This window comes from Sphaerodactylus townsendi, linkage group LG13 (assembly GCF_021028975.2).
Source record: "Sphaerodactylus townsendi isolate TG3544 linkage group LG13, MPM_Stown_v2.3, whole genome shotgun sequence".
Taxonomy (NCBI): Eukaryota; Metazoa; Chordata; class Lepidosauria; order Squamata; family Sphaerodactylidae; genus Sphaerodactylus; species Sphaerodactylus townsendi.
The window spans coordinates 39,319,826-39,608,183 of NC_059437.1; the positions used below are offsets into that span (position 1 = coordinate 39,319,826).

General features: G+C 46.4%; 2 protein-coding genes across 8 annotated transcripts; both read right to left on the reverse strand.

The window, feature by feature from the left end:
* Positions 1-18,333: 18,333 nt before the first annotated feature.
* Positions 18,334-47,015, reverse strand: HSPB8 (heat shock protein family B (small) member 8). 5 transcript variants are annotated; one of them, XM_048514583.1, is made up of 4 exons: positions 46,798-47,015; positions 41,295-41,724; positions 30,321-30,384; positions 18,334-20,656 (listed from the first exon to the last, which is right to left on the reverse strand). In XM_048514583.1, exons 2-4 carry the CDS (start codon positions 41,683-41,685, stop codon positions 20,497-20,499), a joined length of 615 nt encoding a protein of 204 aa, XP_048370540.1. In that variant the 5' UTR covers positions 41,686-41,724; positions 46,798-47,015; the 3' UTR covers positions 18,334-20,496. The 5 variants fall into 5 exon arrangements, with proteins under 5 accessions (XP_048370540.1, XP_048370539.1, XP_048370538.1 ...); XM_048514582.1 differs by having other exon boundaries at positions 41,295-41,871; positions 46,798-47,014; XM_048514581.1 differs by having other exon boundaries at positions 41,295-41,973; positions 46,798-47,014.
* Positions 47,016-53,626: 6,611 nt separating this feature from the next.
* Positions 53,627-203,867, reverse strand: SRRM4 (serine/arginine repetitive matrix 4). 3 transcript variants are annotated; one of them, XM_048514124.1, is made up of 13 exons: positions 203,388-203,867; positions 105,254-105,391; positions 93,573-93,656; positions 90,792-90,866; positions 89,817-89,843; positions 88,100-88,150; positions 84,056-84,154; positions 78,456-78,612; positions 67,340-67,680; positions 64,254-64,442; positions 62,173-62,262; positions 60,449-60,595; positions 53,627-55,115 (listed from the first exon to the last, which is right to left on the reverse strand). In XM_048514124.1, exons 1-13 carry the CDS (start codon positions 203,516-203,518, stop codon positions 54,842-54,844), a joined length of 1,803 nt encoding a protein of 600 aa, XP_048370081.1. In that variant the 5' UTR covers positions 203,519-203,867; the 3' UTR covers positions 53,627-54,841. The 3 variants fall into 3 exon arrangements, with proteins under 3 accessions (XP_048370081.1, XP_048370080.1, XP_048370082.1); XM_048514123.1 differs by having other exon boundaries at positions 62,173-62,283; XM_048514125.1 differs by having other exon boundaries at positions 62,173-62,283; positions 67,340-67,542; positions 203,388-203,866.
* Positions 203,868-288,358: the final 84,491 nt, after the last annotated feature.

Consider the following 288,358-nt stretch of genomic DNA (forward strand, 5'->3'; position numbering starts at 1 on the left):
GGGTGAATCACTCAGAAGCAACCCCCATTGCCAGCAACCAAGCTTACTCCCAGGTAAAGGATCTTCGCATGAAAATCAGTGGGGTTTAACAGCACTTAATAGGGTTACCTACACTGCTTCCCCAAAACTAGGTCTTAGGTTTAATGCTAATAATCAAGCCCAGCAGCCCAAGTCAGCCTAGAATGTATGTGTCGGGGCAACTCTGTTTGTGCGTACCCACAGAGCGGGCTCTGAGTGCCACCTCTGGCACCCGTGCCATAGGTTTGCCATCACTGAACTAGTAGGAAGGTGCTAGGGTCGCCAGCTCTGGATGGCGAAACACCTGAAGAGTTTGGGGGTGGAGCCTGATGAAGGTGGGGTTCGGAAAGGGGAAGGACTCCAATAGGGTATAATGCCACAGAGCCAGCCTTTGAAAGCAGCCATTATCTCCAGGTGAACTGATCTCTGTTGTTTGGAAATCAGTTGCAATAGTGAAATCTCTAGCCATCACCTGAAAGTTGACAATCTGCCGGTAATAAAGGTATATATTTATGAAATTTATATCCTACCCTCCTTCTTAGGACTTCAGGGCAGCTTACATCGTTCCCATTTGCAGCCCGAGTGAAAGAATTGAGCACCCATAAGAGAATCGCATAAAGACAAGCACGCTTTCATTGTGGTAAAAACATATTGGCAATAGCTTTTTATTAAAACACATTGACTCAAGGAAAACAGAAGTGTAAGGCGCAGCATGGGGATCTGATCTGTGTGCTGGGCAGCATAATTGCAAAGAACTGAAGGAGCACCGGCCAGGCCAGGCCTGGCCTTTTATGGGCTCTGGCCGGCTCCTACCTGGCTGACATCAGGGAATCTCCTGAAATCAGTCCCCCAGACCTCTGTCCCTGCGCGCAGGGTCCCACCTGGTCCCGTGGGCTTGGGACCAAGCCACGAAACCAGGAAGGGGAGCAGGGAGACTGCATGCTCCCCTTTCCCAGGACTGCATTGGCGGCCACGGTAAGTCGTGGCTGTATATTTATCATCACAAAAGCCCTGTTAGGTGGACTGATTTATTTAAAACATTTTTATGCTGCCTTTCCATTCAGTCGGAATAGTCTGAGAGTCAACAATGAGCCCAAGATCACCCAGTGAGCTTCATGGCAAAGTTTTTCCCCTCAAATTATAGTTCAACACACATACACCATGGCCCCTTCCGCACATGCAAAATAATGCGTTTTCAAACCACTTTCACAACTGTTTGCAAGTGGATTTTGCTATTCCACACAGCTTCAAAGAGCACTGGAAGCAGTTTGAAAGTGCATTATTCTAAATGTGCGGAATGAGCCCATGTTTGTTCTGAAGTCCAGGTAAGGCATAGAAAAGTAGCATCAGAGTCAGAGGGGGAAGAGCTCCCAGGAACCCCCAGGTCCAGACCATAACAAAACACTTTCATCTCCACAAGCAGGACCCAATATCTGTCAGGGTGACTGCCACCCCTCATGCAAAGCTGTGTGGAAATGCAAAGGCTGGCTTGAAACCTCGCCCTGTAATGTACTGATATTGCATGAAAGAGGATTCTCGGTCTTTGGTGAATGACAAGCTTTAAAAACTCAGCCTTGAAGCTTCTTTCCCCAAGATACCTGGGATAATAAAGTGTGGGAACTGAGAGCATTTCCCAGGCACATATTTTTCCTGTGGTCTGAATGCCAAAATGCAGATTTCTCTCCCCACCCCTTGAGTTTTCTCACAACATTATTTTCCATTCCTTCTCCTTCAATCGTTTCTTTACTGTTGTGCTTTCTCAAACTGCCTTTGATTCGATCTGAGAGAACAGAGAGAAATGAGAAAGAAACCACGGAAGGCGAAGGAATGGAAAATGATGCTATGAGGAAAGTTGAAGAAAAATAGCTGCAGAGCAGCACCCAAATTATGGAATCATCTTTGTGTGACCCCCTCCCCCCCTCCATTCTGACTCAGAGGCTCATTCCGCACATGCAGAATAATGCACTTTCAAACTGCTTTCAGTGCTCTTTGAAGCTGTGCGGAATAGCAAAATCCACTTGCAAATAGTTGTGAAAGTGGTTTGAAAACGCATTATTTTGCGTGTGCGGAAGGGGCCAGAGTTTTTGGAAGACAGATTGGCATTTGCTGTGCCAGGACTTAAAGCCCAATCCAGAGTGGGCTGGTGGCTGCAGACGGTACAGATCTGGCACCAGCCTGCCCTCTCCTTATATGGCCCTCACCTGGGGCTAGGAATGTACCTCAATCAACTAGGTACCATCCCTGACATTAAGCTATAAACTAAGACTATCGTACTTTGGTCATATTATGAGAAAGCAGGAATCGCTGGAAAAGTCAATCACACCAGGAAAAGTTGAAAACAACAGGAGAAGAAGAAGACTCAACATGAGATAGACTGACTTTGTAAAGGAAGCCACGTCTCTCAGACTGCAAGACTTGAGCAAGGTTAACAATACGACATTTGGAGGTCATTAACTCACATGGGTCTCTGTGAGTCGGAAACAACTTGGCGGCACTTAACACACACACACACTTAATCTAATTTGCTGCACTCCGTAAACTAATTTGACATCACTGTATTGTTGGTACTGCCTGTATAATTACTGCTGCACCTCTCTATACCTTCTTAACCTGTATCCTTGAAACTACTGTTCAGAGACACTTGCTCTTTCTCCTGTGAAGGAAAATGACTGAATTCAGATGTCATGTTAAGCCAGAAGTATGCCACAGTGGGCTTGCATGCAGTTGGTTTCTTGTGCCTTGCCTGCTTCCCTCACTTCTTCTCACAAAGAGCACTGTTAAAGGATTCATGGTTTGAAAAAAAAACAAATCCCAGTTTCCTATAATATACAAATGCAGGAGCTTGGTGAATTGGAATTAGTTTACTCTCCACAAACTGGGGCTGATTCCGCATGGGCCAAAAACGGTGGTGTGAAACTGGTGTGAAAAGAGTATAAACCCCTTTTACACCGTTTTAAACCCTTTTACACCATTTTCACACCATTTTCACACTGCTGTTTTTGGCCCATGCGGAATCAGCCTGGGATTCCAAGCCAATGCTGGAGACCTAAAGGCTGTCACACACCATGGCTTGAGCTAATGCAAAACAATATAAATAGATGGTTATGGGTTGTTCTGTGATGCCACAAGGAATTGAAAGTGATCTTTATTTATGTAATCCATGAATAAGCATTTATTTGCCAATGCACGGTTATCAATTGAAATGTCGTGCTCTGGCATGATTTGCAGGACAGCTTTCAAATCAGATCAACCACAAAAGACCTCTGCATGCAGGAAACCGACAGTCCAAGCTGCTTTATGGTCACTTGAAGAGCTGTCCTGAAACTTTTGCCAGGCTTTAGAACAAGTTTAAAAAATCCCAGAATTTAAACCTGGAGAAGGAAATAATGAATGAATAGTTAGGCATATATCATCAATAGCTCCCTCGAGCAAGGAGCTTTTCCTGGTGGGTTGAAGGAGGCAGTGGTCCGCCCACTCTTAAAAAGACCGTCGTTAGATCCTAGTGATCCGGCCAATTACCGCCCCGTTTCGAATCTTTCGTTTCTGGGGAAGGTGATTGAGAGAGTGGTGCTGGAGCAGCTTCAGGGCTTTCTGGAGGACACATCGGCTTTCGATCCCTTCCAGTCCGGCTTCCGTGCTGGGCATGGGACGGAGACTGTTCTCGTCGCTGTCACAGATACGCTCCGTATGCAGCTCGACCGAGGCGGATCGGCGCTGCTGGTATTACTGGACCTTACCGCAGCGTTTGATGTGGTCGACCATGACCTTTTGACCCACCACCTGGCTGTTTCCGGAGTGCGGGGCACTGTCCTTCAATGGATTGCCTCGTTTCTCCGGGACCGGGGTCAGCAAGTGTGGTGCGGGGATCAGGCCTCCCGACGGTGCCCACTTTATTGTGGAGTGCCTCAGGGAGCGCTGTTGTCCCCGCTGTTATTTAACATCTACATGCGACCCCTTGCTCAGCTGGTACGGAGCTTTGGGCTGGTTTGTCACCAGTATGCTGATGACACCCAGCTCATTCTGTCGATGGAGGGGGGAGCGGTCGCCGCCCCTGCAGCTCTACAGCATTGTTTGGAGGCGGTAGCTGGTTGGTTGAAGCAGAGCAGGTTAAAGCTGAATCCAACGAAGACGGAGATTCTCTGGCTAGGCCGTGGGGGGGGGGGATTTCCAGCCGCCGGTGTGGGGGGGGTTTCATTGGCACCGACCCCTTCCGTCCGCAGCCTGGGGGTCCACCTGGATTCGTCTCTCTCAATGGAGACCCAGGTGGCCCATGTAACCCGGGTTGCGTTTTTTCATCTTCGACAAGCCCGGCGACTGGCCCCCTTCCTCTCCCAGGCGGACCTGGCCACTGTAATCCATGCAACGGTCACCTCCAGGCTAGACTATTGCAACTCGCTCTACGCTGGCCTTCCCTTGCGGCTGATCCGGAAATTGAAACTGGTCCAGCATGCGGCGGCCCGTTTGCTCACGGGAGGTGCCTTTAGAGACCATATTACGCCCGTGTTGCATCGCCTGCATTGGCTTCCAGTTGAGTTCCGGATTGTCTTCAAGGTATTGGTGTTAACCTTTAAGGCCTTACGCGGTCTGGGACCTTCGTATCTGAGAGACCGTCTGGCCCCATACGTTCCACGTCGGTCTCTGCGTTCAGCAGAGGCCAACCTGCTCGTGACCCCAGCCCCTTCTATGATGCGGCTGGCCTCCACTAGGGCCAGGGCTTTTACGGCCCTGGCCCCTGCCTGGTGGAATGCTCTTCCTCCAACTGTCCGGGCCCTGCGGGACCTTAACGAGTTCCGCAGGGCCTGCAAGACCGAGTTATTCCGCCGGGCTTTTGGAGAGCCCAGCCGCTGATAGGGTGCCCAGAAACAACTAAAGCCTGCTGTTCCCTTATGTAGAGATTTTAATAGCCGGATGCCATCTTATTTTAACTGATGTAATTGAATGCTGCTTTTAAATTGTTTTAACTTTTAACATATCCACTGTTTTATTTAATGTTGTGAACCGCCCTGAGCCCTTCGGGGGAGGGCGGTATAAAAGTGGAATAATAAATAAAATAAATAAATAAATATAAAAAGATGGGAGATCCAGTCATGCATCTCCATAGGTTGCCCTCCAAGTGCCCTACACGTGCAATCAAGAAAACAAATGTTTTGAAAATCTCTGCCAGTCAAATCCAAATCCAAAAACCTTTATTAGGCATAAAGTCTCTGCCAGTCTTGTGCCTGAGAATTGAGCCAGAATACCTGCTGTGATATCACAAGCAAGCAGTGTGGAATATTAATGCTGGCATTGCTCCCTGATGAAGGAAAATTACTTGTAACACACAGATGGCAGAACTGAGCAGGCTAAGAAAGGCACCCATTGAGTATTTTCATTGATGCTGTTAGCAATAACCATTAGTATTTCATGATATAGCAGAAGGAGTCCTGCTTTCTGATGAATTCAGACCTGGATTTCTCTCTAAGAGGATGATCCTGTTTGGTCCTGAGGTTGTGCTGCTCTCTATACCATAAATATTCTGGGGGGTGCTTTGAGGAAGAGGAGTAGTCGTTTAGATCTATACTCTGCCTTTCTCTCCTGTGAGGAGTCTCAAAGCAACTTACGAACCCTTTCCTTTTCTCTCTCTACAACATACACCTTGTGAGGTAGGTGGGGCTGAGGGAGTTCTGAGAGAACTGTGTCTAGCCCAAGCTCACCCAGCAGGCCTTATAATGAATCAGACCATCAGTCCATCCAGGTCATGATTGTATACTTGGACTGGCAATGACTCTCCAGTTCACAGACAAAGGTCTTTCACATCACAAACTGCCTGATCCTTGTAACTGGAGGTGCCAGAGACCTTCTACATACAAAGCAAAGGCTATTCCATGAGCTCTCCCCATGTAAACCAGACTTCAGATTTCCAGTAGTTACATGGTGGGGCTTCAGTTCCCTTGTCAGGAGCCTTGCTGTTCACAGCTCTCACGTGGCTGCATGGGATGACTGTCCTGATTGGAAGTCTAGCTGGAATCGACATCTCCTCAGGAGAGAGCAAGAATAGAAGGTCAGGTCATGGGATCATCCACTGGGAGATGGCAGGCAATATTATTGTCTTTTCAGGGACTCAAGAGTCATCCCTTAGTGAATCAGCCTCTCCAGCCCATTTCTTGAAAGGTCTTCCCAAATAATGTTGAGAGTCTTGTTCAGTTGTTCAAAACTGTATGTGCTGGATGGGTGTAGAGGGCAGAAGAATTGCACCCACTAATCTCCTCTGCAGGACGTACATGTGAATAGCTAAACATCTACGCAGCAAGCCCCTTCATGCAGGCCCAGCCATATTCAGGTCCATCATGAGGCCTTTTAAACAGAAATGTGCTGCAAGTTCCTCACTGGGAAATCAGTGTGGAGTCCTATTAGGATTGGGACTACATCATTTTGGGAGAGGGCACCTAAGTTTTCCCTACCCTTGTGCCATTTTCTTGACCCGAAACAGCTCGAGGGGGTCACTATTTGCCTTAATGTAGAGTTCCATGTGTACTGATAAGGTACAAATAGCCTTCCACAATGGGACAAACAAATGCCCTTTGGGCAATTACTGGTTGGAAAAATGGTATTATTATTATTATTATTATTATTATTATTATTATTATTATTATTCATTCATTCATTCATTCATTCATTCATTCATTCATTCAATTTCTGGGGAAGGCTTAAGCACCATCACACTGCATGTACAGATCAGGATCCAGGATTGGTCTCTATGATGGATGGGCAAAGGTCCTGCTCCTCTCTGAAATACAACAGTCCATTTTGGTCCAGTCTGGTTTGTCAGCAGCCAACTATGACTCCTGGAAGGACTGGTGGAGGGTACAAGAAAGAAAAGGCTGTTGCACCATCAGCTCAAATCAGATGGGGTCTGACCCTTCAGAGAAAGAGAGGCTAGAGAATGATCCTGTCTTAGAATTTGCCTTGTATATAAGCAGGTTAAATAGAGAGTGGTACTCTCTCTCTCTCTCTCTCTCTCTCTCTCTCTCTCTCTCTCTCTCTTCCTTCCTTCCTTCCTTCCTTCCTTCCTTCCTTCCTTCCTTCCTTCCTTCCTTCCTTCCTTCCTTCCTTCCTTCCTTCCTTCCTTCCTTCCTTCCCCCTCTATTTGTAATGTGTGCAGTCTTGCTCATACAGATTGCTCATTAAAATCTGTGGCAACTACTTTAGAGTAAACAAGCACAGGTTCAAACAGCACAGTGTCCTTAAGGCAATAAGCACAGCCAAGCCTAGATTGAGCATCATTCCATTTGGAAACAATAGGTAGGGAACATTCAGTCCTATTCAAAAGAGAGACGTACAAGTCTGAATACAGGAGTGAATGGAAGAAAGATTGCAATGCCCACCGGGGGTCTAACGGTCCATGCAAAGGCAGAATAATCAAAGAGGTGAGAATAACAAAGAAAGCTTTCTACAATATAGTGTACAATGCATTTTTTGGCACTTACATTCAGCTCTGCGCCTCAGACTACAAATCACAGGGAAGGCTTAAAGTCCATGTTCCAGTACAAATGGGACCAGAATTGTATTGGAGTACAAGTGGACCCAGTCCCACAGGCAGAACTGTAAAAAGTCAGGGCCATGTAAAAATAGTGCAGTAGGATTGTGAAGAAATGGAACTGTCCCCCCCATTTTGTACTTGGTTCTTGTTGCAGTTAATGTTTAAAATGGTTGCCTTTGGGGAGAAAAAAGGTTTAGATCCATTTCAGGCAGAGAGTTCATATGGTCGGCATAGGAAATAGAAACTAAAAAGAGTGGACTCTCAGGGGTGTAGAGAAATGAAGCTTAAAAATAGATTTTCTTGAGAACCGAAGCATAGGTAAGCCCCTCTCTCCCAACTGGTCAAGTTCAGCCAGAGTACCAGGACTCAGCTACACAAATGAGAGCCAGAGGCCAAAGAGCAAGAACTGAAATAAGGATGCCCGAGCATCTGGGAAGACAGAAATCTGAGCTGGAGAACTTGGCTGCTCCAAGAAGGGCAGGGAGCTGACCTGAGAAGGGAACGAGATAGTGCTGAAAGAAAATGCTTTGTTTTCCAGACAAGTTAAATTTTGCTGGATGTATTTTCTCTTGTTATTTTCCTACCCCCCAAATGCTCTTGCATGTATTGTGTATGCGACTTAGCTTGTGCACGTGTATTCGACATTGATGCTTTAAAGATCTTTAATAAAAACCTGACTTTGGCCCCTTCCGCACATGCAAAATATTGTGTTTTCAAACCACTTTCACAACTGTTTGCAAGTGGATTTTGCTATTCCGCACAGCTTTAAAGAGCACTGAAAGCAGTTTGAAAGTGCATTATTCTGCATGTGCGGAATGAGCCTTGTTGCACAAGCACCTTTGTGTCTGAAGCTTTCTTCCCCACCCCATACCGAACTATGCTCATCCAACTCTATCTTGTAGTTGCAGGTGGGTTGGTTCTTATAAGTCTAAGTAAAAAAAAAGTTGGTATGTTCTGGCATTTGGGGAGAAACTTATGGTACAGTTTGCCTAAATGTCAGAGTGTCCTCAGTGTCTCTCAACAACACACTAACGTAACTTCTGGGTACATGGATGTTATGAAGGGGTTAAAAATATTTTTAACAGACTTAAAAGCTTGCCAAGAGCTGGCATGAGGAGTTTTGCTTAAGGTATGTAGAAATGTTTGCTCAAGAATCTTTAGCAATTTCGCAGAAGCAAGGATGCAGGCTATTCATTTATGAAGATATTCGTTTATGAAGAATATTCGTTTATGAAGAAACCTACCAGTTTGCTTAAGCTCACTGCAAAAACAAGTAATAAAGGGCTTTAGTAATGATTATGGGAATGGGGGAAGTGGGGGGGCTTGTTACGGGAAGGGGCTCTGATATATTTATGTAATGTTTGATATGTTTAATGTGTAATAGGCGGATTGGAAAGGGTGTGACTCTAATTACTCTAATTACTCTTAGCCAATGGGGGAACGGAGAGGGACCATTATGTCATGGGAGATCAGGGAAATATAAACTGCTGTAATTTCTATGCTTCTTTGAGTAGAATAGGAAACACTATCCTGCTCTGCTCCCTTTATTAATAAAGCTGCTTAACAGTCTGATAACTGGGTTCGATGACTGGTTTCTCTACCAGAGGTCTGCAACTTGTGGCTCTCCAGATGTTCATGGATTACAATTCCCATCAGCCCCTGCCAGCATGGCCAATTGTAGTCCATGAATATCTGGAGAGCCACAGGTTGCAGACCCCTGCTTCTAGACCCTGCTTTGATGGGTGACTGAGAGTGTTTATAACATGGAGAATGGCATCAGTGCATCAGGATGCGGCTTGAATTCTCCCTTTTGCCACCATTTCCTTCCACTGGCCTGCTGAGCAGCCGTGGGCAAGTGCCAGCTGGAGATGGGGGAATCACCCTTCAGCAAGGGGCTCTCTGCCCCTCCCCCCCAATTCCTCTCAGGGAACTGCCAGCTGTGACTGGCAGCCCTCATTGCTGGACCATTTCAGCTAAGGTCTAGGGGAAAAGTCTAAGACCCCTTTCAGTGAATGCCACAGTCCTGATCTGAATTGCCTGAGAAGCACAGCGTTCCCAAAATATATCTGTGATTTGCCCTGGAGTTGCATCTGGGAAAAACGTATGGCGTGCTTTAGGCCACAGAGTACACAACACTGAGACAGCCCAACGGTTTGGCTCAGCAGACGGCCTCTGTACGCGTAACTGTGCTTTGTCTGCCAGAAAGCTGCAGCAATGGTAGTTGTTTAACAGGCATATCTTTCACACTTCATGATTTTCTGTAATGATACATCACATCTTTGGAGGCCATGATACGGAATCCTACAGTTCTGGTTAAAATCCAGCACTCCGAACCCACAGTTGTACAGCTGTATTAATTTGGCAAGCTCCAGGAACAAATCTCAGTAGGACTTAGTTTTTATTTATCTGAAGATTAAAAGCTCAATAAAGCTTTGATTAAAGAGAGAGAAGCCTTTTTCTCGACCCTCTCTCGGCTTGCTGGATAGCTACTCGTATGAATTAGAGCTCTTCATAAACAAGTCTGTTGTTTTTCTCAAGGCAGAAATTAACAGATATTTTTTTCCCCAATATAGATGAAAAAGGTATGTATGTAAGTTGTTCCATCTAACCATCATGGGGCTTTGCAGAGTTTTATATGAAAGGTTTTATATAGGTGCAGACGAATGACCAGAGTATTACTTTCATAAAAGAGGGAAAAGTTAACTTTTGTTTTGCAGTTACTGATTATAAAAAAAGGGAAAGCATATAACTGAAAAGATGGTCTTACAGCCCAATCCAGATCGGGCGGGAGGGCAGGTGGGCAGGCGGGGATGGCACTGCTCCGGCACAGCCCCACCTCTTCCAAAGGCTTCCATGCAGCATGGGAAAAAATCAGTGGTGGGATCCAAACATTTTAGTAACAGGTTCCCATGGTGGTGGGATTCAAACAGTGGCGTAGCGCCTATGGGGCTGGGTGGGGCACGACGGGGGTGGGGGTGGGGATTCCAGGGGCGGGGCATTAATAATTTCTCTGTTACTGTAAAAAACTCTTACTGAAGAAAAAAAGTTCCTAATTTCCAGCTGGTATCTTTCTGTCCATAATTTAAACTCATTATAGCAAGTCCTGTCGTCTACTGCCAACAGAAACAACTACTTCTCCTCTAATTGACTGCCTGTCAAATACTTAATACTTTCAAATACTTAATTTTGTTTCTAGAAATCAAAAGAAGGATACTTTCCTTAAACAAGGAAGTTTACCATATTTCTAAAACATATTTTTACAACAGCCCAACAGGGAGAATTATCCCGTTTTCTACCTTTGCTAACCAGCCACATAGGAAACAACAGGACTTTATGATTTTTGGACCTAATGGAATTTCTAACAGAAAAGCAGACCCAATTAGTAACCCCATCTCGGCACACACAAATAATTAGTAACCCACTCTCAGGAATTGGTGAGAACCTGCTGGATCCCACCTCTGGAAAAAATCCCAAAGCTGCTGCTGGAAATCCCGCAGAGATAACAGAAAACATGGCGTATCTCAGTCATTGACTCCACCAGCACACAGGCGCTGGGTGCGCAGTGAAAGCCAACCAACGGTGGCTTCACTCCCTGGATGTCTCCAGCCACAACGGTGCACCTTTTTTCACCAGTGGGTCTAGGGACAAGTGGTGGCTTTCAGGGTGGGTAGCCACGCCGGCACAGACTTGCGTCGGTTCCAGAGAGGGGTCCAGCCCACCCAATCTGGATTGGGCTATAAGAATGATTGAACAAAGGAAAATAAAAAACTAAAAGCAATCCACTCCCCACATCTTAAATTTCCCCCCTACAATAGTAAGTTCACAGGTAGCTAAAGTAATGTTAACGTTATCAGATTTCTGTTTCAGACCATACATAAACTTCACTTGTTCAAAGTCAATTATTTTCTTTTTTTAAATTCTTGTTCCACAAAGTTTCCCCATCTAAAGTCAAATCTTCTTTCTCCCAGTTTTCCATTCCTCTTCAAGAAGCATCAGACTTCTCCCATTCTAGGTGACAGATTATTAATCTCCATCTAGACTATTTGTCTACGTCTCTTACTTTTGCTCTTGGGGCCAAAGGGAACAGCTCTTTTATACTGTTGACCACTATATTGTAGGGTTGCCAAATGCCTGGATGAAAAAGCATCCTGCTCCTTAAGAAGAAGAAGAAGAAGAAGAAGAAGAAGAAGAAGGAGGAGGAGTAGGAGGAGGAGGAGGAGGAGTAGGAGGAGGAGGAGGAGGAGAAGAAGAAGAGTTTGGATTTATATCCCCCCTTTCTCTCCTGTAGGAGACTCAAAGGGGCTTACAATCTCCTTGCCCTTCCCCCCTCACAACAAACACCCTGTGAGGTGGGTGGGGCTGAGAGAGCTCCGAAAAGCTGTGACTAGCCCAAGGTCACCCAGCTGGCATGTGCGGGAGTGCACAGGCTAATCTGAATTCCCCAGATAAGCCTCCACAGCTCAGGTGGCAGAGCGGGGAATCAAACCCGGTTCCTCCAGATTAGAATGCACCTGCTCTTAACCACTACGCCACTGCTGCTCCCTAATAGAGGCTTAATGGTATGATGATTGCCTCCATACATACCATGAAAAGCATCCGCTACCTGTTTCCACACATGAAGCCTCCATTAAAGAGGGTTGTTTTTTTAATGGCCAGGTGTGTAGGTATATAAAAGTCCATATAAAAGTCCATCCTTTGCACCCAGGCAGACTGAAGAGTAACTGGCAAAACCTGCTCCCCCACCTTTTGCCTATCCATGAAGATTAACCCTGGCCATAAACAAAGTACCACTAAACAAAATTCCATTCCAAGCTGTAAATGTTACGTACATACATTTGGGTGAAGTGTCATTTCGCTACTGTCTGCTATCCGGGAGACAGACTGGTGGCTAGGAACAAGCCAAGTGCAATCCCAGGGAGGCTGGCAGTGCCACAGAGACTATTTGGAAGTAATGCTCATTTCCATTGGCAAGGGTTGCTTGGTCCTCCCAGGCACCAGTGGGGGACGGAAGTTAGGGTTGCCAGATGCAGGATGGGAAACTCTGGGAGATTTGGGGATGGAGCCTGGGTGGGAGAGGGACCTCAGTGAGGTACAATGCTACAGAGTCCACCCTCCAAAGCAGACACTTTCTCCAAGTGAATTGATCTCTCTAGTCCCGTGGTGGCGAACCTACGGCACTCCAGATGCAGGGGCTGATGGGAATTGTAGTTCATGAACATCTGGAGTGCCATAGGTTTGCCACTTCTTCGTCTGTAGCTGAGCTGTGATTCTGGGAGGTCCCAAGTGCCACCTGGAGGTTGGCATCCTTACCGCTGGCTATGACCACTCAGCTTGCTCCTTGGCTTTTATAATAATCTGATCCATCACAGAGCAAGATTGACTATTTGGCTTCACATGAAGAATTCATCGTTCGTCTTCAGAAGACAGACCAGATCAAAGAGAGAACCAGTAGCCAAGCTTGATCAAAACAATACACATACCACATTCCTTTCCACGTGGTGATGTAAGGTCTGGCAAGAGTACTTGCCATGAGCGTGGGTTGTTGCGTGCCTTAATCTGCATTGCGCAATGTAGAGGGTTGTTTAAAAACTTTCCCCCAGAGCTCTGGAGTCTCTTCTGCTTACAATAGCACTGTTACCTTGAGGGCCGGTGGACATCAACAGCACTTATCCCACTAGATTTTGACCCAGGGAACTTGGTGTGGTGAGCAGAACGTGGCAAGATACTTTTTGATCTGGCATTCCAAAACCCCATGTCTTGTTTGAGGAACCATTTGTGCTTGTGATACGCTGCTTGTTCACAGGTTTGGGCAGCATCATGCAGTGTTTCCATACCTCAAGGGGTGCACCCAGATTTCTTCCCTTTGTACTGAAGCCTGACAAGCTGCAGACACTTCCCCTCCTGCTCACAATCTCATACCAAAGACACTATTTTTTTTTCAAATAAGATATATCTAGTTTTAGGTATAAGCTCAAGGTTTACTCAGCCTTCCATCCTTCTGAGGTAAAATGAATACCAAGCTCACTGGGAGTAAAGTGTAGACAACTGGGGATTTCAGCAAACCATTCCATCAACAGTCTTCCTAGTAAACATCTGGATGTGACATCACCCATGGGTCAGTAATGACCTAATGCTTGCAGTACAAATGTCGAATTACCATTACCTTATTTTCTTCAGACCATACACTTAATTAACTCATAGAAATAACGCCAATATGGTGATGCCCCCCCCCCCCCAGTGTAGAACATAGCTAAATGGAACCTCCAAGGCCAAACAGAGCATACCTCTGACTGCCATATTGAGGTTAATTAGCAAGGGTAGGGGGAAGGTGAAAGCTATTATATTCATAGTCTCATGAAGTTTCCACAAACATGTTGCTATTGAAAACAGAGCACCAGATCTCAGACACTTTTCATCTTATCCAGCGAGGCAAGTTTTATATTCTCTTACAGACAATAACAGGAGCCAGATTTTCATAGCTATGACCTCATTTGATAAGGGAGTGTCAGTTTAATCTGTTGTGTAAGAAGGAATTTTGATCCTTGTGGGCTTGCTCTTGGTAAACTTGTGTGAAGCAGAAAAGATAATCACCTTGAATCATTCATCTTACATATGTAATCAGCCATCCCTTTTCGTCTGGGTCAGTAGAAAACACATATTTCAGCAGCTAAAGCAGCCCCTATTTCCAAGTGCTTCCAGCGTTTAAACGTGCAACAGCACAATGCAGATTTACTCTAGTCTAAGCCAGAGGTGGGATCCAACCAGTTCTCACCACGTCTCTAGAAGTGGTTACTAATTTTTTCTGAGTGCGAGAAGGGGTTACTAAAGCAACCTCCCTGCCCAATAGGGACTGGAGGTGCGTGTGTGCGGCGGCACCACTGTTTGAATCCCACCACCATCGGAACCTGTTATTAAAATTTTTGGATCCCACCACTGGTCTAAGCCCACTGATTTAGACTGGTTTAATCTACATAGAATTGTACAGTTATCCCTTCCACATTGCTGGGGTTAGGGGCACAGTGATCCCCACAATCTGGAAATCTGCGTAAAGTTTTTTGAGCCTCCCTTTGCACCAGAGAATAAGTCTGATTTTCCCTTTTTCTTTTAGTTTAACTTTTAAAAAGAAATTGTGTATATTTATGGCATTAAAAGATAACATATGTTGATATTATACAATACCAGGCATATATTTTATGTGTTTTGGAGTTTCTAAACTTTTTCTGTATTGTCTACTGGTCTTTGAATGTTGTCAGTGGCTTCCGCTAAACTCCCCCCTCCCTCAAATCCCATTTAATTTCTCATGCCAATCTGCGATATATCAAAACTGCAATGGGAAAGGTCGCAATGTGGAAAAGATAACTGCACTGTTAAGTAGCTGAGAATTCTGCCTGCACATTATTTTACTTTTCCTTGCATACAGAATTCTTTCAGCATTTTCCTGTTGTTTTGTTTAGCAACTCTGGCATGCTACATTAGCTATTACCATTACTTTATTAGTTGAGTAGGGATGCATTTAAGCTGAGATGTCCATCCTTCCACTCCGCCCCTGGGAAGGGCTCATGCTTTCAATGGCAACATAAACAGGTGAGGCTTTCCCCATGACCACTTTTATACCGGAACATGCAGTGCTTCTTGAATTTCAACCTGTTGTACAACTATTAAAGTCATGGCAGTAAAGAAAAAGTACGCCTCTTGAGTTTTGGCAGGTGCGGCAGCCCACGAGAAGGCTAGACAGGTTGATCTGCTGCATTTATATGGTTCACACAGCTTGTGCACGAAGTGTGTATGTACATTCCAAGGCAAGCATAGAAAACCTGAAACCCTTCTAACCTGACACCCACAAGAGGGAAACCCCATGTTCCTCATTTGTATTGCAACTGTGGTCTATACCTGGCTGCCACTGCAAATCTCTTCCCACTCCCCAGTGAGAAGGTTGCTGGAAGGAATGGGAGAAGGGAAATACCACAACTTTGCATCATGTTGAAGACATGGCTTGGCTTTTTATGCACTGGAATGCTGCATGCTATGAGGTAGTTTTTTAGTGTATTGGAAACACCTCATGAAGAGTGAGTGAGTGGTCATCACTGGTATTGACTGTCATCTGTTATGGGCCTCAGTAGTACTTCCCCACAGGACAATGCATGTATGTGAAGTACCATCAAGTCACAGCTGACTTACAGTGACTCCTTCTGAGCTTTTTGAGGCAAGAGACTAACAGAGGTGGTTTGCAACCCAGGTGTTCCTTGGCGGTGTCTTGGTTTGTCAACCTCCAGGTAGTAGGCGGAGCTCTCCTGAGATTACCATTGGTCTCCGGGGGATCGCAATCACTTCGCTTGGAGAGAATGGCCAGTCTGGAAGGTGGACTCTATGGCATGATACCTCATTAAAGCCCCTCCCCTCCCCTCCCTCCACCCTCTTCAGGCTCCAACCCTCAAATCTCCAGGTGTTTCCCAAGCCATTGCTGGCAACCCTATGTGAGGCAGGCAGGCAGGCAGGTGCTACAAAACCCAAACCACCCAAAACCAAGGCTTGAATGGGGTGAATGCAAATGGTCATCACCCCCGAACCAGCTAGTTAGAGGCCTAGGCAGGGTGGGTGCAGTCAGCCACTGCTGCTGAACCAGCTGCTCCCTTTCATTGGGCAGATAGGGTGTTTGGGTGCCCCACCCAGTAAGCGGCCTTAGGCAGCTGCCCCAGTTGTGGAGCTGCCAACTCTGGGTTGGGAAATACCTAGAGATTTTGGGAGTGGAGCCTGAGGAGGGTGGAATTTGCGGAGGGGAGGGACTTCAGTGCAGTATAAGGCCAAAGAGTCCATCTTTCAAAGTAGCCCTTTTCTCTGCTGTCTGCTGTCTGTTGCTTAGAGACCAGTTGCAATCTCCATCCATCGCCTGAAGGTTGGCCACCCTATCCTGTTGCAGACTGGTCAAGCCTACCCCTGGGGCAATGTTATGTAAAAAAATTTGGGGTAGCCCAATTCAGCTTGGAACCATAGCAAGGAGGAGCTCATGCCCCACTCCTCTGGAGCCATTTTTGCAATCAAAAGGGCCCCAGGGGAGTTACATGCCCAGTAGCAGTGGCGTAGCACCAATGGGATGGGGGGGTGACGACCCAGGCAGAGCAGTGGCGTGGGTGTTCCAGGGCGTTCTGGGGGTGGGGCGGGGGCGGGCACTGCTGTGGTGGGAGCACAGGGGGCAGGGGCACCCCAGGTGCAGTTTTCCCTCGCTCCACCCCTGCCCAGTAGCCAGGGTGGTGTAATGGTTAAAAGCAGTGGACTCTAATCTGGAAAACCAGATTTGATTCCCCACTCATTCACATAAGCAGCGGACTCTTAGCCAGTGAACGGAATTTGTTTCCCGATTCCTACACATGAAGCCTGCTGGGTGACCTTGGGCTAGTCACAGTCCTCTCCCAACTCTCTCAGCCTCACCTATCTGTCACTGTGTCTGTTGTGGAGATAGGAAGGGAAAGGAGCTTGCAAGCCACCTTGAATCTCTTTACAGGAGAGAAAAGTCAGGGTTTAATACAAACTCCTCCTCCTTCTAATTTGAGGCTTTGTACATGCACAGAATGCTGTTGCAGGGCTGTGGGGAAAGTGAGTGGGGTCCAGCTTGATGACTTGCCCCAAAATATATCTTCTTGTTGGGCCTTCAGATATTGCAGACCTGTTCATCCACAAGTCTTTTCTGGGAAACCTCTCAGCTGTCTTGATCTAACCTACTCCACAAAGTTGTCGCAGGAATAAAAGGAGATGAGATCATATACTGTTTGAGTCGGAGTGGGATAAAAATAGAATAAATGTTAAGAAACTTCTCTAGTTGCTTAGAATGCAAATTATATTGTAAAGATTCCCACAAATACCACAAAGAACTTCACCTTGAATTTATTAATCAAATAAACACACAAACCTCACTTGGAAAAAAAGAAGAAAAGGTCTAAACAGTCATGTATTTTACATCTTTTAAAGCATTTCTGGTCTGTTGATGGCTTGTCGGTCTACAACATACTCTTGGGTTTTTTTCCTCAACAGAAGCATAATATTCCTGCCCCACATACAGGAACTGAGAGATCTTTAACAAACACCTGGGAGAAGTTACATACAGCTATGAGGATAATAAACATTTTAACCTATTCCTATTGCCATAAATATTTCACATACACTGACATTCAATGAATGGCAAAGACAACTTGTTGCTATGTGTTCTGATAAACGAAACTGGAGCCTATAAGACCTTGATGGGATTGTGAACCAGAAGGGGTGTTAACTGATAAGGGAGAATGTGTTTTTATAGGATGGGGGAGACGATCTGATGCCGTTGCAATTTCAGTTTCAATAAGACTGGCTCGGCTCATCTTGATACAGGAAAGGTCATTGTGGCAGTCGGGAAGAAGAGATGCCAGCTGGCTGGGAGCCAAAGAACTCTGCCGCTCTGAAGGACAAAGACATTCTCTGTCTTCTTCAGTAGTTCAACGTTGAAGGTCCAGAAGCATTTGTAAACGTGGATGGCCCAACTGCAATCCAGAAGCAATTTCAGTGCAAAATCAGTAATAGGTTGGTAAATGTTTTGATTGGCCACTGGCAGCCCTGTAATCCAAGGAGCTGAATCATGATCAATTAAAAGTAAACATTCAATAAAGAAGAAAAAGAGTTTGGATTTATACCCCCCTTTCTCTCCTGTAAGGAGACTCAAAGGGGTTTACAATCTCCTTTCCCTCCCCGCCTTCCACAACAAACACCCTGTTAGGTGGGTGGGGCTGAGAGAGCTCCAAAAAGCTGTAAGTAGCCCAAGGTCACCCAGCTGGCGTGTGTTGGACTAGTTCCCCCGATAAGCCTCCACAGCTCAAGTGGCAGAGCGGAGAATCAAACCTGGTTCTCCAGATTAGGATGCACCTGCTCTTAACCACTATGCCACTGCTGCTCCTGAGGGCTAGCTATTCCAACACCACATGAATTTGGAGAAGTTACTTTTGCTGCCCACAAGATCTTTTACCTCCTTGTTTGAGTCCTTTGAGGAAGCAACTGTATCCGATTCTGCATATGCCTGATGGCTAGCATTCCAGGCGCTGAGGTTTCTTAGGGGATGTGTATCAGGCAGAACAGGTACTTCAAATGGCCAAATAATGACAGGGGAGGCAAGAGGAAGAAGGTATAGATCGGGATTGGATGGCAGGGGTCTGCAACTGTGGCTCTCCAGATGTTCATGGACTACAATTCCCATCAGCCCCTGCTAGCACGGCCAATTGGCCATGCTGGCAGAGGCTGATAGGATTTGTAGTCCATGAACATCTGGAGAGTCGCAGGTTGCAGACCCCTGGATTAACACAACAAGGTAAACAAAGTATTTGAGTTACGGGTAATAGGTACTGTGGTCAATTACAAGGGATTTCATATCTGAACCAGTCCTGAGTGCTAGGGCAGCATTGTGGCTTTCACAATGAGTTGATTTCAGATGAACCCTGAGCAAGACTGATAATGGCCACATCTTGGGACTGTGGTCTAGCAGGTAAGTTGCTCTTATGCTGGTTACTTCCTCCGCTGGATGATCCATAGCACATCCAGACAGCCTTAGGTAGGTTAATGAAGCGGAGTTGTCAGACTCTCTGGGGTTGGATGCAGACTAAATTTTCCATCAGAAACTTTCCTGCCACTCACTGACCTCCACAAAGTGTTGCTTCTGGAAGATAGGGGGGAAAACTCACGAATCTGCATGAAGGGGAAATCACTGGAAATTGGGTCCAGCTTCCTGCCTGAAAGATCTGAAACACCAGTTGTCGTGGGTCAGGTCCTGCAGCCAGCACCTCCTCCTGTTGGGACTGGTGGCTTCCATTCCCTCATGACTTCAGTACTGCTTGGCCTTTTCCCACCTTCCTCCGAGCCAAGCAGGCCCTGGCCATTGCTGCCCGATGCAGCCTGGTCTCACCTCTACTCCTGCCCGCCTCCTGCCACCTTGGTGTTTCCCTGGGCGCTTGTGTCGGTGCGGCTTGGCTGGCTGGCTCCCTTGCTGGTGTGCCCATGAGGGCTCCTGCGGCCTGTTGTCATGCTCTGCAAATCCTGCTGGCTCCTGCCAATGTCCTGGAGATGAATGCTTCCCCCAGTTGGGAGGGTGACTTCAGGGCCCCGAGGGGGTTGGTGTGGGGAGGAAGGCCCATGCTGTACCCAGTGTGGGACAAAGGGAATTTTTTTTCCCTATTTCTCCTTCCCAGCTCCAGGCATTGCGATGTGGGACAGAGAAGTGTACAACAAAGAAGGTCTGGACAGAAGTGGTGGTGTATCCATCCTCATTTGAGGTTCTTTCTTTTGTGAGACAATGTATACTCCCTGAGGAAGACTTCAGAAAGGTTCCTCCTCAGACTCAACCTCACGTGGGTTTGGAAGTACTACAGATCTTGCTGAGTGGCGTCCTGTTGATTAAAGGTCCTCACAGGGCCTCAGGAGCGGTCTCAAAAATATGGGATCTAACATGAGATAACAATGACAACTGAGGAAAAAGGGAGGGAAAATGGCACGGTGTAACTCGATCTCAGATCTTGGAGGCTAAGCAGAGCTAGCACTTGGAAGAGAGACTGCCAAGGAAGACTCTGCAGAAGAAGGCAACGGCAAACAAACCACTTCTGCTTCTCACTTGCCTTGAAAGCCCATTGTGGGGGTCGCCGGGTCAGCTGTGACTCGATGACACCTTACACGCGTACGTACACATTGAGGGAAAACATCCCCAAGCTTGAAGAGATAAATGGGCCAAGCTTCTTTCAGCCTGGGATGCTGCTATGCATAGTATCTGAGGTGCCTGGGCCCCTCCCTTATCCCAGCAACGTAGAGCTCTAATACGAACTCAGGAAGCAGCAGGACATGTGTTTACAAAAGAGGATGTTATAAGAAAATGTACAAAATCAAATTGGCTTTTGGGGAACGCAGTCACACGAGGGAAGAGCGAGGGTTGAAGAGGAGGAAATGCAAGGAGAGCTTCAAGCGCAGGCGGCTTCTTGGCTGTCCACAGGTATCTCATCGCCATAGCTATTATCTCCATACTGGCAGTAGGGAGGTATCTGAGGAGCCTCAATGATCAGCAGCCCCTCCGGTGATAAGGAAGCGAACACTGTGGTAGGATCCACCTCTTCAGGAAGCCTAGGGAAAAAAATTAAATGGAACATTTTGTGAAGTATTCTGATTTCGCCTCAGGGAAAACTTAAGATCTTTCAAGACTTGTTCTTGGACATATTCAGGATATTATTCAGGACTGCATGCAACATGTAACAGTTAAACTTAGCAGCATCTATCGTGGTTTTTCATCATCATTATTGCATTTTTGAATTTAATAACAGGTGTGTTAATATTAGCGTTGCCCTTGGCTGGCAACCTGTAGAAAGATCAGGGTGGGACAGAGACAGGAATTAATGGCTTTGCACAACATTGTGACATCATCTCTGGTTGGAAAACTGGGGCCATTCATGCACAGAGCTTTTCCTCGAGGCAAGCCCGCCTTCAGTTCAGGGACGATTTTCAATTATGCAACAGATTTGTGACATTATCCGAGTTTGATTTTCATTTACACAACTGTCGGTTCAACTGCACACATTTTTTTTTAAACACTCCTATGAACGACATCATGGGGAAGGTGGAATCCCAGGGCACCAAAAACTGAATTCTCTGCATTGAGCAGTTGAAGCCCCATCACAGAAAGGGAAGTGAGTAATTGATCCCAGACACCCTCCCCGCCCCCCTGGAAGAAAGTTTGGAATGAAAGAATACAACCTTGGGGAGGGGGGGATCATTAATGAGTAAATGCCCTGGAAGTGACATTACCTCTTTGTGCCATGCTCTAGGAACCCTCCTGATCTCTATGGTTTTACCATGGAGATCAGAAAGATTCTTAAATATTGCAATGACATCACTTCAGTTTTTCAGCCGGAAATGACATCACAGTGTTGTGTCCCTGTGTTTCCTCCACTGCTATAGTGAATGCCAGCATGGGAAGCAGACAAATGGCAACACTAGTGTCTATATAGCTCATAACCTTTTTGACAAAACACAGAATTTGAAATAAAACAGAATAAAATAAGACAGAATAAAATATAAAACCAACCTCCCAGTCTAAACACGCCTACAATCCATAGCAATATTATCCGTGCACACCATTCATTTTTTTTTTAAGCAAAAGAATTTGCATCTTTAACATGCATAAATAGTAAGCAGGGTCATGTAACTGATTTGAAGAATAGCTACTCATGAGAGCCTTTCCCCATATACCATTTTGGGAATATACTTTGAATTTAAAAAAAATTAATAGAAAAAATAAAAACAGTATCGCAACAACAGTTCCAATTACATCAAAAGAAACAAATGTACATATAATATAATAAACAATGAATACTAAATGATGGTAGCAACAATTATTAGAAGTATTAGAAGTAAAATAATGAGCATTGAATGGTGATTACCATAATTATAAATATTCACGTAAATCATGAGATACACTACACAATATTTTATAGACACAGTAATGTTACACAATATTATATGATAAAGCGTGATGAAATAGAATAGATTTTTTAAAACGTGCAATGAGTACTATTACAAATTTTTAAAAGTGGTTTCCGAATATTGAAAGTTGAGTTCATATATTATAATTAGCGATACATGATATATTTGAATGATCTCCCCCTTTTAACAGCTTTCAATACAATATATCAAGAGGATTATTAATAATTCAAACTTATAATTTCAACAACCTCCTTCTGTGCTCCCTGTTTCTTAAGTACAATATAAGTATACGCTTTACATTTATCTTGAAATTCTTTAATAGGTCTTTTGTTCACATTGTTTGTTAATTTTGCCACTACTGCACATTCTGCTAGTTTACTTCCCCAGTTTTCCTGGAGTGGTCACTCTTCTGCTTTTGCTATAAATGTAACTCTGGTTGCAATGATCATATATCATATTACACTGCTTTATCTGGCCTTTCAGCCAGAGTCATAGCTCCAAGGGGGTGAGGTGGGGGTGATGCACCAGGGGAGTGCCCCTGGGAGGCATTCTGGGGGCATTCTGGGAGTGTGGCGGGGTGTTCCAGGGGCGGGGCGTTCCAGGGGCTTGGAGGGGCGCAGGGCGCGTGCGCGCACCAGGCGCACTTCCCCCTCGCTCCATCCCTGCTTTCAGCCCAGCCCCCAGCCCCACCCCCCGGATTGCATGGTGAATCTGATGCTTGGCTTGTTGTATTTCCATTTGAACTTATTTTTCTGTTTCTGCCATTCCTTCAAGGTTTATTTCCAAATATTTAACTGGATTTCACATTACTGTACATCCTGTAGTCTTCCCCTTCCTGCTCTTGGTAAAAAAAAAATTAACTTTTAAAAATCTTTTTCCTGTTGATTTTATAATCCCAAAAAGGATCCAATTTTTTTAATTTGTTCTATTACGCATGCCATCGACAACTTTTTGAAACTGTCAGCATTACGTCATTGGCATAATTTTTCATTTTAAACTCTTCTCCATCCACTTTCAAACCTTTAATTCGGGTTCTGCCTGATCTTAGTAGCCACCACTTCTAATACGAGAATAAATAAAAGTATTCTTTTTTTATTTGGAATCCTTCAGTTAAAACTCCCTTTACAAAAATCTTGTCATGCTGTTTTGTTTTCAAGCGTAAAGTTAAAACTGCACACTGCAAAGGCAATCAAAACACAGTTTTCATATGGGTTTTCATACGTGCAGAGCACAGACATTTAAGTTGCTGGTTATCAATCTGACCTGGGTTTGCTACCATGCAACGAGTAGGGTTGCCAGCTACCTGGAGACTAGTCCTGCCCTTTTAACAGATGCTTAATGGGATTATATTAATTTTACTTTATGCCCATTTTATCTATTAAGCCTCTATTAAAGGGGGAAGAGCCAGTGTGATACAGTGGTTAAGATGTCAAAACAGGATCTGGGAAAATTCAGGTTTGAATTCCCATGTTGCCATGGAAACTTGCTGGGCCAGACACACACACTCAGCCTCGACCTTGGGAGGTATTTAAATAGGAGCCCTCCAAGGAATACCAGGGGCTTGACAGGGAGGCAGGCAATAGCAAACCACCTCTCGATCTCTCTTGCCTTGAAAACCTGCAGGGATGACCAACCTGTGGCACTTCAGATGTTCATGGACTACAATTCCCATCAGCCTCTGCCAGCATGCCCAATTGGCCATGCTGGCATGGGCTGATGGGAATTGTAGTCCATGAACATCTAGAGCGCCACAGGTTGGCCACCCCGCTGGAGTTGCCAAAAGTCACTTCTGATTTCACAGCAATTTTTTTTTAAGGGAATGGACTTTTCCCCCCCTCCAGGTTGTTGACAACTATCACAATGTGTGAAATAGGTTGCAGGCAGGTGGGGAAGACCTAGAAAAACTTCTCATGTTGGTCACACTGTCTCCGCAATACACTGGTCTACAATGACCGTAATAAAGACATTCTTCACAGGCTCCGCAGGCCTCTCCAAACAAGAAATAGCTGGCCTGCTGTCTATTTAACTGAAAATTGCTTTGCTGGGGCTTTTCTTTATTTCCATTTTATCTCCACTGTTTTAAATTTTGTGACCATAGGCTGACCTTGGTGTTCCAGGACAAAAGCCAAAGGGATTGTTGGCAGTATATTGTTGGCAGCTCTGGAAACCTCATGAAAAAGTTATAATAAATTCATTACAAGGGTTGAAATGTCTGTTTCATTGCTTCACACAGTACAGGGTTCACTTTTGATACAGCAGAAGTCTTAAAAACATGATTTGAATATTATTTCACTTGTTCTAAGACAATTAAAGGTTTTGAAACACTTGTCCCAATACGACTGATCAACTGACCAAATCTTTTTATTTTTTTTTTCAAATAGGCAAATGATGAATTCTACCACAAGCCTATTTCTAAACAAGGGAGAAATAAGATTTGTGGCTAAGGAGGGATTTGAACCGGGTGTTCCCTATCTAAAGTTACTATACGTATTCAGTTTCCTACCAGCTCTGGTCTAGTGATTAATCAAATAAATCTCCTCCTTAACGGAAAGGAGTTATTTTAGCATGAAACATGAACTGAAGAAGCGGGTGGAATGGTGAGAAAAGAGTCGTGCATTCTTTTCTACTGAGGAGAATCCTTCCTTCATCTGGTTTTGTAATTCTGGCTTTGTGTGAGAAAGGTCTGTGTATAAATTATGTAAAATTCCTTGGCAGGCACTAGTTTAACTGGCTGCAGGGGCAGTTTAAGACTAATACAAGTACACCCAAGAACGTCTTGCATTCGAGTAGAAATGATCCATGTCCAAAAAAGGAGCTCCTTCTTAGGCAGCTGTAACACCCAAGGAACAAGCAGAGACTGGCCTAGTGCTTAATAAGGGAGTAAAGCAGAGATTGGGCTAGGTTTCCCTACAGGCCTGAGTAATCCATGTCCTGTATATCAAGCCTCTTTCATCAGAGCAACAAGCAGCATACTATTTGTATTATCAAATATTTTTTGATGAAAGACAAGTACCGGTATTCATTTCACCTCAGTCAACTTAATTACTGGAGGTCTGCTTGATGCTTACTACTGATTTGCAAAGATTTTCACTGAAGGGATATTATTCTATACAGAGACTCATTATCCTTCCTGTATATTCTGAGATCCCTTTTCTATCTTTTATATGTTATCCATGTATTACATTATTTTCCATTGTTGATATTTAGGTTGTTTGATATTGTACTTTTTAATCATTTATATTAAAGGTTATGGTTTTACTGTTGTTTTTTGAGCCAGTCAGAGTAATATTTTCTTGTAAGAACAGCCGTCCTGCCCCTTTAACAGAGGCTTCATCGGTGGAAACGGGCAGTTTTTCATTACATTTCCCTTCTTTGAATTGATTGTAGAATTTATGTAGAAATCAGATTTCAGAATTAAGTCATGTAATTCATGTCATTTGACATTGTGGTTGTTTTAATCCTGTTTGTAAGCCACCCTGAGCCTGACTTCAGCTGGGAACTGGGTGGGGTATAAATATAATAAAAGAGAACAGAACAGTTTGTTAGGGACAATTGTCACAAATAGGCATGTACGGAAAGGTCTGGAACTCTTAAGGATGAGAAATGTTGGTTCATTTCACACAGCCCCCCAAAAAGATGTCAGTGGGACACCTTAAAAAGGGGGCAAAACTTAAGGTGACCAGATTGTCACCTTTGTAAAGCGGGACCCGGGCTGTGACAGGGCGGGAAACGGGAGCACCCCAGAAGGCAGTGCGCTCCTGCGGCCGCGTGCGTGGGAGGCTGCCGCACTGCCTTCTGGGGCGCTTCCCTGTTTCCCGCCCTGTGACAGGGCAGGAAAAGGGGAGCCCCCCAGAAGGCAGTGCGACAGCCTTACAAAAATCGTGACGGTTCAAAAAACCTGCGGGACAAATTGGTTTAAGGCGGGACTGTCCCGCCAAAAGCGGGACGTCTGGTCACCTTGACAAAACTGCATCTTTTCACTCTGCACACCAAAAATAAGATGTCCAAGGGATGTCTTGGAAAGCGGCAGCTTCTGATGTGCTTTCCACACAAGAGCCAGTGCTATGTGGACCCCTGACATTTTGACCGTCAGTACACAAAATGGCTTTTTGCTACCCCCCAGAGTAATAAAAAGAATGGAGAACAGAGAACAGCAAGGAAGCTCTTTCTAAAGCCCCATGTGATCAAATGTGCTAGAACTTACATTTTACTGCACATTTTCCCCTATGTCAAAGCTGGCCAACCTATGGCACTCCAGATGTTCATGGATTACAAATCCCATCAGCCCCTACTAGCATGGCCAGTTGGCCATGCTGGCAGGGGCTGATGGGAATTGTAGTCCATGAACATCTGGAGAGCCGCAGGTTGCAGACCCCTGATCTAGGTGCAAACTGTGCTCTATTAACAGTGATTACCAAATGGCAAATATTCATCAAGGTGTTCAAAACTTAAAACGGCATGCATAAAATAGATTATATGCGCCATCCCCCCTTGCCTTATGATTGCACTTGTAGTCTACTTGATCAGGGAAGCAGCAGCAACACAAATGCGGAGAGGCAGGTTTGAGTTTCGACCCCACAGGCTGCCTTGTTCCTGTCCAAGAGAGTCACAAACCCCGGCTGCCCCTGCTACTTTTGTGTGCTATGAGCAGGTTGGTGATCAAGGCCTGAGTCAATTCCAGCTCGAAAAAGCATCTGAGCGTTACGATCCCTGAGCTTAAAAAACAACAAAAACAAATAGGCAGAGAAAATTCTGGAGCATGACTCAGTGTTTCAAAGCAAACAGTGGCGGCTTGAGAGCGTGATACATGGATTCTTAAATAGATTTTTAAATGGACAGTGATGTCACTTTCTAGGGTAACTCTAAGCCTAAGCAAGAAGTCACCATCGCCCAGCCACCTGCTTTCTCAAAATCCCCCTTCCTTCCAGGGTCAGCAGCCTGCAATTAGGGAAAACCCACAGACCCTTCTGAGTCATCCTCAGCCTTAGAGCAGATTATAAATCTGGACACACATGCAGAATAGCTACCATGGTTGGTGGGTACAATTAGAACCATTAAACCAACCCCCCTCCCCTCAGACAGTGGCATCAAATATGTCATCTGGATATCAGTTGCGATTCCAGGAGATTTCCAGACCCCACCTGGAATTGGCAACTTACGACAAATGCCTCATGAGCTACTGGTAGCTTGCCAGCTATTGTAGAGGAGCTGACACACACGCTACAAGACGCAGAAGGGGAAATCCTGACCTGAAAAGATCTGAGGTTTTTAAAAAGTTTTCTTTCTATAGGACTTTTCTCTGTGCTCTTTGCACAGAACAAAACTTGGTAATATGCCAAGGAGGCTGGGGAAGTAACTCAGGTTATTTTTATATGTAGCTCTCATTAAATAAAAGGTTGGCGTCCCCTGTTCTGGAGCATACTCTGGTTTGATGTAAGGCCTGGTTAGTTTAGAGGACATACACACAGTCCCTGAAGCAGAGGTGTAGCTCCAAGGGGGCGGCTGGGGGGGGAGGTGCGCCACGCACTGGGCGGCCGCCCCTGTGGGGGTGTGGCAAGGGTGCTCTGGAGGCGTGCCGTGGTGTTCTGGGGTGGGTCAAGAGTGTTCCGGGGCAGGACAGGGGCGGAGGATGCACCAGTGCACCGAGCGCTTCCCCCCTTGCTACACCTCTGCCCTGAGGAGGCCATATCAGGAAAGGGACAAAATGGCAGCACTGGGTCTTGACCATTGAGGCTACCTCTGGGAACTGCTGATCTTGCCAAACTCTAGTACCAGTCATGAGTGCCTGGCCAGATAGAAGAGGGATCGCCCGTGCCCCTGGACAGGCACTCATGACTAGTACCAGAGTTTGGCAAGATCAGCAGTTTGTAAATATACCTTTGTAAATGTGCATAAATATGCAGAATGGAAACTTTATCAGCAATTCAGACTATCCAAAATATATGCAGACAGTAAATCTGTAAAAAAAGAAGAGCTGGTTTTTATACCCTGCTTTTCTCTACCTTAAGAAGTCTCAAAGAGGCTTACAATCATAATCCCTTCTCCTCCTCAAAAGAGGCACCTTGTGAGGTAGGTGCGGCTGAGAAGGTTCAGAGAGAGCTGTGATTGTTTTCAATTATTCCTCATAATAAAGTAGATTTTAGACAGACAGAAGTTCACATCTAAAACATTTCTGTGTGCTTTTTGGCCCAAGGCCTTTTCCTTTATTTCTACATGCTTGGCTTGGCTTTCATGGGTTACACTAATTCATCCTTGTTAGAAATGTCTTTTTTTTAAAAGGAGGAAAATGATGACATGGGGGAGAGGAGATAAAAGGAAAGGGAGATGTGAACTTTATGTTATGCCACGGACTAAGGCTAAAGATATACATTGAAAGGGCCAGCTATGATTGTACGGTCTGTATTAAACCATACACAGCAATACAAGATTAAGAGCAAGAGCTACAAATACATACTGCATTGAATACTAAATCCTTCATGGAGGCATAACATGGTTATAGGCAAACTGTAAGACCTAGCAGGTATCCCACAGCAAGACAGAATGACATGGAAGTGTATAATTCAGACATCATGGTTGGGGGTGGAGCAAGAGTTGGTGACATGGTAGCTGCTGCTGTTTCAGAGTCTATGTTCATAATATCATATGTTATTTAAAGGCAGGTGAAGCATTATGCTTAGTAAGCTACAGGGTGGGATTCCAGCCAATGTATATGACATAATTACCAGTGAGTTCCCAAATGTAAAGAGTGTCCCCATCTGGAACCTTCTACAGGGCTTTTAAAATTCCCAGCAACTTAGACCATCATCAGAAGATAGTGAAGGTGGTGACTGTGCTACCAGGAAAGGTCAAAATGGTTTTAACATTACCGGCACTATCTGCGCCGTATCGCTTCTATGGCAGACAGATTCAGAATCTGGATGAGCTAAGGTCAAAGAGAGAGCAAGAGGAGCTTGTGCTTCTTTGCTTTCCTGGAGGCCTGCTTCTATATGAACCCTGCCAGATAAAAATACTTGCTATCCCCTCGCAGTCTTTTAGCAACACAAAATATGGGGCAAAATGGATACAACATGGCTTGATCCGGAACAGATCCTTCTTGTGTTTCAAAATGGCAACAGCAGTTGTGTAGGAATCCATTATGAGTTCAGGGTGTAGGTAAGGTTGCCAACTTCCAGGTGGGATCTGGAGATCTCCTGGAATTACAACTGATCTCCAGGCTACAGGTATTGGCTCCCCAGAGGAAATGGCTGCTTTGCCTGATGGGTTTTGGTGACCTTATATTCCATTGAGGTCCTTCCCCTGCCTAAATCCTCCACGGATTTCCTAAGTCAGAGTTGGCAAGCCTAGATGTGGGGTGGCAGTAGAGAGAGCTTAAGCCTTTTTCTTGGTTTTTTTTTTGTTTCATTAATGCCCCAAAGCTATTAGTAGTCCTGGTGGGGGAGAAAAAGACAGGTGAACAGAAAGTGCCTGTCTTTTTTTCTTTTTTAGGGATAACAACACTAGTAAGGGGCAAGGCACTTTCAATTGCTAAAACTACCAGAGTCAGGGCAGGATTCACTTCCCATCTTCCCCGCATCACAGCTCACGCAAGAGATGTTTCCAGCTTTTTGCCAGCTTTTTGCCGGGAAGATCTGTTCCATGAATCTCCAGGACCCACATATATTTTGGAACTAATCTTCCAGTGCGTGATGCTGTGAACACTGTTGACGAAGAAAGATGCTCCATTTTTAGATTTTTTTTAGCATAGGCTTTTAAAAAGGGACAGTGTAGGAGCTAAACTGTATTACGTTGAAAAGCAGCCATGGTGGATCCTAATTTATATTGCCACTATGGCATAGGGCTGTGGTGGCGAACCTTTGGCACTCCAGATGTTGTGGACTACAATTCCCATCAGCCCCTACCAGCATGGCCAATTGGCCATGCTGGCAGGGACTGATGGGAATTGTAATCCATAACATCTGGAGTGCCAAAGGTTCGCCATCACTGGCATAGGGAGTTAACACTTTCCATTTGTGCCTGAAAAAATTAAATAAAAATAATAAGTTAGGGTTAGGGTTAAGGTTAAGGCAAGGGCTGGGGCTCTGGCTTGCCTTAGTGTTACATTGAGTTCTAGGACGCAGTCCGACAATAGAGCTATGGTCAGTTTTAGGTTTCGGGTTTTTGTTACAATTTTGGGAACAATTTATGACTGAATAAATTAAATTAAAATAATAAATTAGGGTTAGGGTTAACGGTGCCACTGTTGTGAGAGAAATTCCCCCCATATAGAAGAATAGTAGAATAAAACTGCTAGAGGCATCTCAGTACTTACTGGATTTTCTTAGTGAAGTTCTTGGAGACAATTCCTCCTTGTTCTTGTTGCTCTTCGTGTTTACCTGCCAAGATTAGAATGGTGGGGAAGAAGTCATTCAGCAAATCCAGAAAGAACAGATTTCCAACAGGTAAAAACCTACCCTGGGACCTACCCTTATGTCAGTTCTTACCCTCCATCCAGCAGACTATCTGTCTGGTAGATTATATCTAGCTATCTCATTTTTTATTCCATTCTTGCTCCTAGGAACTCAGGAGAGCATATATAGCTCTTCTTTTGTCCTTTTTATCCTCACAGCAACCATATGAAGTAGGTTAAGTTGAGAGGGAAGACTGCCCCAAGGTTATTTCAGTGGGTATTTGCACCCAAGTGCAGTGCCGTAGGAAGGAAAAATGGTGTCCAGGGTAAAATGGCGTCCACCCACCCCACAAGCCCCCCCCCAAACACCCCTCACCTGCCTTTTAAAAGTGAAAAAAAACAGCCTGTTGTGGTCCATGGGAACTGCTCTGGGCTGCGGAGGGGTGGGGGAGCAATTCTCCCCCCCCCCCCCGCGTGCCTGTGCCCGGGGCATTTGTCCTTCCCGTTGTAGCTCCGCCATTGCCCACATGTCTGTCGTGCTCCAGCCCTGTAACAACTCTATGACACTGGCTCTGTTCCCCACTTGAATTCCACTGGCTCTTTGCCTTTTGTAACATTTTAAATTAACTCCCAACTCCAATGAGAATCATGAGGTTTTGTTTTTGCTCACTGCCTTGTAGAGGATTTGCGTGTCTCACTTAATGCTGGTGAGATATTTATCCTTCTGCTGCCTCTCATATTCACAAAGGAAGAATGCCATTTACAGCAACTTGGTACACTTAAAAACCTGTTCCGCGCCCAATGCCATCTAAATTAGTCTGCAGTTTAGTCTGTAGCACATCTTGTTTTCCACATCAAGATTACAAGTGCACGTCATTGTACTTTGAACACAAGAAGGTGCCTTTTATGGAGTCAGACCAATGATCTATCAAGGTTCTTATTGTATACCCTGACACTCGGGAGTTCCGGGTGGAATAATTTCATATCACCTGAGGCTTCTGACTGGGTGGTTCCAGGGAACAAACCTTGGACTTTGTGTATGCAAACCAGATACTCTATTACTGATCCCACCGCTCACTTTGAAGCAACATATCTTATCTCCTGCTTTTCCCCCCTTTTATTCTAGTGAACATCCAACCTGAAGAAAAGTTCTGGAGAAGTCAAAAGCTTGAACCATGCATTGTTTTGTGTTTTGATTGGTCCTGATAGAAGACACTGCCTTATTTTGGGCTTTGGAATTTGTCTGTAACCACATCTACTTGCAAACCTATGTTTGGGTACAGTTCACAATTTGTGGATTGAGAGGGATTTTTTCTTTTACAAATTGCAGGCAGGAATCTGAAAAGGGGAAATTGGGTAGTACCTTCCCTGCCAAGCTCTCTCCCCCGCCCCCTGCCCCTAACTCTGCCCTCTCCAGGTTCCAAAATATCCAGGAATTTCCCAACCCAGGTTGGGGACCCTAGCTCTGATCAACGAACTCTCCACATTGAGCTTAGATTTCACTTCAAGCCAAGTTTCAGGAGCAACGCTCTGTTATGCCCTCCATGCGTGTGGTGTCAGTTTAATAAGATGAGTCCTCAGGAACAGCTGCCACTTGAAGCAACTCAATAAACATGCGGGCAAGCTATGCGGAGTGGCATTTTCAGGCAAAAACAGGCCCTCATGGCAGGCTGACCTGCTCTGTTTCGCTCCCTGCCAGTTTGTTTGTTTGTTTGTTTGTTTGTTTGTTTGTTTATTTATTTATTTATTTATTTTATTAAGTTTCTATACCGCCCTTCCCCGAAGGGCTCAGGCTCAGTTTCAGAATATACCAGTAAGCAGTAAGGCCTGGGTGAACATGGACACTCCCAAGATCTGGCTTTGGAGGAACAGCTGAAGAAATGCCACTCTACACAAGATGCTCACATTAACTTTAAACTTTCACAGACGATCTCCATGCTGCATATCTTGAGGAGATTTGAGCCTGAGCTAAACATCACCACAGCGGCCTGAGTGAGTCAGGGCTGCTGAGAGCCAACAAGGGCCCCTCAGGCAAATACTTGTTCTGGACTTGGGCCCTTCACTATATTTGGGGCCCACCTCATATTCAGGAAAAAAATGCACAAGATGCTAGACTGGAACAGGGAAACTTGCCACCCCCGCATGTGATATTTTGTCTGGTCCCCTGAGTAAAACTGAGGGAAAACAGAGTTTTGTAGCTGTGGTTGGCAGCCCTGATTAGATTTCAGTGTTTGGATCCATCAGGTGTTATAAAAACAGCTGCGGGAAGGGTACCTATGCATCTGGGCATTGGTACTAAAGAAAGAAGGGGTTTCCCCTACCTCCATGCATACTATTTCCCAATTGGAGAACACTCTGTACGGGTTGCCTTGGCAGGGGGAAAATGTACCCAGATTGTGGCTGGGTGTAGCTGGGAGGGGGGAAGAATTAACCCCCGTTCCTAGGGTTGCTGGATCCAGATCAGGAAACTCTTGGAGATTTGAGGATGGATACTGGGAAAAACAGGGACCTCAGAGGGGTACAGTGCAGGGGCGTACTGCCCAGGGGACATATGGGGTCAAATGTCCCTGGAATGCGGCAATTTAGTCACATGGGGGAGGAAAATCGCTGTGTGGTTCTGCTGCGCCCAACCCGGAGCTACGCCAGCATAAAAGGGGTCGCTTGCGCAGCTGGGGGCAGGCTAGGCCCAGAAGAGGTGCAGTCAGCTTCCAAAGGCCTTTCTGCCCAGAAATGCCTCCAATGCAACCCTCTGATTTAAGTAAGTCACTTTTTCTATGGGGTTTCCAGGCATTTTCCCCATTGCTTTCTATACCACCTGGAACTCAACTGGAAGCATTATGGCTGTGGCGATGTCCCCGGGTGCTGCCACCCCCCACCCCCCCGGCTAGTTTGTTAATCTGGGTAGGTGAGGAAGCGCTCACACACAACCCCCCACTGTGTATATACACAGGGAAACTTAGAAGTGCTGTCAAGTTGAAGCTGACTTATGACAAAATAGATTCAGGCCAAAAAAAGCCAGTACTTATTTCCCCAATGAGTAATTAAATTGTGGGATTCATTGCCAGTGGATGTAGTGATGGCCATGAACACAGGTGGCTTTCAAAGAGAATTAGATAGGCCCGTCAGAGACTACTAGCCATAATGACTACTACATCCAGAGACAGCAAACCTTTGAATGCCAGTGTCTTGGCCTCTAATCCTAAAACAACATCTTGGCTTTTAACCCATGTTGTTGGCCCTCCAGAGTAACTGGCTGGCCACTGTATAAAACAGGATGCTGGACTAGATGGAGCACTGGTGCTACTGGACTCAAATCTTGCTTCTCTGGAGAAAATGGCAGTTTTTGCAGGCAGATTTTTAAGTGAAATTCCTCCCCAAATTTCCAGCTGCACAGGCACCACCTCCAATTCTCCATGGATGTCTGTAGTGGGCAAGCTAATTCATCCATTTGGCTGCCGAGCGAGAAAGAATGTATTTTTTGGAACAGGTGGGGGCTTTCAGTGTCTTCCCCCACATCTCACATATTGGGGGAGTTCTTAATTGTCTTACAATGGTTCCTCTGTCATCTGTTTTGAAATCTTTGCCTCCAATCCCTTCTCCCTTTGTCTCCCTGGTCTACTCTCTTCGGGCTCTTTAAAATGTTGTCAGGTACACGAAATTTAATCAAAGATACAAAGCTGGGTTGGCACCAGAGCTGCTTGTTCATCTCATTCCAAAGCCTGGGAGAGAGGCAGATCAAAGGAAAACCCGGTTTTTAGAACTGCAAATCAGGCAGCTTGTAAGAAACAAGGGAGGGAAGAATTGCAACTTGACAACATCCCTGATGATGTGGCATCTGGAAGTTAATTAAAAACAACACGAACCTAAAGGAGAGTTGCCCTATCGTATACATGGGGGACAAAGGCTGAGATACAGGCTTGGGACATGCAAAACAAAGGTAGGAACGGCACAATTCTGGCTCAAGGGCCACCCGATTTTGCCCTAAAGAGGATGCTTTTGGGCCTCTCCGCTGCCACTTGTCTTTTCCACCTGCTGTACAGTAAAACCAGAATCCAATTTTATATAGCAGACTAGGATTGGGTAGGAGGAGGCTGGTGTATGAGGGCAGCTGTAGACAGGCACAGCCACACTCAGGCCTGTTCTGCACGGGTCAATAAACACGGGTTAAGGATGGTAAAAAACCCATTTTGAGGGGGGAACTTCGCACGGATCCCGCCCCTAAAGTGAGTCTGCCCCCATGTTATTTCCCCCAAACCGGGTTTTTCGAGAATTGCACTATCCGTGAGTCTTTTTTAAAATCCTGGGTTGTGAGCAAACAGCTGGGCAAGAGGCACTTTATTTGGCCATGCTGGCAGGGGCTGATGGGAATTGTAGTTCACGAACATCTGGAGTGCCATAGGTTTGCCACCACTGGGCTGAGCTTTTCTTTTCTTCTCTTAATTTCCCAGCTTACATCTGCATAGCCTCGCAGGTGCAAATGGTCGTATCGTGGTCTCGTGAGACATCGGCATGGCTGTGGGGTTTCATTTGTGCATGCCTGTGTAGCTATGTGTTGGTGGGAGGTAAATTTTAAAAAAGACGCGCCTCCATGCGAAAGTGCAACAGCAACCCGCATGGTTTCCGTGGACTCAAATCGCAGCCTGCATGGATGCATGCGAACGCGAAAACAGGAAAGCGGGTTACTTTATTCTGACTGCAACCCGCTATACATTTGCTGTGGGGAAAGGGCCTCAGTCCCACTAGCCCTGGAATATTGCAGAAGGATCTCCAGGTTGCAGTCTAGCAACTACCCAGGTATCCCAGATCAGTTATATACTATGTGGATCATTATGTCCCTAAACAAATCTACCAAAAAGAAGAGGAAGAGGAGTAGTAGTAATAGCAGTTTGGATTTATACCCCATCTTTCTCTCCTGTAAGGAGACTTACAAACTCCTTTCCCTTCCTCTCCCCACAACAGACACCTTATGAAATAAGTGGGGCTGAGAGAGTTCCAAAGAACTGTGACTAGCCCAAGGTCACCCAGCAGGGTTCATGTGTAGGAGTGGGAAACAAAGCTCACTAGGGGTTTCTTCCTTTCTTAAAGAGACTTTCTTAAAAGTCAACCCAAGCTGTTTTTTCCCAGCATGAAGATATTGTGTGAGGCCTTGATGTGTCCTTTGCTGCCTATCAGTAACCAAGACAGACAGTATCTCTCCTAACAAAAAGGTGACAGTCCTATTTAAAAAATGGTACACATCCATTTAAAGAATTGCTTTCTGCTGGGAAATATACAGGAGGAGGGCCCGATCTTTGCCAACAGCTGATACTCTTTATCTGACCAAGGAAAAGCAATGGCATTTAAGCCATTTGCAATTAATATGGTGCACGTATTTTGTACCTCTTTAAATATCAGCAGGGGGGTACCTAGGCAGGCTGGCGCCCGGGGACAAAACCTGAGTTTGGCGCCCCACCCCCCGCCCGGCGTATGGGTGGCCACCCTCCCCCACTAAGACCAAACAATGATTTTTTTTGTACCAGCTCACAAAACACCTCCCACTCCCATCAAAACATACATGGCTCTCTCCCCACCAACTCTTTTCCTAATCACAACAACCCTATGAGGTAGGTTGTTAGCCAGAGAAACAACTCCAAGCCAGTGCAAGAGTGGGTGGTTATTAAGCATGTAAATCTCTCACAAATCTACCCCCCAGCCAAAACATTTACCAAACAAAATGTCAGCATCATCTCTCTACAAAACACCTCCCAGTGGAAGTCCACCCCAAAACAGCATCACTTTCCAATGAATTGTTTAAACTAGGGAGCTCAGATTCTTCTTTTTAAATCCACCTTAAAGAAGGGAGAATCTGGGGTCCCTGGTTTCAAACTAAAATGGGAAGTGATGCTGTTTGGGGTGTGGGTCTCCACCACCCTGAAACAGCATCACTTTTGAGGGTTGGAGATTCAGATGAAACAAATTGCAGCATCGGCTGGAATCTGGGCAAATTTGGAGCACATTAGGACAAAATTATCGATTATGTCCTGCCCAAATATGAATATGAAATGAGAATGCAAGGTATTTTGTGATTGTTTTGGGGGGGTATTTTTGGTGTTTTTCGAAGCCTGCAGGGAGTGTATTTTTTACCAAGCTAGCAACGCACCATGATTTCAGGGCATCATCCAGAGACTGCCCTGATGATACCACCCGAGTTTGGCGGAAAATGTTTGGTTCAGGGGCAGCAAAGGATTATGGATGCCCAAATGGAATGCCCCCATCCCTATTTATTCATTGTTTTCAATGAGAGCTGAAAAACCTAAGAGATAAGGGGGCTACTACCCATTTTGACGGGACCATGCAACTTTGGTCCCCCTGAACATAACTTCACCAAACTTAGGGTGGCCTCATAAGAATAGTTAAAGACTGATACCCTGAAATTTTGGTGTCACTAGCTTTAAAAATACATCCCTTCCAGGCACCCCAAAGAAAATTTGCCTTGCAAGATTCTTCGTTTTGCAGTGACTTTGCTCCATTAGTAGCTAATGAGGAATTTCACCTGAGGAGCCAGGCTGTACATTTTTTTTGAAGATAGAGGCGCCTTAGACATTCAAAGGTGGCTCCAAAGGAGGCCTTGAAGAGTAATAGCATCCAAGCTTGGAGTGAGCTTTGCTTCTGGAGTGGGGGGGGGGGGGAGGTTGAGAGGAGTTCTGAGAGGAACGCTCAGCCCACAGGCTTTTCATGTGCAGGGTGCGGGGAAACAAAATAACCCTTTTGAGGGGCCCATAAAACTGAACCCCCCAGAAGCAAAGCAGGCCTCCAAACCTGGATGCTATTACCAGGAGGCCACTCCTGGAGCCACCACTGAAAGTCACTGGTGTCTCCTATCTTCAAAATGTGCATGCCTGCTGCCTACACACTCAAGAAATTCCCCATTGGCTACAATGGAGCAAAGAGATCACTGCAAAACAAAGAATCTTGGGCAAATTTCTTGGGGTGCCTGGAAGGGGAGGATTGTATTTTTAAAGCTAGTGACGCACCAAATTTTCAGAGGTATCATCATGATAACACTATTCTTATGATGATGCCCACCCAAGTTTGAGTGAGGGAGTTATGTGTTCAGGGGACCAAGAAGTTATGGTCCCTACCTCAAATGGAAGGTAACCCCATCTCAGGTTAGCTCCCATTGAAAACAATGGAGAATGGGGGCACCCTTTGGGAGTCTATAACTGCTGCCCCTGAACCAAACATCACCAAATTTGGGTAGGTCTCTATCAGGACAGATCTCTGGATGAGTACCCTGAAATTTTGGTGCCGCTAGCCTTAAAATGCGCCCCCTGCAGGCCGGAGCGTGAAAAACACTTTAAAAATTAAAAAACACACAAACGACCATGAAATGTTGGCGCCCCCCCACGTGACCAAATGGGGGGCGCCCGGGGACAAAGGGTACCCCCTGTCCCTAGGCAGGAACGCCACTGAATATCAGTATTTGATTATACAACTAAGCTTCAGCTTTCCACATGGGAACAATTTCCCACCGTCCTCTTGTTGCTTCAGCAAATGCAGAGGCATTCACAGAACTAGTGGAGTCTCCACGCAGGGGAATCTCCATATTTTCCCCTTGTGCCTACCATTCATTCCCCTTGCTACCATAGCGTTTTTCTGGAATTAAAAAAAATCAGTAGAAGATATATCGTTATAGTGTAATAACACTAAATATTTAATTATTAAAAGCCTGATAGAGGTGTGGTGTCCAACATTTCTTTACCAAATATTAAGCCAACAGAAGAGGGTAGAAAGGGGACCCACATGGGCAGACTTTGCCGAAATAGTATATCCACAGCACGTTTATTCCCTCTCTGTTCCTCCATTGGCTAAGGCAGGGGTCTGCAACCTGCGGCTCTCCAGATGTTCATGGGCTACAAATCCCATCAGCCCCTGCCAGCATGGCCAACTGGCAGGGGCTGACAGGGGCTGATGGGAATTGTAGTCCATGAACATCTGGAGAGCCACAGGTTGCAGACCCCTGGGCTAAGGGTACTTAGAACTTTCTGGTCCAGTTACATGTTCCTCCTTAATATGTGCCCCCCTCCCATATTCTTCCTGTATGTTCATTATAATACAGTTTGTCATCAGAGCAGGAGGAGAAGTTAATATGTATTAGCCTATTAAGCATGCTCAATACGTACAATCTGATACAAGCCTTGCTTTTCAGCCTAATCATCCCACGGTCTTATCTTGTCCTGCCACAAGCATCCTCCCTTATGACTCACCTCCTCATTCCTTGTTTATCTTAGAGGGAAAATGAGCTGCGCCACATGTGGACTTGGAGGTATGGAAATTCACATGATCCACATGGATCACAAACTGACTTACAGTATGATCTTTCAGGAAAGATTTGAACCCAAGGAGGTCTGCGAAAACCCTTAAAGGAGCCAGGGAAGACAAGCAAGGTCTACAACTGTGCAAAACCAAAACGAAGCCCCAAAGGGAGGAGGGGTGTAGAAACTTGATAAATAAGGAATAATAACCTTTGGCTATTATTAGCTTTAGTTTGTGGATGGCCAATGCAGAGCAAAATCTCCATGTGCAAGCAAGCCAAGTACGCCATCCCTTAAAATGGCCCTCCTGCTCTTTGCTATATAAACAAACACTGGTGGCTCAGTTCAGATAATCCGGCAGTTTAGAAGATTTGAACAACTCACAACCATGTGATTTCCCCTGCCCCACCCCATACACTGCATCCTTCTTGGTTTCCCATTTACCTCTGACCAGTGGTGGGATTTAAATAATTTAACAACCGGTTCCGGTGGTGGAATTCAAATAATTTAACAACTGGTTGTTTACAGGCACCATTTTAACAACCGGTTCTGCCAAAGTAGTGCAAACCTGCTGAATCCCACCACTGGCTCTGCCCAAATGTTGCCATAACATTTGAATCTGCCACTTGTCTTCAAAACCAGGAACCATAGTTTGAAGTGTGTTTCCAGCTCAGGTTTGGAAAGCCAGCATTTATTCATTAATGTACTTCATTTATACACCACTTTCCTCCTGAAGGGGGGACCTCAAGCAGCTTACAATATTCTCCCATTCTCTATTTTTAATCTTTGCGACAATCTTGTGAAGTAGGATAGGTTGAATACGTGTGACTGGTCAAAGATCACCTAGTGAGCTTTCACAGCAGAGGGTTCAAATCTGGGGATTCGAACCTGGTTCTCCCAGACCCTAGTCCAGGGGTCTGCAACCTGCGGTTCTCCAGATGTTCATGGACTACAACTCCCATCAGCCCCTGCTAGCATGGCCAATTGGCCCTAGTCCAACACTCAAAGCATTTTACCACACTGGCTCTGTCAATAATTTGATTATTTTGATGCCATTCCAAACTGTGATTAGCACTGGCGGGAAAAGGAAATGGAAAATCCACATACACGGTGGAAACTGAGAATCTTTTCAGTTTGTTCAGAGTCCCGAGTATTTATCTGTTCTTTTCTTGTTAGTTGAAAATCAAATACAGGTCTGCACAGAACTGATATGAACTCATAACCAAAGTTTGTTTTTGAATTATAATTTGTTTTCCTTCCCTTGACATTACCCACAGGAATCAATTACGGATGTTGTATTTTAGACCATATGTGCATATTTATCAAGAGCACCTCTATTTCTGGCCAACTCACTATGTGACACTTGTTATAAACAATTGTGCTTTTGAAATGCACACCAAAAACACAAATCCCTTTTCTTCAAAACACTCTACTTTTTGTTTGTATTTGTTTTTTGAAGGAGCTGTCAACAGTTTTTTGGTTGATGGATCCTTACCTTTATACTGATCAATCAACTGATTTATTTTAATTTAAATGTTATTGAAAGATCAACATGGTTTGGGAACTGAAACCTAAAATAATTTGTGGATGAATCATCAAAAGCTACCATGTGCTTGGAAAGGAAAGGCCATTTTAAAAACACCATCCAATCCCAGTATCACCTCAAAATCAAAATAGACTCTCACATCTAAAAAACAAAGAAGCATTTGCCCTCCAAGCCAGAACTGGAATCTGAAGTCTGATGGGGTTTCCTGCCAATTAATAATTTTTGAAGAAGAAGAAGAGGAGGAGGAGGAGGAGGAGTTTGGATTTATACCCCACTTTTCTCTCCTGTAAGGAAACCTTACAAATTCCTTTCCCTTCCTCTCTCCACAGCAGACACCTTGTGAGGTAGCTGGGGCTGAGAGAGTCCTGAGAAAACTGTGACTAGCCCAAGATCACCCAGCAGGCTTCATGTGTCGGAGTGGGGAAACAAATCCAGTTCATTAGATAAGAGTCTGCCACTCATGTGGAGGAGTGCTGAATCAAACCTGGTTTTCCAGATTGGAGTCCACTGCTCTTAACCACAACACCACGCTGAGGATTTTTGATTTAATTTAGCCACAAAAAGCAACTGCTCAGAAAGGGGCGGTGAATAGGGCCTACTAGACTGAGGAGATGGGGGTTCACCCTGTACTGGTTGAACTCAGTTAAAAATGCCCTCACGTTGCTTATTGCTCCAGTGGAGAGAAACCACAGGCACCCATATTTAGCCAAACGTACCAGTGTGAGCTAGTGCACCATATGGGGTTCAAGTGCTGAACTGTAGAGACATGGGTTCAAATCTTCACTAAACAATGAAACACACTGTGTCTTTAGCCCAGTCCTTCTCCTACAGACTACCCCATTTCACAGAACTGTTGTGTGGATTTGAGGGGGGTGGCGGAGCATATATGTTGCCCTGAGCTTCTTTGTGTGATGAGCATGTACTTAATAAACAACACCCATTAAACTGTGCATCCAGTTTTTTCCAGGTAACTGTAAAAAAATAAATTCCAGTGATTTCTATTCCACCACCCAGCATTTCATCTGGCATGATGGCTTTATATTTCCCACTACTCACCTGACACTTCCACGTAGCCATCCTTGGTTTTCACCGTCAGCTCCTCAGGTCTGAAGCTTTGCACGTTGACACACACTTTCCATGGCTCTCCGGACAAGGGCGAAGGGCTTCCCCTAAAGGGAGGCCCTTCTGTGTAACCCCCAAACCTGGAGCCGTAGCCTGGAGGAGAAAGGCCTGTGCTTCGAATCCCCCCTGACCTCAGTGGTCCTGGCCATGCTGTAGTCAGGCGAGCCCAGTTTGGCCAGTCTGCTGTTAGGTCTCCTGAAAAGGGGGACATTCCAAAGTCATCATCCAAAAGTCGAGAAGACAAGCCGGATTCTCTGAATGGGTCTCGCAGACTTCGGTGCCGCCCGGGATAATGGCAGGAAAAGGGCATCTGGCTGTCAGCCATGATTCTCTCTTTGCAGGAACCCACAGAGGGGGAGAAACTCTAAAAAAGAAAGAAAGCCCAACAGCTGTTCTTATTCGTCCTTGAAAGTTTTCGAGCCGCTCTTTCTAGTTCTGGACCCAAAAATGGCACTTGAGTGACATCCAAAAGCAGAGATCCGTCCGCTCGACCTGCAAAGTGCCGCAGCAGCTGTCAGAAAGGTGGGGAGGAAATTAAATTTCAGCTTCAGGATCCTGTTTCAGCCGTCGCAGCCTGCTTGTTTTCCCCCACCAGGCAAAGAACAATTTCAAGCTGAAATAACGAAGCACAGCTTCAAAGCTCAGTCTGGCACAAACTAAGCAGAGCTCTTGTTTGTTTGAATTCCAGAGAGGAAGGGGGGGAAAAAAAATCTGTCGGCTAAAGGTTTAAAAGAAATTCACCTTTTTTTTGTTCTGCTCGGTCAAAAGCCTCCACACCTGCTCCCGAAGGGGAACTTAAATACACTGCTCTAGCAGGAGCCGAGAAACTTCTCTAAAGTTCCAAATGACTGGCTGCCTGCCCTTTTTATACGCACTCGGTGCCTGGGGGTGTTGCAATTCCTGCCTTACAAGCCTTATTTTTGGAGAGGATGAAACACCCCTGGAGAATCCGAGCTGCAGCAGCTGACCTCATCCCAATGGGGCAGGCATACCGAAACGGAGAGCCAAGTTTAGGCCCTCTGTCACACATGTCCCACCTCTTCCCTCGCCACTGTGAAATAGACCGCGAGACAAGCCAGCTATTATTAGCCTTGAGGACTCCAGACGGCCTCCTCCTGCATATCTCTGAAGATCGACTCCTGGGAGTCTTAGTTTATGGCAGGAACTTTTGTTTAGATGACAAGGTGTCCCCCACCTCCTAGCTTTTAATTGGCTCGCCTCCTGAACTTTTAAACAGGCAAAAATTAAAGCAGGGAAAATCACCCTTCCCTGCCTCTCCCCACCCTCATCTCCATTCCAGGGAAACTTTTATCTCCATTTCTGCATATCAGCACATAGTTTAACTAAGGAGATAAGAAAACCCATGCTGCCAGATGCTGTCAGGAAGTCCACAAAGAAGGCTAGAAACTGTCTCCTAGAAACTTTCTTCCACTGTCCCCTGCTATGTAGGGTTGCCAACCACCAGGCGGGACCTGGAGATCTCCAAGAATTATAACTGATCCCCAGGCTACAGGGATCAATTGTCCCTGGACAGAATGGCTGTTTTGGAAGATGGACTCTATGGAATTGTATTCTAACGAGGTCCTTTCCCTCTCCAAACTCTATCTGCTCCGATCTCCACCCCCAAATCTCCAAGAATTTCCCAACCTGGAGTTGGCAACCCCTGACAAGCAGAAAACTAGTATAGCAGGGAGAAATATTCTGCTCCCCCCCCCTTGGCGTGCCATACTGGATTTCTGTTTGCAGGGAGTTTTTAGGACAGGCCATTGTTCTGCAGCAGTGAAGGCCATTCTGTCATCACATTCCCCTGGATGTATGACTGACACCCCTACATTAAATCTTATGAGACTTTAGCTCCGTATTTACTTCCAGACCCGAAGCTCCACTCCTGACAGATAAAAGGAAAAACCAAAATGCCATACAACAATTAGTCTTAACAAGAGGCAGTCCTTTGGCAACCACCCTCAGCTGCTGGCTCCAGCGCAGCGTTGGAAGGCAAAGATTCAACTTACCTAGCATCACATGCGAAATAATTATTGTTTGTAGCGAATTAGTCAGCTCCAGCCCAAACCAAGGCCTGAAGATAGAGCGTCAAATCCTCCTTCTTTGCAGTTACATGCCCTATTAAGATGGTGTAACACGGTGGCTGAGAAGAGCGTGAACTGTAAACTGTGACGAATTTATGACAGAGAAGTCCACTGACGGATGCTAACTGTGAGAGCTAAATAGAACATCCTGGTTCCAAGGCAATATATCTTTGAATATCAGAGTCCTCATGTCCTCCTTGTGAATGTCACAGACACATTTGACTGGCCACTGTTACAAAGAGGTTGCTGGACAGGATAAAACTTTGGAACCTCCATGTTCAGAGGCAACGCACACCTGAATATCAGGTACTGGGAATGAACAAAAAGGAAGCTCCGTTGCTATCATATTTTAGGATGCTGAACTAGATAGTCCTTTGGCGAATGTATCGATTTTTTATGGGGTGGGTTCGGTGACTGAGGGCTTTCCGGCTGTTCTATTCTATTGCATTGTTTCAAGTAAGCCGGACATGTAATGGGAGGGATTTGAACCTGAGGGACACCCCCCCCCCCGAACCTATGTCCAAAGGAGCATTTTTAAGACTTAAACTGTATTTTAGTTTCAGATTTCGTGAGTCAGAGCTTCCTTCTCCAGAGACTAAGGTGGATTCCGCATGGGCCAAAAACAGCGGTGTGAAAATGGTGTAAAATTGTTTAAAAGGGTGTAAAAGGGTTTACGCTGTTTTCACACCATTTTTCACACTGATGTTTTTGGCCCAGGCAGAATCCGCCATAGAAATGTACAATCAGACCCAATTCTATATACAGTGCATGCGGTGTTATAGAGGTTGGTTTAAAAACAAGATCCAATCAGGTGTGAGACACTTCCAAATAACAATGGCAAAGCAGAATACATCTCAGAGATCTTCCACGTTCCTATGCCTGTGGTTCAAATTTAATCTCTGCTGTGGCTCCACTGAGAGCCTTACCAGACATTTAATTCATTCATGTATCGTGCAGGTAAGAGTCTGATTTTATCAGCTTAAGCCTTTGAGATTTGGGAAATGGTAGGAGAGCTCAGTGAATTGGGAAATACCTGGAGATTCTGGGAGTGAAGCCAAAGCAGGCAGAGGTTTAGGGAGAGAAGGGACTTCAGTGGGGCATAATGCCCTAGAGTCTTCCTTCCAAAGCAGCCATTGTTGCCAGGTGAATGGATCTCTATTGCCTGGGAAATCTCCCACTACCACCTGGAGATTGGTAACTCCAGGTATGAGCTTTTGAGAGTCAGTCCCGACAAAGGGAGCTTTGAATCTGAAAACATAAACCCCGAAATGTTATTGGTCTCTAGGTTGATACTGTGCTCAAACCTAGTTGGTCACTGTAGAATATGATGGAATCAGACATCTTAACCAATGGGCAACAGGGGAAGCTGCCTGGGCTGCATGTTGCTGGAGGAGGAAGTTGGTGATGTGTGATGTCACTGTGTGAAAATGGAAGTGATGTCATAGCACTGGAGATGGCACTCTAGGATTTGCCAAAAATCGGTGGTTAATCCCCATTTCTCCTCAGTTTCTCTGCTGTGGCCTTTGAGGCACTAGCAGACAATGGGCAGAATTACGGTGGGGGAGATTTAACTCCCATGTCCTGCAGAAATGAGCATAACATTTCATGTAAGTGTATCTCTTAACTGTTGACATAGCAACCCTCAAATTCTGTTGGACAAGATCACAGAGGTGTTGAAGGACAGTTCCTTTCACTGTTTGTACAGATGTGGTGATCTGAATACTTCTGATATTGCTGAAATAATATGTTTTAAGTGGATAAGGAAACATCTGGCATGGAAAACCCACTTTGTAAGAATGCCTTGTTTGAATAGGGAGGGGCAGAATACAGATACAAAAAACCAGGGCTTGGGGAATAATATGCTGACAGTGAATATAAACACAAGCATTATCAACATGCTGGGACTTGGGCATATTTTTCAAAATGACGAGATCTACTCAGCATTAGCATTTTAACAATTCAGTGTGGATTTTTATTTTTGAGAAAATTATGACATTTCCAAGCAGTCAGTCAACTGGTTCTTTCTTGATAGATCAAACCAAGAGTGGGCTAAATTCAGCCTCGGCTGGTTTCCTTAAAGAAATGGTTAGAACCGTCAAGGTTCTCTAATATTGTAAAGTTACAAAACAAGACCAGCAAAACGGCCACAAAATGAGATCTGAGACGTCAGGAGAGAGTTCTGACTCCACCTGCTCCAGGATAAGAAGCCCCATTGAAAACACTTTGGGCGAGTTCTTCCTCCTGCTCCAAGAACTGGCAAAGACATGATGGAACTTCTACTTCCATGCCGTAAAAAGAGGCCAGGTCCCAAGGGAAGCCACCAACCCAGTTCCCATTGATAAACACATTTCTCTCTGGAACTGGACAGGGTCTGTTTCCAATGGTCTCCATGGCCCATGGAAGCTGGTGGACCAAGCCTTCACTCAGACTACTCCCCAAAAGGGGTGGTCTTTGCTAATGGGCCACTCTAGCAATAGCCTCTTGAAGAGTTGGGGAAAGTAGGCCATCCTTGACATGGCAGCAGCAGTGTGGCCAGGGAATGGCAGTCATCCCCACCATGCCCCCCAAATTCCTGAGCACCTCACAGCTTCTACAGTGTAGTGCCACCCCATTCTTCCGTGTTTCTCCCTTCAGCTTGTGCAGAAGTGCAGACACAACAATTATTTTGCCACATCTATCCCTGGCCTGAACCTCCTCCCCTTACTTCCTCTCCCCAGCTATGCTCAAAAACCACACTGCGCCTCAGCAGAGAAAGGAGGAAGGAAACACTTTTAAAGGCCACAAAGATACTGGATAGAGAAGAAATGCAGAGCCCAGCTTCGTCCTCCCCATGGAACATCCAGATGGACAACTGGGTTGCTGTGTCATAGGGGACCTCTTTGGTGTTTTGCAATGAGATGTCCATAAGAGCTGGGAGACGGTGAAGGGGGGGAGGGGTTGCAGGCAGTCAGCAGCAAGAGCAAGCGAGGCTGTTTTAAAGAGACAGGGAGGAGACAGAGAGAAAACAAGCGGGCGTGTTTCTAACTGGAACTGAGGGAGAGTCTTGGGGGAAATTGCCCCAGTTGCTCTCTAGCGTATCTTTTGCTTGCATTAAGAATGACTCTTTGCTGGCACATTTGTAAATAAAGTACAAAGAATTCCTGAGCACTCTTTTATGCCCAGGAAGCCAAACTCAGAAATAAAACCCGGAGCTTCTCACTGCTTGGGGAGGTGAGCAAAATGTACCCATCCTTAGAGATATGTAATGTACTGATAGTGAAACCTATTCTTTTCTGCCAGTGCAACCTATTCCCTCGTGAAGTACCTATCCTTAAACTTGAATTCAGCCCACTCCCTCCTGAAGCACCCACCTTTCACAAGCAGTATTCTGACAGGAAGGTCCTGGTGAAGTCCCGTTTCCTGGTGGTGCCTCGTCTCCGAAGTAGGCCTTTGGACACCAGCTTTCCTCCCAGCAATGGCAGTTTCGGCGCTGAGTCAGGCAGGCACAGATCTTCAGCTCAGCAATGCAGAGAGAAACCTTTTGCAGTGTCCTTGGTTTCTCTGGGCAGGCAGCCACGGCAAGCAGTGTTCCAAGTGGGCAGGGGAGGAGCGTGGCAGAGAGCCAGAGGAGCAAGCTGGCCCCAGGAGGCATCTGGTTTTAAACGCAGGGATGCTACGGCTCCTGTCCAGCTCTGGGAAGGCCCGCAGCTTCCGACTGGTGACCCTGACACTCTGAGGCCAGACCAGGGAACTGCACTTGCTGAACTCAACCATTACTTGCACCATGCAGGGCAGCTGGTAGCACCTGGTTTATTTAGGTTTAGATGCCTGTCCAACTGGGAAAAGGCCCCAGCCAGACTTTCAGACCATGTTGGCGAGGAAATCCCTTCCTCCTTTGGCAATACTGCTGTGGTGAATAGACCGTTTTTTGCTGTGTTTTGTCCCAGGATACTCCCCCAAATTATCAGGCAAACATCTGTGGCTCTGCAGGTGGACTTGGCACATGGGGTGGTGGGACCAGGCAGGGATGGTCCCTGCCAAGGGGGTATCGACTCAGTTCTTTGCCTAAGAGCTACAGCAAAGCACAAAGTATCCTTCAGAGGCATCTCACTGTGACATGTCCCTAAAGATGTCAGCCATAGGGGCAAGTGCAAAAACTACCAAACTATGGCCACACAGTTCAGAAAACCCACAACAGTCTGTTGATTCTTGCCATGAAAGCCTTCAATAATACACAAAGTACTGCTTTTCACTTGTAAAGCTTAGCTAGCATTGCTTTTGTGTTCTTTTCTTTAAACGTGTGCAAAATTTACGATCCAGTGTCTATCAACAAACCTTTTTGCTTAATCAGAAATTATTTATTTACAAGAACAGCAACACCGTTCTATCTGAAAGAGTAAAACTTAAAGGAGTATGAATTCTGGTCACAGTGTTGAAAAGCAGCTGTGAAGCTGTCTGCAAGCACACTGCTGAAAAACTCAATAAGACATTAATGTATGACATTAAATACTGTCTCATTTCCCCCCTGTGTTTTGCTGGTAAAAACGAGCCATGTACTCCACCTTAATTTTTAGCTGGTAAAGACTGCCTGAGATTACACAAGCCAACCCAACAATTTCCGTTTGAAGGGCAAACACCAGCTGGTGTAGGGGAAGGGGGTTAAACAAAATGCACTGTGATGCAATACTGAGAGATCCCAATGAAATGTTGTATTCATGTTCAGGACACAATTCTGTGTCTCAGGTTCAAACATCTGCACGACTCTTGCAAATAGACCAAGGAAGATGTAAAACCGACAGGCATGCAGCATCTCCCTTGATCACTGAGACGTCACACTGCAACTTGTCATGTAAATGTACAACATGGTTTTCTATTTGAAATCTGGATGTTTGCTGAATGTCCACTTAGGAGCGTAAGGATGAGGGAAGTAAGGATGCATAATTTACCATAACAGGATATCTAAAGCCTGAACAGAGCTATTAGAAAAATGTTAAAGCAGCCCTATTAATGGATTGATGCATTTCAGAAGAGATTTTGAAAAACAAGAACAGACAGAAACAAGTCATGAAACACTGCTGGAACTTTTATTGTACTTTTGAGTGTGTGTATGAAAATTCTCCAGGAAGACTAAAGAACACAGCCAGATCAAAAGGTAGTTTGTAAAATCTGAAGTCCAATGAACTAAGATCGCCAAGGGGCTCAGCAACCATCATCCGTCATGGGAAAACAAGGGGAATGTACTTTCCCCGCCCTGGCCTTGCCCCCCCCCCCCCCCGCCCTCACTTTCATTTCTAATTTTGTTCTAGAATATTGCAGTTAATATTACATGAACTTGCCCTGGGGATTCTTACAGGGTGAAATAGTCTTGAACAATTACAGCTCTTGTCAGGAGGCTTGCATTGGAATTTGCCCCAAAGTGTGTGTATGTGTGAGTGGTGTGCGTGTGCTTGTTTACAACTAAGGAATGCTGCAGGAAATGCTTCGTCTTTTGCCTACAGCATCTTTCTTCTCTTTGACAAAACTCCAATGCTGCCTGAAAATGAGTGGCTCTCTGTTCCTGATAAGAAGCGAAGAAGAGTTTGGATTGATATCCCCCCTTTCTCTCCTATAGGAGACTCAAAGGGGCTTACAAACTCCTTCCCCTTCCCCCCTCACAACAAACACCCTGTGAGGTAGGTGGGGCTGAGAGAGCTCAGAAGAACTGTGACTAGCCCAAGGTCACCCAGCTGGCGTTTGTTGGAGTGCAAAAGCTAATCTGAATTCCCCAGATAAGCCTCCACAGCTCAAGCGGCAGAGCTGGGAATCAAACCTGGTTCCTCTAGATTAGAATGCACCTGCTCTTAACCACTACGCCACTGCTGCCTTTCCCAGCGTCTAGTTCTTTTCAGGCTTCACCCACAAGATGTGGATGGCATTGCAGAGCATACCCTGAGTCCAAACCTTTGTTCTTGAGGTTCTGCTTCGGTTGGGCATTTCTGGCTAGACTCATATCTCTTTTTTTGCAGGACATTCCAGGATGCTTTAATCTACTTGGTTGGTTGCAGATGGTCAGATGCTTTCTGGTAGAGAGTTGACAAGAAGCCCCACGGCGGAACCGCTGTCACTGGGGTTTTTTTTTTAAAAAAGGCAACGCCCAAATAAATACAAATAAATAAATAATAAATAAGAGGCTACAGCTTATTTTGTTTCTCCTTTGAGACATACAGTGCATAGCAACAATCATACCCACTGACTGGAGGCAAAAACAAATTGATTGTAACTTGAAATGAAAGAACACACATCTTTCACAAATGCGGAACAAAGAGAGAGAACGGGAAAGAAACTGCAGAGGGATACCTGGATGGGGAAGAGGCTGAACTTCCGGTCCCACTGAGCCTCATGAAGGTTGGATTTGGTACACCTGTTGTTATCATTGCCCCTTATCCTGTTTCTTGCCCTGACCTAGATGGCTCAGGTGAACTCCATCTCATCAGATCTCAGAAGCTAAGCAGGGCAGGCCCTGGTTCGTACTTGGGAAGGAGACCACAAGGAAGTGATCCTACTGATGTTTTAGCATCCATCTCATCCATGTGCCTCCACACTGGGCTTGTTTGAAATTTATATCTCTTTCTCCTCCTTTCCTACTTGTTTCCAGCATTTGTCCCATTGTTTACATGAGTGGCTGGTGGCCACTCACTGGCACCAGGGAAGCAACAAAGGTACATTAAATTAGAGATGATCAACTTGGATGACAGGAGGGGTGTTTTGTACCCTTCCTGGCCAAAAGGCTGCTACCCAAAGCCAGGGAGTAGACAGCCACCTCTGTGTGTCATTTGCTTGGAAATCCCTAACCCTTACACAAGTTGCAGCTTGCTGGCAAAAAGAAGAAAACCTTTTATTTTGCCTGTACTTTAATGTTGGATTTTTTAAAGCGCAAGAGTTGTCGTCTTGTAACAAAGGCTAGTCTTATCCTATCCTTATCTTGTAACAAAGGCTAGTCTTATCCCTTTGGCAAGATCACTTGGGTGGACATGAGTCAGCAAGGTCCTGACTACTAACATTTTCCTATCAACTTCGACCGAATAAACACAAAGGTCTCCTGGAGTGATCCTACTGATGCCAGTTTTAGCCTCCATCTCATCCATGTGCCTCCAGACTGGGCTTGTTTGAAATGTGTATCTCTTCTTCCTCCATTCCTACTCGTTTCCAGCATTTGTCCCTTTGTTTACATGAGCTGCTGGCAGCCACCGGCAGCAAACTTACTGAAAAGCAACACAGATACATTAAATCAGAGATGATCAGCTTGGATGATAGGATGGGTGGTTTGTACCCTTCCTGGCCAAAGGGTTGGTAGGTTGACCTGCCCAGGCCGTGATAGTCTAATTGCCCTAGGGCAGGGGTAGGGAACCTGCGGCTCTCCAGATGTTCAGGAACTACAATTCCCATCAGCCTCTGTCAGCATGGCCAATTGGCCATGCTGGTAGGGGCTGATGGGAATTGTAGTTCCTGAACATCTGGAGAGCCGCAGGTTCCCTACCCCTGCCCTAGGGGCTTTGGACAAGGAGGATCTGATTCCCTCAGGCCAAAGAACCGCCTGAGGCCCTGCCTCTGAAGCTGTTACGTTATCCCAGAGGCCTCTGTGGCATCGTCTCGTTTTGTGCTGGAAATGTAGTCAGCCAAAGTCAGCTCAACTTAGCCATGCGCCGCTTCCTAAAAAAGGGCAGAAGCTTTCAATCTGAGAAGGTACAGCATGAAAAGACTAGGAGCAGTTAGTAAGTAGCGTAGTCTAGCTTAGATGCAGCCCCTGCAAACCCAGTTGTTCACCCTTGTATTAAATGAAACAAAACGACCCCCAAATAACTTAGCATTCCCCCCCAAAAAACACATTATAAATTAACAATAGCAACCAATTCACACTCATTCCCACACATAATTCCAAAGATAATAAATAATTACAATAATCAATACATAACTTAGAAATACACGATGCACTGGCTGATTGGGGAAGCTGAGGAAACTTTAGCTGCCACGGAATAATATGGCTGTGGACAGATCGTCCTGTTGTGGTTCACAGAACCTGCCTCATATTCTTCAAGCAGTGTGTGGGGGTACGCAAGAGGGGTTTTTGTTCTGAGATGTCCCCCAATAAATAAAGGAAACAAATCTAGCTATTTGCATCTATTTACACTACGTTTTCTTTCTTTACAAGTTTCTTCTTCTACCTCCTATTAGAGTCAAGATCCCAGTACAATACTTGTAGGGAGCGGCTCACCCTGCTACTAAAGTACTTGCCAAGAGTTGTCAGCCTCCAGCAGCCATGACACAGTCAGATGAACAGGAGAAATCACTGTATTCCTGTCAATTATTACAGCCAGGAGCTTTCAACCGACTTTGTTCCTTTCCTTTTCTTGCTTCCCATCTGCAAGCACTGTTTTGTGACACATTACCTGCACATTCTAATCACCTAATGGCATACTGCGGGAGGGCCCGAATTTGAGAACCAGTCTGGGTGCTCCTTCCCATCTATAGAAGAGTTGGTTTTATACCCCACCTCTCTCTCCTGTAAGGAGACTCAATGTGGCTGACAAGCTCCTTTCCCTTCCTCTCCCCACAACAGACACTTTATGAAGTGGGTGGGGCTGAGAGAGTTCTGAAGAACTAACCCAAGGTCACCCAACAGGTGTAGGAATGGGAAAACAAATCCAGTTCACTAGATTAAAGTCTACTTTGGAGAAGTGGGGAATCACTCTTAATTATAAAACCACACCGGCAAATACGGCTGCCTGTTTCATGTTTGGTTTGACCTGAAAGGATTTCTCCTGGGAAAAGTGGAGGGAGTGCCGTCTCCACCTCAGAGGAGGAATAACCAAGGCTAAATTGTCGAATTCAACTGCCGGATTCAACTGGTTGTGGTGGGTTTTCTTGGCTGTGTGGCCATGGTCTAGTGGACCACCAGACCACAGCCACACAGCCCGAAAAACCCACCACAACGAGGCTAAATTATTTTAAAGGGCTTTTGCAAACTGATCTACTCTTGTGGTGACTGAATTTGGAGTTGTAATGTTTTAATGTTTACAGCTTTAACAATATGTTTGGAAACCGCTCCAAGCATCCGTCAGAAATGCAGAATGCAGTATATCAATATTTAAATATAGGAGAGGCTGCTTTGACCGAGCCCAAATTTAGCAATGTGATTAGATGGTGATATGCTGAAGGGAACTTTCAGAGATGCTCTTAAAGGACTAGATGCTGTTGGTAAGGTGTCACTGTAAATACGTCTAAAATATATGTTGCAGAGGCATGGGGCAGCAAAGTATTTTGCCTTGTGTTTAACACACAGCAATAGTCAGGAATTACAGCTGCAAATCTTCACAGTCCTCATTGGCATACCTGGTCTAAAATGATTTTTTTTAGCACTCTAACATAAGGTGACCAGATTTTCACCTTTTTAAAAAGCCCGGAGGATCTTGCGCAGCGCCCGCCAGGAACACCTGCAACTTTTAGGGGAAGCTCCCTGTTTCCCGCCCTGTCACAGGCAGGAGAAAGGAAGGGGAAGCGCCCCAAACTGAATGAGAACAACCTTCAAAAGAATGGAGATTTAAAAAACCCAGCGGGACGCGGGACAAATTGCTTAAAAGCGGGACTGTCCCACCAAAAGCGGGACATCTGGTCACACTACTCTAACATAAAATGCACAGTAGATAGGATTTTCATCAAAGAGATGCCAATGGGGTGATCAAAACTACTCTGTCCCTGAAGAATCATGGCCAATGATAATTTTAATTTTTACTGGAAGTTCAGTCTTGTTTATTACTCTAGTCCTTTTTATCTCCAAGACTTGATGGCACCTTGACATTAAATTTATGATGACCAAAGAGAATAGCCTGCTCAGAAAAAAAAGGTCAAAGTGGGATGGGGATTAAAGGCCCACTTTTCCTATAACTTCCTTGCCTCCAGTTGCCAACCCAGTGGCCAAAACAGAATGTGGCAGAAGCAGAAGGTACAATAAAGGGACTTACTACCACGTTTCCCCCAAAATAAGACAGGGTCTTATATTAATTTTTGCACCAAAAGAAATACGGTAATATGGTACCTTCACAATTCATTAAGGCGGGTTTTCGGCAGCCCTGTTGCTTCCCCGTCACGTGTGATGCAAGCCGCATCCTCATTGGCAGGGAGCACCCTACTGGATCACACCATCCTAATCTGTTACTACTGGTAGGGCTTATTTTTGGAGTAGGGCTTATATTTTAAGTATCTTCCAAAAATCCTGAAAAATCATGATAGGGCTTATTTTCGGGGTAGGTCTTATTTTCGGGGAAACATGGTAGTAGAGGTGGCCATCACTGCTGACTAGATTTTTTTTCAGATACCGATATGGGAAGCACTTTGACTCAAACTGTGAATCTGGAAGTAATCCATGGAATTAGGCAATCTAACTTCACTTGATTTATGATACCCCCCATTAGTTTTGAAATTTGATAGAGCCTAGAATAGTTTGCTTTTGTGGACCAAATAGCAATGACTCTTCTGAATCTTCTGTTTGTGAACTCTGATGTCCAAAACTGATTGGGATGTCCTGAACAGAGCCACCTCTCACAGAGCAGACTGCTAACAATGGCTTGCTGTACCCCAGATACGGCAAGTCTTTTGAAAGAACTCAAAATGGCTTCTGGCATACCAAGGCCCTTGGATTTCTTCAGAGGCAAGCAATCCAGGGAAAGGAACCATGTTTTTATCCACTATGTGTAGCCGCTTAGATGCTGAGGCTCTCTTAACACAACACACATGTCTCAGGAATGGCTGGGAAAACCTCTAGTTAGTTTGTCACAACCAGACCCTTGGCCACTCACCACGAAGGAATACTTCTGCAGTTTGGTTTACTGGGAAAGATAAAATAATTCCCCCCTAATAGGTGAGTCCAAGCAACCACCAACCACAGTGGCATGGAATTCACTTGGAGCAGCAACTGGATGAGAGTGTGGCTGCAGCTAATTGGAGGGTAGAGAAAGGAGTTACCCCAGATGAGAGCAGCAAAGTATTCCTCCACTCTTTCGGAGCAGGATGAACCAGCTACATCACCTCCTGAGCAGTGAGGGGACTTGGGCGGAGGCGCAATTATGAGGAGGAGGACACAGCATGAGCGTAAAAACTTTAAAGACTGGTCAATGCTACTTCAGCATTTTCAGTTCCTGCAGTAGAAAAGTTCAGGGCGATCCAACTTGTGCCTATTGTCCACCGGTCCATGACTGACAGGCTACGTGACTGGGTTTCCAAGGAAAAAAGAATGCTTCCCTTGCACCCGATTACCAGGTGAGATTGTTTTGCATTCAGTCATCACGGAAACTGGCATTTGATCTTGCCCTTGACGATCAGTAGACTTGGAGCAGGGGGAGACAAAGAAAGCCCGTCCAACCTCCGGGTGCAGGACGGCAGCTAACGTCGCATGCTGTTGCAACTGCCTGCCGATTCGGAACTCCTGCTGCAGCTTCGCCGGCTGTTCCTTGCCCCTGAGCTATGGCTGCGGCTGCCGTTGCAGCTACTGCTGCTCCAGCTCCTGCTGCGGCCTGTCCTGTCACTAGAGATGCTGCGGCTGCGACTTGGAGAGAGACTGAAGTTGCTGCACCAAGAGGAATAGCTGCTTGTGCTGGTGGGGGATGAGGAGGAGGAAGGGCTGGGTCTGTAGTAGGGGATGGGGCGCTTCCGGGCACTACAGAGGGCAAAAGAAGAATGTGAAAGAGGCTAATGCGTTTCTCCAAATCATCTTCTGTGATTCAGTTTATTTATTTACAGTTGACAACCAGTAAAATAACAATTCATAAAAAGCCAAATTCCAAATCTATATATATAAAAACCTATCAGTGCGTTTTTCTGCTGACAGGTAATCTCCCAAACTACTGGACCGATTGCTTTGAAATTTTCACACAATGTCGCATTCGCGTGCAGCCAGGTTTTCATACTGTTTCCACACCTCCTGTTGTGTACATGTCACAACTGTGCCAGTTATTGTGCACATGCCACACCTGTGACAGTTGGAACCACAGTTCTGGTCTTCAACAGCGCCATCTGCTGGCCGTCAAAGCAACACCCTCTGATACAAGGGAATCAACCATGCCTTCCTTGAAAACCACTGCCTTATGGAGTGAAAGGAATGGGGCTTGGCATCTGGACATGAGCCACCCACCCTAGCAGAGGAAGGGAAAGGTGAGGGAGAGTCCGGGGGTTTGCTGGACCAAACGCTCTGACATTTGAACACAACGCAGCTCATGCCTCCCAGTGTTTTTTACGCTAGATAATTCACCTGCAAGGGAAGGGAGTGAAAGGGACAGGACCAGCCACCTGCACATGGCCCACCCACCCTAGCAGAGGAAGGGGAACGTTAGGGAGGGAACGGGTTGCCATGCAAGGGAATGGGAGAAGGGAGGGGAGCGAGGGGCCCCTTGCCCCTCCCCTCCCTTGCAAGCATTGTGCAATGACACATGTTCGAACCGTTTGCTTCCCCTTTTCTTTCTGTTCCACTTCACCAGACTCAGCCACAGCAACGCGTGACTGGGCCCGCTAGTTATTCATAAACAAAGAAGTTCGAAAGTTAAAATATAAAGTAAAACTTATTTTAACATTGTATTGTTGAAGGCTTTCACGGCCAGATTCAACTGGTTGTGGTGGGTTTTCCGGGCTGTGTGGCCGTGGTCTACAAGATCTACCAGACCACGGCCACACAGCCGGGAAAATCCACCACAACCAGTTATTTTAACATTCCTTTATAGGCATTAAGGGTCTCTTGGCCACCTGATCACCTGTATTTGTTTACTAAAACACAAAACTGGGCTACATCACTGGAAACTCTTTTGTCCTTACCCAACAGCAAAAAGTTCAGTTTCTATTTATTGTCTTTTCCAGCCCATTCAGTCAAAATGGGCCCCAAGATTTCTTCTCCAAGCTTGTCATATAGAGGGCACTTGAGCAACTTATGTTCAAGTGAATCGACTTCTCCCAAGGATCCTCTGTCGTCTACTGTGAATTCTGAAGCTTGAGCATTTGCTGCGCGCTCAGCAATTATTTGTTATTTGTGTTTTGCATCGTATGAGGTTTTAATATTGTTATTGTTTCATTAGTAACTGAATCGCAATTACAAAAAGGCATCTTTCCGATGGAATATTATATAGGTCCAGAATCAATATGTCCAAGAGTAGGTGTCTTTTTATCCACAATGGCTACTTACATATACCATTCTCTTTTCCTACTTTATCTGTACAATTCCAACTGGAACCAACATTTTTAATAAGCTGTTGTGAGGCTGCTGAAGTAGTAAATTTCTTTCAAAATCAATCTTTGCAGCGACTTGACATAACAATTTAACGGCACAACCATTTAACAATTTAAAATAATTGCGAAGGCTAAAAAAAGTCACATTTCCAATTGAATGCTAGTAATTGACAATGCCAGTTAACATTAACTATTTGAGACCAATATTCCTGAGGAGAAGCCCAGTCCTGCCTCTGGATTTCAGTATTTAAGCTATACTTGCTCAGAATGTCTGTCAGATAAAAGGTAGATTCGGTGTTGGTGCTTTAAATTACCTTGCAGATAGTTACTATGGGAGGGGTGGCCTAAAACTAATGCCATTCAGTGGCCCCTTTCGCAGGGGCCAATAAACGCGGGCTAACCACGGTATAAAACCCGCGTTGCGGGGGAACTTCGCATGGATCCCGCTCCTAATGCGAGTCTGCTCTGCGTTCCCCCTGCCCCCATGGTTTTCAAGAATTGCACAACCTCTAATTTTTTTTGTTTTAACATGGATTGCAGCCAAGGTCAAGTGAACGGCTGCCCCGGGAAGCACGTTACTTGGCCACGGTTTCCTCCCCCCCCCCCCCGCCAGTTCCTGCCTCTTTAATTAGTTTTCTTCATAAATTGACTAGTGTTTCTAAATACGTAGCTGGAGTGTTGTTATGAGGTGAATTGGGTCCATCATCTTTGGAGGCTACAGCTTGGCAACTGGCTGCCCATTTCCATTTTAAAGTGTTTTTTAGTTATTCCGGATCCTTAATTTTGATAAAAGCAGATTCTTTCAAATCCCAATGGTTTTAAGCTTTTCGATTCAAATGTTCCTCTCATTGGTTTAAGTCCTGACATGATTTAGGGACTTGGATCCAGTACAGCATTCATTAGAAAAAAATATCCAGTAGATGGATTATTTGAGTATAAGTTTTTATGCCTGCCGTGTTTGTTCTTCCTTATTTTTTGGAATTCCCCCCACCTAGATCACTGTCTTCTTTAGCCTTCTATTTGTCTGTCCCAAATTATTTTAGAGGTTTTTTTTATTAGCCCCTTCTGCACATGCAGAATAATGCACTTTCAATCCACTTTCAAGGCAGTTTGAAGCTGCACGGAATAGCAAAATCCATTTGCAAACCACTGTGAATGTGGACTGAAAGTGCATTATTCTGCATGTGCAGAAGGGACCATTGACTCAGTTAAATGAGCGGGCCACATTATGAGTGGTAGATTAACGAGAACCCATTTTTCTGAGCATTCATGTGACTGTTCTTTGGAGAAGATCAGTACATTGGAGCATATTTCATTGAACTGCCCCATGTTTGCGACTCTTAGAAACTGATTTTTAATGAACTATTTGGACAGCATTTCTTTTTTACCTCACTATAAAATAATCTCATACTTTTTATCTGATACTGTTGCTAATATTACTCTTGCTGTCACTATATTTTTACACTGTTTGGGCATAAAAGCTCACAGATGATGTTTATCAGAGGAGAGTACATGACTGATCAAAATTTTGATTAAGTGAGGTTTAATCAGATGAAAGGAAAGGAAAAGAAAAGGAAAAGGGGACAAGAAGGGGGAGCCTTTCGGCAGAAAGTCAGCAAATGGACCTCCTGTTCTCAGTCTTGCTCCCCCAGACAGGTGTTGAAGGATCTGGCTTGGAGCACAAAGAATGTCTGGCAGACTTTCCTCTTCACGCCCTCTCCATCAGCTGGCTCATGGGAAAAGGGAGGCTTGGATGGAGAAGTCCTTCCTACCTACTTTCGGCTCACCTCCAAGGCTACCTGTCAGCAAGTGGGGCTGGGCAAGGGTTTTGGATCTGAAAGAGTGATGACGTTTCAGATCTAGCCCCCCACCAAAGAAAACCTTTGCTGGTCAGCTAATCTGGGGAAGTTTAGTGATGGATTACACTGTATTAAGAATATAGCTGGGCTCAGGTAATCATTGATGCAACATCTTCCTTTCCTGGGAGCTCTCCAAAGTCCTGAAGAAGATGCACAGGAGTTGCAAGAAAGCATACCAGTTATATGAAACCTGCTACCTGTTTCTCATCGTTTGATTACTTTGGCTTGTGATTTGTCAACCCCCCCCCCCCCGCCCTCGTTTTGCATTCTGTGTGCCTGGTTAGAAAGGACTATGTCAGAGAGAAGTAAATTGTATTATGTCCATTTTAAATTGCTGCTGGCTCATCTTCTCTAGCCAGATGCATCCTGGATTAGTTTCAACTTTAGCATGCTCAAGAGATTACAAAGATGAATACTGAGTCCATCATATTTCTGTAAAATAAAGTGAGGAATATGTGGCAGTGTTTTTTCTCTAGGTATTATGGTAGACATTGGGAGGGGGTGGCAGATCTGGCAGGAAGGAAGAGTAGGTCAAGAGGCAGCTATGGTGAAGCACAGAAGTCAGAAATCCATGAGGCATGTACAGGGAAGCGAGGAGGCAAGAGGTCAATCAGACAGGCAGGAATCAGGAATCGGGCTCAACAGAACCAGCACAGTCTTCACACTATGGACAAGTTGGTTGGTCTGAAAGGTCCAGCCTAGCGGCAATATCTGACTACCACAGCCTAGATTTTATTGGACCCTTCAGTCAACTGATCTTAGCAGCGCTCATTGGAACTTCCTAGGAAAGGTGTGCTTTCTCAGTTGGCTGTCTTGAAAGTGGAGCTTTGTGGTGCAGAAGAGATTGGCCCAGCAGTACTTCCCTGAAGCCAGGCTTCTGGAGCTGCAGGCCCCAGATATTGCCAACTCCATTGCTGATATAAACTGTAATATGTTCTGAGTGAAGAATAAGTCTTCAGTCTGTGATTTTGTGGCAGCTTTCTCCATCTAAGTGTGCTATCCATTTCAGATTTGAGGGAAACTTCCAAGAGAAGAGATTACAAGTAGAGGAACCTAATACCACCTGAATAGCAAACCAAAAAAGGGGGGAAAGATGCAAGGTGACTTGTGACAGCTTTATTGTCATATGCAGCCCCTACGCTTTTTGCCACTTAAGCTTCATCAAGGGGATTAGAGTTCTTTTTGATTAACCTTTCCGCAGCAGTTGAGTTTTTCTATTGATAGAGGCTGTACATGACAATAAAGTCACCTTGTGCCTATTCCCTCTTTTTGGTTTGCTGACGCATTGCTTGGTATAGCCCTATTTTTCTTCTTTTTTGGAATTACCACCTGAACAAATCATTTGAATTCACTTTCCATTATCACAAATACTGATAGCAGAAATTGTTATTGCAGATTAGTTTACATTGATTGACATGAGTGTGAGGGTGTGATCGAGAACCATGTGGTTCTGAATGTTTGTGTACAGTTGTAATGAGCCTATCTCTAAAGGGTTTTTAGGTCTACAAAGTCACAGAAATGGGCAACTAAAACAATCTAGTAATGGAACGCCTTCCCTCCAAGAAAAGGCAATTAAAAGCACATTTGATGCTCTTTGGTTTACAAAACAAAAAGGTTAATGGGAGACAGGACAGAAATGCAAACCAAAGATAGCCAGATCTCTCCCCCCCCCCCCCTTTGCTCATATTATTAGAGTTTAGGAGTCACATAATTAAACCAGTGGACAGTAAATTCAGGACAGCCAAAACAGAGTATTTCATACAGTGCATAATTATCTGACAGAATGCAGGCTAATGGCTTAGATAGTTTTAAATGGAGATACTGTACAAATTCATGAAAGGCCTTCAGACACTGCTCTAGTCTGATTCATTATAAGAACATCTTTATGTTCTTAACTTATTGAGCAGGGCCTCCTCACCTTGTTATGCGCCGTGCTTCCAGGTGGCTAGGAGAATCTCTTCTACGCTTCCTCATGGGAGAATAAGACTGTTTGCGACGTCGGCGGTCATGATGCCGGTCAGACTCCTTCCCGCTGGAACCGTATCTGTGATCTCGTTCACGATCCCTAAGAAATGATAATTCCAGACAGGGCCATCATTTGCCTCACTCTCGTTCAGCTGTATGACCTGTCCTCTTCTCTGAGAGTATCTCTATAAACACTCTTTCTGCAACACCAAGTATCAAATCAGGTCTTCTTACAGTAATCCCACTGCAAGCAAAGTCTTTGTAGCCCCATCGCTGTGTGATAATCTCTCTCTGGAACTGTTTTGCTTTTGTACGAGAATATTTATAAATCTTTCTGTTCTTACTGGATGGCTGGAATGTATATTGAGTATTCTTTTTTACTGGTGTTGGCATTTCTAAAAAAACATGTCGAACAGCTAGTAATTTTTCATGATGACCCACATTCTCAGAAATTATTCCCAGAATTATTCATTGGAATTTCCATGTCTAGATTCTCTGCACACCAATAGCTGTGGGACAAATAGCCAGGGAAAACTATCGCCTTCATTCCCTCTCTGTGCCTAATGGGTCACTGTGAGAAGCAGGATCTAGATTACATATGCGATGCCTTAGACTTTTTGTTTGCACTGTTTTCTAATTCTGTAATCCTAGTATTGTTGCATTGTTTACTGGATGTATTATGCTGTCTAATTGAATTGCCTTATATCTTGTACTCCTCCTTGAGTCCCAGTGAGAAAGGCGGGCTAATAAACAAAGCACATGAGTAAATATATAGACCTTTGGTCTGATTAATTTTATAAATATATACAGAGCTGGGATTATTCCCTGAGCAAAGTCCCTGAAGCAAAATGGTTCATCAAAACCAATAAAATGTATTGTATAAACTTCCTGCGTGTCAGATATTCAGTCTTTGGGGAACCTTTCTATGTCTGGTTGTGGTGGGTTTTCCGGGCTGTGTGGCCATGGTCTGGTGGATCTTTTTCCTAACATTTCGCCTGCATCTGTGGCTGGCATCGTCAGAGGTGTATCACAGAGGGAAGTCTGTTATACTTTTTCTACGTCTATTTCTCTGGGATTTTTTTAAGGAGCACATTTAGTTCATGTGGAGCACTGGGACTGAGGATATTACCTAGATTACTCTTTTCCATGGTTGCATATTTTTCATAGCACACAAGCTGTTTGGGGAAGGTTTGCCTCCTATAATTGATCTTCTCACTGAAGGACACTGGCAACCTTCCAAAGAACCCCACACTCTCAGGAAAACAGTCTGAAAACTGGGCCACTTTTAGTATCATTTTAGCAATCATTGCAGACTCACAGGAGATTAATTTAGATGAGAGGCATATGGACAGCAACACTTCCATCCCTGAATATTCACTAACTGACCCACCCCCAATACATTTAGTAGCTCTATAAAGGGGAGAAAAGAGGTTATATCAGTATACAGAGCCCAGTTCGGATTAGCAAACCATGAGTTAGTAGAAGGGTGAAGTCCTGCTCTCCCTTCCCTATACAGCCTTGATCCAAACTGAGCCCTTGTGTGGTTGTTATTGTATTTTAAAAGGAGCAGGGAAGATTCAGTCTAGGATCTCTCAGTGTCTTATCTATTTTGTCAGAACACTCTAACCATCTTGCAGTGACAACATGGGGATAAGATGCAGCCTATAGAAGCCATACCTGCCAGGGCTGTATCGAGAATAGCTGGGGCTTCGGCGTGTTCTTGAGCTCCGGCTTCCTGAACTTCTCTTGCATGACTTGGATGAATAGCTGGGGGAACGTGAAGAGGATCTAAAATAGGTAAGAAGCATGAGACTATAGGAAATGGGCAGAAGAAAAGGACTGCAGATATTGGAGACCCAACTGCAGATATTGGGAACCGGATGTTAGGGTCATTTACATACATCAATCAGAGGCGTAACAAGGGGGAAAAGTGCTGGGTGCACGAATGTGTCTTCTGCCCCTGTCCCACCCCGGAACTCCCCTGTCCCACCCAGAACGCCATGCCCCCGCCACACCCCCAGAGGGGCACACACCCGGTGTGTTGCGCCTCCCCCCCGGAGCTACGCCTCTGACATCAATATGTGTGATTTACCCTCTTTGAGTCCCTTCTTGGGGTTACAGTTAGTGGTGCTGCAATCTTCACAAATGTGTTAAAAATATATCAAGACTATCCTGCTTGTATCACCAGTTTTCTTCCTGGAGAAGAACATCCCATGCGCTTGCATTGATGTGAACATCAGTCCTTAATCCATAATTTAATACAAACAGCATTTCAGATGGTTTTCTTTTTGTACTGTTGGCGGCATTTGGCATGTGTGAAGGTATTGGTTTAACATCTACCAAGTAATTGCTATTGGTGCATGCTCAAATGTTGTTGAATTGGGTATTTCTGAGGATCGTGAACGAGTCTTGCATAGTTTAAAATGAAATATATTTCCAGGGAAAGTACTTCTTTTTGTACTCGCACAATCAGCGGCATTCATCACATTGCCACATTCTCAAAACCTACTAGATCAAACCAAAATTCCCAAATGGCAGCACTAGAACTTAAAAAATTATTTGTAATTCAATTTAGAACTCCCAGGTGGCAGCGCAAGAATCATTTGTAACCTCAGTTCAGAACTCTCAATGAACACGCTTGGCTTTGAGACACAAATGAGCATGTCTGGAATACTTTAAAAAGCCACACAGCTTTCTTCTTCATCTCAGAAGCACGAAGACAACAAAGGAAAGCATTTCTTTGGTAAGTTAATTTTTTTGAAGGGTGGTAGAGGAGCAATCAATGCAGAATGTGGAGGCCCGGACATTTGCAGAAAATGTTATGCCGCTTTGAGTACTGTGTAAAATTTACTTGTTTAAACTATTTACTTAGAAAAGCCTTTATCAACTTTCTGCAATGAACTCCAGGTCGCTTAAAAAGTGGATATTTGTTTCAGGCATTCAAGGTTGCAGCTCACAAACTGGATCGTGCTGCCATTTCGGGATAACAAAGATTGGACATCACGAACTAGAGCACAGACTACTGCTTCACTATGCATTCTCTGTAGATCAGCACACAGAAGTAATTTCTTCCCTTTTATCCTTTACCAGCACTTTTCTTTTCTGTGCAGTGTTATAATTCCTGCCCTGTTTTAATTTTGCCACCAGGTATTACTTCAGCACTGCTGATACAGCGAAAAGCACTGCAGCAGCCCCCAGTAGTAGAACAAAGTATTTGCTCAAAGAGCTGACCCTTGAAAATGGCCAGTCCTTCCTTCAGTCTCGATGGTCAAAAGGAAGAACCCATTCCACTTCTGCGGGGAGAGAAAACCCTAAATGTATACAAGCAACCGACCAACTTGGAGAAAAGTTTAAAAAAAAGTTACCCATAGAAGTGAAACCACAGGAAAGCATTTGTGGTATTTTCATTGAATTGTAACACAAATGATGGGAAAGCCTCGTGTAACACACATCAGGGGAATAAACAAAATTATTCCATGATCCTGTAAATCAGGGGTGGCCAACCTATGGTGCTCCAGATGTTCATGGACTACAATTCCCATCAGTCCCAGCCAGCATTGTCAATTGGACATGCTGGCAGGGGCTGATGGGAATTGTAGTCCACGAACATCTGGAGCACCATAGGCTGGCCACTCCTAATGTAAATTCATCTTTAGCCGGTGTGTTTTGGGGGCTTCCTGGCGGTTTTTTCCTGACCTGCCTGACAGGATTTTGGAAACAGGTAGTCCTGTTATTAACCCAAAAGTCCTAAGGCTCACCTTGTCCCTGAGGAGCAGGATCGGCTTGACTTGTGATGCAATAAATGGGAATGGCTGGACTCTGGCGATGATCTGCTGGTGGAGGACTTGTTTTGGACGGATGACCTAAGCGGTGAGCTGGGAAAAGGGGTGGAGTCTGGGCTGTGTTTCTTCTTCTCTGAATGTCTAATAGACTGCAGTGGCCATCTTCTGAAAAGAGACATTTCCCATCCAGGAATGTTATATAGGGCACTGTTGCACAAAACTCTGCTGGCTTTAGCCTAGGATTAAATCCTATTCCAAGTGAAGACCTGAACACAGATGCCAAGGAATAGCTGTCAGGGAGCTCAGGGGGGAAATTATGTCTATGATCCTGGATTTCTCTCCATAAAGGAGTCAAAAATGCAACCCAATACTGAAAAAACCCTCTTGTTTTTGATCTTGAACCACAGTCCATTAGAAGTGACTCCATATGTAGGCCAGAACTTACCATGAGATTCCCCCAAAGCATCATGACTTCCAGCACTATCTTGAAAAATCCACCAAAACAGCCATCAGAAAACACACATCTTAACTCCCCTTTAATTTTTTCACACAGTAGGGTAGGAAAGAGGATATAAGTGTTTGGTTCAGCTTGGAACTGGCTAAAGCAAGTTGTCAGCTATCTTGGAGCTGTCCTTGGTCCTGGAGAGCCCATCTCTGACCCTGTTTCTTATTTGGTCAAAGTTTGGTGCTTGGCCTCTTTTAAGATGCTTTTCTGCCCTGGCTGACTACCTCCTGTTGAGTGTGCTCAGCCCAGGACTCTTGCAGATTACAACCTTCTAAAGCTGCGATAGTGTCACTTGAAATTTTGTACAGGGGTCCAGCTTTCTTGATGGCTTTTGAACCACGTTGTTATATAGCTTCCCAATCATGCAAAAACTCAAGAGTTGCCAGTCTCAGTACAGCACAATTGACACCTTCAGTTTTCAGTGGCATGCAGCAGTTCGGGTAACAACCAATGCCAGGAAAATGGGGCATTCCTCCTAGAGAGAAGCGATCATTGATCTCTTCATCATTGTCCTGCCACTGAAATGGCAACTTTCCAGTGAGAACAGGAAGTGAGGGTTGAGTAACTCTTCTTTTTTCTTATCTCTATAGCTTAATCTCTCTGATATCATGACCCCCAGACTATGGAGAGCAGATTTTTGGCAGCAGCTGAAGTGACCACCAACTATCTCACAGTAGCAATGGGGATGCAGAAACAAGGACAAGTGTATGGAACCATAAGGTATGGCTCTGCCTCTAAACCAGGGGTCTGCAACCTGCGGCTCTCCAGATGTTGATGGACTACAATTCCCATCAGCCCCTGCCAGCATGGCCAATTGGATATGCTGGCAGGGGCAGATGGGATTTGTAGTCCATGACACACTTAACAGAGAAGGCTCCCTGGAAGGAGGGATCTGTTACCAGAGTCATGTTCAGTCAAGCAGCTCAAAGGAGAACCAAAAGAACCTCCAACTAGCTTTCATCACCATTCTTTCTAGAAAACAACTACTCTGTTGAATGCAAATCTGAGAACATTCCTCTCCTTTGAAGTGCAGGAACATTATTCTCCCATTCCCATCCCATGTCTCCCCTTTAGGCATTTATAAGCCAATGTCAGCAGCTTCCTCCAGAGCAGAGTAATGCGTAGGGCAGCTCTAATGCTAAGGGCAATCGCCTTTTTTAAAAAAATAACTTTTTGATTTGATTTTAAAACAAATGTTCACAGTTTAGCTCCACACAATTACAGCTCTCAGCAGGAACAAAACGAAATGAACAAACAAACAGAACCTGTAGCAAAGCCGAAGAAAAGAGCATGGAGAGAGGAGAAGAAAGAAATGCAAAGAAATAGGAGGGGGACAAGAACACTTTCCACTGAGTGATCGCTCTCTTGGGGAAAGATGTGACAAATATACTTGCAGTCTGCCACTAGAGAAAAGGGGGTGCAGAAACACAAAGGAAGAAGGCCTTCATTTACAAAGGGAAAAAAAGAATACAAGTTTACTCCTCATTAGCTTTTCCTACTGAATTCACTTTGTTTGCTTATTGAAAGAACATAAACAACCATGAAATGAGTGCATATTACAGATTCCTCCATTTTATCTTCGAGTATGTTTATTTTATAATGGGACAAGGGAAGGGGAGGGGGGCTGGCAATTGGTCAAGACCCACCACCATGAGGGGAGGGGGAAGGAGGGGTTAGGGAGGAGAATGACCAGCATCTGGTTGTGGCCCACCTGCCCTGGGGGAGGGGAGGGGAGGGAAGGAGGTCCACGAGGAATCGGGGGAAGGACATTTTGGAAATCCTCTATCCCAAACTGCCAAGATTTTGTATGCTTTCAGGGATTTGGTTAGGCTAATTGCCTTTTTCTGCTCTTCTCCAGAACAGATCCTTAACTGTCTCAACATCTGGAGCATACTCAGCCCATCTGGAGCATACTCAGCCCATAGGTCATTTTGTGGACCAAGCTCCCCACCTTGATTTCTCTCTCTCTCTTGTTCTCTCTTTTTTAAAATATACCCAAGTATGTGTGATACCCCGACCCTGTTTGCAAATGGCCTGCTATGGGGTTATTTATTATCCAAACATGGGCCAGTCATTTTGCCAGGGATGGGCTCATGTGGTTTCCCCATTGCTCTTGTGGCTGCTAGAAAAAGCTAAGTTGTCCAGCTGTCCACTTAGTCCATGAGTCTGGGCAATTCCAACACATCCTACTGCATTGTACTAAACATAAAGCCAGGAGAAGACAATACATAGAACCCCATATTAATAGCCTTCCACCTACTTTAGATTTAGGAATGACTAGACTGCTTCTAAATGATGCTAGTAAAAGATGGACCAATGATATTGCTGGATTCCTTGTTTCAGTTTTGCCTGTTGTATTTTAACTGAGCTCTTGATGTAAAATTTTACTGATGCCATTAAAGGGGTGTGTGTGTGTGTGTGTGTGTGTGTGTGTGTGTGTGTGTGTGTGTGTGTGTGTGTGTGTGTGTGTGTGTGTGTGTGAGAGAGAGAGAGAGAGAGAGAGAGAGAGAGAGAGAGAGAGTGAGTCTGGGCCATCACTTTGCCTTTGATTACTGACCTTTGATCGTTTGCGTGAGCCTGCGGAGATGGATGTGGGTCTTCAAAAGTTGTTCCCTTAGTACGAGAGAAGCCGCTGGTGAAGGAGTTTCCTGAATCGGAGCTGCTGTCACTGCTGACCTTCTCAGAAGAGAAGGTCTGGCCCAAGCCATCATGGACTGGACAGCTTGCTTCCTGGCTGCCCTTGGACCTGGATGAGCTTGTCTGAGTAGACGGAGGGGAAGAAGTATCATTTCCTGAGTCATATTCATACCGTTCTCCGTTTAGCTTCTGTCTGGCTAGCTTGCCAAGCTGACCTTCTGCTTTTTTAAAGAGGACAGCAGAAGACCCAGACTTTGAAATCTGCAAGCAAAAGAGCCATTTGCCAATGTTTAAATAGATTTTAAACAAAAGGAATGTATTAGTTTTGTCAATTATACAGATACATAGTTTTTTCCAAATAAACCCTTTTTTACCATCATGATGCACAGTCTGTAACCAAAGGAAAGTAAGAAAGAAAGTAAGAAAGAAAGAAAGAAAGGTAGGAGGAAAGAAAGAAGAAAGGAAGGAAACAAAGAAGTCAGAACTAAAAGCACATCTCCCTGAAAGAAAACCACAGAAAGAAGAAATGACTTTTTTTCCCCCGGATATAACTGGAAGATTTTAAGGCATCATGCAAAGAGTATTAAGCATGCGATCCATGTTGAATGAAAGATTTTAAAAGAGATATAAATAAAAAGGACCCAAAATCAAAACTTTTTCCTTAAACGAAAAAAGGTCAAAAAATCAAATATGTGGCGCTTCAAAGAAAAGATGACATTTGCCTTAGAAATCAAACAAAGTGGGAAAAAATCCAGTGAGCATGAGTCAGCCAAAGTTAAGCACTCATACATCCCATGGATTGTAAAGGGAGAGACTTAAGCAACCTGCTTAAATTCTTTCCTATGCCGAAACTGACAAAGCTTCATGTCGCAAGCACACACTGGACTCAATTAGACAAACTCGTAAAAATTTGTGAGCAGATCTTCCAACATCTTTTAAAATGATTAAATAGCAGATCTGGATTGGGGCTACAGTGCAGGAGAAGCAATGAAACCTTCCTCTAACTCCATTTTCCCAATACAAATCAGCCTCTTTGAGCTATTATTAGCCTTGGTAGCCATACATTCTTGTCTTTTTTCCCTAATGGGGAAAATACTGTTCAAATATTGTTCCAATTGTTCCACCAGATATTTTTATTGGGGAAATTGTACAGGGGAAGAATTAAGGTCACCCTCCCACTCAATTGCAGTCCCATTTCATACTTAACCTTAAAAAAATACATTAGTCGATCTAACGTTGGATCTCCCACGTTTCGTTCAGTTATGGCCTACAGAGTAGTATGTTCAATTAAACTCAGTGGAGGCTAGTTTCCAAGTATGCATGCATTGATTTGGGCTCTGTAAAGGGTTCACTTTGGCTGGATCATGCCCTATACAATCACCTCTCATTTGGTTTTTTTAAAAAATGTGCCCTCAGTAAGGATACAGGATGGCTAAATCCACAAATAAACAAAAAAAATGTATATTTAGGTATGAAGGAAAGGAAAAAAAACTAGCAAACAACTGTGATCATTAGAAATTGTAACTGAATAAAAAAGAGAAAAGGAAAACCAAAAAAGGAAAAAAGGAAAGGAAAAAAATCTCCCTCTAGAGAAAAGGTAGACATGTATTGCTTTGTGCGTTTTTTTCCCCTTGTAGAAGGTATTTCTAATATTTTTGAGTGACCTCTAAGAAATGCCCTAGCATCTTGCGGTTAGCATCCACTTACCAATCAAGAATTCCTCCTTTAGTAGGGTAAGGTGTAAGAAAAAGGGAAGAGCGGGCAATGTAAGTCCAACATTAGAGTCTCAAATGACAAGAGAAAAAAAAACATAAAACCCTCTCTCTTCAATCCACAGTGCCAATCAAGTGTTTGATTCCTTTGATTGTAATGCTTTGTCATTGTTTTAAAATCATCACTTCCAAGTTAATTCTTTTACGGGTTTTTTTCCTCCTAATTTTTTAATATCTGGGCTTAAAAGGTACCAGTTCAACTCATCACCTTGGATTTTTTTATGCGGGCCCACAGAGCATACAAAAATTAAAAATACTTCTTGGAGAGAGGTGATCAAAAGGAAGGTTTTTTTCCTGGGCTACATGTTAGAGTAAGAGTTCAGGGGAACCCTGGATCTTGGCTTTCATGTTACAAACACTTTAGACCCCAGTATAACCAGATCCCGTTAGAGAGGGATCCTGGGTTCTATATGAGTTCAGAATTATCCCTCCCCACCCCATGTTACAAGATCTAGCAAAACATTCTGGCTCTCACACATTATCTCCAATTCACACAGAGGTCACATTCTGTATGTGGCCGCTATATATTCCCAGGATGATACCAGCACCCATACATGCCGAGTCACTTCTAAGATATGCCTCTACTCATTAATCTCTGATTTTAGACTAATATGTATTCTGGAGAAGCTTTTCGATTTCTCTGTTACATGTGCTGTTAGGGCATTAATGGTGCAATATGCCCATGTGTTATGTAAGATCATGAACATACCTGTTCCCCTGTCACCCCCCTCCCCCCAAAAAAATCCCAGTCTGGACAAAGTCCAGCAACAAACATGAGAGATTATAGAGTTACTATGATAGGAGGAATTGTGAATCAGATTCTACTTCATCAAGTGTATGAAGCATTATTCATGATTGCCATATACCTACACACAAACTGGGCACCTGCAAGGAACCTCAGGAGAGGGAAGCAATATGGAAATCCTTCCAAATCATCCTCCCACCCAGGATTCTCCAAGCTCTCAGAAAGTTGAGCAGGCTTTAACTGACACTTTGCACTTTTAATATTTCATCCCTTTTGGAGAATTGTCAGACCTCATCAGCCAATATGGTGCAATGGTTAGAGCCCTGAACTAGGATGTGAAAGACACAGGTTCAAATCCCTAGACTACCTTGGAGAACCTCCATTGTTACTACGAAAATAAAATTGAGAAGAGAGCATGGTGTGAGCTGCTTTGGGTCTCCGTTGCAGAGGATGGTGGGATATAAATGAAATAAATAAATCTACCAGGGTTTTTTTAAAGAGGGTTTTTATTTTATTTTAAAAGGGGTTTTATTATTGAAGGCTTTCACGGCTAGACTCAGCTGTTGTGGGCTTTCTGGGCCGTGTGGCCGTGGTCTGGTAGATCTTGTTCACTTCTCTCTGATACACCTCTAAAGATGCCAGCCACAGATGCAGGCAAAACATTAGGAACAAGATCTACCAAACCACGGCCACACAGCCCGGAAAACCTACCACAACTGGTTTTTAAAGGGTTTCCCTTTTTCTTTTCAAATCATATTTTTCTGCATACAGGGGTAGTTTCCTACACATGAAGAGCCTCCTATCTTGTCTGTGCCTGACTCTGTTATGCAAGACCAGTTGTTCACATAAGGGACAGCTACTTTACTAGTAGGTGACGTGTGTGGGAAACATGGAAAGGAAAATGCTGGAGCCCAATCTCCTTGCAAGAGATAATGGGTCGGATCCTATGGATCTGTTCTGTTAACAGAGATACTTTCACAAGGGAAGCTCCTTATGCTGGAGGAGATCACCTTAATTAGCTGAACAGAGTTGTAGGACCTACAATGTGCAACATTTCGATGCAAAACTCAAATGTACAAGGACATAGTGGCCCATTTACAACAGCAGTGACTGCTAGGAAGGCTGGGTTACCGATAAGAGCTGTTGTGATACTTACCTTGTGTACAACAGAGCTTTGTACAGAAATAACCCAGACAGGGTCACTTGTTTTTCAATAGCCTTTTGGCTCACCATTTTCCCCTTTTACATTTCTTGTTCACCATTCTATGCTAACACGAACCCCAACAGCAAAGTCAAGTTGGACTTGCATATCTGCTAAATGACAATCTTCCACACATCTGATAATGGGGGCTCTAGTTTTTGCCAGAACAAATCTGCTAGTATTTCAAACATTCACTTTGTTATTGATGTTACAGATAATGTAGCACACTTCCCCCAAATGTGTTCCAACTGATTCCTGCTGAAATTAATGAGATTGATCAGTCCTAGATAAACACCATCCCATTGCTTCAACTGGGATATAAGAACATCTAAGAAAAGCTAGATTGTTCCTTCTTTGTATGGTGAGGTCCCAAATCAGGTCCCAAATCAATAGCAGCATGTCTTCTGTGATTCAGTGCAAACACGGGGATTTTTTTTTCAAAAAAACCCATAGTATTTGACATTAGGTGATGAGTTCACCCCCAGCCAAATATCTGGCTCTTAGGAAAATATTGGAACCTAAAAGTAAACTCTGTAATATTCCAAGGTTTCATATCCTTGCGTAGCTGCAGCAGAATGTATTATACAAAACAAATACACCCTTTTGTTTGACGTGCAGAGCGCAGGAGCTATCCATGGTGTCAATCCATTAGGAAAGAAAAAAAAAATCCAAAAAATACCAGAAAAATCCAAAAGTACCAGTAGGATAATATCTTCGACTAAGCCCAACTAAAGCAACCCAAACTAATGAGCAAGCTTTCTAAGAGGGAATAGAGAAAAAGACAAGAAGGAAGCAATTGCTGTACCTTCTTTTCTGAGGGTGGTCTTGTTGATAGGGACCAGAGGAAGAGAACAAACAAATTGGCAGAGACAGGATGGTGGTCCCATTCTGGGAAAGTCGCCAGTACAGAGATCTTGCTCAAATCCTCTGGCCCAGGAAAAAACCCTGAAGCTTGCACTACCTGGACTACCCTGCACCTGCTTTCAACTGTTCTACAGCTGCTTCTAAAATGAATGTAAGCAATGAGTTGGTAAGCACAGACAGAGTGGCACAGAGAATCAGACTAGAACAAGAGCAATCTGGGTTCAAATCCTCACTATGCCATGAAGCTCTCTGGATGATTAAGTGGTGACGGTGTAGTGGTGAAGAGCAGGTGCACTCTAACCTGGAGGAATTGGGTTTGATTCCCCGCTCTGCCGCTTGAGCTGTGGAGGCTTATTTGGGAAATTCAAATTAGCCTGTACGTTCCAACCCACGCCAGCTGGGTGACCTTGGGCTAGTCACAGTTCTTCTGAGCTCTCTCAGCCCCACCTACCTCACAGGGTGTTTGCTGGGGGGAAGGGAAAGGAGTTTGTAAGCCCCTTTGAGTCTCCTATAGGAGAGAAAGGGGGATATAAATCCAATTCTTCTTCTTCTTCCAAAGCCAATCACATACTCAGCCTAACCTACCTATGAACGAGGGGAGAACCCTGGAGGAAGGGGAGATAAAAAGCATAACAGATAGACAGAAGTCAACATTGAGGGATGCTGCTAAGTCCCAATAGTCTGCCCCAGCCTGAACCTGTATCAGTTTAAGATTAATGAACACCTGCTATGTAGTGTGATGGCTGCCCCCAGTACTGCATTGCTATGCTTCTGCTTTACATTGCTTCCTTCCTTGCTTCCTTTCTGCCTGCCTGTGTCATGTACTGGTTAATAGCAGGTAGACTCTAATCTGGAGAAGCAGGTTTGATTTCCCACTCTTCCACATGAGCGGCAAAGTCTTATCTGGTGGACTGGATTTGTTTCCCAGCTTCTACACATGAAGCCTGCTGGGTAACCTGGGGTCATCACAGGTCTTTGGAACTCTCCCAACCCCACCTACCTCACAAAGTGTCGGTGGTGGGGAGAGGAAAGGAAAGGAAATTGTAAGCCCCTTTGAGTTTCCTTCCTTCCGCCTATTGATTCTTCTGGCTATGACAATTTCTAGTGACAAGAGTTTTTAACTGGTCAGCAGGCAGTGTGAACTTTTCAGTACAAAAACAAATTCATTCCTCTAACTGATTTAAATGTGTTAAGTTCATTGGGACTGCACGTCTTCTTCTAACACCACTTACATTTTGTCGCAGTTTTAGTAGAAAATGGGAAAACCTTGCTCCTCTGCGTTTTTACTGGGTGGGGGTGGGGCACACGAGACATATAATAACCCCTGGGTTTTGTTTAGATGAAGTACACTGATGAGGGAATAAATTCCACTGTGGGGAAACATCTGATTAAACACGGTTCAGAAGAGGCTGTTATTATCGAGTTTTGTTTAGGTCAAAACATTTTACTGAGCCAGAGGGAAAGGGGAGGGGGCGGAGCGGAAGACTTCCACTTACACCTCAGGCTTTAATTTCCACTAAATGCTTAGCTCAAGAGGCCATCTACTCTAATAGGTACGAAAGTATAATCGTAACCTGTTTTCCAATTAAGCTAAACAGGTCCCATTTACTGTGTTTCAAAATGGCCCCTTGGAGAGAGATGGATATCAATTTTCTGAACCATATGGAACTGGCAATCTTACAACACACTCAAAAACACTCCTGGGGCGGGGGGAGGATATTTTTTTTAATGCTCTCACTTCAAAGTTAAATCCCTCTGCCCTGGAGGAGATTCCTGACACTAGAACAAGCAGAGACCTGAGCAGAAAAAAAACAAGTGTGAACATCTGCATATGCAGTGCTTTCTCTGTGTCCATTCGCTCATATTCTTACCTATTCAAATTCACCTGCACACATATACACACCACATGTGCACATCAATATTTCCACTCCATCGATGCACTGCACTCTTTTTCAGTTAGTCTCACTATTGACTAAAATGTGGATAATGCTGCATATCCCCTACTCTATCCCCCAACCTGCTGACCTTAAAAAACTGAGAAACTTCTGAGAAGTTTGAATGTTCATGAACATTCTATGCCTGCTCAATACATATATATATATATATGCAAAATCCTATGCAAACAATACATTTAAATGTTATTTAAAAACACAACATTAAGAAATAACCCTTATTTATCTACAGCCACTGAATACTTTCCCAAGCATAGAAGTCTAATGTAATTACAATGGTCAGGTGTTGCTAAACCTCAGCCCCAGAGATGGGTATGTTCCTGTGCACATCATTTGTATACACACTTAAAACCGTAGAAATGGTGGTAGATTTCAGGAGAAACCCTCCCATCCTACCTCCTCTCACAATACTAGACAACACAGTATCAATAGTAGAGACCTTTAAATTTCTAGGCTCCATCATATCTCATGACCTAAAATGGTCACCTAATATCAAAAATGTCATCAAAAAAGCACAACAAAGAATGTTCTTTCTGCGCCAACTCAGGAAGCTCAAACTGCCCAAGGAGCTGCTGATACAGTTCTACAGAGGAATCATTGAGTCTGTCATCTGCACCTCTATAACTGTGTGGTTTGGTTCTGCAACCCAACAAGATCGACACAGACTTCAGAGAATAATCAGAACTGCAGAAAACAATTGCTGCTAACCTGCCTTCCATTGAGGACCTGTATACTGCACGGGTCAAAAAAAGGGCTGTGAAAATATTTACTGACCCCTCGCATCCTGGACATAAACTGTTTCAACTCTTACCCTCTAAACGTCGCTACAGAGCACTGCACACCAAGACAACTAGACATAAGAACAGTTTTTTCCCGAATGCCATCACTCTGTTAAACAAATAATTCCCTCGATAATGTTAAACTATTTATTATATACTTATTATATAATTACTGCACTACTTTTTTCATCATTCCTATTACCCATCTCCTCCCACTTATGACTGTATGACTATAGCCTGTGCTGACATTTTATTTTATTTTATTTTATTTTATGATTTTACATTTTATGTTTTCATTACTACTGATTGTTTCCTGATTGCTTACTAGACCTATATGACAATCATTAAGTGCTGTACCTTATGATTAAGTGCTGTACCTTATGATTCTTGACAAATGTATTTTTCTTTTATGTACACTGAGAGCATATGCACTGGAGACAAATTCCTTGTGTGTCCAATCACACTTGGCCAATAAAGATTCTATTCTATTCTATTCTATTCTGCACATGGGGCACTTAGAAATGAGCTTATCTGACTGACATTAATTTCTACCAGAAGCCATGTTCTGAATGGGGTAAGAACTGAAAGGCTTCCTCCACCAGATTCACCCTCTCATGAGCCAAGGTGTAAGGCAGCAAAAACCTCCTTAAACCCCTCCTATCCGGTGTGAAGGTCTTGGCTACTCCTCTTCGTATTTTACACCTCAGCTGCTCACTTCAAATATACAGGCAAAGTATTAATCAGCGTGTGTTTCTTTGGTTGGTAGGCTCTTTGGTGGGTTAAGGGCTTTAGCAGATGCTGATTTTTCATCTATCATTCAAGAAACAGGCAAATAGGAATAGCAAAAGAGCATAAGGAGAGAACTCTGCTCTTCACCTGGGAGAAAGGAGTTAAAAATGTTTTTGCCTCTGTCTTGAATCAAGCTGTAGAAAGGAGGTAAGGTTCATCAGAAACAATCTGTGCAGCATGGGGGGGGGGGGCACGATGAATGGCAAATGGGAAACACATGGGGTCAGATTAATCCACCCAGCTCTCAGCAGGAGGTAGAGTTCTTTAGCTCTTTAAGGTATGAAGGGAAGATTGCCAGACTTCTTTGCCTCTGCCTTTCTCAGTAACTTAACATGTGGAAATGAAGCTTTTTCTGACAGACAGAGATTGACAGTGAATGCAGTAGGTGACCGATTCCTACGAACTTGGCTTCAATTAAAGCCATCGGAGAAGGGACAATAAAAAAGGTGGCCAGTCAACACGAAGGGTTCAAGCCACCTAAACTTTGAAGGACCCTAGACTTGCGCTCCCTAGCAGCTTAAGCCAAACAGTATTCTTTTTTTCCAAAATTAACTCCTAATTAGTGCCTTTGCAAGCAAGCTCAGCAGGAGGTGTCTGAATGAGATTTTACAAAGGATGACATGTTATTACTTAAATCTGAATGTTCATCCTCTGAGCACGGCAACATGAACTACATTACAATGTCTTCAATTTAAAGCATACAATAAGAGTTGTCAGCTTTCCCGCCTCTACCCCCAGCTGTTACGGCATCTATTTGTCATATTTCAGTCCCCTCCTCCTAGGTTTCTAGAAATTAAATCTCTGGATTTGGAAGGGAGTCAGCGCTCCTCATCTTTAGCATGTACACAAGTAAAGGAATACACATGAATGCTAAGGCAGCAGAAACTGGATGTATTGACCTGTCCTGTTGATGGTGGTGCTCTCTAGATGATGTAAAATGCTCTCACTCCGGAAAGAAGCACTGCCTTTAGCAAAATGGGTGCGTGGTACCCGTGTAAAACAACACCTGCTGTTCCCATGAACCAGCATGCTGCCATTTGTTTGGTACCTTAGACAAGATCACAAGTGATAGGGCAATTGCTTTTGTCCTCAGTAAAACAGCCTCTTACCTTTGAAATCCAAGCACATCAAGCCATTTAAAGAGAATCTGACAGAAATTTGGAAAGCGGTGTATGCAACAAGCACCAATCCTTGAAGGACTGGTGTTACCATAAACTGAAGTGAGGCATCTGCTGAGGCCCAGGATTTCTGGCAGAGCCCACGTCTGCCAACCTCTCTTGCCCCCTTGTAGGCATTCTTCCATGAATGCACCCTGCTGCGTAGACTGCCTTGGGCTACTGGGGAAAGGGCTGCAGACAGCTGTCAGCATGGGCTATGGGAAGGCACATGAGCAGACAAGGGAAGAGCACACCAGCAGGTAAGAGGAATGTGGATGGATTGAGAAGAAGGGATGGCTTAAGCAGACAGAGTGGGGAGAGGGCCCGAGGAACATTCTGCCCCCCCCCTCCCAAACCTGGAGCTGGCCCAGGATCCTTGCAGAGAGAACAGGGGTGTTATAAAAGTGTTCATATCTATTAAATGTTGCAGGAGCACCTAACTAGGGCCAGAACACAATACTGGTGAAGAACATTTGGACTCCCAGAAATGACATGTGGATGGACCCCTTCCGCACACGCAGAATAATGCTCATTCAATTCACATTCATAACGGTTTAAAAGTGGATTTTGCTATTCTGCCCAGTAGACTCCAACTTCAAAGTGGATTGAAAGTGCATTATTCTGCATGCGTGTGCGGGCTCATGGAGATGCAAAAAAAAAAACAGTGGTATGGTGTGAGCCCAGGGGGAAGCCGGGGGTTTCTTCCACCCCCTGCACTGGTTACCTGATCGTCCCATTAAAGACAAGTGCAGTATAGGTATCTGTTGTGTTATTCCCTCCTGAGAATTAGAAGTAGCGTGGGAGGGTTCTAGGAGGATATGAATGGGAGCACCACTTCTGTGCTCTCATCCACATCCCTCCTTACAGCTGCTTTTTGCAGCTCGGTGACACACATCTATGGTTCTGTACAGCACCTTGTGCAGTTTGGCCCCTAAGTGGGAGCATGAACAATTTCCTAGAGACAAGCAAGCTCTTCCTTTCTCCCCTGGAACAATCTACCCATCGCTGCAAGAAGTCGGAATTTAGCACGGCCACATCTCTAACCTGATGGGAAGGCTGACAGTGGCAGAAGCTTCTTCCATTTCGCTGGGAAATGCTGGAGGGATACGCGGGATCTCTGGGATGCGACTCCTCTGGACGTGCCTCTTGCACAGACAAAGGGTGCTGCGAACTGACAGCCCGTGTTGGACCCAAGCCAGCACTCTGTCTCCCGTGCATAAAAAAAGAATGCCCTTGGGATTTGAGCATGCATTTTCCCCTTGGATGCTCTCGCACAGCCTCCATTACCATCCGGAGGAGCAGCAAGAATAGTTGCTTATGATGGAGGGGAGGGGGAGGGGGATGGTAAACATCTCCTCACCTATAACTGTCCTCTCCCCAACACCCTGTCAGATGTAAATGTTTTCTTTTATAGGTCTAATCTTTCTTGCCTGGAAGGCCTGAACTACTGGGCGCAGGAACCAGCTGGGAATGAGCTCATCCGCTGAGCAGAAGAGGTACATAACAGACACGTCCCTGTAAAATATCATTGCCCGAGGCTACTTCCTTGGTAAATGTCTTCTCTTTATTATTCATGGGCTAAAGCCTGAGCAATCTCCCCCTCCCTTCAAAATGCAGGGTAGAGGAACGACTTTTAATACATCAGAGAACCACTCCATTAATAATGAATGCAACTTTAAACCAACTTAGTCTAACATGGCTGTAATTGAGTCATAAAAATTTCACACAGGCTCCTTGGGCCTAAACTGAGGAAGGAACCAGATGGGAGAATACTTACAACTTCTGTGGCAGAGAGAGAGCTGTTGTTCTGGCCGGTGTGGCTGAGGAGAGGGGGCTCTGTCACCTCTGTGGCGCCATTTGACTTCCTAGTTCTTTTTGAAGAATGCCCAGACCGCTTCCATTTAACCTTGCGACTTTCCTCCTGTGACCTGGCTCTAGGCCACACAATGAAGAGTGGTTACTACAAAGCCTGCTTAGAACGGTAACCTTTCGTGCAAGGGGGCTGCCCATAGAACAACGCATGCTTGCATGTGGAAGAGCAGACATAGGCCACTGAGGGGATAATGTTCAGACTTCCTTAATAATCAAATTGTCTTGAATGCCATTTTACATTTCTAGGATGGTGCAAAATTACCTCAGCCAACTGGTGCATTTTGAGTTGCTTTCTTACGTGCCACTAAAAGCGGGCGGGGGGAGACCAGGGGTACAAAACTTCAGAAGTATGGTACTGATATCTATCTGATCTACATAGGGTATATTATTCAGAACGTGACGAAGGCCCAGACAGAATCTTTGTCAGTCCCGTGATGGCTCTTCCTAGATTAGAGATGCATAGAAGTCCTGTTTTCAGATCCCCCCCCCCCCCCCCCATTTCAGTAAATAGACAGTCATGTACTACATCTGCACAATGCTCCCAATTTCTAGGTCATGAGAAAGTACCCAAACAAGTCTGATGCTCCTGTGAATGATCCAAAGACTATGCTGGATGTATGAGCTATAACCATCCAACTCCATTCATTTCAATGGATTTTGGAGGGGATAACTCTACTTTTGGACGGCTCTGTATGTGCTTTAAAAGGTCCTTCCTGCAGTTTCCCTCAGGCTCCAGAATATGCGCTCCTTAGCGATGTTTATAAATGTACTTTTCTGCTAGGTGACAGAAATAGCTGTGAAGCTCTCCCCGTTTCAGCAGAGCTGTTACGCAGGATGGGTTGTGATTTTATTGCTGATGTCTTACAGCTTCTCTCATTGCTGCTTTTGCGATATTGGTGTTTTTCTTTCCCCCAGTGTGTATGATGCTAGAATTTTATTGTTATGATTTTGTTTGGGAAGGCGCCTTGAGCTGAGTGTGGTGAACCAAAATATACATTTAAAAAGAATTACTTAGGGGCCCAGAACTAGGGTTGTCAATTTCCAGGTTGGGACTGAGGGACTCCTGCTATTATATTTGATCTCCAGAGGTCTGAGATCAGTTCACGTGGAAAAAAATGGCCATTTTGGAAGGTGGACCCATGGCATTATACCCCTCAGAGGTTCCTTACCTCCCCAAACCCTGCCTTCCTCTGGCTTTACCCTCAAAATCTCCAGGAATTTCCCAACCTGGAGCTGGCAACAGTTGCCAGAACGCCTCCCTTCAATTATCCTACAACACAGGTGTCAAACTCACAGCCTTCCAGATGTTATGGACTACAGTTCCCATCATCCCCTGCCAGCTGGGATGGGAACTGTAGTCCATAACATCTGGAGGGCCACAAGTTTGACTCCTATGTCCTACAATGAGATTGCTCACTTTCTTTTTCCAAGAGAGTGCCTCTAAGGCCCCCTCTGCATTGCAAATGCATAATGAGCTGCAGTCGGGATAAAGTAACCTGTTTTCCTGTTTTCGCATTCACATGCATCTGTGCAAGCAGCGACTGGAGCCCATGGAAACAATCCGGGTTGCTGTCATTTTTTAAAAAAATTACTTCCCACCTCTGCGTAGCTAGGCAGGGTTGCAAAAATGAACCCCCCCCCCCCCCAGCCACCCTGACGTCTCACAATACGACCATCTGCACCTGCGTAGCTACGCAGATGTAAGCAGTCAAATTATTTAAAAAGGAAAACAGAGGCGAATAAAGTACCTCCTGCCTGGTCATTTGCTCGCAGGCAGCTACAACCCGGGATTTTTAAAAAGACTCGCTAATAGCGCGGTTCTCCAAAAAAAACCTGGTATGGGGGAAATAACATGGAGTAGATTCATTTTAGGGCTGGGGTCTGTGTGAAGTTCGCCCCCCCAAAACAACTTTTTTACAGTCACACATCCATGTTTATTGGCCCATGCAGAAAGGGCCAATAAGTGTGACAGGGTAGAAATTTACTCCAACTCATTTTTAATTCGACAACCTGATGCTTGAACAGACCACATGCATTCTTTTTGTTTATTAAGCTTTCTTATATTTTGAATGTCGGGAGCCTGATCTCTGTAAACCTGCCACACCTATTTGTTCTTGAGATCAGTTGTGCATTAATGGGAAAGGGTGGCAGGTAAGCTTGCCATTCCTTGAGCCCAATAGCTTGCAAGCTCAAAAGTGTGATAGATCGTTCCCATACTAGCTTATACAAGCAAAGTGAAAGATGTGACAACTGGGCACCGCCTCTAAACTGTAACCCAGCTGTAGAGTTCAGGATGTGAAAATTTGTCAAGCAGGAGATACTCTTTGGTGGACCACCACCCTCCAGGAGTAAGGGAAAGGGGTGTTATCACAAAGTGACCTGGGATGGGTGCAGGGTTCACCAATCTTCCAGGAATCCAAAAGACAGGGGTTTGAGAGTCTGTTCGTTCATGCATCCTATACTAGATTTGCACCCCACATTTTTTTGGCCCGGTGAGCAAAGAGCTGTGTGTATGTGTGTTAAATAATGTCAAATTGCTTCTGAATTATGGAGACCCTATGAAATAATGACCTTTAAATGTCCTATTGTTAACAGCCTTGCTCAGGTTTCCAAACTGGTTTCCTCAATTAAATCAATCCATCTTATGTTGGCCTTCCTCTTTTTCTGCTTCCTTCGATTTTTCCTAGCATTATTGTCTTTTCCAGTAACTCATCTTCCAATAATGTGACCAAAATACGATAGCCTCAGTTTAATCATTTTAGCTTCTAGGGAGATTTCGCCTACACTTGATTTCATTTAGAATCCATTTATATCTCTTTTTGGTGGTCCATGGTATTCATGACACTCTCCTCTAACACCACATTTCAAATGGAACAACATTCTTTCTGTCAGTTTTCTTCATTTTCTAGTTTCATTTTCTAGCTTTTACACCCATACATAGTAATCGCCAACACTATAGTATGAATTATCCTTCATGGCTGTCTTTCCTAATTTCAATCTCCTTTCTTTTGCTTCTTGTTTATCTTTATCTTCTTGTTTATCTTTATCGATTTTAAGAGTTTCATCAGTCATCCGTTGAAACTTTTCATTCCTTTTGGCTACAGAAATAGTCTTTGCGCATTCTTCCTTGATAAGATGTTGAGTTTCAGCCCATAGTTCTTGTGGTTTATGTTCACTTGAATTTAGTAATGTAACCTCTTCTTGACATGGTCTTTAAACTTTCCAAGAATGATGTTTCAATTGTACTTTGGTACTATTAATGTTTGTGGTTTTTCTTCAATTTTACTCCAATTTTTGGTATTAGCAATTTATTATCTACCACAATCAGTTCCTGGACTTGTTTTAGTAGAGACAATAGATTTTCTCAATATTCTGCTTCTGATTATGTACTCCATATGATTTCTGTTTTGGCCATTTGATATCTATTTATACAATTTTGCTCAGTTGCCTGAAACATGGGTTTGCAATGAACAAGTTATTGCCTTCACAGAATTCTATGAGTTATTCTCTTATTTCATTTCATCCTCCTAGCCCAAATTTTCTGATAACATTTTATTCTACTTTGGTCCCCACTTTTGTGTTCCAGTCACTTATAATTAACAGCACATCTTGTTTAGATGTGTGATTTATTTCTTCCTGGGCACTTGCATAAAAGCTTTCAATTTCTGCCTCTTCAGCATCTGTAGTTGGGGCATAAACTTGAGTGATGTTTATGTTGAAAGGCTTTCCATAAAGTCTGATTGATATTATTCAATCAGACTTCGCATTATAGCCCTGATTGTTTGTGCTACATCTTGACTCTTTATTACAGCAACTCCATTTCTTCTGCATTTGTCATTTCCCCAGAAAAATACTTCACAATTTTTGGTCTCTGTGTCCTAATTCAGTCCACTTTAGTTCACTCACTGCCTAAACTTCAGCTGGGATTATAAGAAAAAAAACCTGATTGGTTCCGTTTTGCTTTGGTGGGAGTTTTAAATTGGCACCCACTTTCCAATCCGTCCAAAATGGATTCCTTTCCCCTAAAAGCCCTGGTAATATCAGTGGCAAAGTGGCAAACTTTTGCCATTCTGGGGGCTTGTCAGGGATCAACAGGATCAGCCTGTACCTTTTACCAAACGCAAACATCTTCTGGGGGAAGGAGTTGGCTGATCTTCCAATCAGAGGGGGAGATGTATGTAGATTAAGAGTCTAAATGGGATGGAACAATTTTTTTTATATTTTCTACTAGCAGTAAACCCCGCTGTCCAAACAAATACAATGGGCTCTGGAAAACTGTTGGTGGGTTAACAGCGCCCACCGAGGGGGCCAACCCCTTCTGCCTTTCCTTCCCTCTTGGTCAGCATCACCAACTCCATCCTTGTCCTCCTCTTCCCATATGCCTGCATCAGCACACAAGGGTTAATGGCAGCCACTGAGGGGAGCAACCCTTCCTGCCTTTCCTCCCCACTCAGCCTCATGTCACCAGTTCTCTCCTCCTTCTTCTCCTCTTCCCAGATGCCTGTATCGACATGCAACAATGAATGGTGCAGTTGTGGCTGCCAGCAGTTGCAACCCTCCCGTGGGGAGTGGCCAACACCTGTGTCTGCTCTTCCTCAGGCAGCTGCAGATGGTACAGTGACTGTCATTATTCAGCAATGAGGGAGAAGAACAAGCGTGCAAGAGAAAAACAGGCACATTCCACTGTTTTTTAATGTTTGTTTTACCCATTCAGTGTAAGCCCCACCCTTAAGCCGTGGGTGTGTGGGTCTCACATGGTAACTGGCTGGAAGTGAGTTGTCACCACCCCAGCTAACCTTTTATATAATAGGATATTCTGCTGTGCTTCACTTTTCTGGAACTTTGTCCCACTGTCTTGTTTTGTGTGTGTGCTTAGCAATAAAAACTGTACCATTTGACCCTCTGGTTGGGAGAGACATTTTGGATTAGCTTCCTCACATGCAGATATCAAAGCACACACTGTAATACAGACAGGGGAGAAAAGAGGCGAGTGGTCCCAGCCTCTTCTTCCATGAACATGCACACAGACATACAATCAAGGATTAATACAAAAACTAAGCTGGGGCAGTCTGGTTTCCATAACATTTAGCTTTTTACTCCTAAGGGCAGCAGCAGAAAACTACTAAAGGGTAAAAGGAAGCTGGGCATACACCGAATGCACAGCTGGGGCCAGAGAAATATAGGGCCCTGTTCTACGGTGTGTCGCACCTAACTGTAGACCAGGGATCTGCAACCTGCGGCTCTCCAGATGTTCATGGACTACAATTCCCATCAGCCCCTGCCAGCATGGCCAATTGGTGTAGTCCATGAACATCTGGAGAGCTGCAGGGATTTGTAGTCCATGAACATCTGGAGAGCTGCAGGTTGCAGACCCCTGCTGGAGACTATCACAAATATAAACAACACGCCCTCTCTGTCTGGTCAAGAAATCCTATGGTGAAATGAACGCGCCCTCAACACAGCTGTTACAAAATAGCAGAAACCAACTTATCCACGCGTGCTTACCTGCTTCCACAGCTTTCTGAGAGGGAATTAGTGCTCTCTGAGCCAGAGCGGTAATGCCGATGGTGGTGACGTTGGGATTTTCGTGGCCGACTGCGAGTGCTTTTGAAAAGGAAAAGAGTGGGGTGGGGTGGGGGGGGACAGAGTGTTAGTCTCCCGAGGTGTTGGAGCCATTTGGCAAGCTTCTCCCAGACATAGGTTGTCCATGGATAGATGAAATAAATCAAGCTCTGAAGCAGACATTCTATGTGGGTAACATGTCTCAGACCAGGCGAAGAAGAGGATCTGTCGGAATTCCATCCATGTGCCAGCAAGGGTTGCTTCCAGCCACAAACTCACCCAAGTTATTATCAGAACTATACGTATGCTACAGTTCAATGAGAATAACAAATTAACACAGATATACCGGGCAAAGTTTTCGGCATGCTAGGAACCTACTTCAGTTTTTTAAAACTGAAACTGTTTCTAGCCCTGGTGTTTTCAAAGATCTGTTTGAACATGCCTGGGGAATCTCAAAAGCCAGAGAGATTTTTGAACACAATTTTTTTTCTTGCTTGGGAGGAGTGGGGGGCGTTCAGGTCTCTGTTATAGTTCCTTGTGTATGAGGAGCAGAAACAGAAAAAAATATATAAACTTGAGTCTCGCTATTTCAAAAGTATGCAAAATAAGACGTGTGCAAAGTTGCTAAATTTGAATCTATTTACCCGCAAGGAAGAATAGCTTTTTTTCCTACTTGGTCTGCCAAGAAAAAGAGGACAGCATTTTAAATTCACATATAAGCTAGAATAATGTACATTATTATTTTTTTTTAAAGCCTTTTGTGTGCAACCTTTTCTTTAGGGGGATTGTCCTACATTTAAGCTTGTCTTCCTTTTGGGTAAACACAGTAACTTGCATAGGCAGTTCTGCTTGGCGGAGCAATCTCTGCCTCTCTATTGCAGGCTGCCAAACTCTACCTTCATCTCACATTATTTGCATAATCAGCAATCAACGGGGTAAATACTACTGCGTTATTTTTTCCTTGTGATATTTTTTGCTTTGGATGGGAGGGTTGTTTTGTTACATAAGAACAGCATTCACACAGATATGGGGGTTTGTTGTCATTGTTTTTCAACTGTTTCCCCGACCTAGATGGCCCAGGCTAGCTTGATCTTGTCAGATCTCAGAAGTTATGGATGGTCTACCTCAGTTAGAACTTGGATGGGAATAGCAGAGACACTGTGCAGAGGAAGACAATGGCAAACCACCTCTGTTAGTCTGTTGCCGTGGAAATCCTCCAGGGTTGCCATAAGCCGGCTGTGACACAGAGGCGTACCAAGAGAAAATGGTGCCTGGGGCCACACCTGTTCAAGCGGCCCCCACCCCACTTATCGCAGCCAGGAGGGAAAGGACTGCTCCTTCAGCCAGTGGAAGAGGGCAGCAGCAGTCCTGGGTTGCCTGACAGGGCTGGACCTGACAGGGCCAGGCCGATGGGTGCCTAGCAGGCCTGCGGCAAGCTCCCGACCTGGCCAGTCTGCTCCTTCAGCCAGTGGAGGAGGAAGGGGACGGTCCTGGCCAGTGGAGGGGGGAGCACCGGGCAGGGGCACCTCTCCATGAGAGGGGTGTGGGGGGCAATTTTGTGCCCCCCCAGTGATCTAATGGGTGGCGCCCAGGGACATGTGACCACCCATGTCCCTCTGGCAGATACGCCTCTGCTGTGACATGATGGCACTTTTCACAATCAACTAGTATTTGACACCAGTCTAGAAAGGTTTCAATAAGAGGAGTCTGGAAATATCTAGGATCATTCTTTCTAGAGATAGCATAGAGTTTTGAAGTACTACATTTTGGTTCACAAATTATGTAGGTGCAATATAGTAAGCAAGCAAATGATAAAGCAACAGATCATCCAGGTTGAAAACAGCAGAGAGAAGGCATCCTGTCTTACTAAGGGGGGGTGGTGTGAATATTAAGAAGGCTGACAACTAAGATTTCGTTTGATTTGATGTTTATGATTATATAAGTTTTTCCCCTGCCTCTTCCAACCCTTTGTTTGTTTGCCTAGTAATAACAAATGTAAGATTGTCTGAAAACAAACACCAAAAAAAACATTTTCCAGGAATATTGGGGGTGGATTATATATTATATATTTATACTGGGATTGGTATGCATAATGCTGATTTTTGTTAATAGAGTTTATTTGTAGCAGGAGACTCAGCTCCCCCAGTAGTAATAGCTGAAAACAATTACCCCATAATTTGATAATAATATATAACAGTAGTGGCGAACCTATGGCACGGGTGCCAGAGGTGGCACTCAGAGCCCTCTCTGTGGGCACGTGCGCACAGAGTTCATCATCTAGGGCAGGGGTAGGGAACCTGCGGCTCTCCAGATGTTCAGGAACTACAATTCCCATCAGCCCCTTTCAGCATGGCAATTTGGCCATGCTGAAAGGGGCTGATGGGAATTGTAGTTCCTGAACATCTGGAGAGCCGCAGGTTCCCTACCCCTGATCTAGGGGGAGTGAAAAATCACCCCCCCACACACACACACATATCTAGGCTGGCCTTGCTTCTGAGTAAACCCTCCTAGGGTTGTGATTCACCCATTCAAAGCATTGCACAGTTGCTTCACCAAGCTTACTCTGGAGTAACGTGCGCCTTGGAGCCAACCATTTTTTCTAAACTAAAACCTCAGTATTCAGGTTAAATTGCCATGTTGGCACTTTGTGATGAATAAGTGGGTTTTGGGTTGCAATTTGAGCACTCAGTCTTGAAAAGTTTCGCCATCACTGATATATAACATATCACATGCAATACTATGTTAACACTTCAAATATCTAATTCCAGTGGGTGGCTCTACCATGTGGATTTAAACAAAAACCCACACAATGCGTCACCCAGTGCAGGGTTTTCTGTAAACCTGCCCCTAATATGAATTCATTGGGTAGTCTTATAGCTTTATGGTCACTCCTATCAGCTGGAGGGCCTTCTGATAAGGGGAGAAGTCCTGGGGTGGAGTCCACCTGGGCTAGTTCCTTTTGGACAAAAGAGTACTGGAAATGGATGACATTTTTCTAATACTTGCTTTATTGAGAAATATGTGAGCAGAGCATAGGTAGAAGCAAAGAGGCTTGCTCCACTGTAAGGAGTCTCAAAGTGGCTTACAAACGCCTTCTTTTCCTCTCCCCACAACAGCCACCCTGTGAGACAGGTGAGGCAGAGAGAGTTCAGAAAGAACAGTGACTAGCCCAAGGTCACCCAGCAGGGTTCTTGTGTAGGAGCAGGGAAACAAATCCACTTCACCAGATAAGAGTCTGCCGCTTATGTGGAGGAGTGGGAAATCAAACCAGGTACTCCAGATTAGACTCCACCTGCTCTTAACTGCTACACCATGCTGCTACCAAATTCCCTGCATTGGATGCAGCTAACTGATGAAATTTAACAGCGCCCCCATCCTGAATACTCGAACCAAGCATCCAAAGCAAAGACCTCCCACACCGCAGACAAATACAGAAAACCGGAACAAAATTTCATGAAAGGCACTGAAAACTTTCCCATTTTTTCTTAACTAAGCTCAAAATGTGCCAAGGCTGGGTTGCGCTTTGGTGGATCTGCAGAGTTTCACAATTGGGGGGCGAGGGGGAGGGACTGAGAAAATCCCTTTTTTGGCATCCTTGCTGTCTTAACCTGACCCAAGAAGGCGTTATTAAAGCAGCTATTAAGGTGAATGCCTTTGGTGGATCTCTGTAATGAGTCGGAGGGAGGAGGTATGTGGCATTTTAAGGTGCTTAGGGGCTTCAAGTAATTGAAAGTGCTGAATCAAAAGTGCTGGATACTGCCCCAGCTGTCTGCTGGCCACAGTGAACTTAAAAAGCAAATGACACACCTCAAGCTAACATGGCAGGTTTGTTCCCACGACTCTGAACCTGCTTCAAACAAACAAACAAACAAACAAACAACAGTCAAACAATCTAACAATTATGCTAGACAACCCCCATGTGCACTCACACATGCATAGTTTAGCCAAGATGCACTGATGCATTCACACATGCCCCACGCCACTTACTGTTTCTTGTGTTTTCTTTCTTCCTTCCTTTTGCTTTTGGGGCTTGAGGAACTAAATAAAAAAGAGCCAATTAATTGGGAGGCTGCCATTCTGCTCAGAGAGCCACTTCAAGGCTAGGATCTAATGCATCACACTTAAGGGAGTATCACAACGCTTGTTTTTTTGCATAGTAGTCATTTGGGTACAAGGACGCAGCACACATTCTGCTTTCAAAATGACATCTGTTCCAGGCGTCCCTATTTACCAAGCACAGTCCCGATTTTCCGGTCTTGGGTAAATCACTGTCATTTTTTTTTCTTTTTGAAAACATACTTGTTAAAACCTTGTAAGTATAAGGTGCTAGTGTGATTATTCAGGGTTCAGCCTTTTTCTCTGAATCTGTGGAAGTTAACATAAGGGCCAGTTCACAAGCTACAAAGTCCACAAGGATGGTTAACACAACCATCCAGGAGTTCCCCATTCAGATCTCCTGATTTGGACTGGGAACACACAGCAGAAATACATGCTGTTGTCCTGACTCAAAATGGCTCAGGGTGCTGCTGTTTCCTTTGTTGGGATAACTTCTGCATAGCCATCAAGAGAAATAATTTTTTCCTACTGAGGCAAACAGTGGCTGCCTGGGGCTGTTTCAAGTTGAGAAAACAGATCAGCGGGGGAAAACCTCAGCCCCTCTCATCCTGTGCTATGATCCCAATGCAAATAAGGTCCCCTCGGGCCTCAGAATTGATTTCCAAGTCCCTGTGATTTCCAAGTCCCACAAGCATTTTGCAACATACGAAATGCATAATTGCATCTTATGTATAGAGTAAATCCAGGAAATGCCTGCGCATGAACACTAAGGCACCATGCAGTGCACAGGCTGCCTGTTTGGAACTGCTGGACACATTGTAGGACTATTGTTTTTTTTCTAATGCATCTTTAACCAAAAGAGTCATCAACTTCTTGGCTTATTAATCAGAGAAGGTCAGGCAACTGCAGAGGAAATGTGCAGGCTGTACTATGGCAGAAACTTCAACAGTAAAGGAAGTAACAAAGGGATACTGCTGGGCAGAGGTGTAGCTCCAAGGGAACAGGGGGTGTGCGACGCACCGGGCGCGCACCCCTGTGGGGGTGTGCCGAGGGCGTTCTGGGGGCGTTTCGGAGCGGGGGCGTTCCGGGGTGGGAACGGAGGATGCACTGGTGCATCGGGTACTTTCCCCCCTTGCTACGCCTCTGCTGCTGGGTATGATTGGGGTGGTTTTAGTGAATCTGGGGGCTTGGGCAAAATCCTGGGATGGGGTTCCAGAATCACCGCCATAATACTGCCAGTCCCCTTGATGGGGCCAAGCAAAGGGTGGGTCCTCACCCCAAGAAAGACAGGAGCCACTGCTGCTACTGGAAGTCAACTGTCTGAATCCCAGCCGCCAGCCCAACACAAGGAATGTCACTGTATGACTGAAGATAATCTATGTGCATACAGGAAAACATTTTTAAATAGTATGCTCATTTTAAAAGATACTCTGTCAAGCAGAGCTTCTGCCTGAAGTGGTACTATTAGAGTTATGCATAACCTCAATTTTTGCCAATTTCTCAATTTCTGTGGTTGCTTCTGCCTCCTGTGGCAGCCATTTTTGTGGTGGTACCCGCCCGCCACACTTAGGATTCAAAGAGGCTTCAAAAAGCTGGGGAACTGGGTTCTAGATCACTAAGTAACTACCAAAGTCTTCAATGTCCTTACCTGTGTCTTTTCTTCTTTGAAGCTAACCTGCAAGAAAATTGAAAATATAAATCTGCAAATGAGAAGCAAACCAGAAGTGGGCATCACTGCATAATTGATGTGCAAAACCTGAGTTTCAATTATGCTTGCCACTGACTGCTGAGAAGGGATGTCTGAGCAGAGCAAAAGTGTCCTCCTGTGGAAGCAGCTAGGATCAGCAAGCAACCTCCTTCCTCCAAACTCTGTCCTCCCCCAGCTTTTTACACTGAGCCAAGCCCCTCCCACACAGCAAATGTATAACGGGTTGCAGTCGGGATAAAGGAACTCGTTTTCCTGTTTTCGTGTTCACATGCATCTGTGCAGGCAGCCACTGAAGCCCACGGAAACAATTGCTGTCGCACCTTCTCTCTCTCTCTCTTTTTTTAAAAAAACTCCCTACACATGTAGTTATGCAGGTACGCACAAATGAACCTCACAGCCATAACGATGTCCCACAATATGACCTACTGTACCTGCGCAGCTACGCAGATGCAAGCCACAAAATGAAAAAAAAGGAAAGCGGGCCTCCCCGCAGCGGCCAGGCAATGGCGGGCGGCTTCTCCCTGACTGTGGAGGACTGGGTGGCAAATAAAGAGGCTCCAATCTGGGATTTTTTTAAAAAGGATTGCTTGTTTAGTGATTTTGAAAAAAACTGGAGTGGGGAAAATAACACGGGGCAGACTTGTTGGGGGTGGGAGGTGGGATCTGTGCAAAGTCCCCCCCCCAACAGGTTATTTAGCATACTACACCCGTATTTATTGGCCCATGTGGAAGGGGCCTCAGTGACCCACACCCAGGTATTTCTGACAAAGCATCTCCCTCAATTTTTTAGTATTCAGTGATAACTACAGTATTTTCCATTAAGGCAGTTTCCCTTTTCTGAGGATGGATCTTTCTGAGCTGCAGCCAAGTTTGGAGCCACCCAGGGGGAAAAAAAAAATACCAGGACAGACATACCTGTTTCTTTTTCTTTTCTTTGAACTCTTCTTTTTCTTTTTCTTCTTCACAGGGGAGGGGCTGCAGGACGGAGATCTAGGGAGAAGTCATTAGGCAGTGTATTTGTTTCTTTAGCCGCTGAAACGTGTTTGTGGTTAGGGGCTGAAGTGCCAGGGCCTGCATTTTTTTTTAGGCTGCATTCAGATGGGGATTTCTCCCAAGCAAATATTGCATGACTAAACCCTAATTGTGCGGTGCCGGGGCAGCCAACTGTTGTAATGGTTCGGGCCATTCTGTTTCTGTTCAGGGAGTGTGTGTGTGTGTGTGTGTGGGGGGGGATCAGTAATCAATTTGGTCCCATCTGAGCACACTGTAAGACTGTAAGATGAATCCTGTTGTTTCAGAGCAGATGTCCAACTTTTATAGTGTTCTGTTTTCAGCAGTGATCAAGCAGATGCTTCCAGGATGTCCTCAAACATCATGACAGCAGCAACATTCCTCTGCCATTAGTTTCTCAGCAACTTGTAATCTGACACGCTGTCACTGAATATGGAAGGATCTATTTGGCTCTCTGACAGACTTCTCCTCCTCCACAATTTCCCCCCCACGGCTCCTTTAAAAGCTATCTGAACTAATGGCCATTACCACATCTTCTTGCCGCAAGATGCACAAGAACGATGTGAAAAAGTGCTTTCTTTCGCTTGTCCTGAATCAACAGCCCATCAATTGGATCAGGCAAATCCAAAGACCTTGGTTGGGCCCTTCACACATCCTTAACCTAACCTACCTTATCTGGTTGTTGGAAGGATAAAATGGAAGAGAGGAGAATGAGGTAAATCGCTCTGGCTCCCCTTTTGGGAGAAAGGTGGGAATAGACATATAAATAAAAATATAAACAAACCCTAACAATTATTTTTGAAATGCAGGATACAAAAGATCTAAGTGAATAAATATACTTAAATGTAAATTAAAAATGTAAATAAATAAATGTGAACAAATATACTTAAATGCAGAGGTGGGATCCAGCAGGTTCTCACAGGTTCCCGAGAGTAGGTTACTAATTATTTGTGTGTGCCGAGAGGGGGTTACTAATTGGTGATTTTGCCACGTGATTTTTGCCTTAGTTACGCCCCTCCTCCGCTCCTCAGCAGTAGCGTGCAGAACTTGAAGAAGTCTAGCAGGAGGTGCACCGGTGTGCGTGGCAGCCTGCACCTGCGTGCATTGGTTTCCCGCCCAAGGACTGGCGCAGTGGCTGCGTCCTTGCCACAGCCCTGCCCAGCAATGCCCCGCCCCCGGAACGCCCCGCCCAGCCCCATTGGCGCTACGCCACTGTTTGAATCCCACCACCATGGGAACCTGTTACTAAAATTTTTGGATCCCACCACTGCTTAAATGTGCCATTTGAAATGTTTTATCCTGCCCTTCTCCCATCACTGGTGTTCATATATAAAAAACTTAAAACGCAGATACAGATGCAAGCAGAAAAGCTGTTTGCTATCATTTTCTTATGCTTGATAACACACATATGATTTGGACTTTAGACTCTCATCATGATGATGAGCCCAGTCCCCATATGGCTTGCAGGCATCACTGTCAGACACACGATTTATCTGGCTTGATGCTCATAGACCCTTTCTTCTATAATCCAATTCATCCTGAGTAGTTGCTGGGTATTTTCCTTGCCTAGAGAAAAATTTATGGCATCTGGGTCCCTGCGAATGTTGCCACTGACTGTTTTTTCGATATTCCCTAAATGTATATTTGCTAAACTTTCACCAAACATATGTCATCCTATGATCCTTAATGTCGGCATCTGATATTTGACTGCATTTGATAACTGACATATAACAGTATTTACTTTGATGGCATTTAACGATTACTATACAGTGACGTGATGAATCACGTCAGTTGTGTGTTACAAATGTTGTGAGCCTGGGGGGAGGGGTCCTCAGCTAAAAAGCAGTATACAAATTCCAAAATTAAATAAAATGTTTAATATCTGAAAGGGGACACACGTTGGTATTTAGGATCTGACAGATTCTGATAGTTGGCATGCAACAGCATTTTGTATTTGACAAAGGTATGAGATTTCATATCTGGAGTGACTGCCAGAAACAATTAATAAATAAGAAGAGGAGGAGGAGGAGTTTGGATTTATATCCCACCTTACTCTCCTGAAGGAGACTCAAGGTGGCTGACAAGCTCCTTTCCCTTCCTCTCCCCACAACAGACCCCTTGTGAGGTAGGTGGGGTTGAGAGAGTTCCGAAGAACTGTGACTAGCCCAAGATCACCCAGCTTGAGTGCAGGAATATGGACACACATCTCGTTCACCAGATAAGCCTCTGCCACTCAGGTGGAGGAGTGGGGAATCAAACCTGGTTCTCCAGATTAGAATCCACTTGCTCTTAACCACTACACCACACAGGCTCTAATTAAGGCCCAACAGGTGCAATCTTAATAAAGTTATGCTTGTCTAAGTCCACTGAAGTCAGTGGGCTTAGAATGGTGCAACTCTGCTTAGGATCACACCACAAGGCACTGACATGGGAAAGTAAGAATCTGCATGGACAACGGCAAATTTGAAATTCACCATTTAATCTTTTACAGATATAAATAGAAAAATTTGCCAAATTTTAATTTTTAAAGCCTCTAATACTTTCTGAAAAGGAAACTGCTAACTAATGCCCGAGTTTTCTGCTACCTTTTAGTTCAAAACAATTCAGCCCTGTTCATTTCCACTCCAAAGATATTTCTCTCCGCTTGAAATGACAGCGAAGCAAACCCACTGGTGTTACACTCACCTCCTCCTCTTCTTCCTGGTCGATTTCTTTTTCTTTTTCTTCCCCCTGGCGGGAGGTGGTGTAAACTCCTCATCACAGGATGGGCTTTGGGAAACAGAGAGGAGAGGGGGAAAAGATCATATCCCAAGCTTGCAGATGTCAGTCATGTCCATTTGTCAATTTCCCAGGCAGGTCTGATCCCTGAAGTGTAGCTGTCTGTGAAGGATGGCGTTTTGTGACAGATTTGCAAAGTAGGGTGAATGTTTAATTGTTACGTTGTGGGTAATTTGGTCATGCTTGAAATTAACTATCTCCTCTAAGGATTTGATGCAGATATAATGGGACTGTATGTTAAGTCAGTCGGTGCTGAATTATTTAAGGATTATTTATTGAGGCTAAGCACTCTATAATAGATTTATACATTCGATTTCCCACTGTAAATATATTTTAAAATAAATAAATCAGCAATTAATTCACTTCGGATGATGGTTTCAAGTACAGACATCCGCTTAACGTCTTGTTAAAAGAGAGGTAAAGTACATTAGACAGCAATTGCTTACCTAAGACTGAGAAAATCACACTACGTTTTATAAAGGAGGAATAGAGGGAAGAAGAAAGACCCCAGAAAAACTTTATTTATGTACTTCTATGGATCATTACCCTGTCTTATCCAAAGGTTCAGGGTGGTTTGAAAGCAAAATCCCAAACTGTCCATAGGAACATAGGTCCATAGGAACAAGAGCCCTGCTGGATCATACCAAGGGCCCATTTAGTACAGTATCCTGGTTTCCATCACTGTCAACCACATAAAGGCAACGGCCTTCCCTTCTGGTATATACCCTGTATCTTTGTTTGTGTTCCCCAGATATACTGTTTATTTAATCATGGACAAGCAGAGTAAAATAGCACTCCCCGTTACGGCATTTGCCTTGACTTGTATAGCCAGGCTAGACCCATCTGTCAAATCTTGGAAGCTAAGCATGGCCAGCCCTAGTCCTAGTGAGTATTTGGATGGGAGACCACCAATGAATACCAAGGTTGAGAGGCAAGCCAGGCAATAGCAAACCATCTCTGTACATCTCTTGCCTTGAAAATCCTACTGTGTTACCGTACGTTGGCTGTGACTTGATGGCAAACAAAAGATGTTTGGCCCTAAAATGTGTGTGTGTGTGTATTTATGTGTATTTGCAGGGTGGTGGTCGTGGTGGTGGTGGTGGTGGTGGTGGTGGTGGTGGTGGTGGTGGTGGTGGTGTGTGTGTGTGTGTGTGTGTGTGTGTGTGTGTGTGTGTGTGTGTGTGTGTGTGTGTGTGTGTGTGTGTGTGTGTGTGTGTGTGTGGCTGTTTTGATATTTGTGTGTTTATTTGAAAATATATCCCTTGCAAAATTCTCAGTTGAATGGCTCCCAAGAGGGCTTCTAAGTTTCAAAGCAATGAAAATACTCATCCATTTAAAAATTACATAATCATGGAATAACAGCATAAAAGAGCACTTAAAACTTCCCATGATGATAAAAACAGAGTCCATAAGCACATAAATCATAACAGTCAATACTGGAAGCATCTAATCACAACAGCAAAACAAAGCCATACACATCCACTAAAAAACTGATTCTGAAATGTGTTCGCTACTTAAAACTAGATGACAAGGCCCCCTTCCGCAGGCACAGCTTGCCACAGATTTTCCCAGTGGTCAAACTTCATGTCTTGGAAATGTTTTCTATGAAATTATTCGACATACCTCCTTTTCCCCACTGTCTTGGGATTCCCCCCTTGGCTCTTCAGTTGCATTTATTTCATACATTACTGCTGAAAACATATTATTCCAGAGGGCGGCGGGGTGTCAGTTGTGATACAGAAGAACAACCTGCTCGCTTCTGTTCTTGTGCATAGGCGCACTACTGTGCAGCTACATTCTGAAGAGGCAATTCAAAAATGTCTCTGCCTCCATTTCTACTATTGAGAGCGACCAACTCAAAAGGGAAGTCAAAACAACTCTTGGAGTAGATGCCATTACCTGAAGGAACAGAAATATGTAGCCTCCACCCCTCACACAAAGAACTACATTTTTTGGCCAAATTTGATCTGTAGTAACGCTCAATGGTTACTGCAGCAGTCCCCAATTACATGCTGCGATTACTCCTAGTACTGTTTTCAATCGCCCCAACTTCAAAATTGCTCTTTGCCCTAAATGTCGGTATGAAAATAACAAAGCTGATCCAATCAACCATGCTAGTTTGTATCTCTGCCTGAACATTAAGAGAGCAAGTTCCATGTGAAATTGACAAAGCTGATCCAATTGACCATGCTTGTTTGCATTTTGCCTCAACCTTAAAATAGCAAGTTCCATGTGAAATTGACAAAGATGATCCAATTGACCATGCCAGTTTGTATCTTTGCCTGAACATTGAGGTTTCATTTTTTTTAAAAAAATCTTTTTTTGAAAATTAAGAAGGAGAAAATGACTGAAGGGAGGTTGGGCAACTACATGGGCTGTGGGTAAGGGCCAGGTGTTTGCACAAAATGAAAGCAAAGCCCCCCAAACCCTAGTGGAGCAGATGCCATTACCTGAAGGAAGAGAAACATATCGCCTACCCCCGTGGTGGCGAACCTTTGGCACTCCAGATGTTCTGGACTACAATTCCCATCAGCCCCTGCCATGCTGGCAGGGGCTGATGGGAGTGTAGTCCAAGGCTGTATCTGGATATAAGAACTACCACTAAACTCCCTCACACACACAACCCCCGCACATTTTCTAGCCAAATTAGAGTTCCAGTAATACCCGATCATTACTATGGAAATTGATCCCTTGTCAATTTCCTCCTCCTCCTGCTGTCAATTTATTTTCACCTTTACGTTACATTGCTAATTCTTGACAAATCTGATAGGGCTTGTGCTCATGCCCTAACATTACATCACTAATGCGATATGACAAAGAGAATTTGTTTTTTAAAATTCCTTTCAAAAATGGAGAACAAGGAGAAGGAGAAAATGGCTGAAGGGGAGGTTGGGCAACTACTTGGGAGTGTGGAAGAGGGTCCGATGTTTGGTGGGGCAGAGGAAAAAAACCCGTTTCAACATGTATCACATTCAAGTGAAGCTGGCTTGGAAATGGATAGAAAAAACATAATGGTAAAAGTGCTCAGGAAAACACTGGAGGTAAAATGAAGGGAAAACATTTCCAGAATGAAACAGAGGGGGGAAATGTGTGGAGTTAAAAGGGAAAATGCACAAGATTGCAAACAGCATGTGAGGAAAAGGCCCTAGTCCACAGAAGAACCTCTGCAAGGAGCTCCAGTGTCAAGGAGCCACCATCGAAAAGGCCCTTTCTCCAGTGGCCACCTACCTCACCTCTGAACTCAGAGGCACAGTGAGCAGAGTATCTTCCCAAAAAATCTTAACTGATGGACTGGATCCTATGGAACTAGAAGGCCAATTTAAATACACAGGTCATTTGGGGACATTAAAGTGATAACAAAAACCATGAATAGTGCCTGGAAGCAAAATGGCTGCTAACAGCTCTCCCAGCTCATTGAAGAGGTTAAAAGGATGCAAGAAGGCTTTGTTGCTGTGAGATAGATCAGGCTGAGAGAACCTCCAGGATGGATTTAAAGTGGTGTAATGGAAAGCGACTTTGCTCTTCTTAATTCAGGCACATACTGCAGTTCTCTTAGGGGAGATCAGATCCCATTATCATTGAAAGGGCTCCTCTGGTTTTTACTTTTCTCCCTTTGAGGGTTTCAAAGATTCCACTGCAGATTTGTTAGGAGATGCACACGGCACACGCTGCTTTCCTGATAAGGCCTGAGACATACCTTTCTATCTGCATTAAGATACAAGGGCTATCTTTACCAGGAACCCTGCGGTCCTGCTTTAAATCTTTTCAGAGCCTTTTGTTATCAGCATGAATGCATTTGCTCCTACAATGTACAAAGACAGTTTCCAGGAGTGAGCTCCCCGCCCCGTGCCTGAATGATTTCCCTTCCTTCACTGACTGGTGACATCTCACATATGGCTTTGGGTGTCTGAAACCAGAGACTTGGCCAGAAGACCCAGGCATTTTAAGCTCTGTACCAACATGGTAACTCAGTAGAGCAGGGAATGGTCGGCCTTCAGCAATAGCACAATGGGTGACCAGAAGCTGGTATTACGCCTGCCTGCTCATCAGGACATGAATTGTATTGTTGAAGATTTTCACAGCCAGAATCACCTGGCTGTTGTTGTGGGCTATCTGGGATTTGTAGCCATGGTCTGTGTGACCCTGGACACACAGCCCCGAAGACCCACAACAGCCAGACTAATGGGAACATCCCTTGGCCCAATTAGGAAACTTACTTAGAATATTTATTCATCACCTTTCTCCTTTAAAAAGTTACAATTTGCTCAGAATGGCACCAGTTCTCTGTCTGTGAGACTCCTTCCCCATCAGTGGAATTCCCTAGTCTTTGGCCATTGTTCCACTTTGCTTGGCGAGGGTCTCCCCAGGCCTCAGAACAGAAAACCACCCAAGTCTTCCCTTTCTTTCTCGCTGCAGTAGTCTTCCACAATATAGCACACTCCTCTTTTTTAGTCCTCACTGGCCTGATTGTGGAGAAACCATTCATGCTCTCTTCCCCTCTCCTATGGCCTGAAGCATTATGTTGACCTGGAGTTGGAGCATCACTCTCCATAGTCTTCTGCTCCATCATTGCTGGCCCTCCCCCTTGCTCTCATTGGCTGGTTTCTCATTGGCCTGGCTCCTCCCAGGTTCTTGAATGGCTGGGTCCCTTCTGCACCCCATCCATGCTATCAGTGCTGAGTTTCAGCAAGCTGCCTCCATCCATGCTTCACTCCAGGGATGAAGAAACCCATCTTGTCTCTTGGTGGCCTGGTTTCGCTTCCACGATTGGCACGAACTACCCAGTTTGCTATCAGATTCAGTGATAAAATAAATACCTGCAACTGGATAATATCTGTGGCATTATTTAGCACACTGAAGCAGCTTTGAAATAAAACCTGAATATCGTTTTCAAGAGACAACTTCTTTGCCTTTGATGTCTCCTCAAGCTGCTCAAACTTTAATTGTTTCTCCCTGATTGTAATCAAAGTCTAATTAAAAATGTGCTTTAGATCACTGCACTGGCTGGAAATCTAGAGATACGTAGCAGACTTGCTTGCATGCTTTTCCCCTCTCCTGGCAGCTGTTTGCAGCAAACCAATACACTTTAATTCCAGGGACAGTGTAGCAAATGAGGTCCTTTAAATAACTATTTGCTTCGCTACCGACTTCAGTTCTCCGCTTTGAATCATCAAAGAGGAAAGACTGGGAACATCAATCACAGAAGGAACGTTTGAGAATTAGAAAGTGTGCAGGACCAGCTAGGGTTTTCTCCCCGTCATAATTTATATTGAACAGTCTGGATCTCCCCTATCAATTACAATTTGTCTCACCCTTCCTCCAAGGACCTCAGAGCAGCATACATGGTTGTCCCCTTCTCCATTTTACCTTCACAGCAACGCTACGGAGTGGATTAGGTGACAGAAGGTGACTAGCCAGGGGTCACCCAATGAGCTGAGTGGGGATTGGAACACGTTCCCCATTCTAGTTCCATACACTAACCACCACACATCACTGACTTAGCTGTAGTCAGGTCTTGGAAGCGGGACAGCAATACCCTCCAAACACTCCTATTTATTAGAAACATCCCCAGTTACTGTACATAGTAGATTCCCATTGGGATGTGGAATGGTATATATAGTACAGCTCTGTCTCATCAGATCTCGGAAGCTAAGCAGGGTCAGTAGTTGGATGGGAGACCGCCAAGGAAGAAGCCTTTGTGGAGGAAGGCAATGGCAAACCACCTCAGCTTCTCAATGGCCTTGAAAACCCTGTGGGGTCCCCATAAGTCAGCTGTGATTTGATGGTGCTTGAGCCAAATGCACACACAGACAGCCATCCCTATTTCATCTTTTGTGAATGTCTGTAAAATCCAGCATTAATCCGTGCAGTAGAGTTGTCACTGAGTCAGAGGACTTTTGATATTAAATCTATGATGGGGGCAGACAATCCTTAGGTGGCAGATTGGAAATTTCAACTGATACAAATATGCCAGCTTGATAACTCCAGTTGTCTACTGCAATGAATATACCAATCCAGTTTCATCAAATGCCCTGGCTCCTAGTTTATTTCAAAGTCTAATCAAAGTGCTGGTTTTGAGCTTTGCAGCCTTCATTGGCTTGGGTTCAAACAACCTGAGGCTCTGTCCCAACACACAAAAACCCAGAGCTATAGCAAGGGGGAACTGCGCCCAGGGCATGCGTGAGCCCTGCGCCCCCGCCCGCTCCTGCCCTGCCCTACTACACCCCTGCATGAGTGCGTGCCTGGTGCATCACACCCCCCTTCCCCTTGGTGCTACGCCACTGCAAAACCCTGGATTTTCTACAGGATTTTCTACAGTACCTTGCATAATCTGAGACATAGTTGAAAGGGATGCATGGGAGTGCCTTTGAGAGGCTGCTTTCTCTAAGCTGCGAACCTCCCTCCACCCAGAGGTGTGATTGACACCATCTGTGCAGGCTTTCAGACATAATTTGAAAACATGCTTATCCCACAAGCCCTTTGAATGAATTTGATTGTCAGATTTTAATGCTGCCTTTTCCCAATTTAGTTTATACTGCTTATTGTATCTGATAGTTTTATTAATTGATACCCATCCAAGATGGTCTTGGAACAGAAAGGCAGAATTTGAATTAACTAAATAAGAAATAAATTGCTTCAAAGCACCCAAATGCAAATAGGGGTGCATCAGCACTATAGTACAGCCGGCCATTTCATTTCAACTGGTGAGGTTCGTTTTCTGTAATTCTAAGCAAATTGCAGATTCCTACAGTATTTTTAAGCCCTCCAAAAACAATTCCGTCTGCTTTTGAACCATATGCCCTATTCCGAATCACGAGATTGAAGCCTGCTAAGGATTCTGTGCCCCATTCCCCCAAAGAACTCTAGAAAAACAAGATCGGGGTAGTTGGTTACAGGGACTGAGCGAGGGGGAAGTGCGCCTGGTGCGTGTACACGCCACACACCCCTACAAGCCCCTGGAACGCCCCGCCCTGCCTCTGGAATGCCCTGCCCCACCCTGCCCCAACCGGGAACACCTCTGCAGCGGCGCCTGCCTGGTGTGTCGCTCCCCCCTTCCCCCGTCTCCTTCGCCTCTGGTTGGTTACCATGCTGATCCAAAGCCAAAAGCAAAAGCCATGCACTACTTTTTATTAAGACCAACAAAAATGGGTCAAAAAAGCATGCAAGTTTTTGATAAGAGATAAGAACATAAGATAAGAACATAAGAACAAGCCAGCTGGATCAGACCAAAGTCCATCTAGTCCAGCATTCTGCTACTCGCAGTGGCCCACCAGGTGCCTTTGGGAGCTCAGATGTAGGATGTGAACGCAATGGCCTTCTGCGGCTGTTGCTCCCGATCACCTGGTCTGTTAAGGCATTTGCAATCTCAGATCAAGGAGGATCAAGATTGGTAGCCATAAATCGACTTCTCCTCCATAAATCTGTCCAAGCCCCTTTTAAAGCTATCCAGGTTAGTGGCCATCACCACCTCCTGTGGCAGCATATTCCAAACACCAATCACACGTTGTGTGAAGAAGTATTTCCTTTTATTAGTTCTAATTCTTCCCCCCAGCATTTTCAATGAATGCCCCCTGGTTCTAGTATTGTGAGAAAGAGATGGATAAGAGTTCTGGAGAACTTGAAAACATGCCCTTTTTTGGTCATTTTGGTTGGCCTTAATAAAGGCTATTTTGTTTTTGGATTTATAAAAAAATACTAGTTTTGGAGGACAGTGGAATGTTAAAGACCAATATTAGGAGAACAGATTTTTGCTATGCATATTTAATTTACTTTATAAAGCGAGCAAAACATGACTAAACTGCTGTTTAAATCCTCATACATTTGCCTGATGTAAGTCCAAGAACATGCTTTATCTTAACTTGCAGGCATCTTAACCTTATCTTAACTTGCAGGTGAGAAACTATGTTTTAACCATCACAACCTATCCATTATAAGATGGGCATTTCTGGATAACACAAGCTTATAATAGAAAGCCTGTAACAATCAGGAGCCATGGGGGGGGGCTGAATATATTCAGGGCTTTCTCTGGGGGCTGATTTGGGTATATGAGGACCTTTCCAAGCATACTTTAACTGAACAACCTAGAAAGCCCTTGCATAAAATGTGGGTGCATATGAATACCTTTCAGGCAGAACTCTTATTAAATTAAAATGTTAAATTAGAGAAGCGGCAGAAGGCATAATGCTTGAAAGGTAGCAAAAAAAAAGAAAAGCTTACATAAGCAGAAGCATTTCTTCAGTGCTTGGCTTGGATACAATTATCAACTAGGGCTCAGTCACACACACACATACACACCAAACCTCTCTCATTCCCAAAGTCTTTTGTTCGGGTCATTTCAAAGAGAACAAGGTAGCTCTGATCAAGCAGGGCTTTTAATGATGCTGATTCTATTCATGCAGGTTAGCAGAAGAAATAGGTGGCTGTTTTGCAGATTAATTGTTGTGTTCTTAATGCAGTACTGTTCTTTCGGGATTTTAACTTTTTCAGCCTGCCCTGAAGGTCCATTTTTTCTTGGAACAGGAGGCCAGGATATATTTATTATTACACTGATCTAGGCATATATTTATTATCACATCGCTCTAATTTATGCCTTTCTTCACAGGCACAAGAGTAGTTTGAGTGCCACTGTACGACAGAAGAGACCTAAGTTTAAATTTACACTAAAGGCCTAGCTACACGTTGCACCAGGAATCAGGCAACCTGTGGCTTAGGAGCCAAATCTGGCACACCATAGAACCAAATCTGGAGAACTGGGCTTGATTCCCCACTCCTTCACCTGAGTGGCAGAGGCTTATCTGGTGAACCAGATGTGTTTCCGCACTCCTACATTCCTGCTGGGTGACCTTGGGCTAGTCACAGTTCTCTTGGAACTCTCTCAGCCTCACCTGCCTCACAAGATGTCTGTTGTGGGGAGAGGAAGGGAAAGGAGCTTGTAAGCCACCTCTCCTTACAGGAGAGAAAGGTGGGATATAAACCCAAACTACTCCTCCTCCTCCTCCTCCTCCTTCTTTTCTCTGAGCAGTCAGGTTTATGCCCTTCCTTCTACTGCAGCTGGTTCACAGTTGTATCAAAGCAGGGGGCAAATCTCAGACTGTTGTGGGAGCACTGGATAGTAACACCCAGAAATGGGAGGAGCAATTTATGGTGCAGCATGTTCTTGTGTAGCAATTTCACCTGGCCTGTGCACATCTAAGATGGTTGCTATCTGCAGGCAATCTGGACAGCTGTTGACTCTGGGGATCCTTCAACCTGGTGAGCTAGGTAAGGGAGGAAGAAGTGTGGACAGTGGCCTGACAAGGGAAGGGAAGGGAAGCTTAAAAGAAGGAGGGAAAGAACTAAGGAGGGGGACATTGCTGCTCTAAAAGCTAGCAGGTAATCAGATTAACGGAAGAGTGCCTGAAGAGAAGCTGACTTTCATCCAATTATACTGTAAGGGTCAAAGAAATGATGCAGAAGAAGTCCCACTGGGGGAAAAATGAGTGCAGGTGTAACATTTACCCTATTATTAAACAACATGTCAAATATCAATAATGTTAACTTATATTTTTTCAATTATGTAAATAGACTTATGTTGAGCTCTGTGACAGGCCTTTGCTGGCTACTGAGGAAACCCACACAGCCTCTTACCAATCGGAGGAACCAGATTTGTTTTAAACTTTAAACCTTCCCTTCAGTTACCAGATGTTCTTAAGGCAGCAACTGAAAAGTCTATGGATTTGCTGCTGTGAGGTAAGCTTTCTAGTGAGCAAGTAAAACACGGAGATCACTGAGGTATGAGTTGTTCATAAATAACGAAGAGGATTTTTAAATATACAGGCCGGTTTCCAAGAACAGATCAGCATTTACAGGTACAAATAGGCTGCTATTGACTAGCTACTAGATGGGATCCTCTCTCATGCGTGGGATTTCTACCCACACTGGCCTGTCCTTTCCCAAGAGCCAAACTAAATGCTACAAGGTCTGCTCATTACCTGAGACAGGCAAAACAATTGGGTCTCTCCCAGAGGTAGAGATAAACCACTCTGTCACACGATCAGGCAGAGCTACCCTGCTGTCTCCTCTTTTGCTGAGCCAGACTCGAGCTGTGACTGCTCTCTCCTTGGAGGCAGAACTCCACTCTCTCTTCTCCTGTGTTCCTGCCAACATCTCATCCCCCTTCTCAAAGGTGAGTGGATGCTGGAACAGCACTCTCATAGACTTAGCTGAGTGGTTGTTTTTTCCCTTCAAGGACAGGACAACTTCCTGTCTGTCACAGCTCTTTGTCAATCTCTTGCTCAGAATTTTGATGTAGTTAGCTCTTTCACTGTAACAGCTTGCCAATTTACTGTAAATCAGAGGTTAGCTGGAAGTTCTCTACTTAAACTTTGATGAATGGGGATCTGGGTTTGTAGGAATGTAGAACCCTTTTCTTGACCTGAAATAACCACAGGGAGCTGTTACTTGTCTTGTTGAAGTATATGGAGCCAATCAGTGCACGCAGGTTTCCTCAATGGGGCAAACAGTAGTTTCTTGAGGGCCAGGGTACTCAATACTGTCTCTGCAAATGTTCAGAGATTTTGGAAATGGTTCCTGGGGAGGGTGGAGGATGTGATGTCATTTGGCGTGACAATCTAGATTACTTCCCCTAGTTGTTATGGTCTTTACCACAGAGACCAGGGGAAACTCCTAGACCCTCACTACATGGAGGGCATTTTCCCCCACTCTTCAATTCCTACATTTGCAAATGCTGTCAAGTTGCAACCAAATTATGGCAACCCTAGAAAAAGGGCTTCCAGGGCAAGTGAGAAGCAGTGGTGGTTTGCCATTGCCTCCCTCTGCAAAGTCTTCTTTGGTGGTCTCTCATCCAAGTACTGATGCTGATTAGCTTCTGAGATCTGATGATATTGGGCTATGCCATGCTACCTTCCCTCCCCCTCAGTGGAAAATTGGGGCTGGAAGTGCAAAATTACCCACCATGTACACAACATGGAATGCCTATTGAAGTTACTTCAAATCAGGAAAACAGTGCAGTAAGAGGAAGACCTAAACACTTTCACTCTGTGCACTGTGGCCCTCACACAAATGGGGCACATTCACCAGAAACTCTACAGTTACCATAGAGTTTTGGGGTGAATATTAGAGTATAGCATCAATGGTGATTTTAATTCTTCCCCTGCCATCATACTGAGTGGTGGCAGAAATTGGGGATGAATATTGGATATCTCTCACTATAATGGATGACCTGACAGCCCTAAATTATTCCCTAATTAGTCAGGAATACTACTACTACTAATTAGTCAGGAATACTTGGGGTAGTTGCTTTCTCAGTCTAACCTATAGAGAGGAGAACCATGCATGTAGCTCTGAGGTTCTTGGGAAAAGGGATGGATAAAAGTATGAGACAGAGAATAGAAAGCAACATGAATAGGCTTCCCAGAAGTACTCAAACTTCAGCACATTTGCTGCATTATGTGCTATATAATTGTTTTAAATGAAATGAAATGAATAGACAGGTGTGCAAAAATGTGTTTCCCACCCAATCTCATCCTCAAAACACCACTCCTCTGAGCGTCCCTATGCTTTCACTGCCATTGGGCCTTGAGTCTTACCTGTGAGATCTGTACCTGGCTGACTCCTTGCTATCTTTCAGCCTCACGCAACCATTGGTTCTGTTGGTCTCTTGAGCTGGGACCAGCTCCGCTGGGCGTTTGTCATCGGGAAGCAGCAGACTGCTTGGTGCCTCGCAGCTGTAACAGGCAAAGAAAGAAGCTTTTTGGTAAAATATTACTAGTTTAGAGCATTCTAGGCAGGCGGTGTAGGATATGAGTCAAGCTCCTTGAGACTTTGCAAATAAAAGACCATCTGGGATGAGAGGAGAAAGCATGGACAGCCTTATGATAGCAATTTCACTTTTATAGTTAGAACTTAGAACTATATATAGGTGGGCATTACCACCTGAATTGAACTCAGATACAAAGCGGCGGCCTGTATTGGCACTTTTAGACACTCCCCTCTCAAAATCAGGATACTCCTTGCCAGTATTTTTAGCAGAAATTCTGGGAATAGGAGGTTCTCACTAATGTGAAGATTATGGCCTGGGAGGACTGCCTTGGAAGAGATTGTTTTTGGCGTTGCTTATGACAGGACTGCATTATATTATTGCATGTAACCTTTCTTGGTCTACCTCCTGATTAGAAACTGGGAAAGCCTGAGCAGTGACTCATGCAGAGATGCAATAGTCATGCTCCCCTGAGAGTGAATAATGTTGCCATGTCTCTGCATCTGGTATGATTGATCCAGTCATGTAGAAAGATAGCAGAACAACCACCCACCCCCCCCAGAAAGAAAGCTAAGACAGTAGATCGTACAGAAGCACACAAGTAGTCTCCACTGTAGAAACGTGCTACAAAAGGCTTTCGTTATAGCATTCCTTATGTTGGATGGGTAGGTCTCTTGAGATGAATTCGGAATTACTCATTTAAGGCATTGTAAATCCCCAATCTCTTCTGTATTTTATAAGTTCTAGTAAAATTACATGGTAGAAAAAAGGCTCATGGGTTATTTATTAATTTGAAGGTTTTGTGAGGCCATTAAAGAAAAACATTCTTTGGGAAAGTGTCCTTTAATGTAGCACATCCCCCCAGTTCCAAAGCCCAGAACAACACAAACAGAACCTTATAAGGAGGGAAGGGGGGGGGGGAATCTATTGCGGACTTGTCTTTTTCGTATCTATTTAACAATTGCCACTTGTGATCCCACTTCGCGATCTCTGCTGTCCACTCCAATTTTCCCTAGAAAAGTTACTCTTGTTAGCTGGGGATGAGAAACCAGTAAACCAAATCAACCCATCCAGTAAGAAATATGGGCTAGGGGATGGGCAGGGGTGGAGGAGCTGCATGGCTACCCTTTGTATTGATTGGGAGCTCAGAAAGCCGGCAAGCTTTTCCACATTTGCACAGGCCAATGGTCTTGTCAGAAGACATTTAGCAAGTGGCCTGTTTCGCTGTGTTGTGACCAGGCATCTAATGAGAAGCTGTTAGCCACAGTCACCCACAGGTCGCGCACGGGAAGAGGCAACACAAGAAAGACAACATACCTGTCCTTCCTGAATCTGAATTAGAATCATAGAATCATAGAGTTGGATGAGACCACAAGGACCATCAAGTCCAACCCCCTGCCATGCAGGAACACACAATCAAAGCACTCCCAGCAGATGGTCATCCAGCCTCTGTTTAAAAACCTCCAAGAAGGAGACTCCACAACTCTCTGAGGCAGTGGATTCCACTGTTGAACAGCCCTGACAGTCATGAAGTTCTTCCTAATGTTTAGGTGGAATCTCTTTTCCTGCACCTTGAATCCATTACTCCGTGCCCTAGTCTCTGAGGCAGCAGAAAACAAGTTTGGTCCCTCTTCGATATAACATCTCTTCAAATATCTGTCATCTTCAAATATCTGTCATCTGTCATCATGTCCCCCCTTAACCTACACTTCTCCAGACTAAACATTTGAAATGCTATTTTATTTTAGTTTGACATGTGCCACCAGTTTCTCCCCTACTCACTCTCAACAAACTGTATGCTCCTTTGGGCAGGGGCCCTATCTTTGCTCACCAATGTCTTAATTGTATTGTCGAAGGCTTTCACAGCCAGAATCACTAGGATGTTGTGGGGTTTCCGAGTTGTATGCCCATGTTCCAGTAGCATTTTCTCCTGACGTTTCACCTGTATCTGTGGCTGGCAGGTCCTCTGAAGATCCTTTGAAGATGCCAGCCACAGATGCAGGTGAAATGTCAGGAGAAAATGCTACTGGAACACGGGCATACAGCCTGGAAACCTCACAACATCCTGACGTCTTAATTTATTGGTTGGACGTCAATCCTGCCTGCTCTTCAATTTTGTCCTCATGACAAGTCTTCATGGTAGTATAATCGGTTTCTGGCCCATGATCACCCAGTGAGCCTCGTGCTTGAGATGAGATTCCACCCAAGACTCCCTGGGCTATTCAATATTCTGTTTTCTAAACCACACTGGTGCTTATGTTGAAAAGAGGAGAGCTTTTCAGTCGTGTTCCTTTCCCTGTCCATTAAGCATCCACAAGCCCTCCCCTCCATGTTTGCAGGGGGTAGCTTTTGAATGGGGAGGTGGGCTTCAGGATTCCCATGAGGGGGTTCAGAACAGTCTGAAGCCACCGCTCATTCTTGTTAGAAACTTCTGTCGCTCCGCTTCCAAGACCAGTTGATTAACAGAGCATGCTCCCGAATTTTCCATCAAAGGGTTTATGCCTCCTGCAGTACCTGGGGAGGGACCGGCTTTGGGCATTTCTCCTTGACTGCATTTCCTGCAGGGAGCTTTGTGATAATCCTTCCCTTTAAGATTAATCGTTCATATTAAATTGCAAATGTTTCCCCATCACAAACATGAAAGTGTAGGAGAAGGGGAGGGGGGGAACCCTATCCAATTGACATCCCAAGAGCCTGATCCAAAGGGATTATTAGCAGTTCGAGGCTCTGAGGAACTCTGGGATTCAGTGAGAAGGAATATTGGGTTGATGCAAAGGTAGCCTTTGATGGGATTGGGGAACAATTATTTCCATCAATAATTGCTTGCAGCCTTGAGGGAACAGCTCAGAGCTCCTTCCAGAGCAGCCACACTCGATTGTCTAAAGGGTGAGGATGAATTAACCCTGGAAACCAACAACCATCCCCCCCAAAGCCCCTGCTGACAGCAACCCGCTCGCATTGTTTAAGCTATAAAGTATTATTGGACTACCTCTTTCCCCTGGCAAAGTACTGTGATGTTGGGGTAATGGATTGTCAAAGTTTGGCTCCTAGGCTGTGAGTTGAAACCTCGCAGAATGGACCAGGAATAAGATCCAAGCTTATCCTACTAGGTTGTGCTGAGGCTGATGAAGTATCCCTCTGTCTTTTCATTTATCAGGCCCCTTAATCAGCATCTCCAGGGGGCTTTTGGAATCTGTCTCTTTCAGGCCGCAGAGCAATATTCTCTTTTTGATTAACTGCAAGTCACTCATGCCAGCGCAGCCATCTCAGAGGTCTCCTGTTGCTGGCATTTCCAATTGATACGTTTCAGTGACGGGCAGGTGCACCAAAGGGCAATTATATCCCTCCCTTCCAATGAGGACTGGGACTTTGTGGTTCTTGTTTTCAATTTAGTTCTGCTGCTCCCTTGGAGGAATACAAGCCAATATTCTAGCCATGAGCGCTCATCACTTGTTGCATTTCACCCTTTCTCCCTTTCCAGTTAATGCTGATTTTCTAGACTCTTCTGCCACTTCCATTCTATCACTCACACTCATACAGACCCCTGGAGCATCTCTTTGTCCGTGATGGATCTCACTTTTGAAGCACTCTGAGGATAGGTTGAGGGTTGGCTCCTCTTCTTCTGATTTATATTCCATCTGTACTCCTTGGTACTTTGCGGCTGTTTCCACAAGGGAGTGCAAAATTGTGCCCCTACCGTGAAGGCAACTATTTAAAAAGCCCCAAGGGTTGTGCCGATAAGACTCGTAGAACTGTGTGACTTTGGGATTTCTTCTCCCCAATCTGTCCAGAGTCAAACCAGAAGTAGTTATGACGACTCTGCTGTGTGGTGGTTTGGAAACCGCCAGGAACATCTACATGCCCACACCCACTCCACTGAACCTGCTGTCTCAGATCCAGAATATTAACCACAAGCATGCAGCTTACCCGGTCCTATCATGACCCCTGCTACAGAGGGTGGATTGGTTTGTAGCTGGGTTTATTGCAGGTTCAGAGCTAGGTGCTCAGGAGCAGCAGCAGCAGAAGGCCATTGCTTTCACATCCTGCATGTGAGCTCCCAAAGGCACCTGGTGGGCCACTGCGAGTAGCAGGATGCTGGACTAGATGGACTCTGGTCTGATCCAGCAGGCTAGTTCTTATGTTCTTATGTTCTTCTTAGGTTTATTCAAATCTATCCAGAGCAAGACTGAAAGAGAGGGGGGCGGGGAGAGAGAAGGGAGCAATTCATTTCTGAGATTTTGCTGTTTCTCCAACTCCAGGAGATGGGATGCAGTGTATCAGAGACACATTACTTTTCCATGCAAACAAATCCTGTATTGCAGGTAGGCAGGGGCGTACCGCCCAGGGGGACATATTGGGTCAAATGTCCCCAGCTGCTGCCACTTAGTCATGTGGAGGGGGGGCACCTCCACACCCCTCCTCCTTCTCCCCGGATCTATACACTGACTTCAAGACCCTATCAACTTTGGCTGGCACTGGCTTGGGGGCGGGGGGAGGGGGCAGTGAGATCCTCTTTCCCTCTCCAGTCAGCCAGCTTCCATGTTTTGGTTCCTTTTCTTTTCATGTAGCCCATTTAATTCTCGCCTTTCTGCTTTCGCAAGCCCTCGAACAACTTGCAACAATATGGTCAATAAATGCAATCAGTTAACACTCTGAAATATAAATCCAGAAGATCTGTAATAATCAACCGTAAAACTAGCACAAAGCAGCAAAACCCATGCACAGCAGTCAATAGCAGTTAAGAAACTGCAACTAGCAACTAATAGCATGCTCACTGCAAGGAATAAAATCCTCCCAGACTGTTAGGGGTGCCGGAGCTTGAAGGAGCTCCTTGGCCAAGGGCAAAACCTTTTCCTCTGGAGAGTGGAAGCAGCAGCATTTGTTCTCCTTCCCAAGCAAAACCCCAAAGCAAAAACTATGTAATACTTAGAAAGTTGTGGTTTTTCTGGGTTGTATGGCCATGTTCCAGTAGTATTTTCTCCTGATGTTTCGCCTGCATAAAACCACAACATTCTAGTGATTCCGGCCGTGAAAGCCTTCGACAATACAATGCAATACTTGTCATCAAGGTCGATCAAAATAACACAGCAGACTATGCACACTGTATCTGATCAGTCTTAAAACACACTGTATGTGGTCAGTCTTAAAACGTATTACCAGGTTTTTGGTTCGTGGATCCTGCCATTCTAGGACTCATATTTTTCTGGCGTGCCCAGTTAGTGAAGCAAACTGCCCTACCACATACTGTGACAGATAGCCATCAGCAGCTTGTGCACATCGTTCCCACCTGCTCCCACACGGGTTGCTGCTGCTATCTTGGCAAGGGTGCATTTTCATTGCCTGTGTGAAGGCAGCCAACATGCAGAGCCAGGGAATGGGCTAGAAACAATGGCACAGTTGAGAAATAATCACACACTCGCCCCTTAAATACAGCCCTTGGTTGCTGTTCCAAGGGAAAAGAAGCAAATTATCTTTAAAAGGGGAGGCATTTACTTTCCAGCTAGAAATGGCCTTCTAGATGGATGCAGATTGATGAAATCAGAGAGAAATCAATTAAATTTACATAAGGAGGGGAGCAGAAATCAGACACAATGCTTTCTTAATTACAGCACCAAATCACTGACTTTTGAAAACTAAGTTGCCCTCCTTTCCTGCAAAGGTATACAGGAAGGCTCCTAATGAGATGTCTGTGTGACTCCACTTGAGTAACAATTCACAGAGTCTTCAGCAAATATATATATATAGAATAGATCAGGTGTAATAGCCAGGCTGCCTCTGTTTTGGTATGGTGTGTCCTCCCCGCCCAACAAAAAAGACCTTTTGTGGCTTTCAGTTTCCCCCGGGATTGTGTGTTTACTGTGAAGATAAGAGCAAAAATAAATAAATAAAAGCGTTTATGGACAAAACGTGATTAAATGCCTAATCTAGTCCTTTTTGTAGGCTGGTGGAATTAGGTTGCTGCAGGTACATAAAGCTCCAAAGACAACAGCTTGAATTGCAATCAGAGACAACTTGCCTGAGACATAAATTACCTAGAATGGGATCCTCCTCCAGTAATTGTTCTCTCTTCCTGTGCCAGGTAGGACTCCCCTTTCTCCCCCTTCCCAATAGAGGCAACGCTTAATATTTCACTGCCTCCCATCCCATCTGCAATGCATAATACAGTCCAATCCGGTGCTGTTTTTGTTTTCGAGAGAGTCTTTCACGAAGCAGGATAAGACAATCAGAATGGAACAAAAAGAAGGGGGAAAAAAGGAGAAATGACTTGCAGGCTGGTTCCAGAGTTAATGTGTCTGTCTTGTCCTCTGCTGGAAGGAGTGCAGGGACTCATAAAAGCCAGAACAAAGGGCTGGATGCCTTTATTTAAATGCCTGACTGACACACCAGCACCTACAGGTTGCAGTCCTCTCCTGGGGGCTATCTGGGTCACGATGTGACAATTTTGTCGGTTGCATTTTGATAGGTGATGCGGTGGCCAAGAAAGCCAATGCAATTCTGGGCTGTATAGAGTGTCTAGATTGAGGGATGTACCTCTCTATTCTGCATTGGTTAGACCTCACCTGGAATATTGTGTACAGTTCTGGGCACCGCAGTTCAAGAAGGATATTGACAAGCTGAAATGGGTCCAGAGGAGGGCAACCAAAATGGTTAAAGGTCTGGCATCCATGCCCTATGAGGAGAGACTTGGGGAGCTGGGGATACCTAGTTTGGTGAAGAGAAGGTTAAGAGGTAACAGTGTTACCAGTGAACCCCCAGAATTTATTAGAAATATATTCTGTTGAACCCTGACCCTATATATATGTGTGTGTGTTAGTACTAATAAAAGATTTGTTTAGGCCTTTAAGCCCCCTATAAAGCAAGACCAAGCCTTTGCCTGGAAGAATGCAATTGTGTAAACCTTTAAAGGAGTAGGCTTAGAAATAAGGATACTACTTAAATAACTCCTTCCTTGTCTTTATTTTTGATATATGTACCTCTAGATACGTTGTAGATTCCTTGATTGATATTGCTTTGCTTGCTACCCATGAGTGTATGTAGTAAAAATATATTACTGGTGTTACCCCCCCCCCCCATCAATATATAAGCATGTTGTTATAAGGTTAAGAGAGTCTATAGAGTTACATTAATAGACAAGAAAAGAAATGTATATGAAATATTCCTTTTACTTTATTATATTAGTAGAATAAGTTCCATAGGATTATAATATTTTTAGTTTGGGTAATATTAAGGTCTCCAGGAAGTAAGTTAGAAGATGCAAAGTGAGCCAACACCCTTCAGCAATCAAGAAGACCCATCACCATACACAAAAGACTTTTGTTCTTACAAGTGATAGGAGGAAGGTGTGCCATGACCATAGGAGACAGCATCCTATATTTCTTATTGGACAATTTGAACCTTCACGGAAGAGGATCTCAAGACCCATTGGACTGTTGGATTTTCCATTCTAGGATCTCAAGATTCATTGGCAGCCTTTTCTTCTGGGACTTAATCCCACCAGCAAAAACAAAAGACTGTCTTCCTGCTCTTTGTTTTAGATTGTCTGTATTAGGTGGCTGGGGACTGCCTTTTTTCCCTCTGATTGGGTGAAAAACTGTATAAAAAGGGCTGCATTTCACTCTGTAGAGGGCAGTCTGGCCTGGAAAGAGCTTGAAATCACAATAAAGAACCTCTGCTCTGAAGGCAGCCTGCTTCTGCATCTGCTCGCTGCCACCAAAGCTGAAATCACTCTGAAATCACTTTCTAGTTACCCTTGGCAGTGGGTAACAACCAGTGGTGGGATCCAAAAATTTTAGTAACAGGTTCCCATGGTGGTGGGATTCAAACTGTGGCGTAGCGCCAATGGGGCTGGGCGGGGCAAAACAGGGGCGTGGCCGGGCATTCCGGGGGTGAGGCATTCCTGGGCGGGGCAGTGGCAAGGACTCAGCCGCTGTGCCGGTCCTTGGCTGGGAAACGAATGCATGCGGGCGCAGGCTGCCACGCACGCCGGTGCACCTCCTGCTAGACTGCTTCAAGTTCTGCGCGCTACTGCTGAGAGGCGGGGCGTAACTAAGGCAAAACTCGCGTGGCAAAATCACCAATTAGTAACCCCCTCTCGGCACACACAAATAATTAGTAACCTACTCTCGGGAACCTGTGAGAATCTGCTGGATCCCACCTCTGGTAACAACATGACTGAAGCTAATTCTGCCCTCCCACAACCCCCTCATGTTGCTCTGGGTATGGCCCCACAGAACAGCCCAGGGGGATTTGAAGCTGCAGTAGATGGGAGAAGTCATGCTTCTGTGCACAGACAGACTGTGTCTGAACTGGCACACTAGGGCAGCCTACTAAAATCTGGAAGATACTCCGATTCAGACGGCCAGACTTTGATGTGACTGCAGCAGTCAGTGAGGGTGAAGGCTTTGCCATTGAATCCTACAAAGCAGAGGGGAACGATTTAAAGCAAACAAGGCACAGATAGGCAGGAAGAGGAAACTGAATTCTCCATTTCCCCAAACTATTTTCTTAAAGCTTGTAATTCCTCAAAAGGTGGAAAAGGTCTGGTGAGGAAAGAGGTCTGCTGCTCTCTGGCACCCAAAGCCAGGATATGCTTTCAATCCTATTTCAGCCCATAAAATCCAGCAATAGATCCTGTCCCAAGTTTGTTTAAGTTCTCAGTGTCACGAAAATGTGTTCAAATTCGACGATCCCCTTTAAACTCTAGCGAGCAGAAGTCACACCGGCAGCCACGTTACCGAAGTAATGGGGAAGCAATCGGTTGCACAAATTACCCTTTTACGCGCTCTCTTTTGTCAAGTGATTGGGGGGAAAAAGCAGAGAGGGAGTGATTGCAAGGGCCCAGGTCCCAGGAGAGAGCAGGATCAAAATGGAAGGTCATAAATGTTATTTCTATGCCAAACCTCCGGCAGATGTATTTATGCAAATTGTCTTGATTCATAATCTAAAAATACCTTGCTGAAATAAGGGGGAAAAGGAAGTAAGGAGATACTTATAAGGGCTGAAGCACACACAATGATGGGGATCTGTGATTAGATTTCCTAATGTGCAATTTAGCTGGAATAAAGCCAACGCCAGGCTAAGGGTGGGGAGAGGCTGGCTGATATGGATTAGGGTTGCGGTGGACACTTGGGAAGGGTGAACATTTCCCTTTGCCTCTATTCTCTGACCAGACATACTGCCTTGAATGCTTTAAGCCGTGTTTGGAGGGGGAGGGGCAGGTACTCATTAGGGTTGCCAGCTCCAGGCTGAGAAACACCTGGAGATTTGAGAGGTGCAACCAATGACTTGTAGCCAATGACTCAAAAATCACATACAGAACTTCAAGAGAATTCCGGCTCAGCCCACTCAGGTTCATTCTCACACCCAACCAGGCCAGTCTGGGAAAAGCGCCAAGAGAGAGGCAAGCAAGATAACGGTATACAGTAACAGGGGTCTGCAACCTGCGGCTCTCCAGATGTCCATGGACTACAAATCCCATCAGCCCCTGCCAACATGGCCAATTGGGAATTGTAGTCCATGAACATCTGGAGAACTGCAGGTTGCAGACCCCTGCAGTAGAATATACAAAGCACACTAGCAGGTGTTAACAGTAACGGCACACGTTCCAATTCCCTCTTCACAGGGGGTGGAGCCTCAGGAGGGCAGCTGTGGGGGAGGGGAGGGACTTCAGTGAGGTATAATGTTATAGAGTCCACCTTCTAAAGGGGTCATTTTCTTGACGTGAACTGATCTCTGCTGCCTGGAAACCTGTTGTAAGCACAGGAGATCTCCAGGCACCACCTGAAGGTTGGGAACCCCATGATACATATCTGTGCCCTCTTATTTCCACACAGGGGCTTAAAGCAGCCGGGAGAAGGCCGTATATGAGACAAGAAACTGCACAGCTTAGAAGAGTTTCCCATCTCCCCTAGCTCCTCAGTTCTAAATCCACTTGCATGGACTTTCAATCATTATTAAATGGCAGGATCTGATCCTGGTCCACCCCAAATCACTTGTACCTGGACCCATAACCTTCTTTGCTTACAACAACCCACATCCAGTCCCATGTTCACCATGGGAAAACACCATATACTGCATTGCCATAGCCTACCCCATGTACAATATCTCTCCTTTTCATCACGATGGGATGAAGCAGTCTGCATATGCCTTCTGAAAGTGCTCCTCGACTGATATGAGTGGGGAGAAATGGGCATGACTCAGAGCTCTGCATGCACACATTATCCTAATCCCTGATTGAGTGCAGCGCTTTGGACCTGCTCAGGCAAATATACTCTGCACATGCTCCAAAGCACCCAGTGAGATTATTTGCTTCATTTATGCCTTGCCTTTCTCCTCAGTGGGAACCCAAAACAGCTTAGAATGTTCTTTTCCCCTCTACTTATCCTCACAACAACCCTGTGAGCCCCTCAAGGGAAGGGAGGCATATAAAACTAGGGAGAAGGGGAAGGATGGGGAGGAGAAAGGGGCCCCGTCATCAGCCTCTCCCGCACATGCAGAATAATGCACATTCAATCCACTTTCACAATGGTTTGCAAGTGGATTTTGTTATTCTGCACAATAAAATCCAGCTTCAAAGTGGATTGAAAGCGGATTGAAAGTACATTATTCTGAATGTATGGAAGGGGGCATCTGGTTGTGGCCTACCCACCCTGGGGAGAAGGAGAGGGAGGGGGAGAGGGGAAGGAAAGGGGTCCTGTCATCTGGTCATGGCCCACCCACCCTGGGGAGAAGGGGAGGGAGGGAGGGAGAAAGGGACAGGCAGGCAGGCAGGCAGGCAGAGAGAGAGAGAGAGAGAGAGAGAGAGAGAGAGAGAGAGAGAGAGAGAGAGAGAGAGAGAGAGAGAGAGAGAGAGAGAGGCTGTGTGTGTGACTTTCCCAAGGTCACCCAGCAAGTTTCCATGGCAGGGTAGGGATTTGAACATGGGTCTCCCAGATCCCAGTACAACAGCTACCACTATACCATACTGATGCAATACATATGCACTGCAGTCTTAGGGACCCTCTTCGGGTGGAAAGGTGTCATAAACATGTTTTGAATAAAATACTGCATCTGTTCTCCAGCTCAGCCCAGACCAAGCGCCAATCATGCGCATTCTGCCAAATCCAAACCTGTGCATGCCTATGTATAGCGACCTGTGCTTAGTTCAGACACTTATATTATCAGCGTATTTGCAGGAATCCCGCCATCTCAGATTATACAAGCAAATCACACGGATATTTCCCCTTGATTACACATACCCCAAACCAGTTTAGCGTTCATCGTCTCTGTTTCTTTGCTGTCAGATGCAAGATGAGCCACCAACCTCAAATGCGTTTTTATAGAGGAAAAATATTCCCTTTCCCCTCCCACCCCACACCTCTCCCTACCATCCCTCCCGCCACTCTCACTTCTGAACTGCTTTGCCTTTAGGACTGCTTTTAAAAACACACACAGACTATCATGGGGCACAATTAAGATGTTCAAGGTATTGTTTTACTTTTTCAATACTACGCTTTTCCCCCACGATCCTTGGATGCTGCGCTAGATGGTCGTTCATTTGGTTAGGCTTGCATGGCGCTTCCAATTTGCCCTCCTTTTAGATTTCAGTGGGATGTATATTTTCAGTGGGATGCATGCTTTTTAATGCCTGGCACCTCAAGTGCTATTTTTAAGCTGCTTTAATACCAGGATTTTTCCTTGCGTAGAAAGTGAGAAACGATGGCATTAAAAGGGGAACGTTCACACGACGATGTCCTCATTCTCAGAGCTTGATCTGTGGCATTGCCCGGGTTTTCCCCTTTAAGTTGGGCAGAAAAATAAACCTATTTTAATCCAGCTCAGAGAGAGCATCTGTGTGGAAAGCCATGGGGAAAGAAGCAGAGTTAAGTGGGGAAAAAAGGAGCCATGGGGAAAGGAGCAGCAGTAGCGTAGTGGTTAAGAGCAGGTGCATTCTAATCTGGAGGAAACGGGTTTGATTCCCCGCTCTGCTGCTTGAGCTGTGGAGGCTTCTCTGGGGAATTCAGATTAGCCTGTGCACTCCCACACATGTCAGCTGGGTGACCTTGGGCTAGTCACAGCTTTTCGGAGCTCTCTCAGCCCCACCCAGCTCACAGGGTGTTTGTTGTTGGGGGGAAGGGCGAGGAGATTGTAAGCCCCTTTGAGTCTCCTACAGGAGAGAAAGGGGGGATATAAATCCAAACTCTTCTTCTCTTTCAAAACAGCACAGGGTGCTCACTGTATTGACCTTTTCCCTCCCATTTGAAGGGTTTTTTTCCCCGCTGTCACTGCTAAGCTGTGTTGTGGCATAACAGAACAGCTGGGCAAGGAAAGGAGGAATGCAGGGCTATGGAGGGTGCTGGCACAATTGGCACTGGGGAAAATCAAAGGTGGGGGCACCAGCAAAAGTGAGTGACATGGGAAAAGATACGTGTAGCTGCCATTCCTATCCTGCTGGCTACTGCTGTTGTAGTAGTGATACTTTTCCTATGCCACTGTATGGACATCAACTCAGTAGCAAAAAGATGGAATCTAAATATTCTATCATGGGCACCTGTCACCCTCTACACTGGCAACATTTATTAGGGGGTGAAGAAGGATTGCTGGATACATGGAACAGCTAATGCAAATTTTATACATTTATGGTGAGAATGCAGCAAAACTGTAGAATACCTGAAGATGCTTGCTAAAATTATCTCTCAAAGTATAAGGAAAGAGTTACCATTATCCCTTCAGGTTTTCTTGTTGAATTGCACAAATTTCCTTCTGGAAGAAGTCCACGAATCTGTGCTTATTGCAGTAATATCAGCAGACGAATACTCACCAAAATTGGAAGAAAACTATTATCCCCAAAAAGGAGGAGTGGTTAGAGAAACTTATGGAGTGCATTCAGTTGTGGAAGCTAACCTGTCTGTTACGTGGTCAAAAGGTTTGAAAATGGAATGTTTTTCTGTTTAGAACAGGGGTCTGCGACCTGTGGCTCTCCAGATGTTCATGGACTACAATTCCCATCAGCCCTGCCACTTGGCCATGCTGGCAGGGGCTAATGGGAATTGTAGTCCATTAACATCTGGAGAGCCACAGGTTGCAGACCCCTGGTTTACAATGAGCAGTGAGTTTAAGCATGCATATTTTGATGTCTATGAATTTAGTAATTTGTGTTTTAGACTCTTGTTTTTATTAGAAGTTTAAACCTTAAGTGGAGTTACAGCCTCCTAAGTTCACTGCAGTCAATGAGCTTAGAAAGGGGTAACTCTGCATAGGGTGGCACTGTAAATTAACAAACTTAGCCTACAGATCTGGCTTGATTTATGAGTCAACATTTGGAAGATTTAATATGTGCATGTGGACCTCTATCTTAGGTGATGTTTCCAGGGCTCTTCTAAAGCATATCCTTTTTGAATGATACAGAGGAAAACCAGGAACAGCTTTCTGCTTTGGAGAAGCAGGAAGTGGGTGCCATGAAGCACCCTGGGACATGGCATGAATGGGCATAATTTGGGGGCTCACTGCTTTAACTAGAGTGACCTGCAACTGCAACCGGGATTCTGCATGCAAGGCCATAAGAAGAAGAGGAAGAAGAAGATTTAGGATTTTTGGCCCCCCTCCCTTTCTCTCCTGTGAGGAGAATCATGGTGGCTTACAAGCTCCTTTCCCTTCCTTTCCCCACAACAGAGGTAGTTGGGGTTGAGAGAGTTCTTAAGAACTGTGACTAGCCCAAGGTCACCCAGCAGAAATTTAGAAGTGTGGAAACACATCTGGTTCACCAGATAAGCCTCTGCCACTCAGGTGGAGGAGTGGGGAATCAAACCTGGTTCTCCAGATTAGAATAAAGATGCTGATTCTCCCCAAGTTTGGCGGGGGGGGGGGCGCAGGAGGCAAACCATGTAATTTCTAAGCAGCAACACTCCTCATACACACCTTTTTTAAAAAGAAATAAACAGCCAGCAACCAAGGACTTCGGCAGGTGATCAGGTAGCCACGCCAAGTGTCAGCAGCAACATATGACTGCCCTGTTCAATTACTTTCATCTGTGGGTAAACAGCTCCGGTGTAATGGGCTGATTAATCTTCTTATCACACAAAGCCCATAAGTGTAATTACATCAGAGACTATGGATCCCTGAGCACGATATTAATCAAGTAACCATAGATTCCCCCTCCCCTTCTTTTCTGATGAAGATGAAATAAATGAGCAAAGCTTTCGTTTTTGCATCTTGGGCTGAGGAGAAAAGATTGGTACTCTTGCAAAAAGGGTGTGGTTTGATCAATATCGATAGAGCCTGCGGCTCCTCCTGGTTGGAAGTGTTTCAAATTGCAAACAATGATGTTGGGTACATGCAGCCTTTCTGTCAATTCAGGGATGTTACTGAATATTCTGATTACACTGTTCCAGTTCAAACATCCCAGTTTCTGCTATGGGTTCTCCCTGCTTGAGACAAAACTGCAGCTTTCTTTGTTCCGGACGATGTAACAAAATTCAATGGACTTATTACTGTTAAAATTGATGCCCTTTTTTTACATCAGTTATGTAAAATTGGCATAATGGAAACAAATCAGAAACACTTAAGAGAAAATGGGCAAAGTGAAAAGGCAGCAGCTACATCAGTCCTTTCAAAATTATTTAAAGGAGTGTGTTTGTATATCCTTATACTACTACAAAGGAAGATGGTCTTTGTATTTGAGAGGCATCTGCCGTAATTATGTGCGTTTAACTACTGTCTGCTATTTACTTTCTATATTGTTGCTCAAATGATCAGTGCCTTAGAATACAAAATAAGAAGACTGTGTCTATTTTGAAATGGAGTTCCAAAGTTTTAGCCAATGATGTGCTTTTGATTAGGAATCTGTGTTGGTCAGTCCTTGGACTCATGTCCAAAGGCCAACCACAACCTCCACAGCCGCGGGTCTTGTGTGGAAGACTCATAGGCCGATTACGCACAAGGCACCTGCTGCGCAATGGGGGCAAATATACATTGCCGCAAGATTTCTTGTATGGAGGTATTTCCTCAAGCCATGCTTTCACTTTCCATCCTCCCCGTGGCAAGCAAGACACTTCTAGCACAAATTTAGTTTTGCTTTGCAGCCAGAGTCAACAGAGTTGCCAGTGAGCACAGCTTTGCCTGGGACTTCTTCCCTCTGCCCACAGCCAGCCCACCTAAGCTCACCTCACCTCACCACCCCACTCCCCAGCCTTGCATGCTTCCCCCTCACCCTGCTTCAGTGGCAGAGCTACAAGGGGGCAGGGCATGCGCCGCGCACCAGGCGCACACCTGGGGGCTGGAAAATTGCCCCAGGTCCCTCCCTTTCCCTGGCCTCCCACGGCACCTCCCATGGCACCCCTTGTGGCGCTTCCCCCACCCCCTTCCCACACTTACCTTAGTTCCTTTTCCTAGAACTTTTTCAGGCTGAAAAAAAAGGCCTGTTCACAGTACAGGCTAAAAACGGAACTACAGTTCCCAGGAGACCTTGGGGCTCACAAAGTCTCCTGGGAAGTATAGTTCCCATCAGGCCGTTTTTAAGCCTGAACTGTGGATAGGCCTTTTTTTCAGCCTGAAAAAGTTCTAGAAAAAGGAAAGGAACTAAGGTAAGTGTGGGAACAGAGGGTGGGGCACCGCGGGGGGGGGCATGGGGGGCGGAAAATATAGACTGCGCACCGGGTGCAGTTTGGCCCAGCTACGCCTCTGCCCTGCTCCCTGTTGCCGACTTTCCTGCCACTCTATATGCTTGTATAGATGCATAGATAGGAACAACACAAGCAGGGACTCTTTTTGTCTTCACCCCACCTTTGCTGCTCTGCTTCTGCTCTCCCTGGTGATCAGGAAGGCTTTTTACAACTTTCTTTGAATCAAGACTATATTTGAAAATAATTTTCCTGGCTGCTGTAGCAGCAGCAGGAAGAAAAACAGAGAGAGAGAGAGAGAGAGAGAGAGAGAGAGAGAGAGAGAGAGAGAGAGGAGGAGGAGGAGGTGGAGGAGGAGAAGGCATGGGGATCTAGCACTTGGTCCCCTTCTTCAGCAGTGGGTGGTCCAGGAAATGGCTTTGCCTCTTTCTTTTTGGGGGGATTATGTTAGGAAAAGAGCTACAATATCGATATCCTTGCTATCCCAGATATATTGATGTAAATGTAGCTTAAAGCGTGTATCAACTGATGATGTCACTGGCAAGTTGACGTTTGGTTGACCACTCAGTGGTTGCATCCAGATTTCTTTTTGCACTGTGATCCATGCACATATAAGCTGGTGCATTTAAGTCGAGGAAAAGAAGTCTGAAACGATAAACTGCAGCAAACTGCAGTGTCAATTCCAAACCGAATTTTAAAATTACTTCAAACGTACAGCAGAGAAGAGCAAATCTACAAAACAACCTGCTTGCCGCTAAAAATAAATGGAATTAATAAAGTGAAGAGTTGTAAGCTTCCTATATCCACACCAGTAACATCAGTGGGATTTGGATTCCACTATTATATTCTGCTCACAATCCGGCTTCTAAGCTCCTGTCTCCTTTTAGGATCAATTAACTTTTAACAAGCACCTTTTATTACTTTGCTTTCAAAAGCTGCCACTTGTTTCCGAGCAGAGCTGTGTATCGCCGAAGCAGTTAGCAGCAGCCTTCTTTGTGAAGCCAGAATATCAAGGAACGGTGGAACTTCAAACACTTTGTTTTGGGGATTAGCGCCTTGAAGACTTGCAGTGAAAAACAGATAAAGCAGTAACAGATTTGGTGGGAGTGGGGAGAAGAAACTGCCAAATGGGGTTGCTTGGCAATTAAAAAATAACAATTGTAAATAAAGGAGGGGACATACAGTGAAATACCAAAAGAGTTACAGCATTCTAAGCCCACTGAAGTAAATGGGCTCAGAGACATGTTCCTCACCTTATGGTTTGATGTGTTTATTTGTTTCCTTGCTTCATTTATACTCTACCTTGCCCCTCAGCAACTTACATTATTCCCCTCTCCTCCATGTTATCCTGCAAGGTAGGTTAGGCGGAAAATGTGTTACTGGATCAAGATTGCTCAGCGAACTTCCATGGCATTATGGGGATTCGAACGTAGGTTTCCTAGATGCTAGTCTGACACTCTAGCACAGGGGCGTACCGCTCAGGGGGACATATGGGGTCAAATGTCCCCGGGCTGCAGCCATTTAGTCATGTGGGCAGTGGAAAATCGCCCCCTCCTCCTTCCCCCCTGGGACCATACACTGACTTCATGATCTGCTGCAAAAAAAGTTGCTTGGTCATGGTGGGAAAGGGCAGCTGCCCATGCCCCCACTGGGAAAACTCAGATTTTGCATCGGGCTACATTTTCCCTAGATACGCCCACACTGGCACTACTATTCTGATCTCAAAAACTGGATTAGCCTATACTTCTGGAATTCAGTTCTTGTTTGTCAGACACAACCCCCAGTTTCTGTTACCTAGAAATTAGAGGAGGAAAGTTTGGGGGAGGTAGGTGTGCTGGGGGTCTGGAGGCCAAGATCTGGGGCACAGAGGCGGAGGAGAGAGGAGAACTGAATATCTGAATTGAATTGGACTCCGTCTCAACTTTTTGTGTTGATTGAACTCAACATTTTCTCCAAACTTGTTGTCTTGAATGGACTGCATCAAGTCCTGGCAGGTTGACTCAGCCTTCCATCCTTCTGAGGTCAGAAAAATGAGTACCCAGCTTGCTGGGGATAAAGCGTAGATGACCAAAGAAGGCAAAGTCAAACCACCCCATAAACAAAGTCAGCCTAGTAAACGTCATGGATCAGTAATGATCAGGTGCTTGCATGGGGGACTAGCTTACCTTTATAAATAAAACATCCCCTACTCTCTCTAGATACAGTTCTCAGAACTCCTTGCTTGGTGTTAGTTGAGGCATTACCTTACCTCCACAAGTGTGGCTCAAGGGCCCCTTCCGCACAGCAAATGTCGAATGGGTTGCAATCGGGATAAAGCAACTGTTTTCCTATTTTTGTGTTCACATGCATCAGTGCAGGCACAATTGGAACCAACAGAAACATTCCAGGTTGGTGTTGCGCCTTCGCAAGGAGACATGTCTATTTTAAAAAATCACTTCCCACACATGCATAGCTACGCAGGCATGCACAAATGAATCTCCTACAGCCATGCCGATGTCCCACAGTACGACCACCTGCGCCTGCGTAGCTACGCAAATGAAAGCTGCAAAAAAAAAAAATTAAAAAGGAAAAGGAAGGCAAATAAAGTGCCTCCTGCCTGGCCGTTTGCTTGTGAGCAGCTGCAACCTGGGATTTTTCAAAAGACTTGCTTGTTTAGCAATATTTTAAAAACCCAGGTTGGGGGAAATAACACAGGACAGACTTGTTTTGGGGGTGGGATCTGTGCAAAGATCCCCCCCAAAAAAACAGGTTATTTAGCATCCTACACCTGTGTTTATTGGCCCATGCAGAAGGAGCCAAAGGATGAGGTGGAAACTCACAGCAGAATGACCCTGACTCACATGGGTGTGTGTGTGTGTGTGTGTGTGTGTGTGTGTGTGTGTGTGTGTGTGTGTGTGTGTGTGTGTGTGGTTAAGCCATGTATGTGAGCAGGTCATGGTTGATATCAAGGCTAGCTTTCACTAGCAGCGTTGCCCTTTCCTGCGTCTCTACTCGCAAGGAGCTATCATTAGCCTTTTGACAAGACTTCCCGTGGGTTTGTGCATACATTCACAAACTAAGCAACCAGCACACTTTTTGGGTGTTCTGATAGGTGAGACCGGATTCTGCTCCCCCACTATTCAAAAGCAAGTGAAAACTAGCCCACCGCTTTTCTATCATTTCCATCTCCTTCTCCAACACAATATGTTCCAATGCAGACCGTTGACACATTCAATTGCATCAGTGAATAATGTACATAAGAACCAGCATTAAGTATGACTGGCTGTTTCCAGCTTCTCTACAAAATTGTACCTTCATGAAAAGCTGAGCTTCCTCTTTAGATTTAAAAAAAAATGCAAAGAATTTCCAGGAAAGCAACAATGAATTCTGATGCATCTCGCAAAACCTGTCAGGGGGTGGCGGTTGGCACATCCCTAATCATCTGTCATGTTTTCATGTACTAAATTTCTAGGTTGCTTTTCAGCCCACGCAGTCTCAACGTGTCTTATAGTAGTCTTACTGAAAATTAAAAGCAGCTGAAATATATACAAAACAATAAAACATGCTATTATACAGTTACACAGAGCAGGCACAAAAAGCAATTTAAAAACATACAACACAATTAGTTGGAGTTATCCTTCAGGTCCCAGGGTTCCTGAGAAGAAGAGATTTAACTTGGGGCTCATTTACACAATTCAACAGAATTATGTAAGGGGAAAAATGATTATGAATATAACCGCTTCAGATTTCAGGTGGGGAAACAGCATCTCCTTTTGCTCGTGCACAAAAACTCCCTGCATACAGAAAACTAACAAGTCATGATGAAGAATAGAGTTGACTCTTCTTCCTTGCATGCCAGTTTTCTAGGAGTAGGCGGTGATTGTGTATGTGTACACAATGTACATGAACATTTGAATATGCAGCTGTCATTAAAGAATCTGCCGGGGACTTAAAGCAAAGTCTGATGAAACAGAGATTTGTGTTCAGAATGGTTAAAAAACCTTGCAGGATCATAGAATCATAGAGTTGGAAGAGATCCCAAGGGTCATCAAGTCCAATCCCCTGCAATGCAGGAACACATAATCAAAGCACTCCTGATGGATAGCCATCCAGGCTCTCTTTAAAAATCTCCAATGAAGGAGACTCCACCACACTCTGAGGTAGTGCATTCCACTGTCGAACAGCCCTTACTATCAGGAAGTTTTTCCTAATGTTTAGGTGGAATCTCTTTTCCTTCACCTTAAACCCATTACTCCTGGTCCTAGACCAGTGATGGCAAACCTATGGCATGGGTGCCAGAGGTGGCACTCAGAGCCCTCTCTGTGGGCACGCACAGACTGCCTCCTCCACACATCTAGACTGGCCTGGGCCGCTGGGCTCGATTATTAGCATTAAACCTAAGACCTAGTTTTGGGGAAGTAGTGTAGGCAACCCTGTTAAGTGCTGTTAAACTAAAGCGCAATCCTTTACCTGGGAGTAAGCTTGGTTGCTGGCAATGGGGCTTGCTTCTGAGTAAACCCTCCTAGGGTCGTCATTCACCCGTTGGAAGAGTTGCACGGTTGCGTCAAAGCAAAGCCATCGACTACCACCAAGCTTACTCCTGAGTAATGCACGCCTCGGAGCCAACCGTTTTTTCTAAACAAAAACCTCAGTATTCAGGTTAAATTGCCGTGTTGGCACTTTGCGATAAATAAGTGGGTTTTGGGTTGCAATTTGGGCACTCGGTCTCGAAAAGGTTCGCCATCGCTGTCCTAGACCAGTGCTTTAGTCCAGCACCCCATTTCATTCAATGGCCAGCAAACAGGACATAAGCCAAGGTGTTGCCTTGTAGTTTTGGCATTCGGAGGTTATTGCCTTGACATAATTAAGTTCCCATAGCCATCTTGGCTAGTATCCATTGATGGCCCTTTCTTCCACAAATCAAATCCCTTTTTAAAGCCATTTTTGACAGTGAGCATCATGACATCCACTGGCAGGAAATTTCACCATCTAATTGCTCATTGAGTAAAGGACTTCATTTTATCCGTCCTGAATCCATTTACCATCTACATCAGATATTGATTTGACTCTTCAAGAAAAATGTGCGTAATGGTGTGGGATGCTGCTGGAGACATGGATATTGCTGGTGGGGTCATTCATATGATGTGGAACTGGCCAATCACCAGCGGTTTGGGGGCAGAGGTTGTTGATTCAATAAATAGAATCTTGAGAATCGAAATAAAACTTCTAGATGTAAACAAGTCCGTAGGGCTGTACTGCAAAATTGATGGAACCTAAAACCAGGTCACAAAAATGGATTTCGCAAGCCTTCCTGATCGTCAACGTCTACTGCAAACTTGAAGAAGAACCTACACAAGTCTAATATGCAATCGGACCAGGGACGTAGGTATAGAACTTTTATGGGGTGGGTTCAGGGGGCGGCCTGGGGGCGTGGCTCCGCCTCCCCAAGCCCCGCCTCCAGCCTGCATGTCAGCCAGAGCTCAGGAAAGAAAGTCTTGCCTCTCGCCAGACTGCTTCACGAAAGGCGAGACTTTCTTTCCCGGGCTCCAGCTGGCTTGCAGCTTGCAAGCGTGCGATGCAGGCTGTGCTTGTGTGGGTGCACAGGAGCACCCACCCCCAGCCGGACATGCAATGGGTTTTTTAAAAAAACCGAGAACCCCCCCTTACCTATGTCCCTGAATTGGACAGATGATTTCAAGTGCTCTTATTAATTTGGAAAGGATTTATAACTGCAGTAGATTTACAACAAAACTTTTGACTGGCATGCACAATTATTGGTATAAATCCTGGAATGAGATATAATTGAGAACAAAGATTAATCTTATTATAAAAGACAATAGGCTCAAAATGTAGCACTGCAGTAGCCCCCTTTCCCATCTCTCTCCTCCTTTTACTATTTTGGAATTTGTATCATGTAGTAAAATCAAAGCAGAAGAAGCAATTAGAGTCATAATATGTAATAAATGTCTTGTCAAACATGGAATTCGTGCTGAAAATGCTCTATTTTTGAAGGGAAGTAGAAAGACAGTTTTAAAAAACCAAGCACGTTGCTGCACCACACCTGCAGTCTAAAGTCCAGGAAAGCTTTTCCTTGCTCACATAATCAGGACTTCTTTCGTGACAGTATGTGCTGGTACTGTGTACCAGCTTCTAGGGGAGGGGGGTTCTCCCAAGTCCTGACCATCGTACACCAGCCTGCTTCACTGAACCAGAGAATCAGAGAGTAGACTCCCAGGAAGTCTAGTGGGGAACTGCACAGGAGGAGAAAATTAGTGGCACTTTTAGCTTTTCCTTTTCTTCTTTAAAAAACAAAGCAGTACTGTACTCAATACTGCTATTAATCCTAACATTACACTCTAGGAAGGGAAATCAAAGGGAAACTCTTTTTGCATCAATTCATGTATGATCTGTTACTGAAGTGACTCTCAAAGTTAGAATACAGTCGTCGTCGTCTCGTCGTCTCGTCGGACGTCTCCGTCTCCGTCTTCTCCTCCTCCTCCTCCCCCTCCCCTTCTTCTTCTTCTTCTTCTTCTTCTTCTTCTTCTTCTTCTTCTTCTTCTTCTTCTTCTTCTTCTTCTTCTTCTTCTTCTTCTTCTTCTTCTTCTTCTTCTGCAGTGAATCGCATTTGAATAATTCTTGAAGAAGTATTTCCTTTTGTGTGTACTGAATCAACTGCCCATCCCCAAGTTCAAGTATTTTCGGCGAGGGAGGAAAAATTCTCTTTGTGAACTCTCTTCGTCTCTTCCAGTTCCCCTCCTCACTGCAGCCATTGCTCAGCACAGCTTTTGTCCACACAGATCCAATCCCTGGCATAGACTTTTCAGTGGTAAACAAGTAGGCCCTCCACCCACTTTTACCGGTAGAAAAGCTGGCAGGATACATCCCTCTGGCGTTCTTTGGTTATTCTGACCAGTTCTTCCTTCCCCGTTTTATCCCTGCAACAGCGTGCAGGGGCATTCTTAGCAGATGGGCCACAAGGGGCAATTGTGTCAGGCTCCACAATTGGAGTGGCCCTGAACACCCATGCTCCCATCTTAGGAAGGGTGAAAAGAAGAAGATTAGGTTCCTGCTGTGACTCACATCCACTCCATCTGGGGCTCCTGGCAGAGGGGAGATTTCAACCTGACTCTCACCAGCCTTAGTCCAGCATTTTGACAATCCTACCCATTTGGTCTGCGTGCATATAAATGCACACACATGATCAGGAAGCTGCCATTTCATTGTCGGACAATGGTGTCTTTCTAGCATATCTGCAACCAACCAAGGCAGGAGGACAGGCTTCTGGAAAGGACATGAATGCAGCAGATGGAGCGCCGTCTTCAGCAGTGTGTCATTGGGAGGAGTTTGAGCAGCAATCCTTTGTCTAAGCGGATGGGCTTTACAAACAGGGCCCTATTTTCCATCTGCGAAATGTGGCTGCTGATGCCCACTCAGGGACTCTTTCATCTGTTCTTACATGCTTTGTTCCAGGGTTATCCAGTGTAATTGAAAACAGACACGAGGGTGAGCCTTGGCACAAACACGGTAAGTTCAGGTTTGGTGTGACATGAGCGAAACCTGGATGCGATTGATTTGTTGAGACATTATTCAGAGGTGCAATGAAAACACATATGGGGGTGTAGGGAGCAGGTTTACAGCTGCAAGCTCTGCCCCCAGTTTATATATGATCTTTGCACTACACTAAAAATACCAAAAAACCACAAACGAACCTGCAATTTTTGTGCCCCTACAAGGGGGCACCCGGTGCAATGCGCACCCCCTGTTCCCCTGGTAGCTTCACCTCTACTTTGCCAGGTCTCCTGGATCTCCAGGGTAACTTGGGCCCTTAAGAATTTTGTGCTCCTGTTCCCTGCTTTCAGAGTCCCTGTAGGACTGTACGGGCTTTTATGAATTCTCATTTTCTTCACTTGTAAGTTGCTATTTCTTTGGGGGATTTTTTTTCTGGTCCACACCTATTTTGCTCCTTTTAATGGTCAGTTCAAGATTACACCGATTATGTGCAGCATAACAGCCTGATGTTGAAATCTGCAAGGAGATATGCTGGACCTAAAGTGATGTAATATCAAATTGACCACTAAAGGGAGCATAACATATGTGAGACAGAACACCCCGCAAAGAAACAGACTGCAAGCAATGCACAACCTACTGTTTTGCACGCTTGGTGAGAATTATTTTCAGGTGTTGACAAAAAGTTATCAGGCAAATTATGTTTATGCTTTTTTGACTAAAAGAAAATGAATCCTTTTCTCCCCACCAGAGGAACTACTCGGTTTATTCTTTCCTTTCCTTTCCAGTCTTTTTTCTATATTCACATTTTATTAGTACTTAAAATGCTTACAAAAGGCGAAGAAAAAAGATCACAAAACATCTTTAAAAAGTACACTTAACATAAGGATTCCCAATTTCATCTACACTGAGTGTGAACAGTAAGAATTAATACCACTTGCTCTTTAACCCAATACTTAAAATTCCAACTTAATAACCACTACTGGTAATTAAAATACGTTTCTCTGTTAAGTCTTATAATGACAATCCGCTAATCTTCAAAACCACTAGTCATCAGTTTATTTTATTCTGTTTTATCCAAGAACTTGATTTTCAAGTTGGTGAAAGATGGATGCTGCATATTTAAGGACAGTTTTATTTAGAATTACATTTGGGTACGTTGCATAGTGGTCCTGGCACCTGAGTAGTGAGTTTAAATTTTGGATCTGTGTCTTTAAATGCATTATATCCCACGTGTTTCATTGATGCTCGTCAGCCACCTTGAGCTCCATAAGGAATAAAGGTGGTTAAAAAAAACGTTTTGAACAACAATTAATTGTGGAACAGCTTGTGAAACAGAACTTTCCGCAACATATGGGAGGAGGCATGGCTGTGGTAGCGATTCTTGGAATAAGGAAAGAGATTGCCATCGAGCATATCTCTGCCTCTCACTGTATTTGTCATCAAGAGTATTTTATACTAATTTTTGTATAAACTTTGCTCTTGGCAGTAGCCTGCTGCCGTAAAGTGTACAGGGTGGCCATCAGGGAGGCCAGACACACCATAGGAGTTGGTACTGCTCTGCGCCAATGTGGGTGCCAACCTCAGCAGTGCAAGGGGTGAATGTGCTGGCAGAGGGGGCAGATATAGGTATGGGTGCTGTGTGGCTCCAACCCCAGAAGCCACTGCCATTTTCCAGCCCTACCTGTGCAGAAGGATGCCCTGGTGTCACTAAAGTCTTCACAGCTTCTCGGAGCTCTCTCAGCCCCACCACCTCACAGGGATTTGTTGTGAGGGGGGAAGGGTAAGGAAATTGTAAGCCCCTTTGAGTCTCCTACAGGAGAGAAAGGGGGGATATAAATCCAAACTCCTCCTCTTCTTCTTCTAAAGGCATTCCAGGGGGCGTTCCAGGGGGCGGAGCCAACTTTAGTCAGCTTGGACTGCCCTTTCAACCCCCTGCATGCTGATAGCGCTGACCTCAGACGTACAGCACATTTTTCCTCCTATGGGGGATTTTAGCCAGTCAGGGTTTTTGTTTCATTTTTGGGTTTCCACGCCACAGAGAAGCCTTTTGGAGGTGGGGGGCCATTGCCATAGCAGTGCCATCCCTGCCAGCCTAGGGCGTTTGGGTTTGGCTGCCCAAAACAAAACAAGCCAGAATAAGATTTTGTTATTTGATTGTACAGCTCCTAAATTAAGGCCCTTCTGCACATGCAGAGTAGTGCACTTTCAAACCATTTTCACAATTGGTTCTGGTGGGTTTTCCGGGCTGTGTGGCCATGGTCTGATGGATTTTGTTCCTAACGTTTCGCCTGCATCTGTGGCTGGCATCTTCAGACACAGTGTTTAACAGACTTCCCTCTGTGATACACCTCTGAAGATGCCAGCCACAGATGCAGGCGAAACGTTGGGAACAAGATCCACCAGACCACGGCCACACAGCCCGGAAAACCCACCAGAACCAGTTGAATCCGGCCGTGAAAGCCTTCAACAATACTTTCACAATTGTTTGCAAGTGGATTTGGCTCTTCTGCATAGTTGCAAAGTGCACTGAAAGTGGATTGAAAATTCTGCATGTGCGGAAGGGGCCTTAGGATTATCAGATCCAGGCTGGGAAACTCCTGGAGGTTTGGGATTGAAGCCTGGGGGTGTCGGGGACCTTGGTGGGGTACAATCCCATAGAGTCCACCCTCCAAATCATCCACTTTCTCCAGGAAACTCATCTCTGTAGACTGGAGATGAGCTGTAATTCCATGGGATTCCCCAGGTCCCACCTGGAGGCTGGCATGCCTATCTCAATTTTGCCCTGGATCTTCCAGAAATTCTTGTGAAGAAACTGTTCAAAGGTAAACAGAGAGATAGTTCAGATTATATTTCCTACTTTTACCACAGAGTAGCGGCCAAATGTTTCTAGTCACTGGGGATAGTGGATCAGGGGCCAGCATAACTCCTTGCCCCTTGACTAGGGAAAGTAGAATACATTATGCAAATCAGTAAGAACTGAAGAATATATTATGCAGAATAGAAGAAGCCATGTAAACTTGCTTGTTTAATTAATTTATGCAGTAAGAGTTCAGAGGTCTCCCGGGCCCAGAAACTGCTAGGAGTTCATTTAGAGCATGGACCACTTGCATTTTTAGGTTCACAGCACACTACTCTTACACTTTTATTGTTCCTGTACTACACTCTTACCCTACTCTGCATCATCTTTACATCAAATTCTTTACTCGAGAGCCAGTGTGGTGTGGTATAGCACAGTGTAGTGGTTCAGACCGGTGGACTCTAATCTGGAGAACCATGTTTGATTCCCCATTCCTCCACATGAGCAGCGGACTCTAATCTGGAGAGCCAGGTTTGCTTCTCCACTCCTACATGTAAAGCCAGCTGGGTGACCTTGGGGTTATCACAGTTCTCTCAGAACATTTATCTCCCAAGCTGTCTGTTGTGGCTGGGGAGAGGATAGGAAAGAGTTTATGTAAGTCACTTTGGGACATGGTTGAAAAAAGCGGGGTATAAATCCAAACTCTTCTTTTCCTTCCAAGACCTGATACTGTCAGTCCCATTTACTGGCCAAGTGTTAATTCAGAATCTGAACCCATCCAAAAAGTATGCCTATTAGCAAGGTTTGAGAGGCCTATCCTTAATGGAGAGTGGACTAGACACCTAGTTGGACTTCTGTTTGTGATTCTACAGTAATCTCCCTACATCTTCCTATTATTTCAGAGAAAATACAAGAGGAAAAGGTGCATGAATTATTTAATGCCACGTATTTCTCCCTACACCCTGTCTCGCATTTTTAATTTTTTTTCTTTATAAAAATAATTAGTCTCAATCAAGGCAGAAGCTCTTCAGAATTATAGCTCATTAGTCGCTCTCCCATTTTCCAGTTGCTATAAAAAGTCAGGCTGTGCTGATGAAAATTAGACCCTTGGAATCGGCTTTACCCACAGACCGTGTTAGCATCCTATTACCATCATCTGCATCCGTTTAGCTCCGGTAATTGCAGCTGGAGACAAAAGCACAGAGGTTGCATCTCTGGCTCTGCCATGAGACAGACGTCCAGAAGAAAAATATCTGCTGACTACCATCTAAGTCCTTCAGCAATGCTCAAAGTCACAGCAAAACTTCAACTACTCCTGAATGTGGAGATGTTCCAGATTCTGACTGGAGTTATGGTAGAGGTGAAAGCAGTTAGCAAAAGGAATCCCTACACAGGTTTTGTACACTTCTCACCACTTTTGTGTCTCCGGTAAGTGGGTTTTTGAATCATTTCCCAAACTGTATTGTTGAAGGCTTTCACGGCTGGATTCAACTGGTTGTTGTGGGTTTTCTGGGCTGTGTGGCCGTGGTCTGGTAGAACTTGTTCCTTAACAAGAAACAAAATTACCAGACCATTGGCCGCACAGCCTGGAAAACCCACAACAACCATTTCCCAAACTCTTTGGTCCAAGGTGACAATGAGACAAAGAATATTTGTAAACACTGCAAAAAATGATGTAACAAAGGACCCTGCCGGCCTGGACCAACAGTCCATCTCCTCCAGTTCCCCACAATGAGTAGACAGGTGACGCCAGAAAGCCCAAAAGGGGCCCCGGCTTGCCCCACTAGAGCTGTGCTCAGTAACTTATATTTAGAGAATATAAGCCATGGCTGAGCTCTTCCTCCACAAATTTTTCTCATTGCCCCTATAAAGGTATCAACATCATATTTTTTAAGCTTTACCTGTCTAGAACTTCCAGTTTGCTTCTTCACATTTTACCAGTTTGCAGACATTTTCACATAAAGTAAGAGCAAATATTCATGCTCCCTTCAACCACCTATGAATATGAAGTAACATAAGGTCTCTGTACAAACCGCTGTCAGCTCATTGGCTGGATTAATGAGATCTGCCCTCCTACTTCTTACAAGAATCAGGCAGCATGCGGAATAAAAACCAAAAACTGTAGAAAGAGGTTGGAGGCAGGTGCAATGGTCTGAAGCAAAGGGCCATTTTCATACCTTTTCTTAGGACAATCCAAACGATCTACAAGTGCACACCCATATTCACTTCTTATACAGATACATACACCAGCGTAGTGCAGGTTAAGAACAGGTGGGTTCCAATCTTGTCCACCTGAGTGGCTGAGACTTACCTGGTTCACCAGATGTGTTTCTGCGCTCCTACATCCCTGCTGGGTGACCTTGGGCTAGTCACAGTTCTCTCTCAGCCCCACCTACCTCACAAGGTGTCTGTTGTGGGGAGAGGAAGGGAAAGGAGCTTGTCAGCCACCTTGAGTCTCCTCACAGGAGAGAAAGGTGGGGTATAAATCCAAACTCTTCTTCTTCATCATCATACCAAGAGTTTGATGGCAAGGGGAAGGAATACCTGATCTTTTATCACTCTCCCATTCACAGCACATTCATGTGCAAATGTGTATAATATATGTGCACGGCAGTGGTGGGATCCAAAAATGTTAATAACAGGTTCCGATGGTGGTGGGATTCAAACAGTGGCGCCACCGCACACACGCACCTCCAGTCCCTGTTGGGCAGGGAGGTTGCTTTAGTAACCCCTTCTCGGCATTCAGAACAAATTAGTAACCACTTCTAGAGAAGTGGTGAGAACTGGTTGGATCCCACCTCTGGTGCACGGGCATGTGCCTTGGTCAGTTCCAGCAGAGATTTCATGCAGTGAGATCATAGGGAGTTGAATGTTCAATCTGCTTCCACTGAAAACATAACAGTGACAACAAAAGATCTTTTCAGACAGAACATCTATGACTACTGGGAGGCCAGTCAGCAGCTACCCATGATATTCCCAACATGTGCAATCACCATTTTGAGTGAAGGGGGCATCACATGGTTTTTCTACGTGCATACATGTCACAAGATCCCTATGATTCATGGTGATTCATGCAGACATACTACGTCGCCCTTGGACTTGGCAATTTTTGAGTGATGAAATGTGTGAAGGATATACTCTGAAAAGAGTTTCTAAAAAAAAACAACCTCCCCATGGGTAGGATGTTTAAGTCCAGCAAGACTCAGCCTCACCTCGACCATAACAAGCATGGATGACCGACGTGTCTGCAGAGCAAGCTCGATAATTGGCTGGCTGTCAACCCTAATTTGCAGCCTTCCACTTATGCATCCACTCTGTGGCTGCTGGCTAAGGCTGCCCATTCTCAGAGATTAACACTGATCTGCCCATCCGGCAACCAAGCGCTTCTCTGCTCTTGCAACGGAAGCTGGAAAACAGCGGCCGCTCTCTGGCTTATATGTGAGAGGAAAAGAGAGAACCAAGCTCCGGGAGGGAAAAACAGAGCACAGGACACATTTCCCTGCAGGGCTATCCGGAGACCATTTGGTCTCCAGGACACTCCTGTCACTCTGCATCAATCAGGCAGGAAACTGGCCTCTGGCAGCATCAGAAAGGCCAGGAGCAAAGTCAGTTCTGTTTTTGCCTGGTTTGTGTTCTGTGCAGAAACAGGAAGGCTCTGTTTTCCCAGGGATGGGAATCTCATTTGGGCTCTCTCTGCTAAAAACCTCAGTTTGGAGGTGGTTTAGTAACAGCCCTAGCCAGCATTGTGATCTTGCCAGAACTATGCAGGGTTGACCATAATCAGCACTTGGATAGGAGGACCTATCCTACATAGAGGAAAGCAAACTACCTCTACTTATCTCTTGCCTTGATGGCCATGGGGTTACTATGAATTGGCTGAGACGCGAAAGCGCACAATTATTGTTGTTGTTGTATTGTCAAATACTTTCACAGCCGGAATCACTAGGGTGTTGTGGTTTCTCCGGGTGGTGTGGCCGTATTCCAGTAGCATTTTCTCCTGATGTTTCACCTGCATCTGTGGCTGGCGTCTTCAGAGGATCCTCTGAAGACGCCAGCCACAGATGCAGGTGAAACGTCAGGAGAAAATGCTACTGGAACATGGCCATACAACCCGGAAAACCGGGCGCGCGCGCGCGCGCACACACACACACACACACACACACACACACACACACACACACACACACACACACACACACACCGAAAGGCAGGCTGGGACATCAGTGGAGTCTTTGCATGGAAATGGGGGAAAGAGTGAGGGTAATGAAGCTAGCATAAAATAAAATCAGGACTGGAATCTCTGTCCAAGAACTGAATTCCAGTTTCCAAACTAGCCACAGTTAGGACAAATTCTGTTTTTCACAATATAGCTTAACTGAGTCATTCTCTCTAAAACAGGTTGTAAACAGAATAACATAAATGTGTCTTTTGCTCCTTCAGCTGCTACAAGACATAGTGATGGATGCTGTTTTAAATAGCTTTTAAAAGACACTGACTATTATAATTGACGTTCCCCAATAAACAAACGGAGCATGCACAGAAGGAGTGTACTTTTAAGTACAAATTACTGGGGGAAAGGCTACTGATTTCATGCACTGTTTGCACTTTGTGGAGGTTAGTCATTACGCAAAGCAGGAAGCTTTGCTTGGATCCAGCATACATCATTCTCCTCTCCTCCATTTTATCCTTAAAACAACCCTGCAAGGCAAATTAGGTTGAGAGAGAACAGTCCAAGGTCGCCCAGCAAGATTTCACAGCAGAGGAGGAATATGAAGTTGGGTCTCCCAGATCCTACAAGAACAACAAGACTGTGTGTGTCGGTAAAGACCGGGAGGACAATGCAACGTGACACACACTGGGCTCTGGCATCTCAATATTTATGAACATGTTCATAAATATTGAGTTGCCAGACCCCAGTGTGTCTCCCAGATCCTAGTCTAACACTCTGATCACCACACCACACTGGCTAATTCAGTTGTCCAGTCACTCAAACGTCTCCCATCTTATTGAATGCCTTTTCTTGCTCCCCCTTCTCTCCCTCCTCTCTTGCTGCCTTTCTTCCTGGAACACTTCCTCCCTGATGACATGTGTGTGGGGTTCACAGCCCTTGTCCTCCGGCGCCACTCTTCTAGTCACGTGGGGGGCGCAAAATCGCCCCCCCCCCACATGACTGAGGCACGCAAAAATGACAAGACAGCAGGACTTCCTGCTGCCTCCAAGCCCCCTCAACCCTGCCCTGGACTCCTCCCTCCCTTCCCCCCCTCCTGCAGTCTCTTCTGACCTCCCCTCCAGGCAGGCCAGAAGAGACTGCAGTCCCGACCTCGGAGACCTTCTTTTATAAGCACTGAGGCTGGGGGTGGGGCTTGGGGAGCAGGAAGGGGGGAGTCTGGGGGGGAGGTGGACACCCTAAACCTTGCCCATGTCCATGGTGACATGGGCGGGGTCGAGAGCAGTGGGGGCGGAGCTGAGGTGGGTGAGGCATGGGCAGAGCCTGGGGGCATCCTGGAGACAATTTGTCTCCGGGCGCCATTTACCCCTGGTACGCCTCTGCAGCCCAGCACCGCTTAGAATCATAGAGTTGGAAGAGACCCCAAGGGCCATCAAGTCCAACCCCCTGCAATGCAGGAACACACAATCAAAGCACTTCTGACAGATGGCCATCCAGCCTCACTTTAAAAAACCTCCAAAGAAGGAGACTCCACTCCACCACACTCCAAGGTAGTGAATGCCACTGTCGAATAGCTCTTACTGTCAGGAAGTTTTTCCTGATGTTTAAGAGGAATCTCTTTTCCTTCGCCATGAACCCATTACTCCTGGTCCTAGCTTGAAGGCACCCATTCTTACAAGGCTCACTTCATCCTCACAACGATCCTGCAAAGTAGGTTAGGCTGAGAAAGAGCTACTGGTTTAGGTCACCTAGAAGGTTCAGTGCAGCACAGGGAATTGAGGCTGGATCTTAGTGTGACATGTTAACCCTCTGCTCCATGTCGGATTATAGGATATACATGTGATGAATGCCAGCACAAGCAAATAAATACGGAGGGGACCCAGTCACTTTTGAATGCATTCATAATTTTGTTTCAAAAGTGTGGTTAGAAGCTAAGAAAGGTGGAGAAGGAAGGTTCCGGCAAGAGGATAAGACGAAAAGAGGAGAATTAAACACCCAAACTACGGCCCGGGGGCCAAATGTGGCCCCCTGAAGGCATTTATCCGGCCCACCAGGCATGGCGGCGATGGCTCCATTCACGTGCAGTGGGGGCTCGAGGGAGAGGAGGAATCGGGTTCGGGGGAGCAAAGAGGGCGACTCCTCTTCAGTCGGCGGGGAGGGAAGCAAAGCAGGTGTGGATTTCCTGTCCCTGGATGCCCAGGACGGCCCTGAGGCTCGAGGTGGGGGAATGAGAACAAACGTGCTTTTGAGAGGACAGGTGACTGTTGAGCCCCAGTTGGGGCAGGCTTTCTATCTCGAGGTTGGGGCAACAGATGTCGAGCTCCCCAAAACACACAGTCATCCACGACTGCTTGAGCGAACAGGGCACTGAATCCACCTGGATTCCCCAGCCCCACAGCGCTTCCAGAGAACTGGCAGGGTCTCGCCATCTGCTTCTGCAGGGCTCTCATGGGAGGGTTTCCCACTGGGTTGTTGTGCCTGCAGTCGCTCGTCTGCCTTCAGGCCCCCCACAACCTGTGAATGGGGCCACACACACCTGCTCAGTGCCCCTGGCAACAAGGCCAGCGGAAAGCAAGCAGGGCGATCCCCACCCTCCACCCTGCGGGACCGGCTGGTAGGCAGCGAACGGGTCTCCGTGGCTTTGACTGTTGGGTCTGCTGGAGGGAAAACAGAGCCCTGGAGATACCCACGGCCTTCAGGGTCTGCCAGATCGGCTCCCTTGGGCTCCTGGGCTCCTTTCTCCCCAACCAGCCTATGCAACAAGGCAATGCCCACAGGTCTGCTCTTTTTCTGTGACTGGAGTTGCTGCTTTCTAAACATTGCTGATCACAGGCAGGAGACATATTTGTGGATATTACCTCTAGGGGAGGCCTGGAGATGTCCCAGAATTACAGCTGGCCTCCAGGTGACAGAGATCAATTCCTAGAGAAAATGACTACTTTGGACGGTGGGCTCCCCACCCCAAACCCTGCCTTTCTTAGATTGCACCCCCAAATCTCCATGAATTTTCTGACCCAGAGTTGGAAACCTTACATGTGGCAACGCCTGCTCTTCCCTTCCCTCTCGGCTACTCCATGTGTTGCTCTCAGGCTTTCTGTTTCGCCCCACTCCCATTGGCATCAGCCAGGCTGGTGAATCACTTGCTGGCTGCTAGGGAGGAAAGAACCCAGGAAGATACCTGATCCTGGGTTAGATGGAATGCTTCATTGGGAAAGTTCTGCTTTTTTTTTTACAGGGGAAGGTATTCCACAGCCTCCCCAACTATTTGGAGCCCACCCTGTACTTGACATACTTTGGTCACTGTTCTAAAAATAGTCCATGACAGAAAGGCTGAAAGGTGAAATCAAACATTTTACAATCATTTGTGCATAGGAATTTGTTCATAGTTTTTTTTAGTCCGGCCCTCCAACAGTCTGAGGGACAGTGAACTGGCCCCCTGTTTAATAAGTTTGGGGACCCCTGGTTTAAAATATCTGCCCTGCTTTGGAGGCACAAACGCTTGCAAGACTCGTAAAGGAGGGGATCAGCAATTCAAATCCAGTTTAATTAAAAACTGTCGACAACGGCTTCCTCCACACCATCAGTTAAATGGCAAATGCTTGACTGGGTAGCCATGTTTTTTACTGGCTTTTGGGAGCCAAACTACACAGAAGATGGCAGATACCCGCAGTGGTCTCTTGATGATATTTTTAAATGAAAAGCAGCCATGCGGGATGGGGGGGGGTAGTTTGAGTGGAAGGATGGCGGGGAGGCATATCTCTTCCTCGTTCTCTCTCTCTCTATTTTTTTCTGCTTTTGGCAGAAGAGCAGTGGGTGGTGGGTTCTGAACAGACAAACAGTCAGATTAAGACATTTCTCCCGCCATTCCTCGACTCGAGCTTGCTGAATTTCATTATATAAAACCTCCAGGGACTGTGATATGCATCTGCTGTGTAATGCCTAGGATAAGACTAAAGTAGCAATTCCCACCAATTCCCCCTTCTTGCTGCAGACCCCCATCCCATGCTTGGGGCCTCTATGGAGCAGTATTTTGTAGAGAGCAGTAGGCTGTGATGGTGGTGGGGAAATTTATTTTCAATCCAACCCCTCGCGTGGCCCTAAAAACCGAAAAGGGAGATGACTCCCCCACCAAGTCCTTTTTACAAAAACTCCATGTCTCTGCTAGTCACCTATCTGACTGATACACTGGGTGGCCCTTCCTTAGGAAATCTCTGTGAACGCAAATACATTTCTCTCCTATGCAACACTGGCTGATCCATCATCTGGAGAATCGAGTAATGTCACCAAGAGTCACACAGATTTTAGAAATTCAATAAAAAAAAAATCCAATCCTGGCTTCGCGGCGCTGCCTGCCCCCTTCTTGCTTGGATCACCTGCTCGTCTTTGCATTCCCCTCAGCTGAGATGTGTTGCTGGCTGGTTTGTGTTAGCATCACCAAAAAATCAATTTTCGAGTAATAGCCCTGGGTCTCCTGAGCGCTTTGCAACCATTTACATTGGCGCACCGGGTGGCCTTTTGGGACACTAACCTCGGACTCTTCCCTCCCTGCTGAGAATAAGGATTAAATCTCTGGGTGAGGAAGGTGAACTACATGCTTGAAAATCTTATGTTGACTGGGGGGGGGAGGAAGGGGGGGCGGTCCAGCCTACTTCTTCAACATGTAAACCATGTCTGTCAGCAAGAAGCCACCCTGTAGCAGGCACATGGAGACAGAGAGATGTGGCAGGAGTGATGTAACCAAGGAGACAGGAGAAACCAGGTTTAATAATCAGTGGGACTCCCTTCCTATGGGCTAGCTAGCAATGAAATACAGCTGTGAGTGGGGCAATTGGGGCCAGAAATTAGGGGAGGACGCCAAAGAGGCGGGCGGTGGAAAAAGGACGCCTTGTTTTGGCTGCCCAAATCCCTGATTCATCCTATTAGATGGCCTGTAGTTGTAGTAAACAATTAAACCAGCCTTACATTATAAGACATAATCCCCTTTGCTTTAAAACAAGAGGAGGAGGAGGAGGAGGAGGAGAGAGGAGGGAGGAGGGAGGAGGAGGAGAAAAGACCTGTTGTTAACATGACTAGAATAGTCACAACAACAAAAATTGACTGGTGTGCATTTTCTGGGCAATGAGGCTGTGATCTGGTAGTTTTTGCTCCTAATGTTTACCTGCATCTATAGATGGCATCTTTAGAGGCACGACTTGCCTCTGAAAATGCCAGCCATAGAAGCAGGTGAAACATTAGTGGCAAAAACTACCAGATCACGGCCTTACAGTCCAGAAAGCCCACAAACAGCCGGTTGATTCCATCCATGAAAGCCTTCAACAAGACTGGCAACGAAAATGGCTTGACAATACAGCGTAGTTATTAAAACCAGTGCACACAGCACCCCACGAGAGTTTGTGTTCCTTTACTGATGGGTCGTTATGAGGTATGAAAAAGTATGACCATGTTAATTATTCACCATTTTTTTCAGATTTTACGATTTTATTGCGGTTACATCCAGAGCCCTTGTTCCCCTTTCCTCACCACAGGCCACCCTGCACCCCAGAAACACTTTCCTCTCTCTCCCAAGCCTCCTCGTGCTTCCAGAACTGCCCTTTGCAGTTAATTATTTGTGTACATACCTGGAACCTTCAGGATCAGCCCTGGCCTCTTGGGAGGCAAGACCTAGGCTGTAATTATTTGTTCCTCCTTTTGTTTATTAAGAGCCACAAAGGCACAGTAAAATGTTATGTCCTAACAAAGCAATTAACTTCAAGAACAGACTCCCAAGAGCGATCAGAAATCACATAGTCGGAAGACACACACACACCCCACACACACCTGTTGTGTTTTGAGTGTGCTAATCCACCCCCATTGTGAGGCAAGAGGAGTGTGGTTTTTGTCTTTCCAAGGCAACATGCGCAGTTGATGAGCAATAGCTGAAAAAGAGAAAGTCTGATTCGCAGTTGCTGCAAACCAAAGAGAGAATGCAAAGGTTGTGCACTAGTAATCAAAACTGTGAGCAATGCACAAACAATGGCCAGAAGAAGGAGGAGGAGGAGGAGGAGGAGGAGGAGGAGGAGAAGAAGAAGAAGAAGAAGAAGAAGAAGAAGAAGAAGAAGAGGCGGAGGAGGAGGAGTTTGGATTTATATCCCACCTTTCTGTCCAGTAAAAAGACTCATAAGAACATAAGAAAGAGCCTTGCTGGATCAGACCAGAGTCCAACTAGTCCAACACTCTGCTACTCGCAGTGGCCCACCAGATGCCTTTGGGAGCTCACATGCAGGATGTGAAAGCAATGGCCTTCTGCTGCTGCTGCTCCCAAGCACTCAAGGTGGCTTACAAGCTCCTTTCCCTTCTTCTCCCCAAAACAGACACCTTGTGAAGCATTGGGGTGTGTGTGTGAGAGAGAGAGTTCTGAGAGAACTGTGACTCACCCAAGGTCACTCAGCCAGCAGGAATGTAGGAGTGCAGAAACACATCTGGTTCACCAAATAAACCTCTGCCACTCAGGTGGAGGAGTGGGGAATCAAACCCAGTTCTCCAGATTAGAATCCACCTGCTCTTAACACCACACTGGGTAGGTATCCTACTTATCTTTTAGTCAACATTTCTTTGTACCCAGGCATTTAATTAAAGGTTTGATCTTTTTTAAACAATTCCAGCCTGAGAAGTGTTTGTATAAAACTCCTTTCAGGGGGCAATACGTCTCAGGCTGTTTTTGTGCTATTGGTGATAAGCTCACTAATGATTACAATTGTATGACATTTTTATTATGTCTTAGTTCCTAAACTGCCTTGAGGAGGCCATGTGGAGAAATTGTTTCAGTAAATAAATACATGTGGGGTTTTGGTTGACAAGATTTTTGGAGGAACGGTAGGCTTGGGGTGTTTCCTTGACCCCTCAAGTTAAATCAGGTCCCCCGAGGGGGAAGTGGGACCAAGGTTGAAGTCTATTAGGTAAACATGAAGGGCCATGTCCCATAGTCACATTAATAACCAGTCACAAGAAAACAGGAGTTGTACCTGCATTATAAATACAAAAGGTGGGTATGACTTTATACTCTTCTACCGCTGGTCAAGTGGTATGGCTGAGATAGACTGTGGAATTCACTGACACAGGATCAGAGGTGGGATCCAGCAGGTTCTCACAGGTTCCCGAGAGTAGGTTACTAATTATTTGTGTGTGCCGAGAGGGGGTTACTAATTGGTGATTTTGCCACATGATTTTTGCCTTAGTTACGCCCCTCCTCCACTCCTCAGCAGTAGTGCACAGAACTTGAAGCAGTCTAGCAGGAGGTGCACCGGCGTGCATGGCAGCCTGTGCCTGCGTGCATTCGTTTCCCGCCCAAGGACCGGCGCAGTGGCTGCATCCTTGCCACAGCCCCGCCCAGGAATGTCCCGCCCCTGGAATGCCCGGCCACACCCCCGTTATGTCACGCCCAGCCCCATTGACACTACGCCACAGTTTGAATCCCACCACCATGGGAACCTGTTACTAAAATTTTTGGATCCCACCACAGCACAGGATGTAGTGATGGATGTAGTGTGAAAAGGATGTAAGGGATGGAAAGATAAAAGTATATGGTCTATACAGAAATGGTTGGAATATGTATGGGAACAGGTACAATTAGAAATTTTTGGAATAATGTCAAGAAACCAAACATGGCAAGGAAAAAAAAAGGACATGTTGATGATTTGGACTGAATTCACAGATTGGTTAAATGAAGTTGGAATAAAAGAAGAAAATTGGAAAAGGAGAGTTGAAAGAACGAACCTGCTGCTGCACATTTGAAGAAAAGAAGAAGAAATTTGGGGGTAGGGAGGGGAAAATGGGGTAAAATGATATTAAGGATGTACTATAATGTTGAAAAGTGATTGTAAAAATGATCCAATGTATCAATATGATCCAATATATCAATACATCAATAAATGATCCAATATATCAATAAAAATTATTTTTAAAAATGAAAAGGATGGTGGGTATTCATGAAGAATAGGTCCATCTGTGGCTATTAGCCAGTATAACGTCATGGAACCTACATCTTCCGAGGCACTGAGAAAACCCATTAGTGGGAGATGCAATAATGGACATTGGCACATATGTCTTTCTTATAGGTTTTTCAGTGTAGGCAGCATGTGAACTAGATTCTGGTCTAATTCAGCTCTTATTTTCTTAAGCGTTAGCCACTGGCCCTGAGGCAGCTGCACCTGGAACTGTGAAAAGAAAAATCCACTATTTTAAATTACATTGGGATTTTATACACATCAATCACATCGCCTTTTATAACAGGCTCCAGTAATCGTTGTTTACCAGGGCCTGTCCCTGTTTTTTTTTTCTTTCTGTTTGGGTCTCTGACAAGCCATTGTCCCCATTTCCCACTTTGGGAGATACCTTATTAAAACTCATCTTGTCAGTTCCTAGACTTGTCAGCCTTCAGAATTCAGTTGCCTCCCCACCATCTCCAGCTATTAAATCTTGATGCACAGAGCAGACACACGTCTCTAATATCGCTGCATGCCCACGAATGCATCGAGTGCTTACCAATTCACATGCCCCAGCTGTTGAGCTCTTCTTTGAGCAATCCAGAACTGCATGAGAAGGTGGGGGGGGAGGGGGGGTTGCACATGTTTAACACCAGTCAAAGACAAGTAACTGCGAAAAGGCAGAACCCTCAGCAATCTGTTGTGTGTGCAAGTGTGTGAGGGGAGGGTACCTGATATGAGATTTGGGCTATCACAAGTGCATCCTTGTTTCTGCCTGTGACATGTTGTACGGTATGATTCATGCAGCCTTTCCCACTCTGCCATGGAAACTTGCTGGGTGTCTCTGGGTCAGTCACCATCTCTCAGCCTAACTTACAGGGTTGCTGTGAGGATAAAAGGAAGGGAGACCACTCTAAGCCACTTTGAGTCGCCTCTGGAGAGAGAAGGGGAGTATAAATAGCTTTAAAATGAAATTAATTTGGGATGTTGCATGCACATCTCTGTTTTTGCATGTGAGATGTCAGAGGGTATGATTTGCAAAGCCTTGCAAATAAGTACCCAAATGTCACAAATATTATGCTTTTTTTTAAAAAAAGTATTCAGTATGAGAGGGTTGTCTAGTGGTCTACTGCCAAATAAGGAAGACTAGGTTTCAAATCTAGAGAGCCAGCATGGTGTGGTAGTTAAGAGCAGGGGGATTCTAATCTGGAGAACCGAGTTTGATCCCCCACTCCTCCACCTGAGTGGCAGAGGCTTACCTGGTGAACCAGATGTGTTTCCACACTCCTGCATTCCTGCTGGGTGACCTTGGGCTAGTCACAGTTCTCTCCGAGCTCTCTCAGCCCCACCTCCTCACAAGGTGTCTGTTTTGGGGAAAGGGGGTGTCTGTTGTGGGGAAAGGAGGGGAAGGGAGCTTGTAAGCCACCTTGAGTCTCCTTACAGGAGAGAAAGGTGGGGTATAAATCCAAACTACTACTATTCTTCCTCTTCTTCAAATCCCTACTCAACCATGAAGCTCACATTTTCTCTCTGAACGTTAATTGTCTCACAGAGCTGTTGTGATGCTAAAATGGAGGAATGGAAAGCCATGTATGATATTCTGAGCTCCCGGCCTAGACAATTCATGAAATTATATATGCAGAGGCTGCAACCTTAAAAGGAAAAAAAATACTAAAACTTTCTTCTGTGGTTGCTTGTAGGAATTCTCAGCTCACCATGGGTGAGTAGCCAAGTGGCTTTTTTCAATCCTGTCTTGACATATTTTTCCTTGCAATTAGCTGTTGGATTCCTCCTTTTTATCCGTAGCTCTCTCATCTTCACCATCTGTTTGCCTCCGCTGCCCTAATGAGAAATAAGATCATGGGGCTACTGAGAGCATGACCGCATTCTGTTTATCGCTGAAGAGACTTCCAGCAAATGTGCCAAACCCTGCAGGAGTTCTCAGTCTGGCCCAAAGCTCAGATGAGGTCTATTAGAATTGCAGATTTATTGAACTTCTATAAAAAGAATCCAGTGCCTGAGATATGGAGGTTTACCAGTGTCGAACATATGAATGGTTGACTAAATTCCACATTGTAGTCACTCCCTATTCTGGTAGAGTGCTGCTATATGTGGCAGAAAGTGCATGGCTATATCTCTGAAAAAGGGGGCATTCCTTTCCTGTAGTAAATCTGCAGGAATTCAGTCTATCTGAGATTGAACTGCCTAGCTCCTGGACTCAGCACCATCTTGTAAAGTTATGTTTTGCGGGGGTGGGGGTGGGCAGACAGGCAGGCAGGCATGCAGGAGGACTCTTGCCAAGGACACAGTGTTAGACCGAAAGTTGCCTGAACCCAGAACAATTCCTATCCTGGAAGCCAAGGTTCAACACTACATTATTCTCTTTCTGCAAAATGGGAATTATAATGAGATTTGAATACAGCTGTCATTTTTGCAACTTGCAGACTGTCCACCAGTTTCACCAATGGTTTCTCAATGAAAGCTGGAGCAAGGAGGGTTCTTCCAGGCGGTCAAGACCTGAGAAGAACTAAGAAGCTGCAGCTGAAGGTGTCTGCCCTCACGCAGGAGCAATAAATGGAACAGGGGGGCAATCTCCACTGTAAGATGGCCTCCTCCTCCTATGTGCTACGCTCTGCCAATATGGCATCCCATGTAGCTTCTTGGAGACAAAGTGGCCCTGGATACAACTCAAAGTTACATTTATCTTTGTGTGAAATATTGAAGCAAGTGTTTCACTCGCTCCTGCTGATATAAATGGGGTTTCAATGTGTTTAACTTTGGTTGTCTCATGCTCAACATTAATAATCATAACTCCATGTACACTATACACATTTACTGGAGTTAGTACCACCAAATTCCATTGGGCTTACTTCTGAGTGAATGTGAATAAGGCAAAAAACATGTACATGGCATACATTTCCTAAAAATACTAAGACATGTTTTAATTGTAAACAAGCATGAGCTTTAAAAAAAAAATAAGGCTGTTGTTATATTAGTGTCTGTAACCTTTGAGAGTATTAAAAATAAAACATGGATGATGAAAACATTGCTACATTTTTAAAAGAAAGGTATCGTTAAAATGTACCCTCCTCGCTAGTATAAAGGTTTTATTTAATCATAAAGCAACATATTTTTCATAATTATATCATCCAATTAGTATGCCTTCTCGTTTACAAAACAGATCTAATGTAGAAAGAGTTTATGGACACTGGGGACAGTGTTAGCTTCCTTGATGATTCCTGGGCCAAACTACACATGGCTACTTCTACTAAGACTCCAATGATTTTTTTTTGCCATAAAATTAAAGAACATGGGAGGGAAAGCAATGGTGCAGTGGTTAAGAGCAGGTGAACTCTAATCTGGAGAATGGGGTTTGATTCTCCACTCTGCCACTTGAGCTGTAGAGGCTTATTTGGTAACCAAATCAGTTTGTGCACTCCAACACATGCCAGCTGGGTGACCTTGGACTAGTCACAGTTCTTCGAAGCTCTCTTAGCTCCACCCACTTCACAGGGTGTTTGCTGTGGGGGAGAGGGAAGGGAAAGGAGATTGTAAGCCCCTTTGAGTCTCCTTACAGGAGAGAAAGGGGTGTATAACTCCAAACTCCTCCTCCTCCTCCTCCTCCACCTCCTCCTCCTCTTCTTCTTCTTCTTCTTCTTCTTCTTGCATCCAAACTGACCCTTTGTTATCCCCTAAGGATGCCCTTTTATTATGATTTCATTTTGACACTTATAGGCTCCTTCCCAGCCAAAACTCTCGGAGTGCTTACCAATGACATTTATGCCAAAATCAATAAAAGGTTATCATATAAAGTCACAATTGTTCAACTATAAAAGCAAGGGAAGCAGTTAAAAAGACAATTCTCCAATCCATCCACTTTCCCTGTTGAGTTGCTGGAACGGGGCCAGCTGGGAAAACAAGGGAGCCTCCTCAAATTGCAGAGAGCCCTGATGTCGTTCGCTCAGCTCTTACCCCTGGCACACCAGCTCTCCGGAGAGGAACTGGCACAGTGCACAGCGCGGGACTCTGAGGAAGGTACAGAGCAAAAATTATCGGCAGAGCAAGCCGCTTCAGGCGATGCCCTTAGAGTGCTGAGCTGCACACTCCAGCAAAAAACACACACACAAAAGGCTCCATTTTGCCCTTTTGTGCTTTGGAAAAGGGTGGGCATCTCTTCCACTTGGTTGTCCATGATTCCAGCTATTAGCGTTATCAAGGAATTTTTCCCTGGGTTAGCAAAAGGAAGCCCAGTGGCTGGTTGCTGGGAACTGCCGGTGTCAAACTCGTGGCCCTCCAGATGTTATGGACTACAGTTCCCATCATCCCCTGCCAGCATGAGCAATTAGCCATGCTGGTAGGGGATGATAGGAACTGTAGTCCATAACATCTGGAGGGCCACGAGTTTGACACCAAGGTGGTGGAATACAAAAAGCCAGAGAGAGAAATGGAATATTTTACAAACGGTGGAGGTGGATCGACAGCACCAGATCACTGGCCTTTGAATGTATGCGTGGAAAAGCATTCTGAGTGGAAGAAGAAGAGTTTGGATTTATATCCCCCCTTTCTCTCCTGCAGGAGACTCAAAGGGGCTTACAATCTCCTTGCCCTTCCCCCCTCACAACAAACACCCTGTGAGGTAGGTGGGGCTGAGAGAGCTCTGAGAAACTGTGACTAGCCCAAGGTCACCCAGCTGGCTGTGTGGGAGTGTACAGGCTAATCTGAATTCCCCAGATAAGCCTCCACAACTCAAATGTCAGAGCTGGGAATCAAATCCGGTTCCTCCAGATCAGCGTGCACCTGCTCTTAGCCACTGCTCTTAGCCACTATGCCACTGCGGCTCCCAATGCTTGCTGCGTGACCTTGGACCAAACACAGCCTAACCCACCTCACGGGGTTTCATGAGGCTAAAACAGAGAAGGCAAGAATGTTTGGGTTAGGGATGTCAGCCTCCGGGGAGAACCTGAGGATCCCGAGGAATTACAGCTCGTCTCCAGACGACACAAATCAATTCCCCCGGAGAAAATGGCTAGTTTGGAGGATGGACTCTGTGGCGTTGTGCCCCACTGGAGTCCCTGTCCTCCCCAGACTATACTCCAAATCTTCAGGAGCTTCTGGATCTGGCAACCCTCTTCCCCGAATCCCCATCCAGAGATTGGGTGGGGGACCCGCAACCCTCCTTTGAGTCCCCATTGCGAAGAAAACCGGGTATAAATGTCGCAAATAAATAAAATAATGGAAGAAGAGTTGGTTTTTATACCATGCTTTTCTCACAGTGATTCATAATCACAATCCCTTCCTCTCCCAACAACAGGCATCTTGTAATAACATTTCATACTTGAAAATGAGGACGTATTCTTCCTATTCTTAAACCCAGGATTACTGCTGGAGTCTTGCGGAAGGGACTGCTTCGACGTTTATTTCCAGTTCTGCTTGATTTTCAGAATGACTTTGCTATTTATATTTAAAGATGTTCTAGAAAATAGAAGTAGTTCAAAGTAAGTCTCGCCAGTGTGTAAAATGGCAAGCTGAGCGATGCCTTACTGCTCATGCGTGTACGCCGGAGGGAAGACGCATCCATCTGGCCAATCAGCAGTTTTATTCCTGTTCAGCCCCGAAGAATGATAATTTCAGGAGCTCACAGAAAATCTGAACAAGTTATCCTCAAAGGCAAAGATAGGGACAGTGATTTATCAGGGATGGGAATTCGGGAACAGAAGATGTCCACGATAAACAGGAACATATTTGGAACTGTGGGGACATATTTGTTTAGATAGAAGAATTAAAAAACCCACACTATGTAATATTTGAAAAGCCCCATGTAGGGAGAAAAAGAAACAAAGTCATATGGTGGTGCAAACTAACAGAATCAGCAGGAACCACATATGGCTTAAAAACTGAAGCCGTCAATGAGCCCGGAAATTTATTTGGAAGAGTACGTTTACTTTCGTATCTTAATGGAAGAGATGGACTATCTTCCCAGTAATCAAGTTCCACAGCCAGGGTGCCACAGCTGAAAAGGCCCCGTTTCATGCTGCAGCCCTCCACACCACAGACAGTGGAGGAACATGCAGCGCAGCTTCCAAGGAGGGTGTTACTAAAAGAGTAAATGATATTTGTTGTGAGACAGGGACCCAACTGCCACTTCAGCAATCTACAAGATCCAGTCAAAACTCACACCTGCAGGAGAATGAGGTAGTCAATTGCTTAACTGGCAGAATGGACAAGATCACTTAAGCTTGCAGGCTGGGAATTCAAGCATTGAATGTTTCCTCACATTAAAAAAAAACAGAATAAACACGTGGCAGGAAAGAAACATCCTGCCCTCTTTGCATATTGCACTGGTTTTCTATTTGCGGGGAGGTTTCTTTTAAAACACGGGGAACAAAATATGGCCCTCCCCCTTGCAGTCAGAAACAACGTGGTCTAGTTTCCTCCACCACATAATTCCTTGCATTTGATTTTAATAAAGTTGCCAACTCCCACTTGAAAAATTCCAGGAGATCTGGGGGTGGCGCTGGGGAGAAACTTCACTTTTGTTCCTAGACTCCGTGGTAGACCATAGAGTCTACCCTCTCTAGCTATTATTTCCTCCAGGGGAATTGGCCTCTGTGGTTCGGAGATCTGTTGTAATCTGGGGGGGACTGCAAGCTCCTCTTGGAGGCTGGCAGCTGTAGACATGAACATGGGGCAGTGCTCCGTTTGGCTGGGGGCTTAGCTCTGCCCCGAGTCCTGCAGTAGACTGCAGCAATCTGGCTGAGAAAGGGTGGTGTTGATGGAGCGCCTGCCTTTGCTAACAGGCTGTGATCAGGCAGACTGATGAACTAGAAGCCTCCCTTCCCCGCCATCGACGCTACTCTCTCCAAAGTGGACAGAAGCCATTTCCACAAGCAGGAACAACAGCTGCCTAATTAGCCGCAGAGCTCATTGAACTCTCGTTATGTGCTTTGATGCTCTTCAGTGCGCTAACGACAGGTGTTGCTGGAATAGGATTTCTCCATTCTGAACAAACAGGACCTTAATAATTGAGAGGGATAAAATGGATCTATTTAATACGTGCAAAAACAGGAGCCCCCCCCCCCCACAGGTTTACACAGGAGCAAAACATAACAAACACTGCCCAGAGAGAGTGCCATGTCTTAATGCCCTCTTGTCAGTTTCCGCTGCCAATCCCAGGGATGGTGAGAAAGAACAGCTCTTTCAGGCTCGGTATTCATTCAGATTATATTTCTACATTTTTGCAGGAGCAGAGGCATGGCGAGATGCTTCTGTTTGCCCCCCTTTCAGCATATGATATGGGTCTCAATGGGATAATGCATGCAGAAGATCTTGGCTTTGGTCTTTGGCATCTCCTGTTAAAGAATCTCAGTTAGACGGCGGCTGAGACTTTGGAAAGCTGCAGCCAATAAGAATAGATGATACTGACTTAAGTGGGATATGGGGTCCCTTCTGCACAGATCATCTAAAACGTTTTTAAAATGTTTTTGATCCTCCCCTTTACCATAGTGCAGTGGTGGCGAACCTATGGCATGGGTGCCAGAGGTGGCAGTCAGAGCCCTCTCTGTGGGCACGTGCGCACAGAGTGCGTCATGTGTGTGTGTGTGTGTGGGGGGGGAAGTGCTGTTAAACCCCACTGATTTTCATGGGAGGAACTAAAGCGTGATCCTTTACCTGAGAGTTGCTCGCAATGCGGCTTGCTTCTGAGTAAACCCTCCTAGGGTCGTGATTCACCTGTTGGAAGAGTTGCATGGTTGCTTCAAAGCAAAGCCACTTACTACCACCAAGCTTACTCCCAAGTAAAGCACACCTCAGAGCGAACAGGTTTTTCTAAACTAAAACCTCAGTATTCAGGTTAAATTGCCATGTTGGCACTTTGCGATAAATAAGTGTGTTTTGGGTTGCAGTTTGGGCACTCGGTCTCGAAAAGGTTCGCCATCACTGCCATAGTGTATGTCCACACTCATTCCCTCAAAACAATTCCTGGTCGCCATTATGTGATTATTATTTTTTTTAGCTAGATGTTGAATCGATGTTTCTGTGTTTCATAGCCTCATGCTGTAGTTCTCTGCACCTTGTATATGTGAAGCTTCAAAGATTAGTCCCCCAAAAATAAAAAAATAGAAATGGTGTAAATAAACAGGCAAGAGGGGATGGAATGAGCTCAGAAAATGCTGCCGAGGAGGAAGTTCAGGGACAGCACAGAGACAGGAGAAACATCTAAAAGAGATTGCCAGGCAACTGGAGACATTTTCAAGATGTCTCAATCAAAGAATTGTTTTAAAAGGACATTCATTTACAACATTTTGAGGCTGCCAATATAATTTTTTTTTGCCTCAAAACGTTTTAAAGGGTTTGTGCGGAAAGGGCCATGGTTGGACTCAATATGAGACTGAGACAGCTTCGTTTGGAAGAGGCAGGAATCATACAGCACACACTTTGCCTAGATAAAGTCCAGTTCCTGGAAACTGAAGTTCAAACATCTCATGTGCTGAAGAAGGCTCTTCAGCTCTTGAATGAATGAACGTGTGAAGCTGCCGTATGATCAGACCATCGGTCCGTCAAGGTCACAGTTGTCTACGTAGATGGGCAACAGCTCCCTGAATCTGGGGTAGGGGTCTTTCACGTCATCTGCTGCCTGGTCCTTTTAGCGGGAGACGCTATGGGTTGGATCTGGGACTTTGTCCATGCCAAACAGATGCTCTAGCACTGAGCCACGGTGCCTCCTCTTCTTTGCTTGATTATCTTTAGACAGCTGCAGTCCATCAGACTGGACAGTAATGACCTAGCTGCACCAAAGGCTTGACTCAGTAGAAGTCACCTTGCAAACCACAAATTGCTGCAAAACTCCCTTCTCTGCCATCAGTTTGAATCTCATCAAATGAGGACAGAAGCCATTTCCTCAAGCAAGAGCATAAAAATGAGTACATAAATAAATGCGCGCATGAAGTTGTCCTCTGGAGTAACTTCCCCATGAACTCTCACAGCATGCTACAGGGAGCCAATGTGGTGCAGTGGTTCAAGCATTAAGCTGAACTGTGGAGATCAGGGTTCGAGTCCCTTGCCTCACTTACAAAGCTCTGTTGAGGCTGAACCAGAGTACAACCACTGTGACAATCTTCTGCAAACCCAAAGACAGAAGAGCTGAAGGCGATGGAGCAGGTTTTCAAGGTAAAGCTAGGTTTGACTGGATTTTTTAAAATAAAAAATAACCACATGAATGAAGCAATCTGCCTTTTCCACTTATCCAAGGATGAGCAAGTGACTTACCGAAAGAGCAACAACCAACCAAACACCATCACAAGAGAGTAAAATATACGATCCACATTAAAAATAGACAAAATCATCCCAACGCTCTGTTAAAAGCCTGCTTAAAAAGTCCTGCCTTGCAGATTTTGCTAAAAGCAGCATGGAAATATACCTGCATATACATCAGACTGCCTTGTAAAGTTATAATGAATCAGACCGCGTGATTGGTGTTTGGAATATGCTGCCACAGGAGGTGGTGATGGCCACTAACCTGGATAGCTTTAAAAGGGGCTTGGGCAGATTTATGGAGGAGAAGTTGATCTCTGGCTACCAATCTTGAGCCTCCTTGATCTGAGGTTGCAAATGCCTTAGCAGACCAGGTGCTCGGCGGTGGCGGTGGCGGCGGCAGCAGCAGAAGGCCATTGCTTTCACATCCTGCATGTGAGCTCCCAAAGGCACCTGGTGGGCCATTGCGAGTAGCAGAGTGCTGGACTAGATAGACTCTGGTCTGATCTAGCAGGTTTGTTCTTATGTTCTTATGACCATCAGCCTATTAAAGTCAGGCTAACAGCAGCCCTCTCCAGTGTCTTAGGAAGTGGTATCTCACATCATCTACCACCTGACCCTTTTAACTAGAGATGCCAGGGATTAAACTGGGGACATTCTGTATGCAAAGCTGATGCTCTACTACCTCACTCCACATGCTCCTGATCTTTCAGGGAAGTCTGGTGGTCCATAAAGTTTACTGCAGAAAAAGCTTGAGAACAAGCAGAAGTTCTTATCATCACCCTGGAAGATGGTACCATATGGAGACGTTTAGAGGTGACGTGTTAAGTGGGGCCCTGATTCATACAGGGAGAGGCAACCCCTAAGGAAGGTGGGTCCCAGGCAGCATTGCCAAGTGGCTGGAGAAAAAAAAAGTGTCCTGACACAAGATGGAAGAAGAGCCTGCTGGATCAGACCAGCGGTCCATCAAGTCCAGCATCCTGTAACATACAGCAGCCAACCAGTTGTCCTGGGGCCTTTCCCTACTTACCTTAAGCCCCGCGCTACTCTCCAAAAGTAGCGTGGGGTCCCCCGGCACTCCCCACGACAGGAGCGGTGACAGTGCAGTCGCCCCGATGCTGCGGCTGTCACGCCCCCTCAGCGCGCAGCATCCCTGGCGCTCTTTTAAATGGCGCCTTGTGATGACCCCGCGCAGAGCTTAATACCTTAATAGGAGAGATTAAGGTAAGTGGGGAAAGGCCCCTGGAAGCCAAAAAAACAACAACCACCCAGGATGTGGAGGCCAAGGTTCTCTCCTGATGCTGCCTCCTAGCACTGGTATTCAGAGGTTTACGGCCTCTGCATATGGAGCCATGAAGGCTGAGAGCTGCTGATGGACTCATCTTCCATGAGTCCATCCAACCCTTTTAAAGCTATGCTCGTGGCCATCACTATCTCCACTAGCAGTGAAAAACACCATTTAACTGCTCGCCGAGTACAGAAATATTTCCTTTTGCCTGCCCTGAACCTATTTCCCAACACTTTCATTGGGCGCCCTCAATCTCTAGTATTATGGGAGAGGGAGAAAAATCCTTTAGCCCAGGCTTAATAAAACGTTATTTACCATGGAAAACCTCATCTTCCCATTTCCACACATTAAGCCTCTATTAAAGGGACAGGCCGTTTTTCTCTAGTCTCACTGACAAACTGGAGTACCAACGTATTGCTCTAGCCACACACAGCACAGAACTCTGGGTGATCTCTCCATTCCAGCAGCCAATGTAGCTGGGCAAGTTATATAAAGTGCTTTATTATGATATTTGGGTCAGCTCTGGGTGTTGATATCAAGGGGTGGCCCGGAGAGAATCCCTAGCTGAGGGCCTCAGCAACTCTTGGAAATCCTAAACAGCTTTGCCTAATGGTTTCTCCCCATAATAAATTGTCCAGATTGAGGTAGTACAGTAAGTCTTGGAGCTATATTGCAGGCAGGAGTATGGTTCTTCTAAATCACCTGATTCCAAGGCATTGCTTGGCTTGAAGTACCCATAACTTCCTCCTAATGGCGCTGTAGCAAAGGAGATCAGGGCTGTAGCCCTGAGATTCCCTTTGGGGCTTCATCCTACCCAATCAACATATGGAAATAGATCGTATGGCTGACTAGTCCAGCTCCAAGAGCCCCCACGGTGATGAACAGGAGAAGCCCCACCCCCCAAGTGCCTGTCTGTCTCACAGGCAGGTGTGAGTCCCATACTGCCTGATGTTCCTCAGCAAAAAAGGGTAGGCTGGAATTTCCTTGCTCTCTTGTGTCCCCCCTGGAAGTGAAGCTTTTACACTCACCTGTCTATGTTCCCTATGGAAATTGGTTGTTGCAAAGGTATCCACCAGAGGGCAGACAAGAGTTCCCTGCACAGGTTCCTCTGCCAACTCCATTGCGCCTGCCAAGTCTTTGTGGATTGGTTTTAGCATCTGCAACTTATTTATTTATTATTTATTGTATTTCTAGACCGCCCTCCCCCGGAGGGGCTCAGGAACTAGTGGGAAACAGCTGGCTTTTCTGATTGATAGGGAGGGGAAAGAGAAAGAGCAGAGCAGGTCAGCAGTCAAATGCCCTCAGACTAACCTACCTCTCTGGGTTTTTGTTATGATATTATGGCGAGAGGAGAACGTTGTAAGCCACTTTGGGTGCCCATTTCAGAGAAAAGTATGGTATAAGTGAAATAAAGTAAAAATGAATAGAAATCTGAGTATCCCTTGTACCAAACAATTTAAAAGCTTTCAAGATAAGCAGAAATGATTTGGTTTGTGTCCAGAAATTTACTGGCAACAAATGAAGTTGAAAGCACTACCAGAATGTGATCTCTATAACCAATATCTCTATAGCTACAGTCATACATACAGCTCCAGAAGAAAAAGAATTTGGATTTATACCCCACCTTTCTCTCCTATAAGGAGACTCAACATGGCTTACAAACTCCTTTCCCTTCCTCTCTCCACAACAGACACCATGTGAGGCAGGTGGGGCTGAGAGAGTTCCAAGAGAACTGTGACCGGCCCAAGGTCACCCAGCAGGAATGTAGGAGTGCGGAAACACATCTGGTTCACCAGACAAGCCTCTGCCACTTAGATAGAGTGAGGAATCAAATCCAGTTCTCCAGATTAGAATCCACCTGCTCTTAACCACTACACCACGCTGGCTCTTAACCACTATACCACATTGAAGTGTCCAAAGTGCTGTCAAAGACAACAGCATATCCTACACCCTGCAGCCCTATACCTAGATATGATCAGAGCGTGCATAACCAATGCCAGACCACACTTCTGAAGGAAAGAGATATAGCTGGATACCAACTGAAGTTGGTTAACCCTCCACCTTAAACCCTCTGTATCACCTACTATTTCCTAGTCCACTTTTCTCTACCTTCCCTGGTCTGATTGAAAAACATTGCAAGCGTCTGTTCTCTGGGTTACAGGGTGTATTTGGAAAACATAATTGGCCCATAATAACAAATGATGCTTAGCCATTTAAGATTAATGTCACCAGTGCTGTAGAATTAAGATACATCTGTTCCTTCATTTCACACACATACGTGTGAGATCATGGAGGGAATCTCTTTTTAAAACTGTATTATGATCATTTTTGCAGAGCGGAATTCACTGGCATTTTAGGGCATCTGGCAAGTGACTCCATCATAGGGTTGTCCACTGCCAGGAGGGGGGAAAAGGCCTTGTTCCCTTAATAGCGGAGAGAGTATATGTCTGGCCGAAGATTAGTAGGATGTTATTTATTTCCATATTACGAACAGCTTCAGCTGCCCATTTCTGTACATTAAGACACTGTTAAAAGGACAGGGCATTTTAGTCTTAAGCATGTAGGCAGCCCTGTTCTATCAGTATCCCTAGTTATTTACTAGGCATCTGTTGAAATGGACTCTCGCTCACAAAAATGTACACCAAAATTGAGTTAATTGATCTTTAAGCTGTCACCAGACTTTGCCAATGGACTATAGTTTCCTTGAGAAATTTCTCAGTCCATACAAACAGGTAAAGGTAGTCCCCTGGGCAAGCACCGAGTCATTACTGACTCACGGGTGTCATCACATCATTTCATCCCATCCTGTCCTACCCTATCTGAGCTTGAGATACAGAAATAATTTCTTCATCAGATGGAGTCATAGGAAGGAGGCTCTTGAGAAATTCTGTGCTCGTTTATTTTAATTGTATTAGTATTTTTGTAAGGTGCTTTGGGGAGAGAAGCAGGGAACAGTAAACTAAATAAATAAATCCATGCCTTAGTGGGGGGGGGGGGCGGGGCAGCGAATCAATTTAACTTACTACAGTGGCGCAAAAGCTCATGCGAGGCAAAAGAAAATGAAAATTTCATTTTCTACAGCTATTGAGCAGTCACAAAGCTGTTTGACAGCTGCTTTCATCTGATGGCAGCGAGGAAAAGGAGGTCCAAGGCTCGGTGCACTAGTGATTGCAGCTGTGAAAATGATCCTTTCCCCTGCCGAATGTGTTTGCTGCGATGCACAGCACCTTTAGGTACACTGGCAGTGGCGCTTCAAGTGCTCATGGAAAAGGTCTTTCTCCTCTCTGCTCCCTGAAGTCCTGCAAATTTTGACAATCTGCGTGCAAAGCATGAGTCCCACCATCACCCCTCCATAGGCCATCCTCAACTGGAGAGCCATCTTCCTTCATGCCATGGCTGCCTGCATCACAGAAGCTGAATACTCCAAGCTGACACTTGCACAGAAGCAACTTACATAAATTGGGTATCTCCAGTGGTGTAGTGCCAAGGGGGCGTGGCGTGGCGTGGCGTGGCGTGGCAGCGTGACACACCAGGCACACAGCCCTGTGGGGGGCGTGGGGGGCATGGCATGGGTGTTGCGGGGCAGGGACGGTTGGGGGTGTGGCAGGGGCACAGGGCGCGAGCATGCACCGGGCGCAGTTCCCCCATGCTCCACCCTGGGTAGCTCCCAGTTCCTCTTACATCATCTTCACAGGAAAGGGAGGTACTGTGAGTTCTGTAACTCTGAGGCCCATTCCGCACATGCAGAATAATGCACTTTCAAACCACTTTCAATGCACTCTGCAGCTGTATTTTACTGTGCAGAATAGCAAAATCCACTCTCAAACAATTGTGAAAGTGGATTGAAAGGGCATTATTCTGCATGTGCGGAAGGGGCCTCAGCCACAGGCATAAAGAACATGCACTGAAAACCGTTGTGTTTCCTTCTGAAAACTGTTGTGTTTCCGATGCATATCGGAAGGTACAGAAACTCTACCACCTAGTGGATTGACAGATGCAAGTCATTTCATAGAGGAAGGGGGTGGCAATTGTAATGCATGTAGGTCAGTGGTTCTCAACCTTCCTAATGCTGCAACTCTTTAATACAGTTCCTCATGTTGTGGTGACCCCCAACCCTAACATTTATCCATTTTACAGATGGAGAACACTGATGCTGAGAGTCTTAGGCGACCCCTGTGAAAGGGTCGTTCGACCCCCAAAGGGGTCGTGACCCACAGGTTGAGAACCACTGATGTAGGTGCTCACAAACAATATATAAAGAAGGCTTTCCCAAACAATAAGAGAGGCGCACAACAAAGAGAGTGGTTTCCCCCGGCTGATGCAGGGCAAAATGGCAGGACCCCTCAAATGAGAGGTGGTGTCTGATTAACCCTTCTGACAAAAATCTCTCCAACAATGTTCCAGATGTTAGTGGGCCAATGAGTCTGTTTGCCTCTTGTCCTGTTTACCAGTGCGTGCTGGTGTCCGAAAGATGAGATGGAGAGAAAAGCAACACACTGTTTGAGGAACACGTGACTATTCATATGGGAGACAGACTCACAGCCAATTATCCCAGTCGCCTGTGAACTGTCCTCCTTAATGCAGAGTTGAGGTTAACAGTCAGTAATCCAATCATATCCCTCCGCTCACATTTTGCATGGTTGCGGTAAATGGTAAGCTTGCCAAAGCTGCAGATTTCAGGAACACAGAAGTATCTGGCTGGCGTAATATGTATAGCAATGTTGAAGGCTATTGGGGCCAAAGGAGAATTCTCTCTTGACAATACTCTTCCCGCTTATCTCCTCAGTCTGGAAGTTGATTGTTGTTGTTTTTTAAAAAACAACAACACAATATTAGAAAGACAACACTTAAACGTCATGAATTGAGACAAGAGTATTTGGGGTTTAGCCTCCCTCCAGTCCCCACATTTTATTTCTATCATTAAAAATTACCTTTTTGAATCATTTATTTATTTAACATATAATGTCACTCCAGGAAAGAATTCAGTATCAATTTATTGAGTGCTTTGAATTATTTTTGTAATATATTAAGAAGTCTTGTGCCCTTTCAGTACTCTCAATGGTGTAATATTTATTGATTAAATGAAAGGATAAGCTTTCTGGGAAGAGCCATCGAAAAACAACATTGTTATTGATTGATTGATTGATTGATTGATTGATTGATTGATTGATTGATTGATTGATTGATTGATTGATTGATTGATTGATTGATTGATTGATTGATTGATTGATTGATTGATTGATTGTTTGGGCTTCTATACCGCCCCATCCCCAAGGGGCTCTGGGCGGTGTACAACATGAAATATAAATAAAACAAATTATAAAAATCTTTAAAACAGCGATAACAATAACAGTGATAGTAATAATGGAGGCGTCCGACCAACCCCATTTTTAAAATTCTCCCCAAAAGAGAGGGGAGGAGGGCGGCGAGTCACATTTGATGATGGCCAAGATGAAAGGCCAGTTGGGGGCACCATTTCAGCGGCTGGTCTCTCCAAAGGCCTGGCGGAACAACTCCGTTTTACAGGCCCTGCGGAACTCATTAAGGTCCCGCAGGGCCCGAACAGCCGGAGGAAGAGTGTTCCACCAGGCCGGGGCCAGAGCCGTAAAGGCTGTAGCAATTCTACTAGTTGTGTGATTTTTCCTTTTTTGTGGTAGCATTTTCGGAACTTCTTTGAAGACTATCAGGTCTGTTCCTTCTATGTTTAATTTTTTAATGGAATGTCTTCATAAAAGTTCATCCCTGAGATTTTTTTCTCACACATTTGATTGTTATGTCATGAGGTAGTTTTCTCTCTTTCGCTACTGTTGAATTCACTCAGTATAGCTTATCAATTTCTTTTTCAACATCTTTTTCTTCTAGGCTGAGACAAGAGTATTTGTTAATTAACAGGTGGCCACTTACATTTTTTTCAAGTAGCAAAATGAGTCCCTTAGTCGGGAAGCATTTTCCCATGTCTGCAAATCATGTTGCTGTTTTCCCCTTATTAGTAAAAGCCAGCATTTCCAGGCTCAGTGGTGTCCTGTCATTCGCAGATGTTTCTAATACGGCTTCCAAGATGCTCATAACAGTCTCCCAGATGGGCAGTTTTCCAGAAGATAAATTGGAAATGTCTAGTCATTTTCTCTGACTCCCAAAGAAAATCAGTGTCGTGGCAATATCTTATGTCTTCATATTATTAAGACGTGTAGACGATGAGATTTTTAAAAAACACACAGCGGAGTGAAAGGGAAAGGAGCCATGGCATCAGATGATGGTGTTTGGATTAGGGTTACCAATCTCCAGGTAAGGCCTGGAGTTCTTCCAGAATTATCCGATCTCCAGACTTGTTCTCCTAGAGGAAATGACAACTTTGGAAGAAGGACTCTATGGCTCTATGGAACATGGACTTTATGTTCCCACTGAGTGAGCATCCTCCTCCTACACACACATGCCCCACTTTCTGAAGGACCTACCCCCGAACTTCCAGGATTTCTGAAACAGTACTCAGCAGCCTGAGGGTTGATAGACCAGTCTGCTCACACAAGTATCTTCTCTTCTCAGCTGTCCCCTCTGACCATGGGAAAGATTAACCCCCAGATCATGAAGTAACAGTCAGTAGGGTTGGTGGGTTGCAGTGAAGACGGGAAAGAGAGAAATTGTTCCTTCCATCTTTCATCATCGGAGCTCCACTAATGGAAGACTTATTCACCCTGCTCACTCCTCAGGAGCAGCAGTGGCGTAGTGGTTAAGAGCAGGTCTAATCCGGAGGAACCGGGTTTGATTCCCCGCTCTGCTGCTTGAGCTGTGGAGGCTTATCTGGTGAACTAGATTAGCTTGTGCACTCCAACACATCCCAGCTGGGTGACCATGGGCTAGTCACAGTTCTTCTGAGCTCTCTCAGCCCCACCTACCTCATGGGGTGTTTGTTGTGAGGGGGGAAGGGAAAGGAGTTTGTCAGCCCCTTTCAGTCTCCTGACAGGAGAGAAAGGGGGAATATAAATCCAACTCTTCTTCTCCTCCTCCTCCTCCTCCTCCTCCTGCTGCTGCTGCTGCCCGTAGCCCACTGATTCATAAAGCTCTTACTCCATGGTGGGCCTGTCACTCCAGGGATCAACTTTGCCTGGGAGAAAGTGGGGAAAGTGGATAAAGTGGAGAAGATCCACAACAATCTTCTGATGACAAATTGCTGGATCTGGCCCATGCTTTTTAAAGGTCCATTGATTTCAGTGGGCAAAAGCACACAATTGTTTGTTGGATTGTGGCCCTGGCTTTGAGGGCATCTCGGAGAGAAACAGCTGGGCCACCACAGAAAAGGCTCTGCTCAGTGCTGCAAGACTAACTTGCTTTCAAACAGCACACGGATGTCTGAGAGGGCAAAGACTGACCCAGGATCACTTTCGGTGGCTAAAAAGATGCATTAAAATAAACAAACCTTCAGTTTTGAATGTAGCGAATACTGCTTTTAACAGCAACGTTTGCACTCACATCAGGAGGAAAGCTTGCCAACGCATCATTTGTGAAGTTCACAGTGTCATCAGAAGAGACTTCCACAGCTGAGGATGTGGGGGAGATTTCTGGAATTCTTCTCTGCGTCACCCGATGGAGGTGCACATAGGTGATATTATTCCGAGGGTACTTCTGTTTGGCTGTCTAGATGGCAGGACAGCACAGGGGAGCAGATGGTCTCCTAAATATGCTGGCTAATAGATTAGAAGCTGTTGGGAAAGAAGCTGTTGTGGCTAGAGCCGAAGAGTTACAAAGACTGAGCCCCACTCTCCTAAGAGGCATCCATCAGCCGGACACATGGAACACACCTGCCAGCATGGCTGGCGTACACAGACCACCGGCGCAGCATGGATATGCCTGAACTGCCTCAGCTGAGCATTTTGAGATTTGAAGCTAAGCCTCATTAGAGCCACTAGTGTCACTAATATGGGGAGGAAATGAGAGAGAAAAGCCATCCACACTTAAAAAGGACCAGATCTGGGGGGGGAGGGGGGAAGGGGAGGCAGGTGCGCCATACAACAGGCAGAGAGGGGGTTCGTGGCAGGAGATGGGGGAGGCTCAATTGCCCAGAAGAGATTCTTTTTCTGCATTGCGCAGGGAAAAAAACCTCAATTAGGCGACTGCTAGAAGGTGGAGGAGGCAAAATTGCCTGGAAGAGACGGTTCGTTCTGCAATGTGCAGGTCCCGTTCCTCCCATCAGGCTGCCACTAAGTCGTGGGGGCAGGGAGAGGGAGACTCCAGGGCCTCAGAGGTGATGATAGCGGAGTCAGAAGTGGTTTTATTCCATTTCTGATCTTGTTTTTAAATAAAGATGGAACTATATTTTATTTCTGTATGAGTTAGATAGGAACAAACTGTATTAGGTAGAAAGTAGGAATTATAGCTATCTTTTGTATTTGCGTCTGCATGGAACCTCCTTGGCTCAAGGCAGGAATCCATCCCTGCTCCACCTGGGCACGTCCCTTTTCATGTGCTAAAACCATGAATGAACGCCTGACAAAAAAGACCCCGGAAGAAGAAGAAGAAGATTTTATTTACAGTCATTGACCAGATATGTTACAAAACTCCAAAATATCTACAACAAAACAAGAATGCAGATTTCTCTCCCATATTCCAGCACTATCCATCTATATATCATTATACTTTGTAAACACACCAAACAGCATAAAAATACTAAACAAAATAAAAATATCTATGGGGGATTCCATATTCAGATCATTTTTTCTTTTTCATAATGAATAGACAGAATTTTGCTACCCATTTAGTAACATTCTCCTTCTTATCTTGTAATAGTTTTTCACAACAAACTTTATCAGAACAATATGTCATCTTGTCTAGTAGATGTGACAGGCATTTTTCCTTGCCTCCTCATAAAGGGGACACTTTAATAACATATGCTCTATAGTTTCTACAGACTTCAGAGAGCAAGAACATAACCTTGCAGCGTAAGGTATCTTTTGATATTTCCCTTCTAAGACTGCAGAAGGTAAATGTGCACTTCTTGCAAGAGTAAAAGCTCTCCTTAGATGACCCCGGAAGAAGAGCCTCCCTCTGCCTAATCCCACCAGCAGGCAGATAAGGGTGCTGACATCGTTAAGTTTCATTTCCTGACCCCAAGCACCCAAGGGACTCTTTGGGGTTTTCCAGCCTGTGCCTACGTCATCACTTCGCCCTGCTTCTGCTGGGAAATTCAAGAAGGGACTGCCCTCCGGGCTCTAATTGGTTGATGTATTTTGTGAATGAATGGTTGTAGACTGTCCTGTATTATCCCGGACTCCCAACGGGAGAAAGTGTATTTAAGATGTTGTAAAGCTGCTAGGCAGTTGCAGTTGCCGTGGTGTGGAGGTGCTTATTATTTCACTATACTCGCTGTGTTGGGTCCTGTTTCTGTTCCTCTGCGCTGCTGAGAGCTGGCAGATCTGGGAAAATAAAGTTACCCAGGCAGCGCGGTAACAGTGAGTTGCAGCCCTAGATCAGGCAGAAGCTGTGGCTGTTAGTTGGGTGAGACCACGGCGAGCGGAGAGGAGAGGGAGCGAAAGGTTCCTGAGGAGATGCTCAAAGACGTCAAGTTCTATGCAATGAGAGACACAGACCCCCAGGTAGCCTTCCCTGGCCTCGCTAATCTCCCTCCTTCCCGTGACTGAGGGACCCTCTGCTCTTCCACCTGCAGATTTTCTAATTCCTTGTCTTTCGGCCCACCCCTTTCAAGGACTACACATTGACAATAGCTGTGGCAGGCTTTGGACATGCCAGACTTGGGGGGGGGGAGGGATTAGGGAGTGTTCTAAACGCTTACAGGAGGAAGAAGAGTTTTGAGGAGTGGTGCGATCATTAATGGTTGAGCATGTCTGATACACCCCTCTTTCCTGCCCCCCTGCCTTCTGCTCTGCTGAGTCCCGGCAAGCGTAGAGTCTAATGAGGGGGAGGGGAAGAGAGGAGGCTTTTCTTCCCTCTCCGGCCACTTTAAAACTGGGAGCTGTGTTGTGCTTGGCTTTGCCAAGGGTCATGAAGACCTGCCCCCTCATTTGGCCTTTTCCCAAAGAGCCAAGGGGAGAGAAAACAAGAACAGAAGGCCTGTTGACATGCATTATATGCTATCGAGCCACTCGTGACTTTTGAATCAGTGACCTCCAAAACATGCTCAAATTAACAGCCTTATCGGGTCATGCAAACTGAGGGTCGTGACTTCCTTTATTGAGTCAATCCATCTCATGGGGGGAATCTTCCTTTTTTCCTCTGTCTTCAACACTTCCCAGCATTATGGCCTTTCCCAGCGAGTTTTTTTCCAGCGATCAAAGCACAGTAGCTTCAATTTAATCATTTTTGCTTCGACCAGCATAATTTTGCTTCTACCAGATAACACTTTTCTTGGACTGTGCTTTAACAGGCTGAGAAGGAGCGTGAGATGAGTTTGATGTTTTCCATGTCAAAATCACACCTGCTGTATTCAGTGGCGTAGTGCCAACGGGGCGTGGCAGGGGAGCGACGGGGGTGTGGCCAGGGCATGGAGGGGGTGTGGCGGTGTACAGGGCAGGGATGGGCAATGCCGCAGCAGGGGCAGAGGGCGTGCCTTTGGCTGTATTTTTAAAAAAATGTCCAGGAAAAACCTTCTCCTTGGATTGGGTTGCAGAGGGGCTGATGAAATATTCACACATTTTGCAAAGTTAAGATGATGAAAAACTATAATTATTCATTAACAGTTAATAGAAGTCCACATGATGTATCCTATCATTTCGAAGCGTTCTTGATTATATACATGGGTTGTATTTGTATATGTGAAGAAAAATATATTTATGGGGGGGCATCGTTTTGTACTTTTGCGCCCCTTCAAGAAAATGTAGATGTATTACCATTAAGATGTCAGATTTTTCTTCAAATGAAAAAAAACACACCCCTAAATACAACTGTCAACATTAAGGTTCTAATCTTGCTTACTTAGAGCGAAAAGAGAGTCATACTCTATCAGGGTTAGTTCAACAAATGAGCTAGAGAAGGCTCAGCAATGCTAACTGGGGATTCAGATTTAATTAGCACGGATGTCTCCCATCCTTCCATGTAGTTTCTGTTCAATGTTCTATCAGTGAAACGTGAATGGCTACAACCCAGCCAACCCCTGCACCCCTTCGTCTTAATGGCTGTGTGATCAGCTACAAGGAATTTATTTGATAGACTCTAAGATTTAAAGAACTGGTTTTCTTATTAGAATTCTAATCTTGTTGTATGGAGGATTTTTCCCCAGGAAATTAGCTCATTTCTTTCAACAGGGAAGATTTTTATACCTAATTTACAACAGAATAATTGAAAGAGAAAGTGACCGTAAATTCTGCTAGTCAGTCCCTCCTGCTACAGTTAGCATGGTATAGTGGTTAAGAGCGGCGGACTCTAATCTGGAGAACCGGGTTTGAGACCCCACTTCACAGGAGCAGTGTACCCTAATCTAGTGAATCAGGTTTGTTTCCTTACTCCTCCACATGAAGCCTGCTGGGTGACCTTGGGCTAGTCACAGTTCTCTCAGAACTCTCTCAGCCGTATCTATTTTACAAGGTGTCTTTTGTGGGGACAGAGACGAAGTGAAGGAGAAAGGGATGCTCCTTCCCTGGGTGCCAGGTGCCTGGAGGCACCCTGGCCTCTATGCCCCCCCCCCAAAAAAACTCCATAGTGCCTTTAAAATGCATCTTACTTGCCTTCTATCCGAGGTGTGCTGAGGCCAGCAAGACACTAGGGGAGGAGCCAAAGCCAAGGAAGGTGTGCCTCAGTGTCTTGCTGGCCTTCGTGTGCCTCAGATAGAAGAAAAGTAAGGTACATTTTAAAGGCACCATAGGATTTTTTGTGGGGATGATTGAGGGGGGGAGTTTAGCTGGGGAGCAGTTGTCGAGGGCACAGCTGTGAGGGGAGGGGAAGGCAAGGCAATTTTAACCTGCTTAAAGGTAGAGGGAAAAGTGGAGTACAAGGCAACCTGAGGGCCTGCACGAACTTAATTGAGAAAGAAATTCTATGCAAGGTTATAGTCAGTGGTGGGAACCAAAAATTTTAGTAACAGGTTCCCATGGTGGAGGGATTCAAACAGTGGCGTAGCGCCAATGGGGCTGGGCGGGGCACAACGGGGGCGTGGCCGGGCATTCCAGGGGCGGGGCATTAATAATTTCTGTTACTGTAAAAAAAAAAACTTCCTAATTTCCAGCTGGTTTCTTTCTGTCCATAATTTAAACTCATTATAGCAAGTCCTATTGTCTACTGCCAACAGAAACAACTACTTCTCCTCTAATTGACTGCCTGTCAAATACTTAATACTTTCAAATACTTAATTTTGTTTCTAGAAATCAAAAGAAGGATACTTTCCTTAAACAAGGAACTTTGCCATATTTCTAAAACATGTTTTTAAAACAGCCCAACAGGGAGAATTATCCCGTTTTCTATCTTCGCTAACCAGCCACATAGGAAACAACAGGACTTTATGATTTTTGGACCTAATGGAATTTCTAACGGAAAAGCAGACCCAATTAGTAACCCTTTTCGGCACACACAAAGAATTAGTAACCCACTCTCAGGAACTGGTGAGAACCTGCTGGATCCCACCTCTGGTTATAGTCCCAGTGGTACCTTAGAAACCAAGGATATCAGGTTCTGAAAGTCGAAGAAAAGCTTATACCTTGGAAATCTGGTCTTTGGGGTGCCACTGGACTCTCCTACCGCGGGCCAGCCCACCTGAAACGAAAACCTGTGTGGACGACCAACCTATGGCGCAGCTGCAGCTGATACATGATAAACTCCTTCTTATAATTCAGTGGAGTGATATGTAAAAAAAAAAGGCAACCTGAGGGCCTGCATGAACTTAGCCTTTTGTGATCTTTATACAGGCCTGCTTTATCTGATGCAAATCCCACGTTTCCCATTTTTAATATTTATCAGTGTTAGAGCAGCGAGCAAATGTAACGTCTAGGATTCCACAGCGTATCTGGCATAGGTCTCTCAGATGCATGGGAAGGAGTACACAGTTTTATAAATAAGAAGTGTATGACAAGCTTATGCCCAGCAGGGCTACGGTGTTATTGTTCAGAATGCCCAAACACCTAATGAGAGAGGCAGATGGTAGTTACTGAGTGTGGGTGGGAGCGATTCAGAGTTCAAAAAAAAAGATCCCCTTGTCCTGAAACCAGAACCTCTTGCGTCCCCCTACCCCTGACAATGCCCTTGTTGCTCTCTTTCTTAATCCGAGCATCCCCTTCTCCATCTTGTATCTCCCTCCAGGACTGCCTGATTTGCCATGTGGCTTAGTAATTAAAGATCTGAATCCTGGGCAGGCCTTGGAGGACCACTGTACAGCTGGAGCCCGGGGTCAAGGAGCAGACAAAAGCTTTGCTATTAATTGCATCAACACGCTCCCCCCCTCCTCTTCTAGCTCCCTTCCCTTGTTCTCCCCTCCCCCCCTTCATCCATCCACTTTGCAGATGGACTGAGGCTATTGGGCAAGGGGCTCATTAAGGATTCCGCTCGTGGGGATCAGGAGAGGCTGGGGCTGAGCAGATGGCAGACAGGCGGACGTGGAGCAGCACCCGGCCTCCTCCTCCTCCTCCTCCTCTTCCCCTTGCTGAGCAGATGCCCGAGGAACAAGAGAATGAGTGCGAGAGAGAGAGGATTAAAGGCTGCTGTGTATCAATTAACATGAAAGGTCAGTAAGCAAGATGTTGCAGCAGGGCAGGGACAGGCCCATGGGAGAGGCACATATCAGCCGTAGCCAGCAGCATGGCCCGAGAAAGAACTGAGCTGACCTTAGGCCTGGGCCTTACGGCACAAACATTCTGCTGTTCTGCAGGGGAGGAAAACCTTTCTGGTTATTGTGGTCTCGGATGCAGTCCGGAGCTTGAGGGTTGTATTTTGTATCACACTGACAAGCTGGGACAGGGTTGGGGGGGGGGGGCGGAGAGCAAGACACGAAGAAGAAGAAGAAGAAGAAGAAGAAGAAGAAGAAGAAGAAGAAGAAGAAGAAGAAGAAGAAGAAGAAGAAGAAGAAGAAGAAGAAGAAGAAGAAGAAGAAGAAGAAGAAGAACAAGAAGAACAAGAAGAACAAGAACAAGAACAAGAGGAGGAGGAGGAGGAGGAGGAGGAGTTTGGATTTATACCCAGTGGTGGGATCCAAAAATTTTAGTAACAGGTTCCCATGGTGGTGGGATTCAAACACTGGTGTAGCACCAATGGGGCTGGGCAGGGCACGGCGGGAGCGGGCATTCTGGGGGAGTTGCATTGCTGGGTGGGACTGTGGCAAGGACACAGCCACTGGCATGATCCCTTAAGGTGGGAAGCTTGAATTGCATGCAGAAGTGCATGAGGCTGCCTCACGCTTATGCCAGTGCACCTCCTGCTAGACTGCTTCAAGTTCTGCGCGCTACTGCAGAGGAGTGGAGGAGGGGTGTAACTAAGACAAAAATCACGTGGCAAAATCACCAATTAGTAACCCCCTCTCGGCACACACAAATAATTAGTAACCTACTCTCGGGAACCTGTGAGAACTTGCTGGATCCCACCTCTGTTTATACCCCATCTTTCTCTCCTGTAAGAAGACTCAAGGTGGCTTAAGAACATAAGAAAGACTAGATGGCCTTTACGTCTTCTTCCAACTCTATGATTCTCACAAGCTTCTGTGTAAAACAGATATTGTGCACAGCCCCACTGCGGTCACTTCAACCTTTTCCGTTATTTGCCCCCGGGTCATTGCTGTTGGGAAGGCCACTTCCTCACAGCGTCTATCCGCCACCCCTCATCTTTTCTCCACCTTTCCCCACTCTTTCCCAATCCTGCTTTGCTGCAAAATTTTGGGAAAGATCACAGCAAAGTCTGGATGGCTGCTGTGTAGATTGGAAGGTTTTGATTTTTTTTCCTGGTAAAATAACATTGGCATTCCCATGAAATGGTGTACTGCTGTGTCAATTACCTGGAGGGGAGGCATACATTAAAAAAAACCTACCGGTACCCAGCAACACCTGGGGAAAGAGATAGCCACTGCAGCAGGGAGATTCTGGAGAAATCTGCCACCTGGAACTCCATTGCCACTATACTGCAGTAGCAGTCACAGTCAGAGCTTTGTAAAGAAAGTATCGCTGGGTAGAACAGCCCTTTGCTGGGGACAGTGTTAAGTATGAATTACAAGCAATTCCAGTGTCACGCCACTCTCAAGACCAGCATGGGGACTAGCCACTTCTCCAAGAGATAAGCAATGAATCAGATGAATCCCTCTTTAAATCTTCTACACCATAGTTGTCAAACTTGCAGCCCTCCAGATGTTCTGAACTACAGTTCCCATCAGCTGGCAGGGGATGATTGGAACTGTAGTCCATAACATCTGGAGAGCTGCAATTTTGACACCTATGTTCTACACAAACAGATCAAGTAGTCAGACTTCGCCCTCACTGTCACTCCCCATGTGCAATATCTACTGGGACACTATGGGTTAAAATGTAAATTCTTCATTAGCACTAGCCTCAAGTGATTCCCTTAAGAGGCCATCTGTCATCTGGCTTGCTCATTGTCCAGAGGGGAAGGGGAGACCTCCTAAGCTAGACTGGTACCTTCCAGTTTGCCACAGACTCTTTCTGGCTGGTGCTGTTCCAAACTCCCTGAATTGGGGAGGGGGTAGAGAAGCTAGACAGACACATCTACTTTCCTTGGGAGGCTGGAATAGCAGAAACACACATAAGGACTTCTGCAAGTTCATATAGACTGAGCAGGGGTTATGGGCTGTGCATGGGGCACAAGATCAGCCGTGGGATTCAGCAGGTTCGCACCACTTCAGCAGAACCAGTTGTTAAAATGGTGCTTGTAAACAACCAGTTGTTTAAATTATTTGAATCCCACCACTGCACAAGATGGTATTGAAAAGTGCAGAAACTGATATGCGCTGAATTCCACTTCCTGGGATTCCAGATTTGCTATAAGGGCCAAGGTAAATGGATATGCTGGGAGATCCATGAATGGATCACTGGGGCATTTTGAATTGGTAAATATTTGCAGGTGCAGACATTCTGATTGACAAGAGAGGGAGGTTTAATATTTCCCATCAAGCTGTTCTTTGTCCTGGTGGGAGGGTTAGCCTCACACACTCAACCAGTATGCCTAACATACTTTGCAGAACTGTTTTGAGGATCAAGAGAGAGAACTCTCATGTTTGGGAAGGTCGTGTTTTAGCAATAGGCTAGAGGACAGCCTCATACCTTGCTGACCAGTGTGGTAGGATACAGGGAAGTATTGTCTACTCTGACCGGATGCAGCTGTCCAGGGTCTCAGGCAGGTAAAGGTCTCTGTCACCTCTTAACTGAGGATGTCAGGGACTAAACTGGGTATTTTCTGCCTCCAAAACCTATGCATTACTGCTGAGCTACAGCATAACCACACGTCAGGCTGATGCTCCAAGCTATTTGCTTGAGCAGCAGTCATGCATTGTAATACTGAAGCTATTCTATGTGGATGTTAACATTCAGCTGATCCAGGGGTCTGCAACCTGCGCCTCTCCAGATGTTAATGGACTACAATTCCCATCAGCCCCTGCCAGCATGTAGTCCATGAACATCTTACAGGCTCCTGCTGGTATAGACCTAAATCTATTCTCACTTGGTTGTAGTCAACCCCTTGGAGTAAGTAGCTAAGGAATAGGCCCGAGGCAAGGAGGAGGTTTGCCTAATCTAGTAGGAGAAATCCCTTGGCAACAGGAAGCGCATGAGTTTTATTGATCATGACAACTCTGCCCTGTGCTGCTCTCTCACACCTTTTAATAGGAGTTTCATTACAGCCAAGTGTAAAGGAGGTGGGTAGGGAGATGAGCGGGAGACAGCCCGGGAGACCTAGAGATCATCATGTGATGCATGATCTCCACCTGGCTTCACGTGCTTGAGGAGGAGCGTAAAGCGTCACAGGCCTAATCCTCACTTATAGGGGCAAGACCATTGTCCCTAAGCCCAGTGACTGAGCCAGACCAGTTCATGACCCCGTGACTCATAGCAGGATGAGGAGTAGAGTGCAGTGCGACAACCTTAAGGCCGTAGGTCCATTGGCGTCTAGCACGTTCCTACCACCCGGTGCTGCTGGAGTCAGCAGTGCAGCACTACATCTCCTCCTTTTTTACATTTTAGAAAAAGGGGGACGAGAAATGCTAAGGGGTGATTTAAAGGGGCCGGCTTGTCTCCTCCATGCATCTGGTCAAGCTGACCAAGCTGGCAGTAACATTAGAACTTGGCTGCGGGGGTAAAAGGAAATTCGAGGGGCTTCTTGCACTGCGATTACAGGCAATATTAGACACACACATTCAAGGCAGAAACAAGATCCGATAGCAGAGGCACACAATTGAAGCCAATGCAGAGCTGTACAGTAACACTCAACCATCACTCACGACAGTAGCTCCAGAGGGCTGACCACCAATAGGGCAACCGACATCATATGCCAGATTAGATTACAACTTCTTGCAGCTCACGTACTTTCATATGAATCAGGCCCAGGAATTTATCAGAAAGATTAAAAGAGCAACACATGTATATGGCACATTCTCACAACCTTAGTGATGTAGTAACAATAAGTAATCAATAATAAAAGCTGACGCGATTGTCTAGGTAAGCTTAATGAAGTTCCTGCTATCCGAGGCCAAATCGTCCAGAGCAATGGAGAGTGCAGAATTGATAAGACCCATAAAGGGCACAGGCCAGCCGGACCAATAGTCTTGGTGTTGCAGGGAAACAAGTCCGGGGGCTCCCACAAGGGATTCTTACGAGAGGGGACAGGCTCCGCCATGGAGAGAGGCGACCGCGTCGTTTCGACAGGAGGGATCCGAAAGGCCAGAGCGGAGCGGCGGAGGCGGCGTCCGGGCTCCTAAGAGGTGGAGCCTGGGGGTAGCAGAGAGTCCCGGCAGACAGACAGGCGGAAATGCAGCAATAACAAATAACATAGCTCCAAAAATTAGGCCATGCAATAAATTTAAACAAATAACAAAACATATTTCTACGCTTGATATAGGCTGGATGATGGGCGGAAGGAAAGGCAACCAGTGGTTTACATAATTGTCCAATGCATAGCTCTTACTGTTGTTCTGCAAAGCTACAGAGTGATGGCGTTAGAGTCCATGGATTTCTCAAGAGCGTAGGGAGAGCTACTGATAGTCTTTAGCATTGCAGGTTCAGTGATTCTCACGAGCAAGGTTGTGAGAGAAGGCGTGTTCCAACAATTGACTAAAAGCGGCTGAAAACAGCGGAGAGTTCCAAGGGTTAATCTATCAGGAATGTTCCTGGCTGCAATTCCAAGTTTCAGCCAGGGGGCGGCAGAGAGGGAGGGAGAATGGCGGCTGTAGATGAGGAACAGCGACACACAGCGTCCAGCAACCTTTGAGCCATAGCTGGCCCGAATGGCAGCCTGGAGTTCACGATCTCCGTGGAAGAATGGGTGTACTGGTTCCAGAGAAGGGTCCCTCCCATCTTGGCCCAAGCTGGAGGGTGATCGGAGCTCTCTCTCAACTCAGAGAGGCGGCAGGGCCGGATCCTCCAGGGGAGGGGCCCGGCTCCATCCTCGAGGATGGGGCTGGCCTGGCATGGCCGAGCTGGACTCCTGTATAGAAGAGAAAAGACAAGCGGCGCTTTTCCCCCAGAGGTTTTGGAAGTGCTGGCTGGAGTTAAGTGCGTTCTTATAGATGACAATGGAAAGCCGAGGAGCCCTGAGTGGGGGGGGGCGAGGCAATTTGGAAATAGAAGGAGAATAGAGAAAATTACTTTGGATATGGTCTATGGATGAGACCTTGATTGGGTCAATAGGGGGGGAGGGAACTTCGCTCCCTTTTTTCGTTTAATTTTGGCCAAAGAAGCTTTCGTTAGGCATGATTGGCCCATTCAAATTATGATCACTTGCAACATTCAAGTACGTTAAGAGATACAAAGGGCAGGGAATTGCCCGAAGGCTTAGGAGGAGAAGGGAGAGTCCATATCCAGGTGGGATGTTTGTTTATCAAAGAACAATCCCAATCACCGTCTAAAGTGTAGGTTTTTTGCAAAGCAACTTGAACAATTCTAATTATAAGGTATATATAAAGTAATATAAGCGTCTATAGGAAAGATATAGAGAAGATACCAAAGAAAACAGTTCCTGGGCTTGAGGTTTGATCACAGGAGCAAAAATTGAGAGGGGTTTGCAAAAAGGCCTTTATCCAGATCCTAGATCTAGTCTGGTGGGAACAAGTATTCTAAAATTAGAAAAAGGAAAAGAGGGAATGCAAGAAAGGAAGGCGTGAAGGAAGAAGGGTTTGGAAGTCAGCTCTACCTTCCCCTCCCGTATAAAGACACAAGCCGGTTTGAGCTCACTTCCTACACCTTCCCAAGGAGGCTGTGTAAGATAAATTATTGGCTGAGAGACCCCCCTTGGCGCATGACTAGCCAAGGGAGCCCTCAGCAGAGAATGTAGAACATATGAAAATGATTTTGGCTTCATGTATGTAAACTTGCGCCATGCATCCAATGTGGCAGTGTAGGCTCAGATGAATGAAGGAAAAGGTTCTCAAGGAGGAGGTTTGAAGAAAAGTTTTGAAGGTTTAAACTAAGATGGGAAGCAGGCTTGAAGCAGGTCCCATCGGTATCCAGGGGAATACATACGAGCTGTGTCCCGTTTAAAGCGAGATGCTGTAATGGTAAACCTTTCAAGGCATTGGCACACATAATCAGAAGGAGAAAAACTTTAATTGAAGCACAAAGGCATAGCTTAGAAGCAATGGAAAAATCCCCCCTATGAGGGGAAAACTTTAGGGGTCTCTTGAAAGGGGGCAAGACATACAAGAACATGCACTTAGGCATACAGAGGCACATATAAAGTAACGAGGAGGATTGCAGCTCTGATTTGAGATCTTGCTCTCTCTGAGGTGCTTCCAGACGATTTTGCTGCCACTGGGAGCTTTGAGCTTAGGGCTTTGCACACAGGCGCAGAGGCTATGAGATCTGGTTTCAACCTTACAGCTGGAGAGGGCCAGGGGGGCTTCTTCTTCACGAAGGACTTTTGGCTTAAGGCCATTGTCTGAAACATCTTCCCCTTTCATCACCCCTCATTGTCCTGTAGATTGGCTATAGGGCATTCCTGAGGAAGACTCAAAAGCGAAGCCAGTCCCTCTTCCCGTCAGCATTCCTTTCTGCTTTTAATTCAGTGACTGTAAGACTCTGCAGAGATTTTTGAAATGCATTGCCATTCTAGAGGCACTGAATGAGGCATGGTGACTTTGGAAGTGAGAAAGGGCTATAAGAGCAGGAAAGTAACATAGAGCGTAGAGGGGGAGCGAGCAACGAGATTTAAGATTAAGCTGAACTTAAGATTAGACTCAAGGCAGAGGCTAGAGGCAGAGGGTGTTCCGGTGAACTTGGCAGTTTCTGCAGGATGTTTGTCCATGTACTTGGATGTGGATGGCTCCCTGGTGCATGGGGTCCGATGACCCCTGGGATGATGAACAACCCCCCTGTTCATGGTAGAAGCTTTTAGCAAGACCAATAATGGTCTCCGTGGGGATAGGATCACTATACTGAGCTGGAGCAATGAAGATCTCATGGGGGGGGGAGGCTCCGAGGAGGGAAGGGTTTGAGGTCTTGCGGATCTTGGTTCCGGGCTGAGGAGATGCCCGAGCGCTTGGGCCTCCCCAGCCGGGCATTAGGAGCGCTTGACCCTGGGCTTTCCTGGGGGGTCTCTTAGCCACTCTGGGGAGAAACCCTCCTCCGTCAGGGTTGCTTAAAATTGCCAGACGGCCTACAATTCCTCCGGAAATGTCCTGGCATGCCGCAATTGAAACACACTAAGTCACCAGAGGGGCTGCCTCATGGCAGCGTGAGGAGAGAAGCGGCGACTAGAAGAGCTGGCTTGATAGGCGAAAGAACCCGATATCCTGGCAAGCTTTGAGCATGTCGGTAGCTCAGGGAGTTCCTTCCCTAGGCCCGTGATCGCTTTGCGGCTTGCCTCAGCCCAGGCGTTCTCCTTGGCAAGGCGCTTAAGGAGTTCGCCCTGGGCCTCCTCGTTGTCAACCTGCCTCTTGGGGAGCCTCCCTGGAGCCTGTTCTGAAAACTCCAGCATATGGGGCTCTTAGGGCTTCCTGCCGAGGTGCTAGAAAAACTTTGGGTTGGCTGTCCGGCATTAGGGACTTTCAAAAACGCCATGTAAAGGCATTCAGAAGGCGACCGTAGGAGGTGGTGGCCACCGGCAGAGACGATCTGATTGGTGGGGTTACTGGAAGGCATCAAGAAAACCCGTAAAGCTGAGCCCGGCTGTGTAGGCGCCGCTTGAGGGCCGCTGCCCTGCTAAAGCATTACCGAGGCGGAACTGCAGCTCTCCCAGATCACAAATTGTGCTGGAGCTCCAGGAGCATCACGGGAAGGTGGTCTTCCAGTGATCCGGGAACCATTAAGTGATTCCTCATGACCGCCTCCTAGCATGCCTCTCACATAGGGGCTGGTGACTCCTACGTCCCTTGCACCGCTACTTGAGAACTCAGTAGGGATGTTATAGCTTAAAAGAGCGATTTTCGACAACCACGCCGAATAGCGCCACCCTCCCCCTCAGTATCCTGTGAAGTGGGCCAGGGCACAATGGTACAAGAATCTAGAGCGCCGTCTTCCGTCCAGGGTTTCTCTTTCTTCTCTGCAGATGCAGTGGCCCTAATACGTTCTGCACGAGTTTTGAAACCAGCGCCATTACGTGGCGATAAACTGACCCGAGGTCCGCAGTGGCTTCGGAGAAAATGAAAGTGAGAAACAAGGGGAGGGGGAGGCTGAGCCATGGGGAGAGTTTGAAGTGGGTGAAGAGGTGAGGGCAGCAGAAGGAGGGACAAGTCCAATTTTAGTGGATAGAGAAAATTCCGGGGTTGAAATTGAAGAAGGTGAAAGATGAGAAAAGGAGGGGTGAGAAGCCTACAGCAAGGGGAATACATGGGTCTGCCAGGCTGATGGTGACAAAACATTCTCTCCCACGTCAGTAGCTTGGCGACATCGTATGTGAGGAGGCTCTGTGCTTGAAGAATAAGCCCGATGTTTTCCCAGTCCTTAAGATTCAATGTCCCCCCCTCCTGGGTACCATGGACACTGAGCTTCAATCTCCCTCCAATAACCAATTTCGCGCAGCTCCCTTCTCTTCTGAGGGGACCCTGCCGCATTTGGGTTAGCAGCTTTCAGTTAGTCAAGCGTGCTTGTGTCATAAGCCCTGCTTTTGCACCCAGCTCCCATACTCACCAGTGTTCGATGGGGACGAGGAAGGGAGTGTCCTAGGACGCGTGTCTCTGGATCTGCCTTGATCCAGAGGACAGAAGGCTGATACCGAAGCAGTGAGTCCCTGGATGCTCATGATCCAGCGGACTTCGACCTCATGGCCCTTCCCCAGGCGGCAGTGAGCAGGGTGGAGGTTAGAGGATTCCCAGGTTTCGACACCAGCTTGTAGTCAGCCCCACTTAGGGTGCATTCGCTAAGGAATAGGCGACACGCTCCCCCCCACCCCCCCCACACCCTCCCGCCCCCCCCAGCCCCCCCCCCTCCCCCCCCCCCCCCCACCCCCCCCCGCCCCACCCCCCTCCCCCCCCCCCTCCCCCCCCCCCCCCCCCTCCCCCCCCCCCTCCCCCACCCCCCCCCCCCCCCTCCCCCCCCCCCCCCCCCCCCACCCCCCCCCCCCCCCCCCCCCCCCCCCCCCCCCCCCACCCTCCCCCCCCCCCACCCCCCCCCCCCCCCACCCCCCCCCCCCCCCACCCCCCCCCCCCCCCACCCCCCCCCCCCCCCACCCCCCCCCCCCCCCACCCCCCCCCCCCCCCACCCCCCCCCCCCCCCACCCCCCCCCCCCCCCACCCCCCCCCCCCCCCACCCCCCCCCCCCCCCACCCCCCCCCCCCCCCACCCCCCCCCCCCCCCACCCCCCCCCCCCCCCACCCCCCCCCCCCCCCACCCCCCCCCCCCCCCACCCCCCCCCCCCCCCACCCCCCCCCCCCCCCACCCCCCCCCCCCCCCACCCCCCCCCCCCCCCACCCCCCCCCCCCCCCACCCCCCCCCCCCCCCACCCCCCCCCCCCCCCACCCCCCCCCCCCCCCACCCCCCCCCCCCCCCACCCCCCCCCCCCCCCACCCCCCCCCCCCCCCACCCCCCCCCCCCCCCACCCCCCCCCCCCCCCACCCCCCCCCCCCCCCACCCCCCCCCCCCCCCACCCCCCCCCCCCCCCACCCCCCCCCCCCCCCACCCCCCCCCCCCCCCACCCCCCCCCCCCCCCACCCCCCCCCCCCCCCACCCCCCCCCCCCCCCACCCCCCCCCCCCCCCACCCCCCCCCCCCCCCACCCCCCCCCCCCCCCACCCCCCCCCCCCCCCACCCCCCCCCCCCCCCACCCCCCCCCCCCCCCACCCCCCCCCCCCCCCACCCCCCCCCCCCCCCACCCCCCCCCCCCCCCACCCCCCCCCCCCCCCACCCCCCCCCCCCCCCACCCCCCCCCCCCCCCACCCCCCCCCCCCCCCACCCCCCCCCCCCCCCACCCCCCCCCCCCCCCACCCCCCCCCCCCCCCACCCCCCCCCCCCCCCACCCCCCCCCCCCCCCACCCCCCCCCCCCCCCACCCCCCCCCCCCCCCACCCCCCCCCCCCCCCACCCCCCCCCCCCCCCACCCCCCCCCCCCCCCACCCCCCCCCCCCCCCACCCCCCCCCCCCCCCACCCCCCCCCCCCCCCACCCCCCCCCCCCCCCACCCCCCCCCCCCCCCACCCCCCCCCCCCCCCACCCCCCCCCCCCCCCACCCCCCCCCCCCCCCACCCCCCCCCCCCCCCACCCCCCCCCCCCCCCACCCCCCCCCCCCCCCACCCCCCCCCCCCCCCACCCCCCCCCCCCCCCACCCCCCCCCCCCCCCACCCCCCCCCCCCCCCACCCCCCCCCCCCCCCACCCCCCCCCCCCCCCACCCCCCCCCCCCCCCACCCCCCCCCCCCCCCACCCCCCCCCCCCCCCACCCCCCCCCCCCCCCACCCCCCCCCCCCCCCACCCCCCCCCCCCCCCACCCCCCCCCCCCCCCACCCCCCCCCCCCCCCACCCCCCCCCCCCCCCACCCCCCCCCCCCCCCACCCCCCCCCCCCCCCACCCCCCCCCCCCCCCACCCCCCCCCCCCCCCACCCCCCCCCCCCCCCACCCCCCCCCCCCCCCACCCCCCCCCCCCCCCACCCCCCCCCCCCCCCACCCCCCCCCCCCCCCACCCCCCCCCCCCCCCACCCCCCCCCCCCCCCACCCCCCCCCCCCCCCACCCCCCCCCCCCCCCACCCCCCCCCCCCCCCACCCCCCCCCCCCCCCACCCCCCCCCCCCCCCACCCCCCCCCCCCCCCACCCCCCCCCCCCCCCACCCCCCCCCCCCCCCACCCCCCCCCCCCCCCACCCCCCCCCCCCCCCACCCCCCCCCCCCCCCACCCCCCCCCCCCCCCACCCCCCCCCCCCCCCACCCCCCCCCCCCCCCACCCCCCCCCCCCCCCACCCCCCCCCCCCCCCACCCCCCCCCCCCCCCACCCCCCCCCCCCCCCACCCCCCCCCCCCCCCACCCCCCCCCCCCCCCACCCCCCCCCCCCCCCACCCCCCCCCCCCCCCACCCCCCCCCCCCCCCACCCCCCCCCCCCCCCACCCCCCCCCCCCCCCACCCCCCCCCCCCCCCACCCCCCCCCCCCCCCACCCCCCCCCCCCCCCACCCCCCCCCCCCCCCACCCCCCCCCCCCCCCACCCCCCCCCCCCCCCACCCCCCCCCCCCCCCACCCCCCCCCCCCCCCACCCCCCCCCCCCCCCACCCCCCCCCCCCCCCACCCCCCCCCCCCCCCACCCCCCCCCCCCCCCACCCCCCCCCCCCCCCACCCCCCCCCCCCCCCACCCCCCCCCCCCCCCACCCCCCCCCCCCCCCACCCCCCCCCCCCCCCACCCCCCCCCCCCCCCACCCCCCCCCCCCCCCACCCCCCCCCCCCCCCACCCCCCCCCCCCCCCACCCCCCCCCCCCCCCACCCCCCCCCCCCCCCACCCCCCCCCCCCCCCACCCCCCCCCCCCCCCACCCCCCCCCCCCCCCACCCCCCCCCCCCCCCACCCCCCCCCCCCCCCACCCCCCCCCCCCCCCACCCCCCCCCCCCCCCACCCCCCCCCCCCCCCACCCCCCCCCCCCCCCACCCCCCCCCCCCCCCACCCCCCCCCCCCCCCACCCCCCCCCCCCCCCACCCCCCCCCCCCCCCACCCCCCCCCCCCCCCACCCCCCCCCCCCCCCACCCCCCCCCCCCCCCACCCCCCCCCCCCCCCACCCCCCCCCCCCCCCACCCCCCCCCCCCCCCACCCCCCCCCCCCCCCACCCCCCCCCCCCCCCACCCCCCCCCCCCCCCACCCCCCCCCCCCCCCACCCCCCCCCCCCCCCACCCCCCCCCCCCCCCACCCCCCCCCCCCCCCACCCCCCCCCCCCCCCACCCCCCCCCCCCCCCACCCCCCCCCCCCCCCACCCCCCCCCCCCCCCACCCCCCCCCCCCCCCACCCCCCCCCCCCCCCACCCCCCCCCCCCCCCACCCCCCCCCCCCCCCACCCCCCCCCCCCCCCACCCCCCCCCCCCCCCACCCCCCCCCCCCCCCACCCCCCCCCCCCCCCACCCCCCCCCCCCCCCACCCCCCCCCCCCCCCACCCCCCCCCCCCCCCACCCCCCCCCCCCCCCACCCCCCCCCCCCCCCACCCCCCCCCCCCCCCACCCCCCCCCCCCCCCACCCCCCCCCCCCCCCACCCCCCCCCCCCCCCACCCCCCCCCCCCCCCACCCCCCCCCCCCCCCACCCCCCCCCCCCCCCACCCCCCCCCCCCCCCACCCCCCCCCCCCCCCACCCCCCCCCCCCCCCACCCCCCCCCCCCCCCACCCCCCCCCCCCCCCACCCCCCCCCCCCCCCACCCCCCCCCCCCCCCACCCCCCCCCCCCCCCACCCCCCCCCCCCCCCACCCCCCCCCCCCCCCACCCCCCCCCCCCCCCACCCCCCCCCCCCCCCACCCCCCCCCCCCCCCACCCCCCCCCCCCCCCACCCCCCCCCCCCCCCACCCCCCCCCCCCCCCACCCCCCCCCCCCCCCACCCCCCCCCCCCCCCACCCCCCCCCCCCCCCACCCCCCCCCCCCCCCACCCCCCCCCCCCCCCACCCCCCCCCCCCCCCACCCCCCCCCCCCCCCACCCCCCCCCCCCCCCACCCCCCCCCCCCCCCACCCCCCCCCCCCCCCACCCCCCCCCCCCCCCACCCCCCCCCCCCCCCACCCCCCCCCCCCCCCACCCCCCCCCCCCCCCACCCCCCCCCCCCCCCACCCCCCCCCCCCCCCACCCCCCCCCCCCCCCACCCCCCCCCCCCCCCACCCCCCCCCCCCCCCACCCCCCCCCCCCCCCACCCCCCCCCCCCCCCACCCCCCCCCCCCCCCACCCCCCCCCCCCCCCACCCCCCCCCCCCCCCACCCCCCCCCCCCCCCACCCCCCCCCCCCCCCACCCCCCCCCCCCCCCACCCCCCCCCCCCCCCACCCCCCCCCCCCCCCACCCCCCCCCCCCCCCACCCCCCCCCCCCCCCACCCCCCCCCCCCCCCACCCCCCCCCCCCCCCACCCCCCCCCCCCCCCACCCCCCCCCCCCCCCACCCCCCCCCCCCCCCACCCCCCCCCCCCCCCACCCCCCCCCCCCCCCACCCCCCCCCCCCCCCACCCCCCCCCCCCCCCACCCCCCCCCCCCCCCACCCCCCCCCCCCCCCACCCCCCCCCCCCCCCACCCCCCCCCCCCCCCACCCCCCCCCCCCCCCACCCCCCCCCCCCCCCACCCCCCCCCCCCCCCACCCCCCCCCCCCCCCACCCCCCCCCCCCCCCACCCCCCCCCCCCCCCACCCCCCCCCCCCCCCACCCCCCCCCCCCCCCACCCCCCCCCCCCCCCACCCCCCCCCCCCCCCACCCCCCCCCCCCCCCACCCCCCCCCCCCCCCACCCCCCCCCCCCCCCACCCCCCCCCCCCCCCACCCCCCCCCCCCCCCACCCCCCCCCCCCCCCACCCCCCCCCCCCCCCACCCCCCCCCCCCCCCACCCCCCCCCCCCCCCACCCCCCCCCCCCCCCACCCCCCCCCCCCCCCACCCCCCCCCCCCCCCACCCCCCCCCCCCCCCACCCCCCCCCCCCCCCACCCCCCCCCCCCCCCACCCCCCCCCCCCCCCACCCCCCCCCCCCACCACCCCCCTCCCCCCCCACCCCCCCCCCCCCCAACACCCCCCCCCCCCCACAAGCCCCCCCCCCAAACACCCCCCCCCCCCCACACACCCCCCCCCCCCCACCCCCCCCCCCCCCCCCCCCACACCCACCCCCCCACCCCCCCCCCCCCCACCCCCCCCCCCCCACACCCCCCCCCACCCCCACCCCCCCCCCCCCCCACACCCCCCCCCCCCCACCCCCCCCCCCCCCCACCACCCCCACCCCCCCCACCCCCACCCACACCGCCCCCCCCCCCCCCCCCACCCCCCCCCCCCCCCAACACAGAACTCTTTACTCATTCTTGAAAAAAGGTTAAGCTCTTTCCAACATGATATAACATTAAAATGTTATGTCTGTATATCCCAAAATTCTAGGCACACTTGTTGTTTCCTGAGACACTGTTTTGCCTCAGAGAGAAATTCCAAGACAGTTGCTATTTTAGACTATTTTCACACATGAGACTTCTTTGAGTCTTTGCTTCTGTGACTGTCCAACAATCTCTAAAGCAGCAGAAAAGCATTTATAATTAGAGATGTTGCAAACCTCAGAAATAATGTGAACAACTTTCTAATTTACCATGATCCAACTGCTTGCTTACACATAAGGCAAGTGCTTTTCTGGATGGTTCACCTTGAAGTTCATGCTCAACATTCAAAGTTGGCACTGCATTCAGTAGTTTTGCCACTTTTACAGGCTACATAAATTGTTTCATACACTTCAGACGTTGTGGGAAGGACATGATTTTGTAAATAAGCTACATTTCTGTTCCAGCTTGTGGAAATTTTTGCACCTGCATAGCTGGTCTGTAGAGCTTTCTCTATCCCTGCTAGGGCTGCCAATTTCCAGGTGTTGCCTGGAGATCTCCTGGAATTTCAACTGACCTCCAGACTTTAAAGATCAGATACCCAGGAAAAATGATTGCTTTGAAAAGTGAACTCTATGGCGTTATTCTGAGTTCCCTCCCCAAACATGGTCTTCCCCTGGTTCCATCCCCAAATCTCTCGAAATTTCCCAACCAGGATTTGGAACCCTAATCTCAGTTGAAGGCATCTGTCACTCAGAGGCCCCTTCTGCACATGCACAATAAGATACTTTCAATTCACTTTCAATGCACTTTGCAGCTGGATTTTACTGTGAGGATCAGCAAAACCCAGGGGCGGAGTGAGGAGGAACTCCGCCTGGGGTGCATGTGCACCCTGCGCCCCTGCACTATCTGCCATCTGCCCCCACCCTGGAATGCCCCCGGAACACCACGCCCCTGCCATGCTGCCCGCCCGGGGCGTTACACCCCACCCAGTCCCTTTGGCGCTACGCCTCTGGCAAAACCTTCTTGCAAACAATTGTGAAAGTGGATTGAAAGTGCATTATTCTGTATGAATGGAAGGGGCCAGAGTGATGGTTAAGTTAATAGAGCAAAAACAAAGGTTTGCTGTTTACAGGAATAATTGAGGAGAATAAAATAGATAAAAAATATGGTTTAATATATAAAAGGATGATAAGAGCTGCACACTCAGTGATAGCATTGGGATGGAAAGATAAGAAGAAATGGACTATTTTGAAATGGCTAGAATATGTCTGGGAACAAATACAACTGGATATTTTTGAAATAATGGCAAGAAATAATTTATGGCTAGAGAAACAGAGAGAATTTTGAAGATCTGGACAAAATTTGTGGACTGGATGAAAGATATCGGAGTCAAAGAAGAAATATGAGAGAAGAGAATACAAAGAATGAACTTATTGCTGCTTACTTAAATGAGAAAGAAAATAGAGGGGGGAGGGGGGAAAGTATGGTTTGGAATATGTCAATATGAATGCATATATTGTATAAATGTACTGAAATGGCATACAATAAAAATTTTATGTATAAAAAAGTTAAGTGAAGAACTGTCCAGGTTATTCCTTCTTTGGACCTGAGCAATCAGGATGCGTAATTTTAAAATGATCTATTCTAGGTGTGGATGGAGAAAACTACAATACCCATAAGGCAGTGCGAGAAAGAAACCCATATGCAAGTTGCCCTAAATTCTGATACTTTGCCTGCCTTTTACACTGGAACAGGCAGCCAAGATACATATCTGTAAATTACCAAATGTGAAATTGTCAGTATTTTATGCATGTTTAAAGATTGTGACAAATAGCCACTGAGGAGGAGAAATGGCTGTGGATGGTGGCCATAGTAAACCAGTATGAGAATGACCTTTTCTTTTTCTTTTTTGCATAATCAAACCTAAGCAAACTGTTTAAAAATGAGCAGTTTGTAAGTGTCCAACTGTGCTGTTCATGATTTGTTGATAGACTGTGAACCAAACTGACTGGTGATCAAGCATCCCTGCCTGAAACACAAATGAACGCAAACCATGCAGATTTTGTTTTAAAAGCCACTGGATTGAAGAACCACTTTAAACATCATTTGTAAAAACACCTGGGGAAGTACGAAGTCATACGTTTAAACTGTGGTATCTCCAAGAAAAGTCCCACTGAGTTCAACAAACTGTGCTTGCTAGGTGAGTTCAGGATCACTGCCTTTAAACTAGTTTAGAGCCAGCATGGTGTAGTGGTTAAGGTATTGGACTAGGAGCTGGGAAACCCAGGTTTAAATCCCTATTCATACCCTGGAAACTTGCAGCGTGACCTTGGGCCAGTCACAGATGCATAGCTCCAGGCGGGGCGCAATGCACCGGGCGCATGCCCCTGTGGGGGTGTGGTGAGGGCGTGGTGAGGGCGTGGTGTGGTGTGGCAGGGGCGTTCCAGGGGCTTGGTGGGGGCAGGACAGGGCGGGACAGGGGCGGAGGACATATCGGTGCACCGGGCGCTTTCCCCCCTTGCTACACCTCTGGCCAGTCATACACTCTCATCCCTGACCCTGGGTAGTATTCAGATGGAAAGCCTCCAAGGAATACCAGGGTCATGATGGGGAGACAGGCAATGACAAACCACTTCTGATGGTGGAGACAGGCAATGACAAACCACCTTTTGCCTTGAAAACTCTATGGGGTCACCATGAGTCAGTTGTGGCTTGTTAGCAAAAAAACAAAACACACATCCTCAAGTGAATGAAGTGGTCAAGTTTTTCCTGGAGAGTTCCACCCCAGATTACAAGGGAGCCACGCAGTGCAATCCTAAGCATAGTTATACCTTTTTAAACCCTGACCTGAATTAGTTTCAAGTGGGCAATCATGGTGATCTGCAGGAGAACAGCAAGATTTAAGTTCAGCAGCACCTTGTGTGTGTGCAAAGTGCCATCAAGTCACAGCTGACTTATGGCAACCCACTAGGGTTTTCAAGGCAAGAGACTAACACAAGTGGTTTGCCACTGCCTGCCTCCACATTATGACCCTAACATTCCTTGGTGGTCTGCCATCCAATTACCAACCAGAGTCAGTGTTCCAAGGGATGGATCTAAGCAGAAAAGGGGGGCAGGTGCCACAGGTAGCAGGCAGAGAACGCTAGGAATAGCTTTCTTGAACTTCCACAGAGTGAACACTGAGACACAACCTTGCATATAATCTCCAGTTGGCCAGTTTTACAGCTTCGTGCTTTTTTTTGTCCTTAATATTCCTTTTTTTAAAAGGATTGTCTGTTACTTCTAATGATGGTGCTGAAACAAAACAGCACTAGGTATTCAAAGAGGCATTGACTTTGCCAGCATTTGCCCAGAGCTTGTTAGCATGCAGCCAGGGATATCGAGCAAATATTTATGAAAATGTGTATTGATCAGGAATTTCCTCTTTCATTGATGCTTCCTCATTTACAACTGGGTTAAAGATGCCCTTGTCACCCAGGGCTTGTCTAGCTCATGACCCACTTCCTCCATGTAGTTTGGAAGTTAGGCCTGTCTGCTTGTGAATGCAATTGAAGCTAAAAAATTGGAAGAGATGTGGACACAGGGATTCTGATCTCTGACCAAGAATTTGGGTGCCTAAGCAGTTTGGGAGTGGGCTGCATCAGACTGAACTTCTCATGGCAACCTGCTGGTACAAACAGACTTGCCAAAATGACAACAGTTAACAGTATTACTAATGATAACAAGAGTACTACACATAATGAGAAGTCAGAAACTACAACCAACAAAGTGAATACTGCCCCTATCCATTCTCTCCACTTAGCAAGTTGGAAGTTTTCCTCCTCCTCCTCCAACTTATGTGATTCCTCCATTAGAAGGTGAGGTGTACCCTCTGCCTCTTTCCTGCCCTCAGGAGTTTTTCCCTCCAAAAATCCCAATGGCTGTTTTCTTCAGTTACTGAGCAGCCCCCATTTCAACTGTTATAATAAAGAGGTATCAAGAATGTGGTGCTTTTTCTTTAGATTTTATATTTTTGTTTTCCCACCTTTATAATAAAACTAGCAGGGCACCCGTGCTTCGGTACCCATACTTCATCACAGGCTCTCTATGAATTTCGGGGTGACATTCAACATACTTCTTTACAGCCTGTTTGTGAACTTTGGGGTGACATGCAGCATATTTCCTCACAGCCTGTCTGTGGACTGATGGGTTTGTTTTCGCATTATTTTGCAGCAGCTTCTTGTAGTTGTCTTTTTCTAATGCAATGTGTTATTGCTCTCTTTCACCTGGTGGGCTCCAAAAGACATCATGTGGAAGCAGCTGTTGTATTTTCGGGATGCAGAAAGGAAGTGTTCTGCCATTGGATGCTGATGAGTGAGAAGGTTGTGAAGAGGTTCAGGGTAGGTTGAAGGGCAGGGAGCTGGACTGTACTGCCACTGCAGCACATTCCTGGGGACTCATCCCGCCACTTCAGAGCTCGACACCAAGCACAGGGTGATCGGAGGCCGAGAGCAATAAACTTGTCTCCACAGTAAGCAATCTGATGTCCATATGCAAAACCCGACAAATGTTTAGTAGTCCAAGGTGATAGTGTGGTTTGTAATCTATTTTGATAGTATTTGGCTGTAGTGGTGTTGTTAACATGAGGGTGGGTGGAGGAGTACTTTTTCACAGCCTGTCTGTTAACTTCGGGGTGACATTCAGCATACTTTTTTGCAGCCTGTTTGTGAACTTTGGGGTGACATGCAACATATTTCCTCACAGCCTGTCTGTGTACAGATGGGTTTGTTTTCAAATAGGTTCACATACATTGTGGAGGGCAGTGGTAGAGTGCAGTTGGTAAAGGACATGAAGCTGGTGGTGTTGAATTGTCACCCTTAGAATGTTCGTGCAGCATGTCTGTGGACTGAGTGGTTGGTTTACCCTTAGAATGTTTGCGAAGATGGCCAGAGATGAGCAGTTAAAACAGTCAATAGGTACTAAATCGAGTGGAAGTGAATATTTTGGGAAATCCTTTCTTAGTGAGCACCTGGAGTATGTAAGGAACAGGTGTGCCAAATTTCATGTGTGTGGCTTCGGTGGTTTTTGAGTTCTGTTGATGAGTCAGTGAGTCAGTCAGTGGTATTTCGCGTTTATAGATATAGATAAGAATAAAAATGCTCTTGGTTCAATGTGGGCACATCTCAGCCAGGCAGAGATACACACTTTGGAAACACAAAATAAATCCTTTCGTTTCTGTCAGAAACCAAACTTAGACACCAGAGGCTTTATAATGTCAAAAAGATGAAAAATGAATTTTTTCAAGAACAGAAATAGTTTTGGCAAAGTAGTAAATTTCAGGAAACATTCAGCAGGTAAGTATTCATGCTAATAACAATAAGCTATTGCTTGATTCCTCTTCTTATTTGGTTACAATTTAGTTCAGTTCTCTAGCTTAGTTCCTTTCCGGTTGTTACAATCAGGTTGCTATATGTAGATATAGATAAAATTAGATGTGAAACTCTGTGCTTTTCTTCTCCTTTGTCAGAAGGACCTTCAGTTTACTCACAGGTAAATGTTCCAAAACAGTTTCTCCTCACACAAATTGTGAGACAATCCCTTATTTATGTATGTCTTGTCCACACATTGTTTTCCAGTGCAGGATTTACTCCTATACCTCAGAAAGTAAATCTCCTCCCTTTTCTCTTTAAAATCCCACAACACTCATAAGATTTCCTGCATAGTATCTGAATGTGGATTCCCTTCAAAGAATACAAACTTCCAACCCATGTGTATCTTTCATGTGACTGTTTACACTCAGCACAGATTCCTTTAATCTGACTATCTATCCTATCCCTCAATTAGAGAAATCTTTAAACTACCAGAGAATGGAGCTCATTCCACACATCTGTTCACTAGCTCACTCTGAGCAGAACTCTCCTCAAAATCTCCTCACACTGATTCAAGAACTCTCCTTCTAACAGTCAGTCCTCCCTTAACTCCTTGTGTGCTGCATTCCAACTGCAGTGAATACGGCGAGGTGTTGGAATTTATCAAAGAGGAAAGCCAGTTTAGCTTGAGGAAGTTTCAAACCATACCATCATGATTATAGGTGATTATCTGCCCAGATGCAAGCAAATTCCAAAAAGTTATATGACCAGCAAACTGTGGATTAGCTCCTGCAGAGTTTGTTCCTTATTACATATACGTGTCCAAACCAGTCTGAGAAAATGCTAGCTTTGTGATCCATGGGACATGACTGTCAACAACTGACACAGCTAGACAACATATTTGCAGCCAAAAGAGAGAAAAAAGTATCTCAGACAGATTCAGCAGCCCTCTTCCCTATAAGAAGCTTAGAAGAGATCTGAGTATCAAAACCTGGCAATCAAAATCAAAAGAAATATGACCTTGTCAGCCCAAAGTCACTTAGAATGTCAGACTGGAACATAGGAGTCTTGGGTTCAAATCCTTGTCTGCCATGAAGTTCACTGGGTGACCAGTTGCTATCTTCAGTCTAATCTACTTTGCAGGGTTCCTCTTAAGTTTTAAATGGGGGTGATGTGAGCTGGCATGCCATAATGAACACTCTGGAGAAAGATTAAAAAATAAGAGTCTCGGCGCACTTTAAGGACAAAGACATTTGTTATGGAATACGCCACGACAGAGTCAGAGGCCGCTGCCGAAGTGGGCACAGACCCAATAAGCTTTTACCATAATTGATTTGTTACTCCTTGCGGTACCACGACAAGACTCTTTTGTTGTTTCTGGCTGCAGGAAACTAACATAGTAACTCCTCTGGAACCAGTATAGATTAACCTTTAGAATCTAGGTCAGTTTGTGACAAACAGATTGGAAGAGCCCAAATAGACACACACATGGCAAATACCTGGAAAGCACAACAGAAAGGGATTCATTTCAGGGCCCTTGTGTGCAGTGTGGTTTTCCTTTCAAATACAGGCCTCGGTGCCATACCCGGCTTCAACAAGCTCCTGGAAAGGTTAATTGGAAAAAGCCCCTTCTCCTGATTGTCTTATTTATTCTGCCATGGTACAAGCCATTCAATAATTCATTCACTCCGACATTATTCCAGCCCTGATATGGAACCAAAGCCTTTAGGCTTGGCTCCAAAACATTTACAACACTCTACATTGGGGAGGAAGGAGTACCTGGCGGATATGTGAGTGTGTGTGCGAGCACTGTTTCCTCCTTTGCTTCAGAATAAAGAGAGACAAGTTGCCGTGTGCTTCCCTTCTGTCCGGGTTCCCTTCGGCTCTTAAAATATCCATTGCAAGGAGGACATGAGAATAGACAATCTCAAAGTGGGGTTCTGAATCTAGGCCTGGCTGGCCTCCTCCTCAGGCAAAAGGTTCCACTCTACCCAGGCCCCAAGTGCTTCGATTTGCTTTTATGATGATTAGACTGTCAGACTGGGATCTGGGAGCCCCAGGTTTGAATTCACATTCTGCCATGGAAGGCTGCTGGGTGATCTCAGCACAATCACACGCTGCCCAAATCAAACTGATATTAAAGCAGAAGAAGAAGAAGAGTTTGGATTTATATCCCCCCTTTCTCTCCTGCAGGAGACTCAAAGGGGCTTACAATCTCCTTGCCCTTCCCCCCTCACAACAAGCACCCTGTGAGGTAGGTGGGGCTGAGAGAGCTCCGAGAAGCTGTGACTAGCCCAAGGTCACCCAGCTGGCGTGTGTGGGAGTGTACAGGCTAATCTGAATTCCCCAGATAAGCCTCCACAGCTCAGGCGGCAGAGCGGGGAATCAAACCCGGTTCCTCCAGATTAGATACATGAGCTCTTAACCTCCTACACCACTGGAAAGGAATTGCTATATTCCTACCATTACTGTGATGTCAACGCTGCTGATGAATGAGCACCCTAACTCCCCCCCCCCCCCAAAGTAGCTATGTTGTCCCTTAAAAAACGCACACCTTACATTTGCTCTTCTATAGTAAGTTTGTGCTAAAATAGACAAGAGAGCACCACACTCTGGCAAGACAGCATGGCCAAAAGACAGAAATCATGAAATTGGTTTTCTTATGCTATTCTTTGCTACTATCTTTGCCACTGTTGTATTCTTACCAATGATGATGTATTCTCGGCTATATTCTTGCCAAACACACACACACACCCGCACGCACAAGTTGCTTTATCCAGCTATTATGAACATGATATCACTGCTGAAATTATTTTGTAAATTTGTAAGTTTAGTCTGTAAGCTCCTTGATGGCAGGGAGCTCTCCTTTTCATTTATGAAAATATTCCATGGAACAACAAATATTAGCACCTTTTGTCTGTCTGTCTGTCTGTCTGTCTGTCTGTCTGTCTGTCTGTCTGTCTGTCTGTCTGTCTGTCTGTCTGTCTGTCTGTCTGTCTGTCAAACATGCTTTTATCCCACCCTATCCCAAAGACCTCAGGGCAGGTTACAACAATTAAAACACAATAAAGCAATTAAAACATTACTAAACATTAAAACTATAAAAACGCCTGTCACATTATAAACAGTAGAATAAATAGCTGCCAAAAATGATGGCGACAAAAGAGCAAAGAGTCCAACCGACTTGCCCCCCACCCACCCCTTTCCTTCCTTCCCTGGTTTCAGAGGCCAAGAGGAGTTGTTCGTGCCGGCTGGCTAGTTGGAAAAGGCCTGGTGGAACAACCAGGTTTTACAAGCCCCACAGAACGAAGAGATTAATGAATGTATCTGACTATGCCTCTTTGAGAACATGAAGGGAGAGAAAAGCATATTCGCTTATCTAATCACGGACAAACAAGTCACAATTCAAAATATCCTGAGGGGACAAAACATTCCAAGAACCAGATGTATACTTTGGAAAAACTGTTTGGCAGGGATTCATAAGATCCCATGAAACCCCTTCTGCGCTTAATGCAAAAACAGCATTTTGGTATTTTTCCCATCAAATACAGCAGAGTATACATCCTTCAAATCTGGATTTTCATCTGACAGTTCTCCAGTTCAATTCAAAGACTTTCACATCACTGCACAGATGGTCCCACCCGCCCACTGGAGCATTCATATTGCTTTAGAAAATGAAAGAACGTCCCTGTTTGAGAACCCCTCCAGCCTGAATCGGAAATCACTGCCTTCTGCTCTTTCTCAATAGAGCTGTTGAGCCAAAATCAAGGCCCATGCAAAACAAGCAGCCCAAAGCTCCTGATACTTTGCGTTAGTGTAGCATAGTGGCTGAAAGATGGGTCTGACTCAGCAAGTCCCCCGCTCAAAACTTGAATCAGCCATGAACTTGCTGAGATTATTACCAAACATTAAAATGAACACAGAGCTACTGCTGAAAATGGCAGTCCTGTGTCCATTCTTCTTTTCAGTACCATTTAGTATAATTTATTCTGTGGCTTGGCATCACTCTGTTTCTCCATCAGCAGTAGCCAGCAATGTGAGGCAGGAAAATAGCAGAGCAAGATGTCTGGATACAGACTGAGTTACGCTAGATGTTGCAGAGGGAGAACCTGGCACAAGGTTGGCCTTTTCAGCGGCAGCCCTGCATTCCTTGCAATGTTTCATTCTTCCTTAATGTACCTGAAGCAGACCAGTATTTTTAAATACACACCTGCCCTGCCCATCTGCAATAAGAGGAAATATCAACCAACTTTACAGGTTTGTCATAAAAGAATGTAAAGTGGGCTGTTATTATTAATCTTTCCGCAATCAGAATTAATCAGGCTATAGCAGGCTAGGTGTCAGAGCTCCATGTGAGGACAGGAAGTAATTGCTTCTGGAACACTGGCATTCATGCGCTTTGACATTTCTAATCAAACAGTCACACAAAGGACATTATGCAGCGCCACTTATCTTCTGAAATACAGGCATCCGGTCTGAGAACACAGTGTCACAGTTACAGAACTGTTAAGTTACAGGAGTGGCACTGAACAGTGAAAAAGACACATAAAGGAAGTTCATAAATAAAGTTCTATGACTTCACATCTAACTCAAACCAGAGTTCAGCGGAACTTTAAAGACCACAAAATTTATCCCAGCATAAGCTTTTATGAATCTGAGCACACTTTATCAGATGCCCAGGAGTATAAATAAATCCATCACAATAGAAAAAGGAAGGAGGAATGTGACAATGAGGAATTGAATCAAAACAAGATCCAGTCTGAAGTGTAATAAGTGTGAAACAGGTATAACTGTTGCCAGAGTGCTAAAAGGTAGAACAGAGCAGGCTGGAATGAGATAAGATGGTGCAACAGCAAGTTACAACAGTATAATTTTTGAGGTGGGATGTGTAAGATACTGGGACTCGAAGAGGTTAAAAATGACATATCTCTGTTAAGTCCTGGCTGTGAGGAAGTGTTAAAACTTTTTGAAGAATGATGTATCTGTATCCAGTCCCAAGGGGCAAGCATGCATATACAATGTGAATGCTCATCAATTAGAACTGGTCTGGACAAACGTGAAACCCGGACTTGGCTCATTAGAAAATGTAATGTGTTGTCGGCGTGTAATTCTACCCTATATCATTTGCAGGACAATTCCTAAACTAGGGCCCCTTCCGCACATGCAAAATAATGCATTTTCAAGCCACTTTCACAACTGTTTGCAAGTGGATTTTGCTGTTCCTCACAGCTTCAAAGAGCACTGAAAGCAGTTTGAAAGTTCATTATTCTGCATGTGCGGAATGAGCCCAGCAGGTCTTGTCGTGCATCAGTTTCACACTCAAGCTTCTTATAAGCTCAGAATCAAACCTTTGGTTCCATTTCCAGTTTGGAATGAGCAGAAATCGTTGTCCCTAGATTCCATGCTACAACTTCTGCCAGGAGACAGAGAAACTGATTTCTGACTCCCAGCTAAGTGGCAAGTGTCCCATACACTTAAACGAAGAGGAGGAAAAGAAGAGGATGAGGGGGAGTCTGGATTTATACCCCACCTTTCTCTCCTGTAAGAAGACTGAAGGAAGCTTACAAGCTCCTTTCCTTTCCTCTCCCCACAACAGACACTTGGTGAGGTAGGTGGGGCTGAGAGAGTTCCGAGAGAACTGTCTCTAGTCCAAGGTCACCCAGCAGGAATGTAGGAGTGCGGAAAACCATTTGGTTCACCAGACAAACCTCCGCCACTCAGGTGGAGGAGTGGGGAATCAAACCCAGTTCTCCAGATTAGAATCCACCTGCTCTAAACCACTACACCACGCTGGCCTTGTACCTCTGTCCCTCTTATTCTTCCTAACATCAGCATCGAGTCTGCATGTGTTCAAACTAATAATGCCTTTGTAAGCACCATCTGCACAAGTGGGAATGTTGCTTTTCAGGGGTTTCCTGTTTGTGGGATTATGACTATATGCACATATAATTAGTCAGGCAAAATGTACATCAGCAAGGATGACATAAAACATATGATCCTGCTCCCCCCTCCTTATACTGTGTGTGCAAGTCACATGTCTACTATATTCTTTGCACTTCATGTTGCTAGCGAAGAAACCAGTTGCAGGGTAGGGGGTCTGAGAATGAGCCCAAATTTCAAAAGCTATCAGACTTAATTTATATAACCGCAGCTTGATTTCATCTCTTCCTTGTGAGAAATGAACTCTGCAGGTCTTTATTATTTTGGAACAATTTTCTCTTACATCAGACTGAGGTTTTTGCATCGGAAGGGGCAGAGTCTAGTCTACACAAGCTTTTGCTGGAACAAAATGTTGTTCGCCTGTGGCAGCAAAAACAAACAGAAATCCAGCAGTCCCTTAAAGACGGATAACAACCACTCCTCTGCAATTTTTCCCTGTTAAAATAAACATATTGCTGACGTAGATTTTGCATCAATGGCAACACCAATGGCATAAAATGACAGAAAAGAAAGAATCATCAACGAGCGCAACAATAATTAGGCGGAACAACCCAGTGACGACAACACCAAATGGGACAAGCATGGCTGTCATTGGCTCATTCTAAGGTTGCCCTGTCCTTGGCTGTAAATTGCCCTGCATCCTTGCTAGTGATTCAGCACACCTTTGGAGAAATATGGAAATTACAGCTAAACCTTCTGCGTACGGTCCAAATGCATCTTGAAGCAGGGGAAGAGAGACAGCATGAATGATCTGGTGATGACATCAGTTACTCCTTTGAGCGCAACACTGATCATTCCTAAGAGCCAGACCATCCATTACCAAGCTCTTGAGATAGCCAAACAGTTATAACCACAGGCTGTCAAGAAAGAGAGAAAGCGCAGGAGAGTGGATGGAGCCCCCCCCCTGCCCCCCGGCATACCTTCTGAATATGTTCGGTGCAAGTGGAGTTTTAAATTGCAAGCAGATCTTTGGGCATTAAGTCGCAAAAGTTGATTGCCCCCAAATGGGCAGAGATCCATTCTCACGCTCCACCGAAATGACAGCCGCTTGCTTCTTTTGAGACGACAATGATGATGGCAGCTTCCAAATGTCTTTCTTTCTTTGATATTTTGTTTTACGAGCAACAGAGAGTGCAGCTGGGTACGGCACTGACAGCGCAAGAAACATTACGGAGGGCGGGGGGGGGGGGGAGAGATGCGACGGTTGGACTCGTTTTACCAAAATGGGTGTAATTTGCTTGCGGTTGCCATTTGGAAATGTTTTCTCATGTTTCATAAAGCAAGACAGGGAGCCGAGAGGTGAAAAACTGGTTCGGAAATTGCCTGACAAAATAACAGGCGAGGGGCTCTCGGTCCATTTCGGTGCTGTCACCCCACCCATCAAGAAAACGAGACGGAAGCAGGCATGGAAGTTTAGAGGAGGGACATTAAACTTAGCTGGAGAAAGAACCTGATGGCCAGAAATTGCCCATTCCGGCTGGATCTCCCATTTTGCTGCTCAGTTCTACTGCATTATTTGTTTGTATTCTCCTGTTACTTGTGTACTGTTTAGTGCTCTGATGTTATAGTCCAGTTTTAATTCACTGTTGGTTGTGTGTCTTATATTGTTCTTACTGCATTGCTTTTGACTGTGTGATCCAGCTGGAGTCTCAGCGAGAAAGGTGGACTACAAATGAAGAGAACAAATGACATGTATCCTCCGGGGGGTCCTCAGAACCGAGGCTGGAGGACATGCCTTAAGGTGGCAGGATTACATGCCAGAGTCTCTAGGATAGGGTCTTGTTAGGCCTGGTTCACACATTACCTATCCATTCACCCAGTTATTTAAAACACTTGTATTCTGCACGGCCAACCCAATGCACTCCAAATAACTACCAGGTACAGTAAAACAGCAACAATAATCAATAAAACTCTGCCTGTAATAAGGTACAACTCAGCAGAGGCATAGCAAGGGGAGAAAGCACCCAGTGCACCGGTGTGTCCTCCGCCCCTGCCCCATCCTGGAATGCCCCCACCCTGGAATGCCCCTGCCACACCCCAGAATGCCCTCGCCACACCCCCACAGGGGCGCCCGCCCAGTGCATCTCCCCCCCGTTCCCTCAAAGCTACGCCTCTGCAACTCATATCAGGAGCAATAATAAAACAATCAAACAGGAGTCCTCAAACTCTGGAGCAAACACAACAGAATTGACAGAGAATAAAACAACCTGAAAAATTAAGGTCCAATAGCTATGCACAAGGGGGAAAGAGAAGTGCACCAGAGAACAAAGGAATGCATGAAGGAGAGAAATGAGGTGGCAGAAGGAACACCTGGAGCTGCCTTATACTGAATCCATCCATCAATCCCTCAAGGTCAGTGCTGTCTACTCAGATGGTCAGTGGATCTCCAGGATCTCAGGTAGACCATCTTTCTTATCAGCTGCCACCTGATGCTTTTAACTGGAGATGGTAAGGATAGAACTTGAGACTTTCTGCATTCCAAGCAGAATCTCTTAACACTGAGCCACAGTGAGAATGGACTTCAGTGCTTCAGTCTACTGATGGAAGATCAAGTTTTGCAATGCTGTTATGTATTAGACATGTCCCTGCAAATAGAGAGTCAGCATTTCAAGCAACGAAGATCAGGCAGAATCACTCTACCAGCATTCTAGCTGAAGGGAGGTTTGCTTGGAAAGGAACATTCAAAGCTGCAATCTACCCCCTGCAGGCCATGCAATTGCTTCTGAGCTCTGCTAGCCTAGTTCCCCCTCATATTCCTGCATGTATAAACCAGGTTTTCTAAGGTCCATCATACAAAAGGTAGCAGTTTGAATAGCCCAGCTTCGCCATGGTTAGTACTTGGATGGGAGACCACCAATGAAGGCCGGGTTGCTGTGCAGAGGCAGGAAGTGACAAACCACCCCAGTTCATCTCTTGCCCTGAAAACCCTATGAAGAGTCACCCTAAAAAGACCGTGACTTGATGACACTGAATTATTATTATTTTATCATTCAACAGCCCTGAGAAGCAAAAGAATGCATGAAACAAGAATGGGTTACCAAAAATATCTATCCCTTCTCCTAGGCTAAAAACAATGGTGACAAGTTTGATTGGAGAAATGCGATGGGGGAGAAAGCCATAGAATCACAGAGTTGAAAGAGACCACAAGGGCCATCAAGTCCAACCCCCTGCCATGCAGGAACACACAATCAAAGCACTCCCAACATATGTTTATCCACCCTCTGTTTAAAAACCTCCAAAGAAGGTGAATTCCACTGTCGAACAGCCCTGACAGTCAGAAAGTTCTTCCTAATATTTAGGTGGAATCTCTTTTCCTGCACCTTGAACCCATGACTCCGTGTCTTAGTCTCTGAGGCAGCAGAAAACAAGCTTGCTCCCTCTTCGACATGGCATCCCTTCAAATATTTAAACATAGCTGTCATGTTCCCCCTTAACCTTCGCTTCTCCAGACTAAACATCCCCAGCTCCCTAAGCATCTCTTCAAAGGGCATAGGTTACAGACCTTTTACCATTTTGGATGCCCTCCTCTGGACATGTTCCAGGTTGTCAATATCTTTCTTAAAGTCCCACCTTCCTAAGCTCCAGGAATCTCCTGCAACTGTTTTTTGAGGATGAATTACGTGTTGGGGGAATCATGTCATATCACATGTATTGTAACCCATGCATGTTCATGTATAAAACATAATCAGCTAGGAGGCCCAGAGAGCCAGGATCAGCTATTAAGTAAATGAACAGGGTTTCCTGCTGTGTAAAGCACCCATTGCTGTTTTAATAGCTGCACAGGTGAAGAACATTAATCAACATTATTTACCAGATTTCCTCCTGTCACTTTGAAACACAGAAGGAACCAGCTCATAGTGCAAAGGGAGTTAAAGAGAAGATATAGCTCAAGCTGATGGCTTAAAAAAAAATAGCAGAAGGGAAAAGCTGCCGGTGGCGGGCTCAGTAATAAAGAAAAAAGGTTCTGAAATTAGCTGGGTGGCAGTAAATTTCCAGGAGAACACAAAAGCGCTTTCCTCTGGATGGAAACTGCAGTTGGCTCGCAGGATTTCTCGGGTATCAGGGGATGAAATTAATGGCCCCCATTCAAGGCAACGGCAGGGCAAAGATCTTAAGCATCCCCCTCCCCTGGCTGCGTCTCCTTTAAGAGTTGAGAAACATTTGTTTGTTTGAGTTCCTGGCACAGGTCTAATACATTCTCTTTCCCCATCTCTATCATTTTCCTTATTTACCATTAGATTCTGGGATGGGGGAGAATCACCAGGAAGGAACTGTTAGTAGAGATTGTGTCTCTCCTAGCAGCTAACAACACAATCTTAAATATGACTACTCAGCACCCCACTGAAGTCTATTAATCCGAGAAAGAATTAAGCGTTGTGGCCCAGACCCCCACCAAGCAGGAGTCAAAACAGCAGTCAGGTACTTCACTGATTATTTACAGGCTCGCTCATCCCAAAACAATGTTGCTGCCACACTGCAGCCTTATTCCTCCAGTCTTATATTCAGAATGGCCTCCCCACTAATTTGCCAGCCTCCCCCAGCTGCACTCTCTTAGCCTGGCTCCTGGAAGGACTCCCTGCTTCTCCTTGCTTGCTCTAAGGCTCTAAGGCTGCCAACCTGCTGCTGTTCCTCCGCTCCTGTAGGTGGCTCCACAGCTGCCTTCGCCATTGTTCCCGGGGTTCAGGTGACCCTGGGGGTGTAGGAGCTGATGGGCTGTCCCCTGACTGAACAACCAGGTACTAGGGAAGGACAGAGCTGGGATCCAGCAGTGGCTTTGGGGTAGCAGTTTCCATTCCAGGGGTTGCCTGAGCTCCTGGGGAACCAGATTAGCTTGTGCACTCCAACACGGGTGACCTTGGGCTAGTTGTAGTTCTTTGGAGCTCTCTCAACCCCACCCTCCTCACAGTGTGTTTGTTGGGGGGGGGGAGGGAAAGGAGATTGTAAGCCCCTTTGAGTCTCCTTGCAGGAGAGAAAGGGGGGATATAAATCCCATCACAGCTCGAAAGCTAAGTAGGGTCAGTACTTGGATGGAAGACCACCTAGGAAGAGGGGGATTCTATGCAGAGGAAGGGAATCGCAAACCACCTGTGCTCATCAGTTGCCTTGAAAATCCCATCTCTGGGATGGGCAAAGGCCTTTGTGATCCAGGCGGGAGTCATGAATGGTATACTAGCCTCAAGATCATCAGTGAGATATATTCACATTGTATACCTGCTCAGACTGAGTTCCCACTCTATTCCTGATCATTCAGCTTCCAGCTATAGCAACCTTAGACAGCAGCAAAATCTCCCAGTATCTTAAATGACTCTACCCCTTATCCCTCACTGCCCTTCAGTGAGCAGCAGTGGCATAGCGGTTAAGAGCAGGTGCACTCTGATCTGGAGAACCAGGGTTGATTCCCTGCTCTGCCACTTGAGCTGTGGAGGTTTATCTGGGGAATTCAGATTAGCCTGTGCACTCCAGCACACGCCAGCTGGATGACCTTGGGCTAGTCACAGTTCTTCTGAGTGCTCTCAGCCCCACCTACCTCACAGGGTGTTTGTTGTGAGGGGGGGAAGGGAAAGGAGTTTGTAAGCCCCTTTGAGTCTCCTTACAGGAGTGAAAGGGGGGATATAAATCCAACTCTTCTTCAATGCTGGGAACTACACTAATTACAACACCATAAAGGCTCTTATCTCTAATGGAAATGATACTTCATATTTAAATATGTGCTCTCATTTACACCTTGATACCCTCTCTTCTTGTCGCCCCCCCCCTTCCCTTTTTCTATCTCTGCCAGTGTTAAAATTAAGAGTGTAAGCTCCTTGGGGACAGAGACCTGTATCTTTTTATTTAATTGCGCTGTTGGCATAAAGTACCATGTCCGTTGACGGTCCATCAAATACTGAAGTAATAAAGATCACTCTTGACACATTAAAAAAGGCTAAGTCCCCTCTCAGTGTATTCTTAGTTAGTGTCAACTACAACCCGCATCAAGAATGAGGAAGACAGAAGCTAGGAGTTAAGGTGACCACATGCAAGATCTGATCTAAATTGAAAGTGACGAGAATTTGAAATAAAAAGACTAGGATATTGTGAACAAGCGTCATAACTCAGCCTTTCATTTCACATACTAACCTGACAGTTAAGACCTAGGATGGAAATGCAGCATTACGGCGAATAGCTGCTTTGCAGACTTTGTAGTCTTTTTGCTTTTCTTTTTGCTGTCAAATTACAGCTGACTTACGGCAACACCATCGGGTTTTCAAGAAAGAGACATTCAGAGGTGAGTTTGCAAGGGTCTGCCTCTGCATTGCAATGCTAGTATTGTCGAAGGCTTTCATGGCCGGAATCACTGGGGTGCTGTGGGGTTTCTGGGCTGTATGGCCGTGTTCCAGTAGCATTTTCTCCTGATATTTCACCTCCATCTGTGGCTGGCATCTGATCCTCTGAAGACGCCAGCCACAGATGCGGGCAAAACATCAAGAGAAAATGCTACTGGAACACAGCCATACAGCCCAGAAACACCACAACACTCCGATGCTAGTATTCCTTGGAGGTCTCCCATTACAATACTAGCCAGGGCTTAGCTTCTGAAATCTGATTAGATTAGGCTAGCATGGGCTATCTGCATCCGTAGTCTTTAGCCTCATAAGCAGATCTTGTTATCTTGAGCTGTACTTTCCTACCTGATCTTTTTCTAAAGAGCAAAAGCTTCATTGTAACATCAAAAACCCCTAATACCTGCGTTGGCTCCCACTTCACAATCTAATCATCAGTGCTTGGCAAAGCCACCATTCAGCAAGATGCCTGCCTCTCTCTATCTACCCCTGTTTGATTTTCATCGCCAGCAGCCTATAGAAGAGTGAGAAATTTTGTACGCCCCCTTGGGGTAGGGGTATAAAAGATAGGCAGACAGCCAGTCAACAGGCAGAGTTCAAGCATCCCCATATTTATTGCACTTTTAAGGTGGCTTCAAGTTCAGGCGTAATCACGAGGTACAAAACGCCACAGGAGGGTTAGCATGGTATGCCACCGCTGCCCCCTGGTACTGCGACTGGAAATCATTCTCAAAGTTATGCAGGCATGGTTCATGATCTCCTACTTTCTCCATGAATTGCACTGATGTTTCCAACAGTTCCCTTCTCATGTCAAAGGTGAGTCAATACTAGTCCGAATTGGACTTTAAAATGTGTTTTTTTAAAGATTCTCATACATTACAAACAATTAAATGACAAGCAAAGATAAGCAATTAAAAACATATCTCAGTTTACAACAGTTTTAAACTCAGAGGCTGACATTTGGGCGGAAAGTTAACAAACGAAAGAAAAACAAGAAGGAAAGAAGGAAGAATGGGCATCCCACGGTAGCAGCAGAGGTTAATGGATAAAAATGTCCAGTGAGCTAGCAGTGCCGCTTGAGCATTATTATCTTCTAGATTTGCTGTTAAGAAGAATGAGTATTATCCACAGGAGGCTCATCTCCTAGGGCTTTTGTTTGGTGTGATATTTTGCCTAAAGACTGTTGACTAGCGAAGAAACCAAGAGAGCAATTCATCGTTGGGCACAAGTCAAAATGCTGGTTCTTCCACAGAAAACCATAAATATACAGCTAGGGTATCTGAAGAAGTAGCTGCTTAGACATAAACCTGCCTGACCGTTAAGATCCTCAAAATACCCATCCTGTGTGCTGCTACCCTCAGAGATAGGGTGGTAGATTCCAGAGGCAGCATATTCTTTCGCTGTGGCCCGTTGTCTATGTCACTCTCTTTCCACATCCACATCCGACGAATATCAGATACCTATAATGCTGAGATTCTGGCATGTGTGGAAACCCTGGTTATTTATTCAAGTGGGACTCGAAATTGTCTTGGTTGATAATCTTTGGTTTGTTGATTTTCCCCCTTGTCAGTTTAAATTGTACATTGTTTATATCTTATTTCAACGTTGCTTGTTTCTGCTAGCTTGGTGTCTTCAGTGTGACTGTTCACCAGGCTGTCTGATACCAAATCTGATCTCATGCAGCAGAGTCTAATCTGCCTGGCAGCAATTCTCCAAGCAGAGAAGGTTATTTCTCTACCCCTCTAATTGAGAGCCTTCTGACCGGAGACTGAATCTGGGACTGTCCGCAGGCAAAGCAGGTAGAGTGCCACTAAGCCACGCTCTTCACGGAGGTATGAAGGGTTATAAATGTTTTACAGACTGACTTGAGAAGCTTGTGGGTTCGCAGGCAGCTTAGAATATTTTAAATAAATTAGACTATTTTAAATAAATATGAGCAAGCCCCAGTGCTTTCTCAAAGCATGTTTTGAAGAGACGTTAGCCTCTTGCCCGCTCTTTTAGCTACGTCCAACTTAAGCTCCAATACAAGGAGGGGAAATAATTACAGGGTTGTTTTTTTTAAATGCTGTTGAGGTTTTGATGAACGTGCAAAGTAAGAGCGGAACTTGCGTCCTCCATTCAGTAACAACAGTTTTAGAATCTATAGTTTCAGACCTTTTTGAAGTGACGGCTGATGGTAATACAGCACGAGTCGCTTTGATGGCCTGATAGTGGATATAATTTAAATATACCAGACCCATTATCAGTGACAAGTGCTGCAATTTCTTCTCCCATTTTGCAGATCTGTGACGAAGTGGGAGCTTTTAGTGCTAGGGAGAAGGAGCCATCCGACACCACTAGATCCGCCGGCGCCGGCTGAGTGAGCTAATTTATATGTCTGTTTGTATATATCTATCGATGGATGGACGGACGGACGGACCGACGGACAGACAGACTCAAGCATAATTTCTTAGCAAAGTACCAGCTCCAGCAGATTTCCATTGAGAAAAAAAATGATGAAGCATCAGTTTTTGAAAGCTTTAAAGCCTTTCTTGGTTGATTTTGTGAGAATTGTGCCCCCTCCCCTTTACAAAAGTGGCTTGACTTACCCAAGCATCTCTTGCTAAAGTATAGATTAGAAAGAGGCAAACTATTGTATCCTTTTGGGGCCAGCGGACCGGAAGCCAAAATGATCTGACATGTACACTGATGGCTGAATTTTCTTATGAAGCTGCCATTACCCAGCAATAAAAGTGTGGACCATTTGCACTCAGAGGTAATGATGGAGGAAGAGGGAGAGTGATCCACTAGCTTCTTTTTTTTTTAAAGTTCCCTTCCTACAGGCTGTGGCATTTGACTTTTCTGAATGCGCATGAGAGCCCGGTACCACAATATTAACATGAAACCACACTGTCTCATTATTTTTTTTTTTGCTTATAAGTGAAAGTGTGCATGTGTCAATAGGAGGAGGACACCAATTTTCTCCCACACCTTGATTACAATTTAGCAAGACCAAGGGCGCTTGCAACCTGTGAACCACTGGCTGGAAATCCTTAATACAGGTGACACAGGAGTGTTATGCCTAGCCCCATGAATGTTCCCGGGCTGCCGACTCAGCCCCAGCTGTGAAACGAATGCAATCGTGACCAGAAATGGAAGGAACAAAAACCAGCATGAAGATTTGCAGTAATAATGGGATTCGACCATGGACAAGGATATTTCCACAATGAGTTTTGTCTGGGCTCAGATCCAGCAATTTAATCCTGCCACTGCCTGCAGGACACCGAATAAGGGGGCCAGGTTGGGGGCATAGACCAAATGATAACCTGGAGAAGTCCCCAGAGTGTTACTCAAAGCCACATAATCTTAATTAATGGCATACCTGTATTTCCATTATATCGGTATTCCTTTTGGTGATACACAAAAGCTCAGAACCAGCAGTGCTTCAGCCCTGCCAAGCCCCAAGCAAAGGCTTAGGGAAAGAAGGGATAGTGGTTAGAGTATTAGACCAGGGAGACAGAGGTTCAGATTCCCAACTGCTATGAAATTCAGTGGGTTGCTCTGGGCTAGTCACTCACTTTCATTCAACCAGATCTTCCTCACAGGGTTGTTGTGAAGATACACTGCAGGAGAGAAGACCTATAAACTCTACTCCTTTTGCATGTGTTTGTAGAAGAAATTCTGATGGATTTGAATGATTACAAACCAAAAAAAAAAACATGGCAGCTCCTCTAGATGCACTAATTTCAAGGCATGGTCCACCCTGACCAATAATATTATAATCCACTTTAAAATGCTATTAAAACTCAGATGCAAATCAGTTACAAATGCATCACAACAGGCAAAAGCTAATAAATAACAAACAAACCTTTGATAGCTGTCTAGTGCATACTTTATCCCATTTGCCTTCCACGGCACTCAGGGTGGTAAACAGTCATTCTTTCCTCTTTCATAAGACACAGCAGCCCTGCGAGGTAAACTGAGCTCAGAGGGAGAGAGCGACTGCCCCAAGGTCATTCAGGAAGCCTTAGAACAGAGCAGAAACTCAAACCCTGCTCTCTCCTATTGCAGACCCATATTCTAATCTCACCATACTGCACACTGCTGCTTCCGAAGGAGGAACTATCCTCCCTCATCCAGCAGGGCTAGGAAAACTTTCCATCCCTTCCCACCCATCCGAACAGGCACTGGACGCATCACCGCCCCCTGCCCCAGCCCTGGGTACTGAGGAAATGACAGAAACAATTCGCAGCAGACCCCAGACAGAGAAGCTCTCCTCTCGCACTGCCCCCCCACCCACCCCCATCTACCGAAGCGGGACAGCTTCTTACCTGGGCAGCGGTTTGCGGGAAGTGATGCTAGTCACGATGATACTGCCCGGCCTGGGCGAAGCCACTGCTTTGAAGGTCCCCTTCCAGAACTTCTCGAAGAGCTGCTTCTCGCCTTGCTGAACGCTGGCCATCGCCGGGGAGCAACGCCTTGGCGGCGCGGAGCTCTCCGAGGTGCTGAATGTTACATCCAAGGCTCTGCAGAAGCCGGGCAGACCGCGGACAGCGCCAGGCGGCAGCAGCAGCAGCCCGGACGGCGGGGCTCCCGAGCAGGGCTGGGGTGGGCGAGCCGTGCGGGGCGTGGGCGCCTCTCGAGCCGGCGGTGCGTGCGCACCGGCCCAGGCGTTTTGTCCTGCTGCACAATGTGACGTGCGGTTGGGGGCTGGTCAATTTCAGCAGCTCCGCGCGCCCGCCTCTGTCTGCTCCGGAGACGCACACAAAAGGCAACGCGTCTCCTCCTGCCGGCATCAGCATCAGAAAGGACTGCGAGTCCCCGGGGCGGTCGGGCGTGTGCCTGTCTTGGGAGGTGGCGGGCGGGCGGGCGGGGGGGATGGGATGGGGGGAGCAGGACTGTGAGTCAGGAGGAGAGATCAATTCGATCAGGGGCGGAAATGAACTCCAGCAACTCTTCCAGTCGTGAACACCCCCGAAATGGAGACGGGGTGGGGGGTGGGGGGTGGGGGTGGCTGGGAAGGAACGCGCTTAATTAAACAAATCACCTCCGTTTCTTGGAGGAGGGGAGGAAGAAAAAGACGCCGTCGACTGCAAAGACAGGAAACCTTGCCTGCCTGGGCTGAGAAATGTCATTTTCTAGGGAAGCCTCTCCCCTCCCAACCCAGGTCTCCCTCCATGCCCATTGCCCGGATCCCTTCTGCCCCAAAAGACTTCGTTCACACATGGCAAGCTAAAAACGCATTGCCGAAGTACACGGGGGAAGGAGGAGTCCTGGTTGAATTTTAAGGCAATGCGTTGTATGAGTTCTGAGCGATGAAATCTGCATACACCTGCTGCCAATGAATAAAACAGTGATCCTGAAAGGGGTGGGGGGAACACACAACAATTTGTTTTCGATCATCCTTCTAAATCAGCACCTGCAACTCATGATTGGGGGGGGGGGGAGTAAGTTCTTGCATAAAAATGATGAGTTTGCTATTTTAAAAGCTTCTGAAGCCCAATTCGCTGGAATAACCAATTTACTAAATTTTGGTTCTTGATTGATCAATGTTGCTCAATTAAATGTTGCTGCTCTAGTTCAACAAGACAGGCTTCAAGTTCAACCTGTCTGTAAATATCCTCGGCTGCACTGAAAGTGGCTGGGATGGGGGCGGGAGGGCGGTGATGCATCCAGTATCTGTTCGGATGGGTGGGAAGGGATGGAAAGTTTTCCTAATCCCAGGTGGTGGAAAATTAGTTACTGATGCAGTGCAAAAAGTTGCCCAACGCATGTGCAGAGGCTGGAAACTGTGCATTTGTCTGGAAACGGCACATGGACCAACGAACAGCATTTTATAGGGCTAGATTGAGTCATGTTCCAAGTCCTATAGAGGTCTTGATGCAGGATGTAGCAGAAATGAGACAGATGACACCCTAGCCAAAAATGCATCCTGTTTCCTGCTACAAATGATTGTTGTTGGCAAAAAGAAATGCAAATTGTAAAGTTTCAAAAGGGTCTCTCCAAGCTTAGATAAATGGGCAGCAAGAATGGCAGACAAGATTTTATTGTAAGTGCAAACAGATGCTCGGTGCAGAAAGTCATTTGTAACTTCACACTGTTAACAAGTGCAGTGTGTATCCAACTGCAAGCATGTGGTGGAGTGAGCTCTGACACATGAAAGCTTTGGCTGCAGTAAATGTGTTTAGCCTAGAGTGCCAAGCGGCTCCTGTTTTATTTTGCTGCTGCAGAATAATGGCGCAGTCCTAAATGTATTGACATTCTTTGAGATCACGAACTCAACGGGCTTAGAAGGATCTACTTTGAGTTGCACTGCTAACACAGCTGTGCTTCTGGGGCAGACTTCACCTATGCACGCATGTGGGCTGAGCTAGATATGACTGCCTTCAAGGGTGATCTTGGGGTTGAAGTGGACAACTTCTTGAAGAATGTTGATTCAGTATGATGCAGCATGAAAAGTTAAGAGTCAGTACTGGGAATAGTAGCTGAAGTGGAACAGAGAACAAGCTGGTATCATCCCCACCCACCCCGGGCAATATACATGTTTTCATTCAGTGGTTAAAATCATGAGCTTTCAGTTGACTCCACCTCAATAAAAGTCTCAGTCACAGTTTACCAGTCTTCAGCTCTCCCCGCCCCCCACAACCTATTGACAATAACATTGCTTTGCATTATAGATTTCTTATGGGATGATCTAAGTAACATACATTACAGCCAAACTAGGTAATACATGAGAGATACAAAAGACTGAACAGTCTTTTGGACATTGCAACCAAAAGCTGAAAAGAAGCAGCTTAACCCTTACCAAAGGCTTTCACGGCCGGATTCAACTGGTTGTAGTGGGTTTTCCGGGCTGTGTGGCCATGGTCTGGTGGATCTTGTTCCTAATGTTTCGCCTGCATCTGTGGCTGGCATCTTCAGAGGTGTATCACAGAGGGAAGTCTGTTACGGTGTGTAACAGTGTGTAACAGACTTCCCTCTGTGTTACACTTCTGAAGATGCCAGCCGCAGATGCAGGTGAAACGTTCGGAACAAGATCTACCAGACCATGGCCACACAGGCCGGAAAACCCACTACATCCAGTTAACCCTTATTTTTCCTGATATATTTCTCCCCTGCCTGTTTTCCCACCTGCCGTGGGAAAGATGTGGAACCCCAGAACTTCACTCATGCAACAGCTTAAAGAAGGGTGATTTTGAGCAGACAAAGGCAGGAAAGGGTTACCAAGTCCTCATCCCATTGGCAGTTGAAATGAGCTTTTCAGCTAAAACAATGTTAATAATAGACTGCTCATGCCTCCTCCACAAATTGTCTTCTTTGGCCCTAAGAGCTTTTTGAAATTAGAAAATTCATTTTACAATTTCTAAATATGGCACATTATCTTTTTTTAAAAAAATGGAAATAATTTTTAGTAATTTGCAGTACTCTTCCCTTCATTTTTCTGTACTAACGATGAAATAGAAAATAAAAAAGACAATGATTTCAAAGCGGTGCCACTCTAGAGCCTAATTGGTTTAAAGTATTAGCTTGTCTAGAAATGCCTTTACTCCATTAGAAAAATAAAAAAAATGCAGACAGCCATGTGGATCCATTGGAGTGGAGGTTATTACCAACAATATAATTTCCTATTTTTCCCCCTCAGGGATGAGGGGGTTAATATTAAATATGAAGAAGAGTTCTGTGAAACTTGAAAGCTAGCTCATTGTTTGGTGACCAACTTTCTTAATAAACGCTACTGTTTCTCTTGCAATTCAATAGCTCAGACACTTGCAATCTGGTAATATCCAGGACACAGGAACTGTTTTTTAAATCAAAATTGGAGACACGACTCACATAAAGAGAGAAATAATTTGACCAAAGTTTTAACATAACGTGTGTAGTGTGTGTGTCTTGATCAGTTCTCAGAAAAATCAGTAGGCATAATCCTTGCCTTTTGGGGCTGTCCTCCTAATGAGAAACGATCTGAAACTCGTACTGGTGGACCACATGATTTGCATGATGAACATCACAGGATCTGAAGTGATTTCTGAAAATGGGCCATCTCTGTGCTGGAGAGTTGCTTCCAAAAAGTGCACCATATTCACTGCCTCATCTGGATGGTCCAGGCCAGGGGTCTGCACCCTGCGGCTCTCCAGATGTTCATAGACTACAATTCCCATCAGCCCCTGCCAGCATGGCCATGAACATCTGGAGAGCCGCAGGTTGCAGACCCCTTGTCCAGGCTAGTTCAATCTCATCAGATCTCAGACGCCTAAGGAGGATCAGCCCTGGTTAGCATTTGGATGGGAGAATACCAAGGAAGTCCTGGGTTGCGACACAGAGGCGGACAATGGCAAACCACTTCTAAATGTCTCTTGCCTTGAAAACCCCACCAGGGGTCATCATAAGTCAACTGTGACTTGACAACACTTTTCATCACTACCATGTTGTATAACGAGCCTTTTGCTGAACAGGACCTGTCCCTGCCTGCAATGACTACAGTTGTTCAACAAGTGCTGTTTTACAGACTCTATTGCTGCAGAAGCCATTTGAGACTTGAAGGTCGGGGTTTAAGATCACTAGCTGGGATTTTTGCATGTCAATAGCAATTGGCATTGCTGCAAATAATGGTTGTGGAGTGGGGGAGAATCATATTACCAAGACAACCATTCCCATTAATCCTGGTGGAAATATACATAGGCTTGGAAGACAACATGGCTCTCACTGCACTTAGCACCATACCCATCTTTAGCACCTGCTTTGCGGGAAGGGAAGGACCATTCACACAAAAGAATCCAGCCAACCTCAGAGGGCTCAGAAGAACCCTGGGTGAGCAGAGATCAATGGCCAAGGGTGCCCTCTAGTGGATGCTTGGAGCTGTGCCAGAGAAGGCTCTTTCTAAGAGCAGAGATGTGGGTTAAGTACCACAATCTTGTTCACTTTGCTTAATAGCACATTTTACTCGGAGAAATAATCTTCTTTCTTCCTCTGCTTTCAGAGATGGGATGTGGGCATGGGTGGGGGCTTTACATTTTTCTGACTCTCACAAACGGTTCACCACAAAGCTTACGGCTTTCCATTTAAATGTGCTTTTATCCCTCCTTCTAAGGAGCTCAGGATGACTTTAACTGGTCCTATCCATACTTATTACCATCACATCTGAGAGGCGCAGTAAACGGAGATGGAGTGATTTGCTAAAGACCACCTAGTGAACTGCCTCAATGCGGAGAGACGTGAATCCAAGTCTCTCTAGTCAAGGCTTATATGCCTACTGGCCCTGGATAGCCCATGATAGTTTGATCTCATCAGATTTTGGAAGCTAAGTAGGGCTAACCCTGGTCAGTACTTGGATGGAATACCACCAAGGAAGTCCAGGGCAGGCAATGGCAAACCACCTCTCTTGGTATCTTGCCTTGAAAACTATGCAGTTGCCATAAGTCAGCTGTCACTTGATGGCACTTTCTACCCCCACACCTCACTGGAGCTTAGAGAGTTTCCCTTTCCAGCGAGGAAGTAGCTGAGGGCTTTTACAGTTGGATGATGTAGTTAAGATATTTTTAACCCTTAGCTCTCAGGCCAAATGACTTTTGAGGTGGCTTTCAAGGTAGAATTCAAGGTAGTAAAGCCAGCAAAAATGGGGGGGGGGTAAGGAACAATTTGGGGATCCCGCCTCCCTCCAAATCCAAATCCAACCACCATTTTCATACTATAATCTTTCCAGTACTTGAGCAGGCTTCTTACCCTACCTTGCTTGTTGTGGGCCAGCTGCGGGGAGCCAACCAGTTTACTATTAACAGGGTAAAATCATAATGTTAAAAAAAAACAGACAGCACTAAAAGAAACTCAACTATCACAACCCCAGCCCAAAAATCAGATGTAAAAATCAAAAAGATAATGAACCAGCAACATAGAAAATGACACAGAAGTTGTTTTTGAAAGGCATAGGGTTCTCACACTGGAGGGCAAACCCCTATGTAGCAATCCCTTGTTGCAAAGATAATGAACCATCTTGCAGTGGGAAGTTTTTAAAAAACAGACAATGAAGATTAAAAAAGAAGAAGAGTTGGATTTATAACCCCCCTTTCTCTCCTATAGGAGACTCCAAGGGGCTTACAAACTCCTTGCCCTTCCCCCCTCACAACAAACACCCTGTGAGGTAGGCAGAGCTGAGAGAGCTCAGAAGAACTGTGACTAGCCCAAGGTCACCCAGCTGGCATGTGCTGGAGTGCACAGGCTAATCTGAATTCCCCAGATAAACCTCCACAGCTCAGAGCAGGGAATCAAACCCGGTTTCTCCAGATTAGCAGAGTGGGGAATCAAACCCGGTTTCTCCAGATTAGCAGAGCGGGGAATCAAACCCGGTTTCTCCAGATTAGAGTACACCTGCTCTTAACCATTACACCACTGCTGCTCCTTATGGGGACTCCTAGATTAGTGTCTATCACCTACTTGACTCTAGCCTGTTGTTATTCAGACACTTGCATGGCTGGCTGCTCTTTCACTAGTTCCCTGTTTTGACCAGGACTGGACTAGGGAGCTGCTACCAGGAGACTGGTTATTCTTCAAACCTGCTGCAGCTGCAAGTTAGATGGAAATATCCTCAGGCCTCTTGCAATAAATGAGTGCAATGAGTCCCTTCCCAGGAATTGCAGTACACAGTTCTTTACGCCCAGAAGAAATAAACTTTGGACATCACAAAACAACCTTTTTTCATTGACCTCTCAACAAATCTATTACCAGCTCATTCTTGGGACCATCCAGGTATGTATTAATGGAACGATCATTTCGTTTGAAAATATATATGCCAAGTACCCCACTCACCCATCTGGGGTAGGGGAACATTGTAAATTGAATTTATATTTTCCCTTGTTCATCAGCATTCTGTGCCTGGTTCATCAGTCAAAGTTTTAATCCCAAGGGAATTTTAAAAACCCAATACAAATGGCAGTAAAGTTCAATAGAGAGGGAGACTCACATCTGGAACAGGATGTGGGCACGATGCAGGGGGACCTGATTCCTTCCTTCCCTTCAGCTGATAGCCCTCGATGTATCCTCACATTAAATCAACACTCTTCTTCAGAGCCTTCCCACATTGTTCTCTGGGCATCTTCCATAGTACAGAATTTCAGTGAATTAGATGAAGAGTGCTGAAAGAAATGCAGGATTGCCCGTTTGCTGATAGCAAAAAACAAAAATACGCCACTCTAGCTATGAAGACAAATTATCCACCACTCCACCCCTGGTTCTGCTGCTGGCTTGCATTGAGTAAATCTTTCATAGTTACCAGGCTATAAAATAAGATGAAGAATAAACTTTTCAATCATCCAGTGCAAGCCAAGAACAGGTCGCCAAATCCTCTGCAACTGGATCAAAGGTTCCATTTCACAGCCTTTGGTGCTTTCTGTCTCTTTCTCCCCAACCCATTACTTCAAAGCACATTGGTGGATCCTCAAATCTACCTATGGTCCATCAATTGAGAGTTCCCAACTGTGTGCGTTTTCAGGTTTTAAGCTGCCAAGGAATACCATGAAAAGCAAGGAGACCTTAAGAAAAAGGCAAGGGGTGGGTTCAGTAGCATTCTGCAACTGCCTGATTAATCACTATCATTAGGATTGAAAGACTAGAAAGTGTTGGAGAAAACAAAAAGGAAGCAAGGTATAGAGAGCCCTGCTTCATCAGATCTCAGAAGTAATGCATGGTTGGTGGATGGGGAACTGTCAAAGAAGACTGCAGAGGAAGGCAACGGCAAACCACCTCTGTTTCTCACTGGCCTCGAAAGCTCCTTGCTGGAGTCCCCATAAGTGAATTGATGGAATTTATGTACATATTGGAGAACCCAAAAGATTGGATCTGACCCAGAGAAAAGCACAAGCAAAGAGGGCAAGGAGGAAAAGAATGGCTGTGTGCTAGCCAGGACTAGCCAGCTCTTTTCATTTTAAATTCTGAGGAGATCAATAGTCAAACTCCTTCCCTTGTTAAGAACGCGAGAACTCCCCGGCTGGCTCAGGCTCAGGCCAAGCGGACCATCAACTTCGGGGGCCTGCCTCCTACAGCTGCTCACCAAACGTTCCTCAGCAGGCATCTGCAACCTTTTGCAATGAAAGGGCCAAATGGCATCAAAATTCAGAGGTAGGACTCAACAAGGAGCCAGTATTAGGAAAGCCCACTGGCATAACTTAAACTGCGGTTCTCCAAATGTTCATGGACCACAAATCCCATCAGCCCCTGCCAGCATGGCCAATTGGCCAATTGACCATGGTGGCAGGGGCTGATGGGACTTGTAGTCCATGGGCTGATGGGACTTGTAGTCCATGAACATCTGGAGAACCGCAGGTTGCAGACCCCTGGCTCAACTGAATGCAACACCTAATTGACACATCAATCAATCAATCAATCAATCAATCAATCAATCAATCAATCAATCAATCAATCAATCAATCAATCAATCAATCAATCAGTTTATATATATAATATGTTAGTTTATAGATACTGTAGTTGTTGCAAGTTCCTTTACTAGGAAATGCCATGTCTGAAGTCTCAGAATGGTAATATGCGCAAGAGCGCCCTGCTCCACTGTTTCAGTGCCTCGGCATAAGCCTGCAACGGGGTCACACTTGGATTACTGGCAACTGTTCACCTCTATCATTTCCCTTGATGTAAAGCATCTCTGAGAAGCCTTTTAATCCTATCAAAATCTTTGCCTGCCGTTCCGTTCACAAATTGGTTATTCTAGCATCTCACCTACTTCCACAATACAACTAACTTACAGCTTTCTTTTTAAAGGGCAATATTTGGTTCCACAGTGGGCCACATTTGCCATCAGAGCCTCAGTCCCCCCCCCCCCACCCACAGTCCTGGACAGACAGCAGACACGGCGGAGAGGGAGAAGCTTCCCATTTATGTTGACTTCCAGAAATGGTATTCAGTATTTATAGTACATATATTCTGTTTCCCCCACCCCAAAGGACCAAAAGAAGCTTAAAAGGTAAAGATAAGCCCTGAGTCATTAGTGACCCATGTGGTAATGTCATGCCATGAGGTTTGCTAAGCAGACTTTGTTTACGGGGTGTTTTGCCACTGCCTTTCCCAGTCATCTAGATTTTATCCTCAGCAAGATGGGTACTAATTTTACTGACCTCGGAAGGCTGGAAGGCTGAGTCAACCTTGAGCCAGCTACCTGAAATAGACTTCTGTTGGGACAGTACTCAGGTCGTGAGCAGAGTTTGGACTGCCTCATTGCAGCTTACGACTCTGCACCACGGGGCTCTCTCAAAGAGGTTTACAACAGGAAAAATGAGGCACGCATTTATTCAGTTTGTTCATTTATACACCCTCTTTCTCCCCACTGAGGATCCCAAGCAGCTTATATCGTTGTCATCTTCCCCATTTTACCCTCACGAATTTTAGGTTGGCAACTAAAATTTCTTCCCCCTTAGCAGTCGTGCCACTTGGTGTTGACAGCAGTCTGAGATTTAGGTTGCTAGGTGCCAACTGGTGATGTTTTGCTTTGACGTTTGTGAGGATATTATCTTACTGTCTTGTATTTGTAATGTTTCTATGTTTTTACTGTTGCTGATCTATTGGCTTGTTGAACTGCTGTGAGCCACCTCGAGGTCTCTGACCCAGGGAGGGGCAGGGTATAAGTCCAAAATAACTTGAATGTAAACCTGGGTCTCCCAGATCTGAGTCCAACGCTCTAACCAGCATAGCCTGTAGCAGATCAACAAATGTATTTCTCGGTCTCTTTGGCTGGCTTGTTTAAAAACACAGGCTGTGAACCACGGGACAAGAACTGTTTGGTTCAAGGCGAAGAGTTCAACCCTCTGTCCACAGCCAAGGTTTATAAGTTACTTGAGACAGGAAGGGGAAAAACAAACCTTAGCAAAGGTTCTCTTCAGTCGTTCAGGAATCCATCCAATCCCTCTTAATGATATCCATGCTGCTGGCCATCAGATCATCCGCTGGCAGTAAATTCTACAATTTAATTATGCATTGGATGGAGAAATACTTATTTTTGTCTGTCCTACATCTGTTGTCAAACAGCTTCACCGAGAGTCCCATCATTACACGGTGAAATATCTCAAAATCCACAGTTGGTAATACATAGGAGGCAAAACAAAAACAACAACTCTCTAACAGAACAACGGGCAGGTGGAAGGAAATGAATACAAAACCAAAAAAAAAAAGCCAGATTAAAAGGTTAATCCGCTCAAAAGCAAACGATGCTTCTAAAGAAGCCCCTCTGAATGCAAACACAACACGCAGTCACATCGGTACAGCTGCAGTTTTGACAAGCTGCGTGACCAGCTGTGTGTCAGCACAGTCTAAACAGGCTCCAACTTACTCACCCAAAAACAGACTGGGGGAAGTGATAGAAAGGGCGGCAAAAACACCAACTTAGCAGGCCAGGCAGAGGCGTATCTAGGGAAAATGAAGCCCAGTGCAAAATCTGAGCTTCCCCCAGTATGGGCCCGGGGGGGAGGAGGAGGAGGGGGTGAGGGGGCAATTTTCCACCCCCCACATGACTATGACCACAGCCCAGGGATATTTGACCCCATATGTCCCCCTGGGTGGTAAGCCCCTGAGGCTGGGACCAAAAAGGCAAATGCCCTGTTAAGGGTTATTAGGAAAAGAATTGAAAAAAAGTTTTGAAGTTCATTTTCCCACTAAGCAATGACAACAGTGTTACCTTTAAATTGCTACTTTGAGAATTTCAGCTAGTTCAGTTAAATTGTGCTTTACTATATTTTTAATTACACCTTTGTATATTTTACTATAAAAAAGAATTGGAGTGCTGCTGTTTTTTTGAAAATAGTAGAAGCTGGCTATGATCTGCATGTCATACACACATGGGGGATTACAGCCCACAGCCTTATTAGAAATGATCAGAATTCAGGTTCAGGGAGAGTTGCTTCTATGCAGCATTTCCCTGTGCCTTCCCTCCCAAATGTTCACAGATCTTCTGGGGATTTCTGCATGACACTGTCTTCCCTTCCAGGTTTCCCCTGGATCCACTGTGACTTTGGTGTGATTTTGCCTAAAAGCAGATTTTTAAAAATATGGAGGGGAAGGTGTGGATTTCCTCTTATTTTATCGTCACAACAACCTTCCAAGGTAGGCTAGACAGGGTTAGTCGGTGATGCAATCTGAACTTGGATCTCCCCCAGCCTAGTCTGATACTCCGATACACTACACTGGCTTTCTTCACAAACATATCAGCAACTAGCAGGGACTATGGACTACCTTCTGAGTAACATGGCTCACAGAGTTACTCCAGCATTGTTGAGCAGTTGGAAATACTTTGCATGGTGCTGGGGTGTGTGGCTTCAGCAAGTGATGATGAAGCACATCGTTGGGAAGGTCTGTGCTCTGTCTTCTGCTTGTCACTCTTTCTCCCAGGAGTCTAATACATGTAGTTCTCCCTCTCTCAGTTTCATCCTCATAACAGCCTTGGGGGAAGGTGAGGCTGAAAGGGAAGGCAAAGTGATTCAGCTCAGAACGCCCTGTACCTAGCCCAGCACTCTAACCACTACATCTTACTGACTGTTTTGCCTATGGTGTGAGTGCTGAGTGGCTTCTGACACTGCTTATATGGATTAACACAGTGAGGGCCTATTCTGAGAAAAGCAGATATAGTCCAAGTCAGTCTAGGGAAGGGCCTGGTAAACAGAGATCAGTTCAGCACTGGAGCTGTCCAGCACTTCCAGAAGATAGGTCACACATGATGTAGAACGTGGCCCCTAGATTGCAAGGGAGATGTCCACAGAGCTGCAGGTGCTGGTTTAAGGCATATGGTACTAGCAGTTATTGAAGGTTCTTACAGTCTACCTGATTTCTGTTTCTTTTTTGGACTGTTACAGAGGCCATGATCCTGGTCAGGCTCCTACCTCTTGAGTAGGATATGACAATGAACGCTTCACAGGAGGGCAAATGTTGGATCTTCTATCCAGAGCTATGGAACAGGCTCATCAGTGTTAATTTTGAGGTACCAGAGAATAATGTTTAGGCCTGGCATTAGCTGGGTCCAATTGGTGCCCCTATTCTGCTGGTTCCAAATAGGGCAGAGATTTTTTCCCAGGGTCTCCTGTGGGGGTTTCCAATCTGGAACATTATGGGGACTTCAGAAGGGGGCCCCTCCTCTAGCAGGAGACAATCCCCCATTCTAGGGCTGGCCTTGCAGAGCTCCTAAATAGGACGAATGAAGAAGCGGAACAGTTTTCCTTTAAGAAACAGCATTGACATACATTCTGTTTTTTAAAAATGCTATTACAATTTGTTGAACTAAAGTTAAATCACATCAGACATTTCTTAATCCACAAATTGCACAGCTGTGAGAAACTGCTGACAGAACGAGCAGAAAGGTCTAGTATAACCATCACTTTTCACCACACAAGAGCCAGTGCTTTGTGGACCCCTGACATTTTGACCGTCAGTACACAAAATGGCTTTTTGCTACCTCCCAGAGTAATAAAAAGAATGGAGAACAGAGAACAGCAAGGAAGCTCTTTCTAAAGCCCCATCAAATGTGCTAGGACTTACATTTTACTGCACATTTTCCTCGATGTCAGAGCTGGCCAACCTATGGCACTCCAGATGTTCATGGACTACAATTCCCATCAGCCCCACCAGCATGGCCAATGATGGCAGGGGCTGATGGGAATTGTAGTCCATGAACATCTGGAGTGCCATAGGTTGGCCACCCCTGCCCTATGTCAACACTTGAGGTGTTCTGGCACCTTTTTTTCATCCAAACATAGCAATCCATCTTGTATGGAGTCACAGCAGCCAAGAAGCAGAAGAAATGCTAGATCACCCTTCTACGCATGTGTGAAGACTAAATGGGTACTCGACCCACTTGTCCTGCCCACAACTGAAATTCAGGAGTCAAGGTTGGAGGCAACAGTGTATTACAGATGCTATTCCAGCAAAGGAGGCTGTAAATGCTACTACAAGGAGGTGGAAGTGCAGGATCCTCCTGTTCAGGAGCAAGCAACCAGTACTTCAAGGTGTTGTACCTGGTTATGATGGCAAGTGCTTTGATAGGGCTGAGGTAGTTCAGGCCTTGGAGAGTCTTGAGGGATCGTTTGGAGAGAGTCCTCTGGTTTGGCAGCAGGCTCTTGGGAAGAAGAAGAATTAAGAGAAGAAGAAAGAGAAAAAGAAAGAGAGTAGTAATAGTAGTGGTAGTAGTGGTAGTAGTAGTAGTAGTAGTAGTAGTTTGGATTTATATCCCCCCTTTCTCTCCTGCAAGGAGACTAAAAGGGGCTTACAATCTCCTTTCCCTTCCCCCCCAACAACAAACACCCTGTGAGGTGTATGGGGCTGAGAGAACTCCGAAGAACAGTGACTAATCCAAGGTCACCCAGCCGGCATGTGTTGGAGTGCACAAGTAAATCTGGTTCCCCAGTAAAGTCTCCACAACTCAAGTGGCAGAGCAGGGAATGAAACCCAGTTCTCCAGATTAGAGTGCACCTGCTCTTAACCAGTATATCACACTGGTATAGGGTTCAGGGTTCAAGTCTCAGCAGGGCTTTTCCCCAGGGTGTGCAGGCCAACTCAGGCTCCTTTCGCACATCCATGGGGGCTTGGGGGGGGAGGGTTGTCCCAACTGGCCAATTCTTTATATGGTGCCTATTAGGAGCCCATCTCCCTCCTCCCCTAAGTTGTCAGCCTCTACATCCAACAAGGAAACGTCTGCAAGCTGGTCCATGACCTCCCTCTGCAATGAGCGGATTGCATCTTGAAAGAATAAAGCCCAGAAGGGGACAAGTTCATGCTGGGTCGTCAGCTCTTTAGAGGAGGCAGTTGCGGCGGCTGCTGGTGGTGGTGGTGGGGAAGATCTGACAACGCAGGGCAGAATCCCAGCTCTGCAAAGAGAGCTGAATTGGGGAATGATGCGAAGGTCAGCCTCGTCTCCTTTTGCACTTGCAGCTGTGGCTGCCTGAAGGCAGTGATCGTTGTGATGGAAAGCACGTCGGTCTCTCGGAGTTTGAGGGGCACCTCTGAAAATGGCTTGGGGATTTGATTACCGTCTTCAATTCTAATGGCTGCTGCTAAAAGCTGTTATTTCCTTGCTGTGGATCAATGGCTGTTGAAGAGCTGCCAACTGTGCTTGCGATGGGAGGTATTGGATTTGGTGTTACTCAGAAGGCTCTTCTCTGGTGGTCTTGAGCTCCCGCTGGTATTTCTCATCTGCCAGCTCTTCCAGTGGGGAAATTGTCAGGAACTGCACTTTTGCAGGCAAAGAAAGGGGAAATGTTTTACAAAAGCCATAAGGGAGATTAACTTTCTTTAAATACACCAGAAGCCGGAAACTGACTAGGGAGGCAATTGGGCAGTAGACGATACAAGTGTCAAGATTGCTAAAGGAAGACAGGGAGACTCCAGAGAACACGAAGGCGTGCTTTGTATTATTTTCGACTGCAGAAAATGTGGGGCAGCTACACATACCAGAGCTGCTGTTTTCAAAAACGGGATTGGTAAAACCAGAGATAAGAGAATGCTTTTACCGGTCTGTTGCAGTGTTTTGTGGGATGTTGAGCCCATTTTGTCAGTTCTTGCTGTTCCTTCTGAAAGTCAGCGTGGTGACCTTGGACTAATCACAGTTCTCTCAGGACTCTCTCAGCCCCACCTACCTCACAAGGTGTCTGTTGGGGGGAGAGGAAGGGAAAGGAGCTTGTAAGCCACCTTGAGTCTCCTTACAGGAGAGAAAGGTGGGATATAGCATATCTGGCTAGGTTGTTCTGCAGTGCTAACCTGCATGCCTTTAAATTGTATTTGTTTCACTCTAGCCTTTCAGTGTGTTATTGCACGACAATACATTTCCTTTGGGTTCATGTTTTGAGATTTGTGTATGGCTTTTTGATAATTGAGCCCATTTGTCTATGTGGTTTGATTGTAGTCATTACCTACAGAAGTTCCAAAAAGGCGTTTTCTTTTCGAAGCGAAAAGATTGCCGACCACACACTATTTATGAGTCACTTCTCTGCATGTTTGTATAGAAGTAAAATCCTGTAGACAAGGAAGTGCACACAAAATGGACAAAAATCAATATGAGGAACTAATATAGTTCCCCAGTTTTTATCTCACCCTTCCTCCAAGTAGTTCAGGGCCATATATGTACTCTCCTCTTTTTATCCTCACCCCAACTGTAAGATTGATTGGGTGGTAAGAGAATGATTGACGCAATGTCCATCCAATAAGCTTTGCAGAGTGCAGAATTTGGATCTGGGCCTCCTGAATCCTAGTCCAGTTTACTTACAGTGTCCTCCAACAATATTTGGATCCAAGTTCATCCTCCTCTGTTTTTACCTCCTCATCTTATGAGAGCTTGTAAATTAACAAACACCAAAACAAAAACAAGGCTCTGCAGTCCAATGAAAGTTTGAAAGAGTATCAGCAGAGGCGTAGCGCCAAGAGGACAGGGGTGCACGCAACACACCAGGTGCGTGCCCTGTGGGGGCGTGGCCAGGGTGTGGTGTGGCGTGGCAGGAAGGGGGCAGAGGATGCATCAGTGCACCGGGCGCTTTTCCTCCTTGCTACACCTCTGAGTATCAGACTGTATTAATCAGCTTTTTGTTTTTAAAAAAGATGAAGGTTTATTAAGATAGCACAGCTTTGAAGCATAACTATACATCCAGCTACCACCTTGCTATCTAGTCTAATTCTCCAACACACCACATTGACTCTGAGCTAATTAAAGCTGGACAAAGGTGCACCTAAGAGATAACCTCATGTGATCTGAAACACAAGGGAGTCAGAGAAGGTTTCCGGTGCCCTCCCTGATCCTGTGAATAGAAACCCACTGGAGTACGAGAACCTTCCTACAATTCATCGTCGTCATCTCTCTGTTCATGTGTTCATAAGGACTGTTGCTCTTGTCCCACGTCGTGCCTAAGCCTGGACTGAAATTAGCTATCAGATGTTCACTGTCCTCTTTTTCCATTAATCTTGCCACAGCGAACAGTTTTATCCTCCTCAATTTTATTTCCACAACAACCCTGCAATGCAAGTTAGGATGAAAGTGCCCAGCTGATCCAAGATTACCCAGTGAGTGTCATGGTTAAGTAGAGAAATGAATCCAGGTTTCCCCAATCCTGACCCCTAACCACTAAATCACACTGGCCCCGAGAAGAAGAAGAGTTTGGATTTATACCCCACCTTTCTCTCCTGTAAGGAGACTCAAGGTGGCTTACAAACTCTTTTCCTTTCCTCTCCCCACAACAGACACCTGGTGAGGTAAGTGGGGCTGAGAGAACTGTGACTAGCCCAAGGTCACCCAGCAGGAAAGTAGGAGTGTAGAAACACATCTGGTTTACCAGATAAGTCTCTGCCACTCAGGTGGAGGAGTCAACCCCAGTTCTCCAGATTAGAATCCACCTGCTCTTAACCACTAGGCAACACTAGTGAACACATTCACACAAACACAACCCCCAGATCAAATCCAGTTCTCCAGATTAGAATCCACGTGCTCTTAACTACTAGACAACACTAGTGAACACATTCCACACAAACACAACCCTGCCTTAATAATAGTTATATTTTGTACAGTGCTTTCAACTGTCTGAAACATTTCACATGTGATATACTGTTTCAACCATCACAGTGGCCATGTAACATGGGCCACTATTAGAATCCACATATGGTAGATTGGGGGAGGGGGGTGGGTGAAGGTTAGACAGCGAGGTTTGCCTAAGGTTGTCTGGTGAATTTATGACACAAAACAAGATTTGAACCAGGGAACCTCCCAGGTGGTGGATCGTTCTGTTAGCCAGATCCCTGTTAAAGGTACATAATTTTCATTATATTGGAGGTGGGGAAAGTGTTCTATGTTTCCTGCTGTTAAGGAAGGAAGTCTCTCTATACCAGGGGTCTGCAACCTGCGGCTCTCCATATGTTCGTGGGCTACAATTCCCAGCAGCCCCTGCCAGGGGGCTGGCAGGGGCTGATGGGATTTGTAGTCCATGAACATCTGGAGAACCGCAGGTTGCAAATCCCTGCTCTACACTGACGCATCAGCGAATTGAAGACAGGTTCTGAAAGATCATTCCCAGTCAAGCAACAGCCACAACAGAAACAGCTGAGCTAACAAGAATCCAGGATTCAGTTCTTCCGTCTCCCGCCGTCTCCTTGATGCCAAGTGGCTTTTCCATCTGCTGTCTTCTCTTCTACAGGATCCATGCAGTGCCGATTAGGTGAGATATTTGTTCCAAATAGGAACTGTTAGTGCTAGGAAGGAAAGTTGGTACTTCCTCTTATTAATATTTTGGATTTGGGCCCAGATTCCTCATCACGATTAATTGTACAGGGACAGCCCCTCTCCTTCCTGCAAAAGACCGCAGCAGAAGCAAGTCACGTATTAAGCTACTTAGCAGCCAGGAGCCAGCAGGGCCTAGTGGTTAGGAGCGCTGGATCTCTACCTGAGACCCTGGAGAGCCGCTGCCAGTCTGAGTAGACCAGGGGTCTGCAACCTGCGGTTCTCCAGATGTTCATGAACTACAATTCCCATCAGCCCCTGCCAGCATGGCCAATTGGTCATTGCTGGCAGGGGCTGATGGGAATTGTAGTTCATGAACATCTGGAGAACCACAGGTTGCAGCCCCCTGGAGTAGACAATACTGACTTGATGTTGTGATTCAGTGCAAGGCCGCTTCATGTTCATTCTGGAGCATTTCTGAACTCTGCATGGGAGGTAGATAGGACATCACCTAAAGATCCTAGATGGGTCATCTTTAGAGTGTTTTTTATTGTGGCACAGACATAGTCTGGGATGCACAATTTTGGCCTGTGAGAAGCGTGTTAGGTCTTGATACAACGTTCAATAAACTTGACTCCGGATATAAAATCAGAAGCCTTTATTGTGTTGCCTGCAAGAACTCAAGAGGCAGGAAGCCAGATCTGGGGATCCTGGCTCCTGCAAACACATTTATTCCCTTCTGTTCCCGCTCAAACACCCCCTCCCATCTTCCCACAGATTAATAGAACAACAAAGTGTGAAAAGCTTTGTTATGGTGTTCCGAGTGACTCAAAGCCAAGCGACAGTCTTCTGCCTGGAGCCTCCTTCCCTCCTTCATTCTGGAGGCCCTTGGCCAGGTCGCCTACGTAGCTATCAAGCACAGTGATTAAGAACAACAGGGCCATTAACATATGACAGGTAGGCATATGAAAGGATGCTTCTCCTGCAGGTCGTGCGCCCTAGGAGTCCTAGTTCATAGTCTAATGAATTATAGGGAGGGTGGGGTGTTTCATACCTGACAATGTGGAAGGGTTGAAAATCGTATGTTTGACAACATTTCACCTGCATCTGTGGTTGGCATCTTCAGAGGTGTATCACAGAGAGAAGCCTGTTACATAACATAACTTCTCTCTGGGATACATCTCTAAAGATGCCGGCCACAGATGCCGGCAAAACGTTAGGAACAAGATCTACCAGACCATGGCCACGCAGCCCAGAAAGCCCACTTTTTAGGTATGGGGAGGGTGAGAGAGAGAGTCTAGCCTTTAGCTGGAACCATAGCAGAGGCCACAGAACGTATAGCAGGAGTGACCAACCTATGGTGCTCCAGATGTTCATGGACTATAATTCCCATCAGCCCCTGCCAGCATGGCCAATTGGGAATTGTAGTCCATGAACATCTGGAGCGCCATAGGTTGGCCACCCCTGACCTATAGAGTTACTGGACCTGCAGCATCCACTTGTCCAGATCCACCCCAACGTGCCCAAGTGGAGAAAACCACTGCTACTGTGGCCACATTCAAATCATTTGCTGGCAACATACATTTTAAAAAAATAGACGGCTTTTTACTCTTTTGTCTGGATTTTTTTTTAACGTCTTTAATGTAGTTGGATAAAATGTCATAGCTGCAGCTAATGGACTGCATATTGTAAGAACGCTTTCTGGAGAGAACAAAAGGGGAAATCAAGGGTTCCTTTTACTGGGCGAATTTTCCCCCCCATTTCATTTAAGAGAAATTCTCAAACGAAGTCATCTGCTTTCCCTGCCCGTGGCCTCCTTGCTCCAGAATAAGAGACTGTGTGCTTATTGTGTTCCCTTCTTTCAGAACTGCTGGAGCATGCTGTGTTGTGGCTGAGGCTTTTCTCGTATCTGACTTGCAAATGGAAAACAAACACGGCAGAATAGAAAAAGAGCAAGCAAGTGAGCAATGGCTGAACACATCATGACTGGGGAGTAATCAATGGGATGCCTACCGTAAATGGATGTGTCAGAGACATAAATATATATGCAGCAATAAGGAGCTGGGCCGAGCCATAAATCAGGAGCTGCTGAACAAAAGAACTTTAAAGGGAGAATCCAATGTGAAACTGCTGAATTATAATTCATTTATAAGTTCAAGACTATCCCCATGGTCATAAGGACATAAGAACATAAGAACAAGCCTGCTGGATCAGACCAGAGTCCATCTAGTCCAGCACTCTGCTACTTGCAGTGGCCCACCAGGTGCCTTTGGGAGCTCACATGCAGGAGGTGAAAGCAATGGCCTTCTGCTGCTGCTGCTGCCGCCGCCGCCGCCACCAAGAACTTGGTCTGCTAAGGCATTTGCAATCTCAGATCAAGAAGGATCAAGATGGGTAGCCATAGATCGACTTCTTCTCCATAAATCTGTCATAGCCCTTTTTAAAGCTATCCAGGTTAGTGGCCATCACCACTAATGAGACTTGAAATTCCTTACTAATATATTGCATATCCCACCCCTTTTGGATATTAATTAGTTGAACTGTATTTCTGTATCATTCTTTTGTATCTACTTGCACTTCCCTGAGCTAGATTTTAACCCTACTTTGCCTGTCTAAGAACAGTTGAGAATGATTCTCAGCAGCACCGAGTATTCTTTTACTGGCTTTTGTTTTAAATTTGCTAGTTTTCATTACATCTCACTTGCACCTTTCTGCGGTCAACACAGCTGCATATTGGTCCAATGTGAGCTGTATCTCAGAAAACATATGCTGGAGTAACTTCCATTAGTCCTGTTTTATTATGAGTTCTCCTGTCACTTTTGTAGTAAATTTTAGTAAATTTTTGTCCAACCATTTGTCTAAGGAGCACAGGATGCCTGCATCACTCTCCCCTCCTCCATTTATCCTCACTCAACCCTGTAAGGTAGGTTAGGTGGAATTAAAGTGACTGGCCACTCAGCAAACTTCCATGGAAGAGTTTGGATTTGAACCTGGGATTTGAACCTAGCCCCATGGTGGCAAACCTTTGGCACTCCAGATGTTATGGACTACAACCCCCATCAGCCCCTGCCAGCATGGCCATGATGGCAGGGGCTAATGGGAATTGTAGTCCATAACATCTGGAGTGCCAAAGGTTGGACACCACTTTAACCCAGTGGTTCTCAACCTGGGGGTCGTGACCCCTTTGGGGGTCGAACGACCCTTTCACAGGGGTCGCCTAAGACTCTCTGCATCAGTGTTCTCCATCTGTAAAATGGATAAATGTTAGAGTTGGAGGTCACCACAACATGAGGAACTGTATTAAAGGGTCGCGGCATTAGGAAGGTTGAGAACCACTGCTACTACAGCACATTAGGAGGATCACAATCCACACTACCTTGGAGAAGGCAGTGATGACAGCTCAACTCAGAGCCTACTGAAGTATTCTGGTATCTTTTCCAATAAAAACCATTTTCACACAGTACTGCCAATGTGGTAGCCATATCAACTTAAGTGGTTCTGTAATAGGGCACATCAGCACCATAAAGATCACAGATCAACATTAAGATTATAGCCGTCTGCACATCTTCCAACATAATATCTGTCACCAAGTGCCAGCAAATAGTCCTCTGCCATTTGTTTACATTGGCCAAGCTAGACTGTTTCTGTGCAAGAGAATAAAGGAACTCTGACCAGACATTAAAAACACAAACAGGAACCAGCCGGGGAGAATTTCAAACTCCCCAGAATTCGATAATAGGCTTGAAGTCTGCAGTGCTTCAGCAGAAAAATTTCAAAGGGGACTCCAGTGAAAAAGCTGCTGAGTTGGAACTTCTGATACAGGTTTGATACTATCAGACTTGGATCAATAGAAACTAGGAGCGGACAGTATGCTAGCTAGAAAGTAATTGTCCCATACTGCTTTACATACATACGCTAGTTCTTTTAAACTGTCAATTCATCACCAGTAATTAGGAATGGTCTATACAGATGCTGAGGTGATAATTGCTTCTCTTGGCTAGATCTCATTTCCATCAGCATTCTTCAATGTAATATCCAGATCCTGGGACACTGGGCATTCAAGACTCCCCTGACCTGCAACCTTTCTGATTGAGAAGCCAAACTACATCAGTCACTTCACAGACGTGGGAGTTGGATGAAGCAGTGGCAAACATGATGCTCACCTTTTCAGGGCGTTACCTTAGTTTAAATGTTATTTAAATATTGTAATGTTCACCTCCTTGGGGACCTTATTTAGATGGAAAGGCAGCATGGAAAGTTTTTTAATGAATGAAATAATTATGTGGCTGGGACCAGTAAGCCCCTGAAAAAGGAATGGGAGGCTGCTTGGAGCAAGAAATAATATAAAAGGAAGAATAATTATTTTGAGATTCTCATGGATGCTCTTTTTCTGTATGGAGAGATGACGGGGCTTAAAGCTGCAGTCCCCAGAGGAATCAATGATTCAGCCCCCAGTGTTTTGCAGCTTCCCCTTCCTGTTCCTATCTAGGCAACCCAGAAGAAAAGGCCACCTCTTTTTAATGGGAATCCAGAAGTGGGTCACACCATATTTTTGGGAACTGGGGGGATTATATTTGGGGATCATTAGCATGTCTCATCCTAACTGACCTCTACAGCTGCAGTAAAGAGGAAAAGAGGAGGCAGGGGCCACGCCCACTGATCTGATCCAGAGCAAGATGAAAACATGAGAACAGGATAAAGCAAACCGTTCATTCATTATACCTCTGCATTTTTAAATTGTTATAGTGTTGTAGCAAAAAAAGGGGCAGGCACGCTGATGACAGAAAGATAAAACAAGGTAGGTAAGAGACTGCTTGTAACCTACCTTTGTTATCTAGCTCCTGCCAATTTTTGTTATGGAATAATAGAATCATAGAGTTGGAAGAGACCCCAAGGGCCATCAAGTCCAACCCCCTGCAATGCAGGAACACACCATCAAATAACTCCTGACAGATGGCCATCCAGCCTTTGTTTAAAAACCTCCAAAGAAGGAGACTCCATCACTCTCTGAGGTAGTGCATTCCACTGTCAAACAGCCCTTACTGTCAGGAAGTTTTTCCTGATGTTTAGGGGAATCTCTTTTCCCTCACCTTGAACCCTGGTCTTAGTTTCCTGAGCAGCAGAAAACAAGCTTGATCCCTCACCAACATGACATCCCTTCAAATATCCAAGGCTATCATGTCACCTCTTAACCTTCTCTTCACCAAACTAAACATCCCCAGCTCCCTAAATCTCCTCATAGGGCATGGATTCCAGACCTTTTGGTTGCCCTCCTCTGGACCCATTCCAGTTTGTCAATATCCTTCTTGAATTGCAGTGCCCAGTATTGTGCACAATATTCCAGGTAAGGTCTAACCAACGAGGTTGTCCCAAGCATCAGGTTGGTTCTTCCCAGATCTCACCCAGAACTCTGCCCAGAACAGAGTGCTGGTTGGCTTCCCCACTTCTACTGGGTAATTGGAACTGGTAGCAGGAAAAGAGCCCCGTGCTTATCTCAAGAAAGAGCTCTGTTACAGTTCTGCTTGCATCCAAATGAAGAACAGGGAAATCAGAGTGGGGGTCAGCAAGAAAGAGGATTTGACCCCAGGACTCTGTTGCTCCAAGCCCAGCAGTGGACGACAACAGTCCTAATTATAGTTGGAAAAATTAACTGTTCTCTTTGCAAATGGGATTTTTAATGCCAGCATTTCAGTCAACAACATCATTCTGCAACATCAAACATTAAATAGAGAGAACTGTTTCTGGTTTAATAGGCAGTTTAAAATGGAATTAAACAGCTGTCAAAAGATGGCTGGAGCTGTGTGGCATTACAACCACATTATCTCCACACTCGGAACAGTGTAGAACCAGCAGAACGAAAGGAAGAATGAAAAGATTGTCCAGGGAGGGAAACAAAGCCAAAATGAGACTCATATTTCACCAACAAAATTGGACTGGAATCTAAATGCCATAAATAAATAAATAACCAAAAAACATCACCAGCAACTCAGGAATCTTATCGTCATGTTAAAAATGTTTAGACAGGAAAGCAACGAGAATTAATGGGCTGATAAAAATAAAATGATATCTATATGCTGTAGGAGAAGTTGCCATGGCAAGGCGGTGTGCCAGATATTTCTCTGAGTGAAAGGCTTTGTCTTGTCTGGCTACCCTGGGAGCCATTTGCTGGCTCCCTGCCACCTGCCTTTAAAAGTTATCTCTGAATGCATATATTAATTACAAACCTTTGTACTGTGTTGGCAGCACAAAGGCAGATTCCAGCCCAGCTCGACTGTAATGAAACCTAGAAGAGGACGGCTGCAGTCGAAGGAAAAAAATCCAGCTCCAGGACCATGGAGAGCTCCTGTTTCCTTAGACTTTGAGCTACACTTCTGATACTGTCCCACCCTGAGGTGTAGAACGCCTTTTTCTTTTCAAACCAACCCCCTTGACAATGGCACTGGATAAATGAGGAAAGTTCAAACAAATTAAAAGGAAAATTTACTGAACAAAGATGAAGAAAATCAGCAGATGGAAATCAGGCAGGAGTGAGCTATGTTCAGTCTTAGGTTTCTTTCATGGGCACAAGATTTTATCAAGTTTCCTAGATTTCTTAGATGTTGTATTTCAGATAAAGGTGCAGTTCTGTCTTGAGTTATTCTTAGAACTGACTTATGGATTCAAAAGAACTCTGCATTCTAACAGGCTGGCACTTTCTCTCAGTACACGTAGCCTTTCCACTGTTAGACACCCACTCTACAGAAATCTCTCTTGTGAGATAATTTCAGCAGGTCACTAATATACAAGACAGGGAATCCTCCTTTGAGTGTGATTTCTCTTCTAACTGCCTCAGGAATACTTCTTCTATCTCCCAGAAAACATATTCCCTTCACCTTTAATTATGGTCACTGTAGAAAGTCTCTCTCTACTATTCAACCTTTACCGTGACCACTAAATAAACTTCCAGTTCTTTTGTGTTTTTATGGTCTCAGCATTCACTGGCACACACCTTATTTCAGATCAGATTCACTCTCTGATTGAAATCCTCTGAGGGCACATTTTCACACACAGCTAAGGGACCTGATGTTAACACACAGAAATCTAAATCCAAAAGGTATTCAAACTTTTCCCTCTAAGAGAGATGTCTCTTAGAGTCAACTGGTTGCTCCACCAATCAGAGCACAGGTCATCTTACCCAATCAGAGTGTTGTTCAATTCCTATGAAGATGTTTCCCCCTTTCCACTCTGTGAGTGCACTTTTATTCATCTGACTGCATTTCCAAACCTTATATATCCTATGAAGTCCGTCACAGCATCTTTTAACATGGAGGAGACATTTGGGGTTATTTTACTGTGGTTTTAATTGTCTTTTAACTGTTGCTGTAAGCTGCCTTGAACCACAAAGAAAGATGGGGTATAAACATTTTAGTAAATAAATAGAACCTGCTCTATACTGAATCAGACCATTGGTGCATCAAGGTTTGTATTGCCTATTCTGATGGGTGGTGAATCTCCAGTGTCTCAGGCAAAGGTCTTTCACATATTCTAATCTGGAGAACAGGGTTTGACTCCCCACTCCTCCACCTGAGTGGGAGGGGCTTATCTGGTGAACCAAATGTGTGTCCACACACCTATATTCCTGCTGGATGACCTTTGGCTAGTCACAGTTCTCTCAGAACTCTCTCAGCCCCACCTACCTCACAAGGGATCTGTTGTGGGGAGAGGAAGGGAAAGGTGCTTGTAAGCCACCTTGAGTCTCCTTACAGGAGAGAAAGATGGGGTATAAATCCAAACTCCTCCTCCTCCTTCATCCATGACTACCTGATCTTTTTAAATTGGAATACCTGGGCACTGAACCTGGTCACTTCTGCATCCCAAGCAGATGCTCTACCACAGTGGTGGCGAACCTTTGGCACTCCAGATGTTATCGACTACAATTCCCATCAGCCCCTGCCAGCATGGAGTGCCAAAGGTTCGCCACCACGGCTCTACCACATAGTCATACCTCCTTTCCTCACTCAGGAGTGAGCAGGTGTGACAGCTGGATGACTATCTCTGCATGACACCAGAATGTTATTGAATACATCGCTGCATCACCGCCCATGCAGACAATCTCACCTAAAGTTGTTGACACCACGTTTGCAGACCTCACGCCAATGAGAAATAACACAGGCCGGGGTGTGATGCGTGCAAGGGTGCTATTTTTAGAAAACATATTAGAGAGCTGCAAGATCCAGGGTGCTTTCAAGGTCACGCACCAATGAGCATCTAGCTGCAAATATTTCCAGTGGTGACATCTTTATAGAATAGGATTTTGGGGCTAGACTGCATTAACTTACCTTTTTAAAAAGTCTTGCCCGATTCTGCAGGCTTTTGATGAATAGCCGTGTAGTAAAAGCAGGGCTGGGAAGTTGCATTAATATAATTGCTAGATTAATCAGCTAAAGCACGGTTAATCAGACCATCTATTTAATTTACTTCAGCTGATCAACCGATGGGGGGGAAATTTTAATCGGTAAGTGGTACCATTGGCTGTTTCATTTTGGTGGATGTTCTAGTTGTGATGTGCTTGGTAATAGAGGATGACAACATCACCCCTATTAACACTGGCCTCCCTTTCTAATGATAAGTGCTACCTTTTGTTAATTACAGCATTAAGTTCTCTGACACACCTCTTCAACGTCTTGACTTTCTTATAATAAGCAATTTTTTAAAGATTAAAAATCAATGGAACCGCTAAAGGCAAATGATTAATCAGCCTTAAAAAATTAATTGGTTGACAGACTCCGGAGGGCTAGCAACACAAACAATTAAGAAACCTGTGGCACCTGAGGGACTTGCACACTAACAAAGCAGGCTTCAACAGAGAGTTACACCCTTCTAAGCCAACTGGCTTTAACAGATTTAGAAGGGGTTAAGTCTTTTGGGGTTGCACAGATATTGTGGAATCACCTTCTGTGAATTGGAGGACACCAGCAACTGTAGAAGTGGACTCAGGTTCATGAAAGGCTCTGTCCCTGGCAAACTGGTAGCCCTTAAAGCAGGGGTCCCCAACCTTTTTGACCCTACTGACACATCTGGAGTTGTGACATCGCCCCCTTCCGCACATGCACAATAATGCACTTTCAATCCACTTTCACAATAGTTTGCTAGTGGATTTTGATATTCCGCACAGTAAAATCCAGCTGCAAAGTGCATTGAAAATGGATTGAAAGCGTGTTATTCTGCATGTGTGGAAGGGGCTATAGAATTAACAAAGCTTGGCTACCAGTACTTAAAAACACCAGAATTAAAGGCCAAGGGCATGCTAAGTTCATGGACGATGGACTCCACCCAAACACAGGATTTGCATTCACCAATACTGCTGCTGCTGCAGGGACTGCAAATGTGAATCACTCCCTGGACTGAAAAACCCCACCCACAATACTATACTATCAACCACACCTTTGCATAGCAAGTTCCACCCAAACACTTACTGATTGGTTCCCCACCCGGGGACAAGACAATTTATACCCCACTAAAACATTCCCTTCTCGCTGGACACAGTGTGTAACAGACTCTGTGATACACCTCTGAAGATGCCAGTCACAGATGCAGGTTAAATGTTTGGAACAAGATCCACCAGACCCCGGCCACACAGCCCAGAAAACCCACCACAACCAAAACATGGGTTACTGAATCCAGCCACTCAGGATAATTTTAGAGCTCCATTTCTTTCTGTTCCTCCTTTGTGCTCCAACCTGTGCCCTATTTTTCTTACCAGTGAATGCTTTAGAGCCGGAGGTTTTGATAAGGTTGTGGAGAATCAGTCCCACAGTTCAAAAGATTGATGTTTAACCGATATAACTGGACTCTCCACCAGGTAATTTTCTTGCAGAGGCTACATGAAGATGAATGCAAGTCAGACAAGTTCAGCAATTATAATTACTTTCCTTAATGGCAGATAGTAACAGGAGGCTGCACTGTTCTGCAGGGAAGGATTTTATGCACGGAAGGGTTTGTTCATCGAACTGCAGGTACAGGGACAGTCCCACTAATAGAGACAAAAACTGCAAGCAGCCACGCTGATCCACTGAAGGAAAACAGATCTCCAAAGCTAACAGTGACATCAGACCTTTTAATATGACCAGCCAAAACATCGCAAAGTAGCGAGTGAACAAGCTTTAGAGCATAGGTGTCAAACTCAGGCCCTCCAGATGTTCATGGACTACAATTCCCAGCAGCCCCTGCTAGAATGGCCAATTGGCACTGCTGGTAATGGGCTGATGGGAATCTTGGTCCATGAACACCTGGAGTCTCTGAGTTTGACACCTATGCTTTAGAGTTTGCCCTGAATTTTGATTCATGCTGAATATTCTAGCAAAGGAAAGGGGACAGAAAACAGGAACCCACCTGTAACAGTCATAACATACCGGTAGATTTAATTATGCAGATTTAATTAGGCTAGACCAGGGGTAGGGAACCTGCGGCTCTCCAGATGTTCAGGAACTACAATTCCCATCAGCCCCTACCAGCATGGCCAATTGGCCATGCTGACAGAGGCTGATGGGAATTGTAGTTCCTGAACATCTGGAGAGCCGGAGGTTCCCTACCCCTGGGCTAGACTATGCGAAGTGCAACACAGATCTCAGGTTGCACAAAGGATGGAAAAGTAAACAACGGTGGCATCCCCCTTTGAAAATGTAAAAAGCCACTGATGAGCTGGGCCTCCAGTACTAATTGGGCAGGTCTATGGAGACGTGGCATTATTTTTAAAAATAAACAAATAAGAGGGACACAGAAATCGTTTATGAGGCTGGCAGCAGAAGTAATAAAAATGTAGTAGATTCTGTCTTTGCCATGCTGGATAATCATTTTAGGTGGTGCATTAGGGAAGTCAATAGACATCTCATTGAGTAATACTACTTGATGCTCTGAGGGTATGGAATTCCCGTAAGTACAGCACCATCATTTAGTCAGGTAGAAGTTAATCTCTCTTCATTTTCAGGAACCTTCTTCTCTGCAGCCATATTCAGTAATTTTGCAAAATGGATTGAAAATTGCTGGTAGCCTTGCTAGTCCATTAGAAGGGAAGCCCCGAAGCAATAGTAGCCTGATATCTTTTTTTTAAAGACCAACTAAAACTCTTCAAAATGGGAAACACAATTTTGATCTCAAGCCAACAGGCTCCTTCTGCACAGGGGCACTTCTGGGTCTCCACTGGTTCCGATTAGAATGGATTCATTTGGCAAAGGAGGCCAAAGCCTCTAGGTGACAAGGCAGCGCCATTAAGGCCAGGCGTGTGTTGATTCCATAGGAAACTCACAGAATGTGGACACGGAAAGATGACTGCAGATATCCTGTGGGGCCCTATCTCAGTTCATTTCTCCTCCTCCTCCTCCTTTCACAGCCCCACTTTGTGGTTGTTCTCCTTTCCCCATCCCACACTGTGATTCCACCAGATGGGCAATCCCCATTTCCTACTGGAAAGAACTCCAGAAGGAGACTGGCTTGTCCTCTGCAGCAACCAGGAACTTCTGCTGTTAGAAACTGGGCCAAGTGTTGAAGAAAGGTCCTCTGCCAAACATTGAGCTCTAGCCATGACAGCTTTTGACGCTGCCCTTGGACAAAGGATTTTAGCTTCCAAAGAATCCCAGTTTTCATTGACTTAAAAAAGCCAATGTCTTCTCATGATGATGGCAAAGGTATGTCCGCATGTGGCACACGCGGGTGGAAAATGCAGAGGGACCTCTCAAAAAACCAGAAGATTTGCTGAACAAGATTTCCAATTAATTGTCGTGGGTTTTCCGGGCTGCGTGGCCATGGTCTGGTAGATCTTGTTCCTAACTTTTTGCCTGCATCTATGGCTGGCATCTTCAGAGGTGTATCACAGAGAGGAGTCTGTTACACACTGTGTCTAGTGTGATTCCAATGATCAAGAAGGCAGAGCCAAAGAAACCTTCAATATTCCCCCCCTCCCCGTCAACTAGCCAAAGAGGAATCAAGTATGATGAAACTGACTAATACATTATTAGTGCAATCAGTGCATTATCAGTGCAAACAAAGCTACTCCAGTTGAAGCCCATTCATTTCAACTGGTATAGACTGCACAGGATTCCCCTGTATGTGAGACAGGGGGAACACAATTTTGCTTTGATTTCCAGGCAGAAAATGCTCTAAGCCCCATGTTTACCATTTTTCCAGCTCCTGATCCACTTATACTCAAAAAGGGGAGGGGTGAATTCTTATCTCAAAATTGCCAATGGAGAACCAAGGCATGAATTATCTAGTCGGGCTGTCAAGCGGAATTCTTGAACAAGGAAACTATGATGGAGCTTTTCTCCACTATTCTCCAGCCTGCCCCCAAATCAAGCCATGGAAATGCGACTCGTTTTCTTTTGTTCCAAAGCGCAGAAAATTACCGGAGGCCCGAAAGGTGATTAAAGATGCACGGGAAGATTTGCTACCTATTTTCTTTTCGTAAGCCACCATGACAAAACGGATTTGCCATCCGGAGGAAAAACAGAGGAAAACAAATATGATCAGAACATTCCAGACTTAAGTGGTCGCTTTCATTGGCACTCTCCTGTTTGTTGCTTCGCTCTTCTCCTTGCAAGGAACATGCTCCTTCATAACAATTGCTGATTTACATTCCGAGAATGTCGGATGGCTACGGAAGGGAAGGCACTTCAGTCTTGGAAGCCGGCAAAGCAGATGACATCAGATGGATTAATCGTGAAGGCTATTGTGAGAAGAAAGCGAACAGCCTGGCCCAGTTCAGAACCTCACGAGGAATGAAGTTTTACCCAGAATGATCTGGAAGATCAAGGTACAAACTTAGACCACAGTGTAATCTAATCAAATCCTTGTGCATCTTTCAGCTATGCTTACATCACCTCTGCCTGACTCCTGGAGCCGACAAAGCCACAGTGGCTGGAAAGCCGTGCAAACATTGTTGCTGTGAAATTGCTTGATCTTAGCATTCAAACAAGGAAAGAATTAAAACCAGTCCCCTAACATTATGCAGTTCTGCAATGGGAGAAAGGTCATGGCAACTATTTAGCCACTTTTTTAAAAAGCAGAAGACCACTTGTAGGATGCTCTAGCATATCACGTAGCTGGGCCCCTAATCAGCTAACCGAAATGGACCAATCCAGTTCCACCAGCTTTATAAAATGGGGCTTGTTCTTCAATGTGAAGATCATGGGAGAAGACAGCCTTTCCAAGCTGAACACCAATACCACTCTCGTCATCAGCCATCAAGCTCCTCGCTTGCCTTGGGCTATCTTTCTAGACACTGCAGTCATTTGCTGCCATTTTGGAACTTGATCGCTGTCTTTCTGGGACCAACTGCTCACCTCCTGTTCTGTCAGAAAGACGTTAACCTGGCCCTTTGAGGTTTGATGGACTCTAACAACAACTGGCTCATTGGTCTGAGCCATTAGCAAGCCTGACGTTGAACACAGTCAATCTCTGGATCACTCACTCAATCCACCCAGCCTTTGTTTTGCCCCACTGCACAGCAATGTACTGGGCAGGTGCGGTGGCTTCGCGGTAGATCATCTGTTTGCATGGAAAAGGTCCCACATTCAGTGCCCAGAATCTCCAGTTAAAAGGACCATGCAGCAGGTGATGAGAAATACCTCAGTTTAAGAGGAGACAACACTGACCTTGACAGACTCAGAATAAGGCAACTTCATGAGTCCAGACAGCCTATTTAGATCTGGCAGACAGAAGAGTCATGAATTATGGTGTTTGGTGTGCCACTGTCAGTATATCTTGCTCCAAAATTTAACAGTCCTGAATGATATCACATACTATGAAAGAAAAAGAAGAGGAGGAAGAAGAAGAAGAAAGGTGGCAGAAGCAGCAGTCGTTATTGTTTGGATTTATGCCCCACTTTTCTAAATTGTAAGGAGACTCAAAGGAGCTTACAAACTCCTTTCCCTTACTCTCCCCATAACAGGCACGTGAGGTAGGTGGGCTGTGAGCATTCAGAGAACTGTGACCAGCCCAAGATCACTCAGCAAACTTCAAGTGTAAGAATGGGGAAACACACCTAGTTCACCAGATTAGAGTTTGCCGCTCATGTGGAGGAATGGGGAATCAAACCTGGTTCTCCAGATCAGAGTCCACTCCTCAACCACTACACAGAAGTACATTATGAGAAACCTTTCTTCATTACATCCCCCCCCCACACACACACACACAATTTATAAGCATTTCCCACATCAGAGTGGCTTTCCACTGGCAATACCACTGGTCTGAGTTTCTTTGATTTATTGAGACTTCTATGCCTCAGCTTTAGAGTTCTGCTTGTAGATATGAGAGAGAGAGAAATCTGGAGCACCAGAGGCTAACTTTAAAGGGGTTGATCCTTGTGCCAATTTAAAAAAACAGCAAATGACAAGGATATGCCATTTACTTGGAGGACTTCCCAGGTATGCACAAAAATATGAAAAGTAAAAAAATGGCAAACACACATACACACAACAAGCAGAACTGAAGAGAAAAGAAGAAGAGTTTGAATTTATATCCCCCCTTTCTCTCCTGTAGGAGACTCAAAGGGGCTTACAATCTCCTTGCCCTTCCCCCCTCACAACAAACACCCTGTGAGGTAGGTGGGGCTGAGAGAGCTCCGAGAAGCTGTGACTAGCCCAAGGTCACCCAGCTGGCGTGTGTGGGAGTGTACAGGCTAATCTGAATTCCCCAGATAAGCCTCCACAGCTCAGGCAGCAGAGCTGGGAATCAAACCCAGTTCCTCCAGATTAGATACATGAGCTCTTAACCTCCTACGCCACTGCTGCTCCTGCCTGAATATGTTCTGGAAAGGACAGAATGTTGAGATGTCAAGCATTGGTTAAAGGGGGGGGGGACATGGGAGGAGAAATGAACCTTTTCAACACCCCCCCTTCAAAGTATAAAGTCATAGACGGGGAGGGCAAGGGGGAGGTAGTTTCCAAATTGCTCCCTCCTCTCCAGCTTGTGGTGTTGTTTTAAAACAAGCAAGCAGAACTGGAGGTAAACATCCAGTTTCCTCCAAAAGACGCACCCCTGTTTTCAGTCTCCACTGGAAACAATTATGGGCAATCCCAAATGGAACTATACCCATCGAAGGATTAGAAGGGCGTAACTCTGTTTAGAATGGCACGGTTAACTGGTCTGCCTGCCTGCTTCTCTTTCCCTGACTATTACAAGCTGCTGTTCTCATTCTGATATTGTCTGCTTGCCACTTGGGTGGAACCTTTGTGGGTGAATTGCCCATTCAAGAAACATCCACAGTCATTAAGGAACATTAGAATTCTTCCGGGGAAAGGCTTGTCCATTCATTTGGAGAGGTCAGACCAGCTAAACTGACAATATATACAACATCTCTGGAATCCACACAATTAAAATCAATATATTTCCCCCTCAGATTTATAGGAGTAGCACATAATCAAACAAACAGTCCCTCTACAATTCACCCAGTTAACCTTAGTAAAGGTCTTCCTTGGCTTGTGATCAGCCCCTACAAATCTGGCTGCTCGAATACATTTATCTTGATTAGACAATAAAAATTGAACTCGTGCTTGATCATCTGCATGGTGCGCGACCCTTCTTACTTTCAAAACACATTTCTCCCTAGGATCAGAACCATGAAGCAAGCTGTACCACAGAATCGGTACCATGGTGATGGGCTGGAAATAAATATCCAGGAAACAAATAAATAAATAGAGGTCCTACAAATACATAGGTATTATTTTTATCCATCTTGCTAGCCCTCTTAATGCAGGGAGGGGATGAGAACTGCTTAAAGATGATGTGCCAGAAAGGGCGTCCAAAAAAAAACACACGTCCTGCCGCAACACCAAAATAATTCACAAGCTGAGATATTTTTTAGAAAATGCAAATAAGAGTTCTGATTCACCTCTGCTTCACACTTGCAAGAGAACAAGGCAGCAGACAAGATCTCATTGCATAGAGAAGTCATTTTAGAAAATTTCTCCAGCGGTACAACAAGGGAACACTGGTGATGCTATCACTGCTCGGTTGATGACACAATGGCCATTTCTGCACAATTTTCCTAGAACAGCGATTCCCAACCAGGGTTCCGTGGTACCCTGGGGTGCCGTGAGCATGTCCCAGGGGAACCGCAGCAATGCCACTGCCCCCCCCCACACTTTTGCGGTGTCTCCTGCCAGCACCAGCAAGGATACGGAGCTGGCCCAGGGGGCAGAACCTGCCACAAGATCAGCAGCCACTCCCTCCCCCCGTGCTTCCCTTCACCCTGGGAAGGGAAGGTGGGGGGTGGTGAGCAGGGGAACTTGGAGGGGAAGGTGGGGGAAGGATGCTAGGGGTACCGTGAGATATGAAGAGTGAGGTCAAGGGTACCGTGACATTGAAAAGGTTGGAATACACTGTCCTAGAACATATATAAAATGTTTTCAACCCCCCCCCCTTTGTTCACACTGAAGGGGGTATGAACTGGCTGCCATTTTCTGCTTTTCCTTGTTTTTAACCAGGGTGTGGTGGACAAATCAGTGCTTCACGCTTCACAGCGTCATGCTGGAGTTCCCCGAGTCTTCTGTAGTTGATGCCGTGAAGACTAAGCTCACCAAAAACTCAAAAATGGTCTGAAATGATCCAAAAACAAGCTAAGGAGCTCCTGCAGGAAAAGAAAGATCTCACAAAACGGTGTCTCAAAGGGGCAGCACACAAATGAAGACTTTTAAAAAACACTGCAGTCAAAAAGAATCACTAGAAAAAGGCGATTCATTTAAAACATTTGGAAATAAAAAGTTTTTTGGGGGGAAATTGTGCGGAATTCTACCCCAAAACACTTTTTTCCCCATCCTGAAAGCGGTTTTATTTGTGCTGTGCAGAAATTGCCAGTCTCTAACCCCTTTTTGTTGCGGGGACACAAGGGGAAATGCATATCCCTGCAACAAAATAAAATGCAATTTTTTTTAAAAAAAATAGAAAGCTAGTGACCCAGAGAATCTCATAAACAGATACTTACAGTGATATTCGATTGAAGACTTAAAAATAATAATTCCGGGTGGTTTGGGGAAGAAATGGCCACTGGGAGGACAGGATTGGGAAAATCCAAACTTTTCTATCCACCCAGCAGCTATCCAGATTTTGCTGCAATCTTTCCACAACCTTTGCAGCAAAGCAGGTTTTGGAGAATTGGGGAAAAGCTAGGAAAAACCCAGGAGGTGCCCAAGCACACACTGATCACATGGGGAAATGCGGGGGGGGTGGGGGACCCTAATTCCCCACAGTATCAAGCCCAGGGCAAATAACCTGTATGGAAATTATCAACAAATGAATAATACTCCATTAAGCATCTATTAAAAGAGCAGGCCATTTTTCTCCAAGCCCACCAGCAAATCACTGGGTAGTTAAGTACCTTTTGCTTTCCAGAAGGGACATTTTTCGGGAGCTCTGGTCACAAAAGGGCGGACGCTGCCTTTCTTTTCCCACTAACGGTGCAATCCTAGGCATTTTGAGTGAGGAGTCCTTTGGTGTTCAATAGGATTCACTCTCAAGCCTGCATGTACGGTATTACAAAAGGTTTGGTTTTCTCTGGGACAAAGAAGTTGAGATAGGAGAGATGGAAACTGCAGTCTTTCCCCTTAAATATTATGTTCAGCAACTGAGTTAGTAGAGGAGATACCTTCCACAAAGCCACTTCTTCAATTGTCAAAGCTAGGAAAGAGACTGAAACACAATATTGTCTCTGCCCCCGCACATACAAACACACTAAAAGAAAAAAATTCCCTTTCATGCCAGTGCTACAGAAGCAAGATTTCATTGTGAGGCACACACACCCCTACCTTTGAACCAGTGATAAAGGGAGGGGAAACTGCGTCCCATTGCAGCTACGCCTCTGCTTTGAACTATCAGTCTCCTAGGTTTACCTTCTAAGGAAAGTGTTATGGCTCAGCCTGGTCTGGCTGGGGACCCCTGGGAGGAAGACTCAGATGGAGAGGGGGGGACAGTTTTGGTTCCAGATTCCCAGGCACTGCCTGTAAACGCAGAGCCTGAGCAGTCAGTTGTTCCTGCAGGACCAGTTCCAGAGGCTCAGGCAGAGCATTCAGGCTGGGATCCACAGCCAGGTCCAAGCTTTGAGATTCCCAAGCCAAGGTCTAGCTCTGAGTCTCTTCAGCCTCTCAACACCAAGCCAGATGGGACCCTTCAGTTCTCTCTCTCTCTCTCTCTCTCTCTCTCTCTCTCTCTCTCTCTCTCTCTCACACACACACACACACACACACACACACACACACACACACACACACACACACACACACACACACACACACACACACACTCACACACACACACACACACTCACCCCATCTCCAGAGCCCCAGGAGCAACCCAGGAGGAGACTGCATGTAGTTTACACCAAAGGAGACACAGTAGCAGATTAGCAGCTGCAGGGCAAGCTGAATTGGATGCAACCTCTTTGCAGGAGTCAGACTAAAGTAACCCAGCTGCAAGAGGTTATTGCACTAGTGAACAGGAGGCTGGCTGTGACAGAGTGGTTGCAGCTGAGCTAGCTTGTGGCATCCACCTTGTGGTTCAGTTTGCAGGTCACTGTTTCTGTTTCTAGCCTTGTCTTGGTTCCAGGTACTCATTAAACGACTGAACCTGCTAAGAACTGTGTCCGGACTTTCTTTAGTTCCTGAGGGTCTATCTACAACAGAAACTGGATGTCTCGTCCTGGGCTGAAATGTGCAGAGCTAAAGGTCCTGAGAGAAACGGTCATCTTTTGTAAAAAAAAATAAAAATCCTAGGTTCATTCTTCTGTATAGGCCTGTCTCTGAATGGGCAGAAAACAGAGGCTTTAAAGAGACAGTACACTCGTTCATTTGGCAGCTCCATCTGAGAAAGCTCCCGGCTGGTCAATTTTTCTCTTCCCCTCCCTCCTGCTCATGGAAAAAGATTGACCAGTCTGGTCAATGAGCCCACAAGAGCATAACACAGAACAGGCATTAAGCCTCCCACAGAAACCCAGCTATCAAAATAATCCAGATATTAGAACCAGTACGGTGCAGTGCCCTGACGAGGGTGGCCTAGGCTGGCCTGATTTCACTAGATCTTGGAAGCTAAGCAAGGTCAGCCCTCGTTAGTATTTGGATGGGAGACAATCGAGGAAACCCAGGCACAGGTAGGCAATGGCAAACCATCTCTGAATGTCTCTTGCCTTGAAAACCTTACACAGTTGCCACAAGTCAGTTGTGACTTGACAGCACTTTTCACCACCAAAATATAGTGGTTAAAGAATAAGATCTGGGAAACTGAGGTCGTTTTCCCACTTACCAACTGCTGCGCGCTACTGTCGCCAAGTAGCACGGGTCCCCCGGCACTCCCCACTTCAGGGGCGGTGACAATGCAGCTGCCCCGACGCTGCCGCTCTCGCGCCACCTCAGCGCGCGTCATTCCTGGCGCTCCTCAAAACGGCGCCTTTTGATGACCCTGCGCAGAGAGCGCTGGGTCGTGGGGAAGCCCAGGAGCGCGCCAGAAATGACACGCGCTGAGAGTAGCGCGCAGCAAAGGGTGGTTATGGTAAGTGGGGAAACGACCTGAGACGTGGACCCCCACGCTGCCACGGAACCTTGTTGGGTGACCATGGGTCTGTCACACACTCTCTGCTTGACCTTCCTGTTCAGTGGGGAAAACTGGCAAAGAGGACACTGATATAAGCTGGTTTTGGAGAAAGGCAGAGTATCAATGCAGCAAAAAATTTACAATACCCAGAGCAAGTAGAAAGGATGGCATAGCACCATGTTCTTCAGTAGATAATAACATGCCAGAGTTCTTGCTGGCATAATGCTATGTTGGCACTAGGGGCATGAATAAGGCTGGGTTGGCTTTGGGGCATAACTTTGACACTAATTCATTCCAGAGTTACATGCTCCAGATGTGGGCAGGGTGCCAGTGCAGCTTGGCACTGGCCTATTTCCAGATATGCTGGCCTTGACTTACATTATGTAGTCCGCTTGAGTCTCATTGAGAAAGGCCAACTATAATAGAGTAAGTAAAAATATTGGGGATATGGCACTGCAGCTTTGAGATACTGTGGCATAAGGCTTAATTGTGATACAAAATCCTCCACCAAAGGTCCTTCCAATCACACTGCTAGCCGCTCTTCATTCTTAAAAAAAAATTGAAATAGAGCCAGCATCGTATAAAGCTACACGGGCATGAGCCTTAGGTCCATTTTCAACCTGGCACTGGAGTGCGGCACATTAAACATCGCTATGGTAAAATTGAATTAGATAGGCAGTGGAAGAGCTTTACCTTATGGGACAATAAGGAATCTGTGTACCGCGCTGAAAACGTTCAGAAGCTAATCAATTTTTTCCATCAGAGCGCACAGTTAGAATAATTGCCTTGAAGCAATGCGTGATATTTTAAAGCATTAACATGAAAGATCTAGGGGGGTTTCCCCCATTAATTTGTTTTCCCCTAAAAACATGTACTGTTTGTTTTCACTCTTTGCAACTACTGGCATCTGGCGCTTTACAGGTAAATGAAATCTTCCAGAACTTAGTTTCAGCAGGTGGGTAGTTAGGTCGGTTTGCAGTAGAAGAGCAAGATCGGAGTCTAGTGGCACCTTCAGAGAGAAGAAGAAAAGAGTTTGGATTTACACCCCCACCTTTCTCTCCCGTAAAGGACACTCAAGGCGCCTTACAAACTCCTTTCCCTTCCTCTCCCCACAACAGACACCTTGTGAGATAGCTGGGGTTGAGAGACTTCCAAAGAACTGTGACTAGCCCAAGGTCACCCAGCAGGCTTCATGTGGAGGAGTAGGGAATCAAATCCTGTATCCAGATTAGAGTCCATCTGCCCTTAACCACTACACCACGCTGGCTCTCAAAAGACCAACTCTTGATTTTCAAGAGTTAAAGCACTCTTTGTCCCTATCTGTCCTTTATATCTGAGAGGTGGGTTTGATTCTTGAAAATGAATACCCTGGAAATTGTGTTGGTCTTTAAGTGCGACTGGACTTGTAGCTAATAGAGCAGCGGTACTGGCAGAGGAGATTCTGTTCTCCCAGATCAGCCTCTGGACACCTATGGGACCCACATGATCCATGTAAAGGATTCAATGGTGTTGATGTTCAGAACAGCCGCCTGGCCTTGACTGAATTCCATAACCCGGGCGATGGGCCAGCATCTGCGGCGGAGACTCGGGCGGAGGCCTTATCTCTTCGAGAGAGATGAGAACTCCGTTCCCATGAGAATCCGGGAGGGGGGATGGGATGGACAGAGTTATAACCTGTGCTTCTGGCGGGAGACTTTATTCCTGCCACGTCGTGTACGTGAGCTTTCTAGGATGTCTGAATAAACGGTCTTTTACACCAAAAAGCCTTTTATTTCTGCTTCTATGGAATTCCTTACATTGTGGCAGGAATCTTAGTGCATTTATCTTCCCAGTGCAGCGGACCTCTGGTGTCTCGGCATGGAGAGGTTGAACATTCCTGAATCTGTGGAAGGTGCGGTAGCCCCCAAAGAGGGCTCTGAGCTTTCCCTTATGGATTTGGAGGAACCGGCGGGAGAACGGGTCTCGCTGGTAACTCTTTCCCGTCCTCGCATCAACACGAGTCTTCCCTTACTCCGTTGGGACGAGGGACGAGGAAACGATCATGAGGACTTGCATGAGTCGTTTGGGGCGCTGTCTATGGATCGGGCGCCTGTGGATCGGATATCTGCCCGTTTCCGTGTGGATTACAAACCTCAGATGCAACCTGTCACGGAGGAGACGGGCCTGACCACCTTTCATGCGGCAACACAGGAGTCCATTGAACGATTCCTGGACTCGTATTTTGGTGATGCTCCCAAGAATCCACCGTGGCATAGCACTGGGGCCCGTCCTAAGACTACCGTTGAAACCGGGACTATATCGGGGATTGGGAGGGGTATTCGTACCAGCTTCCGATCGGACCCCCCAGATCCCGGATCAGCAGCTGCACCTGAGGCGCCCCGTGGAGCCGCCGGTGGACACGAGGTGCTGCATTCTGATGAAGAGGAATCCGAAGAAAGCCTGCCTTCCCATCCGGACCTATTTCCCCTCCCGTCAAAAGAGAGCTGGGATGAGGAAGTGGGCCGACTGCGAGATGCCCAGGAAGCATGGGCCCGTGAACGCCAGCTATGGGAAGAGGAACGGGAGCAGCTGCAGCAAGAGCGTGAAAACCTGCAAAAAGACCGGGAACAGCAGCGCAAAGAAATCCAACTCGAATTGGACCGTGCCAAAGACGCGCTGCAACGGCAATATATGCAGAATCTATCGGTCCATGATAAGGTCCTGGAACACTCAAAACTGGACTTAGAGCGTCAACGCGAAAGCGTTAAGGCCATGCGTGCGCAAAGTGAACTAACTGCAGCTATTCAACGAGACGAACTGGCCAAACTGGAACGAGAGAAAACAGCTTTGCATGCGCACCAAGATGCCTTGACTCGCAAGGAAAGAGACTTAGCCGCCTTTGAAAAGGAGCTGAAGAAGCAGCAGGACAAGATGCCCCAAGCTGGAGTCTACGCCGTTACTGGTACAGCCAACGCCAGAGGGGCGACGCTCCTGGGTCCTGCTACTCGCGCATCTGCCACCTTCCAAAGACCTGCTCCCACCAGAACACCAGCGGCGCCGGCGTTGGTGCCCCCACCTCCACCGATTCCGGCCCTCCCTGCGCCGCCGCCTCAACCTGCGCAACCGCCGCCCCAGCGGGCACCAAGGGCCGTGGAGAGAGGATATTACAGACCTCCAATACCTGCCCGTTTCGATGGTACCGCTTCCAAACTCCCCTACTTCATCCTACAACTCGATGCCCACATGGAGGACTATGACGATTTGTACCGGTCTGAACGCGAAAAAATACGGGACATCGGTTCCGTCTTGGATGGAGCGGCTGCCGACTGGTTTGTGACTCTTTTTGACCTCCAAGGGGAGGATACTCGTACGGTGCCTGCGTTCCTCCAAGCCTTACGGGCGCGCTTCCAAGACCCGGGTGCTGAAAATGAAGCCATCCGCACCATCAAATCTATTCAGCAAGGCAACCGCTCCTTTGCCGAATTTGCCCGTGAATTTCGTGCGGCGGCTGCTCGACTCCCTCCTGAGTGGCCTGAGCGCATGAAATGTGAATACTTCTCGGATGCCGTCGACGGCAAACTGCGTGAAACAGTGTTCCTTATTCGGATCCCCCGCACTATTGCTGATTGGATCGAATTAGGATCTCAAGTGGCGTCTCGGTTGGATTACGCTCGTGCCGGGGGCCGCCCACGCCCAAAACCCGCCGCTACGACCACCGCTGCGACTCGCAAGCCAAGCCCAGCAGCCTCTACAGAAACCACCTCCGAGCGCCGCCGCCGTTTGGGATTGTGTCTTTACTGCGGAGGACCGGGTCATCTAGCTGCCAACTGCCCGAAAAAACAGAAGCCAACTGCTCCGGCTGCGCGCACCCCATCTGCCAAGCCACCACGCAAATCCGGGCCGCCCCCAACGGGCTCGTCTAAGGCGGTTACCGAAGGCGACCCAGAAGAGGGGGAAGCAGCTGTTTGCCTCTCTTCAGCCCCCATGGATATGGGTTCGACTCCAGATGCGGTGAGTGAAGGCAGCGCTCCCATTACGATTCAAGCGATTCTGGCCAACCCCGCTAAGCACACTCGTATTATAGCCTCAGCCCTTGTAGATTCTGGGTGCTCCCATTGTTTAATGTGGCCCCAAGTGGCGGAGGAACTTGGACTAGATCGAGTCCCCCTAGCTAAGCCCATACCGTTCACCCAAATGGACGGCAGCCCTCTCGGGGCCGAAGGACCGGCCCAGTTCAAAATGCAACCGGTCCTCCTCCGCTGCGCTGACCATTGGGAGAAAATTAGTTTTATTTTGGCGCCGGTGGCCAAACACTCCATAGTCCTGGGCATGCCATGGTTGTTGTTGCATGAACCAAAATTCATTTGGAAAGAACGGATCTTAGAATTCACTGACCCTCCCTGTGGAGAACACATGAATTGGGGGGAAAACTCACCTCCTAATGACATACCCCCCCTGGCTTCATCAGCGGTGCACGCTCCAATTGCTCCCGAATCTACCGGCATTCCACCGGCTTACCAGGATTTAGCCAGAGTATTTCAGGAGCAAGAATGCGATCAATTGCCACCCCATAGAGACACTGACTGCAAAATCGTATTACAGCCAGGGGCTCAACTGCCCAAGGGTAGAATCTACCGCATGTGTCCCAATGAGGAGAAGGAACTTCGTGCCTTCTTAGACAAGAACCTTGCTCGCGGGTTCATACGACGAGCTACCAAACACACACATGCTGCTCCTGTATTATTTGTTAAAAAAAAGGACGGGTCTTTAAGGCTCTGCACGGATTACCGAGGACTCAATGCGGTTTCCCTGTCCAATAAATACCCTTTGCCGTTAATCAAGGACCTTTTAGATGCATTGGGCAAGGGACGCATTTTTACTAAGTTGGACTTAAGAGAAGCTTACTACAGAGTCAGGATTGCGGAAGGCTATGAACACTTGACTGCATTTAACACAAAATTTGGACAGTATGAATACTTAATAATGCCATTCGGGTTAAGTGGGGCCCCCGGAGCTTTTATGGCCCTTATCAACGAAGTTCTACATGATTTATTATACAAGGGAGTAGTGGTGTACTTAGATGATGTTTTAATTTATTCACAAACCATGGAGGAGCATGAAGCCTTGGTTCGGGAAGTATTAAAACGCTTGCTCAACAACTCCCTCTTTGCAAAACTTTCTAAATGTTGTTTCCACCAATCCTCTATCGACTATTTGGGTTACCGGATCTCTTCCGAGGGGCTAAAAATGGATCCTGCTAAGATTGAAGCAGTCCTCCAATGGCCTGCCCCTACCAATCGGAAGGAACTCCAATCTTTCCTAGGGTTTGCTAATTTCTATCGTGACTTTATACCCCAATTCGCGGAACTGACTCTCCCACTCACAGACCTCTTACGCACTAAGGGTAAAGCCCCCCCCCTTTTACACCAAAAAGCCTTTTATTTCTGCTTCTATGGAATTCCTTACAATCCAGAAACTTCAGAAAAGGTGTCCAAATGCTACTTCACAAAAGTCTAGTATGTCAGTACATCCAACCTACAATTAACAAAAGAGTGTTACCCAGCTACAGCTACCCAAGGTGGGTGTTGAACATGTTGCTGTAACAGACCAATGAACTGAACGCTGACACATGCCTTAGCCACTGATCTGGTTGCTCCGCTGCTGCCACTGACTTCGATCTCACTCCTTCTGTTGGGGCAGGGGAGGTCTCAGCCAATAAGCAATGGGGGCCCAACATGGAGTGGGGAAAAGAAGCGCAATCTCCTGCTGCTGTTTGTACTGGTCCCATCTAGGGCTCAAGAAGCTGCCTTCTGGTGGCAGCAGTGGCTGCCTCACACAGGGTAAGGGCCATCCTAGGGTTGCCAACCTCCAGGGCCTGGCTCTCTCCCAGGATTACAACTGATCTTCAGGTGCCAATTCCCCTGGAGAAAATGGCCGCTCTGGAGACTGGACTCTATGACATTATAACTCACTGAGGTTCCTGCACATTCCAAACCCCACCCTCCCCAGGCTGTACCCTCCAAATTTCCAGGAAATCAAATTATAATCATCCCCAACCCAGAGTTGGCAACCCTATCTTGGCCCCAGAGGAAGTGGCAATGGGGGGGGGGGCATGATTCTGGTACCCTGTTCTGGATGTTTATTCTGGGCCCCAGAATCACTAAGTCCACCCACATTGGGGAATAGCACACACGGCAGCAGGCTGCTTCTTTCCCCGTCTTCCTGCCCGTTCCTTTGCTGCTGCTCTGAAACCTTCTCTTTCGGCTGGGAACAAAAGCACCCTGCAGTCAAGTGGCTGAAATTAGATTGATTGATCTCAGGCAAATGGCTGCAGAGCCCTTTGTTCTCCTGGCAGAAGGATGGGGAGGAGAAGCTGGTAGCTACCGACTCGACGACGGCTGTCGCATTCATAGCAGTATTGCATTGGGGGCTATGCGGTAGCCAAACGTATCTTTAAAAGAGAGCTCTAAATGCATCCACAGCCCCTCGAACCTCTTTTGAATGTCTGGCTTTTCCCTGCATGCCTCTCTTTCTCCAGGATCAAGTTCTAAGGATGCCAGTGTCCCATGGGGATTTGTGAGTCCCTGGAATGGCAGCTCATCTCCAGGCTATCAGAGACCAGTTCCCCTGGAGAAAGGGGATGCTTTGGAGGGTCGGCTTGGTGGCATTAAACCCCACTGAGAGCCCCGTTCTCCTGAGGCTCCGCACTCAAATCTCCAGTTTCTTAGCCTGAACCTGGCTACCTCACCTGCCTATCCCTCGTGGGTGGCCAGAGGGAAGTAGCAACCTTCTCATATTCAGATGGGGAGAAAAAAACCCAAACCATTCCAAATCTAAATTTTTGCAACAGAAACCCGCTATGGACTGTGCTCGATGGGTTGCCACCTGTGACATCATCAAGAAACCTTGTCTGGAGTAGTTTAGTACTATCTCAGTATTCAGGTTAAATTGCCGTGTTGGCACTTTGCAATAAATAAGTGAGTTTTGGGTTGCAGCTTGGGCACTCGGTCTCAAAAAGGATCGCCATCACTGCCCTATGAGGTAGGTGGGGCTAAGAGATGCTCAATAGGTTTTTACCTGTGACATCATCAAGAAACCTTGTCTGGAGTAGTTTAGTACTATTTATCGAACTGATAAAGAAGAAGACTTTGGATTTATATGTCCCCTTTCTCTCCTGCAAGGAGACTCAAAGGGGCTTACAATCACCTTCCCCCCGCCCCAACAAACACCCTGTGAGGTGGGTGGGGCTGAGAGAGCTCCGAAGAACTGTGACTAGCCCAAGGTGACCCAGCTGGCATGTGTTGGAGTGCACAAGCTAATCTGGTTCCCCAGATAAGCCTCCACAGGTCAGGTGGCAGAGCGGGGAATCAAACCCGGTTCTCCAGATTAGAGTCCACCTGCTCTTAACCACTACGCCATGCTGGCATAAATGATGAATGGGGATAAATGAACGCAAGCAGACTGATTTTCATGCAGCTCTTTTTCCTTTCAGGTTCTGCCTCAGCTGGTCCACAGCTAAAATATTACTTCTGAGTAATCGTGCCTAGAATTGGAATGTGATATTTGCAGCTATGGATTACTAAGAGGCAGAACTGGCCTTGCTCTGAGCCTGTGCAGCTCAGTAAGGTCTTGAAAAGGCCTTGGGCAGGAGTGCTCCAAGAGGGAGAAGGCTGAGGCCGACTCCATGGTCTTTTAGTCTTAAGTGAATTTAACTGGGAGTAAGTCCTGTTGAAATCTTCAGGATTTACTTTCAAGTACACGTAGGCAGGTTGGCAGCCTTGGACTCATATTTTGCCTTTGTTCCATAGAAGTCACTTCGTTGCAAAGAAGCCTTGCCAATACAATATCTTAAAATGGAACGGAGTTCTGTTGACTCTCCTTTAGGGGAATAGGAGATATTGATGAGATCAGGCATCTCCCAGCGCTGGCATTGTTAGGTTCGGGGCGGAGTGAGCGCTGCTCCTTCACCGACAGAGATGCCTTCTGTCAGCTGATTACACAACACACACGGCTTAATTAGGCTTGGCGTTTAACCTGCCTGATTATGAGCTTGGCCAACGGAAGGGAAATGACTTTGTCACCTTGAATGACACGCACTGGGGTGAGCGCGTGGAGCAGTCTTATGGGATTCAGCCAATGCCAGTGATCTCAAAGAAGTTCTTTTCCAAAAGCCAGGAAGGAGTGCACCAGCCATGAGATCTGAGCCCAAAATAGCTGAAGTAACTCACTGGACAAACAGGTGCTGTAGGCTTTGGAAACCCTATAGAACCTGTAAAACCGGTTTGTTTTCAGAATTTGTTGCGCCCATTTCTATAACAGCAAGCTCAAGTCTGGTCCCTTCAGGGGCATACCCAGGGGGACATATGGGGTCAAATATCCCCAGGCTGCAGCCATTTAGTCATATGGGGGGCGGAAAATCGCTCCCCTCCTTGAGATGACCTGGTGCAAAAAAAGTTGTTTGGGGCGGGAGGGCAGCTGCCCATATGGGGGGGAGGAGGTGAAAAACTCAGATTTTGCACTCGGCTACATTTTCCCTAGATGCACCTCTGGGTCCCTTTTTCCTCTTTGCATTCTTGCATGGTAGGCTGTGTGAGATCGTATACGTCCCAAGGTCATTCAATGAGAGTCATAACTGAATGAGGATTTGAAATGACAACTTTCTTGTCCTACAGTGATAGATTATCTGGACTCTCTTGTTTAAGCAAGGTGACTTTTAGACAACTGCACAATATGATACCTTCCAACAGGTCTCCTGTCATCCATGTAGCTCTTGACCAAAGCAAATAGCCAGTCCTGTCTTTCTTCCACCTCATGGGAGCTGGGGGGCTTCAGAAGAACCCAGGGAGGCATCACCTTTGTGTCTGCATCATGCCACCTTCAGAATTAGACTCTTGGCTTGCAACTTCTCAACATTTTGTGATTGGTCCCAGTAGTCCATTTTGTGCTAGTGGCCCAGCCACAGTCATTTTGTGCTGGTGCCTACTCCCCATTCCCAAAATCTAAAGTGCCCCCAGACTCAACAAGACTGTGGACCCCTGCCATAGGCTAGGCTAGGATTTACATTATCTCTCTAGTAAAGGGGTGGGGGGAGCTGTTTGTCTCCAGCTCTAGAACGCTTAACTTTAATCATCATCTGAGCATAGCTAAAAAGGAAAATGATGTGCAACTGAATGACAGAAGGAACCTGGCAGCAGAAACAAGACACAAAATACCTCTGTCTGTCTGTCTGTCTGTCTGTCTGTCTGTCTGTCTGTCTGTCTGTCTGTCTGTCTGTCTGTCTGTCTGTCTGTCTGTCTGTCTGTCTGTCAATAATGTTCCAAGAGGAGGCTAGGCAGAGAGACCAAAATAACATTCATTGCCTCGGGTTCTGGCCTGTCTGGCCCGTCTGCCTGTCCGCTCCTCACCTCGGGTTCAATTCATCTGTCCGGCCCAACCAACCGTCCAACTGCCTGTCTGTTCGTTCGTCATCTGTCTGTCAATAATTAATGTTCCAAGAGGAGGCTAGGCAGAGAGACTCAAAACAACCATTCATTCCATCCATCTATTCCGTCCGTCCGTCCGTCCGTCCGTCCGTCCGTCCGTCTGTCCGTCCGTCCGTCCCGTCGATCCCACCGTCCAACTGATCCGTCTGGGTCCGGTCTGTCTGTCTGTCTGTCAATAATGTTCCAAGAGGAGGCTAGGCAGAGAGACCAAACAACATCCATCCATCTATCTATCTATCTATCTATCTATCTATCTATCTATCTATCTATCTATCTATCTATCTATCTATCTATCTGTCTGTCTGTCTGTCTGTCTGTCTGTCTGTCTGTCTGTCTGTCTGTCTGTCTGTCTGTCTGTCTGTCTGTCTGTCTGTCTGTCTGTCTGTCTGTCTGTCTGTCTGTCTGTCTGTCTGTCTGTCTTTTGCAGCTCTAGTGGATTTTCCTGGATGTCGATGAAGGATTAGTTCATTGCCCTGGTCTCGTTTCCATCTTTAGCAAGTGGACCTCAAGGACAAATGTTTGGAAGACAGGAAACTGCTGAGTCTTCTCTGCCAGACTGTCGATCAATAAATGACAGGCATCATGTTCGGGAGTGAAGCCTTCCATGAAGATTGCAGGTCTTGAACATATATCACAGGCAAAAAATGCCTCTATCCATCAAAGCTTCAAGAGTAGCATGGCATGGTTTGACTTAAACAGCCTGCAGAGACATGGAAACTGATCTGTGCAAGAATAAGAGGGAGGTAACTGAACCTTTGGCCAAATGAGGCTCCCCACCTTGGGAACGGGACCTTGCTGCCTGAGGTCCCAATAAGCACGGTGCACCTCGCATGCACACACCTTGCTCAGAACTCCAAAACAATATTATTAATCTATTTATTTGGAGAATGCATGTGGCCCCTTCTCTAGAGACCTCCAGATACAGATACAGACTGCACTTTGCCAGGAGCTCTTTGCAGTGACATAGTGGCTAAAAGCAGATGTACTGTAATCTGGAGGAACCAGATTCGATTTCCCACTCTGCCACTTGAGCTGTGGAGGTTTATCTGGGGAATTCAGATTAGCCTGTGCACTCTCACACACGCCAGCTGGATGACCTTGGGCTAGTCCAGGGGTAGGGAACCTGCGGCTCTCCAGATGTTCAGGAACTACAATTCCCATCAGCCTCTGTCAGCATGGCCAATTGGCCATGCTGGTAGGGGCTGATGGGAATTGTAGTTCCTGAACATCTGGAGAGCCGCAGGTTCCCTACCCCTGGGCTAGTCACAGTTCTTCAGAGCTTTCTCAGCCCCACCTACCTCACAGGGCGTTTGTTATTAGGGGGGAAGGGAAAGGAGATTGTAAGCCCTTTCGAGACTCTTTACAGGAGAGAAAGGGGGGATATAAATCCAAACTCTTCTTCTTCATCATCAGTTCAATAAATAGTACTAAACTACTCCCGACAAGGTTTCTTGATGATGTCACAGGTAAAAACCCATTGAGCATCTCTTAGCTCCACCTACCTCGTAGAGTGTTTGTTGTGGGGGAGCGGGGGAGCCGGGAAGGGAAAGGAGTTTGTAAGCCCCATTGAGTCTCCTTACAGGAGAGAAAGGGGGGATAGAAATCCTCCTCCTCCTCCTCCTCCTCCTCCTCCTCCTTTATGAACTGATTCAAGACACCCTTGGAAAATCTAAGCCACTAGATCAAGAAAGAGCCACTTACAGGACTCTCAGCTCATAAACTGACCCACTTTGTTAGACAGAAACTTGAGGTTCCTCCCCGATTACCAGTTTCCAAAGAGGAAAGAAAGCATTCACTTATGTTAATCACTGCTCATTAACTGAAGGTTAGAGGGGGGAAAGTGAGGAGGCTTTGACCTTCTGATCCACCTGGGCAGCCACATTCTCCAGCAGCCCTATGGAAATAAGGAGGCTCTGAGTCAGCTGACCCACAGCAGCCATTTCACTCTGTCTCTTAGAACTCTCATCCCTTAGACCTCCTTCTTCTCCCTCCCTGCTTTGTTCTGTGTTTGTATTTAGGTTACAGCTCAATGAGATGGTGCACCATTGTTTGAATTGCACCAGTTTAATCTGCATGCCCTGATCAGGATAGCCCAGGCTAGCCTGATATTGTCAGACCTCTGAAGCTAAGCAGGGTCAGCCCTGGTTAGTATTCAGATGGGAGACCACCAAGGAATAGGAGGGTTTGACACAGAGGCCCCTTCCACATGGGCCAATAAACATGGACTAAGAATGGTATGAAACCTGCTCTTTGTGGGGGACTTTGCACAGATCCCGCTCCTAATGCTATTTCCACACACACACACACACACACACACACACACACACAGGTTTTTCGAGAATTGCACTATCTGCGATTCTTTTGTTTCAACGTGGCTTGCAGCTGCTCCCAAGCAAACGGTGGCCGGGAAGTGCTTTCAGCGGCCTCGCTTCCCTCTGTTTTCCAAGGTCCCGCCTGGCATCTGCGAAGCCACGCAGGGACACGGGGGCATTAGCGTGGCTGTGTGGGTCCATGCCTGCTTGCCCACGTAGCTACACAGCGGAGGAGGTGAATTAAAAAAATGGCACCTCTGTGCAATGGTGCAACGGCAACCCGCATTGCTTCTGCGGGCTCTGTCTGCTGCCTGCACAGAGGCAAGCGAACACCCTAACGGCAATGTGGGTTGTTTTATCCTGACTGCAACCCGCTGCACTTTGCCTGCGCGGAAGGGGCCAGAGGCAGGCAATGGCAAACCACCTCTGAACGTCTCTTGCCTTGAATAAGTCAGACGTGACTTGGCAGCAAAAAAGACCGAAAGAAACCTTGTGGATGAAGACACCTCTGCCAGTTGACCGGATCTTTCTCTCACCTGCCAAAGTTGTCCTGCTAGAGCACTTAACACATTCAGACACGGCCGTGAGACGAAAGCTCCCTGGCGAGAGACAAAACGCTGACACTTTAAGGTGAACCGATTGCCGGCCTGGAGGGTGAGAAAGGGTGCAAACTGCCTCCGCCTCCTTTCCATTTCACCCGCTCTGATGCAAAATGTAATTTTCCCTTACAAGCTTCAGGAGAACACGAGCCTGGTAGGTAACCTGCCCCAGGGGCCCTCGAGTAATAACTCGCAACCAATTTTTTTAAACAAAGCAAAAGTGGCGCTTATTAAAGGTCAAACGTAGCCGCAGTGGCCGATCTATGCCACCGAGGAAGGGACGCTTTCGAGGAGCCGCACAAGATGTCAACAGCAGGGCTGCCGAGCACCGTTTTGTTTTCTCTGTGTAATTTCTGTTAAGGTCAGAGGACCTGCGCTGATTCTCATAAGCAGGTGACCTAACCCACAAAGCCAACCTTTTGTGAAAATCAATTGTCCAGGAAGCACCGGATAAATGTTTCAGGGATCCGGGGCCCAGTCATCTTCCGTCTGAGTCACGTTTGCTCTTGCCTTCATTAAAGGCCACGTAAACACTGGCAGTTCAATAGCGGACGTGTGCTGCTCCTTTTCCCTGCTGCGTCACAAGCTGTGAGAAGGTGACTGTGGGTACACTGTCCCTCTAGCAGTGGTTCTCAACCTGTGGGTCTCGACCCCGAATGACCCTTTCACAGAGGTCGCCTAAGACTTTGCATCAGTGTTCTCCATCTGTAAAATGGATGAATGTTAGGGTTGGGGGGTCACCACAACATGAGGAACTGTATTAAAGGGTCTCGGCATTAGGAAGGTTGAGAACCACTGCTCTACCGCATAGGTGTCAAACTCACGGCCCCCCAGATGTTATGGACTACAGTTCCCATGATGTTGGCAGGGGATGGTGGGAACTGTAGTCCATAACGTCTAGAGCAGTGGTGGCAAACCTATGGCACGGGTGCCAGAGGTGGCACTCAGAGCCCTCTCTGTGGGCACGCGCGAACAGAGTTTGTCATGGGGGTGTGTGCGGAAAACCCCACTGATTTTCATGGGAAGAACTAAAGCATGATCCTTTAGCTGGGAGTAAGCTCAGTTGCTGGCAATGGGGCTTGCTTCTGAGTAAACCCTCCTAGGGTTGTGATTCATCCATTCGAAGCGTTGCACGGTTGCTTCACCAAGCTTACTCCCAAGTAACGTGCCTCGGAGCCTCAGTATTCAGGTTAAATTGCTGTGTTGGCACTTTGCAATAAATAAGTGGGGTTTGGGTTGCAGTTTGGGCACTCGGTCTCAAAAAGGTTCGCCATCACTGGTCTAGAGGGTCGCGAGTTTGACACCTGTGCTCTACCGTATGTGCATTTTGCTGGATTATAACATACTGAATTAGGGTTGCCAACTCGGGGGTTGGAAATTCTTGGTGATTTGGGGGTGGGGCCTGAGGAGGGTGGGGCTTGGGGAGAGACCTCAGCAAGGTGTAATGACACGGAGTCCACCTTGCAAAGGATCCATTTTCTCCAGGGGAACTGACCTCTGCAGTCTGGAGATGAATTCTAATTCCAGAAGATCGCGAGGCCCGTGTGGAGGATGACAACTGTTTCCAACTGTTCCTCTGCAGTAGGGACAGTCCCAACCTTCTGGTCCCAGTTTCTGCTAAAACCTTATTCCTATTGAGAGGCTGGATGGCCATCTGTCTGAAGTGCTTTGATTGTGTGTTCCTGCATTGCAGGGGGTTGGACTTGATGGCCCTTGGGGTCTCTCCCAACTCATTCTATGATTCTGTTTTCACCTTGGTAAAAAGGTTATGCATGTGAGTTGACAGCGTTAAAATCTTTCAGAGATCAACTCCCTCACTAAACTCTCTAGAACAGTGGTTCTCAACCTTCCTAATGCCGCGACCCTTTAATATAGTTCCTCATGTTGTGGTGACCCCCAACCATAAAATTATTTGTGTCTCGGTTCCTAAGACCATTGGAAATATGTGTTTTCCGATGGTCTTAGGTGACCCCTGTGAAAGGGTCGTTCGACCCCCAAAGGGGTCACGACCCACAGGTTGAGAACCGCTGCTCTTGAAGATAAATCTTGGGTGTGGAGAGCAGATGCATTTGCATTTGCCAGATCACTAAAATGCAACATCTTTTGCATGTGCCAGATCATGAAGGGGCCATGCAGCCTGCAGCCTGCTGTTGCGCACCCATCGGAGTTGCTATTTTGAGCCACCGAGAAAACTATTTTAAGACAATTATGTTTTTTCTAGTCTCCTCTTAATGAAAAGAATGACACCCTCCCAGCTTTGCAAGCGACGGCAGTTAATGCAATTGCAGAATATATTATTGAATACGGAAGGCAGATTAAAGCCTTTGGCAACATGTAATTGGGGAGAGGCCTTGGGCAATGAGGCTTAGTATGAAAATTGGGATGTAACAAGCATATCTCTGTTTTTGCTTGTGAAATACTGAAGGGCACATTATAACAGAATTGAACTGCACAGTAAAGCTACATGAAGGTTCAGTATATGAAACCATTAAGCCATAAGAGAAAACAGAAGAAAAGTTTCTTTTCAACTGCATCTTTTATTGTACATATTCCAGATGGAGGCCGTCTCTCTAATTAGGACTCAGCATGTTCTAACCCCAACATTTACGAATCTGTGTGTTGGTGTTTTGTTGAATTGTTTTTATTGTTTTATATGTGTATGTATTTTTTAAAAAACATTGAAATGTTGTTACTGTTTGCCAGTGCGGCAACTCTGAAATGGGCGAAATGGTGGCATATAACAATGTTTAAAAACACGGTCAACATCCTTCTTCACTGTACCATCCTAATTTTGGCTGATCCAGTAGGGTAACCCTGAGGGATGTTATCTGCCCCATGGGGATGGTGGGGACGCTGTTCACAAAAGCATTCAGTGAAATTGCAGCTGCTCCCATTACAGAACAAATAATTCCCCTGGGGCCATTTTGTGTTGGGAAAATGGCAAAGTAGAAGCCTGGTGCATCATGGTCCCAATCTAAATCATACTCCAGTGATGTTTTAGGATCAAGTTCCCACAGAGAACCTGCATCTGCTAAATGGCTTCAAATCCCCATGTTTGGGCCAGAGACCGGATTATTATGGGAAACCTGAAACTTCTGCCAAAAGTAGCAGACCTACATCATCTCCTTCTCCTCTCTTCCTTGATTTTGGCCCCCTCTGCACATGCAGAATAATGTACTTTCAATCCACTTTCACAATTGTTTGCAAGTGGATTTTGCTATGCCGCACAGTAAAATCCAACCACAAAGTGCATTGAAAATGGATTGAAAGTACATTATTCTGCATGTGCGGAAGGGGCCTTAAGTCTTGCAAAACAAAAATGAGTGCCAAGGTATCATCCCACTCTGAATTTCCATGTCACCGTGCCGTTTCATTGCCTGTCTCTTGCAGGGAAACCCATGCCATGATGATGTCATGTCATGTCATGTCACACATTTATGTTTCACTTCATGATACTTGGAAGAGAAAGAGGAGAAGGTGGCCATGGAGCCGGGATGTCGTTTTCAGAGGCAGATACGCCTTTTTCCACCCTCACTGAAAACAGAAAAGAGATTTGGAGCTGCAGCTCCTATTCATTCTGTTACAAACAGAGTTTTGTCATATGAGCAATGAACTGACACTTCAAATTATGTCAGTTTCTGAACAGAGCTGAGTCTGACAGATGCTGCCGGCTGTTCCAGCCAGCCTCAAAAATCTGGAAAAGAAAATTGCCTTCTGAGACTAGAGATGATTGATATGACCACCCTGAAATAACATACTGATGAGGGCTGGGGTGTCCTTGTTTTTTTATCGAATACGTTTCCTATGCAAGCTTGCAAAATCATGGCGAGGTGGTCACAGTGGTCACATTATCTCCCCTTCTGAACTGGCTCAGCAAGTCCCGTCTCAGCGGCTGAACCGAATGGGTTGCAGCTCTAAATGCGAACCGCATAAAAGTTAGAGGGTGTGAAGGATTTTTGGTTGGTTCAGTTTGTTTTATTTTTAATGCAACCGCCCAGGCTGTTAGCTAGCCCCAATAACAGCAGCCCTGCTGGATCAACTCAATGGTTCATCTGTTCCAGCATCTTGTTTCATACCATGGCTAACCAGGTACCCGCCGATCAAAACCAAAGCCTCCCCCATTTTTGCTCTCTACCAACACCGGTATCGAAATGTGAGGTGCCACAGCACATATTAAATAGCTTTAGTGGAGCACTATGCCCCTTTGTCCATCATCAGTCTAAAGCACAGGTGTCAAATTCGCAGCCCTCCAGATGTTATGGACTACAGTTCCCATCATCCCCTGCCAGCATCATGCTGGCAGGGGATGATGGGAACTGTAGTCCATAACATCTGGAGGGCCGCAAGTTTGACACCTATGGTCTAAAGGAAGACCACAACCAGAAACTAGAAAGAGACTAACAGCCTCATCCATGATTTCAGGCGGCCACTCCCAAATGGTCTTCCTGGTGGCATGGGGAGGTTGCGTATGTCTGAATGACCAGAGAGGGGAGCAGACTAACGTCAACTCCTCCTTCGGCCATGCCCCAGCAAGGCTCTGCTATGCCAGCAGCACTAGGGGTGCTGAGCTGCCGGTGCTGCGTCCAGTGCCAAAACTCAGTTCTGGGGAGGGCTGCACCGGGTACATGGCAGTGACATCACCCTTCTGTCAGGGTAAGTGCCCCAGGGAGAAAAAACCCATTGGTGCAGCGGCATGCCACTCCCACAGGTGGATTAACTCCCCTCCACCCTTTGGATGGGGCTCTAAGAGTGGGAAGAGCAGCCATGAAGGATCTAGAAAAGATTCATAAGTGTTAGGATGTGTTGTTGAGGACTAAAATCAAGAAAAATCATGGCACCGTATTCTCCATCACTATGCGTTGGTGGGAAAGAAGGACAATGAAAAAAGCTGTCAGAAGGAAGTTGATTCAGTTGAAAGATGGTGTTGGAGGAGAGTTTTACAGATCCAGCGGAGCACCAAAAAAAACAAAAACAAAGTAAGTTCTAGATCAATTCAAGCTTGAACGATGGGCTCCACCTAAGTGCTGTCTCTGCTCTTGAGGAATTCCCGCAAACCGGCCATGAAGTTTTGCCAAAGAGTGCACATTAAAATGCGCCAGTGAGAATAAGCTACGGTAAGTGAGATGGAGTAATTGCTACAAGTAAAAGGGGATGGAGGGGATGCTCCAAAACACCGGGGGGAGCAGACTTGCTTGGCATCTGCTAATAAGAGCTGCCAGTCAAGTTTTTCAAGTCACAGAGGAGCAGGCTTTATTTAGACCCAGGGCTGCTAGGTGAATAAGCGAGAAACTGAAATACGTTTCCAAAATGAAATGTGATTTCATCACCACTGAAAAACAATTACAAGCACATCTGCATCTGGCTTACATGTATGTTCAGGTGTGGTTCTAGGCAGACTCTTAGAATCATAGAGCTGGAAGAGACCCCAAGGGCCATCAAGTCCAACCCCCGGCCATGCAGGAACACACAATCAAAGCACTCCAGACATAGGTTCATCTAGCCTCCAAAGAAGGCAGTGAATTCTATCCTCCAAGGCAGTGAATTCCATTGTTGCACAGCTCTGACAGTCAGAAAGTTCTTCCTAATGTTTAGGTGGAATCTTTTTTCCCCCGCACCTAGAATCCATTAGGTGGATTCCTTGAGTCCTACCACCAATTTTTGGAAATGAGAGAGATCACATTCCTCCTGCTTTCTTACACACATCAGCCAAGTTAGCGACATTCAGAGCTGCTGCGTGCATACGTACGCACATGCATACAGGTGTGTGCCCACACTGCCTGTCTATCTGCCGCCGATTGTTTGGGCTTCTAATGAAGACAGCTGGCATCTTCCGATGTCTGCATTCATTAGATACCCTCGTCGCCCGCATCTGTTTGCTTTCTCTATCCTCGCTGTGATGGTCCAGGAAAGAACAAGCAGGAAGGACCAGGGTGAAGCGCTTGGCCTTATCAATCATTAGTGCAACTGCTAATGGTGAAACTTTTATGGCTCCACAAAACAAACAGAGGACTGCAAGAGCAGACACTTCCCATTAAGGGGCACTAATGAAATGTGAAAATGTTTTACTAGGCCATAATTGTATATATGTTTGCATGCTTTTGGAGCTGCGGTGCACTTCCATTTGTGACTAATTTAAATGGCCATTAAAGCCGGCTAAATTACAATAAAATAGCTCCAGAAAGTGGTGCCGCTAGAGACAGGTACAAGAGCAATCAGTTTTTACCGTAAACTTTGCTGCCCTACGAGAAAGATGCTGCCTCCTGGCTAGCCAAGGATGGGCCAGAAATTCTCCTTCCTGCTGCTTAAACCCCCCCAAATCTCTGTTTTGATTCTGCTTCTCCCTTGGGCAAATCCAAGTAGTGATTTCTTCAGTTCCACGCTGTTTTCTTTGCTCTCTTGCTGAATTCCCCCTCCCCTGTAAACTGCAGCACTTTCTTCTATGCTATTTGTGCATCAATAAATTTACATGCATAGTGCGTGCGCTTACACACAGGTTGCAGCTTCTAGCAGCATCAACTGTTCATTCTCTGGGGAGGGGCCAGCAAAAACGTTGGAGAGACTTGAAAGAGTAGCCTCCCTAACTCTGGCTACATTTCAGCTTTACCTAGGAGTGGGCCCTCTGGACAGGATCTTGCAAAAGGCCAACCACATCTGAATGCTGCCATGACGTCTATATTTGACCAGCCTGGTGGGATACAAATTGCAAACTAAATATTTCTCTCCCTTGTCTGGTCATGACCAGAAGAGAAAGTGCCCCTGTTGGAGGGGCACCACACCTTAGCCTGCTGTCTGTCTGAATGTACACCTTGCTGTCTGCAGAACCTCTTTCATTCTCTCTTTTACACAGCAAATGGCATCGCCCTTGTATGTGCCATTAGATCAGGGCCTTTTGTGTCTCATCTTATGTCCTGTTGAAAGACAACCGCAGCTGTACAATCTGTCTTGAGCTCACTGCTGCACAACTCTGCAGTCCGTCAAGGGTGCAGAATAGATGTAGCTGTAAACAGAACAATTTTGTCAGCCTCCATATTCTGCCCCAGAGAGCCTTTGTGGAGTAGATGATTACCTAGGGTTACTCATGCCCCAAAATGTCTGTTTCGATCAGGGCTGGATCTACAATTTTTGGACGGGGGACAAAAGAAGAAGAAGAGTTTGGATTTATATCCCCCCTTTCTCTCCTGCAGGAGACTCAAAGAGGCCTACAAGATCCTTGCCCTTCCCCCCTCACAACAAACACCCTGTGAGGTAGGTGGGGCTGAGAGAGCTCCGAGAAGCTGTGACTAGCCCAAGGTCACCCAGCTGGCGTGTGTGGGAGTGCACAGGCTAATCTGAATTCCCCAGATAAGCCTCCACAGCTCAGGTGGCAGAGCTGGGAATCAAACCCGGTTCCTCCAGATTAGATACATGAGCTCTTAGCCTCCTACGCCACTGCTGTACAAGATGGCTCTCCCCACAAATTATTTACATATTTTTCTTTATATTTACATACATAATCAACAACTTTTTTAAAATGAGAGAACAAATTATATTGACCTCTCTGAGCTGTTCGTGAATAATTACACTTTTACATTATTTTATCTATATTTGAGAGCCAGCGTGGTGTAGTGGTTAAGAGCAGGTGGATTCTAATCTGGAGAACCGGGTAGCGGAGGCTTATCTGGTGAACCAGATGTGTTTCCGCACTCCTACATTCCTGCTGGGTGACCTTGGGCTAGTCACAGTTCTTCGGAGCTCTCTCAGCCCCACGTATCTCACAAGGTGTCTGTTGTGGGGAGAGGAAGGGAAAGGAGTTTGTTGACCACCTTGAGTCTCCTTACAGGAGAGAAAGGTGGGGTATAAATCCAAACTCTTCTCTAAGGTTTGAATATTCCCCCAACCCCTCTGCACACGTAAAAACCCAACCCAAGCAGAAAGTTCTTCAGGGGGCTTTCCCCACTTACCATTTGTGGCGCGCTACTCCCAGCGCGCTCCCGGCACGAGTGATTTCTGCCACGGGGTTGCGTTTCCCACTGCCCCACGCTCTGCGCGGGGCAGTCAGAAGGTGCTGTTTCTTCAGCGCCAAAAATGACGTGCGCTGAAGGGGCGGGAGAGCGGCAGCCTCGGGGTGTCTGAATGGTTGCCGCCCTTGCAAGTGGGGAGCGCTGCTGGACCCTGCGCTACTTTCCCGCAGTAGTGCGCAGCAAATGGTAAGTGGGGAAAGCCCCCAGCATAGCTTTTTCCTGGGCATTTTTTAAAAATACAGCACACCTAATTTTGACATGGGAAGAACCACACCTCATGTTCAGTCGCTGCCCAATAAAGTACAGTCCAAAAAAATCTTTATCTAGTAATTATGCTGTTAGAAGCGGAAATGACTAAACTGAAGCTACTGTATTTCAGTCACTGGCAGAGGCAGTACGTTGTGTCCTTGGTTCAAGACAACGATCCCTTGCCAAGACAGCCAGTCCACGTATCCCCCTCTGTAAGAACAAAAAGGAGGCTGCAAGGAAGCCCAGAAGTGGATTCCCAGCAGTATAAATGGCCAACCTTGCTGTGGAGACTGAATCAAATGATTTTTCAACTATGGATTGCTGGGGGGTTTGCCTAATTTGTCTTCAGCTGACGCTCTCTCTGGGTGACCTGTCTTTTAGCAGTTTTTCTGCCTTGGATTCTTTTTTTAATCCCTCCTTTGCCCTTTATGCTCTTGAGTAATTGTTTTAATGCTTTGCAATTTTATGCTGCTTTTATTGCCTCTCGAGCTCGTAATGGGTGCTTTGCATTGATTTTTAATGTAGCAAATGACAACGGTGGCCAATTTGGCAAACGAGGGGGCGGGGTAGAAGTTTCAAAAATAAAACAATGCTCCTTCTTCCACACGCTTGCCTGCATCCTGCCCGCAATAATGAGCATTTTGCTAGCCTGTAATATTAGTAACTATTCAATGCAAAATTGTCCTTGAAACACATCTGCAGCAGCCATTGTGCGCTGGTGAATACCTCCTCTGTTGCACTAAGCTAAGGCAGCACTAAAAGAATAGGCTCGAAAAGGGGAGATTGTGTTCTCTCCCCAAAACTGGTCCACCCACCTTTAATAATGAGTGCATTGCTAGTGATCTCCTCACAATGAAGAGATAGCAAAAAAGGGGAAAACGCTCTGATAAGGCATCCCTAGTGGTAAGCCAGAAGAAGAGAGAGAAAGATTGTACAGCGGAGAGGGGGTGGAGCAGAGGTCAGCGCACTTGTTCCAATTCATGCACCTTTAACTTGGAAAGGCGGAGCTGTTGGATGCAATTAAAAAGAGCATGTTCAAGGTTTATAGAAGGTGCTCCTTTCTGAAGACAAAGCAAAGCGGCTTACAGGGAATCGGGCTTAGCAAAAACCCAGGGCGGGGGGAAGGAATTGGACGTTTCAGGCAAGAAACGGATACACAGTTATTGGGGGAAGAAGAAAGCTTCAGGGATCTGAAGTTTTCTTGTGTCTGAGAGCTACATTCAAGTTCAGTAGTACCTTTACGACCAAGAAGATTGGGGGGCATAAACCTTAACTCTGATTCTTGAAAGCTTACACCTTGAAAATCTCGTTGGTCTCTGAAGCACTACTGGACTTGAATGTAGCTGTTCGACTGCAGAACAACAGGGCTACTCTCCCCGACTGACTCCAGATAGTATCTTTTCAGTCTCAAGGCATCATCCACCTGTTCAGGGCTAATTCTGAGTTTTGGTGGGCTCCAGCAAAGACACAGCTGCAATTTATTAGTTTGTTCATTTATTCCAGAGATTCCCAAACTGGGGTATGCATATGGCCAGGGGTATGTGCCAGAGTGCTCAGGGATATGTGAAAAAAATTATGCAATGGGTTTGCTAGTATGGGGGTACAATTTGAGGGAAATGAATTGCCAAGGGGTACACAATTGAAAAAAGGTTAGAATCACTGGCTGATAGCAATCTGTTTGCTTTCTTTCTTTCTGGGTAGCTCATTATCCAAGGCAGGTAACAACAACAATAATAATAATTGTGCACTTTCAATCCACTTTCAATGTACTTTGCATCTGGATTTTACTGTGCAGAATAGCAAAATCCACTTGCAAACAATTGTGAAAGTGGATTGAAAGTGCATTGCTCTGCATGTGCGGAAGGGGTCTAAACTACGAAATAGTGGTACTTTTTGTTATCGTTGCTGCTCTCTGGGTACCACTCCCCTCTTTACATTTTTTTTACCTTATGGGAGATTGGGGCTACTAAGTGTATGAAGACTTCCTTTGGACCTACAATTCCTGGTCCTTTCCCCTAACCCAGCCAACAAAAGCTATCAGCTGCCTCTGTGTCAGCTGTTCACTAGGCTTCTGGGAAAAAAAGATACGGTATATTAATACTTCTCTTGTAAATAGAGTCAACAAGCCCCAGTATTAAAGGAGAAAAAAATCGTGCAGTATGAGCCAAAACAGGGCATGAGTAGGTGGAGAGCAAAGACTTCCAAAGGCACAGGCTTATAATCAAACAGTTAAGGATGTTTTCATTATAGAAGGAAGTAAGAATTTATCCTGCCGTTTCGAGCTAAAAGGCAGAAAATGACTGAAAATGGCAAAAGACGTCAGAACAGCACATGCACAGATCCTACATTGACTAGGGGCCAGATACCAAAGCCAGACATGGGAGAAAATCTTCTGCGCTATTAGAAAGAATTGGCCATGCTGGCAGGGGCTGATAGGAATTGTAGTCCATGAACATCTGGAGTGCCATAGGTTTGCCACCACTAGGCCATCACTTAATGCCAGCACAGATGTTAAAGAATCACAGGGGAGGGCACTAGAGAGTCAGTAAAGGGCTTAATTGTGTGCTTCATGACCTCCTCTATGTCCACTTCTGCTTCCGCCCCTTTGTTGCCCAGAAAGCTGCTCTCAGGGGTTCCTTCCTCTTGGTCACCTCTCTCTCTCTCTCTCTCTCTCTCTCTCTCTCTCTCTCTCTCTCTCTCCCTCTCCCTCTCCCTCTCTCTCTCTCTCTCCCTCTCTCCCTCTCCCTCTCTTTCTCTCTCTGAGTGTTGAACATGTTTTCTACAACCTGTCTCCATCCTAGCTTAGATAGCTAGCTAGAAGCCCTTACTGTGCTTTTCCCATCTAGCAGCTAGAGTGCCCTTACAATGAAGAACATCTATTCTAAGTAACAAACCTCAATGTGAAATCATTCCTGAAACAGCCATACTACACAATTTTGCTGTACAAAGACTCGCTCTGCTTTCACATGCAACGACAGTCCCTTTGTTGGCTGTATTTCAAGAGGGAAGCAGAAGAAGAAGAATGCAGCAGATGAATGAAGCAGCAGGGAAGAGGGCTCAGAGTGGCAGGAACTAACTTGGGTGCACCAAAACAACGATTTGCAACCATGGTCCTCTGGGGTGGACAGGGCAATCCCACTGCAGATGGTGGCTATAGCTCAATAATGAATCAGGTGTGGCTGCAGTCTGGAAGAGAGACTGTTACTGCATTGAGCCTCTTTGCATGATTGTGGGCTCTGCCTTGGCCAGGGGTTGGCTTTAGTGCCATCAGCAGTGCACCAGACATGACTTCGAGTCAGATGTCTGCCCAAGCAACTGAGATCTTGGCAGCACTCCTGGGGAGAACGGTGTGGGAGAAAGCAACGTCACTGACAGTGACTCACTGGTATTGCCCATCCTCAGCTCCTAGACCTGCACAACCATCCATCAAGTCCAAGGTGAATCCCTGAGACACTGGCCCTGTCACTGGTAACCAGGGTCACTGGTTTCCAACCTCCAGGTGGTAGCTGGAGATCTCCTGGGATTACAGATGGTCTCCGGGCAACATAGATCAGTTCACCAGGAGAAAATGATCACTTTGCAAGGTGGACTCTGTGGCCTTATGCCCCGCTGAAGTCCCTCCCCTCTCCAAACCCCACCTTCCTCAGGCTCCACCCATCCACCCCCAAATCTCCAGGTATTTCCCAACACAGAGCTGGCAACTCTAGTTACTCTGACTGTTGAGCACAACTCTCCTTTTCCCACCCCATTTTTGTTTGTTCTCACATCGTCTCCTCAGATGGGTGCTGCATTTTCCCCAGCACTTGGGCACAAAAGGTGGCCCGTCCTTGAACAGGCCAAGAGTCAATTTGATGAGGAGGTCACTATCCAAGCATAAACCTGAGGGGACAGGTTTGTCACTTAAATCACCAGTGAAAGTCCAGATCATTACTTTGGTGCGTGGAAGAGACCTTTCACTTTGCACCAGTGGAATAATCTGGCTGGAAAAAGAAAAGTCTTAGTAGATAATAGTGAACAAGACAGACCAATATTATGGTTTGACATAGGAGAGCTCTACCTTCCCAGATCAGCAAACAGACCTGTCAAGTATAGGTCAGGTGAGGGCTTAGTCTAGAACAGTGATGGCGAACCTTTTCAAGACCGAGTGCCCAAATTGCAACCCAAAACCCACTTATTTATTGCAAAGTGCCAACACGGCAATTTAACCTCAATACTGAGGTTTTAGTTTAGAAAAAACTGTTGGCTCCAAGGCGAGTAAGCTTGGTGGTAGTCGGTGGCTTTGCTTTGAAGCAACCGTGCAATTCTTCCAATGGGTGAATCACGGTTCTAGGAGGGTTTACTCAGAAGCAAGTCCCATTGCCAGCAACTGAGCTTACTCCCAGGTAAAGGATCACGCTTTAGTTCTTTGCATGAAAATCAGTGGGGTTTAACAGCGCTTAACAGGGTTACCTACACTGCTTCCCCAAAACTAGGTCTTAGGTTTAATGCTAATAATTGAGCCCAGCAGCCTAGGTCAGCCTAGATGTGTGTGGGGGCACTCTGTTTGCGCGTGCCCACAGCGTGGGCTCTGAGTGCCACCTCTGGCACCCGTGCCATAGGTTCGCCATCACTGGTCTAGAAGGCAAGTGGAATTTGCCTAGGTGACCAAATGTTTAAAATTCAGCTGGGGTTCATAACACACCTTGTATATGCAGTTTTTCTCCCCTCCTACTTTGTGAGAAAGAATTGCATGAAAAGGAGCTCTAAGCAATCTGTAGGGTTATTGCCCTCCATTACTAATTTCATGCACTGTTCACAATTTGAGAGTTTTGTCCATACAGAGAACATCCTACTTATACAGTTTGTCCATATTAGGAGTGGGAAGGCAGAATTTTCCCTCCAAGCAAGCTTTATTAAATTTGCTTTAAAAAAAGTGGGTTTGAGGGGGAAAAGGCAGGGGAGTTTTTTTAGTAGCGAAAGATGAGAGTGGATATGCTTTCAAAAATATTCCCAAACCTGAACTAAAAAGGAAAAGGTTTGGAGTGTATTATTAGTATTACTATTAGAAATACAATACTGCCTTGCAAATCTTTATTGACTAAAAGATGGAATTTAGTAATATCAATCTTGTCATCTCTGGATCTGGAAACTGAAATTGCTAGTAAAGATAATAAGAGGATTCAGGGACCATTAGAGAGCTGCCTTTCACTTCAATATTTAATAACTGAAATCACAAAAGTAATATGATTTATATTGCAGAAACAATTATTCTCTTGGGCTTCCTATCTGCTATGCCCCACTAATGCAGTGAATGACTGGACTGTCCATATTTTGAGAAATTAAGGGAAGTAAAAGAATTTCCCATATGCTAGTTCAGATAGATTAGAACAGGTAGTGGGTGCTACCACAAAATAGCTTCCACAGGAGATTAGCCAACCACAAAATGGCTGCCATCACAGACTGCTGGGAGTTTCAAATATGGGTTGTTTTGTTCTGGTGAAGGCTGTGCTGTCTCCTTCCCATGAGAATGGAGGAAGTGCGATCCCTCTCTGGGAACTGGTGCTGATGGGAGATGTTATCTGAGTGTCGCGTCATATAGAAGGGCAGGAAGGGTGGGTACAATGGATGCTGTTTTGGTGCCTAACTTTTAGTTCTGTTAATGAAATAAATGCTTTATCCTGAGGCTGTTTTCAATAAAAGAACTTGTCTGAACCCGAAGTCTCGTTACTGAACAGTCCAAGGGTACATGGGAGTAGGGGGGGTAGGGAGGAGGGCTGATAGAAAGCCATGAAAGAAAACTGATGTGCATATCATAGTTGTTACAAATTTCTTTTCTTTAAGAACTGTTTCCTCTCTCCCACTTCATTCTTAGCAAGAAGCTCAAGATACTATGGGAAGAGAGGAAATATTGTTTCCGATATGTACCAAAGAATCAGACTCTTTGCCACTTTGTCCTACTCTCTGGGCCTTTCCCCATTCCCTTCCATCCCCCCTATGCCGCACGCTGCTCTCAGCGCGCGGCATCCCAGGTGCGCGCCCAGGCGTCCCCATGACCCCGCGCTCTGTGCGGGGTCGTCAAAAGGAGCCGTTCGGAAGAGCGCCTGGGATGCCGCGCGCTAAGGGGGCGCGACAGCGGCAGTGTCGGGGCGGCTGCGCATTGGCTGCCCCTGCCGTGGGGAGGGAGGAGGAACCCCGCGCTACTCTCCTCAAGTAGTGCGGGGCTTACGGTAAGTGGGGAAAGGCCCTCTGTTTCTCTGTTTTATTACTTAGAACAATGAAGCACAATGCAGTTTGTTCGAGATCCTATAAAACCCACCATCTGCTTGTGGGACAAATTGTACTGCCTATTTTAGATAAAAGAAATAAACCATATCTGTTTTAAATTGTAAGGCAGAAAAGCCAGGGGTCAAAGACCAGGGTGGGCAGCTAAAAAATGCTGCTGTTGCAGAGTATATGCAACAGACGTCTGGTGTTTGTCAAGCCAGAATAGATAAGTTCTATCTTCGAATAGGGTCTGTGTTCTTTGTCTGTTTAGACCAAGCATCTGTCTAGTTAGAAACTATTTTGCCTTATATGGAGCAACCAATCAGTATTAGCCTCTGCTTTCTAGATGGTAGAGAAAAATATATAAAGGAATGTCTTTGTATGTTTTTCTTGGAGACACACGTCTTTATTTACATGTCTCTGCTTTATTGCAATAAAAGCTACTCCACGAGACCAGCTGTTTGTTTAAATAGACTTATTTGTCTAACTTGCTGGTGTTTCCCCTTGGACAAAACATCCTGGGATAGACCTGGGATCATATATCCCAGGGTGTTTTAATCCCGGTTTCTCCCTTTGCATGGCTGCCCATCAGCGCTTTCAGGCCGGGAGGAAGAACTCCAGTGAATTCTGCATGAGCCTCCAGTTTATTTTCATTTTCTTTTCCACAGGAACGTTTACGTAGTTTGGGTATGTTTACATAGCTTGCGTAGATTCTGTTTTTCTGATGTTCTGATTGGCTGCAGCTAAGGAGCGGGGAGAGCAGGCGGTAAGGCTGGAAAAATAAACCGGCCCATCTCTTACAATATTTGCATGGGAGCGGATCGGCGTGGGCTTTTTCGAAAGAACCGCCAATTTTATCATTTTTTGAAAGCTGCAAGATAAGGCAAATCTTGCGAGGCGGGCCTGAGTGAGACCCAGAAGCCATGTGGAAGTCATGGCCAAACTGGGATGGCTCACTTTCTTATCCCAGGATATACCGGTTGTGGGGAAAACACCACTGTTGATTAAATGTTTGCTGTGAGAGCAAGAAAACAAAACTCTTAAAATCCTCCTCTGACATTCTGTAATATCTTGTAGCAAGCAGACAGTGTGTTTCTCCATAGTTTGCAAGCTGGTGAGAAGTTTTCCCCTCCTTCCTCGAAATGCTAACCATTTTCAAAACCCCCCCCCCCCCCAATTATATTTGAAATATTTCTTTGTTATATACCACCTTACCGCAGGGCATCATAGCAAGGATGCAGAGTCCTATCGAGGCTTATCCAAGTGCATTCTGGGAAAAACTATTTCATACTAAGAGAGGGAGCAAAAGAAAGAAAAATACCCCACTGGCTTAGAAGCCGAGAAGAAAAAGGGGAAATATAACAATCATGTAATAGAAGCAGAAAAAGCAGCAAGTATTGTGCTGTTGGAACCACAGAAGCAATCTGAGAGGCTTCTGTACTTAAGTCACGACTATTTCTTTTCAAAAATTATCTGAAAGTTCCAAGGCAAAACCATCAGCACACACAAGTTTCCACAATAGGATAAATAGCGGTTTCCTTGAGCTATTTTAGGTCAGGAAAATGACACAAGGGAAAAGCATAAGCTCCCTCTCCCTACATGTCTGAGTTATGTTTCAAAAATTGCTTGAGAGATCCAAACAACACGTGTCTGTTTTGAAAGGACCTAGGACAGACCCAGATGCGGTATGTATTAGACCCTCAGGGCCATACCAGACATTGTGGGGTCCACAGGTTTGACCCATAGATGCTGATACCATTTTGGAGATGAATTTGGTCCCTTAAAAATGCTGATGTTGATGAGGCCCAAAGTGATTTGGAACTAGGAAACCTTGTTTCCCTCCCCGTGTGCCTTCTCAAGTGCCAAAAACAGCTCCACGTGGGTGTTTATGAACTTGAAAAGGGATGAAGGGAAAATGGGATCATTTGGTCCCACTGTGGGTTTGGTGGCATTTTGAACTTGTGGATGCCTTAACATCTAGTTTGGCCATCAAACTGATACAAATCAACAATAAACTAGTTCTGTTATTCCAATTATCTTAATGGCCTTGTTTTGTCATCATGATTTTGGTAATCTAGCCATATGAATGATCGTGCTACCGCTACATGCAGTCTTAGAATCATAGACTCTTAGAATCACAGAGTTGGAAGAGATCGCAGGGGCCATCAAGTCCAACCCCCTGCCATGCAAGAATACACAAAGCACTCCTGACAGATGGCCACCCAGCCTCTGTTTGAAAACCTCCAAAGGAGAAGACTCCACCACACTCTGAGGCAGTGTATTCCACTGTTGAATAGCCCTTACTGTCAAGAGGTTCTTCCTAATGTTTAGGTGGAATCTCTTTTCCTGCACCTTGAATCCATTACTCCTTGTTCTAGTCTCTGAGGCAGCAGAAAACAAGCTCGCTCCATCTTCAACATGGCATCCCTTCAAATATTTAAACATGGCCGTCATGTCAATCTTCTCCTCTCCAGACTAAACATACCAAGGTCTCTAAGCTCAGAGGTGGGATCCAGTAGTTCTCACAGGTTCTCAAGAGTAGGCTACTAATTATTTGTGTGTGCCAAGAGGGGGTTACTAATTGGTGATTTTGCCATGTGATTTTTGCCTTAGTTACGCCCCTCCTCTCAGCAGTAACGTGCAGAACTTGAAGCAGTCTAGCAGGAGGTGCACCTGCATGCTTGGCAGCCTGCGCCTGCGTGCATTCGTTTCCTGCCCAAGGACCAGCGCAGTGGCTGCGTCCTTGCCACAGCCCCCCCAGGAATGCCCTGGGATGCCCCACCCAGCCCCATTGGCGCTACACCACAGTTTGAATCCCACCACCATGGGAACCTGTTACTAAAATTTCTGGATCCCACCACTGCCTAAGCTGCTCCTCACAGGGCATGGAATCCAAAGCTTTGGCCATTTTGGATGCTCTCCTCTGGAGCCGTTCCAGCTTGTCAATGTCCTGCTTGAATAGTGGTGCCCAGAACTAGACGCGGTATTCCAGGTGAGGTCTGACCAATGCAGAATAGAGTGCTACTATTACGTCCCTCAATCTAGACACTATACTCCTATTGATGCAGCCCAGAATTGCATTGGCTTTCTTGGCTGCTGCATCATACTACTGATTCATGTTCCGTTTGTGGTTTACTAGGACTCCCAGATCCCTTCCACACGTACTGTTGTCAAGCCAGGTGTCACTCATCTTATATTTGTGCATTTCATTTTTTTTCTTACATTTATCTCTGTTGAAATTCATTAGAGTTTTGGCCCAACTGTCTAATCTGTCCAGGTCATTTCGAATTCAGACACTGCCCTCCGGAGTACTAGCTGCCCCTCCTAATTTTTGTGTCATTTGCAAATTTGACTAGCATGCCCTCTATTCCATCATCCAAATCATTTATAAAAATATTGAATAGCACTGGGCCCAGGACAGAACCCTGCAACACCCCACTAGTCACTTATCTCCAGGATCAAGATGAGTATTTTAGGAGGAATGGAGGGAAAGGGGGATAAAACTGTCCCTTCCTTTTAGAGCAGCTGCATGTAGAAGAGGGAGGAGGAGCAATTTTACCAGAGGCTCCAAGGGGACGGGGCGTGACGCACCGGGCGTATGCCCCTGTGGGGGTGTGGCAAGGGTGTGGTAGGGCGTTCCGGGGCATGGCGGGGTGTTCCAGGGTGGGACGGGGCGGAGGATGCACCAGTGCACCGGGCGCTTTCCCCCCTTGCTACGCCTCTGATTTTATCCCCAAGTCATTCCCCATTCTAGCCCACCAGTCCTCACAGCTGTATCAGGTCCAGGAATGTCCATTTTGAGAGTTGATAGCGGTTGCAGACAGAGAAGACCACAGGAAAACTCCATGTGCCTTCCATGCACAGATGATGACTGGATATCAACCAGGATGATTGGGTGGCAGCTACAGCTACTGCTGCGGCCGATCAAGGCTGCCAAAGCGGCCAATCATTAAATGGGCACATGGGCAGGTGAGAAGAGACTCTCTCTCCCCTACTGGTTTGATTTAATGATCCCTGTTTGCTTCCATTTCTCCCTTCTGTGAAATGATGCCGGAGTCTTTATTTTCATGCTGGTTTGTTTCTTTATGTGAATTTTTTCCATTTAACATCAACCACATGTTTTTTCCCAGCATTATTTTGCATCTGAAGCCCCTGCTGGCAGGGGAGGAACTGTGAAATTCCGGTTAGCTAGCAGTGGTTAAATAACATCTCACTGGTTTGTTTACTCCTCTGCGTATAAAGCCTGGGCAAACCCAGAGCTGCGGGCCACAGGCCTCTTAGACCGAGGATCAGGTCTAGAGCTAGAGACGGTCAGCCAGTGGGAAGAGAAGATCTGCTTCACCATTCGATGCCTTCCCTCCTTTTCTTGCCTGGTTTGTTTTCCTCTTTCTGTGTATTCTTAGCCACTTCAGATCTTCACGGCAGGAAAGCAGATATAAATATTCTAAATGAATAAAATGCATACGCGGCTTCGTCGAAATGAAAACTTTAAAAGAATGAATCATCAGCAGACCCCAAAATGAAGCAAACAGAAAGAAGAACGGAATAAGAAAAATTACTAAATGAAAAGGAAATTTAAAAGACTGCTTTGGCTCATTGCCGTTCCAAGATGCTCTGTCTAGGTACATCTGGGAAAAATGTAGGGTGAATCCAACCATTTTTTTTTAAGTCGGTGTGTCCCAATTCCCCTCCATATTAAAATCCCATCAAAGTTTATCAGCTTCAAGGTAGGGCCTGGAATTACAGCTTATCTCCACACTACGGGTATCAATCACCCTGGACAATATGGCAGCTTCAGATGGCAGATTCTATGGTATACTATAGAGATGAAGATAAACAGAAATCCTAGAGTGACAACATATCCCCAATGAACGTTCTCCATGGGCAAATCTCCAGGAATTCCCCAAGCCAGAATTGACAAATCTGCTCCTATCCTATGTAGCTTTTACCCACGTAGGTCCCATGATTTCCAGCACAGAATTTTTGGTGAACGAAAGCCCCCCCCCCCCCCCGCCCCCATTTTTTACTAGGGGAAATGCTGGCTGGAATCAGCACCAGGGGAAAAGCTGGCTGCATAACATCAGGCACCCTGAGGGCTACATTTCTCAAGGTGCACTGATGTATGATGCTTTGAAAGCATACAAATTAGTGTTGGAGATAACAGGGATGCTGCAGGGAAAGATCCAGGTTCAAGTTCAGTAGCATTTTTAGAGACCAACAAGATTTCCAGAGTCTTAAGCTTTTTAGAGAGTCAAAGATTCTCTTCCTGCCCCCATTCTGGCTGCTGCCCAGCTTGCAGACCAGCAAATCAGGCCAGGCATGGCAGCAACAGCCCAGGGAACATCCAGAGTCTGATCCTGCATTGTGCAGCGGGTTGGGCTAGATGGCTTGTCTGGCCCTTTCCAACTCTATGATTCTATAAGTATAGGGTTGGGCAAGGGTTTTCCCCTTTGAAACTAGTGGAACAAAAGATGAACACGATGCCAAAAACGAATGCGTGAAATTAAACAAATGAACATTTGGAAAGAAAAATATAACAAAAGATCTTTGCACGCCGCTATGAATGCCAATACCTGGCCTGACCCTTCAGCCAATAGTAAGGGATGGTTGTTCCCTCCAGAGCAGGCTCAGTTATAATTGCTCCAGATTTAAAAATAAGATAAGCTCATCCACGATTCCCTTCTCCTTCTGTCTCTGCCAACTGCCACAGGATGCAGGGAGGGAAAGGTACTCGAGCCCCCTCTCTTTATGCAGTTTATCAGGTGGTACTAAGCAGGCGCTTCAAGGGGCCTTTCTTTTTTGCTGCAATTATCAATGAAGCACCGCTTTAAAGGGAGATAGATTAAACTGTAGATGAAGGACAGGGAGAAGCATCACCAGAGCCTTGGAAATAAACAGTCTTTCTTTCTTCGTGGCTCTTTTTGATAAAGATCAAAAGGTGTACAGGATGCCTGGGAAAGCAACCAAAGAGTGGGCTGGCTCCAGCTCCGGCTCTGATGTGCTGCTCGATCAGTCGTCAGGCACGGCTCTTTTTGGAGTTTTAAGAGTTGCCACCCACCCCCGCTCTATAGATTCACCGACAACAAAGGCAGCAGCCACAAGAGGAGAAGGGGGAAAAACCACACAGGGGCTAAAAAGCAAAGCAGCAGACAAAGGGAGACAAAGGGAGGGGCTGACTCAGAGTATATCCCCCCCCCACCAAGTTGAGTCCTAGCTGCACTGGGGAGTGTGGACATGTGTAAGACACACACGTTCCTTCCAGTAGTGGGATTCAGATAATTTAACAACTGGTTGTTTACAAGCACCATTTTAAGAACCAGTTCTGTCGAAGTGGTGCGAACCGGTTGAATCCCACCACTGGTTCCTTCCAGTGGTGGGATCCAAAAATTTTAGTAACAGGCTCCCATGGTGGTGGGATTCAAACTGTGGCGTAGCGCCAATGGGGCTGGGTGGGGCACGACGGGGGCGTGGCCGGGCATTCTGGGGGCGGGGCATTCCTGGGCAGGGCGCTGTGGCAAGGTTGCATTACTCGCGCCGGTCAGCAGGCGGGGAAGCGAATGCCGCGCGGGCGCGGGCTGTAAAGCACTTGCTTGGTGCACCTCCTGCTAGACTGCTTCAAGTTCTGCACGCTACTGCGGAGAGGAGGGGCGTAACTAAGGCAAAAGTCACGTGGCAAAATCACCAATTAGTAACCCCCTCTCGGCACACACACATAATTAGTAACCTACTCTTGAGAACCTGTGAGAACCTGCTGGATCCCACCTCTGGTTCCTTCCTATCTTCCATGCCACTAGGGGAAAAGTTGTGCTCCAGTAGTGCTGCTGGTATCAGTGGAGGTTACCATGGATTTTGGCCTGAGAGGTAACTGTTAGGGACCATAAAGGCTTGAACCCAGAACCTAGGACCAGCAGGTCTGCAACACTGTCTCTGAACTGTCTGGCATCAAGGAAATGGTGCCAGCCCAATCTCTCCTGCACCACAGCACATCCACTCAAGATGGCCAATGGAGGAAGCACGCCCTGCTTAGAAGGACCCAATGAAAGCCGCTGGCATGATTCAGACTGAAAGTTCGAAGAAGAGCTTACATGGAGAAATAAACCTCCTGCTTTGAGATCTCAGGGCCTTCAGCTTGAGCAAAGTATTGGGAAGATACAACCCGAGATGAAATGACTCAGTCAAGGAAACTATGGCCCTGAGTTTGCGAGACCTGAGACCTAAAGTCACCTCTACACTGTTAATAATAGGATGTTTTGGAGTTCGCTAATTCATAGGATCACCATAAGTCGGAAGTGTCTTGAGGGCACTTAATACACACATACTTTGTAGTGTGAAGCTTTTTTTTTTGTGCTGCTGATTTTGGTGCTGGCCTCCTGCCTGTAGGACATGCTGCTTCCTGATCAGTCATCTGGACTCACTCCCACCCTGCCATGTCCCCCCTGCCCTCAGTCAGGCTACCTGCTTTCCCATCCCCTGAACTTACAAGCGCGTTGAGAGTGTTTGAGAAAAGCACGAGTCAGCTCAAAGAAGCACCAGACAGAGTCTACAGCTTTAGCCTGCAGGAGATAAACTTAAATACTGTTTTCTCTGTGGTTCCACTCCTGCATTCTCTACAAAAAAAAATTAACTCTTTGGCGTGCAGAGTCCTTGTTCTTCCAGGAAAAGCCAGATTGCAGCTGCCTTGATGCTGAGACTATTTTGGAAATCTAGTCTTAGACGGCATGGTGAAGAAAATAAATCTTTCATAGGCTTCAGCTGGCCATGTTGACCAGAAACAGTCCCTAATTTTTGTTACTCGTCTCTGGTTAGATGAGTGATTCTAATTTTGCATTTTGGAAATACCTTGTTATTAAGGGTTTACGTTGCCAACTCTGCAATCCTTTGTTTTTCAGCTCTTTCCTCAAGGTTTCTAAAAGAGTTGGTTGACGGATGCTTATTGTCTGTGGTGCATTTCACGGCAACGAGTGCACATCAACATTAAGGCCTCATGCAGAGAACAGCCTGACATTTCATCCCCTGTAGTTGACAGCATATACCTTGGAGTCCTGGTAACATATAGTAAGATCCTTATGTTTTTTTTGAGCCTATATATTTATTCAAAAACAGTCATTCTCTTGGCTTTCAAATCAGTGGAAGACGGATCTCTGCAGTCTAAACAAGCATTCCACATAGCAGGCAGTGTATATGCAGTGCTCACTCCGTATTTAAACAACTGGGATGGTGTATAGAGAAGTCTGTGAAGCAGGAAACTAGAACTCCTACTAGGGTGTCTGAGAAACAAGTATTTATTAAATGCTGCCAATCGCCGCACTGTACTGTAATGCTTGAATATGGGGAAAGAAACCCTCCAACAGGCTTGAGCTGCTCCTGAACTGCCAAACCGCTTGATGGAAAATCACCTCTACACTTACAGCTGGCTAGCAGAGCCTAAACCAAACCAGTGTGTGTTCAAGCACCGCTACTTCACCATGAGAACCTAGTAAAAAGAAAAAGGGTGTGTTTGCACATCCCTACTGTATACCTAGTCAGAACCCTTAGTTCCTTTAGTCCTGCACTGTTCCCGACAAGGAATGGTTCTCTTGATCTCACAAGGAGGGTATTTTCAGTCCTGTTCCCTGGGACCTTTCGATGTCCATGAGTGCCCTCAAGTCACAACCAATTTATGGTGACCCCAGCAAAGGGCTTTCAAGGCAAGTGAGAAATAGAGGTGGTTTGTCATTGCCTTCCTCTGCAGAGCTTTCTTTGGTGGTCTCACTTCCAAAATGCCCACCCAGCTTTGCTTCATAAGTCTGACAAAAATTCGGCTTTACCATATCTTTCCTCCTGGGATCCTGCAGACAATGAACAGAAAGCTACCTCATATTTTGTAACAAACCATGCAAAATGTTGGCTCTGTCACTGAACTATGACCTACCCCAAGCACAGACTGTGGAGCTATACTTACCTTGCTCACCCCTCTAAAGATTACTTATGTTGGCAATTATTGTTTCCCAAGTCCAGTTACAATTACATATAAGATGGTGCTGTCAAACTGGATTGGAAATTTGGATTCATATTTTCCCCAGAGATAGCAAGAACTAATATCAGGGCTTCAGGGTTTATGAGCCCTGCTGGGTCTCAGCAAAGGCCTGCAACATTGTCCAGGAAAGATCACAAGCACAAAGGCAAGAACTCATTCCTATATGTGCTATATGGATCACAGTAGGTGTGCTGCCTCTGAACATAGCGGGGTTACTGACTCTTCAGAAAAACATACACAGGCAAGGATGGTTGAAATGTCAGGTGCATACAAATAATTGAGCATTATCCAAGCCATCATCCAGACATTGGTGCAGAGAGGGAAGAAAAGGAGGCAAAATGTCCTGGAGTTTACAGGTTGAGGGCTAATCAAAGGCGTAGCGCCAAGGGGACAGGGGGGTGCGTGACGCACCAGGCATGCGCCCTTGTAGAGGCGTTCCCAGGGTGTTCCAGGGGCATGGTGGGGGCGTTCCAGGGGCAAATGGGGGCTTGGAGGGACATAGGGCGCGTGCGCGCTGGGGCCAGTTACCCCTCGCTCCGTCCCTGGGGTTAATATATTAGTTCACTACTGCTGAAGGTTAATGGACAAAGTTACTCCTCTCTTATCCTTCCCCTTTGACCTTCAGGGAAATGGATTATAGGGTAAACTATCTAGTGAATCAGCATTCATGGCAGTTAATGATTTTTTATCATCATGAAATACTCCATATGTCTTGCCACAGGCTCTGGTTACCTCTCCATACAGAATATATCATTGCTGCTCTTCTTGGAGACGTATGGAAAAGATTGCTGTAATGTGTCCACATTGCTTCAGTAGATGCTAAGGTGCTAAGATGCAGATAGGCAGGACAGGGATTCTTTTAGAGGGAAATGTTATGGTGACATACGGTGTCTTTGCAAGATTCAAATCCAGTAGCACCTTACCTGTGGCTCTCCAGATGTTCATGGCCAATTGGTCATGCTAGCAGGGGCTGATGGGATTTGTAGTCCATGAACATCTGGAGAGTCGCAAGTTGCAGACCCCTGCTCTGGGCATAAACTGACAAGCATCAAAGCTCCTTTTAAAGCACTACAGGCAGTGGTGGGATTCAGCAGGTTCGCACCACTTCGGCAGAACCGGTTGGTGCTTGTTAAACAACCAGTTGTTAAATTATTTGAATCCCAGCAATGGAACCGGTTGTTAAATTATTTGAATCTCACCACTGACTACAGGACTATGACCTTGCTCTTCTACTGTAGACCAGCGTGGCTACTTACCTGCAACTATCTTCATGCAAGGTGTCTTTGTAAGAATTGTTTGATTTACAAATATGCAAACATGTATCTAGGGAAAACGTAGCCCAGTGCAAAATCTGAGTTTCTGTATTCCTAGGCCACCTCACAAGGTTGGCGGAATAGGTAGGGGCACTGCAGTCTTAAAAACAGGGGGGCCCACTCACCGTAGGTTGGTCTGGTAACACTTCCCTTCAGTGTCATTTACTGCCGCAACGGCACTTACCTCTCAAGATAAATAACATGCAGCAAGATGATAAAATTAATAGATTAAGACAGACAAAGATTGGAGTGAAAAGATGTTTGCTCGGAGGCCCTTTCTTAAGAGTAGAATGCAGATTATTGGTACAATTAATTGCTCAAACTGCCAAGACGGTGAAAAGTGTAGGGAATAAACAGATGCTGATCATGATTCAATACTCATTAAGGCAGAGAAAGGATTCATTTCCTATGCATGATTAACTCCTGTCAGCCAATGTTTTGCAAAGCAGATGATCAGAAGAGAATTAATTATTCCGCAAATAGTCCCTCTGATTTGCTGCCAGTTGGCGCCCCTCTTGGGGATGGGAGCCCAGGAGTCTGCTGCCCACTCTAGTTGGCAATTTGGGATTCCCGGGATTTCGGCTCTGGATGGATTTCCCCCTGGAGAGGGAGACAACTGCTGTACGCTTGCCAGCATCTGGGACTCTAAGATTAAACTGTACATTAGGTGGGAGATCCATGTTCAGATTTCCCAATGTATTTTTTCAATTGAAACAAATCACCCTAGTGTTGGTGCAGTTATACAGAAAGGGATGCTATATGGAAAGTGTGCGTGAGTATGGGGTGTGTGTGTGTGTGTGTGTTACACTTTCCCCTTCATTTTTTTCTGAATACAGTAAAAATTGCCCTCCGCTGCGGTGCTTCAAGTCCCATTAGTGGTAAAACGACAGGCAGCCATATGCCTTGTCTTTAAGTGAGTGGGAGGGAACGGGCAGTTTCTGTCAGAATGAGAGAAAAATGCTTCAGCCCTTCTGCAGTCCTGAAAGAAACAGATAGACAGGCAGAGGGTTTGACTGGGGGAAAAATGGCCTTGGATAAATGCTCGATAGAGCCTGACTGGAGAAGACCAAAGTCGGTCTAGTTTAGCATCCTGCTTCAAATAGTGAGCAACCATTTGTTTCTGATGGCCTACAAGCAGGCTACAGAGGCCAAAGCCTAGCCCTCCTGTTACCCCCAGCAGCTGGTGTCCATAGGAAAACTGTCTTTCAGAATGGAGATTCTGTTGAACCAATCACAGCTTGTAGCTCCTGAGAGCCACATCCTCCATGAATTTGTCTGTGCCTCTTTTAAGGCCATCAAAGCTAGTGGCTACCCTGATCTGGATGGCCCCAGGTTAGCCTGATCTCATCACATCTCGGAAGCTAAGCAGGGAAGGTCCTGACTAATACTTGGCTGGGAGACCACCAAGAAATACCAGGGTCATTGTGCAGAGGAAGGCAATGGCAAACCACCTCTGTTAGTCTCTTGCCTTGAAAACTTTACTAGGTTGACTAAGTAAGCTGTGACTTGAAGGCACTTTACCCAGAGACCAACACACAAGCTAGTGGCCATCATTAGCTCAGTGGCAGTGAGTTCCAGAAATTAGTTATGCATTATGTGACAACACATGAACACACATGCCTTACAATGAATGAGACCCTTGGTCCATCAAAGTCAGTACTGCCTACTTTGTCTGCCAATGGTTCTCCAGGGTCTCAGGTCTTTCATGTCACCTACTACCGGATCCCTAACTGGAGATACTGAGGATTGAACCAGCGACCTAATACACGAAAGCCAGATGCTCTGCCACTGAGCCACAGCCCCTATCTAATGCAGTTTCTTTTTGCTTTGTTCCCTGTTCCTACTCTATTGGTCATCAACTTCACCCTGGATTCTAGTATGAGAGAAGAGACAAAAAAAATGTTTGCTCTCATCACTTGGACCGCAGGCAAGGAAAAAAGAGGCAAGAGGCGGCCCAAGATTGCTGAATGAAGCATACTATTGGTTTTGGCAGGTAGGGGTGTGTGGGGGGGATTACTTAACGACCAACACTGACGGACTGGCTGGGGCGCAGCTCAACAAGTATTTTTGCGAGCAGACTGATATTGCAAAACCACACCCCAAGCTTCCTGTATAGTTTCCTCAAAACAGAACTGGCTCTGTAAACTGTCGTGGCAGCAGATTCCCGCTGCTCGGGGGAGTGGGGGGGAGGCACTGAGCCTGAAATGACATCTATATACACAAAAAGAAAATGTCATTGTTGACCAAGTTTCTTGCCAGCCTCCATCCTAGTGTGTCTCGCTTTTGTCTGGCTGAATGCAACTCATGTTCTGTGTTCAGCAGTGGCAGAAAGAACAACAGCGCCCTTATCTAACTCTTCCCATTTGGTATGAGCTGGTGAGTAGATCATCCCGCTGACCTTTCACGCAGTGATATGGGAGCTAAATGTACACAGACAGCCGCTGTTCAGCCACAGAGTCACTGTTTGGCTGGAAAGAAAGATACCTGCACCCGGCATGCATCTTTCTGTGACATAAAAGAACCACCTCAATCCATTTTCCTCCCGGAGTGAATTTTCTTCCATCTTAGATTAATGTGTGAAAATGGGCTTGCAATGCCCACCCCTGGTCTTTGAATCCCAGAGAAAAGGCTCTGCTAAGCTTAGCTTCCGACATTCATCTCCCTCCCTCTCACCAGTTCCTCTCTTTGTGTCTGTGCCAATTACCATCCCAACAGTTCACACTGAGTGCTTAGAATGAATTGGCCCCCGGCCACCCCGACATGGGCATGACCTAGTTAGCGGTGACATCACTAGGAAAGATGAGGAAGGAGGTTGATTGCTTTTGATGGGGAGGGGCAGATATTTGGAGGCAATGAGAAAGGAGAGTGAAAGTTTGCAAGAAAGGAAATTAAAGTCTTGGTGTCATTTCAGGAATCTGTTCTGGAGGCAGGGGTGTACCACCCAGGGGGACATATGGGGTCAAGTGTCCCTGGGCTCTGTCCATTTAGTCACGTGGGGGGCAGAAAATCGCCCCCACATCTCTCCTTCCCCCCCCCCCCTGAGTTGGGGCATGTTCTATAATGTGATGGTGACTTCGAGATGACCTGGTGCAAAAAATGTTGTTTGATCGTGGTGGAGGAGGGCGGCTGCCCAGATGAGGGGGCAGGGGGCAGAAAACTCAGATTTTGCACTGGTCTACAGATACGCCTCTGCCTGGGGGTCCTTGCCTGGCATCAGCTATATACTGTCATTGGTAACACTCATTCCACATGTAGATCTGCATCATCCTGAAGACAAAAGAGTCTATTATACTCAGCTTTTTCTTACCTTCTTTCCCCTCCACAGCAAACACCTTGTGAGGTAGATGAGGCTGAGAGAGTTTTGAGAGATCAGAGACTAGCCCAAGGTCACCCAGCAGACTTCATGTGGAGGGAAATCAAACCTGACTTTCCAGATTAGAGTGTCCCACTCTTTTTATAATATATATATATATTTAAATTTTCTCACATAAAAAAAACACAAAAAACACAAAAACATCTTATTATCTCTCCATTTTTGTTCAAATAAAGCCTTTGCTGCAGTTATCTTATGCATAAACAGAGTTCAATATTGCTTAGGAAAGTCCTCAGCCAGCATTCCCAACCGAAAGGTCTCCGTTTTTTTCCCCCAAAATTCTTATTTTCAATTTTTTTCCAGTTCCTTGAGTATCATATACCAAAAAGTCAAAGCCTTTTTACGTATCCACTACATATGAAAAAGACTGTTGACACTACCAACACCTATCTGATGCACCTTTATACATCTTTGCCAATTTTGTGGCATTAAATACATCTATACATCATTTTGTAACAATGTTTTTTTTCAAATGGTAACATGCTGAAAATTATAAACTTTTTTTCCACAGTCTCTCCCACTGTTCCATCTAAATATCATGACTAACATTTATAGACCATTTAATCATTTAACCACCTCATCTCCTGTATCCCATTGTAATAGCATCTTATACATTTTGATAATCAATTTGTCATCATTTACAGTGGGACCTCGGTTTTCGACGACTGCGGGTTTTGTCAATTTCGGTTTTTTAATGATCACCATCAGCTGTTTTTTTACCTAAGGTCTAGGTTGCCTCGGATTTCCCACCTGTAACCTGCTCACCTGGTGCTGTAGGGAAGGGGCCTGAGTCTTTCTTCCCCAACTGTTTAAGATCTTTGCTTTTAACCAAATCTTGCTTTGCAGTCTTCTCAAAATCTTTTTTCGCCCTTAAAGGTGTTGTAATCAAACTTCAAGTCCAAATTCTCCCAGTTGTACATAGAAAGATTCTAAATCACTCTGTTCTTTCCAAAAACCTTCCCCTTTTTTTTCTCCTGCTGTTCACTGTCACTGGTTTAAAAAGTTTGGGCAAAAATATAATCCTCAGCTCTTTCCCTTCTGTAGTTTTACTTCCCTGTTAAATTCTGACTTTCTGTGTCACTGAAGGTCAATTTTTTTCCCCTTCTGGATCACCTTCTCTCCTCCTTTCCCACCAACAATCTGTTGCTGCTTAGGCGTCAGATGTTTACTTCTACAGCCAATTAAAACCCCGGATTCTTGTAAGTTCCAAAAAACAAACTTGTCTTGCCATTAATCTCCCAACAGTTTTTTAAACATTGTGTGCTTTATGTTTATAATCCCTTATCAGCTATTGGATTCCTTCGGTCTTGTTATTAAAATTTATTGCTTTTTAAACTCACAGTTCGGTGTCTGGTTGTCCAGTCGATGTTTATTGAAGAAAAACAGCCAGCAACCTGCATTTAGGGGCAAACATCACAATCTGAGATAATTTCTTTGATAAAATAAATCCACACTTCCTAGGTAAAAGAAATCTGGAATGGAATCGCTTCAGCCTTCTTCAAAATTCCTCAGCAGGGTTTAGCCAAGATGATGATGTCCTGTCTCCAATTACTCAACTCAAGAGAAGACCAATGAATCCTTCAATTTACCATCTCTTCGAGGAGTCATTTTCCAGAGCTCAGTGAGAAATCTTGAGTAATCTCCCAGTCCTGACACCCCCTGCTGGGTTCCTCTGCTATCACAGAGGACTATGTGTTTGATTCCAACACCAGACTAGAAGTCCTCAGATGCTCAGATCACTACATCATGCTGGCTCTCAATCCAGAAACTGCTGGCTCTCAATTCAGAAACTCAATCCAGAAGTCTAGTGAAGCTCCCACTGTTGCACAGGTCTAGGCTCTGCATTAGACATGGTGGACTCTCGTCCATACTGCACATAACAGCAATGTTTGTTTAATCCAAGGAATCCTTACTGCAAGATTAGCCATGCAGGTCTGGAAGATGCATCCAGATGTCTCCCCCTCCCAGTACACACAAACATTCAAAACATTTTTGCTTTCACATGAAGCCTTTTCATTTTGCTCATTATGATTGGTGGGGTTCCTGGTTGCTTTTAAATGAAAGTTTTATGCAATTAAATAAAAAGGAGATGTCCATTGTTATGCTAATAATTCTATCTGAATCCATTGATATGGGGTGGGGGGAGAGAGACTGCAGTTCTGTCCCCAGTGGGACAATTGACCCCAGGCGCCACCCATCATGTGGGGGGAGAAAATCACACACACCCCCACACACACTCTTCCTGTGGAGAGGCACCCCTGCCAGGGCCGGGAGCCCCTCAGCTCGGCCCGCCAGGCTGCCCAGGACTGCCACCACCCTCCTCCACCGGCTGAGGTAAGGGGGTGCAGGGAGGTGCAGAGGGCACAGGGGCAGTGGGGGGGGGGGGTGAGCAGGTGTTGGCACCATTTTCTCCTGGTACACCTCTGCCATTTAGTCATGGAGCTCACTAGGTGACCTTTGGACAGTCTCTCCCCCCACCACCACCACCTAATCTAACTCACAGGGTTGCTGTGATGGTAATAAAGGGGACAGAACTACATGCACAGTGGTGAGCTTCATGGGAGAAGGGTCTAACTCTCAACCTGACCCCAAAGATTATTAGATAAACTTGATACAGTTGTTCTTTCTCAGACTCACCTACTCCACAGCATTCTTTGGGGGATAACATGGGAAAGGGGGAGTCACGCATGCCACTTCAAGGAAGGAGGAGACAAAAGTGTGATTGGTGCCGACTTACAAGAAGGAAAAGAGAACGAGGCCATCAAAAGAGTACGTAGGCCTTTGCGTTTGTCTCTCGACCTTTCAAGAGAAACCCAGAAGAGTCGCTGAATGAGGGCCAGCAAATTGGTTTTCCCTCTCCGGCACTTCAGCTGTTAAAAAGAGACATCACATCCTCCCTGACATTTGCAACAGAACTGACACTGTCAGAGGCCTATAGAGCTAATTAGGACAGAAATGACGTGACAGAATGACAGATTCCCAAGCAGGAGAAACTGGAACTAGCAAGCTGTGAGGGCCGTGTCCGCCAATCCAGTTTCAACAGAACATGGGCTCTTTGGCTTGTTTCCAAAGGGCTGACACTCACACAAGAACCCCACTTCACTCCTTCAATACTCTGCTCATTTTAGCTCTCGACAATGTATGACTTATTTCAACTGACAGCTTGTCAGGTGCAGCGAGAGCATCCATAACTGGTAGTCTCCAAGAAAACAATTCCCTCCTCCCCTTTTGAGGAAATGGACGCCAGTCAGGTCAGGTCATACCTGCATTATAGACTTTTATTAGTCTTGCACGCATTTATATGTCCTCGTTTCCCTCAAAGAATCCTGGGAATTGTAGTTTGGTAAGATTGCTGAGCAGTCTGTGTTCAAGAGGATGTCACCCATACTCTCAGAAAAAGATGGTAGTAGGAATGTATATTCCTCCACCATAGATCTTCATGCTGGACCTTCTTTGTGTAGAATGCTCTGCCTGGGTCCTAGTGTCTACCAGAACTATAAATGCTCTTCTATCAAAGAACCATGTTCAATACACCACAAAAATAATGATTTTAAAGGTAGCACATAAAAATGGATGATAATTCTCATATTTGTTTGGGACTATATTCTAATGCAGAAGTATACACCTCTGAACCTCAACTGACAGTATGAGAACAGGTAGAACAAGCATGTCCATGTTTTCCACTGGTGAAATGTCAGAGATTGTGCACCCTTATACTAAGAAAAGCTGCACTTGTCCAATTCCATCTGGATAACCATTGCTCAGTAGATGAGGTAAATGAAACTGATAAATAATACCTTTGCCATTTAGTCATTAAAGGCACAGATCCTCTGGGATGTGTGTGTTTTTTTTAAAGCACCAATCCTACAAGATTTAGAGGCCCATCCTAAGGCACCTTGCCTGGATTCCGCCGCCATTAGAATGCACACACTGAGCTGACAGTCGACTGCATAAAAACCTGCCTAAAGCTCCCTAAAACGAGAAGAGGATGGGAGGGAAGCCGTTGTGTTAATTGAGACATTTGCTTTAAATCAGCCCAAGGCCTCGAGTGTTTGCTTGCATTATGATTACAGCTTGTTATCTGCTCCGCTTAGCCAACGTTCTTCTTGTTCTTTTATTAGTGAAGCTCATTATGTCTGCTGAGGAGGAAGAGCAAAGCTCAGGGCCGGCAACGTTGCCAACTGTGTTTGCTTGAAACAAAAAGATGCATTGGATAGTTGCTGCTTCAGTCTGCAGGTGAGAAACGGCTACATAGTTGGGTTCGAAACATTACTCAAAAAGAACCCTTTGTGTGAATAGTCACGTTCTCTCCCTGATCCTGTTAGGTGCTGTGTGGGAAATGAGGGTACCCATCTCCTTTCTCCCTAGAAAAAGAAAAAGAGTTTGGATTTATATACCACCTTTCTCTCCTGTAAGGAGACTCAAGGTAGCTTACAAGCTCCTTTCCCTTCCTCTCCCCTCAACAGACACCTTGTGAGGTAGGTGGGGCTGAGAGAGTTCTGAGAGAACTGAGACTAGCCCAAGGTCACCCAGCAGGAATGTAGAAGTGCGGAAACACATCTGGTTCACCAGATAAGCCTCCACCCCTCAGGTGGAGGAGTGGGGAATCAAACCTGGTTCTCCAGATTAGAACCCACCTGCTCTTAACCACTACACCACGCTGGCTTTTTTCTGGTGTATATATTGTCTGGGTTTACCCACATGACTGATTGGACAGTGGGTGGGGTGATGTCACGGCCAATTTGATTTGGCTTGGTTGATGGCATCTGAAAACAAATGAGAACAACTGAGAGTGAAAAAATAATGTTGCGCTAGTGATCCTGCCTTATCAGGGAATCACAGAAGGAATGGGACGGCATCACAGTTCTAGGTAGCCAAGATTTGGAAAGGAATTGAAAATGAATGCAGTGTAAAAGGTTATGCGAATGTTTAATGGATGCTGTTCTGACACAGATGAAAATATTTGCAAAACCTTGGAACACCTTCAAGTGGGCCCTGTTTTGAACTTCAGCAGGTGCCATTTCGTGGAAACAAGTGACTATCAGTACAGTCCCAAGAACACTTTCCTGGGAGTAAGACCCACTGACTAAAATGGGACTTACTTTTGAACAGAACTGCTTGGGATTGTTCCCTAAACATCTAGGGAGAGCCCTTAATATCTAACCTACCACCCAGGGTTGTAGAGAAGATAAAATGGAGGAAAGGAGAAAGATGTAAGCCATTTTTGAATTTCCACTGGGGAGAAAGGGGAATCAAATAAATAAATGAAGTACACTGCTCTACTGATTTCTTGAAGAAAGAGGATAAATATCCACTCAATAATTAACCGAACAGGTACTTGCAGAAGGTACTTTACAAAGCTACTTGCTGCTCAATGAATGTTCAATGGGGAGCAGATGATCCAGGAGTCATCCTTCAACTGAGGTATGTTTCTAAAATGGAGGCACATTTGACAGAGCCCAGGACTTTGCATTCAGCCTAGATCAGGGCTCTGCAACCTGCAGTTCTCCAGATGTTCATGAACTACAATTCCCATCAATTCCCAATTGGCCGTGCTGACAGGGGCTGATGGGAATTGTAGTTCATGAACATCTGGAGAGCCGCAGGTTGCAGACCCCTAGCCTAGATGGTTAAGATGACCAATCTCCTAGTGGAGCCTGGAGAACTCCTGGAATTACAGCTGATCTTCAGATGACCAAGATAAGTTCCCCTGAAGAAAATGGCTACTTTGGAGGTAGACTCTCAGGCACAGGTGTCAAACAAAGCATGCTGGCAGGGGATGATGGAAACTGTAGTCCATAACATCTGGAGGGTGGCAAGTTTGACACCTATGCATGGCATTATACCCAGCTGAGGTCCCTCCCCAAGCCCTGACCCCCCCAGGCTCCACCCCTCAAATCTCCACCCATTTCCCAACCCAGAGCTAGTAGCCCAGGGTGGAATATCTGGCAGGCATTCTCCACCAACCATATGCTAATATACAGCCATAGGCCCAGCCTTCATCAGATAAGCTGGGTGGCTTGTCTTGCATAAGAGAGACCACAGCTTGCAGTTGAAAGGTGACATCAGCTATTTTCAGTGGGTGGAGTTCCAGGGGTTTTCTAGCTTCCTGACTTATTGGCAAATCTATAGCTGTACTCCCCCCACTCTCTTTCACTACACCTCTCCTGGTTGCTTGGTTACTTTCCCCATTGAAAGACAATCGTACAGCATAGGGAATCTGTGACAAACAGCTCTGCTATTCACGCTTGCCTTTGTCCAGACTTATTTACTTGCTCTCCACCAGCAGCCTCTCGCGCAGATTCTCCTATTATTAGACTTCTTCTTTCAAACCCCTCTATAGCCCTGGCGTGTTCACAAAGCGTTTCCTGGCCACTGAGCACAATAGGCTTTTGTGTGATCGTCTCACTGTGATTGAATCATCCCAAGGACATGGAGCGTTCTCTTCTTCTTCCCTTCCTCTTCGATAGCATGGAGACTCCAGGAGAGCATGTGGCATGACAGGTTGCAGGAGAGTCATTGTAGCATCTTTGTCCTTGAAAGTCTGCGGGTGCCTTTGAGCAAAGCCCTTTTGAATGCACATTGCTGCAAGAAGGTCTGGAATGTAATAAATGCTGTAGCACAATGTGAGCACTAATGGATGTCTTCCGAGAGCATGGTGGCCAAGTAGACAGCCCAACCTATAAATAGCTATATATATATTTCTCTCAGCATAAGTAAAGTTCAAGTTCTTTTGTTTATGATTTCTGAGGTAAAAAAGCTGGTCTTCACCAAGATAATTGTTCTTATTTAAAGTGGCACACAAGCTACATTCTGCTCATTATTCTGCCTACAGGATTATGTAAATATACATAAATATACCTGTTAAACTTCACTTCCAAGGCAGCCATTTTCTCCAGGCAAACTGATCTCTGTTACCTGGAGATCAATGGTAGCAACAGGAGATCCCCAGCCACCACCAGGCTAAAATGATATGGACACCATTTTAAACTCACATGTATGCTGTCTATGCGTGCAAAATGTGGGAGAGGAGGAATGGTGGGGGCCAGTTGTGTCTTTTCCAAGGCCCCTAAAGTGTTCCTGAGAAAGGTCTGTGGTGGAATAAGTGTACGTCTCAGGGTGTGCAGCAAAACTAATTTTCGTGGCAAAGAAAGCCTGAGCTGGCCTGGATGGGGAAGATTGGCTAGCAGCCATTCAAGCTGATCAAGCAACCCATTTCAGAGTTGCAAAGGGCAGCTATTCTCTGTCCAATGAACAGAGAAAGGAGACAGAAAGAAGTGCAGAAGGGCCAGAATTCACAAGTGAATTCCTGCTTTTGTTTCTTTCTGCATTTGTTTACATTTTCATGGACAGTGCGATTCTCTGCTTCTCACTGTCAGTTTTATACATTTGTTTTGTGCTCACACGTGGTCTAGCTTTTATATGCAGTGCGTACAATATTTATGCCACAGCGTATGCCATTTATCCTTATGGCATGTTAAAGTGCTGATTTACAGACACACAAATAATGCTGAAGAATGTGTATATTCTACAGGAAAAAAAATTCAGTGTGAGCAAACAGAACATGGCGTGAAAATAAACCCACAGTTTGATTTGCACAAGGGAGAAACACATTCAAAATAGGGATCTGCTGGGTTGAAAAAGCGGAGATGAGCCGTCCAAAAATCTTCCCTACCAGAAATAGGCAAACATATTTCAGTTGGAGTATTATGGCAGTGATAGGTAACCTTTTCAAGACCGAGTGCCCAAATTGCAACCCAAGACCCACTTATTTATCGCAAAATGCCAACATGGCAATTTAACCTGAATGCTGAGGTTTCAGTTTAGAAAAAAACGGTTGGCTCTCAGGCATGCATTACTTGGGAGTAAGCTAGGTCATAGTCGTGGCTTTGCTTTGAAGCAACCCTGCAGCTCTTCCAACGGGTGACTCACAACCCTAGGAGGGTTTACTCAGAAGCAAGCCCCATTGCCAGCAACCGAGCTTACTCCCAGGTAAAGGATCGCACTTCG

Excerpts from the sequence above, each read along its gene's own strand:
- HSPB8 (XM_048514583.1), bottom strand. The coding sequence starts at position 41,685 with ATGGCTGACAGCCAGATGCCCTTTTCCTGCCATTATCCCGGGCGGCAC. Across the intron at positions 30,385-41,294 it reads TGGCTACGTGGAAGTGTCAG|GTAAACACGAAGAGCAACAA; the intron begins GTGAGTAGTGGG and ends TAATCTTGGCAG. Across the intron at positions 20,657-30,320 it reads AACTTCACTAAGAAAATCCA|GCTTCCTGAAGAGGTGGATC; the intron begins GTAAGTACTGAG and ends TTTTTTCCCTAG.
- SRRM4 (XM_048514123.1), bottom strand. The coding sequence starts at position 203,518 with ATGGCCAGCGTTCAGCAAGGCGAGAAGCAGCTCTTCGAGAAGTTCTGG. Across the intron at positions 88,151-89,816 it reads TCAAAGAAGAAAAGACACAG|TTCCTCAAGCCCCAAAAGCA; the intron begins GTAAGGACATTG and ends TTTTTTATTTAG. Across the intron at positions 62,284-64,253 it reads TCCTGCTCCTCAGGGACAAG|ATCCTCTTCACGTTCCCCCA; the intron begins GTGAGCCTTAGG and ends TACCTATTTTAG.